This window comes from Pantherophis guttatus, chromosome 1 (genome assembly GCF_059756535.1).
Source record: "Pantherophis guttatus breed Tessera chromosome 1, ASM5975653v1, whole genome shotgun sequence".
In the NCBI taxonomy this organism is placed as follows: domain Eukaryota; kingdom Metazoa; phylum Chordata; class Lepidosauria; order Squamata; family Colubridae; genus Pantherophis; species Pantherophis guttatus.
In genome coordinates this window covers 77,499,029-77,787,386 of record NC_142063.1, presented here as the reverse complement: position 1 = coordinate 77,787,386, position 288,358 = coordinate 77,499,029, and the positions used below count along the sequence as shown (strand labels likewise).

General features: G+C 38.9%; 4 protein-coding genes and 2 long non-coding RNA genes across 10 annotated transcripts; 3 read left to right on the top strand and 3 right to left on the bottom strand.

Moving 5' to 3' along the window:
- Positions 1 to 41,302: 41,302 nt before the first annotated feature.
- Positions 41,303 to 48,564, bottom strand: LOC148116457 (uncharacterized). 2 transcript variants are annotated; one of them, XR_015733600.1, is made up of 3 exons: positions 48,462 to 48,564; positions 43,649 to 43,717; positions 41,303 to 41,602 (listed from the first exon to the last, which is right to left on the bottom strand). It is a non-coding gene; the product is annotated as an uncharacterized LOC148116457 (long non-coding RNA). The 2 variants fall into 2 exon arrangements; XR_015733599.1 differs by lacking the exon at positions 48,462 to 48,564 and adding an exon at positions 46,111 to 46,200.
- A 121,276-nt stretch (positions 48,565 to 169,840) lies between these two features.
- Positions 169,841 to 174,213, top strand: SLC35C1 (solute carrier family 35 member C1). The gene is made up of 2 exons (XM_034417430.3): positions 169,841 to 170,867; positions 172,680 to 174,213. Exons 1-2 carry the CDS (start codon positions 170,276 to 170,278, stop codon positions 173,237 to 173,239), a joined length of 1,152 nt encoding a protein of 383 aa, XP_034273321.2. The 5' UTR covers positions 169,841 to 170,275; the 3' UTR covers positions 173,240 to 174,213.
- A 2,942-nt stretch (positions 174,214 to 177,155) lies between these two features.
- LOC132710709 (uncharacterized) lies at positions 177,156 to 182,244 on the bottom strand. The gene is made up of 2 exons (XR_009621432.2): positions 180,757 to 182,244; positions 177,156 to 180,320 (listed from the first exon to the last, which is right to left on the bottom strand). It is a non-coding gene; the product is annotated as an uncharacterized LOC132710709 (long non-coding RNA).
- A 53-nt stretch (positions 182,245 to 182,297) lies between these two features.
- Positions 182,298 to 217,392, top strand: CRY2 (cryptochrome circadian regulator 2). The gene is made up of 12 exons (XM_034417431.3): positions 182,298 to 182,618; positions 187,793 to 187,901; positions 195,058 to 195,200; positions 201,465 to 201,649; positions 203,462 to 203,550; positions 204,931 to 205,071; positions 206,173 to 206,484; positions 208,297 to 208,448; positions 208,720 to 208,922; positions 209,600 to 209,689; positions 210,025 to 210,158; positions 216,597 to 217,392. The coding sequence occupies exons 1-12, from the start codon at positions 182,425 to 182,427 to the stop codon at positions 216,612 to 216,614; spliced, it is 1,770 nt and encodes a 589-aa protein (XP_034273322.2). The 5' UTR covers positions 182,298 to 182,424; the 3' UTR covers positions 216,615 to 217,392.
- Positions 217,393 to 224,932: 7,540 nt separating this feature from the next.
- Positions 224,933 to 283,748, top strand: MAPK8IP1 (mitogen-activated protein kinase 8 interacting protein 1). Of its 4 annotated transcripts, none has more exons than XM_087876747.1 (12): positions 224,933 to 225,312; positions 242,508 to 242,613; positions 258,364 to 258,594; positions 265,794 to 265,875; positions 266,826 to 267,698; positions 268,925 to 269,000; positions 272,409 to 272,581; positions 273,314 to 273,423; positions 274,581 to 274,700; positions 276,605 to 276,675; positions 281,375 to 281,473; positions 282,487 to 283,748. In XM_087876747.1, exons 1-12 carry the CDS (start codon positions 225,227 to 225,229, stop codon positions 282,557 to 282,559), a joined length of 2,100 nt encoding a protein of 699 aa, XP_087732873.1. In that variant the 5' UTR covers positions 224,933 to 225,226; the 3' UTR covers positions 282,560 to 283,748. The 4 variants fall into 4 exon arrangements, with proteins under 4 accessions (XP_087732873.1, XP_087732882.1, XP_087732879.1 ...); XM_034417432.3 differs by lacking the exon at positions 224,933 to 225,312 and adding an exon at positions 236,417 to 236,730; XM_087876753.1 differs by lacking the exon at positions 242,508 to 242,613 and having other exon boundaries at positions 225,209 to 225,312.
- Positions 283,749 to 284,813: 1,065 nt separating this feature from the next.
- On the bottom strand, positions 284,814 to 288,037 carry FREY1 (Frey regulator of sperm-oocyte fusion 1). The gene is made up of 3 exons (XM_034417433.3): positions 287,889 to 288,037; positions 286,282 to 286,355; positions 284,814 to 285,153 (listed from the first exon to the last, which is right to left on the bottom strand). Exons 1-3 carry the CDS (start codon positions 287,948 to 287,950, stop codon positions 285,017 to 285,019), a joined length of 273 nt encoding a protein of 90 aa, XP_034273324.1. The 5' UTR covers positions 287,951 to 288,037; the 3' UTR covers positions 284,814 to 285,016.
- Positions 288,038 to 288,358: the final 321 nt, after the last annotated feature.

Here is a 288,358-nt window from a genome sequence, read left to right as displayed (position 1 = left end):
TAAGATTGACCAAACGTGCACAAAAGAATGTAAAAACATTAAAATATTAAAAAGTTCTCAGCAACTGCATTTGGGGGGGGGAGGGAAAGGAAAGAGAGAAAGCGAGGGCATCTGGCTGATCATTGTGGAGCCAAAGTTTTCTTCAGTGCACATTTCCACTTGCAGGAGTGAGATTTTGGTTGGAGTCTGTCCACTCACAAAATTGTTTTAATCAATCTATATAGTATACTAATTCTATTCTATCTAAAGTAGGATTAGTTCATCTGGTTTAGTTGGGAGGGCTGATATCAATCTTGCAAGTCTGAAGGGACAAACCTCCCACCTCCACTTTTAATTTTTAGAATGGGTCCTTCCCAGTGGTAGTAAAAATTTTTTACTACAGGTTCTGTGGGCATGGCTTGGTGGGTGTGGTGTGGCTTGGTGGGCGTGGCTTGGTGGGCATGGCAGGGAAAGCATACTGCAACATCCCCATTCCCTCCCCACTCCTGGGGGAAGGATATTGCAAAATCTCCATTCCCACCCCACTCTGGGGCCAACCACAGGTGGTATTTACCGGTTCTCCGAACTACTCAAAATTTCCGCTACAGATTCTCCAGAACCTGTCAGAACCTGCTGAATAGCACCTCTGGTTCTTCCTAAGTTTCTGTCTATGACCGTTAAGCAACTGTGGGCATCTGTCTCTCTTGTCTGATTGTTTCCTAGGCAGCATCTCTTCCCCTCTTTCTCCAAGTCACTCATACATTCCATTATTCTGCTCGTGATGATTTAAGCAATACTGTTGATGTTCTACCTTTGTGCCTGGAGATTATGAGGGCCTGGATGGGAGCAACAAATTTCAGCTGAACCCTGGCAAGACTTAGCAGTTCTGGGTCAGATACTGAGAGGCAACAGGAACAACATTGGCCAGCCAGGAAGGGCAAGATTGGCATTAACTATTTAAGCCTGCCCAAAGAGAAGGATATTGCTGGAACAACATGCCCTATTGCCTTGTTTCATATTCTTGCCTTGAACTCGTGATTTGGACCTCTGGTTTATGCCTTGAATTTGGGCCTTGCCCTGTGGATTAATTCAAGCCTTTGGTATTCTTGTTGAATATTCAACAATAATACAATATAATTAATTTTATTATATAATATATAATATTATAAATAATATAATTTATTTATTTATTATATAATTAATTTATTCACCTGACTAGGTGGCTCAGTGGCTAAGACATTGACCTTGTCGATCAGAAAGGTCGGCATTTCAGCGGTTTGAATCCCTAGTACAGGTCTCCTGCGTGGGCAGGGGGTTAGACTAGATGACCTCCAAGGTCCCTTCCAACTCAGTTACTGTTAAACCTTTGTTCTGGCTTCTGCCTAGCTTCAGGGATTGAGACTGCTCCTCTTGCCAGCTCCTTAGAGCCTTTGGTGAGACTCAGAAGGGATGGGATTGTTATTCAAGAGCTGCCGGGCACTGTATATGGGCTCGGCAGCTCAATAAAGACCTACCGCTATGTGTGCATGTATGAGTAGGGCAGCAATCTATCTATATATCACAAGGGCACACCAAGCCACGCCCACAGAACCGGTAGTAAAAAAAATTGAATCCCACCACTGATCTCTGGCCTAGATGATACACTTTTAGGCATGTTGTATATTCAACTGTTAAATGAATTCATGACACACTGTGTATTGGTATGTAGAAATGACCTTGGGAGACAGAGGTAAAAGCTGCAACCAGAGACTGGTCCAGTAAGATGCAGCTTAGCCTGCAATAGGAATGTGGACATGGCAAACATCACAGAGGGACTCTTTCTAGTATCTTGGGCTATAAAAAGAACAGAGAATAAATCTACTTTCACACTTGCAGATGGGAGGGAGAAATGCGAAGTCTAGGGAGAAAATATGAACGATGCCAATATAGTATTGTGGAGATATGGCTTAGCAGTAGTGCATATGAAAAAGATGTGGGGATCACAAGCTGAACATGAATTAACAGTGTGAGAGCAAATGTTATTCTGGGGTGCATTAACCAGAGCGTGCTGTTCAGATCATGAGAATCCTACTCTATTCTACTTTGGTTGGGACCAGCTGTGCTCAAATGTAGGCACTGTAAAATCTTACCACAAACTAAATAAAGGATGTTGACATACTGGAACAAGTTCAGAGGATGACTGCCAAGAAGGTAAGAGCACTAGAAACCAACTCTTGTGAGGAATGGTTAAATGATTGGATACATTTAGCCTACAGAAGACAGGACGGAGTGAAAATATGACAACAATCTTCAGATGTCATAAAGAGAATAAGTGGACTTGTTCTCTATCGCCCCAGAGAGCAAAGCCAAAAGCAGAGGGTTGAAAGTACAGGAAAGTTGTTTAGAAGGAATTTCCTGACAGTAATTACTGCCGATTACTGGAATAACTTACAACATCAAGTGGTATATTCACTAAAGGTCTTCAAATGTAAACTGGATAGCCAGCTGTCTGAAATGGCTTATCCTGCGCTGAACAGGCAGTTGGTCTAGAAGGCTCTTTGCTTCTGCGGTACTGTGATTGTATGAAATATGCTTTTGTTTTATCTGCTGGAAAATTACTGAATAATTTCCAGTTTAGTTTGCATCCAGCACATCATACGTCAATTCCTATATGCAGATCACAGCACGCACAGCATTCTACTCAGCTAGCCAGAAATATAGCTTGGTGGTTATTTATTTAAACTTCAACAAACATCAGAAGCAGTTAACTGGTAAAATGGAACAAAAGGCAGGCAGAAGCAAGGAGAGAGAAGACAAGAAAAAAGCAAGAAGTAAGAAGAGCAGAAGACTTATCATCTTCAAACAGTATTTTCTGTATCTTACAAAAGCGCCATAGAACTTCCCAGATCCAGTGGAAACAATATTGTAGGCAATTAATATGGGAACAGCTATTGGTTTCTTCAGTCTTAACCCTTTTATGCAAATAAAAATTATAGAATAAAGATGGAAACTAGGATATCAGGGGATCAGAGGTAGGTTTCAGCAGATTCTGACCAGTTCTGGAGAACCGGTAGCGGAAATTTTGAGTGGTTCGGAGAACCGGTAGTAAAAATTTTGACTGGCCCCACCCCCATCTATTTTCTGTCTCCCAAGTCCCAGCTGATCGGGAGGAAATGGGGATTTTGCAGTATCCTTCCCCTGTATTGGGGAAGGAATGGAGATTTTACAGTATCCTTCCCCTGGCATACCCACCAAGCCATGCCCACCAAGCCATGCCATGCCCACCAAGCCACGCCCACAGAAGTAGTAAAAAAATTTGAAACCCACCACTGCAGGTGATCCCTCCCCTATTCTGCACCATGAAGGAAACAAGTTGATGAATGGATATAACTGAATATAACTGTTGTGCATATGTTAGTATATCAGTTAGATCTGGCTGGGATTCATTGCTGGTCCTATATGACTTGTTTTATACATTTTTTCACATAGTTTATATAACAATCATAATGTATTGTCATTTCAAGATAAATGTTATTTCTCATGGTTTCTTTAGCTCAGGTTTTGCTTAGGTAACATAGACTGACTTTCATTACCTTTAATAAGCAATCTCCAAAAGAAGTCAGAGAATGAAAATAGCAATAGCAATAGCACTTAGACTGATATACCACTTCATAGTGCTTTACAGCCCTCTCTAAGCGGTTTGCAGTGTCAGCATATTGCCCCAAAACAATCTGGGTCCTCATTTTACCAACCTCAGAAGGATGGAAGGCTGACTTAACCTTGAGCTGGTCAGGATCAAACTCCTGGCAGTGGGCAGAGTCAGCCTGCAATACTGCATTCTAACCACTGCACCACTATGGTTCCTAATATTGACCACAGTGTTCTCACTCATCATGGGTATGCCCCAAGGTAGAGTCTCAGAATTATATTATTAGATTCATGCTTGTTGATAATCAATAGCTTATTTAACAACAGGTTTTTTTTTAAACAACCCACCCTTGACTGGGTTTGTACAGCATCCTAAGCCATAGGTCATGGTTTACAATCCACAATATCTGTTTTCAGACAGTTCAGTAAGCCAAAACCAAGTTAACAGCCAGCTCAGTAAGCTAAAAACCAAGCTAATTGCATTACAGCTTAGTTCAATGTCTAAACCTGGCACTAATTGCCTTCAAATCTACTCTCCCTTTGACATAGTTTTTTAAAGTAAACTTTCCATGTAATTCAATGCACTGAAAACATCTGCTGAGTTGACTGTAAAACTTCACTTCTACACAGTTTCTTTCCTGACATTTCTCAGTGCTCAATGCTTTCAGCACTCCTCCTGTACTGCTGAATTACAGAAACTCTCCACCCTTTTAGTTAGTGTACAGCCCTAAATTTTGTTGCCCTCCAGGCCCACTCCCTATCCTGCCTCTATCCTATCTGTTCGAATGGGTTGCATATAATTTGCTCCTGATCAGAGGATGCGTACTCATCGTATACAATGTGCCACTCAGGATAGGATTTTCTCCAATGGATTGGCTGCCATTGCCATTCAATGGACACCAGGCACAAGGAGAACCACCTGCCACTAAGTACAGTCCAGTACAACTGGAGCGAGTCAGCCCCTTCTTACCCCACTTGGCATCTCCAAGTTAAAATGCTGAGATAGACAAAAGCAGCACAGGGATGGAAACATCTGCAGAACTTAATGCTTGGGTCAAAATGATGGAAACTGTGTAGTGCTGCCATGATACAAACTCCACCCCTTTTTTACATGTATGACATCATGATATGCATATAAAAGGAGAAGAGCACCATGTTAGCATGATGTTGCTTTTGTCATCTGCCCCCACCTTACGCTCCCTGAAGACACGTCACTATGGCAAGATATCAGGGCAGAAATGGCCCCAGAGAGAATGGAAATGGATTCGGCAACTATGAAAGTTCCTTACAGTGGGAAAATTGAAATGATTACATTATTTTCTGGACAATCCAGTCTTTTTTTTTTTTTTATGGGGAAGGAGGAACACCAAAACTGTCAAGATACTGGGAAACTGACCAATAAGCAGCATAAGTTCAGTTAGTTCAATTGTATTTTGCCTATTTCCATGAGTAAAATTACAGGTTCAGGTTTTAAGGAACAACCAGAAATTTTAGATTCCTGTTTTGAGTATGCGCTCTCCTGTAGGGTGGTTGATTAATTTTCATTTGCTTGCCAATTTATCTCCTTTCCAATTTTTGAATCCATAACTTTGAAATTTAACTGTCACCTGAAATCTGCAAAACTGCCAATTTTGCAAAGCAGTTAACAAACTTTTTAAAGAAAACGCATTAGCCCATACAAAAATTCATTTTTCTATGAAAATAGTGTACAAAAATTTAGGCATTAGAGAAATGAAAAAAAATTGTACACTGGACAAAGAAAGTGGCATTTGTTTGGAGAAGTGGACATCCAACTACATTAACAATTTTATATCATTTTTAGCAAACTACTTCTTTGACAAACCGGACTTGACCTATTTGGAAAAATGAGGAACTGAGAAGAATCCAACTTGACAGATTCGAAGAACTGAGAAAAATCAAAATGGACAGATTTACCATCTGTACTCTCAGATGGCTCTGGTTTCAACCACAATACAGATGCTCTTGGCATCAGATCTCCAAGCAGCACCCCTGGTTGGGAGCAGAAGTGGAAACCCCTCCATGCATAGGCTGCAGGTGGCTCTAGACTCTTTTTCACCAGTTTCCAGAAACTCCCAGCTTTTATTGCCCCAAACCAATCATGTATTTTTCCACTGGTTATTTTGTCTTGTAAAATAAGAGCAATAAATGACTTGAGCCTCTAATGGGCTTAATGCATGCATTTTACCTTTTAGAAGACAAACCAACCTCTAACCCTCTAAAGTGCTGAGGGAGACAGGGCCAGAAATTTTAACCCAGGATCTTCAGATGACATCTCCACCATGTCCCCTCAAGTTATAGGCCTACTCTCATATTTAAGAATGCTTTTAGTCATTGTTCCATAGGAAATTGCCAGGTTTTGCTCACACGCTTTAAAGTGGGGGCTGAGGTGATCAGACAATGCCATTGTGGAATTGGTGTTTTCTTGATGACTCCTCTGTCTTTTTTTCAGACCTCAGGAAATCTGCTTTCTAAACTAATGAATGGTCCTCTCCGACCACTATGCAATATGGAGAAGAATAAATGCAACTGTCTACTCCCCACTTGGTTTGCTGGCCACTTTGTCATGCCTAACCCATCATTATCTTTCAGTAAATATTGGGTGCCGCCGAAGGAAAGAACAGCTGGAAATCCTGTTAACAATTGCTTGTGGTAACCCTTGTTCTTATCCTTTCTCAGAAAAAGAAAGAAAAAGCCTTTAGGGGCTCCAGAAAACCTCTTTTTATAACCCTCCCTCTTAAAAAGTCTCCTTTTGTGGTGTTCTGTGGTGTGTTTATGAATACTCAGAGGCTTACTTTTAAGCAAATGCACATACAAATTAAAATGAACACATTCATAATGCTTTTATTACATTACATTAATAATAATCTATGTGGTATGCAAATGCATATTTCAGCCTGCCTTCCAGCTTATTGTTCAACAGTAAAATGACAGCAACGTTAAAGGCTCTGGTGACAGAAGATGGAAGGTTTCTAATGCTCACCAATCCAAAACATTGTACAACTATTTTCTATTATTTTAAGAAAAAAAATAACAGAAGATCCAGTGAAAAGATATAGGAGGTTTAAAAATAAAGGTCATCTGGATTTTTGTACAAAATGTATGTATGTATGTATGTATGTATGTATGTATGTATGTATGTATGTATGTATTTCCATGTACACAACTGGGAGGGGGACTGGGGGGGCATGATGTTCCAAAGAGCAGGTGCCAGGCAGCCAACTGCTGTGAGTAAACATATAAATTGAAATCAGAAACATTTTAGGAGAATCCTTGAGAGTGTTAGCCCTGAGATGGTTAGAGTGGAATTATAAAACTAGGATTGCTCTCCACAGAACATTTGTAATTCTACTATGAGCCATCAGTTATAAAAATCCATTTACCAGAACATCAATTTAAGACTGTGCTGCAGGCCTTAGTTATATTATTGTTCAACAGAATTAGAGCAAAGCCAACAGCATTGATCCATATTGCAGAAAACCATTTGATATGGTCTTTCAGCCAAAGCTGAGCTGCAGGGTCAAGATAAGTAGTCTAGAAGAACAGTAAAGGCGATTAATTGTAATAATCCTCTACTGTTCCAGATCTTCCAATAAAGCTTAAATCCTATGAATACTATTAATATACAGATGCAGATGTATCCTTTGGTCACTAGCACGAACTGATAAGCTCACCTGTCGACCCTTCAAGGTAGACCACCAGACTAAGAAACAAGCCATGAATGCTAAAATGATTTTTAATAGTATAAGATTACAGTAACAGAATCTTTCAAGTTTGAATGCATTTTTCCCTTCCGTTACCATCATGAAATTAGGGAGGGTCTTGTCTGAAATGCTTACTTAGATTACAGATGTGTCCCAGACTCAGATTTCTTTTATCTGACAATTGGTAGCAACTCTTTCTCCTGTTCCCCAAGGTTATGCCTCCTTTCAATTTCACCATCAGAGCAATTTTTTAGAATTAATCCTTTGGAATCAAAAGGCCATATTACTTCGTGAAAAAGCTTGAAGAAATGCTTCACTCAACATATAGCTGATGCAAGGCATTCCTTGAAAAATATACACAGGGAGAAGGAGGTAAAATATAGACTTCAGTAATTAACATCCTTATATGCAAATCAGAAATATCCTAAGCATAAATCATCATTATAACTAGACCTGTTTTTTGTATGAATATTAAAACATGGGGCAGGACCTCTTACACTCTGCAACACATAGGAACAAAATCAGTATCAAAACAGATAACATAGGCTGAGTCTCAATCAAATTGCAATGGTGAATGATTAATTAGCAGTAGCACTTAGACTTATATACCACTTCATAGTGCTTTACAGCACTCTCTAAGCAGCATATTTCTGGGCCCTCATTTTACTAATCTCGGAAGGATGGGAGGCTGAGTCAAATCTTGGCAGTGAGCTGAATAGGCTGCAATACTGCATTCTAAAAGCTGCGTCACCACAGCTCCTTCCGGTGAGCTCTGGAAGCACACAGAAAGTAGCTTGATCAAGAAGTTCCTATAATCAGGACCTAAAGATCAAAAATATGACATGAGATTCCTGCGGTTCAGTGGTGGGATTCAAAATTTTTTACTACTGGTTCTGTGGGTGTGGCTTTGTGGACATGGCAGGGGAAGGATCAGGGGTGAAATCCAGCAGGTTCTGACAGGTTCTGGAGAACCGGTAGCAGAAATTTTGAGCAGTTCGGAGAACCGGTAGCGGAAATTTTGAGTAGTTCAGAGAATCAGCAAATACCACCTCTGGCTAGCCCCAGAGTGGGGTGGGAATGGGGATTTTGCAGTATCCTTCCCTTGGAGTGGGGTGGAAATGGAGATTTTGCAGTATCCTTCCCTTGGCATGCCAAGCTACACCACGCCCACCAAGCCACACCACGCCCACCAAGCCACGCCCACAGAACCAGTAGTAAAAAAAATTAGATTTCACCACTGGGAAGGATACTGTAAAATCTCCATTCCCTCCAGATCAGCTGGGACTCAAGAGGAAGAGAATAGATGTGGGCAGGGCCAGTCAGAGGTGGTATTTACCAGTTCTCTGAACTACTCAAAATTTCCGCTACCGATTCTCCAGAACTGGTCAGAACCTGCTGAATACCACCTCTGCTGGGGTTTGGTCATGTCAAACTAAGGACTAAGGATATGTCCAACTCAGCCTGTGTGGTTTAGGAAAGTGGGATTGCTATATCCAGGTTAGAGGATAGTAAGAGAGGCTTTGGGAAAGAGATGTTACCCTTCTCATCTTCCTTATACCCACCCAGCCAGCCAGCCAGCCAGCTTTTCTACCTTTCTCTGAGGATTTGGAGTTGGCTTCAAATGGCCGTGCAGGGAAGACAGCTTATTCAGATTTGAGATTGATGGCACATAATTGTTGTACATTGTTGACATTATGTTACCGGGGGGGGGGGGCTCAATGTGGTGAAAATAAATATTTGAGAACCCCTTTTTGAGGTGTTTAGAAGATAAACTTTTTTTTAAAAAAAAAGGAAAGAGAAAATCTGGCATCAAGAATGAGCTCTGCTGTCCCAAATCCAGAAATAAGAACTAGCTGAAACCCATTATGTAATGTCCTGCCGTCATGCGCATAACGAAGAGGCATAGTTGATTGGAGAGCAGAGATCGCAGATTGGCTGAGCCACTAACAGCTCCGATATAAAAGAGCTGTCAGCGCTAGACACGCTCACTCACGTTAGTTAGCACTCGAGCAAGACAGTTGTTGATTGTCCTTGTTAGTTAAATAAAGAGCTGTTAACTGTTTCCTACCTTGCGTCCATTTGTGCCCATGTTGTTCTGAGAATAGAACACATTACAAACCAAGATGAGATTTGTGTTTCAAGATAATCCTTTGGAGAGGTCTTTGGATAGTCCTGTTGTGGGCTTGATATTCAGGGCTACTGTAAAGCTTTTCTGTTTGTGCAAACATTTGGTTTTGAGAAGGGGACTTGTATGTTGCACTGCACCTTAGTTATCTGTAGAGATCAAGGTGGTTGAAACTCACAACCCAAACTCCCCTTAGATTAAGGTGACCAGATTTTAACATTGGTAAAGAGGAACACCATTGTGGGCGTGGCTTATTTTGTGGGCGTGGCTTGGAGGTCATGTGACTGGGTGGGCGTGGCTAGGTGGTCATGTGACCGGGTGGCCATGGCTATGTGTATAGGGACTACTCAGAGGGCTGAAAAATGTCATTTCTGACAGGTCCTCGCACTTTTGACTGGTCCTCACACTTATGACCATCCTCACATTTATGCCCGTGCAGCATTCTTAACAACCATGTCACTCATTTCACATGATGACAAGATAGGGCAAAAATGTAAAATGTGAGGACAGTCGTAAGTTTGAGAACTGGTCAAAAGTGCGAGGACCAGTCAGAAATAACTTTTTCAGCCCTCTGAGTAGTCCATATGCATAAAAGGATACAGCAATAGAGAGGGATGAAGGAAGGGAAGGGAAATTAGAGTAGGAGTGAGGGTAAGAGAGGGAGGAAGAGAGGAGAAGGAGAAAGGAAGAGGAAGTAGGGAGGAGAAGAAGAGGGTGGGGGGAAGAGAAAGTAAGAAGGAAAGAAAAAAGAGAGGTGGTAGGTTTGAGGAGACAGATTGCTGTACAATAAAAAAGATGAAAGGGAAGAAAGCCAACCCCAAACAAATATAAAGATATTAAGATAAAGAACAAATTGTTAAACTTTAAAGAATAAAAGAGAACAAATATGAATAAACAGCAATAATTAGAAACACACATACAAACACACAATGTATTTTCTTTGAACAGAATATTTGGCTGGTTCACAAATTTAAACAGTGTTTAGTCATTTCAATTAAATTTACAATTTCTATATTTCCTTTTTGCCATATTTATTCCTCATCTATTTTTTTAAAAAAACAATATTACCCTTCATCCTCATCTCTAATCTTAATCAAATTCAATTTTTCCCTTCTATTCTATTTTATACCCCTTCCCATTGTCATCTATTTTTATATCCATCCTCACATTGTTTAATTATGTAATTATGTAATACAGTTGTTTAATACAAATTCAACATTTTAATATAAATCAATTAGTTATATAACTATCTTTTTTGTATATTAATCAATATGAACATGAATATTCCAATTATTTCCATGCAATCCAATTTCTTACAAATCAATTAATTATACTTACCAATAATAATAAACCAAATAATTTCCCCCATATATTCCTCCAAACCACAACTTAACCATTTCTGCTTTCAACACAGTATACAATTAATAGTATCTCAATTATTACAATTCCCTAATTAAAAAGAGCTTTTTTTTCTTTTGTGTTTTAAAATCTTGAACTCTCCTCTTTTGCCCTAAATTTCCCATTGTTTGCACCAACCTTTTTTGGTGAGGAAAAAGAAAAGAAATCTGCTGCCTAATTTTCCAACCTTGCAAGCAAACAGCAAAGCCAACAGCCAGTTTCACTTTCGTTTTGAGCTTGGTTTGCACAAAGAGAAAAAAAAAACTGCTTCCTCTTCCTTTCTCCTTCTCCTCTCTTCCTCCCTCTCTTACCCTCACTCCTACTCTAATTTCCCTTCCCTTCCTTCATCCCTCTCTATTGCTGTATCCTTTTATGCATATGGACTACTCAGAGGGCTGAAAAAGTTATTTCTGACTGGTCCTCACACTTTTGACCAGTCCTCGAACTTACGACTGTCCTCACATTTTACATTTTTGCCCTATCTTGTCATCATGGTGAAGAGAAGCAGTTGTGAAATGAGTGACATGGTTGTTAAGAATGCTGCACGGGCATAAATATGAGGATGGTCATAAGTGTGAGGACCAGTCAAAAGTGTGAGGACCTGTCAGAAATGACTTTTCAGCCCTCTGAGTAGTCCCTATACACATAGCCATGGCCACCCGGTCACATGACCAGCTAGCCACGCCCACCCAGTCACATGGCCTCCAAGCCACACCCACACAATAAGTCACGCCCACAATGGTGTCCTTCTTACCAATGTTAAAATCTGTTCACCTTACCCTATACACATAGCCATGGCCACCCGGTCACATGACCAGCTAGCCACGCCCACCCAGTCACATGACCAACTAGCCACGCCCACAAAATAAGCCACGCCCACAATGTCCCTCTTTACCAATGTTAAAATCTGGTCACCTTAACTTTGAGCTAGTCACTATCTCAGGTCCCTTGCTGAAATAATGCAGTTGTGTATGAATCTCAAACTGTGACATGTGCTGGGAAGATGTTCCTTTTTTAAGTTGCAGTGGTGACGTTACAATACTCCTGAATGGAGCAAATTGGATAAATGTGCCATTTCCCTTGCTAGATGTCAGAGAAACACTATCCAAGCCAGGGGGAGGAATGAAATGGGGAATTATTCTGGAATCCCTATGTGGGTGCAAGAGGGAAATGTATGATACTCCCTCCCGAATGCCATTGAATCTCATCTAGTCTGATATCAGTCTGAGAAGATTCCTGTGTTATAGGCTTATAAAGTAACTAATTGAGCTCTTTGTGTGTAGATCTGATTATTCATGCCTGACATTAGCAGATTAAAAATGGAGTTTGTCCTTTTTCTCAGATATGTTGTTCTAATAAAATGGACTGGGTGAGATATCGATGCATATAACCCCTTCCCCACCATAAACTCTTTTAGAGGAAAGGCAAAATATTAATGTAATATCCAAATAAAGAAATCCGACCCCACAATCCCATAATGAACTAAAAGGAAATATGACGTGTTAAAAGATTGTTTATATAAAGGACTCAATTTTATATAAACAACCCATAAACGAATAACTCTGGTTATCGAGCTGATGGAAAACACAATAAATAAATCTGAGTCTCGGTTTTCCATTTTGCAAAAAAAAAAAATTGATCCTGAGTTTGCAGAGCACTCTCTTTCTCTGACATAAATAGAATATTATACATCAGAGATTTCTCTGTTGCTTTCCAAGGAATGCAGAGAGAGTTTTGCCGGCTGTTGTCTTCAGGGCACCTGCTGTTTGTGTCATTTCTAACTAACTGCGTGTGAGGATTGAGTAGGCGGTTCTTGTTCTTGCAATCACCCATGTTTCCCAACAGGAAAGAGACAAGTGCAAGTCTGTCTTCAAAGCCGCAAGGAAGATAAACAAACAGCCCTCTGCTTCTCCCCTCTTGCTGAAAAGGGGCTGCCCACATGAGGCTTGGTGCCTTCAAAATCATACTAGCATTTCTAGGCCCCGCAGCCCCAGGGCAGCTCCCTCTGACAACTCCCTCGAGAACATTCTTTAATTGGCAAGTTTGCAGGTCTCTTCTTTCCCGCCTCGCCAGTCCCAACTCTGGTTTTCACACCTCGGCACAGAGATACGGAAATACACGAGGAGAGGGAGTTGTTGTGCATTCATAGATCCATCTCCCTGGCTGTGCAACAGCTTGATGGCCACTTGAGGAATACAGTCTGGCATGTGTTTCCACAGATGGGAGCTCGGGTCATTCCTCACACAGCAGGTTCTGGTTCACACTTTGCAGGGCATTGTGTAGCAGCAATGCTTAATTTATACAGTGAAGTTATGATAGTGGTTAGTTACCTTCTGTTCTGCATGTGTAGGGCAGAGCGAGGGAGGAATGTGAGATTCTCATTGAAAGTAATATGAACAGGCAGAGTGTCCTTCCTATGAAGAAGTCCAGGACTTAACAGCTCTTGCATATGGTGAGAGGCAGGAGAAAATAAGTCAACTCAGCACGCATCCAGGTGCATTTTTAGTCAGCCAACAGAATGCCATACCTCTTAGCCATTTTCATAGGGTCGAAGCTTTTCCAGTACAATCCCACATAAATTATTTTGGGGGGGGAGCTTTTCCAAATTACATCATTATTGGCATTTGGATTACACTGGGCAGCTCAGCAACAATTATCTAGCCCACAGGGATGGGATATTTTCAATGAGAGGGATCCCTCACCACATCCTGCATCTCCCAGCTCCTGTGCTGAGCTTCAGTCATTCTTTTCTGCCTGAAATCAGCATGTCCAGCTAATGCGGCATGGACAATTAATCTCCTTCCCTCACTCTCCATTTAGTTTTATCATCTTGGTCATGGGGTCTCCAAAGTCTTGGGATTTGGGAATGCCTTGTTCTCAACTGATCTCCTTTCACAGGCATTCCTCTCCTATTCAGAAGACCTTTTCTGAGGTCTTTGTTGCTGTGCCTCACACAATGATGCAGGGCTAAGGGTTTTTTTTATTTGCTTGCTTGCAAACTACCTGATAAAAATATGTAAACAGATAAATGCCGGAGGGCAGGATGCAAGCCAGTTGTTTTCTTTTATTTTAATGGAAAAGGGATGAAAGATTTCTGTTATATCAAAAATTGAGGCACCAAAGGATAGAATCTCTGGGGGAGCTCAAAAAATGCCTACAGTTCCTGAGCAGCTTGGAGGCAATTATTGGTTGACATTATCTATAAGTTCTAAGCTTGAAAAAAATAAGGCCATGGCTGTAATTATAACTTATCAATATATAGCATACATTTGAAAATGATATAGTTAACTTGGAAGTAGTCAGAATTCATTTACGCTTTGAAAATGGTGTGTCTTCATAAATTGGTTCTAGGAACCACTGGAGGAAAAACATATTTTGAAAAAAAAATCTTGTACAGCAGGCTTTTTCAGCTATTAAAAGAAAGGCATGGTGGAGTCTCTCAGGAATTTTGTACAAGTTTCTAGTATATGTCAACCCTCCTGGATTTTTTTTTGAAGAAAAGACAAATATTTCTTTCAGGCTACAATTTGCCCTTCTCAGAACCCTACTGGATTCTAATACTACTGTTTTTTTACAAGCACATTTTTTATTTTATTTATTTATCGAATTCATATAACTGCCCATCTCATGGATATAATTCTTGGCGGTGTACAGTAAAAAAAAATTCAGATAAAACAAATATAAAACAGTAGTATAATGCAACAATTTAGACAGATATAGATATAAATATGGCTGCAGGAGAATAAACCAGCACCCTACACATAGTGTAGCTATCTACCATGTTTCCCCAAAAATAAGACCCTGTCTTATATTTTTTTGAACCCTGAAATAAGTGCTTGGCCTTATTGCCATTCACTCAAAAGCCCTATTGGGCTTATTATCAGGGGATGTCTTATTTTGGGGAAAACATGGTAGCTAGTTCCCTATTTCTATGGGATCTCAAACCTACTGGAGGAACCCTGTTTTGAGGGAATTCTTAATTGGCAATAGGATTAGAGCTAATATCACCTCAGGGGAAATGATGTTCCAAAGAGCATTCAATATCCCCATCTCCCAGGTCCCATCAAATGGAATTTTTAGCAGACAAGACCCATAACAGGCTTCTCCGAATGGACTTTTGTGACCAGAAAGAGGCAATCCCTAAATAACCTGTCCCCGTGCCATTTGGCTTTTAAGGGTCAAAAACAGCACCTTGAATTGTACTCAAAAGCAAACCAGCGCTAATTCAGCTCATGGAGCAAGGGTGTGACATGTTCCATTATAAGGAAACACATAACTACCTGCACCACTGCATTTGGTACCAGTTGAAACTTCTGGAGGATCTTCAAGGGCAGCCCCATGTAGAGTCCATTTGGGATGTAACCAGGATATGAGTAGCATTTCCTCATGATGAAAATCCAATCTAATTCCATAGGAAATCAAGGTAGTATTTTTACCTACATATTGCCCAATCTGATATCCATTTAGAAGGATTAGGACTGCAATGCCACAAATGTTCTTCATAGAAGTTGCAGCCTCAGCATACAGAGAGACAGCCAGCAGGTGGAAGATGGATGGGCTTTCTCCAATATCATTAGGAATATCACGGCAGTCAAGATTCATGACTTAGATTTCCCCATAGAAATTCATACATTCACTGAGTAATTGAAGAAAAAAGGTACAAAGAAGAAAAGATGAGGTTTCCCAAGCAAGGCTGTGAAGAAGTAAGACAAGTTGAGATGAAGAAGGTAAATGCTTGAGAAAGAGTGACAGAACACGGGCGGAGAGAGGTTAAAGCACAAAACTATGGAGCAACAACTGAATGTTAATTCCCTGGTTCTATAGCAGTTTTTTTCCTAACCATCCCCAAAAGTCTCATCAAGGTAAAAAGGTCCTGCCATGTCAACCTTGCTTCTGACTGAAAGACAGAATACAGCAGAAACTCTCTAGGTCCCATTGTCCAAAACACCATAATTTCAGTTGCTTCTCCTAAAAAATCAGCTCCTAGGTTTTTTTTTCATTACCAAGAAGTATCATAATGTCAGCAGTGATTGTTTCAAATCATTGTCTTTACTTTTATCCATAATGCTTATGGGATGGCATAAAATCATCTTATCACTTTACACTGCACTTTGTTTTGGTGTGAGCAAACGCAACACATTTGACATGTATTCAATGATGCATGATATAAGCAGTAGATGAATCTTTCTGGCCAGGTCTGAAAGCAAACTAGATACAAAGACATGGATGCACATGATCTTTCCAAAAGTAGAAGAATATTTATCCACTTCTGCTAAGGGTCATGGAAATCACATTATATTTTTCTGAATTTTTTAAAAGTAGCTGAAAGAACAGAAGTTATACTCAAGTAATCCTAAAACAATGTTGCCAGGTAATTACGCAAGATATAAACAGGGTTACTTTGCCCTTAAAGCTGCAGTTTACATTTAGTAAAATACAGAATTATGTCTCCCAAAAAGAAGAAGATATCATTAGAGTTGGAAGGGACTTCAGAGAACATCTAATCCACCTCTCAGCAGCTGTTTTTATGGTGTCTAGCAACCAAGTGAAGGTAAGGAAATTCATGCTGGACTTTCAATGTACATATTCAAAACTTAGTACATTTGATATATTGTGGCATGAATGTTTATTGGAGGCACTTTTATCCTTTACTGATAAGTTTATTTTATGAGATGATTTGGTTGGAAAAATTATTTTCTTTGCTTTGTATCCATTACACCTCTTTTACTTTTAAATCAAGGGAGTTTGCTCAGATTCTGCTGTGAAGAAGAAGTGGCAAGAAAACATTAACTTTCCTTGTTCTATGATCCCTACACCTCCCCGTATTTGTAGTGGGAGAACCTTCTCTTGGCACGTATCATTTTCGGGGAAGGGGAGGGATTGTTAATTTATTCAGAAGAAACAGACAAGATCCAGCATTTTCCTGCTTTTGAATAACCTCCTGTCTGTGGTTCCTATTTTAAAAATAGAAAAATAAAATATGATCACATATTAAAGTTGCAGTTCTAAACACAAAAAAACTAAAAAGCTCTATTGACCTTTACTGCTAAATAGACACGCATAGAATTAAACTGTCAATATAAAATGCAGCTTGAGTCATTTTCAGTCAGTCGTCAACCTCATTCATTCCCTGTTATTTTTCCCATCTCTCCTCTTGCTGTCTTTTCACTATTAAATTTGAATTACAAGCTTCTTGAAGCAGTGCTCTTGGTCTCTCCCTTTTCCCCTCTACCTATTATGTTGCATTGCATAACCGGCAAGTACAGTAACTTCCATACTAGGAACCGCTTAATATAACTGAACCTTAGTTACACCACTCCACACTGCTGCTTTCATCTGCGTAGGATCTGCACAGAGATGAAAGCAAACTGCTTGCTGTTTCAGCATGCTGGGTTTTGATTATTAGTGGCTGGAGCACAGCAAATACAGACAGTGCCTTTCTTTGCATAGAGGGGTTCCATCGTCTAGATGCTGCAGTTCTATTTTGCAAGCATCAAACATTTGATGCCTGCCACAAACTTCTTCATTAGCAGCACAGAGGATGGGGATAAGGGAGAAAGATACTGAGCATTCTCTTTGCATATCAAAAAGCAGCATCATTAACGTCCCAGCATTTGCCGGAGCTCTCTGGATGTGAAAAGGTCACAGGCAGAAATACCTAGATTGTTATGCTGGATCCCTGTGCATGGCAAAAAATGACTGAAAATTAGGAAGGGGGGGAACCCTTGCAATAAAAACAGGTTGACAATAGAAGCGGTTAGTGAAAGAGATGGAGGACTGGATGTATCCAGGAGAAGGCTAGGTAGCCATCTGCCTGACATGGATTCCTACAATGAGCAGAGCTTGGGTTCAGAGGCCTCCTGGCTTCTTCTGACTATGGACTGGCTGCAGGAAAAATGCATGGGAAAAATAAAGAGTCTAAAAAAGGGTGGTATAATATAAATCACGGAGGGAAAAAATAGTTGTTGAAAGCTAAGTGGTTCTCTGGTCATTATGGGCATGGCAGCATTGAGAGTTGTTCAGAAACTAGAATTATTTAAAAACAAAAAAGCCAACAAACTGCTAATTGAACCAATTGTAGAGTGGATTTTGCATAATTTCTAAGCAGCATCATTGACATCTCAGCTACCATGTTTCCCCAAAAATAAGACCCTGTCTTATATTTTTTTGAACCCTGAAATAAGCACTTGATCTTATTGCCATGAACTCAAAAGCACGATTGGGCTTATTATTAGGGGATGTCTTATTTGGGGGAAACCAGGGTACTTTATGAGGACTATTCAAAATATTGGTGCTTTCCCTTAAAGTCTTATATAGCTTGGAATCCAAGTACTGGAATAATTACAAATCCCTATATGAGCCTGCTCATGTGGACTAGAATCAACATCATAACTTCTCACCATTTTTTTCTATTGTCTCTAGTCTCATTTGCTCGGCTTGCTTTGTAATCTGATTGGCTAAGGTGACACTCATGATCTTATTCACAAAACAAAAACTCATCATGACTTTCCACAGCAGTGAGAATAACATTAGAAGATAGCAAAGATGAGATGAAAATGAAGAGTGAAAAATTACTGATATAAAAAAGATATTGAAAGCACACGATTGATTGATTGATTGATTGATTGATTGATTGATTGATTGATTGATTTTGATATGTGGTTTAACAATTGTCCAAATTCGCAAACATGTTTTTGGGAAATGCAAAGAGAAGCAAGCTGCCATTAGTCATCTTTTAAAAATGAGTTCGTGTTTTAAAATCTTTTTGTGGTTTATGAAAGGTCTTTAATCCTGGTTTTTCGCACAATCTACATGGTGGCTAAGCCACAGATGCCATCTATCCCATCAGGTTGAACTTTTGGTCGCCACAATGTAAAAAAGATGTGGAGACTCTAGAAAGAGTGCAGAGAAGAGCAATAAAGATGATTAGGGGACTGGAGGCTAAAACATATGAAGAATGGTTACAGGAACTGGGTATGTCTAGTTTAATGAAGAGAAGGACTAGGGGAGACATGATAGCAGTGTTCCAATATCTCAGGGGCTGCCACAAAGAAGAGGGAGTCAAGCTATTCTCCAAAGCACCTGAGGGTAGGACAAAAAGCAATGGGTGGAAATTAATCAAGGAGAGAAGCAACCTAGAACTAAGGAGAAATTTCCTGACAGTTAGAACAATTAATCAGTGGAACAACTTGCCTCCAGAAGTTGTGAATGCTCCAACACTGGAAGTTTTTAAGAAGAGATTGGACAACATTTGTCTGAAGTGGTGTAGGGTTTCCTGCCTAAGCAGAGGGTTGGACTAGAAGACCTCCAAAGTCCCTTCCAACTATTATTCTATTCTATTCCTATAACCCACCAAGCAGTAAATGGCATATTGCTATTACTTGCTCGGCTGTGTGAGATCTGATTATGACAGAAAAGGTAGCATGGATCATCATCTATGTATTTCTCCAGTGTGAATTGTACTTCTCCAAACTGGCTATTTAGGAAGGCTAGGGAAAGTGCAGTTTTTGTAAGCAGGAACAGTTAATCTTCCTCATTGATTAGCCCTCAGCATGAGTATTTGGGTAGGAGAAATTGTAAGCAGTGTCCCAGAAAATTGTGAGTGTGAATGTATGTCTGCACACACGCATCTGTGCAAAGTAGCTGCTGGGCCTCCTTGATGTGAAAGACAGGAAATGAAAAGATTCTTGTTAGTGTTTTATTCTTCCTTGACATTTAAACCTGACTTGGAAGCAGGAGTTATCAGATGGGGACAGGGCTAACAATGGGAATGCATCCATTATGCAAAGTCTACTAGTTGGGAGGAAATTTGGTTTCACAAGGGATTCATAGTTGAACCGTGACTTTGCAGATTTTTCTTGAGCTAATGGCACCATCAGTTCTTTCAAAACATTTGCAAGATCTGGCAAATGCTACTGTCCAGCCAGCTATAGTACAGGAAATTAAATGTTAGATTCCATTTCCATGTAAGGGAGCACTGAAAATAGAGGCAAGTCCTTCACAAATAAAGCTGTTTTTGCCTGGTTTTAATTAAATATCCTGGGTTGTTATTTTTTTAAAAGAAAAGCTAGATCTGCTCAGAGACAGTGACCTTAGCTATTCATTCAACAAAGTGGGCTTAGTTGCATTCCTCTGGCTATAGCCTAGACATTCAAAACCTGCCAACAGGTGTATTTGTTGGAATCTGAATGTAATTCTCAGTTCCAAGCCAGTCCTCTATGGTTTACAGTTTATGGTCTATAGCAGCTGGTTTTGTGTTGCTAAATAAGGGGAATGTGTCTGGTTCAAATCCTTGTCTTTGTCGTCTTTCTACAATACTACAGAGCTGAAACAGTTTCTTCCTTTCTCTTTTTTCTCTTGGTGACTGGGAGGAGATTTATTCAATAACCTTTTTTTTTTCTGACCACCAAAAGAAGAGAAAACTTTCCACCTCCCTCAAAGGAATAAGCAATGTGTATTACAAGCCCTAAAAAGTCACCTCTGTTCACTAGAATACATTTAGATATCCCAGATGGTATCTTAGTATAAGTCCAGCATGGAAATTTATGAGTCCATTTCAAAAGGTGGAGGCTAATCATGGACCCAGAATTCCCATGTGGAATTCCCATGTGGATCAGAGTCATATTTTTTGTAGACACCATATGTAGCATATTAACATAACATTTTTTATTTTTAAAAAGTATTTTTTCTAAAAAAAATGATTTCGCAAACATCCAAAACACTAATGAGATGAACAACATAGCACGCATGTATAATTTGAAAAACTGAATCATAACAAAGATGAAAAAATAAAATACATTTTAAACACTTACTTCCTTTCAGAATCACAAGTGCTTTGTATTTACTTTAAACAACCAGCTTTTCTGGCTCTACCAAAGGTGAAGTGAAGAAAACTGTGCTAATGATGTGGCTCCTATAGAACCCTGGGGGAAAAAAGTTATGCCTACTTTAATAAATGAGAGGAAGGATCTGAGAGAAGTACATTGTCTGGTCTGAAGCATTTCTTCCAAATCATTTCCAAAATGTGCACACCCTTGATGGTATTGGATGGCAAAAATAAGTAAGTAAGTAAGTACTGGTAAGTAAGTAAGTAAGTAAGTAAGTAAGTAAGTAAGTAAGTAAGTAAGTAAAGATATGTAATAGATAGATAGATAGATAGATAGATAGATAGATAGATAGATAGATAGATAGATAGATAGATAGATAGATAGATGATAGATAGATTTGATAGATAGATTGATGAATAGATACATATACATATACATATACATATACATATACATATACATATACATATACATATACATATACATGAGTGAGAGAGAGAGAGAGAGAGAGAGACAGGCAGGCAGGCAGGCAGGCAGAGACAGACAGGCAGACAGAGACAGACAGAGACAGAGATAGATGGGAGGCTGAGAAGAGACAACAAGGAAAAATGTTATCTAGCTAGCTATCTTGTCTGCCACCACATCTGCTTGGATTCACTGGCGTGTACAGGAGTCATCTACAACAGTGAAAACATCCACTATATAAACTAAAACATCCTCCCCCCACCCCACTTCTTTTCAGTCATGTCCCGTTCTCAGAGATTGAGAACAAGTCTTTGCAGTTTTCTGGGCAAGATTTTTCAAAAATGTTTGCCATTGCCTCTTCCTAGAGATGAGAGAAGATTACTAGCCCAAGGTTTTTGTCTAAGGCAGGACTAGAATTCACAGTACCATGGTTTCTAGCCCTAACCATTACATCTAACCACATTGACCCTCTAATACTTCCATACTGAATTGTAAATAAACATAAGTGAATATTCTTCCACCAGGATATAGAAGCAAATCTATAATTTAAATGTCTTTCTAAATGGGTTGATTGTAAGGACTTGATGGAAACATCACTGGGAAAAAAACCCAATTAAGCTGTAAAAATCCACAAATATCAGGATGTTGTAGATTTCCTGGACAAAGTACTAAACCTCTTATGGGACAGGACAATGAATTCAGATGCTGCATCTGTCCTCCTGTCTGACCAAAATGCTAAACACTGGAGCTGAAGGGCAGAAGGTGTGGGACCAACTCCATGAGATGCAGAAATCCTTCAGAGATTAACCACAACAGCATAACATCAGTAGGGTTGGACATTTATGTGAAAAGGAGGAGGAAAAAACATTTCTTTTTTCCTGAATGACAAACTTGGCATTTCAGTCTGTTAAATTTCACTTTGTTATTTTTCCACTCTGCTAACCAAAAGTGTTCTACATTTGATTTATGTCTTCTAGAGCAGGAGTTCTCAAACTGTGGGCTATAACCCCTCCTTGGAGCAAATCTGAGTGGTCTCAACAGTTGTGCAGGCTTTGTGCAGAGCAGAATCCCCTCTTCCCCTTTGTCTGAACAAAGTAGTCAAGTAGACAGGAAAATCCAGATAAAGTGCCAGGTCTACTTGTATAATTTTGTGAGCATATGGAACTGAATCACCTGAGGCTAATGCATTCAAAACTGGATTGTAGTCAAAACCTGTTCCCATTTCGCTTAAACAAACTGGTAACCAAAGGTGCTTTTTCAAAAGGTAACTGGGCTTATTTTTTTTGTTTTTCCTTGAAGATGTTTAGCTTCTCATCCAGGAAGCTTCTTTGGTTCTGACTGAATGGTGGAGAATGGATTTATATTCCTTGTAGTCATCTGGTTTTCAGCAGTTCCAAGAATGCTCCAAAGTCATTTGCAGTATTCAGGTGACCCTGAGAGCACATATAAATCTCCAAGTGGCCTCAATAACTCTCAGAAAGAGTGCTAACAACCAGATAACTGCAAGGAATATAAATCCTTCCATTCTGAAGAAGAGCTGAAGAAGTTTCTTGGATGAGAAGTGAAATGTCTTCAAAGAAAAACCAGAAAGTCCAGTTGCCTCTTTAAAAAGCGCCTTTGGGACTTCCATTCTCCACCATTCAGGCAGAACTGAAGAAGCTTCTTGGATGAGAAGTGAAATGTCTGTAAGGAAAAACCAAAAAAAAGTCCAATTGCCTTTTGAAAAAGCACAGTTGGGACAACCATGACCTGGATGACTAAAAATCTCTGTAGACATTTAAACTGGTAACCATTTTCACCAAACAAACCTCAGAGAAGGTTGATAGTTGGCATGTGCAAAACCAAAGCACCATTAAATTTCCTTCTGCTTTGTCTGGACTTCTCAGGCAAAAAAATTGCTCTCAAGGAATTTCGAGAGATGGATAAACCCATGAAACTCACTATTTATCAAAATCATCCCCTAATCAAACAGCATGTGATTGGCTATTTAATGTAGCATCTCAGTGTTAGCATCTCAACTACTACTGTAGTTTCTTTCTTTGGAAGGGAATTTCAGAAGTTCAGAATTTATATCCTTTATTTTATATATTTAGCCTTAAAAATGATGAAGGTTTTGTTTGGTCATGTTCTACCAATATTGCTGATTGCAAGAAAGTACAATTAAATTTGCATATCTTGGATTTCTTATTGGAGAAAAATGACTTAATGTGTTTTTTTGCCCCCTCTGAAAAAACAACCCTGTCCATTAAAAGTATAAAGTCAATTATACTACAAAATAGCTGAAAACATATTGTGCAGACTCAGCCAATAAAGCAAAATATCTTCATTCAAAGATGAAACGAAGTGAAGAAGCAAAATGTGAGTCTACTTAAATATATTCCTGTCCCTGTAAAAGCACAACAATTCAACTTGGATATAGTCACCCAGTGCAAAATGCCAGACACCAAAGAGAAATTATAATTCTTCCAATAGTGATTGATTTGGTTACAATTGTGTTGGGAGATTCTAGTGCCAAACTCCTTGCAAGACCTAATGAAACCATTTCCAGCCAAACCGCAACTCTAACAGAGGATCTAAATGATCAGCTAATTGATCAGCTAAGAAACAAAGCCATGTGCCATTCAAAGAAATGAGGTGACAGAAAGTGCAAAAGATGCTCATTTAATACCATATGTTAGATTTGTTGATGAGAGCACAATACTTGAGGATTTACTCTTCTGTAAAGAAATTACAAGGATGAGTAAAGCCAAGGAACTTTTGGCTATTATTCATGACTATACAAATGCAAATCTGTAGGGATATACACTGACTGAGCATATTCTGTGTCAGGCTGTTACTGATAACTTCAAGTTTTAATGGGTCAGATTCTCTGTGTGCTGATTGGATAGAAAATATGATTCATCAGCAAACATTTACTTCCAAAGATTTTAGCCAACCAACAGAGAAATCGGTATATTTATTTCTTGCCCACCTTGAATGCCAAGTCTAGAAACAATTATAAACTTTATAAAAAGGTCTATAACAGCAATGAAATCTGCAAGGTTTATGCAAGAGATGGTTTATGAACTCTTGTCAAAGGAAAACATTTTGACATGTGTTGTCAAACTGAGAAATGAACTTTCCCCATATTTAATTGAGAATATTAATTTAGCACACTTAAATGACATTTTCAGAAGATTTAAATTCCTAATACTTCATTGCAAGCTGGCAATAATATTCTTCAACTCAGTAACAAATTAAAGGCATTTATTAGCAAAGCCGAGCTTTCATTGAGTTAAATGGAAAATGTACATTCAGGCATGTTTCCTACTTTAATACAATTTACTGACAGCACTTACACACAAATTTATATTGTAAGAAACTTTTTTTCTCTGAAAACCATTTCTCAGATATGATAATAAAAAAAATTCAACTGGATAAAGAACCAATCTGATGCTAAACTGATATCTGGCACACAGTACTACTGAGATGAAACAATTCATTAATGTCTCTTCTGATGGTTCTTTGAGAATGAAATTTCCAATAATGTTCCTAAATTTTGGATCAGTGTGAAAAGGAACACAATGGATTAAGTGAGTGGGCTAAGACCATTCTGGTTCCATTTACCCTATTTGTTCAAGGCAAGGATTTCTACAGTTACTGCTATAAAACAAGCAAACAAAGCTTTTATGAAAATGAAAAGCTTTTATTTTTAAAAGTTGCAAAATTCTATCTTTCCTAATTTAATTATTAAAGAGAAGTGCATGTTTATTTCTTGTCTAACTTGAATTCCAACAAGATCAATCATGCTGAAGGGTCACACAAAGCCATTTATCATTTCAGGGAGTTGCAGCCTGTCACTGCGTTTTTTTTGTATTTGCCAGCTGTGCTTGAACTCTAAGACTTACCGTAGCTGATCAGAACTCTTATCTCTAAGCTAACTGCGCATGTCCACATTCTTTCATTTTCTTCTAACTTTCTTTGTTCGCCTGCCAAGAGGTCCGGCAGGAACGCTGCCAAGATGTAACTAATTAGCTAGTAAGACTGTTTTTACTTTCTTTATAATAAAATATGTTTATTAGAATATATCTCGGGTTTATTTTCTTAAGGTATACTTGCAAGGAAAGGCCACGATCCATTCTCTAATCAAGGTGCAATTACCCAAAAGTGGAATGGGATTAATTGCCACCCTGACACAGCCCTCAAAATTTGAAAAGCCATGTTCTAGAGTATTAGCCATCCTAACCAGCTTTGTATCATCTGAAAACTCCCTCTGGTTCATCCCAGCCTCCAATAAAAGCATTAAAAGAAAACCAGCCATTGGACAAAACACAGATAGTAGTTTTTCTTCTAGTACAATGAAGACAAGGGTGAGCCAAGTTTTTTTACTTTGGGTGATGAGTTCTTGTAGCTATTATTTGAGTAATTGTGGGGGGAAAGTAATGAAACCTTTGGATTAGAAAAATTCAAGTCTTCTTCCCCACATTATGGAAGCTTTATATCAGATATAATAAACTGTATATATAATAGGTTTCTGTGGCAACCTTTCTTTCTCTGAAAAGCTATCTTTCCTCAGAAATGATCTATGGAAGCAGCATGACCAATCACCAATGGGGACATCAATTATCTACCAACTGGTTTTTTTTTTTTTCTATTTCTTGTCTCCTGTCCTCTTTTCTAACAACAGTTTGGGCACAAGAGAGAATACTTAACCAGCCTGAACTAAAAGCCTGGATATAGGCTTTAAGATTAGACCAAGGAATGTCCAAAATGACTGAGAAGATTACAAGCTGCCCACCTTTGGTCTAAAAATGAAGGGGGGGAAATCATGTAAGGAGAATATGCTTCTTACTATGCTCCTTTCCCTTCTCTCTTTCTGCCCCTCTATTTATTTATTTATTTTATTAAACTTCTATGCCACCCTCTCTCCCAAAGGACTCAGGGCGGCTCACAATGATAAAAAACACATAAAATTCAGTATTCAAATCTAAAAACCAATACAATCCCCTTTAAAATCCGGCCAGGCCAAATAGCCATGTTTTGAGGTCACAGCGGAAAGAGCGAAGGTCAGGGCCATTATATTATCTGTATAGGCCAACATATTATCTGTTCTAATGCAGTATTGTGATTGTTAGTGATATTATTATTATTATATTAAATGTAGAGACCATCTGGCTTCAAACGATTCTGGACAGCTTATATTTTTAAAAGTTAAAAAAAAAGTAAAAGGTCATGTGCACCCAGAAGAAGCAAGCATTACACACCAAGGAAACAACAAGCACTCAATTAAAGGCATCTTGATTTCCCCTGGATATTTTTTACTCCAGCCCAAAAGAGTCAGTCAGTATGAAAAATTGCAATAATGGGAGTTTTAATCCCACATATGCTTTGCTCTGTCATAAAAAATTGGCCCATTCTTCTCATTTTTGTTTTCTACAACAGTAGTACTATTCAGTAACAGACCATAATATCTGCAGGGAGATGGGTATAATCCAGTGGTGGGTTTCAAAAATTTTTACTACCGGTTCTGTGGGTGTGGCTTGGTGGACATGGCTTGGTGGGCGTGGCAGAGGAAGGTTACTGTAAAATCTTCATTCCCTCCCCAATCCAAGGGAGGGTTACTGCAAAATCCCCATTTCCTCCTGATCAGCTGGGATTTGGGAGGCAGAGAATAGATGGGGACAGGACCAGTCAGAATTTTTACTACAGGTTCTCCGAATTACTCAAAATTTCTGCTACCGGTTCTCCAGAACTGGTCAGAATCTGCTGAAACCCACCTCTGGTATAATCTCAGGCAACAGGAATGGCACTGTTGCCAATCAGGATAGATAATAGTGGGTCATTAGAATGATGGTCTGATATGCATGTTGGAGTCTTTTATAACAGGGGTCTCAGCTCCTTGTGAGTGGAGGATTCACTCTCCAGTTGATGTGTCCAACTGTGTTTTATTGCTCTCTCTGTGCTGTGTGGGACAAGGAGCTGAGAGAGGTTTAATGCTTTTCATCAGTTACAGAACAACACCAAGCTACAAACTTTCAAAGTTGGCGCTGCGAGCATCCGCCTCGCAGCGCTTTATATCCTAGTGCCCCACCCCTCTCTTGATGAACGTGTGGCTCAGCTATGTTGGGGTGAGTTGCAGCGACATTTCCGGTTTTCTCATTCCGGGTTTCTCCGCGTCCTAAACTCAATCCCTCCACCGACGTCCTTCCACCATTTTCCGTGCCGCTTATTTCCCATGCCCCCTCTACGTTGTAGTTTTGTTGGGGATGTGTTACTCTTTCCGATCTGCCTTCCCGTCCCGGTTGTATGTCGGGCATGCCGGGTTTGACAAGGGGGTTAACAGAGTAACAGGTCACCTATAGGTTCAGCCATTTAACTTATTTTTTTCTGTTGGCAATACCTTTTAATTTATGTTCTTGGTTAATGCTTGGCAATGTAGAATACAGGCCCCCAAAATGGTTTATAATCAATGGTAAATTCAATATGAAAATAATTGCTTATCTAGGAACAGTTGCCCAATGATTTATTCTGGTGCTTATTTTGCTAATGATAGACTGGTAAGAAAACTATGAAGGGGATAAGAACCCATCCTTTCTTTGCTAGCTCTCTTCAGAGGATACCTAACAAAACAAGATGTCAACGAAAGTTTTAATGTAAAATGCAGTGCAGAGACAATTAAGAGAGAGAATGGCAATGATCATGCACCTGAAAGAGGCAGATGTGGAATAGTTTGGGCCAACATAAATATTAAAGTGGGTCATGAACAAGTTTTGATTCAAGTCACAAGTGGTAAATTTATGGCCCTCCAACCATTTGCACTTGTGATAAAATCTTGAGTTCTACAGTGAGTTACATCATTCTGGGGAACAGAATTTTATTAGCACTAGCATAATAAGGAAGATACCTTTTCAGGCAAATGTGTATGGATATTATATCCCATTCAGTGGTTGGTTTCAAAAATTTTTATTACTGGTTCTGTGGGTGTGGCATGGTGGGTGTGGCATGGCTTGGTGGGCATGGCTTGGTGGGCTTGGAGAGAATAGATGGGGTGGGGCCAGACAGAATTTTTACTACCAGTTCTCCGAACTACTCAACATTTCTGCTACCGGTTCTCCAGAACTGGTCAGAACCTGCTGAAACCCACCTCTGATCCCATTGATATGTCAGTCATCTTCTTTGTGTAAGGTAACCCACCTGTTACCCCAGGATCAGAACATATGCATTGCCTAATTGAAAATACTATCTTCATTTTGAAGGCTTCATCTTTTTAAGGGGTCTGTTTCTTAAAGCAGATGCACTTTAAAGATAAGGAACCGTCATAAAGTGCAATGGACTTGAAGTTGCCTGTTCCGCCCCAGCTCTGGATTTCCGAGGATATTGATAGACACCAACGGTCCTTATCAAATCTATTAAGTAGCAAGAATAAAAAAGACCGGCAAAGGTTGGCAACCAGCCCAGAAAACAAGATATGATAAACCAAAATACTTTTATAATAATATGAGTTGTTTCCAGCAAGAACGCACTAGCTGCGTGCGACTTAAATAGGCTAAGGGAGTGGCCAATTATCCTCAAGCCCTACTCTCGAGTAGACCTCCTCCACCTGAGTAGCCACGCCTGCCTTTTGGCAGCCCTGTGTGCTCGAGCATTGACCAGAGGCTCCTCCACGTCGCTCTCTCCACTTGAAGGAGCCTCTGGAGGTTCTGAAGGCCCTGGCTGTCTCTGCCTCTGGCACCACATCCTCTTCAGCCTCCTCACTGTCCGACGCAAGCGCCAGCTGTGCAGGCTGCTGGCGCAACCCCACACCAGCCTCCTCGTCGTTGGGATCAGCCACTATCTGCGCAGGTCACTGGCGGGCCACAACATTGCCCAACAGCCAAGATGATGTGGGCAACAGCCAAATGCCCAGATTCATGGTATCCCCTCCTATGATGAACTGCAATGCAATATAGTTTCTGTTTTAGAATAATTTTATTTGATTAATTTTTCTTTTCTTTTCTCTTTTACTGCCTGGTCTGGGTGATGCCTTGGGAATTACCTTGCCAGGGAGAAAAGCAGAATGGGGTCAGCCATACAGTAAGAAGGACAAAGATGACAAATACTTTGAGATAAACAGCCTGCCTGCATCTGGCCAGAAGTAGTAAGGTATTCAGCTCAATAGGCATATCAATATTTTCATTCCAAACTACAGTCTGCAAAATTTGTCAGCATCCCCAGCGAGATTGACTTTGGATTCTGTGCTATCCAGACAATGTGTAATTCCAGTGTTTTACCATGCCACATTTCGCAATTTGATCATGGTCTCCTTTTCCTGCTGCTACCTCTCTCCTTTAGCCTTGGCAAGCACAGATGGTTTGGGCACATATTTTTGGAAGGTGTTCTATATTTCGTGTTTTGCAAGCTGCAAAACTATGATCCATATTTCATAGCAGTCATGCTGCTCTCACCTTGCGCATAATGTTTTGTTCTTTGGCTAAATTTATATATTTTTTTAAAAAGACAGTGGAAAAAAATAGTTCTTGAGGGGAATGTAACAACTAAGCAGTGATCCAATATTTTTGATATAATAATCTGGGCTTTATCTTGGTTTAAAGAGATAAACCTCAGGGTCAGATCAAGCCAGAATCTCTGTGTTTGTGTGAGAGAAGAATCTGCTTGCTTTAACAGGAAATTATTTTGTGCCTGACATTTTATACATGATAACAGCCAGGGAAAAATGCCAGATGCTTTTAAATCTTTCTTGCCCCTGGGCTCAGTGCAGAAGGTGGGACAGAAGATCAGAGCTTATTCTTTTCAGCCTTGCAGGTCTGACAGAGGTCATTGTATTGCATGATGGTTCATTCTTACAGCCAGGGTGAGTGGCCAAATAAGATTTCCATAGGGTGGTATCTACTCACAGACTCTATGCCTCAAAGAAGGTACAACAGGATCAATAAATGAGTATTTGTCACATGGCTCATGGAACATATCCAGCGGTGGCTTTTAGAAATGCTTAGCACTGGTTCGCCACATGCACAGGCCTTCCACGCATGCACCCGGCCTCAAAAACATGGCTAAATAGAACGTCTTTACGCCAGGGCGGATGTGCGGGTCCACCCACAGTTGCCGCTACCAATTCACTCGAATCAGTCCAAACCGGCTTAATACTACCTCTGAACATTGTGACAGACACTCCTTTGGGCTGAAAGATGGAGCTGGCTTGGTGATTTTGCCCAACTGGAGGGCCATTTCTTCTGTGAGTCCTAACCATGTTGCCACTTCCGGTCCTTGTAGAGCTGTTGCCTGACAAAGTATTTTCAACAACCTTCCATAGAGCGAAGCATTGCTTAAAATTGATCTTGTTTTCTTCTGAATTCACTTACTTCCCAAAAACCAATTCTTGGTCATGCATCTTTCCCATTACTGAGCTGTAACCATATTTGGAGGAACTGGGGCCTTGAGAAAAGGTGGAAAACTTACCATGACTGATTGGTCTGCAGGTTGTTAATGCAGAAAATGAGATATATCTGCATTCTGGAATTAAGACGTAAGGCAAGCTTTGCTGAAAAGCCTGACCCTATTGGTATAATGGCTAGTCAGAAGCTTCTAGGAAGCCGTCAAGGAGGGGATGAGTGTAGTGGCAGCTTCAGGTTCATCTTCAATAACTGCTAATGATAGGCATAACATCATTTCTAATTTTGGAGCTGATGTATAATGTATATATGGTTATATATTCTTATTTCAGAATTTATTTCAAATCTGTTCTCTCATTTTATCTTGCTTTTGCTATTCTGATTTTCTCTAACTCAAGGCATTTTAAAAATGTAATCCATCTGAAATTCATTCTTTGGTTAATAGATAGGTAAGTAGATAAATATTTTTGATTGATTGATTGATTGAGCAATTCAGCTGTACTAGGCCATGGATAAATCTCAGCTAATATCCATAGCTAATGCCGACCACTAAGGAACTAAAGTGCAATTTCACTGCAGTATGAAGAATAAAAGTAGCAGTGTGAGGTTATTTGAAAAATGATAAACAGTTTTGTTAGGTAAGATTAAGAATGGGATTATTTTCAGTATATATCTTTATTATAAACTTAAATATTTCACTTGAATATTTTCTGAGATAGGCATAGATAGGTGATCATCTAGGACAGTGATGGCTAACCTTTTTGCCATTGCGTGCCAGGAGGGGGGGTGGCGTGCATGCGTGTGCCCACACCCATAATTCTCTGCCTATTTCAGAGGTGATAGTGGGGAAGGCCTGTTTTTCTCTCTCACCTGGCTCCAGAGCTTTTCTAAGAGCCTGGGGAGGGCAAAAACGGCCTTCCCCACCCCTCTGGAGGCCCTCGAGAGGCCAGAAATGGCCCGTTTGCCAACTTCCGGTGGGGCCTGGCTCTGGAGCCAGGTGAGAGAGAAAAACAGGCCTTCCCCACTACCACCACCACCCCCCGAGGCCCACCGGAGGTAGGAAACAACCTGTTTCCCTACTTCTGGTGGGCCCAGAAGGCCTGAAAATCAGCTGAGCTCGCGTGCCCACTGATATGGCTATGCATGCCAGCTGTGGCATGCGTGCCATAGGTTCACCATCATGGATCTAGGGTCATTTGGTTGCTATCAAAAAATTAAGATGCCACCTGTTTTAACTCTCAAATTTCAGTCAACTGATTCTTCTTATAGAGTTGCTTGTTTGGCCTTATTTTCTTCTCTCACCTCTGCCTTGTGCTAACATGGGAATAACAATCTTGACGCAACTCCAAAGAAAATACAAGGCTTAATTCATTAAAACATAAAGTTCTTTCAGTATCTGAATCAGAGTTTTTGGAAAAGATGAATGTATCACCGAATATGTTTTCTTTCTGGATATCTATAAAGTAATACTTCAAGCAGCACAGGGGAGTTATGTGTGTGCCATTGTGGGTTCTTTTAACATCAACATTGACTTACTGACTACTAATAGACTAGACTTGGTGGAGGACATCTGGCTCAGCATGATGAAAATACTTTTTGGCTGACACCTCTTTGCAGCTAAGAACAACAGCAACTCGGATGAGTAACTGAGAAATGAAATTCACATACTCTAAAAGGGCATACCTAGCCCAGAAACTTAGATGCTCCCAGTGTATCTTGTTGCATTTATTAGCAGCTCCAATCTGGCCCATAAATGTTCTAGAAACCTGGGGAAAAATTGATGACTCTCATCCAAGTTTGCAAGCTCCCCTTATCCCCCATCACTCATAAAATAAATGGAATCTATAAACAGTATTTGACTATGATCTTCATGTAGCTATAACCAAACAACCTGACTATTCTTCGAGCTTAGTTCATATAATGTAATTGACATTTGAAAATGCAGATTGAATTTATAGTATACATTTGAAGCTTGTATAGCTGGTCACTCTGAATTTAAGATTATTGCTATCGCATAATGATGGTGAGCATTTGAACCAATATTTATTTTTATTTATTTATGTATCAAATTTATATAATATGCATGAAAAAAGTGACTTTGGGTGCATCTTCAAGGCACTCGCCACCCTCAGAGCTACATACAGGGGTGAAATCCAAAACTTTTCCCTACCGGTTCTATGGGTGTGACTTGGTGGGCGGGGCAGGGAAAGGATATTGCAAAATCTCCATTCCCACCCCACTCCAGGGGAAGGATACTGCAAAATCTCCATTCCCTCTCCTCCTGGGAGAAGGATATTGCAAAATTTCTATTCCCACCCCACTCTGGGGCTAGCCAGAGGTGGTATTTGTCGGTTCTCTGAACTACTCAAAATTTCCACTACTGGTTCTCCAGAACCTGTCAGAACCTGCTAGATTTCACCCCTGGCTGCATATCACGCTTGGATCCCATGCTAGTTTGCGGAGTCTGGTTTTAACACTCTTCTGGAAGACTAACAGGATGGAGTCCAACTTCATTTCTGGAGGTGAGATGTTCTACACAGTGGGGATAACAGCAGACAAGGCTAAACGTCTACCTCCTAGACATACTTTTCCTGTCAGACTGGGTGGGACTGATCAATATAATGGGGGCAAAACAGATCTTCAGGTAACCTAGGCCCATGCCATGAAGGGCTTTAAAGGTCATAACCAATACCTTGAACTGGATCTGGAAGCAAACTGGCACCCAATGCAGGTCATGCAACAGAGGAGTTACATGACAGCATTCAAAACTGCCCACACTGCTTCCGGATACTTTTCAAGGGTTGTTCTGCCCCAGCTACGGACCCCAAAGAACACAGCACACACCAAGTCTGTTCCAAACTTAAATTTAGTAAAATAACTCAGTCTCTTCCAAACAAAGGCTGTTAATAAACTTTCTTAACAGCCTACAAGAAACCAAAGATAAAGTAATCACAATCTTAATAAGGTTGGCAGAAAGTCCAGAAGCAATTTGCAGAGAATCCAGATGTGAAGGAGAATGAACTAAAGTTGTTCCCTACAAATTGCTTCAGTCGGCATTCCTCCTTAAATAGGCTAAGGGAGTAGCCAATTAGTCCCAAGCCTTACTCTCAAGGAGACCTCCTCCTGAGGAGCCACTCCTGCCTTTTGGCAGCTCTGCGTGCCCGTGCATCGAGAAGAAGCTCCTCCTCTTCGTCCTCTTCACTTAAAGGAGCTTCTGGAGGTTCTGAAGGCCCTGGCTGAATCCCTGTCTCTGGCACGACATCTTCTCCAGCCTCCTCATTGTCTGACTCGGGTGCCAGCTGCACAGGCTGCTGGCACAACACCACACCAGCCTCCTCGCTGTCAGAATCAGCTACAATCCGCACATGTCGCTGACGGGCCACAACAAGGGTAGCTCCATGGAGAGTGTGTTGTAGTAGCCAATATAGGAGATAACCAGGCTATGGGTGACTGAGAAAAGAGATTCCATAAACTTTAAGTGTAATTGGCTCCTTGCTAACATCTGAAAGAAAGAGGAGGATAAATCAAGTTAACATCATCTGAATTGAGTCAAGGTTTAATATGGTTCATACAGAAGGTTCAGAAAATAGAGACTACACTGATAAAATCATCTCAGCTATGGATTCTTATTAGTTTAAGGAAACAGAATAGTCTTCGTTCCATTGTCCAGGTATGTAGAGACTATAACTCCCAATATTTTTAGCCAAAAAGAATTATTTTTCTCCAACTCTAACTAGCAGGCCCTGGGCTGCTTTAGCAAAATAGCAGAAGGAAAAGTATTCCAGTCATAAAGGAAAATGTTTCTGATTATTATTCTCCAAATTGCCATTTGGGTTCAAAGCACCGTCTAGAAAACTGAAATCCATAATGCTAAGTTGAAACACACCATTCATGACTTACCCAGGAACCCTGCTCAGCCATGGGCAAGAATAACAACTCTAAATCTAGCCTTTTCCTCTTGCCCCAGTCACCGGAGACCAACTGCATGACAAGAAGAAATAACGATCAATTTTTAATATTGCATATTTAAACAGATCTAGGCTTCAATCCATCGCATCTCGTAGCTTTCCCTAAAATTAATCTTCAATAACGTATTGAGAACGTCAGAAAATTAATATTGCAGCATTTGGCCTCAGGGTGTGAGTAGGAGGGAAGAGGGAACTTTTTTTTTCCTTCTCAAGTATGGAGATGTACAAAACCCATGGAAAAACGCTGAGCAGAGTCCCTCTCTGAAAATCTGTGATAGTCTCCTTTTTAAAAATTTGATCTTTATAAAGTGATCAAGCACTGATACTGGAGCCTAAATGTCTGACACGGGTGGGTTCTACTCACCTTTACTACCAGTTCGCAACTGGGCCGTGTGCACGTGCTCGCTTCACTCTCGTGTGTGCGCGCTCTTCTGCGCATGCGCAGAAGCATTCTGATGATGTCAGGTTTGGTGGGCGGAGCCTCCCTCCGGTTTTACTACTGGCTCTATAGAACCGGTCTGAATTGTGGGTAACCCACCAGTGGTCTGACAGTGCTGCACTGCTGATCCTCTCTTCACTTTGGTGATACTGTATACATCAGCAGGCAAGTTTAAGCAGTGTTTCAATGCCAACTGGGAATTGAATTCTGGGAGTCGACAGGCACACATCTAACTGTTGTCAAGGTTGAGAAACTGGGTTAAAGAACTACCTAGCAGTGGCAGCCCCCAGTCTACCCTGACACTAATGAGGGTAGCATTTGCTCTTTGTTGCTGTCTTCTCAACTTCTGGCTTCATTATCAACTGTATTCCATTATTTTTAACAATTTTGCCTGCCTTTATACCATGGTTGCCTACTTATCAATGCCAAGTTGCATTCCAAAATCTTTGCTGAATTCTTTTGCGCTTTTTAGCTGGGAATCCAATTCAGCCTTTGTTTTTCCAAATAATCTTAAAATATCAATATAAAGTAAATGCAATTTTTGTACTTCTTTTTTAGCCAATTCGTATCTATTTTGTCTTGTTGAAAATTGTTCTCAGTGGAACTATTGCTACTATAAAGAGCTAAGGTGATAATGAGCCACTTTGAACAATTCCATGTTTAATTTCAACTTCTCCTAACTCTACCCAACCCATTTCACTTCAGAGTAAAACTTCATAGAAGTATTCACAAATTGCCAAATGTTCCTGCTGATTTCAAAAATTTTGAGATCATTCTCAGTGCAGTTATAAGGAACAGAATCAGATGCCTTTTTATAGTATATCCAAGCCTTAAGCAAATCTTTGGGGGCAGGGTTTAGTTCTTCAAAACCAACTTGTCAGTTAATAACTGGTCCTTCATTCCCTCTGAATTTTTGCAGCACTCATTTCACTCTACAGGAAGTAAATTGTTCCTTTCCAGATAGCTATAAATTTAATTTGCAATTATGCCTGTAAGTAGCTTGTATGCTGTTAGCAAACAAGTTATGGGTCTGTAGTTTCCAGACTCATTTCCCTTATCCTTATCCTTCAGCATTAGGAAGATCCTTTCAGTTGTTAATCATTCTTCAATTTCTGGTGCTTCCAAAAATCTATTCATCTGGTCTGCTGATCCTGTATGTAGCCAGTGGTTTTATCTAGAATCCATGGAGTTCATCTGGTCCAGGAACACTCCAGTTTTTGTTACTTTCTTTGGTTGCTTTCACACCTTTTTCTCTTAATGACTTCCATAATGAGCACTTTCACTGCATTTTCAACTTCCCTTCCTGGCCTTTACAAGTTGGTTTAGCTATGTAACTGTGTCTTCGTTCAGTTTTTACAGCAGCTAAAAGTCTTTGTCAAATGGCATTTAATCTTTGCCTGCTTCCAGAAGTTCTTGCATTTATTGGGAGACGCAGCTGCCTCAGTATGCATGCTGTTTTTGTAACTGCTGCCATTCTCCTAGCCAAGCTCCAATGTCTGTTCTTAAGCAATGTTGCTATTGAGTCCCAAAGTGAGCTTCAGGCAGGACCAAGCCAAGATGGCCTGTTCATTGTGGCCTGTAGTCTTGGCAGTTCACTATCAGTGCTCTTGCTTGCGTGAAGCTGTGCATTACCCTTGTCCTGATATGCAACACTTCCTATCTCCTTACTGGTGCTCCTTTGCCTCCTCTACTCTCATTTACCTACTCAGTGTTGGCTTTCCTTTTCTTAAGCTAAGGGCACGAGTAGGATAAGTGTGCTAACCTAGCTCCCTATGGATGTCACACTTGAACAAGCCAGCTGGAGATGTTGTTATGCCAGTCAAATAGCTGGGTGTGGTCAAATGACTAGCTGGGAAACTGGTGTGGATGCCTGAGGATGGGTCTGTGACAATCAGTCCATTTCTCTCAGCCACCTGGGAGGAGTTGAGTGTTTTTCCTCTCAAGTTTCCAAAACTATAACTGTTTCTGTTCTGCTCAGGGAAGAGGATGAGTGAAGCCTAGCCTGGGAAAGAGAGGCAGGGGCAGGGGGAATATTTCAGCCGAATTGCAGACACCTCACTCAGTATTTTCAGAAATTGTTTTTCTCAAGTGCAGAAGCAGTTTTTAACTTCACTGCTCTCTCCCTCTCAACTAACCAGGGCAGAAATGGGACATACATCCCCAAGCATTTTAAGTTTTCCACTTTTTCTGCTGACAAAGGATTTTGCATACTTTTTACCATTTTTATTGTTTTGATTTGGGCTGAGGAGTGACTCTAGAGTTCTACAACCTTTACCCTGTTCAGCCAATACTCCTGGGACTATGTAACTGAGTTTCTGACTCAGAACTGAGTTTCTCAGTTTTCAGAATTGACCAGAACCGTTTCTACTACTATTTGTACAATGCATCACGGTTACTTCGATTCACCTTGGCAGGATGCCATTTCATCCATCCCAATTTGGCTTTGATAACACTGGTTGTCATGGAGATTGTTGTTGTTACAGACCCATCACGATGTTGCAATTCAGGAAGTCTGCCAAGATCTAGATTCGTGACTGTTCCTTAGTTATCTCTGGGTGCTACTGGCCCCAAGGGCAGAAGTGGACTTCTTCAATTCCCTGCAGCATTACTTGGGACTCACACAGCACTCATACCAATCAATCACATCTTCCCAATTCCCTGCGTGCCTCCTCACCTGTTATCAGCTATTACTACTGAAGCAAATTAACAGTTTTTTACCCCCCTTTAGAAATATTGACATATAATAGATGCAGAGGGGTTGCACTGAGTTGGTGAATCAGAAGAGTTCTCTCCCCTTTCACCTCGTGCCTTCCCTTAGATCCTTCCACATGTTAGTCAGGCACTCTGACAGGTGGCTAAACTTACTGTTCAAAGCCTCCATATAAACTTGTCCCATCCACCCCCAATTGACTTGAAGAACAATTAATTGTGATAGTTTCCCTGTTGGCAGATACTATTTAATTAGCAGGTGGAGAATGAAGAGTGGGGAATCTACCAATCCTTTCCCTTAGTTTGGACCTCAATAAAAAAGGATAGCACCATTCAGTGGCTTCACTGCTGTGGAGGAACACAATCGGCAGTGTGGACAGCATAATTCTTGGTATTATATTTTTCTGCTGGCTCACAGACTAGTGGATAGAACTTTAAGTGGGCTATGAAGAAAAGTCCGTATTGTCACAATGTAATATTCCTTTGGCTGGGAATCTCTTGGTACTCTTTCATTGTATTCTGAATAAAAGGGTCCCTATAGGAACTGGAAAAAGGGATGTGGTGGCTCAGTGGCTAAGACGCTGAGCTTCTCGATCGAAAGGTCGGCAGTTCAGCGGTTCGAATCCCTAGTGCCGTGTAACGGGGTGAACTCCCGTTACTTGTCCCAACTTCTTCCAACCTAGCAATTCGAAAGCATGTAAAAATGCAAGTAGAAAAATAGCGACCACTTTTGGTGGGAAGGTAACAGTGTTCCGTGTACCTTTGGCATTTAGTCATGCTGGCCACATGACCATGGAGACATCTTCAGACAGCGCTGGCTCTTTGGCTTTGTAAGAGAGATGAGCACTGCCCCCTAGAGTTGGGAACGACTAGCACATATGTGCGAGGGGAACCTTTACCTTTACTTATAGGAGCTGGAAGGATTCCTGAAGAATCCGTAAGTTATCAGTGGCATCTTTACTTTCCCTAATAGCTCTGATTTGGAATAAATATTTTGCACATATAAATGGATGTGCATACAGACTATATGCACATACTCATTCTTTCCTTATTGCCCTAGTCCTTAAGAAGTCAACATACACTCCAGTAAACAACTCAAATTTTCTGAACACCAGAAAGAGTAAAGTGTTCCTTTCTCTTTCAGGTGCTGAATTTGTACCACGAGGTTCACTGTCTCCTTGCTGCCTCTTGTCCCTTCTACTTCAGCTGCCTCCACTTGCCCCTATTCTCTGTCTCTCACTTCTTGACACATTCAGCGCATGGGAGCATTGAAATGCCATTAGACTTTAATAAGTTTGTATCAAGCTCTGAGTATGTTAACTGCTCCCGTTTATTTTTGACACAGCTTGTTTTCAAGGCACATAAGAGATGACAGCCTGTGTGGTTTAAAAAAAAAAATAGCACACTCAGTTCTCAGAAGCCTGGTGGTGGGATTCAAGAACAAGGATCAGAAACAAAGGGAAGCTCTCTCAGATATCAGGAAGGAAGTCCTGGGTTTCTGCCATGCTCTTCCTCAAGGGGACAGATAAAGCTATGGCAGCTGCCTTGTGTCATCAGACTCAGCCTAACATTTGACCAAAGGTCTTGGAGGTGAAAGCATGACAGTTGGAGAAGAAATCACTCATCGGCCCAAGAACAGTAAGTATCCAGAAAAAAGCAATAGCCGATGAAAAAGAATTGGTGATGAGTTGTGCACACCTCACACAGAAGCCTCTGTTTAAGATAGGAAATAGAGGAGAGTAAGTTTGCATTTAATCCTCAGGCCTCAACATAGTTCAGAAAAATTAATTTCTTCAAGCCATTCAGCCCTGGAAATTAACCCAGGGGAGTGGAAGGGAGGGAGGTATTTTTGATAATTTCTGTCAGCTTCCCATAAGAAAATTCAAGGGGGAAGCCAACAGGATGTCAGAAGTTGCTCCCTATCCCAGAGTTATTTTGGTCGGGGGGGGGGTTGCCCACCCATGGTCATTCTGTTCCTCTGTTTAGGTAATGAAATAACTCTGAAACAATGACCCAATAGGGCAAGGCTGTTTTACACACTTTTGCATGTTCACCAAGTATGGTAAAATAACCCTTTCTGCTTACATTTTCTACTTAGATTTGAAGTACCTTTATATATTCCAGATAATTATTTTATAACAATGATCTTTAAGTTTATTACATAGTGTAAATTTTAGTCCTTCCAACTACATATTTTTCCATTGTTCCAGCTGTATGTCATAAACACATTTTAGCACACTTTATTATACATTCTTTTATTTGTTTTTTTTTCCTATTTCAAACCTCAATAAACATTTATACATTAACAATCACATCTCCATCATTTGTACACAATTATATTTAAAAGTCAGTCTTAATGCTGTAAACTCTGTCTATGTTGAACACTTTTGATAACTGTACAAAAGAAAATGGTTGACAATTACAATATGTCCCTCTGCCATCAATTTATCTTTTGATTTTATTTTGTATTGCCCTTATGAGAGTCTAGTAATTAGAGTTATTAGAGATACCACTATTTCTAATATCTCATGATAAGTTAACTGTTTGTATTCGCCCATTAATTCCTGCCTATAAAATGCTGCTTATGTTGAAAGCCACAAAGGTGTTTGGGGGCACAACCTGAATTTGTACCTATTCCATATTCTCAATGTGGCACATTTAACATTATGATCAACTTTACTGTACCTACAAAGAGCTGCATCTTCTCACTACCCCTTTCAGCTCTTGTTGGGTTTCGGTGCCTTAATTTCTCTTGCATTCTAATTGGATCATGGCTATTCTACTTGCATTTTTTTTTATTTGATTTATATGCCGCCCTTCTCTGGAGACTCAGGGCGGCTTACAATGCGTTAAGCAATAGCCTTCATACTTTTGTATATTTATACAAAGTCAGCTTATTGCCCCCACAAACTGGGTCCTCATTTTACCTACCTTAGAAAGGATGGAAGGCTGAGTCAACCTTGAGCCTGGTGAGATTCGAACTTACAGAAATTGCAGACAGCTGGTGTTAATCACAATGCTTTTAGTCTGCTGAGCCACCAGGCCCAGTTTTTGTGCTTGTCTTCTTCATATTCCACTTCTCATTTTTATTCTCACTTGGCCTTTTCTGCTGCTTCTCCCCCACAACAAACACTTCCATTTTAATACCCAGATCTGAAGTTTCTAGAACTGGGATGAGCAGCTTCCTGACAGCTATAGAGCAGGCTATCTACAGGTCAGAAGATACAGAAGCTGTGTATCATACATAAATTCTCCAAAAGCAGAAAGATCCTGGAGGCAAACAACACAACTGGATTAATTTAAAATCAGCCAAGTGGCAATTCTGAGAGCTACCCATAAATTTCAGCTGAAGGCTCATATAATTAAAAATCATTGCATCATAACGTTGCTGTCATATTTTTTTCAGAATATTCTTATTCTGGGAAATTATTATTTTCAGACATGGGAATAATATGTCTGTTAATCTTCATATATAGTTATGGATAGAAAAAAATACCAACTCTCATTTCTCTGCCTTCTAGCTTCTAAGTCTTGCATGTTTGCTATTAATCAGATTTCCAAATGTGTCTGCACAACCATGAAATAAAAATCTCATTGAAACAATGAAGATTTAGGTTCCCTCCAATGCTATTTTCCCATATTATTCTATGACACACATGCATGCACATCAGTCTGTCTATTGACAATTATTTTTATTTATTGGAGATTTGTGCAACAGGGAAAGAAATGCATTCCATTCTTCAAGGAACTTGGGAGCAGCTTCCAGTAAGCAAAATATGTCTACATATAAGCATTGGAAGAAAGGGAAAGAAGGGAAGGAGAGAAGAAAGGAGGCAGATTTGAGGGCACTGGTTTCTGAAGGTGGCGGAGACTGCCAACTCTTGGCCTTAAAGAATGCAATATCTGACTCTTGGTGTTTTTCAAGAAATTGTTACAGGCCTCACCGATCCATTTTCACTGCTCCACACTCAGAACCTGCGAAAGGTTAATTTTTGAAAGAGGAAGTCAAGCCACTTGCTCAGAACTGGGAAATGACAGTTCATTCAACAAATCTTTCAAGGTGCAAGATGTGAACAAACAAGAAGTAAAGCTTATATTTGGTACTCTCTCAGATATGTGTGTAGCTAATGGGCACGAAAGAAAGTGACAGCAGTTGGAGCCAAAAGAGTATTTGATCAGGTTGAAAAAACATGAGCTTTCAATCATTTTCCAGACAGACAACTATATGCATTAATGAATGATCCACCCTTCCTTTGCGAACATAGCAAATACTGTGTTATATTCAATATTGTTTGCCATTGAGAATAACCATGGCTTCTTATATACTTATGTGGCTGCAATGTAGATCTGGGACTCCAAAGTTCATAGCCTGTCTTGATTGATAAAATTGAAGACATTGCTAAAATATATTATGTTTTTTTTTAAAAAAAATATTTTCCTCAGGATATAAAAGATGTCTCTGAAAAAGGGTGGTTATATGTGTTTATAGTACAAATATTTGAGGGGACAGGTATCCTGACAATCTCACAGGCCTCTTCATTAAATGGACTTCATGGGGAAGATCAAGGAGTAGTCACAACAAAAACTGAATTATTAGGAGACAAATAAACTGAAGATAATCCTTTACCTTATGCCTGTCAGTGAGGGCTAGGTCAATGTGCTTATTAAATCCACCTGCCGTCAGAGACTAATCCTGACCATGAGCCATTTGGTTCTTCTCTACAAAAAGATATGAGAACTTGCAGAGAAAGAGAAATGCACTAGCTGAAAATTGTCATAAAAGCCCATAAAAATCAGCAATTATCCTTTATGACAGCCTTTCTAATCGAGACAGTTTCCAGATATGCTGGCCCTAACAAATAGGGAGATATGAGATTAGGAAAGTCTGCCTTATTGTAAAGGGTCATAGATCTCTGTCTTCTAATATATTTCCACTCTGATAAAATCCTGTAAGTTGTTTCATGTTCTAATGGTGCTGTTAAGGCTGAACCAATCTAAGGTGCTGCAGCCCAGTGGCCTCACAAAATAAATACTTCTATGCCCCTTCATTAATACATAAATAAGCAGAGTGTCTATTGTTCTGCCTTGCTTCTTCTCTTTCTCCTTGCTTCCTTTCCTTTGAGAAAGAAAACAGTAGTGGATTATTTACCAATGAAGTAGAGTAGTTGTTGAGGCATGATTTAAAAAGGGAGTCCAGGTTGAAAAGGAGGTAAGGAAGTCAGACATTTTCCCAAAGTCAGAAAAAAAAATGCAGGGAAAATCCAGAAATAAGAGGTCAAGGATTTTTTGCCCATTTCCTCCCTCGCTTTGACCATCTTGGTCTCTATATCTCCTCAGAGCATATAGACTAGACTAGACTAGACTAGACTAGACTAGACTAGACTAGACTAGACTAGAATAGAATAGAATAGAATAGAATAGAATAGAATAGAATAGAATAGAATAGAATAGAATTCTTTATTGGCCAAGTGTGACTGGACACACAAGGAATTTGTCTTGGTGCATATGCTCTCGGTGTACATAAAAGAAAAGATACATTCGTCAAGAATCATCAGGTACAACACTTAATGATAGTCATGGGGAACAAATAAGCAATCAAATCATATTAGGAAACAGTCAATATAAATCTTAAGGATACCAGCAACAAGGTTACAGTCATACAGTCATAAGTGGGAAGAGATGGGTGACCAGACAGTTATAGAGGTGCAGCTGACAGACTCAATAATTCCTCTGTAGAACTGTATCAGCAGCTCCTTGGGCAGTTTGAGCTTCCTGAGTTGGTGCTAATAATAATAAAATTCATGCATATTATTCGTGTTCTTTATTAGGATTTATTATCTCCATTTCTGGAGGGGGGGAATCAACCTTGAACCCTCCAGCATACACCAAGCAACCATCAACCATTATTTCTTGAACTCTTGAAAATAGACAGCCTTTCCAAATGCCCAATATACCTTGGTTCCAGGCAGAGAATATAAGGAATAGATACTAACATTAAAATCAGGAAGCAGCTTCTCCTACCTGCTCGGCTATATATGCACCAAACTCCATCACATTCTCTTAGGCTGGGGTGGGGGGGAGAGAACACTCCTGCAAATGAAATAATTTTACATCACACTGATACTTTGGTTAAATTTATTGTGAGGTAGGGTGGTGTGGGAATGGAGACGGTGGGAAGAAATTTCCAAAGAAGCAGGGAGAAAAGAAAGAGTCCAAATGGGGAAGAATATTAATCCATTGGGAATTTAGACACATTTCTTTCAGCACCATTAGAATGAAGAGTTTCCCAGTGTGACTTATCAATCCTTCTGTGTTAATAGACTTCTTGTCAGTTCACCACCTCTATGAACTTCCTCATGCACATTGTCTTCCCACTGTGCCAGCAAGTGCAATAAACCTCAATGTATTAGCATCTCAGGCCGTACACTTTATATCACACTTAATCAAATCATCTGCCTGATTTCTCATTCTGTCTTTCATTCCAGTTAGCTGTCAAAAATGTGTAAAAGCGTTTCGTGCAGCAGCTTCTGTGACCGAGCTTAGCACTATCAAGATCTCAGATTTGGCTGGAAGCTAATTTAAGGTTCTTGTTCTCCTGGTAACTCCAGACCAGGATCTCTTATGAGCACAACTGATCTTTGTGTTGTTGTTGCTATTATTTTTTTTTTTTTACATGTCCTTCTGAGTCATAACAATAAATGTAAATAAATATGTGCATATTTTTGAGAAAATACATTTACTATGTTTCTGGCACCACCTTGGCCTCTATATTTCCCCAAAACATATGTATGCATATTATTAGTGTTCCTTGTTAGGATTTATCATTTCTGGAGGGAAAAAAATTAAATATAGATAATCTAGACAGCAAATATTCAACAAAATGCAATGAAATCAGTAGGCATTGCTTCTCTTAAACTCCCATCCATATTTTCTTTCGTCTCCTTTTTCTTCTCTTCCATTTTCCTTATACCCAGTGCTCTTATATCCAGTTTATAACCCTTTTAATCGATTTATTTTCATTCATATTATCACTATTCACCAAAAAAATTCCTGAGAAAAATAAAATTATTATGATAAAATAGCATAAACTATAAAATTATATTTTATAATCAGTAGACTTGGAAAGGGAGAATATAAGAGGAGTTTTTTTGCTAGTCTTCCTTGGATAGGCATTCATCAACAAGATGACCTCGTTGTGTAAATCATGTGTCTGTTTATCATTCCTCAAACAATGGAGGTACACAAAGGAAGACAGCTTGAAATATTTTCTTAGGGTGCCTACCGGAATTGTAGGCATTGAAGTCTCATAATCAGTAGTCACCAACCTAGTTGCTGTGCTGGATGGGGAAGGTAGAAAGTGAAATTCAACAAAGTTGGATACCATCAGGTCAAGGACAACTCTTTCCAAGTAAAATTTGTTCATTCTGAAGCATGAATTATGAGAAGAGTCAAAGGACTTTATTATACTTCATACTTCTTACCCAAAACATTCCATATGATTCCTTTCTAATACTATATGCTAGAAACATAAGAAAAAGTAGCACTATCAAAAGCAGACCCACATGGTGCAGTGTTTTTCAAAGTTTATTTAAGTTAAGAGCCATAGTGGTACAGTGGTTAAAATGCAGTACTGCAGACTACTTCTGCTGACTGCTGGCTGCCAGCAGTTTGTCAGTTCGAATCTCACCAGGCTCAAGGTTGACTCAGCCTTCCATCCTTCTGAGGTGGGTAAAATGAGGACCCACCTCATTTTACAATATGCTGATACTGTAAAACTGCTTAGAGAGTGCTGTAAAGCGGTATATGTCTTATTTCTATAGCTATTGCTATTTAAGGAGGGAAAGTCTGATTGGCAGAAAAGAGCCATAAAATTGAACTATTTCATCTGGATTTTACAAGCTTCTATTAAGAGATATTGCTAGTTAACATTTTAAAACAATTGTATGATATACATTAAAATAAATCAACTCATTGTTGATTTTACAATTGTCCAATTTGTGCACTTGTCCAAAGAAGCTCTTATGCTAATGAAATTATTAGTATTTGCTGTTTCTTCCAATAATGGTGAAATTTTTCATTTGCCATGGTTTGGTGGGTTAACAAAACCACTTATTTCTAGGGCCAGTTACTGAAAATATAGAATATTAAAGGTGCTAGGTTGGTGTTTTTCAAACTTGGCAACTTTCATATGTATGTGGACTTCAGCTGGCAGAACTCTTAGTATCCTGGCTGAGGAACTCTGGAAGTTGAAGTCCACACATTAAAATTGCCAAGTTTGAAAAACAATGTACTAGGCATTTCCTAGAACCAAGTTATAATGTTCTCCACTCATCTTGATTTAGCAAAAAGGGTATAAATAGAATAAAATTTCCCATATTCATTTTTTATTTCTATTTTGCCTCTGTTGCCTCTGTTCCCAGTCAATTCATCCCCTGATTTCTCTCTAAGATTACAGGCAACAAGGTTGAGCAGATTTTGCCTACCTGAAGGTTACCTGTGGATAGGGTCAGAAGAAGAGAGAAATTGCTGCTTTAACATCGGTACGGGTAAGGATGAGTTAACACAGTCTCACTCCTGAGTTGGGAGCAAGATGAAAACAATGTGATGGGAACAAGGGAAAATAAGTGTTGTCAGGACATGTTTCTGTCATGGCTGGATGCAAATGAGGACGCATCATAGAGAGTCCTGTTGTTAAAAATGAGTAGATGATCCATGCAACCCAACATACCTGAGTGGCAATAATAAAAGCTTTGAAATAGCTGCGTAAACTGGGTTGATGAGAAAAATAACTGAATGGGGGTAACTCACTGAATTCACTCCACAGAGATAAATTTCAATTAATGTGGCAAAATTAAGCCCAAAAAGCCTAATAAATACAATCTAATCTGTTTAATCCTGTCTGAGATGGTCTCAACAGAGATTTAAAGTAGCAACAAAATATCAGTGAAGTTGTGTTCCTGGATCAGCCAAATTGCATTCGTATTTATTTCTACCAAATGAGGAAGAAACGGGTTGATTTATGAATTCCAATCACTTTCAAGTCTGAATTTAAGGTCTAATATAAGCCCAGATGCATGAAAACTCAGTATCCATAAGACTATAAACTGTTTTCTATAGCTCTCCTCACAAAGACAAAAATCTAAACCATTTCCCTCTGATTCATGCTAAACATACACGAACCACAGCCTGTAACTTAAATTATCTTTTCAGTTTCGTCATCTCCTGTGATTGACACTACCAATATTATATTAACATCTAATGTTGCTTCTTTTTTTCCACAATAAACCTTGCATCAGTTGCTATAAACTATGTAACCTGACCAACTGCCCTTTGTTTAGTGATCACTTCCTTTTTTCGACTTAATCAGTTTTCTTAATTGGTTTTTGAACATTTCAGTGTGTTTTTTGCCCCCAATCGAAAGCCTTCTCTTGCTCCAAGCTATCCTTATTTGCAGAAAAGTCTGAATTTGCCTTTGAATCTCTGCATAATTGATAGTTGTAATCCATCCAAATGAGATGTCAACTCACCAGACTGCCCAAAATTAATTCAACGTGTGGCATGTGGCATCCCCAAATCACAAAGACTCTTATCATCACCTGGAAATAACACCTTAAAAAGAAAAGATACGTTCTAAGACTCACCAAGAAAGATTGTAATTATTGGGCAAAATTCTAAATGAAGCCAAGAACTGATTCCCTTGGCCTGGAGAAGTCCTTGGCTTATCCAGCTATTCAGTTTTGAATTCCTTACTCTGAGTTCTGTTTTATATACTGCAAAATGAGCAGATATTTTTCCTTTCAGTGAGATTAAGGTTGATCACAAATCTTGAATAAACTTTCCCATTCTCTAAATTATGCAGAATATAATTAACCCTGTTAAGGTTAAAAACATTACCTTCCTCTCCCTGTCTCCCTCTCTATTATAGATACAAGCATAGTGGTCAGTATGCTTTCAATCATTACTATCGGAAAGATGGCATACAGCATACAGACGACACAAGTTATCATTAAGCTACAATAAGTAACATTTCAAAAAACAAATGTCCAGGTTTCTCAAGACTATGATTCAAGATATTATTAGCAAGGTGTTTTTAAAACTAACTCATAATATCAAAATGTACATTGAAAGCATGAAATGTGACACTTATATTGATACATTGCTTTTTATTTTTAGCAGCTGGAATGGAAGAGAATATAGTTTTTTGTTTTGGTTAATGTATACTTTCTAGATATGTGGATTTCAACTCCCCATACTTGTCACCAGCACATCTCAAGGGACTTCAGGTTTAGGAAGGCCGATTCATGGGAATAAATACCTGCCTTTATTATATTATCTATCTCATCTTGGAAATGAGGTATTTGCCTGATGAACCATTTTTGTGAAGTTGTTATCTGACTAATATTACCATCACCTAATTTTCTTGCCTTCGATATTTTTAGTGTGGTATAACATATAAGTATAATAAAATAAGACATAAAAGAGATCAGGGATGGACATGCATATAACATATTTCCTCAGAAGAAAATTTTTGCCTGGCTGTAATATAGCATGAAAAATTAGAATGAAAGTATCTTATTCAACCCACTTATTGGACTGCACATCTACATATTAATTACTTTAGCCCACCAGTCTTTCTCTTGCTTCAGTAATGCTTGTGAAATCACACTAATAAAATTGCAAGAAATAATTATGTAGAATAAACAAGATGTGAATGTACAGAATGAGGACAGGCAAAGATGAAATGCAGAGGGTGAGATAAACATAACTGTCTCACTCTGTGCAGTATAAAGCTTTATTCTGTTTTAAAGATTTATGAACATCCTATTTTGCTCACCAGTTACTGACCGATGCAAAAGGTAGGTTTTTCTGACCATCTGAAGGGTTGTCTGTGGGATACTTTTTTACCTTTTCCATGTCTAAAGTTACAAGTCTTCTATCCACTGGAGGACCTGAGATGAATAAAACACAAATTGATGAATCCATCCCAAAGCTTACACATTCTTGGTATCAAGAGTTTCCAAAATCAGATTCTCTGCCCTTGCCTGGTCTATGATATTTCAGCCGTAGGATGCATCTCAGGATTTTTTTACAGTCCCCATAACTGATGCTCATGGATATTACAAATTTTCATAATGCATTCAAAGAAACTGCTGAGAACGCATCAAAGATTCATACTTAATACTCCGGAGTATTATATGCTGTATCACAGCATATGCAGAAATAGTCTGTGCTGCTGTGTGCAGCGGGGAAATACAACCAATTACAAGTCCTTGTATTTGTTACCTACATTATATCTATGAGTACAAGCACATATATCATATTGCTTTGTTAGATGTGCACATAAAATATCCTACAATGAATACAATGTATAGTATAGAAAAATAGAATTTCCTGCAAAGGAACCTGTCTAGCACTCCTTATACCTCTTTTTCTCTCCCACCTCCCCCCCACCCCATATCTTTATCTCTGTAGGTGAGTATATAATTCACCTGCCTTCTTTGTCCACTTCATTGTCTGATGAAGCAAGTTCTTGTTAATAAAAGTTCACAGTATGATAAATGAGTTATTAAGCCTGCCAGGAGTGTCATTCCCTCTTTTCCCATTTATCTCACTCTTTTGAGCCATATTCCAGATGGAGCTATAGTACCACCTGCTGGTGTGGGAGACCAGACTATGTTACTGGGAAATCTTGGAACCTTCTGCTGCCCCAGGATTATGGGATTAGGTCGGATAGAAGAAGACTAATGCATCTAATCCATCTTCTCTCTAGAAAATCCGCTACAATATGGCAACTGCTTTCTGTCTGCCTTGTTTCCCACCCCCTCTTTGCTTCTTATTGTGGGAGAGGTTCTTTGCAAAATAAGTCTGATAAATGCACTTACCCTCACGGGTATTTTTATAGAATCATAAAACCAGAAATAACAAATGTACTTCAGTGCTATTATTTATTTATTTAAAGCATTTTTTTAAAAAAAGAAAAAAGAAAGAACCTTGCATCTCAGTCAAAAAGCTCCTGAAGCGTAATCTACAAATAACAAAAATATGACAGTTCTTGCTTCCAGGTGTTCATCCTCAAAGACACAATGCACAAGGGAAGGGAAAAGCTTTTTTCTTACCGTAACCGGCTGGGATACATTTTCCCATTTTCTGCCTTCTTCCCTCCAAAATGGACTATATTAAGTAGGTTAAAAAAAGATCCTTCTTCGCCAATAGTGAAATTAAAGAGGGGGTGGAACAACATGTTTAAATGCCACTGATACTTAGCTGTATTTTAACTGTCCCTGGTGTTCAGCAGAGAACACCATGGAATAACTCAAGTTATTCATATGTACCACATACACAATCGCTAGTTTGCTACTTCTTGTTCTTACCTTGCAGTTGCTTTATATTTTCAGGCATGCTCTTGCACAGTTCATTGCAAGATGGGAACATGGAGAAAACCACACTTAATCCTTAGGGTCTACAAGACTGCAATCTATGCCTGAAACAATAAGAGGGTGAATAATTGTACAGGACAACCTGGGTTAGGCATAAGACATATTCAAGGACTAAGCTGAAGAGGTCTAATCCACCAAGATTCAGTTAAAGCACTTGATCTGTAATGCACAGAGTGGGTTGTGAACAAGCAAAGTGCATATCCATATTGATTATTTTTTTTCCTTGGTTTCAACATTAAAATACTTCAAGTATGATCTTACTTACAGCAGGAGCTCAGGAGGAATGTACTCCTTTGTGTGTTAATGTTTTGTCTTCTGAGGCCACTAGGGTTGCCAACTGGTTTGCTGAACGTTAGCTTAGCTTTGTTTTTCAGAATAAGGTTTAAGCATCAGAAAGTAAATAAAACTTCCCAGGACTGCAACTTGCCTACGGCACCACTTTTATAATAAGAAAAAGGGGAACTACTAGAGCATTTTAATGGACAGAAGGGGACACTTGGTCAAATTCTTCTTGCTTCAAAGACATTGACTCGCAGTATTGATCTCTCAGGGAGAGAACACTTCAGCAAGTATTCCTAGCAAAATGCTATCTCAACACAGCTGACAATATCATAATGGAAAGTTATGGCACCGCTGGGAAACATGGTCTTCCAAAAGCTCCTGTGTTATTCCTCCCATCAAGATCGACCATGGTCATCCTAAATGTCGCTGATGGGAGTTGCAATCTAACCATCTCCAAATGTCTATAAATCTGCACTAGTTAGAATAGAATAGAATTCTTTATTGGCCAAGTCTGATTGGACACAAGGAATTTGTCTTGATGCATACGCTCTCAGAGTACATAAAAGAAAAGATACATTTGTCAAGAATCATAAGGTACAACACTTAATGATAGTCATAGGGAACAAATAAGGAATCAAATCATATTAGGAAAACAGTCAATATAAATCGTAAGGATACAAGCAACAAGGTTACAGTTGATTAGTAAGAGACATGGACTCTACAACATGTCTGTAAAAAAACTAGGTTCCCATAAATTCCCAGTGATGTTCCCTTCTACAATTATGCCACACTTAAATGTACATTCCTTTTTTTTTTTTCTTCCCAAAGCATGAAATGGACACGTCTTCCAAGTGAAATTAACTCTTAGTAGCTATCACTAAGTAACATTTCAAACCATTTTGAAGGAATCTGGTAATTATTGCTGTTTAACCAGCAATAATTGTTGGTTAAAAATAAATGTTTAACGTTATGGAATAGAATGGTCCTTGGAGTACTTTTAGATCAGCTCCTTGATCAAGCAGGAGATTGTGGTACTATAGCACTGAATGTCTATCGAGGAAAGTGGTGAAGACTTAATGTGTATATGTGGGGGAAATCAACTCTTAGGATTTTTATCTGGAAAGCAGCACCTGTTTTAGATGCAAGCAATTTTTTATATAATTCTGTAGCATCAATTTTGAGGACACATATAGATAACATGAGATTTTCACTTGTAAAAGAATCAGGAAGCAGGCAATAATCATGGGATCATTCATAATAATTTTGAAGCAGAAATGTGACACACTCATCTTCATAAGCAAATCAATATTTAAGCACATCTTTAAATAAGAGAAGAGATTTCAAGTTCTTTTAACTAGAAGCAGGTTTTCCCGGAAGCAGGAATTGTAGCTTTGTGAACTGGAGCTGGATATAAACTGGAAAGCTGCCTCCATGATTGGCTCCTTGGTTGCTTTAGATTGAATAATCATACCAATTTTGAGACATTATTTTAGTAGAGAAATTGATATTTTAGGGCATAGATATGCATATCTGGTAAAGGTCTCATTGAAAAACTATAATCTTCTCATTCATATAATTTGTTTATACTATTTTTCAATCATTGAAAATTAGTTATTATTTTAAAAGTTACTAATTTTGAACAATATGAAAATAGGATAGAATGAGTTGATCAACATATTTTATTATAATAAATAGAATTGATAATTAATAAACAGGCATTATCCCATGTGTAATTTTAAAAAACAAACCTAGTCATTTTTTAAAAATTTCATAAACAATTAGCATAAGCAGAGGAGTACAAATAGGCATCAATAGGCAAGAGCCTGTAGTACAGTGGACTAAAGCACTGTTATTAACAGATTAACATCTGCTGCTTGCAATTACTGCAAGTTCAAATCTCACCAGGCTCAAGGTTGACTCAGCCTTCCATCCTTTCAAAGGTAGGTGAAATGAGGCCCCAGATTGTGGGGGCAATAAGCTGACTTTGTATAAATATACAAAAGTATGAAGGCTATTGCTTAACGCATTGTAAGCCGCCCTGAGTCTCCGGAGAAGGGCAGCATATAAATTAAAGCAAAAAAAAAAAAATGGACATCAGATCAAAATCTTCTGAGTATTTTCAGAATACTTTTCAACCCATGACGACCTTTTTAACTTGTTCAACAAGAATTTATAAATTAAGATAAATTAAAATTTTCTATTCAACTCACAAACCATAAAATAAAATGTGTCCCACCATTCTTTTTCTAGCTCAACAGCAATCACTACAACAAGCCACTGAAAGTATAAATTGCCAAAACTTGTGGGGGTGGGGGGGGTTCAAGTCTCTGCTACTTTATAATACTTCCAGCCACTTGATCAAGGCAAGGAAAGTATCTGAAGATGTATCTGCACTGCACCTTAAACTATTTCTATCTGTGCTAAAGTTAGGCTGATTTTAACCAGATTAACAATCCTGTCCAAGATTGTTAACCTCTCAAGATATTCAGACTAGAGAGGAGGCTACTAAATACTCCCAGTGGACAATTCTGTCCCTGTGCCTTTCCACCTTTCTGTTCTAAAAAAGCAATGGTCAGTTCCTTTGGTTTGGGATCTCACTGGATACATATATCCTGTTATATGCAGATGGATAGTAGAGATAGATAGGATAGATATAGATAGATAGATAGATAGATAGATAGATAGATAGATAGATAGATAGATAGATAGATAGATGAGAGATAATATTCAGGGTTTTTTTTCCTTTTTCCTTTTTCTTTCTTTTTTTTTGTATTTAGATGTATATATACTATGTTTGTATTTGTTTTGTGAGGTTTTCGCGGGTGTTTGTATGTAGGTCTTTGGTTATTTGGGTTTTCTCCCGCGTAAAATTGGAGGTGTCTTGTCAACGTTTCGACGAAGTCTCATTCGTCATCTTCAGGCTGGTGTGTTCGGCTTCGTGCTTCTAGGAGCAATGTGTGTGATCGCAGCTGTTTCTTCCTTTTAACTGCCAGTTGGAGTGTGAACTGATTGGGTGGGAGCTTGGCTGTGTTCTGATTGGGTGGAGGTGTGTTCTGATTGGTTGGGGGTTTGGCTATGCTCTGATTGGATGGGGGTTGGCTGTGCTCTGATTGGCTGGGTGTGTGTTCTGTTTAGGTGGGGGCTTGGTTGTGCTCGGGTTAGTCTGAATAGCAGGGGGATTTGAGCTGGTGAGCTGTGTTGCTGTTGTTTGGCTTCGTGTTCGTGGCCATGCCACCTCTTCATGGTGGGTGTCAGTCTGTTTCATGTATGCATTGGAGGGGTTTAAAGTGGCTAATGATGCAGCTGTGGTCTGGCTTCTGGTCTGTGGTCGTGCCTTATCACCAGTGTGGGTTTGAGTCTGCTTTCTGCGTGGATGTATGGTGGTTACATCCTATGTGTCTCTCGTGAGTGTGGGTCTGGTGTCATTCTTTGTGTTAGGGACTTGTTTGTCAATAAGGGCGGGTTTCCAAATGGCTGGTAGGCGGGAGGTATCATCTCGTTTATTCATGCTGTGTGGACGTTTTTCTATCTCAATGGCTTCTCTGATTATTCTGTTGTTAAAGTGTTCAGTTTTGGCGATAGTTCTGGTCTTTTTAAAGTCAATATCATGTCCTGTGGCTTTGAGGTGTTGGACCAGGGAAGAAGTTGGTTCCTTTTTTCTGACTGAGTTCTTGTGTTCTTCAATGCGTGCACTTATTCTTCTGTTGGTTTGTCCAATGTATGTGGTGGGGCAGGCGGTGCATGGGATTTCATATACTCCTTGATTTTCTAACTCAATTTTGTTTTTGGGGTTTCTTAGGATGGTGGATATTTTTCAGTTTGTGCAGAATGCTGTCTTGATGTTGTATTTGTGGAGGATCTTACTGATTCTGTCTGTGGTGCCTTTTATGTATGAGAGGAGGGCTTTGCCGTTTTCTTGTTTTCTGTCTTGGATTTTAGTGGGGGTTTCTTTTTGGATTAGGTTGGTAATCTTATTTCTTTGGAATCCATTGGATGTGAGTACATTAGTGAGAGTGTGTAGTTCGGTTTTTAGGTGTTGTTTGTCAGCTAAGCGTTTTGTTCTGGAGATGAGTGTTTTGGCTACGGAGTTGATCTGTGCTGGGTGGTGGTGTGAGAGTGCGTGCAGATAGCAGTTTGTGTGTGTTTTCTTCTGGTAGATGGTGTGTCCTAGGGAGCCATTGGATTTTTTGTAGACTAAGACATCCAGGAAGGGAAGTTGGTTGTTCGCTTCTGTTTCCATGGTGAACTGTATTTTGGGGTATAGGCTGTTGAGGTATGTGAGGAAGTTGTCCAGTTTTTCTTTCCCATGTGGCCAGATTATGAATATGTTTGTATTATTTGTATTTTAAAAAATTAAAAATAAATTAAAAAGATAGATACCATAGATAGATAGGTGATAGGTAGGTAGGTAGGTAGGTAGGTAGATAGATAGATAGATAGATAGATAGATAGATAGATAGATAGATAGATAGATAGATAGATAGATAGATAAGATACTTTACATACATTAGATAAAGATAGATGATGCAATTTTAAATTGAATACATATATATCAAGTCAAAGCATCAACATGTACATACATGTAAGCATAGCAGCCAGATTACAAATTCCTCTCTGTTGGTCTCTAATGTTTTTTAGAGGTGCTTTTTCAACCTTCTACTTACAGGCCAAGTATTAAATATATATTTATACACACACACATACACAAACATATATACACAAATATATATATTAATGCTTGGCATATATACATATACATACATACATCTCACACACCGACACAGACACACACAGACACACACACACAGACACACACACACATATATGTATGTATGTATGTGTGTATATAAATATACATAAACAGAAAAGTTCCATGCGAGTGATGGCTGCTGGATTGATGGCAAACTCCCGATCTCCCTCACCTTGTTCTCTGCTCTCCATCCGTCCATCTTTGTGCATATCATATTGATGTATTATTGATGTGTTCTATTATTTTACTTCTGTTCTGTTTACCCTCTTTTCATTTATTTCTTTTTATTATTGTAAGCCACCTAGTGTAGCCCCATGGTGAGGTAAGTGGCAAATTAATTTAACAAACGAACAAACAAACAAACAAACAAATAAGTAAGTAATTCAAGGGAAAAACAATACTTTAAAAACACAGCATAAAAACATCCCTGAAAGTTCAACTTGCAGTGGCAGGGGATGAGTAAACAGTGAAATCATCCATTTTTCTCTCAGAGTGGTTGCTGGCCCATTCTAGTGACAGGGCAACTGGGCAGCGCAGATAAGCCCTGAAAGAAAAGACCATAATTATATCCAGAATGTTGAGTAAAATGCTTTGTGTCTTAGAGGAACCATTTAGGCATAGAAGTGTCCAGAGAGGAAACTCCTCCAGGTGAATTAAAAGCTGGAGATTTTCTAGCAAGCTTCTGAAGTGGGAGCATTGCTAATGGATTTGAACCGGATGCTAATTAACTGAGGCTTCCAGCTATCTGCCTGAAGCCAGAGACTCGCCAATCTTTTCTTGTTTCCTTTGCTGCTATCAACACAGCATTGCAATCTTGGCATAATTTTCCCCATATTTTTGAATCTATGTATTTTCCGAATCCAGATAGTCTCAAACATAAAAGGATGTTAAGATAATTGATGCAAAGCTAGGTAATTGTTTCCCTCACCTAATTTTCTCTACCTCTCTAAAATGAACTTCTGAACTAAAATAAATAGTGGTGGTCAAAGTCAAAAATAACATGAAACATCTCTCTTAGTTTGCACTGCAGTACTGGTTTCCCACTTCATTGCATGCTTATAAACAAGTCATTGGTTGGTAGTAGCACATTGTCATGTGTAATCTGGCCCTGTCATTCCTTTATTTATTTAAACGGGGTACATCAAATCAAAGGTGGAAGGAACTAATCTTTGTCCAATACTTTGTATAGGAATCCAAATTAAATCCTATCAACAGATAGCAATCTAACTTTTGCATGAAGAACATCCAACAAAAGGGAGCTCCCCACATCCCTCCATAATTGATTCCACTATTGAACTGAAAGTTCTTTTCCATAATGGTCAATGATCAATCAATCAATAACAAGAAAAAAATAAAAAAAACAGTTGGTCCATTAAAGAGAGAAGATGGCTAGGAAGTAGTAGTAGAGAGAAAGCAGAGCTGCTTAACTCATTCTTTGCATCGGTCTTTACACAAAAAGAAACTATAGCCCAACCTACCAAAACATAATTGTAAAAGACAGGCTAGAAATAAATATTAAAATAAGCAAGAAAATGATAAGAGAACACCTGTCTGATCTTGATGAATATAAACACCAGTACCTGATGGATTACATCCCAGAGTTCTGAAGGAGCTGGCAGACGTTGTCTCAGAACCATTGTACCAGGGATGAAATCCAGCAAGTTCTGACAGGTTCTGGAGAACCGGTAGAGAAAATTTTGAGTAGTTCGGAGAACCAGCAAATACCACCTCTGGCTGGTCCCAGAGTGGGGTGGGAATTGGGATTTTGCAGTATCCTTCCCCTGTCATGCCCACCAAGCCACACCCACCAAGCCACACCACCTTCAAAAAAAGGGGGGGGAACAGACCCAGGAAACTACAGACCAATCAGCCTAACATCAATACCTGGGAAGACACTAAAAAGATAATCAAAAAACAGATCTGGGAACAAATAAAGTTATAACTAGAAGTCAGCACAGATTTGTTAAAAACAGATCATGCCAAACCAGTCTTATTTCATTCTTTGACAAAGTGACTAAATTAGTAGACCAGTGAAATGCTGTGGACATAGTATACTTAGACTTCAGTAAGGCATTTGACAAAATAGACCACAACCTACTTCTTGGTAAGCTAGAAAAAAGTGGGATAAGTAGCATCACCACTAGATGGATTTGTAACTGGCTGTCAAACCACACTCAACAAATAGTCCTTAATGGTACTACATCTACATGGAGGGAAGTAAGCAGTAGGATACCACAAGGTTTAGTCTTGGGCCCATTACTCTTTAATATCTTCATAAATGACTTAAATGAGAGAATAGAAGGGGAACTTATCAAATTTGCAGATGATACTAAGGTGGCAGGAATAGCCAATATCCTAGATTAGGCGTGTCAAACTCACGACCTATGGGCCAGATGCGTCACATGCTGGCCACATCCACCTGGTTTAGCAAAGGAGGGAAAAGTTGCAATACATCATGTGATGACAATGTGTCATCGCCAGTTTGACACCCTACCCTAGATGATTAGCTCAAGATTCAGATGGACCTTGACAGACTTGAAAACTGGGCCCTGTCTAACAAAATGAAATTCAACATAGAGAAAAGTAAAGTCTTAAACTTAGGCAAGAAAAACCTATAGTACATGTACAGAGTAGATGAAATTTGGCTTAATAGCAGTAAGTGTGACAGGGATCTTGGAGTCTTAGTGGACAATCAATTAAATATGAGATAGCAGTGTGCGGCTAGAGTCAATGCAAAAGTCAATGCAATCCTAAATTGCATTAACAGAGAGACTCAATCGAGATCACGTGAGGTACTAATACCACTCTATAATGCTTTAGTAAGGCCACACCTAGAATACTGCATCCAATTTTGGTTACCACACTATAAAAAAAATATGTTGAGACTCTAGAAAGAGTGCAGAGAAGAGCAACAAAGATGATTAGGGGCCTGGAGGCTAAAACATTATGAAGAACCATTGCAAGAACTTGGCATGGCTAGTCTACTGAAAAGAAGGGGTGACATGACAGCAGTGTTCCAATATTTGAGAGGCTGACACAGAGAGGAGCGAGACAATCCATTTTCCAAAAAACTCAAAGGCCAGACAAGGAACAATGGATGGAAACTGATCAAGGAGAGATTCAACCTGGAAATAAGAAGAAATTTTCTGACAGTGAGAACAGTCAACCGATGGAACAGCTTGCCTTCAGAAGTTGTGAGTGCTTCATCACTGGAAGCTTTCAAAAACAGACTTGTCAGAAATTGTATAGGGTCTCCTGCTTGAGCAAGGGATTGGACTAGATCCCTTCCAACTCTGTTATTCTGCATTCTATATTCAATGATCATTTGTCTGCCTGCAAACCATTATTCCATTGTAGTAAAATGTGATCCTGATAGTGAATAGAAGTAGGAAGAGAGAAAATCTTATATGAAATGGAAACTTCTAGAAAGCACAGAAAGAGAAATGAATGAAAAGATGAAGCATTGCAGTAGGAACGTTCAAGAAACAAAAAATGAAAATGCTGAGAAACTTTTTGAAGCAGAAGAGAGAGCACTCGTGGCAGCTGAAGGCCAACCATCATTTGAGAAGGGATTATTTTAAAAAAGATTGTGAAAAGGAACAAAGAAAAGGAAAAGAATTAAAAGCTATAAGTAAAATTCCCACAAGACAGAGAGAAAAAGGAAGGAGTAGGTGACTTTTAAAGGCCATAGTATTGTCTACAGAATAAACTCCAAGACAAAAAAACTTGAACTTTAGAACCAAATTCGCTCAGATGTTATACCAGTATTTCACTTTGCAAGAAAAATGAAATATTTAGCATTTGTTTGTTGGTTGGACATCTGTCTACTGTATCCATTTCTTTTGTAAAGTACTGTAAACACAACTGGATTAAATGTTGGGTTTAAATTGTTTATAGTGAACACAGCATTGCCCGAGTAGAACAATGTATGATATGCATGTTGTGATATTATGATATAAATTCTGCCCCTTTTGTACAGGTCTTATGATATCATACACAAATACATAAACTGCAGAGCTTGAGTCACAATGGCACAATACACATCAACAAAAACTCTGGATTCAAGGGACATCTTTTATAATAAACAGTTCTCCCCTTCCCACATAACAAAAATAAGGCAACTGTAAACCTCTATTAATGTAACTATGAACTACGAAGAGTTACCCAAATTGTAAATACTACTGGGATCATGCATATTGTTTGCTTACTTTATTGCCTATGAAAATGGCACAGGAGGTTTTGATTTGTTGGCAAAGACATAAAAGAGTAAACCCACCTACGGCATTTATTATACGGAGAAACAGTTCTGGGGTCAATACAGTCAAGGTATTTTAGATGCAATCGATTCTAAAATGGGAAAAATTATTTGATCTTGATAAAGAAAATGTACCACTTCTGTAACATTAGAATACATTTGAAATTTATACCTACAGATAGTAAAGCTGAACTTGATTGTTTTCCTTAGAAAACTGTCGGGTGTGAACAAGGTTGTGTTTCTCGGGCTATTTTCAGAAAAGAGAAAGATTTTTTACAAAGAAATATTCTGCCTTCTTGGATTCAGAAGGGAAAATCTTGCAACGCTTGATTGAATTGCATTGTAACCCTTGTAAGACTTGCAACCTTTAAAGAGATCTGTATAATTATCATTTCCTTTATTAATGATGCTAACAAATATCTATAAGAGTTGCTCCTTAGAGGAATGATCAAAGAATCAAGAAACTCTTTGTCATTTCTTATCGTGATTGTATGCAAGAACTGTACTATAAGAATGTGTGCTAATTGCAGGAACCTGAATAGCAGAACTATAAAAGCAGAGAGGTATTGTAGTTAAGTTGGACTGGGGCTATCCAGTTTCAAGTTCACTTTTAGCAACTTTAGAAACTCCCTGGGTGACTTGGGGCCAGTTACTCTGTACCCAACCTATTACCCAGGATTAATGTTGAGGGGAAAATGGGAAAAGGGAATATTGTGCATTTTCCTTTCAGATCCTGAAAGAATGCTGAAATCCAGAAAATAAACTATTCCTAATCAATACATTTTACATCCATATATATGCATTGGTCAGCTTGATTGGAAGTTAGTAATTCTTGATATTAAATCTGGGAAGCAGATACTTCGATATCCCTTATGGCAGAAGCAAACCAAAAAACCAACCCGCATTCGTTTGGCCTCTGACTTCCTCAAAATCCAGCTATGTTCCAACAATTGAGGGAGAAGCTTGCCTGGGTTTATCTTGATGATTCAGCTGCATTCAGAAAGCTATTATAAGAACAAACTGGATTTATGATAGTCCTAGAGAGACTGCCTTTTAAATTACGCAAACTGCTTAATAAAGACTACATAAATAAGCTAAATAATTGCTGCTTAACTGAATGTCTCTGACTATTTTATAAAGAACAAACATCATGTTCTGCATTTTGCGACAAGAGAGATCTTATCTTGATATTCTTCTATGAGATATTCCTTTGGGTTTCTGGAAAACCTTATCATATTTTCCATCAGTTGTCTTTTCTCAAGGCTAAAAACATCCAGTTCCCCCAGCTTCTTCCTAATAAGGCTCGGTTTCCAGTTCCTTGTTCATCTTCTGTGTCTTTCTCTGCACCTGTTTCTGGTTCTAGCTTATTATTTAAAATTGTGGCACTCAGAATTGGACCGAGTAGTTTAGATCAAAAATTACCATGTAGAAAAGAGCAGAACAATTATTCCTGTAAGATTTCTGTTGATGCAGTCTGCCATTGAACTTTATCACACTGTTTTCACCTGTGTACACATCTAAATGCAAAATTTCCTTTTCCTATAGTTACGGGCATCTGCAGGACAGGGACAAAATCTGCAAGCTATATTGCTGCCTTCCATGCTTGTCCCTTTAGTGATAACAACACAAAAGGAGTGAAGTTTAGATTGCAGAAATGCACCTATCACCTTGCAAATTTTGAACTCCCTGCAGTTCTTACTGCATGTAGTATTGCTAAATCACATATTTCTCATCATAACACCTATGCATTTAATGTTTTTTCCTAACTGGCTAATCTTGCACATATCATTGCTCAATTTTATTCTGTTATGTTCAGCCCATTTCTGTAACCCATCAAGATCATTTAGAATGATTATATTATTAGCTATCCAATCTAATTTTGTATCACCTGCAGGTCTGATACGCATTCAGATAGCTTAGTGTTCAAGCACTGTATTCCAAACATGTGAATAACTCTACCAGGTCTATTAAGCCATATTTGTTTTCCTATATTGAACATGTAAGTTAATCTTGTTTATTTCCCATACTCATAGCATTAAAATATGCTCCAATAATCAGTGTTCTGTGGGTTGTGGTTGATGATTTTTCTTTTAAATGGCCATGTGTTGAAAGCACACGGTGGAGCCTCCTTACAGCTGTTTTGATTCTGGTCAGAGCCTGCTATTCTGTGATTTCAAGTTCCATAACAGAAGAAAAGCAATATAAGAATTCAAGAAATTCAAGAATTTAATACAAATATTAAAATACTCAAAGGAAGCAAACCAAAATGTTGGGGTTTTTTTAATTGCAAATTGATTTTGATAGGGCATGCTATCAGTCCTTGATTTCACTTCCTCACTTGGATCTTCAGGACCATACTTGGAATTCCTTGTTTACTGAACATAAAGCAAAGGCCGCATTTTCCTAAATCATACAATGGCAATGCAGGTGTAATGATGCCGGCTGCCCCATTGTGACTGGCTTGCCATATATCAGCTAGATCTCCATTCAAGAACAAGGCTAAACCACCTTTCCCTGGAGCTTTTCTGATTGATTTGCTCTCTCCTTTCAACCCCTCACCAAGTCCAAGGAGACCAGGAGATAACAAATGGACCAGCCAAAAACAATTTCAGCTTTTTCAAAGGGAAAAAAAAAACTGGCTCAGAACAGCAGCAGGAAATTGTGCAATTAGCACAACAGGGCAATGTCAACAAGCTCTTAACGCCTGTTGTTATGGCAACCTCAAGAGTGTCAGAACTTAGAAATAAAAAAAAAGAGGAAATATGTGCATGAAAGGAAACAATGTGCACTAAATGGATAGTTTGGGTACTCCCTGAAAAATTATATTGCTGCCAAACTATTCTGCTTAGGGTCATGTGGCAATCTTAGCAGAGGTTGCATAAAAGAGGAGGGCCCTGACTGCTTCCTAAACAAGCACGTAGCTGTGGTCACCTAAGAGAGCTATTTGTTGTTGTTGTTAGTTGTGAAGTCATGTCCAACCCATCATGACCCCATGGACGTTCCTCAAGGCTTTCCTGTCCTCTATCATCCTCTGGAGTCCATTTAAGCTCATACCTACCGCTTCAGTGACTCCTTCCAGCCACCTCGTTCTCTGTCGTCCCCTTCTTCTTTTGCCCTCAATCTTTCCCAGCATTAGGCTCTTCTCCAGTGAGTCCTTCCTTCTCATTAGGTGGCCAAAGTATTTGAGTTTCGTCTTCAGGATCTGGCCTTCTAAAGAGCAGTCAGGGTTGCTCTCCTCTAGGACTGACCGGTTTGAGTGCCTTGCAGTCCAAGGGACTCGCAGGAGTCTTCTCCAGCACCATAGTTCAAAGGCCTCAATTCTTTGGTGCTCAGCCTTTCTTGTGGTCCAACTTTCAAAAGAGCTATAACCAAAATATAATCAAGAAATATAACCTAAAGCAGAAGGGTGGACACAGATCTCCTCACAGATTGAGTGGAGAGGCCCATTTGGTGGGTCCACTCTTTCTTGACTCTTTAGAAAGAGCAACAATCCTGTAAATTGATAGTAACTTGGTAAGCAGATTCAACCACTTACATGCCTTGGAGCCAAGAGGTCCCTGGGAAATTAGTGAAGCAGGCCAAGATGTCAGACCACCATATATCCAACAAAACATTCCAGAAACAAAACTGAGGAACAGCCAATGAAAATATTTACAGGTACAAAACCCCAAAGTTATAACACTTCACATCTTTAAAATCTTGAGCTCCTGATGTTTACAAAGTAGCTGTCAGTGTGCCAGATAACATAAAGAAGATAACGCACACAGGAAAACGTGACCATTTGTGGAAATATAAAATTAATTCAAATACATTTAAAGGACATAGGGAGAATAAACACCTTTGCCTATGGGACACTGAAAAAACTAATTGGCTGATCTCAAGGAATGGCCTTGATGCCACATTGTGAGGAAGGACACTTTTGGGGAGCACAATGCCTTCTTTCCTTTGTGGAAAGCTATTTTGACACCCTGATAATCTATTCCTCACCTTCAAGCTATACATTTTCTTTTTGCTCAGTACTGCGTGATTATAAAGTATTTGCAATTTTGCAGAAATTGCACCTCTATTAGACAGAGAAAGAGAGGGAGAGATGCAAAGCATATATATTCTCACCTTTCATCTCCCAGTTTCCTTTCAAAGTTAAAACGAGTACCAGGGTTTAGATTCATTGTATTACGCAGATCCCTAATTTATTCTTCATAGCTTAGTGGAAAAAATTGTTTCTTACATTTGAAAATATATTCCTACATGAAACTGTTCTAAGAGCATCACAATTCACCTGTTCTATTTAAGACAACAGGGGATAGTCTTGTATTTGAAGAGTTGACAGAGAACAGTTCCCTATTTAAAATGTATCCTAATTAAATAACTCTCTAATCTCTTTGTTTTTAAAATGGGGGAGGGGATGGGGAACAGCAATAAGAAAGGCAGCAAAAATCTTCAGTTTCATAATATATAGAACAGGCACATGGATTACTTGGTTATAAAGTCTTCCCCTTGTGAAATGTCCTGAAGTTCTATTTAAAATGCATGCATAATTTATAAACATATATCTATATATGTATGTATCTGCATATATAAATAGATGCAAAACTATTCTCAACACATTTCTCCTATTTGCCAGTAAAGAAACCTATCAGGCCTTAGGCAAATTATACATGAAGCTTCTAAGTAACTGAGATTTCTGTTTTCTAGCGTTCTCCATAAGGGCATATTCACACACAAAGTTTACATTAAAATACAGAGCTTTATCGTGTTTCAGGATCCAGATAAAGAATATGTAGAACCCTTAGCTTCAACTTGAAGTCCTGATCCCTTTATCTTTGCTATTTGTCTGTAAGAAATATTTTGTCATGTTCATCTAAGAGCTAAATTAGTTGGTCCACCCAAAGTCTAACTTGATGACATACTTTGAAATCACATTTGGTAGTTCAAATTTAAGAGCACAGAAATGTATAGAAATATTCAATATTCAACATTAGTCCCTATAATTAGCTGATCATAAGAAGTCTCTAGATATCTCAGACCTAGACAAATATTACCTTAGCCTTTTCCCCTATCTGATATACATATTAGAATAATACTGCATAATTGTTCCATTAGTAGTAGCTGTACACGATTCTACTGTCTTTTAATTCAACTTTTCACACATTGACAGTGCTATAGCTCTTAGAATTCCCAGATAATATGTTCATAATAGTTGGGAATTTTTGACATTATGGATCTGAAATATCTAAATGACAAAAGGATGAAGATGGCTGATTAATCCTTTTTTGCTTCTTTCTGTATACCAGCTAGATGTAAATGTCACAGTTCTGACAGGTTACAGTAATTAATTGTCAGTTTAGTCCCTTTATTAACCTAGCTTTGGAAATAATAGTGAAGGTAAAACAATGGGGAAACCACTTTTCAAAGGAGGGAGGGCAATTTGTCTTTACACTGCTATTTGTTGGCAAGTTCAGGGGAGAAAAAAGGAAATTCACACAGGAATGGATTATATCCACAGGGGATATAACTATTGCTGCAATTAGTGAAATGCTGACAACCAACAGTTTGGTGTATGAATTTGATTCAACCCATCCCAAAGGGTTTGTCCATACAACCATCAGCAGTCAATCCCTACTCAGTAGTACATGCAATCGTGTGAAAAATATTTCCCTCCTTTCAGATTTTCTGACTGCCTTCAGATCTTGGCCATTCATTGTGATGATAGCCTCATGTTAGTCCTAGTGCTAAGTACAGGGAATCTGAGTGAACATGTAGCATCGAAGTCATGTGACTGATTCATCCAACACTCAATGGACAGTGTGAAAAATTAATTACACCCTTTCATTCACTAACTGTTTGCATCACAGATTGTTTACAAACGATCAGTGGCAAAAATATGCAAACATTCAAAACAAAATCCAAAATGGGTCAAATACTTGGTTTTTTTTTTTTTACAAAATTTAAGTTAGAGGGATGTGGTGGCTCAGTGGCTAAGACACTGAGCTTGTCGATCGAAAGGTCGGCAGTTCGATGGTTCGAATCCCTAGTGCCGCCTAACGGAGTGCGCTCCTGTTACTTGTCCCAGCTTCTGCCAACCTAGCAGTTCGAAAGCACGTAAAAAATGCAAGTAGAAAAAGAGGGACCACCTTTGGTGGGAAGGTAACAGTGTTCTGTGTGCCTTTGGCATTTAGTCATGCTGGCCATATGACCATAGAGACATCTTTGGACAGCGCTGGCTCTTTGGCTTTGAAACGGAGATGAGCACCGCCCCATAGAGTCAGGAACAACTAGCATATATGTGTGAGGGGAACCTTTACCTTTACCTTTATAGTAATCACAGGTTATTGAGAATGACAATCTTTTCATTTGCATTGAAGGTTCAAAAATGGCTTATTATCAACATTCAGACAAAGCCGCCTATATTTTTCAAGGGGCGGTGGGGTTCCAGTTGCTTAGGGGCAAAGCCAATAGTTCCAGAAACAGCATGAGAAGCAGGCATGTCTTCCCTCTACGCTCTCTGAAATTGGTATGCACATGTCAGCAAATTAGAAGGAACTTTGATCAACTGAGTTCCCAATGCAGCAAGCCAACTGGAAGCATCATGAGACCAGAATCTCCTCCCAGCCCAGCTGCCTGTCTCATTACTGGATAACATTCTGAGCATGTACGAAAGTTGTAGATGAAGCTTAATTCCCCTCCTTTCCCACTGTGATCTCATTCCTCTTATCCATAACCATTCATGGAAAGCTTATTAAAAAGGGGCTGTTCCTGAAAATAGAGAGGTATTATAGATTTCAAGAAAACTGACTTCAATAAGAAACTAAGAAAAATAGGTTATAAAAGATACCACGGATGGAAATCCCAATGAGAAAAACTGTTCAGAAGGCCTGGGAAATTCTGAAAAAAAAATGAGACAATGAAATGCTCAAACACAAAGAAAACCCCAAAAGAAAGAAAAATGATGACTTCTCGTGAAACTAACATGATTGCATAAAGAGCTCTCTGTTAAGCTACGAAACAAGAAAGACAAGTTTTAAAAATGGAAAAAGGAAGATATAACAAAAGCAGAATATCAGGGAATAGTTTAGATTAGTAAATCTGTAAAATGGGGTCATCAAGGCTAAGGCTCAGAATAAGCTGAAGATTATAATGAATGCAAACAATAAAAGAAAACACTGAATATATGAGAACAAAAAGAAAGTCAAGGGAGCAGTTATTCTGCTGGTTGGGGAAAGAAATAGCAAGATAGTGACAAACTGGGAGAAAGCTGAACAATTTAATTCCCATTTTGTATCTCTTCTTTTATAAAAGGAAAACATGGACTACATTGTAGGAAATTGTCCCACGGAGGATAGAAGAGAAATGCAGGTCAAGATAGGTATGGGTTTAGAAAAGAGACAACCCCAAACAAACTAAAAATACAAACCAAGAAACAAAAGAAGAAGAGAGAAAGAAAATGCAGGAGCAAATAGATTATATCTCACAGTGCTAAAGGAAGTGGTGACATGATCTCAAAGTCTTTGAGAAGTTCTGCAATGTAGTGGAAATGCCAGAGATTAGAGAAGAGTTAATATTATTCAGTCTTTTAAAAGTGAATTGAACCCAGGAAACGACAAACCATTCAGTTTGGCATCAGTGCCTGGGAAAATCTTGCTCGTGCTTAAAAAGGAACAAGGGTTACTAGAACCCTGCCTTAAATAAAGGTTATGCTGGACAAATGTTATTGCTTTGTTTCTGACAAAGTGACTAGATTACTAGACCAGGGCAATGTTGTGTAAATATAGTGTTCTTAGATTTTGATAAGGCAACTGATAAAGTTGACTATGGACTCCTTCTTGGATCAGATGAAAAATGTGGGAGAGAAGCTCTACTACCAGTATCAAATGGATTTGCAGTTTGTTGAACAACTGTATCCAATACATGGTGCTTAATGAATCTAGGTCTATAGGGAACAAATTATTCAGGATGCCTCAAGATTCTGTCATGGTCCCAGAACTCTTCATTTTTTTTCATAAATGACTTTAGATGAAAAGGTAGAAGAGATAGTCCTCAAATTTTCAGTCTGAGCTAGGGGTAGAGGGATTGCTACAAGAAATGTAAGATTTTGCACTTAGGTAAGAAAAGCTAAACTAAAAATATTCAGGTTCAAAATAGCCCGGCCTGTCAATAGTTCTTGTGAAAAGGATCTGGATGTCCTGGTAAACCACACATTAAGCATAAGTTTGTTGTGTGCTGCAATTGTTAAAACAGTAAATGAAACACAATGTCAGGATCACAGGAAATAATAGTTCTAGTCTATGCTGCACTGGTCTAACTATGTGTACCATGTCTAATTCAAGTCACTCCAATACAAGATGGACACTGATGTGAGAGGCTTACAGGCGAAATCCTAGGAAGAACCATTCAGGGGTTTCATTGTGGTTAGCCTAAAGAGAGAAAAAACTATGGGAAGATATAGTAGCAGTCTTCCAATACTTAAAAGGCTATCAAGAAAAGATGGTGTGGATTTATTTGCTTTAGCTCCTAAAGATAGGGCAAGAAGAAGCAATAGATTGGACCAGGGGTGAAATCTACTTACTTTCGCTATCAGTTTGGAAGTGCGCACACTGTGCTCATGTGCCATCTTCACATCCGATTTTGGACCCTCTGTGCATGCTCAAAACTTTCTGCACATGCGCAGAGGGTCAAAAACAGGTTACTTCCTGATTAAAACCTGAACTGGAGTGAGCCGGTAGCATTTCACCCCTGGGTTGAACCTTTACAGAAGGAGATACAACCCTAAAATAAGGAGGAATTTCCTAACCATGAGAGTTATGAGACTCTGCTACCTGGAATCATGGGTGCTTCATCACCAGTGGTGGGTTGCCCCCAGTTTGCACCGGTTCTATAGAACCGGTAGTAAAACCGGCGGGAGGTCCCGCCCACTGACCCTGATGTCATGAAAATGCTTCTGCGCTTGCGCAGAAGAGCGCACGCAGCCCTGTTGCGAACTGGTAATGAAGGTAAGTAGAACCCACCCCTGTTCATCACTGGAAGTTTTCAAGCAAAGTTTGGGCTGTGGGGTTTTTTTGGGGGGGGGGTTGATGATTCCTGTCAGCACATTGGCCCCAACAATCTGGGTCCCTGTTTTACCGATCCTATAGTTCTAATTCCTTCCTTCTACATACTGCTTATTTTTGAAAGAACATTTCAATTATTTGAAATACCGAAAAAGTAAAGTTTATGTATTATATAAAGACATTCACAATTGATGGCCAAAGCAGACAATAGTCTAACATTCTTGCTGAAAAAGACAATTACATCTTCATGACATTACTCTGGAAAAGAGTAACCAGAGGGGTCAACAGATGGATTTTTTTTCGAGAACATATTGTTTGTGTGAAGAAGGAATTGTAATAACAGACACCATATATAAAGATTGATTTATACTAAATATTTAATTTGGTTCTTCCTCCCCGGTTTGCTACCCTACAGATGCAGTGTGGACTATAAATCTAAGAGGTTTGCTTGGTTTGACTTTTTTTTTATCAGTATGTTCTCTATTTGTGTGTTTTGGGAATTATATTGCCAACATATTTAGATGGTACCAGGTATGGGGGGAGAGGTACTAATTTAGGGCAAAGCAGTTGAATAACTGCTTGCCACTTTCCTGGAATGATTGGTTTGGGAAAAAAATGTAAATATCTATGGATGTGCCCCCTTCTCTGATCAGGAATGTGACAAGAGATTCCTTACATGTAGAATAAACCCAGCTGCAAACGTGATATGCAGAGCAGTTAAGTCAAGTCTTACTGGGTAGGTAAATAAGCTAACTGCAGAATGCCTTTCTCAACATAGAAGAGATTGTTAGGAATAGTTGAAGCCTATACAAAGCTGCTTTGATTTACTTCAATAAGGACCTTCAGCCTGGGAATGCCTCACCCAGGTGAAGCGGTGATATAGTTTGCTTGGCTGAAGTGCTTTTCATCACTCACAGGATCCTTTGAAATTTGCAAAAAGTCTTCTGGCAATTGCAAGTGTCAAAGGAGGCTACATAAAATACTGAAACTATGTTCCCACTCCAGTTTTAGAAAGGAAGGGAGTAGCTTTGTTTCATGAAATAGCTTCCAGGGTGTGCTGTGCTCAAACTTTAACTGAAAAGGACTATTAGTTTCACTCTTGGGCAACCTTCTCCAATCTGATGTGTTCTAGAAGTCAAGGGACTACAATTCCCAGCATATTTGGGGAATGGAATATTGGGAGAGGTTGCTATTGCTGGAAATCTTGTTTTAAGCGAATTATTCTCCTGCTGCAAGAGAACTTCTAAGGACCTGTCCTGAGCATCCAAGAAAGGCAAAATGATGACAACGACGACAATGACAACAACGACAACAACAACAACAACAACAACAACAACAACAACAACAGCAGCAGCAATGGCAACAGCAACAGCAACAGTAACAACAATAATAATAACAATAGATCTTTCTAGACAGACGCTGAGCTTGTCAATCAGAAAGGTCGGCAGTTCGGTGGTTTGAATCCCTAGCACCACGTAATGGAGTGAGCTCCAGTTACTTTCTCCAGCTTCTGCCAACCTAGCAGTTCAAAAGCATGTAAAAATGCAAGTAGAAAAATAGGGACCACTTTGGTGGGAAGGTAACAGCGTTCCTTCAGCGTTTAGTCATGCCGGCCATATGACCATGGAATTGTCATCAGACGGTGTTGGCTCTTTGGCTTAGAAACAGAGATGAGCACCGCCGCCTAGAGTTGGGAACGACTAGCATGTATGTGCGAGGGGAACCTTTACCTTTACCTTATCCCTTCATAGTGCTTTACAACCCTCTCTAATTATTGTAAATCAGCATATTGCCCCCAACAAACTAGGTCCTCATTTTACCCACCTAGGAAGGATGGAAGGCTAAGTCAACCTTGAGCTGGTGTTGTGGAAGGAGGAATGAAAGATGATTGGTTGAGAACAATGCATACACAAAAGGGATATTGGGAACTCTAATGAACTGCAAAGAATAATTTTTCATCATTTGGGGAAATTATATATTAGTTAAACACAGAAGGCTTCTGAACTGTGAAAAGTGCCAGATTTTTTAAAAGATGCAACTATCTATTAGAGGGGAGATTTTAGGGCTTTTCTTTGGTATATCATTTTACATATTTATTGTCTAGTGCCAAATTTTGAATGATTTCCCTTAGTGTAAATTTTCCATCATGGGTCCCTCAAGATATATTACTGTACACCTTTTTCTATTTAGACTGTCAAAACATAATAAATTTCAAATTGATTTCCTCTTACTATTAGCATTACTATTATTTGAAGATCGGGGTACATTATCTCTAGAAAGTAACATTTTGATATTTTCTTTTTATACTCTTGAAGTTTTAAGGCAATCCCGACTTTTCATTCCTTGGATGGAAGCCAACATTTGTACTTTGGATGTGGATTTTCGGTCTCCTATTTAAAGCTAAAAGCACTTATTATTTCCTGCATTGCAAAGATAATTTTATGTTCCAACCACAGTGCTAGGAAAGACAGCAATACAGCTTCCTCACACTTCTTGAGTTCTGGAAGGGAAACCTGAATTGACAGTGGTGTTCATGATTCTCCCACTCACGGCAGATACACTTTGGACTGCAAGATATCCCTGGAGAATAACTCAGCTTTCAAAACACCAGAAGAGATTAAACCTTCTGAAATTGTTAAACATAGGCTTTCTTTCACCTTTTGGTTGCAAAAGTGAAACCTCTTTAATTCTGCCACTAGAGCTGCAGGATATAAGCTTTCTTTAGCTTTTTTGGGGGGGGGGAGGAAAAGAAAGGAAGAAAATTAATACTGTGTTTTCCCAAAAATAAGACAGGGTCTTATTTTCTTTTGACCCCCCCGAAATAAGCGCTTGGCCTTATTTTCAGGTCTTATTATTTTTGAGGTGCAGGAGGCGGTGAGCTTGGTCATCTCATGGCTGCTGCTGACACAGCCGCTCGTCAGCTGTTCACCTCTGAGGCCATGCACACGTTTCCAGCCATGCTTCCCAGGACTCTGCACCATGCCATCGGCCAGGCCACCGGATGTCCCATTGCTGCTGTCGCATTCCTGTTCTTTGGTAATGGCTTTTGCAATGGTCATTTGCGTGACAGAAGGGGTGAAGTGGCTAGGGTTATGGGAGCGACCATTAGGTAAGGGCATGTGGAGTGCATGGGGCATGTTCCCCCCTCCCTTCCCCCCCCTCTGGGCTCGCCTCCTCACGTCGTGTTGTTTGCGCGGCAAGCAACCAGAGGAAATGTTGGGGACCGGCTGCACATGCGTTTAAATATTTTCAAGGAGGGCTTATTTTGTGGGGAGGGCCTATTTCAGCACATGCGCTCAAAAGCCTGGTTGGGCTTATTATCCAGGGAGGTCTTATTTTCGGGGAAACAGGGTAGGAAAGACAAAAAAGACTAGCCAAATTCCAACTCTTTAAAAAAAAAAAGACCTTTCAAAAACTAGTAATGCAAATAAAAACACAAAGGGTGAGGTAGGCAGGGTGGGGATATGCTGGTGGTGTGAGGAACAGAACAACCCCCTGGGTGCCTTGTGAGAGGCCCTCACTTGGCCTGCTGAATGGAAAGAAGAGCAACAGTAAGAAGGAGCATGCTAATGTCTATAACTGGATGGAGAAAACAGGCTACATGTAGTCCTCGATTTACAACCACAACTGAGCCCAGAATTACTGTTGCTAAGTGAGACATTTGTTAAGTGAGTTTTGCCCCATTTTACAACATTTCTTGCTGTTAAGTGAATCACTGCAATACGATTGTTAATTGCCCCATTGATTTTCCTTGTCAGAAGGTTGGTCCCATGACTCTGGGGTACTGCTCCCATTGTAAATATGAACCAGTTTCCAAGCATCCAGATTTTGACTACATGACCATAGGGATGCTGCACAGTCGTAAGTGTGAAAAACGGTCATAACTCATATTTTTCAATGTTGTTATAATTTCAAATGGTCACTAAACAAATGGTTGTAAGTTGAGACCTACCTGTACTTAGGTTTGGTCTGATCATTGATCAAAGCAAGGAAATTGGGGGCCTCTCAGCCAAACTAAATGTTACAAGAGGGAAAAAGTGTTGATGCTTCCATTCATTCTGAATTTATTAATGTTTTGGAATGCTATTTGGAATGATAAATTGGAAAAATCAGGTTTCATTTAACCAGAGCCAAGTACATATGGTTATATGCATTGCAAGGAGTCTCTGCATTCTATGATCCACATTCTATAAGCCCAGCCAATGCACTTTGGCTCTTCTGCTCATTTAAAACCTTTGTCGGTTCACTTCTGATGTCCCACCTTTGCTATTGCTGGCCAAATGGATTCTAGCGATAGAAGAAAGAACACAGAATATGGCCAAATAATGACATAGGCAAAACTTGCTTACTCCTAAGTAGCTCTAGTTTAAATGGTTAATTTAAAGTGAATTACTCAGCAGGGAATTCTAATTTACTAGAAGTTTATGTTCCAGAAAAGTGGTGATGGTAGAAATTACATATCTTGTATTTATGCACTCCTTTTTCCGGTAAGAATAATTGCCTGCTGAGTAATTCATTTTCAGGCAGATGTTTATACACTCATGTATGTATATGTGTAATCTTAGATACATATGCAATATGTTTTTTTTTTTAATATAGTAGCATTTTGAAGAAAATTATTGCAAATCACTTTCCTTTCATACAGTCCTACCAGACATTTGGGCGTTCTCATTTTCTTGCTGTCTTTAGAGATTCTGATTAATAGAGACAATGAGCTGTGGTTCTTTTATCTTTCTGGAACAAAGAATTGATGAAACAACCTGCCATGTCTCCCCTTATTCATTTCACTGCCCAGAAACATCAGTAGCTCCCATAACAGCAAAATGTGCTATCATTGTCTTGTTGATAGTTTAAGCACTAGTCCTAGTTCATAGCCTTCATTTTTATTTACTATTAGTTAATATTGTCCAAATACATCTTAGCATGTAGGGTAGTTCATCATGAGAACTTGAGGTTTTTTTAAAAAAGCAAAGACCAAAATATTGTCCACCAATTATTGAGGAAAGTACTTGGTTGGGGTAACTTCCAGTTAGGGAGGAGATCCTCCATCTCGGTCCTTTCACAATAAAATTGTCTATCCCTAAGTATCTACTTACAGTAGTCACTTCCTTCCACCAGACCCCTGGATTACTCTTGTAAGCACTAATTGCCAATGTTATGAGACATCCAATGTAAAGTAATGTTCTGTTAATTCAATGGAAATCTATGTGCTGCAATGATATTCAGTTATGCCTCCCCTGCCATCAAAAAGGCCTTGAACCTTTAATTGGGGAGAAAAAAAAATACACAAGAGATACAGCACTTTAGTTAGCCAAACTGCCCTTGGTAATATCTACGTATATGTGAAGAGAACTGGACTTTGATGGATAAAAGGACCACCATCAGTGAGCTGTTGGACAGTATTACTTGGTCTGTTGTGTGGATGTTTGGGTGGTTTAGGAGTGGAGAATTGTGGTGGGTGGGAATGTGTTTGGGGATTGTTATGTGTGTTGGACCTGGTCTTTGGGTATTAAGTCAATTTCGTTGTATGGGTATACTGTGTATACACGTACAATGACAATAAAGTTATTTATTTATTTATTTGAAAGAAAAGTGAGTGAAGGGCAAACAAGAGAAAAGTATGAAAATGAAAAAAAATGGGGAGCAGTTCAGGGCTAGTAACAGCCTTAAGAAAATGCTTCACAGGGCGAGTAGGGCAAGTAGAAATAAGCCATAACCACAACAACATGAGAACATAGCAATTACAGCGGGACAGCACATCCAATTCCTTTTGAATAAAACTGGTATAGTAGACAAATAGCCTGTTCTAGTTTTCTTTGCAGAAACTGCTGGAAAGCTAGATTCAGGATAACCAACCTCACACTCTCATAAGTACATATAGGGAACTGTTGCACTGCTCTCCTGATATTGAATAAAGTGCACATTCTGACACACACACTCTTGCAGACTTTATTTATTCATTCGTTCATTGCTTCATTTCTTCATTTATTATGTTGATTTATATAGCACTTGCAACTAGCACTTGCAACTCCAAGAAAAGAACACAGAATCTTGGCCCCATTGTCTTGTACATGAAGCATTTCTGAATACAGGAATTCATTTACTGACTACATCCAAGCACATAGGAACCAAAATGCTAGCATTTTCTTTAAAAAATAGCTTTCATACATTGTGACGGTGAATCAAATCCAACTCTATTAGACTATTTTCTTGCATTTGCAAAGAAGAACAATTGCTCAGCTACAGAAAGGGGAGAAGAATCTTTGGATGGCAGGTTTATAGTATAAAATAGTCTTGTACAATACTTTATCAACTGTAAAGGAAGAGAAAGCAAGTAACATGTTTGCTGGTTTTTGCAGGGAAGATGGTTCTATAGAAATATCAATAGTTGAGGCTTTATGTAAAAAGGAAGGAAGGAAGGAAGGAAGGAAGGAAGGAAGGAAGGAAGGAAGGAAGGAAGGAAGGAAGGAAGGAAGGAAGGAAGGAAGTTGAGGTAGCCATGGGAGAGAATGCATGTGAAGGAAAAGACCTCCAGGAAGATACATTAGTGTTTGCAAAATACTGGTCCTTTGCTCATGGCACCATGTATTAGAGAAAGTGGATGCAGTGAAATAAAGAGGGGAGGAACAGCTTCTCTTTTTAGTCATTTGGAAATTAATAATATTTAAGAAGAGAGACTAAGGAATAAAATGCAGCATAAATATATTGTCCTATAATTTTGTCTATAATGCCACACTACAACCCTCTGGGGAAATCAAGTCAACAGAGAGCAAAGTCAACCTAATTAGTCTCTAGGATAATCTCACCCAGAGTGGTTTGGAGCCTGTTTTCTTGAACTCTCTGGAAGACAAAGGATCTAGTGGGTATCCACCTGGAAGCCATTCCTTCAATTGGTAAATCAGAAAGTTCTAGATCACCGGTGTCAAACTCGCAGCGTCACGTTGCCATCACGTGACATATCATTATGTTTTTTTCCCTTCGGGGAGCTGGGGTGGGCATGGCCTGCCCTGCATGTGATGTATCCAGGCTGCGGACCGCCAGTTTGACACTCTTGCGAATGTGCAAGGAGATGCATTGCTTCTGGCTGCAAGAAGCAGGTTTTCTAAAAGAGCTGTTTATGAAGTGTGAGGCATTCCTGTCACTTTGCTGTCATCCCTGTGAGAGGATGGAGGGCCCTACCCATTTTAAATTTAGTTTTCTTGATGTTTGATGGCATTTACTGAGAATGTGTTTAAACTCTTTATAAATCTGTGAGGAACTTTGGCATTTTATCACTGCTTTTTTGCAAATGAATCTCTGCCTTCAGACATCTTTTCTGGCATATTTGGCAAATCCATGCAGTGATACAGCAAAAATCCTTTTTGTGCAGGAGGTTTTCTTTCCAAGATTGCAATCTCAAACTCTTATTTGGGCAAAATTCACCCTCTTTCCCTCTCTCCCTCTCTCCCTGTCCCTCTCATCATATTAATAGTTTCTGGTTTCCTCTGGATTAATTGTAAAAAAAAATTTTTTTTCAAAGAACAAAGAAGCCGGGTGCCAGCTTGAACATAGATAGTCAGCAATGATTTAAGTTCAGGCTCTGGCAGAGACTTGACAAAGACCCACTGAAATGGACAATAGTTACATCCTTCAACAATAGAAAAATCAGAATTGCTTCCAGTAGTTTTGGAGCAGATCTTGATCCTCTGGCAATTGAATGGGATTTAGGGATGTGTGTGAAGGAAGAAGCTTAACCAAAAATTCTTTGGAGATAGAAGTAACCTTCTAATGATAATGTTAGCAGCTTTAAGAAGTTCATTTTGATTAGACTGTCCAATTTCTCTGCACAATAGATATGCCAGCCTTTAAAGTATTTTCTTTAGGGCATATTTGCCAGCACTAAGGCAATTATACTCAGACCTGCAGATTAATCAGTGTTTCCTTCGCTCTGGGAAAATGTTTGCAGACCTCTCCACAATTGACTCCTTAAACAGAATGTGGAAAGACGCCGCTTATTTCCAGAGTTAGAAGATTGTGACACCTGCCCAAATAAGAATGGAGTTAAAATGGGAAATCAAAATAGAGTCCTAGATTAAAATATTTCCAGCATAGGAACTTTGCACTAATACAGTCTCCATATCATATCATCCATATCATCAGGGAGCTAGCACCTATAAAATCCTAGGATGATTACAGGATTTGGGTGATTGTGGTTATTTATCTAAAACACTTCTTGATGACAACCAAAATGATAAGTTATATCAGTATTTATTTATTTATTTATTTGTTACTCATAAATGTATACGCCACAAATCTCACTATCTAAGTACTACATCAAGTAATCAAATTAAGCAATCAAATTACTTAATTAGAGTAGTCCAGACTCTTCCTGTCTTGATATCCTCCAGATATGTCAAATTTCTGGGATTTCCCATTTACCTGAAGGCCACCAGGTGAGGCAGAGTGACCTGATAGATCTGTATCTCACTACCGTATAAAATGCAACTCTGAAATATTCAACTGCTAGTGAAAGCTGTGCCTGCTTTCAGACAGAAGTCACTAGGGTTACCAATTAGAAAACATTGTGGACATATTCCTTCTGGATATTCCTTGAGATGGAAAAACAAGCAGTAGAATAATATGAAAGGCTTATAAATGAAAGGCAAGGATACGTGAACCTATCTCTCCCACCCCCATAACTTTCTGTAAAGAGAGAACAATTGCATAATGACACAATAATCTGAAAGCACGCAGGCCCTTTAATGAGGAGCATGATTGCCATGAAAGGAGCTGCAAGCTAAGATAACCCAGTAAGGGAAAAGCATATCTCTAGCATACTGCTTTTTCCAGCTGCTTGAAACATCAGAGTTGTTACATAAGAAGGCATTTAAACATGTTGATTAATGCCCTGACTCTACACACATAATTAGAATTAATATGGGATATCAAATCAGGAAATTGGGCATTATTAGAAGGTATTAGCCATTTATTTTCATTTTATGCCTGGTGCATCCCACTTCCAAATATCAACAAGAATTTAGCAACATACAAAGATCTTGTTTGGCAGATAAAAGATAAAAGAACAAGTGAGAAATGACACACTTGAGCCTAAGAGACACAATGAGGAGAAGCTCCCACTGTTGTAGGCATCTCTGAGGGCACAAGTGGGGAGGGCAAAGGACAAGCATCACAGCATCGTGACGCAAGCTTTATTCTTTATGTTGTCATGGGTGATTTTGGAATGGATATACAAAAAGAGAGATTGTATCATGACTCACAATGCATATTTTGGTATTTCAATATTTTCATCGTTACATATGCACCACGTATGATTCTAACCTTGAGATCATAAGGAGATTTATTTTTCCAGTTTATATGACTACATCAACAAACTATTCTGGGTGGCAAACAGAATTAAAGTAAAATAAAAACAATTACTAACATTATAAAAGTTAAAATGCATCCGGTCTCCAACCTTTGTTTTGTTGCGAAGGTTGTTGAGAGTGTGGTTGCGCAACAGCTCCCCCAGTACCTGGATGAAACGACGTATCTGGATCCGTTCCAGTCGGGCTTCAGGACTGGGTACAGCACGGAAATGGCATTGGTCGCGTTGGTTGATGATCTCTGGAGGGCTCGGGTCAGGGATTGCTCCTCTGTCCTGGTCCTATTAGACCTCTCAGCGGCTTTTGATACCATCGACCATGGTATCATGCTGCACCGGTTGGAAGAGTTAGGGGTGGGGGCACTGTATTACGGTGGTTCTCCTCTTTTCTCTCTGACCGGTTGCAGTCTGTGTTGGGAGGGGGGCAGAGGTTGACCCCGAGGCCCCTCATATGTGGGGTGCCACAAGGGTCGGTCCTCTCGCCCCTTTTGTTCAACATTTATATAAAGCCGCTGGGCGAGATCATCCATGGTTTCGGTGTGAAGTACCATCAGTATGCTGATGACACCCAGTTGTACATCTCCACCCCGGACCACCCCAACGATTCCCTTGAAGTGATGTCCCTGTGTCTGGAGGCCGTGCGTATCTGGATGGGGAGGAACAGGCTCAGGCTCAACCCATCCAAGACCGAGTGGCTGTGGTTTCCGACATCCCGATATAGTTAGTTGACGCCATCGCTGACTATTGGTGGCGAATCACTGGCCCCCACGGAGAGGGCTCGCAACTTGGGTGTCCTGCTGGATTCACGGCTGTCTTTAGAAGAACACTTGACGGCCATGACCGGGAGGATTTTTCATCAGGTTCGCCTGATTCACCAGTTGCGTCCCTTTCTGGATCGGGACTCCCTACACACAGTCACTCATGCCCTCGTCACTTCCCGCCTGGACTACTGTAATGCTCTCTACATGGGGCTCCCCTTGAGGAGCACCCGGAGGCTCCAACTGGCGCAGAGTCCGGCCGTGCGGGTTGTTATGGGAGCAACATGGCGCTCCCGTGTGACACCTCTCCTGCGCGAGCTGCACTGGCTCCGGTGGTCTTCCGGGTGCGCTTCAAGGTTTTGGTTACCACCTTTAGAGAGCTCCATGGCTTAGGACCTGGTTATTTACAGGACCGCCTACTACCACAAGCAGCCTCCCACTGGCCGGTACGCTAGAGAGGGGCTCCTCTGGGTGCCGTCAGCTAAACAATGTCGACTGGCGGCCCCCAGGGGGTGGGCCTTCTCTGTGGGGGCACCCACTATCTGGAACGAGCTCCACCCAGAGATACGTAGGATCCCAGATCTGCGCACTTTCCGCCGTGCTCTTAAGACTCTCCTATTCCAGCAAGCCGGCCTGGCCTAATTTTCTCCCCTGTTTTTAAATTCTTTTAAATCGAAATTTTAATCTGTTTTAAATTATTGGGATTTTTAATTGTCTTGGGCTAAATTATTTAATCTGGTTTTAATCATGTTCTTAACTTTTGTATCTATGTATTTTATTTTGTGCCTGTTCACCGCCCTGAGTCCTTCGGGAGTAGGGGGGTATATAAATTTAATAAAACAAAACAAACAAACAAACATAAAATGCAAAGAACTGAGAAACATTAAGCCTGAATTACTAACCCAAACAAGAAGCATATCCCTATGAACACTTAAGACCTCAGCCTGAGCACACAACCAGATCTTTAGGACCTTACAAGGGTCAAGCCCATTGTGATCTTGCACCAGATAATAATCAACACTTGGAATAAGGCCCCAAAATATATCAATAACCAATGCAGCAATGTCAGAATGGGTGCTATTCTAGACTACTAGGAAATGATATTCATTCATTCATTTTGTATGCTGCCCCTCTCAGCAACTGACTCTGAGCAGCGAACAATTTAAAGTAAATTAAAAACCGAATTCCCATCAAAAATACAAAAGTTAAAATACACAGCAACTGAGAAGATATCACAATCAATGGTTGTTAGCACAACCAGGCAATGGGATAGAATAGAACAGAATAGAATAACAGAGTTGGAAGGGACCTTGGAGGTCTTCTAGTCCAACCCCCTGCCCAGGCAGGAAACCCTACACCACTTCAGACAAATGGTTATCCAATATTTTCTTAAAAATTTCCAGTATTGGGGCATTCACAACTTCTGCAGGCAAGTTGTTCCACTTATTAATTGTTCTGTCAGGAAATTTCTCCTTAGTTCTAAATTGCTTGTCTCCTTGATTAGTTTTCCACCCATTGTTTCTTGTTCTACCCTCAGGTGCTTTGAAGAATAGTTTGACTCCCTCTTCTTTGTGACAGCCTCTGAGATAAGGGAACACTGCTATCATGTCTCCCCTAGTCCTTCTCTTCATTAAACTAGACATACCCAGTTTCTGCAGCCATTCTTCATATGTTTTAGCCTCCAGTCCCCTTTATCATCTTTGTTGCTCTTCTCTGCACTCTTTCTAGAGTCTCAACATCTTTTTTACATCGTGGCAACCAAAACTGAATGCAATATTCCAAGTGTGGCCTTACCAAGGCATTATAAAGTGGTATTAACACTTCAGGTGATCTTGATTCTATCCCTCTGTTTATACAGCCCAGAACTGTGTTGGCTTTTTTGGATCTTTCATAGACTCAGGACCCCAAGCCTGGACATAGAATCAGATCTTTAGGGTCTTCCAAAAGTCCAGCAGCATCAGGGTCATCCTAATTTCTTGAGTGAGAATGTTCCATAGAGTGGGCGCATTCCCTGATGTCATGACCCAAGACATGCCCATCCTGTCACATTGGATCAGACAGGTAGAAAAAACTGGTAAAAGGCCAGTTGGCATCCTGATCCCAAGTCACAAAGGCCTTTAAATGTGACAAACAGCATCTTGAGTTGCACCCAGAGGTACATTGGCAGTCAATGCAATTCCCACATTAATAGTACAGGTAGTCCTCGGCTTACGACCACATTTGAGCCCCAAATTTCTGTTGTTAAGTGAGACATTTGTTCAGTGAGTTTTGCCCCATTTTATGACTTTTCTTGTCACAGTTGTTAAGTGAATCACTGCAGTTGATAAATTAGTAATCCGGTGGTTAAGTGAAGCTGGCTTCCCCATTGACTTTGCTTGCCAGAAGGATGCAAAAGGTGATTACATGAATCTGGAACACAGCAAAGGTCATAAATGTGAGCCAATTGCCAAGCTTCTGAATTTTGGTCACATGATCATGGGGATTCTGCAAAGGTCGTAACTATGAAAAACGGTCATAAGTCACATTTTTCAGTGCCGTTATAACTTTGAATGGTCACTAAATGAACTGTTGTAAATCAAAGGCTACCTGTATTATATGCACTGAATTACTGGAAAATGTAACAGAAAAATTCTCTTTATATCTACTCAGAGGTGTTCCACTGAGTTCAATAGGATTTAATAATAATAATAATAATAATAATAATAATAATAATAATAATAATAATAATAATAATAATTTTATTTCTATACCGCCCTTCTCCCGAAGGACTCAGGGCAATTTAAAACCATAAGACACAACAATAATTAAAATCTCAAATACTGTAAACACAAGATTGTAATCTAAGTCAGTAATAAAGGAAAATTAGTGGATATGGATGCTGAACTATTCCAATAACTTTCAAGGCTATTTCCCCATTAGTGTCTTACAGCGTCTTCTAGGATTGTCCAGACAGCATTGAAGCACTATATTATTTACCTACAATAAAAATAGGTAAAACCTATCTTTATTATTCCTTTATTGGCACAATATTTCTTGGATGATGCTATAAGGTATTATAAGTTGTTTATGGGATAACATATTTGATAATATTTTGATAAAGAGCATGAACTGTACACGAAATGCAGTGTGGTCCAGCAGTCAACAAAGCATAAACTACCAGTGGATCAGATTATGCATTTCCCTTCAGTTCATCCCCTCCAGTGTGGGTCCAGAAGTTAGGAGAATCCTCTGACATTTCAAAATGCAGGAGATGAAAGCAAAGTGGAGAAACAATAGTTCTGATGGCTGGATAGAAGTTCCATATGCAATATGCGATAATACTCTGAAAATCTTCAGCCAGCCTCAGGTGACCCTACTGGGTGATTTGAAGCCGGTTTTAATAGCAGATTTACTGAAATATGGAGACAACAATAATACCCAACTATTTGAATCTTTGGAAAAAGTTCTGTGGAGTGACTTGTAAAATACGCTTCGATGCAATTTTCATACCTGAAAATCCTCCCACTTTGAAATTTAGGGGATGGTCATTTTGATTTAACTTATAAGGAAGAACACTCAAGGGTCACAGAAAAAATTGAAGCAATCCTGTGCGTGTGAAGAACAATAAATAAATACTTAAAATTGCCTAGGGAAATGCTTTTTATACTATCGCCATCCAAAAGGCAACACTCTGAAACTCCTACTAAGGCTTTCTTGGAGGCAGTAACATTCTTTTCCTGATGGTTAGATTGATGTCTACACTCAATTGAAGATTGAAATAAAACTTCTGACAGTTACTTACTTTATGATTAAGCTATATAATCCATCAAAGAGCAGCAGTTGAAGGATGAATTTGACATTGGTAATTGTTTTTTTAAAATAATAACAGGATTGATGTGTTGATGGGTAACATGTTATGAGAGCTCTAGGGCCGTGATGGTGAACCTATGGCATGCATGCCACAGGTGGCATGCAGAGCCATATCTGTGGGCACACAAGTGTTGCCCTAGCTCAGTTCCAGTGCGCATACGTGCGCTGGTCATCTCCTTTTCGGACCTTCTGGGTCCACCGGAAGTCAGGAAATGGGCTGTTTCTAGCCTCTGCGGGGGTGGGGAAGGCTGTTTTCACCCTCTCCAGGCTCCTAGAAAGCCTCTGGAGCCTGGGGAGGATGAAAAAAAAGGCCTACCAGGCCCACTGTGCCACCATGTGCAAAAAGCGGGGGTCGCCGGGGGTGTTGCGCGTGCATGTCGGGGGCTGGGCGCGGCATTGAATTATGGGTGTGGGCACAGGTGTGTGCAACCCCCCCGCACTCCCCTCGCTTTTGGCATGCGACGGCAAAAGGGTTAGCCATCACTGCTCTAGGGTAATTTTTTTAATGAAAAGACATTTACAAGAAAACTTTTAAATGTTATCTCTCTGACTATCTAAATGATGCTATTTGGCGAATTGTCTGTGACTTTATTTGGAAAGAAGCATCTAATTTCCACAGATAGCATTATTTTAAAGTACAAATATGAGGTCTATGAAAATATATTATGAAAGAATTGGGGACAAAGAGGACTGGTGGCTGATTGATTCCCTTCTTACATCTTGCAAGGTTGGCATCAACCACGACAGTCCAGCCCTCCTGATTAAATAAAGCAGGTGTATAAATGATTCTTTCAGATGAACAAATGTGGTGTGAACCCTCCCAGATGGAAGTGGCTCCTCAATCACAGCTACACAAAAAAGTCACCATTCTGTGCAGCTGATTGATCATGTCCATGAATTAAACTTAATGGTTCAACTCCAGCTCAATAAATCATAGATGCAATTAAAAGTTTCATTTACACTGACTAATTGCTTCTCAGTCTAGAATGTGTGAGGTTTTAATCTGCCCAGGGTTGGCATGAAGTGTACGTGTTAGATCCCTGGATGAGTTACAAAAAACAAAACCTCAGGGAACAGGATGAAGTGATGGAGAACAAAGTCTGCTCCAATTAAGTGTACCATGGCATCCAGCATATTTTTTTTTGTACAGTATTGGGAAGGTAACTGTGTAGGTGAAGGCTGACAGCTAAAAAAAAATGCATTGGAAAACTTAAAAATAGAAATAATTGGAGTACAGGTAGAGGAAATATGAAGACTTTAATGAAAACAGAGATTAAGTTTTGTTTCTTAATTGTGGATATAATTACTGTATAATCAAAATGTATCTTATGGTATAACGTTTAATATATTATTTTGATAATTACTTATTTTGCATCCACAGTAAAGTGATTAATATTGGGTTGCAATATTATTTCAAATAAAGCCGAATTTTGTCGTAAGTGGAAAAAACAGTAAAATCTGCTGCAAATCTTGCAACAGATTTCACTGTTGCTTCTGTTCAGAAGTTCTGGTCAGCCCTACCTGTAGGAGAGGACCAGGCTGAGCCTGAGGGGGAGATCAAATGCGTCATCAGTTTGGAGTTGCTCTGCTCCCAGAAGAGACCTAAATCCAGACCTCCTCCACCCCACCACCCCACTTGAATTCCACTGATTCTTATCTAGCACCAATTTAGCTTGAGCATTAATAGATGAGATTCATGTGTATAGGTAGCATGTAATAAACATGAAGTGCTTTGAACTGAAGTCCTGTTCCTGGTTACTTGCCCCTGACACTGCCTCCTTCAAGATATTTCATTCCATTTGCTTTCCTTCACTCCTGTTCAGTTTGCATTTTCTGGTGGAAGTGTGACTTGATTGACACTGGCTTTTCAACATCTCATGACCTACTGACCACAAGAAGCAGTCAATAGAAAGTTAAGAATGTAGTCCATGTCTCTTCTTTGTTTCTCTCTTGGCCTGCTCTTTTCAGTGAAATTGCTAAATCACAGTCATCCTTTTGCCCTTGTGAAGTTCTTGCATATTAACTCTTTTCCTCGTAGGATGTAGTTACCAACAGAAGATGATATTTGTAGGTCAGGATTGACCCGTGAAGTCCTTGGTGCTCTCTGAGTTTGGTTGTTGTTTTGCAGATGTTTCATTACTCAACTAGATAATATCATCAGTTCTGGAAGGGAGTGGGGTTTGCTCAGTGGTGGGATTCAAGTAATTTAACAACCGGTTCTCTGCCCTAATGATTTCTTCCAACAACCAGTTTGCCAAACTGCTCAGAAAGTGCTCAGAAAGGGAGCTCTGGTGGCTCAGCAGACTAATTAACATCCACTTACATCTGCTGCCTGCAATTACTGCAAGTTCAAATCTCCCCAGGCTCAAGGTTGACTCAGCCTTCCATCCTTTCTAAGGTAGGAAAAATGAGGACCCAGATTATGGGGGCAATAAGCTGACTTTGTATAAATATACAAAAGTATGAAGGCTATTGCTTAACGCATTGTAAGCTGGCCTGAGTCTCCAGAGAAGGGCAGCATATAAATCAAATTTAAAAAAAAAAAAAGTTAACAACCGGTTCTCCCGAAGTGGTGCGAACTGGCTGAATCCCACCACTGGGTTTGCTCCTAGCTACTTCTATAAAAACAGAGAACAAACTCCACTCCCTTCTAGAACTGATGATATCACCTAGTTGGATAATGAAATGTCTGAAGAAAACAACCAAGCTCAGAGAATATCAAAAACCTCTCAGGATGTACTTAACTCTAGGCTAAGCATAATATAGGTTCTGTAAATAAATCTCCTTTTTATGATAGTTATAAAACATTCACTAATCATTACTCAGGTTTTCACTCTTAGGAATTCTGACTCTCAGGTATACTCAAATACATGCACAAATACTTCCCTCTAATTCTACTAAAAGAATGTTAACATTTCATGTGGCCACTTGGAAGATTATAAATTGAAGGTGAGGGTTTGTTCTCTGAGCTTGTGGGTTGGTTTCCAAACATTTTGTTACCAGACTAGGTAACATCTTCATTGATGTTACCGAAGAGGCGATCGCGCACAAAGCACGCGCACAAAGAGAACTGGTAGTAAAGCTGGTTAGAACCCACCCCTGCACCACTGCCCTCAATCACCACTGATTACCACCACCATCAGCAATCCCTGCCACCTGAATACTGATCAGCAGTATTCCGGGAGTCTGATCCAACCGCTGCTCAGCTGCTCAGCAGTGAAGGCTCCAGCGTTCCATGGCGGCGGCAAACTGCGGCAGCAGTGACAGGTGGCAGCCGCCACACTCCCCTGCCACAATATTCGCTCTATAAGACACACAGACATTTCCATCAACTTTTTTTGGGGGGAAATGCGTCTTATAGTGCAAAAAATATCGTACTCTTCATATTTATTGAATATCATTGATAGACAGTGACTCACTCTTTAATTTGAGTAGACCAGTATTTACAGTACCAGTAAAGAAGAATATTTGTACCTAAGGATCAAAATGAGGAGTCATTTGTGCTCTCTGAGCTCGGTTGTTTTCTTGGAGACATTTCATTACCAAAGCTAGATAACATCATCAACGCTACTATCCACAATGTTGTCATTAATAATACACAGATACCTTTAGCTAACTTGTATAATCACAATATTCAAGAAAAAGTGTACCACCTGAACTGGTCAAATGCTCCTCCAAAAATTTGTGTGTATGTGTGTGTGTGTGTGTGTGCATATAAAAATTAGGGTGTTGGTATCTTGACTTGGCTCAAGATGGTACTTGTATCTTTGACCTCATCCACTGAGCTTTTTTTTTTAAAGTAGTGAATCTGTTGTGACCCCGACTCCCGAGCCTGTCCTAACAGAGGAAGAGGACTCAGAAGGTGATGGGGAGGAACTGATAAGGCCTCCCTCTCCAGGACCCTCCTCTCTGGCAATGTCTCAGGTTCCATCTGAAGACCAAGAGGAACAGCCTGGGATATGCCAGGAGGAAAGCATATCGGAACAACAACAGATAGGGAGCGAGGATGATGAATCCTGGCTTGATCCCAGGCAGCGTTGGAGGGAGAAATGTGCACAGCAACAAAAGAGGCATGGGAGGGCTAGAGATTTAGCTGAGTCACTGAGCCACACCCCACAAGGAATAAAAGTGGGTGTGATTGCTCTTCAGGCTTTGTGACGATCAAAGTTAAAAACCTGAGAGTCACGTCGCGTTACCTGAAATCTGGATTGGACCTTGGCCAATTCTTGCTTCGTGGATTACTTTTTGCTACTGAAACGGACTGAGGAGAAACTCTCTCTCTCTTGCTGACTGTGAGTGAAAATTGACTTGGCAGGCATTTCGCAGTTTACTGCCAGAACTCTTATCTGCAAGGGTTTCTAGTCTGATTGCTTAATAAAATCTTGGCAGGCGTGCCTGGTCGTGTGTTTGCCTGTGTGGGGAAGGGGGACAGAACAGAATCTGACTAGGATATCATTCCTTTATATTTTATTTTTCTACTTGTGGAACAAGTTTTTTTTTAGGGAAATAGTCTAATAATAATAGTCTAATAGGGGAATAGTCTAATAACAATAATTGTAGTCCAGAAGTTCTATCAAAAGTGATGGGAGCCAAGAAAAACCTTTCCTGTTTTATTCTGTTGTTTATATCAACTATCCTTTACAAACCTGTAAAGGTTTGTAAAGGTAAATTTGTTCACTCTTGAACAAATTCAGCTGTTAGGTAGACATACTGATCTCTGTACAGTATATTATCACTGTACTTTTCTCTCCTCTCCCTGCCCAGGCAATAGAAAGTACTGTAATTATAAAAAGATCCTTTAAAGAGAAGCTTCCTTTTAGTACTGTTTCAAGCACACTATAGAGAGAGCAGAAGAAATTCTAGACAGCCATTAGATATCTCTTATCTTTTAGAACCATTATGGCCAGGGCCTGATTTAGATGAAAAGAAGCCCTAGGCTATTCCACTTATGAGGCCCTTTCACCTATAGTGAAAGTGTAATTTTAATTTTGCTAAAAATTTGAATGTAGGCCCCTCTTGATCTTGAGGCCCTAGGCTGAAGCCTAGTTAGCCTATAGGAAAATCCGGCCCTTATGGCTTATCAGCAGTAGACATGATAGTAGCAGAAGGAATATACCATAAGGGAAATCAACCAGATTAGGACCTAACAAGACTTTCCTTCCCTGAGAACCCAAAAACTGTGTGAGGAAACTCACTCAACTAGCCTTAAAGCCAAGCTCCTTCTGCTTAAATTTTATTAGACAATTCACCTGATGGTCCAGCTGGTTTTGGCTGAGAAATTTACTGAGTCTCAATTTATCTAAACTGTCCATGCAAATGAATACAAAGAGCATTCGGTGGTGCAGTGATTAAAGTGCAGTACTGCAGGCTACTTCTGCTGCCTGCCGGCTGCCTGCAATTTGGCAGATCAAATCTTACCCAGGCTCAAGGTTGACTCAGCCTTCCATCCTTCTAAGGTGGGTAAAATGCAGACACAAATTGTTGGGAGCTGTAAAGCACTGTAAAGTAGTATATAAGTCTAGGTGCTATTGCTATTCATCAATTTGTATTCAATCAGAGATTGAACAGATCTCATTAATGAGTGCCTGGACTACTCTTTTCTTGGCAACATTCTTTCCCAAGTGGTTTGCCATCATCTCACTCTTTGTAGGGCTGAGGGAATGGCACTGGCCCAAGGTCACTGAGCTACCTTTGTGCCTAAAATGGGAATTGAACTCATAGTACCCCAATTTTTAACCAGTGCCTTAACCACTGCACCAAACTGACTCTCAATTCTTTACAGTTAAAGAATTTAAGCTTCTCTACTTGCTTAAATATATAGCTAAAAATAGTAACAATTTCCAGTCCGTTCCTATAATGCTAATCCATGTCTTATCATTAAACACTATACATTCTTTGTTAATGTTTATTTTAAAACAGTACATTTTAGAAATTAGAACAATAGTACCATTTGTCTCATTTACATTGATCTGTTCTTCTCTCCCTTTTTTCTATTTATTTTGGTTGTTAACATATATAAAAAATAGCACAAATGCTAAATTAATCAACATTTCACTTGCAAGCAAATATTCATCCTTAAAGTACTCACACTTATTATCAGAAAGTTAACTATATACCGGTAATTAATTATAATGGTTTCTCTATAAGAGGGGGGGAGGGGGAGAGAGAGAGAGAGAGAGACTTTCAGTCTCTCCTTTTAACATTAGACTTTAATACCATTTAATACCCTTCCAAATTAAGAAGTCAAAGGAGTGTATACCTGGAACTCTTTTTCTTCAGCAACCAGTAGATTTGTCTCCTAAAGACACAATTTCAATGGTATAAAAAAAAATCAAATAACTATCTTAAAGGTGGGAACTCAAATATAATCAATTAATTATTCTTATTCATATTTTTAAATATTTAATGGAAATTTTACTTCTTTGAACAAAGATCTAATAATAGCTTACAAGATTTATGTATAGTGTAAATACCTTTTCCTCCCAAACCTTTGTTGTTTTATTATTTTAATAGGAGAAAAAGCTCACATCTAAAGCAGACACAAGCTTCAAAGCAATTCTGAAAATGTAAAGCACTTAGATATAATATTTAGCTCCAATTATGTGCTGTCATTCTTTCTTTGTCTATAAGAAAGGCTAACACATTTAAGTGGAAGTCTTTCTAAAGGGCAAGGAAAGATTGGCAAAAGATAATTCAAATAATCTTATAAATAAACTTTAAAAAATCTATGCTGATAAAATAAATTGAGGATAATACAGCTAGTCAAATTAAGTGAAAAACATAAATATGAACATGTTTTCTATAATTAGCTGTTTACTTACTATTAGTTCATTAGTTTGTATTATTATTTTAATTGGTTTGCTGTTCTAAGAAAGATTTCCAGGCTTTCAAGGTAGACAATTTTCTACTGTAGCCTGCCTCCAACTTGGTGTACTCAGGATATATTGGACTTCAATTCCTATTATTCTTTCTTGCTTGGATCATGATGAGAATAAGAGATCATAGGGGTGATAATCCAGTACATATAAAAAGTACCATACCATGGGTGAAATACTCCCGGTTCGGACTGGATCGCCCGATTCGGTACTGATGGAGACGGGTGGTTCGAGAACCGGTAGCAAAAATCCCTGACACCCCCCCCCACCCTCCGCATGCCCATCTGAGCTGCACAATCATCAGAGGCTTTTTTTTTACTTTTAAAAGCATTTTTTCTACAAAAAATGCCTTTTTTTTTGTAGCTTAAAAGCCAAAAAATGCTTTTAAAAGTTTTTTTAAAAAAGCCTCTGATGTTCGCGCGGCTCAGCTGGGATTGTCAAAGGCTTTTCAACCCCTTTTTTTCTTTTAAATGCCTCTGACGATCCAAGCTGAGTTGCCTGATCGTCAGAGGCTTTTTTTAAAAAAAAAGTTTTTTTCTTTTAAATGCCTCTGATGATCCCAGCTGAGTTGCCTGATCCACAGAGGCTTTGCCTCTGCCGATCAGGCAACTCAGCTGGGATCGTCAGAGCCTTTTGAAAGCATTTTTTTACAACCTCTTCGCCAAAGAGATTGTAGAAAAAATGATTTTAAAAGTAAAAAAAAAAAATTGGCCACGCCCACCCAGTCACATTACCCCACCACCACCAAGCCACGCCCACAGAACCGGTAGTAACAAATTTTAGATTTCACCACTTACCATACTGAATATGTCTAGATGATCAAATTACCTTTCTGTGCCTTTTCCTATTTTGTTTCATTTCTCAATCCTTCTTTACTTTGTCCTTCTTTTAACCTTGAAAATGTTTCTTTAAAAAATACAGATTATCTAATCTTTTATTATCAGTTTGAAAGTTATCACAGAAGGGATGGGCAAATGGAAGGAAAAGGCTACTAAATTCCACCACCCACAATCATGTTGTTACGGTGGTTCTTTTAAGATAGCGTACAGTTTAGGTAATTGTATTTAATTAGCTTAGCCAATGTTTGTGGTTTTTGGTTTGATTAGAACAGGATTTTACTTGGTGAGATAATAAATTGTTAACAGGAGGTGAAAGCAGCAGAGTGATAAAGAAACTGCGTAAATTAACTAAGACAAGAGTGATAGATGGGTGTGGATTAGAAGTAGAATGGAGTCAATATGAGAGGGAAGAAAGAAATGCCCCAAAGAATATAATTCAGATAAAAGAGAAGAAGTAGACTGACAAACTGGAACCATTCTCAGATCCACTGAAAGACAGAATTTTAGAAAACTGCACCATCAGGAGTTGAACTCTATATATGGTGCCCTCTGTGTAAATGGCCACAGATGGACAACAGAGAAGATGTAATGGTTGTCATTATCAGCCAGAAGGCAATGAAGAAAACTGATATGGTAGGCTGGAGCCTGGTTCCAAACTTCAGGTCGTATTGCTCTATTAAAATCATTCAGAGAAATACAAGCAAAGTCAGAATTTTTTTAGATCAAACCATTAAGGAGAACTCACAGAGACCAGCAACACAGAGGGAGAGTTATGCAGCAGTTTTGCAATCTTGTTTATGGAACCAGGATGAAAATAGCCTAAAACAGTAGCAGAATTGGGGTAAAGAAATCGGATGTGAGACTATGGGGAATGCACACCTTGGGTGAAAGCCAGCAAATGCTGAAGAAGAACATCATCATACCAGCAGTAGTAGGGTGTGTGTATATGGAAAGCCTACTAAAAAAAAAATACAGGGAGGGTTTCTGGGAAGGTTTGAAGAAAGCCACTGATTCAATAGAGGGTAAAAGGAATTGAGATAGAGTCAAGATTAATGGGTAGAATCTTTTATGTGTGTGTTATATGTGGGTTTAGTAAAATAAACTATGTGGATTCCAAACAAAAACCCCAAAAGTATGCTACATGGGGTGGCTATTGCTGATGAAATAGGTGAATGGAAGAGGCATGCTAGGACAAGAAAAGGCTGTGACCCTTATTGAACTTCCAGAAAGATTCATGGGAGTTCAAATTGAAGCCATGATAGAAACAAGTATATATGGGCAAGAGGTGTTGGGTAGGCTGTTGTAGGAGATGTGGGACCTATATATTGTCCACTGGAACTTGAAGACAAAGAGAGCACCGGATAAGATTGACGGATACTTTTCAAAGGGACAATGTTATGCTGTGTTTTTTGAAAAAGGTGGTGACGCACCCTCTCTTGAGCCCATTTCTTGATCCAGCCATATCTGACAACTTCCACCATTCTTCAACCTTTCCTTTCCTGAGAAAATTATGGAGAAGGTGGTATGAAATCAGTAGCAGTGAGAATTCACATTTTTGACAGTTTCTCAACCTCAGCAACTTGAAACTGTGTGAACTTCAACTCCCAGCCAGCATAATGACATGGACTCCTTGGGAGATGATACAGTATTTCTTCCTAAAAGTTCATCCAGTTTCTTATCTGCCTCAAAATTGTTTCTCCAATGAGCCTTCTATATTGTTTCATCAGACTGCTGCCAATAGCTTGATATTGTGACACTTTGCCTGCCTGTGTGATCACATCACTTTCCTTCTACTGCTATTTATTTCTTTCAGTTATTTACAGTAATTCCAATTCCTGTCTCAGTTTTTCTTCTTTCTTCCAGTTCATTTTCTGACCCATTGTTAGTTTTCTACACCTGCCGCTTTTTATTCAATGTTCAGCTACTTGGTCGACCCTCAGCTCTGCCACTTTATTGACATAAGTTTACAAAGAGAATAGCATCCACACAGTTTTTTGACAATCATTCACTGGGCTGGAAATGATCAGTTTTCGAGCCTTCAGACTTATAGAGCATGATGAGTCAAATCCCATCAGCCTGTACATTGTGCCCTCAATCCAAATGTTTTCCCATTGATTGACACTACAATAAAACACTGGCTGTATTCGCAAAGAAATCATAAGCCATAATTTACAAACCACAATGACTGTCTCAACATTATAAAATGTATGTTATGCCTTAAAATGTCTAGTGAATCAAGCTATTGGGTAAAGCTATAATGTAGCTTGTTAGTTTTATCTTAGCAAAACTAGAACAAAGAGCCATTATGTCTTGCAGTACCTATACCTCTGACAAAACATAAAGGGAAAAGTATACATAGAGTCAAAAAGGCATTAACTCTATAAAACCAAATGAAACTGAAACCATGACAGTTATCTTAGCCAAAATTCTCTTGTTTAAATCGTTTCTCATATTAAATCAAAGCTGATGGATGCTCTTATTCTAAATGAGTTCCTTTAGATCATATTCATTTCAAAACCATCCATAGAAAAGACTACACAACCATCAGACAATCCTTTATTTTCAAACAGTTGATTTAACAAGTTCCACAACACCTGGGCAAAACCTCATTCTGTCTAGAGCACCAGTTGGGGAAAAAAAGCCAAAAGCTACAATGATAAAGTGCACATTATTAACCATTAATATGATTCATTTCAGTGAGGATAATATTTTACATCTCTAGTTTCCAAAGGCAATGCCTTCCTTTTTAAGAACAAAATTCATAGCCTAAGCAAGGTTTAAATATAAAAGTTGGAGATATTTTTCCCCCAGGCCGCAGGGGGCAGCATATTACACTTTCAAATATTCCCAACAATTTGTGTGAGTGCTAGATAGGATCTGATTCTCAGTGACTCCTTCTGTAGTATTTCTAGCATAGAGAATTCCTTTCAACCTTATAATACTCTGAGTCTCACTAGCTGAAAAAGTTGCTAGCTTTGCTATTCCTAAAGGTTGCTTTAAATGACTCATAATATACAAGTCTTTCTGACTAATCTATTTTTCAGGATTTTTTTAAAAAAATATTTATTTGATGTTCTTAATTTTTTTTTTACATTTTGTACTTTCATTTTGTTAGACTGCTTAAAAGCTCATGTTGTTATTGCTGTTGTTGCAGATAAATCAGGAAAGTTTTTTTTTTCCATATGAAAGGATTCCAAATTGAATTCTAATATTTAAAGCCATGTTAGAATGGTTCATTTTTAGATTTCATCTTATACATTGGTTCAAAAAAGCAATCATGAGGCATAGTGGATAATTAGGTTGCTCTTTGAGATGCAAAGTTATATCTGACCTCATTCCAAAAAAATACATTGTATTTTATTCTGGTTAACCATCTCAGCCTTTTATCAACCCGTTTCAAAAACCCAAATAAATCCTATAATCTTAGCCTGCCCATCTCTCCCTTAGAGAACTTCTTTATTGAACTTTCATTGCAGCAGATACTTTGGAACCACTGAGGATGCAAAATAATATTTGCAGTTTACGTCCATGCAATAATCTGCCATCAATAAGCTTTTTTCCCTTATTTTTCTTTTTTATCCAATCCAGTTTCAGATATTGCCTTTGTCAGGAAGATCCTTCCTCTTGTGTGAAAATGAAAACGATCATTTTTAACACCGGAAAAGCATTCTGAAGATGAAAAAAGAGTTTTCCCCATTAAAGCCTGGTTTAAATTTGATTGGTAGCATCAGAGCATCAAATGGAAATTGATTCAAGGTATGGAGTCTTTCCAAGTATGACTTTTCTCTTAGTAAAGACTCTAACTTTACCACCCCCTGCCATTCATCTTCAAGACACTCTAATTCTGGAGAATAAGTTATGGTTGGCTGAGTTGACACCTCACACTTTGTGTTCTTGCTGTACTTCCTTTTTATCTCTTGCCAGGGAATGAGTGGTATTCACTTAAAGTGGGTGGGTCTGAATTTTGATGACAATTTTTTTCCCCCTATTTTAAGTGTTTTCAAGGCAAAATGTGACATCTGGCAAGACAGGTGGCGAGAAATGATGGGTGCTGCAATGCTTTAAGGCACCCATCCCCCATGCCTCTTTTCTACTCCATTTATTCTGGGGGTTTCCAAGGGTGGGATTTTAGGGCAGCTCATAGCTTGTCCATCTTTGTCAAAAATTGTAGTTCACAATTTGTAGTTCACAAACTACAAAAAATTGCATTTTGCTAAGGCTGAATTCATACGAGTTCATATGAGTTCAAAAAACAACAAAAAATCATATTACTGTTCAGCATAATGTATAAACCCAACCCATATACCTCTTATATCAATGGATATTGAAATAAGCACAGGAGCATGAATGTATAGGGCAGGGGTCTGCAACCTTAAACACTCAAAGAGCCATTTGGACCTGTTTCCCATCGAAAACACTGGGAGCCACAAAACCTTGGTGGGCATGGCCAACTCGACATCACTCACTTCCACCAGTCACATGACCCCCTAGCCATGCCTACCCAACGGTCATTAGGGCAGAGAACCAGTTGTTAAAAAACACCGGGAACACAAAACCCTTTTGACATCTCTCTCTCTCTCCCCACCTCCCCCTCCTCCTCTCCCCTTCCTCTTTCTTCCCCTCTCTCTCTGTATCTCTCTATGTCTCTCTCTCTCTCTCCCCCTCTCTCTGTATCTCCCTGTCTCTGCCCTGGCCACTTCTCCATCCCCTGCCCTTACCTTCTCAGACCAGATGAGAGTGACTGGGAGGGGACTGCGAGGGGTGGGCCCAGCCAGTTGTGGGATCACCCAACAGGGAGCCACAGCAGAGGGCCCAAAGAGCCGCATGCGGCTCCAGAGCCACAGGTTGCTGACACCCAGTATAGGGTAATAATTATGGCAATGAATTGATACTTATAGAGATACTCTTGGAGGAGACTTTGCTAGAACCCATGAACAAAGATTGAGATGATGAAGGTCCACATGTAGGGTTTTCTCATCTCTTCTAACTATGTTCCCAAACACATCCATTGCATTATCTACCTATCATAATACATCACTAAGGAGATAAGAAGGATACTGCAGATCACTTGGAGGAGGTAATGTAAAGCTAAATCTCCCAAGCCTGTTTTAAAATTGACCTTAGTTCAAGAGAAAAAAAGCAAGATGTCATGATGGGTCATGCATTGTACCAAATGAAAGCAGGTCTTCTTGCAAGTTTACGTACGGATAATATTTTTGAGAATATTTATGAATCTATTTGAATACTAATGAAGAGCCACTAGCTAGAAAGAAATAGTTATTTCACTGCTTCTTTCACCATGGAAACCTCAAAAACTAAGTGGGGGGAAAGAGACACTTTGTAGATAGCAAGTATTATCTCCTTTCTGCATGCAACCCACTTTGGAGACTCTCCGGAATTCACCATGTTAGATGGCCAAATGCAACAGAGAACAAGCCTCCAATAGGTATAATAGCAATAGCACTTAGACACACACACACACACACACACACACACACACACACACACATATCCCTCTTTAAGCATTTTACACCACTTCACAGTGCTTTATAGCACTCTCTAAGCAGTTTTACAGTGTCAGCCTTTGCCCCCAACAATCTGGGTCCCCATTTTACCCACCTCAGAAGTATGGAAGGCTGAGTCAGCCTTGAGCCGGTGAGAATGCTGCTTAGGGAACTATCAGATATGAGCGGTTACAGCCCACAGATGCATTAAAGATAGAAAAAGAGGCTCAGAAGGGAGTCTCCCCAGCTTCTCAGACTGTAAAGAAAATGGTGGGAGATTTGCACATTCAGACTTGCAAAATTCTTTTAATGTAGCCTTATAATAAAGTAGAAGCACTGTATTTTTCAGACTATAAGATGTACCTGACTATAAGACGCACCTAAATTTAGAAGAGGAAAACAACAAAACAAGTTTTTGGCCTCCACGCGTCCCTTTTTTGGGCCTTTTGGGGGGGGGCTTTTCCAGTCTTTCTTTTTTTGGGGCCTTTTTTGGGGGGGTTGGCCCATTTTTGAGGCTTTTTTGGCCTGTTTTCAAGGCTTTTTTGGCCCATTTTTGAGGCTTTTTGGTCCATTTTTGAGGCTTTTTTTTTTTGCCTTCTTTTGAGACTTTTTTTGGGCTTTTTTTGAAAATATGGGCCAAAAAAGCCTCAAAAATGGGCTGAAAAAAGCCTCAAAAAAAGGCCTGAAAAAAGGCCTAAAAAGGCCTAAAATGGGGCGTGTGGAGGCCATAAAAACAGCTGGCGAGTGAGCAAGGATTCAACAATATTCGGTCTATAACAGTGGTCACAACCGGTGGTCCGCAGACCACTTGTGGTCCATGAGAAAATTTTGGTGGTCTGCGGTGCACCCAGGTGGAGGAGCTGTTCCAGGATGAGCAATGGCCAGTCCTGTGACTAGAACTCTGGAATATGGGACTGCCCAGGCAGCTCATGGTAGGGCTGTAAATCTTCACTGTAGAGGGAGGTTCATGCAACTTGCAACATTGCAGCACAGCCCTTGCCGGCTGGAATGAGGTAATGGTGCAAGAGGGGTGGCAGTGCAGGTGGGCCGAAGCAATGGGTGGCGGCAACCCCAGGCTGTTTCTTCCCCCTGCTGTAACTTCCTGTCAGCTGAACCCACCAGTGGCTGTCCCCGCCCCTTGCCCTCCCTTCCCAGTCACTCCTCCTGGCAAGGGAAGGGCGGGGGATGGAGATTCACTCCATATTTCAGAGCGGAAGTAAAGCTTCATCTCTTGCTGGCATTTCTTCCAGCCCATGTTGGTGCTCCGCACACCTCAGTCTCTCGGGAAAATGCTTGACTTCCTGTCAGCCCCAAGACACTGGCTGGCCCATGAGATGAGAGAGAGAAAGAGAATGAGTGAGAGAAAGAATCAGAGAGAGAATGAAACAGAGAGAATGAGAGAGAGAGAAAGAAAGAGACAGAGAGAATGAGAGAGAGAATGAAAGAGAGAGAGAGAGAATGAAAAAGAGTGGGAGAGAGAGAAAGGGGGAGAGAGATGAGAGAGAGAAAGACAGGGAGAAAGAAAGAGAATGAGAGAGAGAATGAAAGAGAATGAGAGAGAGAATGAGAGAAAGTGGAAGAGAGAGAATGAGAGAGAGAGAATGAGGGAGAATCAGAATGAAACAGAGAGAGAGAGAGAGACAGAGAATGAAAGAGAGAGAAAGAGAAAGAGAGAATGAAAGAGAGAGAAAGAGAGAGAGAGACAGAAAGAGAATCAGAGAGAATGAGGGAGAATGAGAGAGACAGAGAAAAGAGAGAGAATCAGAGAGAGAGAATCAGAATGAGAGAGAGTGAGTGGGGGGGAGAGAATGATAGAGAATGAGTGGGAGAGAGAGAGAGAAAGAGAGGGGGAGAGAGAAAGAGAGAATGAGAGGGAGAGAGAGAGAAAGAGAGGGGGAGAGAGAAAGAGAAAGAGAGAGGAGGGAGAGTGCCTGAAGGACCCCATCCCGTCACTGGGAGTCCAGGCACTTCAGCAAGTGGCACGCTGGATTCGTATTAGTGGTCCGCGGGATTTAAAATTATGAACTTGGTGGTCCCTGAGGTCCATAAGGTTGGGGACCCCAGGTCTATAAGACACACAGACATTTTCACCCTCTTTTGGGAGACAAAAAAGTGTGTATTATAGTCCAAAAAATACGGGTAGCTCATTTGGTCTTTTTTCTGTCTGGTATATAGAGATGGGCAGGCTGTGCCCAAGGGAGAGATCAAATGCATAATCAGTTTCAAGTCCCTTCATGTCCATAAGAGATCTAAATCCAGCCCAAGAGTTAATTCCATTGACTCTTATCTACCACCAACTTGCTTTGACCATTAGTAGCCAACTCTTACGACTAGATAGAATAGATGGAATTGAGTACTTTTAGCCTTGAAGAGAGAAGACTGAGGGAAATGTAAAAGCACTTGTCAAATATATGAGAGGTTATCATATTCTGTGTTCCAGAGTACAGAAGATGGAATTATGGATTTAAACTACAGAAATCCAGATTCCAACTAAATGTGATGGTGAAAACATTTTGAGAATAAAATTCATTGTACAAAAAGCGAGTGCACTCCCATTCTCTGGGGAGGCTAGACAAACATATGTGGGAAAGCTTAATTTAAATCCGAGCAGGAGTTGAACTAAGTGGCCCAAATGCCCTTTTCATCACTATCATACTACTCTGCATAGATTTTGGGTGAAATCTCTGTAATCAAACCCCAAATGATTGGTGAACCAATTTAGGTCCTGAACCAAAGGTGTATTACTATCAGACAACACATGATTAAAATGGGATCATGAGAAAATGCTTTCCACGTTAAGCTATTCACTGGATTTAATATGGCCTTCCAATGTGGTCATTGAGTATCACCTTCCCAAGTTATTTGAATAAGGCACCCATACCTTCTCCTTGTACAGATACAATTTCAGCCAGTCATTCTGAAATGCCATTCTATATGTCTACTAGCACAATAGAGGGAAGAAAAAGGGAGATTAGAAACAGAAGTATAAAGACCCAAGAGAGGGTTAAGTCCTAAAAGACAGAAACAGGAGATCTCCATCACCATTACATTTATTGATTCAGGTTGCCGATATTTACCCACAAGGCACAATAAATAGTGAAATAGACTGAAAACACGCATCCTGCTGAGGCTCATCACATAAATCCCATTGCAGATATTAATTAGAACTGAGATTTATTTGTTTAATTACAAGTAATTGTGGGACCGATTGGAATAAAATTGCATTGGGGAGCTTGGGGCTCATCTGGATGCACAACAACATTTGGCTGGGCAGGGTGTGTAGCTTGAATGATTGTGGGCCCACTCTGCAGTAAAGCAACAGCCAAGGTGACTGGCAAAGAAAATGGAAGATAGCTTCCTCCCCTTTTAAATTTCTACAGAGGCAAGGTCAATGGATGACAATGAAGACTGTTTTGTGTGATCTCAGAAACAAAACAGCAATTGGCAGTGGAGCTAGCAGTGAAACCAGGAACAATTAGCAAGGGTCAATAGGGTTATGTATGCAGACAACTTTTTCTAGTCCCAGATGTTAAGAGGGAGTAGTAAATACATATCTACCCAGAAGCCCCCTTTGTTTGATCAATTAATTGAATACAATCAAATGGTATCTTGTTCACTAGGTACACACAATGAAGGCAGCAGAGTTTCACCTCTGTTGAAAACATAAGCATGTCTTGGAGAAAAGGAGATGGCAGAAAAAAGCCCAGTTTTACAGCCTATAATGCTGCAAACATTTGGTTTCTCCCTCACATTATTGTTAGCTACTAATTATTTCAGCATTTTCTCACCATTTTTAAAATTCCTTTTTACAGTTATTGTGTGATCGCTAAGAGTCGACAATGACTTGATGGCATGTAATCCACATAATCATTGTATTGCTGCTCTGTTTTTAAATTGTTTTTGGTCTTGAGTTATAAATAAATGTTGGCTGGTTGATTATAATTTTTAGATGTCTACGAGAGCGCAGCAGTAAAATTTAAACTTTAATTTATGTAGTTATTCACAGTTCCGCCACATCATACTTGCACATTGGAAATAGCTTTTTATTCTTTCCAATTCAATGGACTATTGAAAGAAATTACTTTAAAGGTCGTTAGGACTTCATTTGTACATCTGTCCATCAACAGATAATTCTCCAAAAACAGAAGAGAATGGGACCAAATGTGGTATCTAGGGGAAAGCTGACAAAAGAAAGATGATATTTGAAATTGGTGGGATCTGGGCAGGAACCATGGAGACAAAAATTCAGATTGAAAAACCCTCAGTGTCCTACTTTTAAGCCTTTTCCACTTTTCTCCCTCTTGGTAACATGACCATGAGTGGAACTGTATTAAAAGGTTGGAAATCATTCCAGAAACTATGCTTTTCACACTTGCTATACAGTCGTTTTTTAAAAAATTAGTAATGTATTACTCTTCATCCAGGATAGCCTGGAAACTAATAGCTTTTAAGTAGCACTTCTATAGAAATTAAACTTTTACTAAACAATGAGGTAGATTGATTTGCTTCTTCTTTCCTCCACCTCTTCACAGCAACTCAATGTTTTAGAAAGAAAACATTGCCTTAAGAATCAAAAGAAAAAATTAAAACGGGGAAAGTACTTAGAGGGGGAGGAGATTTGAAGGCAGCAAATCTGTTCTTCAGAGCTCCAAAGTTCGGAGAAACATTAATCAGTTGTACATTATGCTGAAGTGCTAAAAGTATTGAATTATAATTAAGGAAATATAGGCGAAAGCCACACTTTCTGCTTGACCCTTTGCCAGCTTAAGCCCCTCTCCACTTCCTGAGTACAAACGCAGGTGACATTATCTTCTTCCACCATCCACTCTGAGCTAATTGCAAATGAACTCCACACCTGTGTTCTCCAGCTTTAGTAAATGATGTTTTTTAACCAAAGCCAACATAGGCCTTCAAAGTTGATGGCCCCTAGCATTTCAGCCTATCCAAGTAGCAGTCCTAGTTCTAACTGACTGCAGAGCCTGGCACGTTCCCTCCCCAGCAGAGATAGGTCACTTTCTGTGCAGCTGGGCTGCCCGGCTGTTCTCTACTAGCCGGTAGCTGCACTGAAAAAATAATCTTAAAGTTGATCCAACAATGGCTATTCAACTAAATAGATTGCCCTCAACTCTAGAAGCTCTGTTCACCCCTTTCATCTTGTTGCAGGCACCTTTTCATTTCACCAGGATGGGTGAAACAATGTTCCTCTTTCCCACTGTTGCTCATAGTACTGGCAAAAGCTTTCTTCACCTTTGTGTCTGTCTGTCTGTATGTATGTGTATGCTACATCTTTAATGTACAAGCTTCTAACTTTGTTCCTATGAAGCAGAACTATCAGTTCTTGCTTGCTACAATGTTCTTATGGATTTAAGAATGAAAGAACTTGTTCCCGTTATTCCTAGGATTGTAGCAAAAAGGGTTACATAACAGGGGGGGAAGGGTCTGCATTTGGGAGGTATGAAGTCATCCATGTGTGTAAACATCTGGAAGAAGAAAGGGAAGGCACAGAGATTAGTGAGAAAGGAACATTTCCTAAAAGGAAAAGGCAAGCATTGTTTAAACCAATCTGCATAGGAGCCAGCAGCAAGGATGCCCTTCCTTGAATGAATAGGAAGAGAATGACCAATCATATCTGGTAGTCCCCATAGTCTAGACTGAACACCAATTCAACCCATTTGTCATTCCATTGCAAAATAGACAGAAATAACTAGAACAGAATGGGAGGCAAGCAATTGGAGCTACAATATGGAATTCCCCATAGATCTAAATCTTCATGAAGCTCTTTGGGTCTCTTTGGACAGCTCATATTCAGTTCTATCAACTATGCAAGATTACAGTACAAATAAATAATATGCACTATGTGCACATAGAGAAGATACAGAATACAAATAAATAAATAAGCTATCATGAAGTACACAACTCACCTGTGGTAGTGAAGAGATACTGTATATGTATAATGTGAACAAGAAAGGTCAACTGATAAAAACACAGAGATTATATTAAGATTTATTAGTTTAGTGTATGGCATACAATATCTGAGAAATCTACAAATGCTAGACACAATGCAGCAATAAATTAGCTAATTTATTGCTAATTTATTCTGTTTGGCACTTATGCGCTTATCCTTGGTACACAGCAGTGGTGGGTTCCTCCCGGTTCAGTCCAGTTCGGCCGAGCCGGTAGCAGTGACGATATGATGTCACCGAACCGGTTCTCCCCCCCCCTCCCACCCCCCCACCCCCGACGTTATTTTTACCTTTTATTTGGTCCCACCCCCAATCTATTGCTGCCTCCTGAGTCCCAGCTGATGACTAGAGGGAAAAAAACTTTAAACTCTTGCCGCGGGGCTTCAAAGGACCATCCTACAGCTGATCAGTGTTAAAAGCAAACAAATGAGTCGGGTTGTAAGTGCGAGGACTGGTCGTAAGTACGAGGACCTTCCAGAAATGACTGACCAGCTAGCCACGCCCACCTAGTCACATGACCTCCAAACCACATCCACAAAATAAGCCACGCCCACAGAACCAGTAGTAAAAAAATTTAGAACCCACCCCTGGTACACAGTGAGGAGCAAACTAGCTTTACACCAGCTAACTAATAGCATTCAGGTTGCTGGCTCTTCTACACTCCTCTGCTAGTCTCACCTCACCTCGTATCACTTTGCCTCACACTCAACCAGGTCCAGCACTGGCTTTCACTTTCCTGACACACACACGAGGCTAGGTTTTTCCCTCCAAAGTGGTACCCATTTATCTATTTATTATTGTTGGCTGTTCACCGCCCTGAGTCCTTCGGGAGTAGGGCGGTATACAAATCAAATAAAAGTAAAGTAAAGTACTTGCAATATTGCCTACTTTTGAACTGCAGGATGGGCAGGAGTTAAAGAACGAGCGACAGGAACTCCCTCCATCTCGCAAAGCCAGGCTCAAACCACCAGAGTCCAGAGTACTGGCCAGCAGTATCCGTGTCATTAAGTCACTGCACCACCACATTCCCCTTATCATTTTAAGAAAATTTTCTGTTTAGACCACTCTTTCTGTACTGTCCCGCTCAATCGAAAAATGTTGTGCACATGTTATATTTTATGATTATATTGATTAGAATATACCCGTGATGGGGAACCTATGGCATGCATGCCAGAGGTGGCACGTAGAGCCCTCTCTGCTGGCATGCGTGCTATCACTCCAGGTCAGATCTCCATGGCGTTTCTTTTGTGAGCTTCTGTTTCCCTGCAAACGACGAAACAGAAGCTCACAAAAGAAAAAGATCTTACCTCTTGTCGCGTTGCCGGTGTTGGGATGCCCTGCCTCCTGCCAGCCAGCTGGTCTCTGGGTCTCTGCTGTGCATGTGTGCATGTCTGTGCAAGCATGTTCATGTGTTTGCGCGCACCTTTCAGTTTAGGCATGCGCGCACATGCAGTTTGGGCACTCGGTGTCTAAAAGGTTCGCCATCACTGGAATATACTATTACTATTGATTTCACTCTGCATGGCTGCCAAGTATGTTCATATACATTGCAGCTTCAAGATTCTGCATAAATTGCCTTCCTACTGTATATCTGTTACTCACACTCACAAATAGAAGCAGACACGCTATCATTTTAAACAGCGCAGGGATCATAATTACACATTATGTAAATGTTTAATTATATTATCCATTCAAAAGAGTTGGTATTCAGGAGATGTGTTTGAGTGCCCAGATTCTCCTGTGAAATTTACGAGGGAATTAGATGCTTACACCTTGTTGGTGTTGTTCAATTGTTCAGTCATTCTGACTCATGACCCAATGGACATAATTTTGCCAGGAATGTCTGTCAAACTGTCCTTTGATACATATTTTTCATGCTTGCGTTATCAGAATAATAATATCTTGCCATTTGGTTTTCTATCAGCCTTTTTATTATTATTATTCAATTTTTCTATGATTCTTTCCTTCACATTATGCATCCAAAATATGTAACCTTTAGCGTCATGATTCATGATTCATTATTATGCTTCAAGGAAGCAATTTGGTTTTACTTCATTTAGTACTGAATAATTTATTCTTCTTGCAATCTAAAGTATTCTTAACAATTTCTCCAGGATCACAATTCAAAGGGGTATTTTTTCCCTTGTTGACCTCTTCTGATGATCAAACTTCTACAGCCAAATGTTATAAGCAGGAAAATCATGACCTTGATGAATACATACCTGTATTGTCTGTGTGATGTATCACAATATTAATATTGTCTATATCTACATCAATTGTCAATATCTACCATAGTTTTTATCTCAGGTAGCAAATGACTCTTTGTCGTGGTTATAGTCACCATCCTGGTGGATTTTGAGCCTAAAAGATACATTCTGTTACTATTTCAACTTTTCCATTTATTTACACTGGCCTGTTTTTGCCTGTGACATAATTTTGTTGGAGGGTTGCTTTTATTTTAATTCTGAAGATCACACTGGTGTTTGTACTCTGTTCTTTTGGTCTTCAGCAAGAAGTTGGTTAAGTCCTGCTCACTCCCAACCAACAAAATAATATTATCAGCCCGCTGGAGGGTAATAATGTTTCTCTCAGCAGTTTTACTTCCATTTTTCTTCCTTCTAGTTGAGCATTTCTCATGATACAGTCTGTATATTAATCAAATAAATATCATGATTATATACAATCTTGATATGCTCCTTTCCTAATCCTGAACTATTGAATTGATCCATATCCTGTTCCAACGTCTGGCTTTTGGTCTTCATACAAATTCTTCAACAGGCAGAGGAGGTACCCAGTACACCCATTCTACAATTGAAAGACTTCATATAACAATAAATCCCAAATAGATATATTTTTCTATCAAATGTTAACAATGTGATCTTCAGAATCTTTTGTTTCTTTTGAATCCTATGTTTACCTCCTGGCAAGTTTTTTTCCCCCATTTACTGGTGAAGGGTGAATTGGAAAATCTTGTGCACTATTTTACTAGCAAGAGAGATATATATAATTGTGAAAGATTCTATCATTTTGGTATTTGGAATTGAACTTGGGTTTTTTTTTCCAGTCCCTGTTGTGTTTTCCATGCCTACTTACAAACAAGAATAACTTTTACTGCATCTACTTTGGGCATGTTAACATCAACTTCTGCAGCTTTAAGGCTAGCAATATTTGTTTCTGTGTGTGATTGATTGATTGATTGATTGATCGATTGATTGATTGATTTCAGCATTGCCTAACTCTAGGCCAACCTTTTTTCCATGATTCACTTGGCATCACTTTCCAAAATGTCTCGTTTCAATTCAGTGATCAGAACTTTGTACATATTATTGATTTGGGGATCATTTTTTATCGTATTTGTATCATCTCTCCTTTGTGTCTATTTTTGCTACATCTTTGCCTTTTTTCTCTTTTTAGTGAGCCCATCTTTATTTAAATTTTCCCTTAAGTTTTATTATCTTTTAATACATATCTTTCCTTGTCATTCAATTCTTGGCCTCATTTTTGTATAATTTGCTTACATGTACTGTGTTTCCTTGCTCTTCTTAGTATTTACTTATGCACATTTTTCTTTATCTTTGCTTTCTTCCTCAGGCTGGTGTTCTTTTGTTTTTGTGTTGTTGTTTTTGACATGGCAACAGCCAGGTGTTTTTCCTTCTTTTTTTTTTTTTTTTCATTTCAGGATGCTTGTGTTTGCTTGATCTTTAATGATGACATTATTTCTGTCTGGAGTTCTTTATCATTTATCTAATCTAGCCCATCAAATATATCCTTTAACTCCACTGCATAAATTTGTGGAACCCTGGTGGTGCAGTGGTTAGAATGCAGTATTGCAGGCTATCTCTGCCCATTGCCACGAGTTTGATCCTGAGGGGCTCAATGTTGACTCAGACTTCCATCCTTCCGAGGTCAGTAAAATGAGGACTCAGATTGTTGTGGGCCATATGCTGATTCTGTAAACTGCTTAGAGAGGACTATAAAGCATTGTGAAGTGGCATATAAATCTAAGTGCTATTGTTATAATCTTGTAAAATAGTGCTGTATCTTGTTGATCCAAAGATTCTATTTGTTTTCTTGATTTAAGTTGCAATTTTGTAAGAAAGTTGGTTCTATCAGAGATGGATTATCTTTTTGCTGCTAAATTGCACTTTTCCATCTTTGCTTGCAGAATATACAGTCCATTTGATTTTGGTATTGTCCATCTGGCAATATAGTTGTTGGAAGAAAATACTTGCTGTAAACATTGAATGTTCTTGGCAGAACCCCATTTCCTGCTTCATTTTGTTTATCAAGACCAAATTTTCCCTTTATTCCAGATGGTATTTTACTTCCAACTTTAGCATTTCAGTCTCCTATAATTAGTATGACAGCTTTTTCTAGTCTTGCATTGACAAGGTGTTCTAAGACACTGAAGTTTCCTTTGCATCTGTGCTTATAGCATAGTTCAATCACTCTGATACTGGTTGCCTTGCATTCAAATTAAAATCATTCTATCATTATTATTTTTTGTTATATCCATATACTGGTTTTCATTTTTGTTTATTAATTATGTTGGCTGCTCTAATTCTTCTAAAAATCTCCACAATAGATCTAATTTCCTCTGATGTGAGTCCTTCTCAGGTCACTGATTCCCAAAATACTAGTGTTCAGTCTTGGCATTTCTACTTTGACAATATCAGGTTTCCTTTGGTTCATGCATGGTTCTGGCATTCCACATATTAATGGTATACATAATTTGCAACATCAAACTTTCTTTTACTTCTGGCCTCTTCAATGGCTGGACATCCTTCTGACTTTAATCCAACCACATCATAAGCATAAATGCTTCTTTTTTTAAATTTAAATTTATTGTTTTATCATTAAAAAAATAAAATACAAAACAGTAAAACAAACAAAATGAAACAAAACAAAAGCATACCTTCAATCCTAACAACAACAAAGAACAAAATAGTGCATAAAATGGAGGAAAAAGTAGTCAATTAAATTTAACATTTAACATGTAGTATCCATCCAGGCTGGAGATGATATAGACAGTAGATAGATAGATAGATAGATAGATAGATAGATAGATAGATAGACAGACAGACAGACAGACAGACAGACAGACAGACAGACAGACAGTGAGGAGCCTTACCGTCCACTGGATGGAAGAATGAAAGGGGGGGCAGCTGGGCAGCAGACAGGACCTGGCCTGTGGGATGAAAGATGGGCAGACAGGAGCATGGGGTGGTATGAGGCGAGCCATTGGCGGGGGATGGCTCCAGGTTGTCCTCTCCGCAAAGACAAAGGCTGCTTGCACATAGCTATTTCTGATGCCTGGGGAGGCAGGGCATTGGTGCTTGCATGCAGCTGGGGAGGGTGATGGGGAGGTGTCAAATGGTGCTGGGACATGGTGGGAGGGCAGCCAAACTGCCTGTTTGGCTTTAGGCCAGTGTCCAGGCACAGAGGCAATGGCATGCCCACCCCCCATGCACCCCAGCACCATTTGACTCCCCCCCCCTTCTCAGTCACGTGCAAGCACACTGCCCTGCCACCCACCTCCCTAGGCATCAGAAACAGCACAGGGCAAGGCAGGGCAGGAGCATGAGGCAGGATGAGACACCTGTGAACCAGAATGGCTGTGCCCAGTGGAACACCATGGCCCAAGCAGAGAAGATGCCAGATCTGGACCTAGCCAGAGAAGAATTTGGGCATCCAGTAAGTGATGACAGTCCCCCGGGCTGCGTGGTACACTGGGCAGTGGAAGGCAAGCACCCAGTCCAGCCCTTAAGCTCCTGGGCCACCAGGACCCTGCAGCCCAGCCCTGTTTCCCCGAAGGGACACCCAACTGCACTTAATTCCTCCTCAAGGCTTTGCTTCTGCTGCTGCTGCTGCTGCCATGGGATAAAGTGAGGCAAGACCAGGCAAAGCAAGGGCAGGCATGGTGAGGAGAGGCCAGGAGAGGAAAGGAGAGGCCAGCCATGACAAGGCAAGGCTGGGAGGGTGGGGTGGTCCAGGCAAGGTGGGGCATGGTGGGTGGGGCAAGGCTGGGCAGGGCAGGGCAGGGCAGGGCAAGGCTGGGCAAGACATATTTAGATCTGGCTGGGCAGGATGTGTGTTCACCCAGGGGGAGCCCCCGGTTGGGCTGGGCCGGTCTGAGGCAGTGGGGGTCGGCTCCTTGCCATTTCCACGGAAGCCCCATGGGCCAGATCTAAACATGTCATGGGCCGGATCTGTCTCGTGATCCTTGAGTTTGACATGTTTGGCCTAGTCCCGTGTTGTGATTTACCTGTAATTGGAGAGCCATTTGAGAAGTACAGTTACTAGTATCACTGGGTTTAAGTCCCTTTACCATTAAATGTATGAAGGCAACAGCCTCACAATCTTCAAGGTGTAGAATCACAACTGAACTCTTGCAGTTTTTCTACATACAATGCTCACCATCTTGCAGATTTTGACCCTTCCTATAGATGCCCATGCATGAAGGACATACTGCCTGCATAATTTGAAACATACTAAAATACACAAACATGAGAACAAGAGCATCAATTAGCCTTTGAATGTCATAATTCCTGCAAAGCTGAAATTGCCAAATTCTCATCTCCCATCCAGTTATTATCTCACCATCCTGACACCCATCTCAGCAGTTTCCTTCAAAAACAGCTTCCATGTGAAGCCAAATATCTGTTCCAGTGTACAATTAGAGCTCTGTATTCAGAAATAAGAAATCTTGGACTGATTGCCCATGAGCCACATATTCTGCAGATTTTGAATGATTTTCTAGACAGAATACTGGAGTGGATTACCATTTCTTCACCTGATTTACCCTGATCCCAGGTTGTGATTTACCTGTAATTGATGACCCACAACAATGCTTAAGTAGCACATTGTCTTGTAAAATAGAGAGAATTGTAATCATATAATTGTGTATGGCATTGGCTTTTGAGCAAATATGTTCAATCTGTTCATGCCATTCCAACAGCTAGCATCTATTCACTTGCTTGTCCCCAGTGCCTTTTTTGTAACCTTTCCCTCCAAGAAAGAGGATGCAACTCACAGCATCTTTACAAGTAGCCTTCCTCCTACCTATGCCCACAGAAAAAACTGAGCAGGGAAGGGAGTTGCTGCATTGATAAAAAGCACTTTGTTATAGCCTGGAGACTTTCCTTGAGAAGGGTTAAATGGGCAAGTTATTCCTGCAAGATGAGAGCTGGGAAGATCTACTTTGGGGACACTATTAGGTCAAACTAAAAGAAAGAGTGAGCTATAACAACTTTGGCTGGAAGACCTATCAAAGGAGAAATGCTATGGCTGTTCCACTTTTGCCCTCGGTTGCAAGACTTGAAATTTTGACCAGAGGCAAAGGCGATGATGAGGATAAATGTGGCTTCTTGGCAAACTGAAGATGCTCTTTGTGAGACAGTTGATCTGCAGCCTGCAATTCTGCTAACGTGCTGAATTATAGTACACAGAATCCTTCTGCATTGGCCAGACTGGCTGGAACTGCTAAAGGGTTGTAATTCAGGAACCTTTGGCCAGGCACATATTATAAATTAAAATGTAATCATTAAAAGTAAGTAATTCTTACATGAGTGAAAAGGTTTCAGTATTTCAGCCCTCAGACTAATGAACTGGTCCTCATGCTGCACTTGTGATCATTAGAGCTTGAAACCCCTGATGTGAATAATCACAGAAGGGAAGATGTCAAAACAATTGATGAAGGTACAGAGCAGCCCAGCCTTCACGGCATGATCTTTCCGGTTATGTTAATCTTTAATTTTCATCATGGCATGGTATGCTAGCTACATTGTAAAACTAACTGGTTTGGGAAAGGCAGGACTAAGGACATCTCCAAATGCAAGAGTTTCCAAGTGCCATTAGGCATAACAATTGAATGCAACTAGCACCAGCAAACTACAGAGGTCTCAAAGTAGGATTAGTGCCTTAAGCACTGCAGGTACAATCCAAAAGAAAGGCTGTTGCAGTGGGAAAACGCCTTGCATTTCTTTGTAGTCCTGAAATGCCTTTTCTCCAGATTCCAATTTAGTGGGGGGGGGTGTTCATTCTAATTATGTTTTTGAGACCAAGAGGAAAACTGCCAGAGAAGCATTTCTGGAAAAAAAAGATCAATGGGGAACTAATCAAAGAAATGGGGAAGTAATTGGGGAAATAATTTATTGGCCACCCTGTCACTCTAATCCGTTTCTAAACAGGCTATTATTCTGGTATTGTGATAGTAGTCTTGGATGTTTCTATCCAAAAGAACCCGCAGGACTTTAAGATGGACTTCATCAGCCTGAAGCTCTTTTAACATGTTAACAAAAAACTCCCATCACCATAGCTAGCATTCTATCTCACCACTACTGAGTTAAAGCACGAACTATCCATCCTTGAGTGAACACAAAATTTCATTACCGACATGAAATCTGTTGCTCTTGCTGCCAATCCCTAGCATGCCTCTACTTGGCCCAAATGACGTTCTTCTGATTTTCTTTGTGCATGATAAACAAAGTAAGTGATTGATTTACTCCATCTCTTCTGCCTTCCATCCTCTATATGTCAGCAGCCACCAAGAAAAATAATCACCAACCACATCATGCTGCAGCGGGAATAGAGTGGATTTAGGACTCTGTCCATATGACTATCAGCTGTAGGTTTGTGTGTGTGTGTGTGTGTGTGTGTGTCTCCAAACTTTGTTCTGCTCTAGCCCAAGCTGATTAAAGTTTTTAAAAACTATTCAGAGTCACGATAGAGTCAAGATAGCCTTAACCACAGGCAGCACTTTCTCACTTACTTCTTTCTTTCCTTTACCCAGATAACTGCTGAATTCTGGACTTCTCCATACTCTGTGGATGTAGGTTAGTCCCGGGGTGAAATCCAATTTTTTTCCCTACTGGTTCTGTGGGCGTGCCTTGGTGGGCATGGCAGGGGAAGGATACTGCAAAATCTCCATTCCCTCCCCTCCCGTGGGAAGGATATTGCAAAAATCTCCTTTCCCACCCCATTCTGGGACCAGCCAGAGGTGGTATTTGCCGGTTCTCTGAACTACTCAAAATTTCCACTACCGGTTCTCCAGAACCTGTTAGAACCTGCTGGATTTCACCTCTGGTTAGTCCCATTATTTAACTGTTATGTTTGAGTGCTACATCAATTCATTGTTGTACAGTTTCAAGTCTCAACAAGTGATTTTTCTTTACATTTCATGAACATCCAAAAGCAGACAAGATTGGTCAAGGACCAGATGGAATGTATACGGCTCAAAAAAATAAAGGGAACACAAAAATAAGACATCCTAGATCTGAATGAATGAAATATTCATAGTAAATACTTTGTTCATTACATAGTTGAATGTGCTGACAACAAAATCACACAACAATTATCAATGGAAATCAAATTTATCAATCCATGGAGGTCTGGATTTGGAGTTACACACAAAATTAAAGTGGAAAAAAACACTACAGGCTGATCCAACTTTGATGTAATGTCCTTAAAACAAGTCAAAATGAGGCTCAGTAGTGTGTGTGGCCTCCACGTGCCTGTATGACCTCCCTACAATGCCTGGGCATGCTCCTGATGAGGTGGCAGATGGTCTCCTGTGGGATCTCCTCCCACACCTGGACTAAAGCATTCCCCAACTCCTGGACAGTCTGTGGTGCAACGTGGCATTGGTTAATGGAGCGAGACATGCTGTCCCAGATGTGCTCAATTGGATTCAAGTCTGGGGAATGGGCAGGCCAGTCCATAGCATCAATGCCTTCGTCTTGCAGGAACTGCTGACACACTCCAGCCACATGAGGTCTAGCATTGTCGTGCATTAGGAGGAACCCAGGGCCAACCGCACCAGCATATGGTCTCACAAGGGGTCTGAAGATCTCATCTCGGTACCTAATGGCAGTCAGGCTACCTCTGGCGAGCACATGGAAGGCTGGGCGGCCCCCCAAAGAAATGCCACCCCACACCATTACTGACCCACTGCCAAACCGGTCATGCTGGAGGATGTTGCAGGCAGCAGAACATTCTCCACGGCATCTCCAGACCCTGTCACGTCTGTCACATGTACTCAGTGTGAACATGCTTCCATCTGTGAAGAGGACAGGGCACCAGTGGTGAAGTTGCCAATCTTGGTGTTCTCTGGTAAATGCCAAACATCCTGCATGGTGGGCTGTCCACCTGTGGACATTGGGCCCTCATACCACCCTCATGGAGCCTATTTCTGACAGTTTGAGCAGCCACATGCACATTTGTGGCCTGCTGGAGGTCATTTTGCAGGGCTCTGGCAGTGCTCCTCCTGTCCCTCCTTGCACAAAGGCCGAGGTAGCAGTCCTGATGCTGGGTTGTTGCTCTCCTAGGGCCTCCTCCTTGTCTCCTGATGTACTGGCCTGTCTCCTGGTAGCGCCTCCATGCTCTGGACACTACACTGACAGACACAGCAAACCTTCTTGCCACAGCTCGCATTGATGTGCCATCCTGGATGAGCTGCACTACCTGTGCCACATGTGTGGGTTGTAGACTCCGTCTCATGCTACCACTAGAGTGACAGCACCGCCAGCATTCAAAAGTGACCAAATCATCAGCCAGAAAGCATAGGAACTGAGAAGTGGTCTGTGGTCACCACCTGCAGAACAACTCCTTTATTGGGGATGTCTTGCTAACTACCTATGCTTTCCACCTGTTGTCTATTCCATTTGCACAACAGCATGTGAAATTGATTGTCAATCAGTGTTGCTACCTAGGTGGACAGTTTGATTTCACAGAAGTGTGATTGACTTGGAGTTACATTGTGTTGTTTAAGTGTTCCCTTTATTTTTTTGAGCAGTGTATATATGCCTGCATCAACTTCAAGCAGCCAGTAAGTACTCTGTGATCCCTTCTGCTCCTTATCACATTGCTTCCAGCAGAATGGCTACCAAAGAGTAACAGAATTTACACACTTTTCAGCTTTCATTGGATGCTATCGGTTTAAGGGGGAAAACATACTTTAAAATTGCTTTAGTACAGCTAAAGACTGTTTAACTCTGCTTCACTCATGAACTGAGGACAAGGTGAAGGTAAGATCATAGGGACATGACAGAAAAAAGATAGTGCCAGAGAACCCTGGTTAGATACAAGTGGGGAATGGCATAGCAGCTGCATTCTACTACATTTGGAAGGTCTCAGAATGAATACAAATCTTATGTGATATTACACCAGACAGAATAAGAATCCACCCCATAGATGAAAAACAAAATGACAAAACCAAGGATAAAGAGCAGTTAGCTGAAAGGTCCCGCTTAAACCAGGAATGGACCCTCCCAATGTTTATGAACGAAAACTCTTATTTTCTACAAACATTTGATGAAAGTTGCAATTTAGCAACATCTGAGGGTCTCACATTGTTAAACCCTGCTTTAGATTATCCCCTTGATTTTTCAGTATCCTAATTACTCTCATTCAAAGAGCCCAGCCTACTCACCAATCATTTTGTACACTAATACTTTACATCAGAACTATTCTTTCTTTTTACCTTTAATCGAATTTTGGGTGGCCACAAAGTATATGGTAATTATACAGTGATATCATCCTCAGATCAAAGAAGTAGAAATGTGGCCGTTTTCATTATTTGGATGGACCTGGGGGTTTTTTGCCAACAGTTAAAAATGAAATGAATGCTTGCAACCTATTAAAGGTTTCACTAGCTGCTTATTTGACAAGCAGAAGAAAACTATGCTACCATATTCAGAGCCTTACTCAAAAATGTAGCTCAGGCCTGGATAAAGACGTAGCCCAAATTTTGCCCATAGTTGCAACCTTTTCCCAGATTATGTTGAAGCTTTCCGAAAGAAATTGGGAGATGGAGAAGAGCAGTGAGTCCCATGTCAAACTGAGCCTCTACCTGTTTAATTTCAAATTGTCGATGTGAAATTCAAAAGAAACTATCAGTGTATAGCTAGTGTGATTCCTGAGACATGGAGTTCTAGTTGAAAGAGGAGGGGGTCAAGCTATTTTCCAAAGCACCTGAAGGCCAGACAATAATGGATGGAAACTGAACAAGGAGAGATTCATTCAACCTGGAAATAAGAAGAAATTTTCTGACAATGAGAACAATCAACTAATGGAACAATTTGCCTTCAGAGTTGTGTGAGCTTCATCACTGGAAGCTTTCAAGAAAAGACTGGACTGCCATCTGTCAAAAATGGTGTAGGGTCTGCTTGGGCAGGGGGGTTGGACTAGATGACCTACAAGGTCCCTTCCAACTCTGTTAATTTGAATCTGAAAGGTTAGAGTCAGGCCAAGAAAGGTGAAAGGAGTCTGAGGAAGAAGTAGGGTCTAACAAGCATTGACTTCAGCAGGCAGGAAGGCAAAGCCTAGGCTTTCCTTCAGAAGAATGGTGGGGATCTGCTTATTGTCCATGTATAAAATATAAAAAAGAAGTGGCAGCTGCTCCTATAGTTTTTTTTATAGCCTTTCTGTCATCTCTGCCAACAACAGTCAACAATGCCTGTAGTCCTGTAACTGAGGCATCTCCAGGGTTCATCTCTCTTGCTTGAAAGGCATAATCAGGACAAATACAACAATGTCTTGTGAAACAATAATATCTTGTGAAAAGAGACTTCTGATTCCTATCAAGAAGAAAAAGAGCATCAACTTGGTGCCAGCACATGTCTGTTGAACATGTTCAGTCTGCTCCGCAATCTGGCCAGGCAGCAGGCTGAGGGATATTTCCATCACCATAAAAAGAGCTTGGCTTGTCATAGCATTGCTCTCTTAGGTGATAGGTTTCTTAGAGAAAAGGCAAGACAGTTCTCCTCCTTGGTGGTCAGACACCCATACACTATGGTTCTAGGTCGGCATACATATGGGGACTATCGAGATAACAAGCCAAATGAGATCCTGAAATAAAAGGCAAACACATGAACCTGAACCCAAAATTTTACCTTGTAGAAAATAGCCCTTTGGTTTTCAATTTAGTTTGGAACATTTATCATTTTCTCCTGCTGCTGCTGCTTCACATCTGTATAGAAGTAGAAAATATCAGAATTAACTACAGTATTGTATCCACATATATTACCCAAATAAGAGTAAATTAATGAGAAATAAACATTTCATTGATGGGATTAGGAAGATGTAATGGGGAATCTCTGGGTATTTGCAATCAAGCAAACATGTATTTTCATGGAGGGGTCCCCCCCTCCCATTTTTTCCATCCCAATTCTCCAACAAATACAGAAAAGGGCAGGGCATCTAGATACTGTTGAGAATTTAACAACAGTGAAGGATTGGAGAATTAAATCAGAGCATGCCTGTTCTACAGGTGGTAAATCTTTTACCTTTTATGAAATTTGCATCTGCAAATCAGCTGGTTGGGAAAAGTTGATGTCATCAAAATATAACAGCAGGCTGTAGAAAACTGAGATATATCTCAACCATTGTTCTCCAACATGGGATGTTCCAGGTAAGCTGAATTAAAATTTCCATTATATCTATCCTTGAATCATCTAGTCAAAGCAACTGGTTGATTCAGTGAGAGAAACATCTTATGAATTCCCAAGTCTCCTTGCTTGGGCCTTAGAATTCAAAAGGCAACTGTTATTTGTGAAGAAAAGTTTATAGTACCTCATCCTGATTGGCTGAAAAAAAAATCAGTTCAAAAAATTAGCCGCATACAGTGGTGGATTCAAATTTTTTAACAACCCGTTCAGTGAGCATACGCTTTATGTTGAAAATGGAACATTTAGAAGCTCAGCTGCTTACCTTCCACATCAGCAACAGTAAGTAGAACAGCAAGGGGAGGGAATCAGCTGTGTTGCGCGATTGAGCTGAGCTTGAAAGCAGGAAATAAAGGACAGGATAAGGTGGGGGCAGAGGGTGGGGCCAGCTGATCATTGGAGGGTGCTACCAGTTTGCCCGAACCGGTCCAAACCGGCTGAATACCACCTCTGATGGCATAGTGTATTAGGATTGCCATTCAGATTCTATGGTAAGTCTTTTCCTCCAGGAATTGACAGACATAGCATTCCAAATACCATACCATAAGACCACATCACAAGAACTGTAAGCACTATACTTCAGGAAAGAATGAAAGTGTGAACATGGAAAGTTCAATGAAGCGTCTAAGAGTTTAAAAAAGCTAACTTTCCAAGCTCTCCTATGCTTCTATGTAATTATGTTAATCAACATATGAACCAAAAGTCCAGTTAATGAATGTATGAACCCAACAATTTTTCCACACAACCACTCCAGTGGCATTATTTTATCGTTCTATTATTTTACTTCTGTTCTGTTTACACTCTTCCCAATTCTTCCTTTTTATTTTTGTAAGCTGCCTAGAGTAACCTCATGGCGAGATAGGGAACAAATACATTTAATAAACAAATAAATAGGGCCTTTATAATAAAGAAAAAATCAGTTTACTGCATCATGTAAACCTTTTCCCCTTTTCTCAGATTATTTCTGCTTTGTATTCCTCTCTCAACTTCATATTCAATTGTATTTATTTGTTCATATCCTATCATTATTATTCTTATACAAATCACAAAGCAGTGAACACATTTAATGTTATTTTCTCTTCCTATTAACTCAAAATGTGGAATATTGCTGTCTAAATGGGGAACCAAGCTAATGTGGCTTATTCAACAAATCACTTTAAGATAAACCATACTGTAACACAATGTGTAAACAATTTTCTTTCTATACATAGATCTGTGCTGCCTTGTTTAAAGTATAGGTATGCCTAAAACACTTACTGACATGGTTGTAGGTTATTCAAAGTTATATATCTGCCTTGCAAGGGAAATATTTTCCTTTCTGGTGTGATTTTCGTGCTGCAGAGAAGACCAATTTATCATCTCTAGTTTAATTACACTAATATTTGGGTAGTGCTTTATCTTTTTAGCACTTACACTGTAACCACCACTTTCATACATAGCATATATTGCTGAAATATTAAAATGAGGGCAGAATGAACACAAAAAGACCCACTTCTATACACATCCTTAGCCCCATTTCTGAATGGAATCGGTTTCAACCATAACTCAAGTTTCTGGTTTCAGGCATATAATTTACCATACCTAACTCCCCACTTGAATGCAAAAATTATTTTATATCATAAATACTTATTGGAGAGAAGGTAGACAATTGCTAGCTTTTTTTTCCTTTAGAAGATTATATTTCCTCTCTAAAAAATAGTTTATTATAGGGCATTTCTAACCTTCCATAGTTGTATAAGATGTTGAAAGAGTATAAACAGATTAATCTCATTCATTTCACATTGGCTTCAGAGCAGGTTACAGGGTGGAAATGGCAAAACAAAGATTATATATCCAGCTGAGCAAAGCAATCAGTAAAACAATGCAGATTCTTATGGTTCTTCTTTTCATTTCAGGACTTTTCAGTACCATGGACAGGGGTATCCTTTTGACTTCTCGAGTCTAGGAGGTTTGAGAATAGATAACACAAATTTGTAGTGGCTTCATTCTCATCTGTCAAATACATTTTAGATTCTAGATTTCTTAGAAATAGACATGCTTTGGAATGTGGTTATTTCAAGATGTTCCTAAGAGTTCCTTTATATCTCCAATATTTAACATTTAATGAAACTTCTGGGGGAGAAGAGTAAGAAATGTGAAGCTGGCTGCTATCGTTATATGAATGTTCCACTCTCCACCAAAAGCAACCAAGCACATAGCTTGGTTGGTTCTTGATCCAGATTTCTTGCAGGTTTCCCAGATTAGTACCCAGGAGCAATTCATTAACAACTTTTCCTTTTGGAACAACAAACACTTAATCACTTCTTAGAAGAGAACTTTAAAATGATGGTATATGAACTGGCAATCTTTTATTGTGGCTGCTCAAGACTGTGGGGTCTTGTCCTAGTACTTTCATTTATCATAGAATTTAGTGGCCAGGTTAATCTCCAGAGAAACTCAAACACTATGTTATACCTGTTCTGGTTGCCAGTTTGTTTCTGAATGAAACTAGTTGCTATTGTCTTAAAAGACCCAATCAGCTTACATCAAAGGCACTTAACCATTGCCCCTTTCTATATGATCTCTCCCTACCTTTTGTAGCCGTCAAAAGAGCCTTAGTAGTACATGGGTTTAAGGCACCCTGTTATTAAGCTGGTTATTAAGACCAGCTGCCTGCAATTACTGCAGGGTTCGAATCTCGCCAAGGCTCAAGGTTGACTCAGCCTTCCATCCTTTCTAAGGTAGGTGAAATGAGGACCCAGTTTGTGGGGGCAATAAGCTGACTTTGTATAAATATACAAAAGGATGAAGGCTATTGCTGAGCACATTGTAAGCCGCCCTGAGTCTCCGGAGAAGGGCGGCATATAAATCAAATTAAAAAAAAAAAGAGTTTACTGAAACTTATAACCCTTCCCCCCAGTCCTCCCTCAAACCGAAGAACTGACATATTTCCCAGCTTTTAAGAAGACAATAAAACCATGTTTGAAACCAGCCTTTAATATTCATAGTGTTCACTTTAAATACAGTATTTTTAGTTGTAAATTTGGGTTTGTATTTTTACTGTAAACCACCAAGAGTTTTTGGTGGTTGCCATTATAATGTATATTAAATTATATTGAAAAAAAATCACACTAGAGTAGAAAAAACATCACAAAACTTCATCTCAGTCTGTGTGGCCTGTGTCTCAATATAAATACTGTAAACTTAGCATATCTGAGCTGCAAAACACTGGATGACCACAATAGTAGATAAATAGCAGCAGAATGTTTTCTGTATCTCCTTGCAGCCATCTAATCTTCATATGTATTTTTCAAAACTACCCTGTTTCCCCTAAAATAAGACATCCCCTGATAATAAGCCAATCAGGCTTTTGAGCCCATTCACTAAAATAAGACACCCCCCCAAAAAAATAAGCCCTCCCTGAAAATAAGCCCTCCCGAAAAATATTTAAATGCATGCGCAGCCAGTCCCCGCCATTTCCTCTGGTTAGGGTTAGGGAGACAGAGTTGGAAATCAGGTAAGAAGGCAAGAGGAGCCCGTCTTGCTCCACGTGCCCCAAAATAATAAGACCTCCCCAAAAATAAGGCCAAGTGCTATTTCAGGGTTCAAAAAAATATAAGACAGGGTCTTATTTTCGGGGAAACACAGTAGATTTAGTAGTCCATATCCAAGTTTAGAAATACATGCTGGAGAATATCTGCCCCTCTCTGATATGAAGTTGGAGTATATTGCCACCTTTTTGGGAGCTAGATTATCCTACTAGGTTGCTCCAGGTATGTACATTCTGGAAAAGAGCTTGCTCTGGGTTCTGTGCCATGGACAGATGCCTTATTGCCTTACACTATTGGATGTTAGATTCTTCAGCTTGCCTTTGCTAAAGCCAGCCAGCTGATCTCCAAAGCAAGCAGTACAGTGTTAATCTGAGTGACTGCAACCTCCATTAGTCTTAGCTGCCCAACAGTAACTCAGGGAAAAAATGAATCCACAAGGATTCAGATTTAATCTTCCATTGTGATGCTGCTTCCAGAGACTCCTGAGACTCTGTGAAGAGGCAAAGATCTATGGGAATATGATAGCAGATATATTCTGTTTGCTATCGTTGCAAATGTCAAAGCCAATAAAGAGCAAGCAATCTATTGTTAAATTCCCCTGTTCCCAACCATTTAGTACTGAGATTTTATTTTGCTTTTTGATAGACTCATTTCCTCTGAGAAACTACTTTGATTCCTGCTTCAAACTTTGTCCAGCCCTAGTCTGCGGGTTTCTTCTAAAGGCTAATGGTTCTTCTAATTGTTATTATTTGATTCTCCAAACTCATTACTGACTGTGATATATAACTCCACACTTTATTATAATATAGGACAACCATATCTGGGCAGCAAAAACGAAGCTTTTTTTAGCAACAAAAATCAAATTCTTTGTGCCCATAATTCATAATGATAGTTTGCTGCCCTACATTATTTATTATTTATTTATTAGACTTATTTGTTGCCCATCTTGCCTAGAGGTGACTCTTTGTAGTATAATTGCTCACTGGAGGGAGAGGGCTGGGAGAGCTATTATATCATCATACTATATCAACCTTTCTGGAACCTATGCAAGCATGTCCCCACACACACAAACACACACACAAATATTTTGCTTGTGCACTGTGTGCTATAAAGGGTTCTAATTTAAACTTTGTACAGTATATGCAGTATAAACATATCAAATTGCAACTCATGCATGCTTAAAAGGTTAATACTCTTATTAGTCTATTTCTTATTTCCAAAGCGCACTTAACAAGTGTATTTGAGTACCATCTTATTTCTCTTCCAGTAACTCTTTAATCAAAGATACTGACTTTCCTAGATTAATTTAATTTAATTTAATTTAATTTAATTTAATTTAATTTAATGCCGCCCCTCTCCAAAGACTCAGGGCGGCTCACAATACATTTTAAAAAATAATTATAAAAAAACATTGAAAAATTAAAAACATTAAAAACATTAAAAACTCATTCACGCCATTCATGGCCGGATCTCGCCAGATCACAAGAGTGAGATCAACGGCCCCAGGCTTGCCGGAAAAGCCAGGTCTTCACCGCTTTTCGGAAGACCAATAGGGTGGGGATGGTCCGGACCTCAGGAGGTAACTGGTTCCAGAGAGCTGGGGCAGCCACAGAGAAGGCCCTCCCCCGTGGGCCCGCCAGCCGGCATTGTTTAGCTGACAGGACCTGGACGAGACCAACTCTGTGGGATCTTACCGGTCACTGAGAGTTATGCGGCAGAAGGCAGTCTCGAAGATAACCTGGCCCTGAGCCATTTATTTATTTATGTTATTTCAGATGTTATCCAGACCTGAAATGTCTGTCATTTCTAGTTAGCACTAACAGGAGTTTGAAATGGACAAATAACCATAGTTTCAAATATTCATTTGTACTAGTCAGAATGACAGTATTTTGAATTTAGATAACAGAGTGAACTATAGGAATGTCATGGAACACAATAAAGAGACACATAGGATAGCAATATATGCAGGATCCAATCTGAGTCGGTCACTGGGACCAGAGGTTTGTTCTTCTAAGCTTTCAGACTTGTGCTGGAGCACCCTCAGAGAACTTCTCAATATCCAGGATATCTGTACTGGGCTGTTTTATGTGTAGTATTTATGTAGTGCCTGGTTGTATGTGGCTTTTAGTTGTTAATTGGGTGTTGATGGCTGGTTATTAAGTTGTTGATTGTTGTTTTCTTGTGTTAGTAAGTACCTGATAAACTGGTGGTAAATCAGCATCCTGTTGGCTGACAAGGGGCCATTTCTGAGGCTTCAATAATTTCTCTGGCTATTTTTGTCACTGCTCGGCCACCAATTTTAGTAGCTGTGAAATCAAATGCATGCCCTTATTCATTGCAATGTGAAGCTACAATGAGTTCAGGTCTCCTCTTTTAACCATTCACTTGAGTTCTTGTAATCTGGTGGTTAGCTTCCTCACTCTCTGTCCTATAAAGTCACAGAGGTATTTAGGAGCTGAGGGCATAGCACAAGAAAACAACAATCAATGACTTAATAGCGGGCCATCAACACCCCAATCAAGAACTAAAAGTCACACACAACCAGGCACCACATAAATACTTTGCATTGAACAGCCCAGTGCACACATTCTGGAGATTGAGAAGTTCCCTTAGGATGGGCTCTAGCACAAGTCCAAAAGCTTCAGAAAAACAAACCTCTGGCCCCAGTGATTGACTCAGATTGGCTCAGGCAACATTATTCTGTGACACATATATTTGCCTTCATTCTTGAGCAATATGTGCATTCATGTTAATTCATTGCAGTGGCTAAGGGTAACTACACTGTGGTTTGGAAGTGATGATTATTGTTTAATGTATAAAACTAGAATATATAGCAACTCTAAAAGGAGATGGAGGAACAACATCAATGCACAGAGTTCTTTGGAACTGAGGAAGGTTATAAATACTAGAAAATATAGAAAATATAGACACCAGAACACAACTGAAAAAAAAATATTTGCTATGATGCTCATAAAAGTACAAGAGCTCCATCTGGTGAGAAAACCATCTGCTAAGTCCATTAAAGATGATAATATATTTTGCTCCACTACTTTGGTTTTTGCACTGCTATTGATCCCAGGTTTACAGGCTCACTGAGCAAAGCCTGCAGGGGAAAGCCACTACAGCTACTGAGGATAACTCCATCCAGCATTTATGACTGCAATTTCATGTTGACCAAAAATCAAATTAGGAAAAAATGAAGAGGTTCCTTGTTTGAAACGGGAAGAAGATTTAGATGTTTCTAGGCATATGAAGATGTTTGTATTTATTAAGACTAAAGAGTCTCCATGCTTGTGTCAGAATTTGGGATTTCACAGCCAGATGGCCCTGATTTGAAAAGCAGAGTAACAAATCCAGTTAGATATATCTTAGGCAAGAGGTGGAGTAGAAGTACAGGCCAGATACAGCTGTGCCCAACTTTTTATTGCTGAAAAATGTTTCTCCATTCCTATTGATCGGATTCAGAATCATGCTAAGCCATCATTTTTGAATGATGAATAAATTGTAATTGGGTGTAGATAGGTTGGTTCAAAGGATTATAACAACAACAGATGACAAAGTGCTAAGCTAGGCCAAAACTGCAGTTGACTTAGTGTCGTGTGCATACCAGATCATGTCATAGCACAGATTTTCTTCTTTTTCCTCAACTTGTAGAAAGAAATTGCAGGATCCAATCTGGATCAGTCACCAGACCAGAGGTTTAGTTTTCCGAGCTTTCAGACTCTTGCTGGAGCCCATCCTTAGGGAACTTCTCTCTACCAGAATGTGTGTTTTGGGCTATTCTATGACTTGTATTTATGTAATGCCTAGTTGGGTGTGGCTTCTGATTGATTGACTGATTGATTGGGGGTGTTGATGGCCGGCTATTAAGTCATTGGCTGTTGTTTCCTTGTGCTGCCAAGTCCTTAGCGCCTAAGTACCTGATAAACCTGTGGTAAATCAGCATTTCTGCTGACTGACGAGAGGCCCATTTCCCAGACTTCAATCATTTTCCTGGCTATCTTTGTACCTACTCAGCCAACAATAGCAATAGCACTTAGACTTATATACCACTTTACAGTGCTTTTACAGCCCTCTGTAAGCTGTTTACAAAGTCAGCACCCAACAATCTGGGTCAATGTTAGAAGATAGATTGGGGCCATCAACACCCCAATCAACCAATAAGAAACCACACCTAATCAGGCACCACATAAATACAACACATAGAATAGCCCAAAGGACACTTCTAGTCCCAGTGACTGACTCATATTGGATCCTGCAACATTATCCTGGGACAGGTATATTTGCTTTCATTCATGAAAGAAATTGCAGATAGCTTTCTTCCTTGTATTAGTGCTAAGGAGGTATGCAACCTTTATCATAGTTTTGAGACAGCGGACCCTTATTTGAAGCCATATCAGAGGACAATCTTCTGTTTGGGAGTATTCTACCTGTGTGGTTTAAAGATAAACTCCTATAAAAGGGAGGGTAGGAGCTTTGAAAAACCCATTAGTTATCCGTACCTGCATAATGACTGACTAAACATACAGTTCACAGGAAGGGAAATGATAAAATGTGTTTAATAATCTTATCACACAAATGCTGCAACTTTGAGGATGATCTTTTACAACCTTTACAAAACATGATGAACTCTATTCCACAGGGAGGAAAGATGCTAGGGAGTTGGAAAGAAGCCGATATATTGCTAATGTCTAAAGAGGAACAAGATTTGACTTTAACAAGAAACTATAAGACAACATCATTATTGAATAAGGACTACAAGTTGTTCACAACCATTTTAGCTGATGTATACTATATCCAGGCTACTCGAGGAACCATCTCTACCCAATGTGATTGGCCTGCCCCACTTGCAGTGGCAGAAGAGACATGCTGTGGACCCCGTTGGCTGAAGAAGTTTGGCCAGCAAAGTCCAGGAGAAGAGCTTTTTCTGCCATGTCTCCTGCTATTTGGAATATGGTGCCCCATGAAGTGCGCTCCACTCACCACCTTCTTGGCCTTGCAAAAGGACCTGAAAACCTGACTGGCTTGGGGCCCCAATGGGGGTGTCCCATTCTGGAGGTGATTGTAGATTAGGAAAAGATCCCACCTCCACCCCATTTAAGTATTGGTCCTTTTTATCCAGTTTGTTGTTAATTTTAATGTTTTAACTTTTAATGCTCAATGTTTTTAACGGTCTGATTATTTTATATTGTTATTTTATGATGTTGAAAGCTGCCCAGAGTTACCTGAGAGTGAGATGAGTGACAGATACATTTAATAAATAATAATAATAATACTGAAATAATTTTGCAAGAGTTTATTCATGAGGATCAATATGGGTGTTTACCTAAAAGACAGTTAAAGGACAATGTTAGAAATGTGTTAGACATGTTTAAAATATTTGAAGCAACATAATAATAAACAAATCATATTGATTTTCTTAGATGAAGAGAAGGCTTTTCACAACTGGAACTGGATTTTCTTGTTCAAGGTTTTGGAAGATGTGAATTTTGGAGAGAACTTTATAAAATGAGTGAGATCAATTTATACTTCACTGAAAGCACAGGTAATGGAGGGCTAACAAAATCACATGGGATACAAAAAGGAACGAGACAAAATTGTTTCCTCTCTTGTTTATTTTGGTTTTTGAAATATTGAACAGAGATGTAAGACAAGGTAAAAGGATTGTGAGAGTAAAAAGTTTTTTAAAACTAATAAGTTAAGGGATTTTGCAGATGATTTGGTATTGGTTCTGGAAAATCCTTTAAAGGGTTAAATTGAAATATTAATGGGAAAATTAAAAGAATTTGGTGCATTGGCTGGTTTCAAAATTAATAAACAAAAAATGTAGATGTCAACAAACAATATGAAAATAGAAGATCAAACAGAATTGATGAATCATACAGATTTTAAGATTGAGAAGACAGTAAAATAGCCAGGTATCATGATGACAAATATGAACTGATAGATGAACATGAGATAACTATGTTAAGACGTGGAAAGAAGTTTTTAAAATGATAAAATAGGAGAAACTACAATTGTCACTGCTCAGGAGAATTTCTGTGATAAAAATGAATGCCTTGCCTAGAATGATGTTTTTATTTCAGATTACTTGTGTTTTGACAACTGATGCACCATTTAAACAGTGACAAAATGATAAATTGTCTGACGGGCTGGGGGGGAATCTGAGTTAAATATAAGTTGTTACAAGATGCAAAGGAAAGAGAAAGATTGGGTTTATCTAAGTTAACATTTTATTTTGCAGTTTGCTGTTTGGTTTGGGTTAAAGTATGGGCATGGCTGAGAAGTAGAAGGCTTTTGGAGTTAGAAGGACCATGACCTGAGATTTGAGTGTCAGGGATATTTGTGGTACAATGATATCAAGGTCACTATGGGCTTTAAAAAGTATTATATTAGAGTGCCATGAATATGAAATAGATACAAACCCAGGTTGTATCTCTCAGAATGAGATGATACAAAAACAAAAACATCTCTCAGCACAAGAAGCATTTTACAGATGAGAAAAGAAGAGGCAAACAGAAATGGATACAAGGACTTGTAGATGCTAGAATTTTGTCAAGAAGAATGTAAGCTAAAATCAAGAGAATAACTGGTAGCAAAGGGATAGAGCTGTCAATGGTTCTCTTATTTACAATCATTAGAAAGATTTAAAGTAGACAAAAGAATTTATGGTTTTGAACATTGTAAGACTGCTTGGAATAGAATTGTGCAAAACGATGGACATATAATTGCTAAAATGTATAAACTTCTATTGAAGTAAAAGAATGCATTATAAAGTACGCTAAATTTCTTTCTTTCTTTCTTTTTCTTCTTTAAATCAGTTTCTGTAGCCCATCTCAACCAAGTGAATCTGGGTGGCTTACAAGTTCTAATACTATAAAACTCTTAGGACAATTAAAAACAATAAAAACATCAAAAATAAATACATATAGCTAATCAACTAACAATAAAGCCAAGAAACAGGACCCTTAATGTATTCTGAGCCCCAGGCCTGGATATCCAGCCAAGTTTTTAAAGGTTTTCAAAATGCCAAAAGAGTTAGGGCCATTCTCCAAGAGGAGGGTATTTCACAATGCAGGGGCTATAGCAGAGAAGGCCCATCTTCTGCTTCTCGCCAATTGACACTCTTTGGCTGATGGGACCTGCAGCATGCCCAGTCTGCTGGATCAAATTGGATAGATATAGAATCTTAGAAAAAAGTAATTTCCTCCAGTCCCAAACCACATACGGCTTTAAAGGTGACAACAGCTCCTTGAATTGCCTCTGGAAATACACTGGCAATGAATGTAGCAGATTGCTTAAGTTAAGCAATCTTAAGTAAATCAAACTCAGCTTTAAATTGTATAGAAGTTTAACAGTAACTGCCTTAAAACTAATGTAACCATGAAACAGAGAGAGAATATATATACACACACACACAAATTATACATATAAGATTTAAATTTGATTATTCTAAAATACAAGGCTTTTGTGAATAAGAGGATCAAAGTTATGTCTCATATTTTCATATATATTTTGCTGCACTAAGTGGAAGCATCAAGTCTGCTCCCTAAACAAAACACAAATCTCAATAATTGACAGAATTTTACTTGAGGCATGAGCTAGTTTTCAAACTGAGCCTATAGAAGAGCTGAATTCTGATTCCATTTTGCAACCTAAGCTAAAATAAATGCTTACTGATAATCATGAAAGTGTAGGACATAAAATCCATCTTTCCCAACAGCTGATTGTGATTAACATAATAAAAATCTTATTGCATGTCCATACAGAGAAAGTTATTTAATAGCCATTTGCTTGAAGTGTGAAGAAATAAAAACAAGAAGAGCTCTTAGAATACAAATTACCTTTGGAATTAAATTCACCATAATCACATCTCTCTTACTCCAAACCAAAAAAAGTACCAAACAATCCATCTATAGCTTTTTTCATTTATGTCAAAATTAAAAGCAAGTTCAAACTTAGCAGTAGAGAAAGCTTTCTGGAAATTTTTATGTCACTAGAAACAAATGAGTTAGAGCCGTGCTTAAATCCAGTTCTTACACATGAGAACATACTAAGATTGGAAGGCATAAAGTCTGACCTGCTTATAGTTATAAAATATAAAATATATAAAGAAAAATGCCAAAGTCATTTATTAGCAAAATAAAATTAAGAATCAAAGTTTCTTGCTGGTATATGAAACGTATCATTCACATGTACAGTATTAGAATAGAGTTTATCCTTGGTGGGATTATGCCTATTTATTTTATTTATTTACAGTATATCTCATCTTTATTCTTCTTTACAAATAACTAAAGGCGGCAAACATATCCCACACACATCTTCCTCCTCCTATTTTCCTGACAGAACAACCCTGTGAGGTGGGTTGAGTCACTGGCCCAAAGTCACCCAGCTGGCTTTCAGGGGTTAAGGCAGGACTTGAACTCATGGTCTCCCACTTTCTTACCTAGTACCTTAACCACTAGACCAAACTGGCTCACATTATTGTTTTCAGAGTTATTAAAAGCACATGTACATTATATGGTTTTAAAACAAAATAAGATGTTTAAACTGACATGTATATATGCATGCATGCAATCCAATTACTGTATATACAGTTTGGTAATAAAACCAAAACATGTCAATCTAAGCTATAAAATGTCAGGAAAACATTTGTCTCACTAAAACTAAACAATACTAGTGTGTTTAAAAACACACGTGGTCATGTGCCTCCAATAAATTAGGAGGGAAAACCAAATATACTTTTGTACCCATCAACCTGGGGAAATTGTTCTAGACCTTCTTCGTTTCCATAAGTAATTGCTGTTTGTGATTTCCAGCAAGCAAAGTAATAATATGAGCCTTGGTAGTACAGTGGTCTAAGGCACCCTGTTATTAAGCTGGTTATTAAGACCAGCTGCCTGCAATTACTGCAGGTTCGAATCTCGCCAAGGCTCAAGGTTGACTCAGCCTTCCATCCTTTCTAAGGTAGGTAAATTGAGGACCCAGTTGGGGGGGAAATAAGCTGACTTTGTATAAATATACAAAAGAATGAAGGCTATTGCTTAGCACATTGTAAACCGCCCTGAGTCTCCGGAGAAGGGCGGCATATAAATCAAATTTATATATATATGATGTAGCAATCTGGCCCTGTGACAGCTGTCTCCCATTCTGCTGTAAAAAAAAAAAAGCATCACCTGTTGAAATTAGATGATTTCTATTTTTAAAACCAATGTGGTGGTAAAAATCTACACACATTCATTACCAAACCTATAAGATGTCCCTCCTACACGTGAACTGTTTAAAGTGCCCTTGTAAGTAAATATTTACTGTGAGTTGCATTGTCCCTGAGTAGTGACAGGAAGAATCAGTTAGGAAGCAGTGGCCAAGTAAAAAAATTGTTTCTATTCACTGGCCATATCTCAAAGAGAAGGGCACCAGATGGGTTTTATCAAAAATATTCTGACATCAAGATGAAATTTCCACCATCTGCCTTTTCCATTGTTTTGTCTTTGCAATGTAGCAGGTCAAAAGGTACAGTATTATTTTGATTCATAGTGATTCATTTTGAGTTGACATAGCTAAAGATGCTAGCATCACAATACTTCGTGTAATGCATGTTTTTGTTTTGATTTATTGAATTTTATAAAACCTGTAACGTATAAAATTTCATTTTCCAGTATGTTTGTTTGGTGCAAAATAGTAAACATGTTGTTTGCATACAATTTAAAATAACTTTAAAAAGCAAGACAGGAAGAAAATTGACTCCTTTGAGTTGTGGTGCTGGAAAAGGCTCCAAGGCACACTCTTTGGATAGCAAAGGTGTCTAACAAGCAAGTACTGGAGCTCATAACATCAGACATGTCACTTGAAGGCAAAATCATGAAACTGCGTCTCACTTGCTTTGGCCATATCAGGTGGGAGAATTTGCTGGAGAAAGAAATTATGTTTGGAAAAGTTAGCGGTAAAAGGAAACCAGATCATCCAAGGGCACAGTGGCTGGACACCATCAAAGCTAACATCAGCCAGAGCAGGGGTGAAATGCTCCCAGTTCAGACCGGATCACCCGATCCGGTAGCAATGGAGGCGGGTGGTTCAGAGAACTGGTAGCAAAAATCCCTGACCCCCGAATGCCCAGCTGAGCCGCACAATCATCATTGGCTTTTTTTTTTACTTTTAACCCTTTAACCCTTTTTTTCTTTTAAATGCCCCTGACGATCCAAGCTGAGTTTTTTAAAAAGCCTCTGCTGATCGTCAGAGGCATTTAAAAGAAAATGGTTTTAAAAGTAAAAAAAAAAATTGGCCACGCCCACCCAGTCACATTAACCCCCCCCACCAAGCCACGCCCACAGAACCGGTAGTAACAAATTTTAGATTTTACCACTGAGCCAGCGCACAGAAAATTCAAAAAAGTCGTGCAAGATTGGAAGATGTGGAAAGTTCTGGTCCACAGAATCACCAAGTGTTGAACACAACTGAATGGATAACATCAGTATCATTATATAATTTATTGAGTTCATATTTGGCAATGACCTATATTATTTTTAAAATTCATATTAGGAATTAACAATCTTGAACTTTCTCCTCACGAGATTTAACTTTAATTGTTGCTTTTTATGAGAAGTGTAAACCTCCAAAAAAAAAACCTTTATAGATATATTCTAAACCAAAAAGGTGATAAAACATAGTCCCAGCTCATATTTAAAAATTCTACTGCTTAATAAAATCATTATCATTCTCAATAAATGATAGATTCAAGTACCTTTGGAATTATTTGCAAGCTTTTGTCAGATGAAGCTGCTTAGAAGAACACAGTCTTATCTATTATCATGCTTTAATTTTAGACATCAAGGAATAAGAATAATCTAAACTGAAATTATTTCTCTGTGCAGAAGAAAGGGAACTGTATTCATGCTGGGAAAGATTAATAAAAAGCCAATATCAACTATGTTAAATCTGTGCATATAATTCTGCAAAACATTATGAATCTGAGAATATAAATACAATATAAATCAGAGTGGAGGACTGTGACAATCTACAAAATATTAAAATTTGATTTAGACCCTGTGCAATCATTAGATAATCTACTGCCTTGTAAATAAATTGAAAATAATTGTTGGAATTCTAGGAATTACATGAATTAAACCTGTAATTAGACCACATAGATTTCATAGTGATAAATGTGACCTTTCTATTCTGACAAGGAATATTTAATATTTATCTTCATTTTTTTTTAAGTGTCAACTTGAAAAAAATTCTACTAATTGCAATATTTTTTCCATGTTTAAAATTACTACTGTATATTTTCTACACTAATTCCTGTCAGAGTTTTTGTCTTTTGGAAGATAAAAGAATAAAGCTAAAAGAAAAAGACAATCCATTTTTTCCCCATTTTTTTAATATATGGATCATGTTTTTCAAAATTGAAGTCTGTCACCACCTTCAAAAAAGAAGCTTTTAAAAATCCCAAAAGACAAAATCAAGATAAAAATAAAAATTGCACTCTCAGTTCTGCAATAATTGAATTTATTACAGAGCAATTCCTATACACTTTAATAAACTGAATATTAGTAGTAATAGTAATAATATTCCATGAGCCAAGTGGAGGAGGAAAAAAAAGAGAGAAAGCCTATTTTTGCTGACTGGCCTGTTAAAATATATGCATCCCCAATGAATTTCAGTAAGAAAAGAAAGAACAAATGAAAAGAAGCAAAAGAAAAAAATATATAAACATATTCGTAAAATATCCTGTGTTTTAACACTTTCCTTCTAGTCAATTTTATAAAACAAATGAATGATAGATGAACAAGAAGGTGAAGATAAACAGTTTAAGTAACTTGAAGCTGGAAACAAGCACACAACATGGACATTTTCAATACTCTGAAGAGATTTGGGCTGAAAATTAAGATAGCATGAGTTTCTCCAGTTTAGAGAGGACCACAAAATGAGTTGAGAAGTGTTCCCCAAACGAAGTACTAAAAATACATTCATCAACCAAAACATGTTTATATACAGTGCTGGACCTTGTTAATATATTCTGGGAAGACCCTGCTACATTACTTATTCTCTCCCTGTTCAACAATAACAATAGACTGGCATTCCAGGAGTGAAATCCAGCAGATTCTGACAGGTTCTGGAGAACCAGTAGCGGAATTTTTGAGCAGTTTGTAGAACCAGTAGCGAAAATTTTGAGTAGTTTGGAGAATCGACAAATACCACCTCTGGCTGACCCCAGAGTGGGGTGGGAATGGAGATTTTGCAATATCCTTCTCCCAGGAGTGGGGAGGGAATGGGGATTTTGCAGTATCCTTCCCCTGGAGTGGGGTGGGAATGGAGATTATGCAATTTCCTTCTCCTGCCACGCTCACCAAGCCAAGCCCACCAAGCCATGCCCACAGAACCAGTAGTAAAAAAAATTGGATTTCACCACTGTGGCATTCCTTAAGATTTTATCTCTCGTGGCAAATCATAGAAACTTTAAAATACATAGCCAAGAGATATCAGCTGTATTGAAAGGAGATGCTGGAACACAACTGACACACTCATTTTCTAGCTATCAATCTTTCAACAGGGATTTAAAAAAAAGTGCTTCTATAATAGGAACAGCTGACCATATTCATCTTCTTCTGGAATTCCTACCATACATAAACTGAGATTCTAAGAATGTGACTTTGTCATGAAGGATCTTAGGAGCCTTTTAAAAATTACTAGAGTATTAGCAGACTTCTCATCAGCTGATGCACCCAATCTGATAGTATTTTGAATATCTTTTAAATATACTCCACTTTTTATAAAAGCATGCCTTTCTTCATCTCACCAGCTGTCATGGAGATGGTGTAGCTTAGCTTTTTGAGTGCTATCCAAGCAATCAAAAGACCCTCTTCAGTGATAAAACTGAGGATAATCATCTGTTCCTGGTTCTAATGGTAGCAATTAAATAATTATCAAACTAATAAATCTGCAGGGAGTGCTGGAATATGCTGTTGCCTATCTGATTACAGTACCATCTTGGCCACAAGTTACTCTAATTTGATGGGAATCTTTTGTTGAGAACTGAACATTCATCAGATAGATCTGCCATTCACTCTCTACTTATTTATTTATTGAATTTATATGCCACCCATCTACTTATGTACTCTTCTTATTATTACTATCTTGCTAATCAGACTGCCAGAGAATTTTTTAATCTTTTTAAAAGTTACTGTTTTTGACTGGCTTCATATGCTGCAGTGACTCTTGCTTGGATTGGCACAACATGCTGAGCCACTATCAAAGAAGTCACAGAGTCTTGGTGGCGCAGCAGACTAAAGTGCTGTTAAGTAACACCTGCTGCCTGCAATTACTGCAAGTTCAAATCTAACCAGGCTCAAGGTTGACTCAGCCTTCCATCCTTTTGAGGTAGGTAAAATGAGGACCAGGTTTGTGGGGGCAATAAGCTGACTTTGTATAAAAAAAAAAAAGAACACCGCTGGGGGGGGGGGCGAAAGCCCTACTAAGCAGGTATATACAAAAGTATGAAGGCTATTACTTAACGCATTGTAAGCCGCCCTGAGTCTCCGGAGAAGGGCGGCATATAAATCGAACCAATAAATAAATAAATAAAATAATACTGTGTGAATACTTGATTTCTTTCAAATTATCTGGATTAAAACTCCTATCAACCCCCCCAAAAAAGCTAATTATCTAAGGTTTGTAATGCTGTAGTCCAAAATACCTGGAGGGCATGGCATTGCTTATCCATTTCCAGGAACGGAATGTTTTGGCATTGACTGAACTGTTTAAAACAGCATTCAGATAGACCCTGGGGGTTGTATATGGAAAATTCTATATAATATAAACTGATCTCCAGTTCTCCCTCAATCACAAGTTATCTCTCTATAAAAATATATACATCAATATTTTAGGAAAGTGAATGACATTTAGAGATTATAGAGGGACCAGATATTTTTTATAGAAAGTTATCAAACTAAACTATAATATAACTTAAAAAATTAATTTCCTGTGTCTGTGCAATAGCACTCAGAAAGATAGCATGCTAATTCCCCGATGGTATCATAACATATTGGAAAATGTGTATATTAGACAAGTAGATAAGGGTAGCAATTTCCTATCATTCAGTCAGAAGAAATGAAACCAAGGAATGTGGGGGTTGAGGTGTTGTTGTTATTCTGGTTTTTTAAAAGAAATGTTATAGGTCTAGCTATTTGTTGAGATTTCAATATCGGGATCATTAAAACATCATAGGCCTCCTGGTTTGGGGAAGGAGGGGTTCTAATCCAAAAGAGAACTCAAGTCAAGGTTTGGAAAAAAGAGAAGGCCCTGGTTGTTATGGTTACAGAAACTCTTAACATCTAGGAAAGAAAATAGTGTCCCTTTAAAGAAGCAAGTTGCCATGACAACTAACATCTTCAAAGGCCAGTTTATATAAAATATTCCCATAGGATTCTCCAATATAAGAAAACTGAAGGCATGAAAGAGAGTTGAGCCACCCTGAGACTTGGGAAAAGAAAGCCATTAATCAGGATAATGCTTTGTGGAATATACCTAGGGAAGAAAAAACAAAACAAAAATCCATGAAAAGTAGAATAGTTTTGTAAATTTGTAGTTTAAGAAATGATTGAAGATGTATAGACTGCATGGTATTCAGTTGCTGCTATTTGTATTCCCTTTTCAAATTTCTAACAGTTACTTTAATGCTTTTTAAACCTGACCACTACCTTCTGGAACAGGTAACAGTTATCTGAAGTACAGATGTGCATGTTTAGTTGATCACTTATGTTCAAAACTCTTCTACCTCTGAAAATTTTCTGCTACCAAATACACAGCATGTAGCTACAAGTGAATACAGAGTCAAGTCACAACAGCATCACTTTAATCCTGCCCAGCACTGAACAATTAGCATCTGGACAGATAGAAGAGAGACCTGCTTGATTGTATGTTATGATCCAGACATTTTGAAAAGAAAGAATGGTATGTCTGCCATTGATGCTCAGCTACCTGGTATTTTCCCATTGGAATTTGTAAACAATAGATCCTCATTGGATATTGGTGTTTCCTGATTAAAAACTAAAAACGAAAGAAGACTAACCAATATGGGGAACTGTATTTAAACTGAAAAAAATTGAAATAAATAATAAAATAATATCAACTTTGCAAGATGTAGTTTTGAGTGGCCTCAGACATTGCAAAACATATGACTTTGCTTGTTGCAAAAACAAAAGGAATGGATTTCTAGGTGATTACTTCCAATTGATTTCTTGTTTACTAAAATCGGTTTTCAATTCTTCATTGACATCAGAGTGTACAGTATTTTTAGCAGGACTACCTTATCTGAGTTGTCAAAATCCAGGAAACCTTTGGCTGGAAGCCAAAGAGATACAGGAAAGTCAATTTGCTGCATGTAATTGTTGCCCGAAATAGGGGGTTTGGAAGCCTAGATACGGTAGCTCTATTTTAATTGATGAGAATAAGCTGGTTTGGTGAACACAGCAGCTGTTCATAAATTGGTATATTGACATTAAAATTGCCATTTACCTTTATTTTTTATTTCACACGAACAAAATGAAACAACAAATGAAAAGAAGCAGGGAAAAAAATTAAATATATTATGATTCATATTGGGGGGAAATCACTGAACCCAATAGATGTCAAAGTTGTTGGAACGTTATATTTTTTTAAAATCACATTATTAAACTTTAACCCGATGAAATAACATTGATGGTCTGTCTATTTCATGGTAATCAGAAAGTGAACATTTTCTGTGAATTCAAAATTATAATTCTGAGTTCTTATTATCTTTTCGGCATTGAAGAATAATATGTTTGTAACACTCCTTGCTTTATAAATGCATAGTTCTTGATACAATGATGAATTCCAAATTGGGGATATATAATTCCAACCATGTTCACATTTTTAAACCAATCTAATGGGACAAAAGTAGAGTAAGTATCCATCACCCTCTTTACACTTCCAGCATATTAAGCTTCACACTTAACCCCCTTTAAACATTATGTAATAAATATGAAATAAAACATTTAGTCAATCCCATTATAGGAAAGGAATTTTATATTATTTAATAATTTTTACCACTGGTTTTTTTTTTATTGAAAAAGTTTTAAAACAAACACAATTTCCCCACAACCCCCCCTCCCAACCCCCCTCCCCCTCCCCGACTTCCCAGAGCAGAACACAAGGTATTTCTATTGACCTTTAACAATAAACTAAATTGCATAACCAATCATTAAACTAACACCCCCTAAGAAAAAATTCTTAACCCCCCATATGTAAAATCCTATTTCTTAAACATAATACTTCTAATATCACTTATATAACGCTTATACAAATAAAAGAAATCATTCATAAGCTATTTGATATTTTTTGGTTTGATACTTATTTTGTATATAATCAATCCATCTTCCCCAGTCCTGTTGGTTTTTTTTTTTTAATATGGAGAATTCCAACTCTTCATTCCATAGTCCTCACAAATACCTAGCATTTTGACAATACCTTTTACTTGTTCATTTAAAAAGTATTCTAGTATTCTACCTCAAATTGTAAATTGCTCATCAAATAAGTCTCAAAATTACAATTTTATCCAACAATTTCCAAATATGTCTCGCAGTCTTTAATACAAGAGGTACAATAAAATTGCTGAATATGGAGCAAAAATCCATTATCATAAAACTTTCTAATTTTGCCTATATAGTACAGTACAGTAACTGCAGTATTTGCATTCCTTACAGTCAAAACATATCCTCAATTAGAAATCTTAAAATCAGGAAAGTTAAATTCCATTATAATGTGCTAGATCTAATTTAATAGAAACAATCTAGGTGGGACTGTCATTCTTATATAAAATGTGTTATTATTAATCTGCTTAAATTGCCTTAACACAGGGATATCTCTAAGTAAATATATGTCTTGAAGTAATATTCATTTTTACAACATTTATGTTTTCCCTATAATCCCAGTGGGGTTCTGAATCATAATTTATATTTTTTTAAATCTGAAATAAGCATTGATCTATTTACACCCTCAAATGATAAAAGGAAATTAAAATATCAAAAATATCTGAATTAGTTCAAAAAGCAAATTAAAATCCACTCTGTAAATTTGTATGAAAACATTATGATTTATAGGAAGAATCTGAAAGTTAGTTGATTAGCCTAATCATTCAGCAAATTGTTATGTAATATCAATATTTTTAGTACAGAGCATACATAATAATCAATAAATCAAAACAAATAATTGGTGCATACTATTTTGTGAGCAACATACTTCCCTTTGTCTGATAAAGCTGGTCAATAGGAGAGGAAATAAAGGATATCCTTGATTACTTCCTTGGGACATCTTGATAGTTGAATAAAGAATAAAGAATTCCACTTTAATAGCAACATTAGAATATTATATTATATTCTAATCTTAATCCAATTCAGAATGAAAAGGAAATCTACATTCGGTCAATATTTGCTTCAATAAATTTCTACTGCCCTGTGTCAAATACTGCTTCTATATCCAATAATTTCTACATCCAGCAACATACACACCTAAAGACAATATACACACCTAAAGGCATAAACCTTGGGTCTTCCATTAAGGTACATTTCTTATACTTTGCTTGTAAATTGCAATTTCATCTTGTTGTGGCTTATTTAACATATCATGATTTTGCAAAATGTGCAAACCTGGTTAGAAAGAATCTAAATTATTTCTAAGCCAGGAAATTTATGGGGGAGTGGAAGTAATTGGAATGAATCAGTTTAAAGTTGAATCATCAATGTAAGAGCCATATTTTTTTAAAAAAAAAAGAATAGTTACAGTATATTGTATGTTTTGCCACTTAATATACATCTACACGATTAGATTTGTGGGCTCAAGTTCTGCAATTATGGAATAAGGTGGAGGGAGGAGGTCAATGAACAAGAACTGTTGTAGAACTACCAAATCCGGGCTACAAAAATCCAGACAACCATTTGATGGCATCAAAGAATCAGAGATTTCTGAATCTCTCTGTTGATATCTAAATTTCAGTGCTTTGCTTGCATACAGATAAATAATGCCTGGATTAACCCATATTATGATTTATTTGGTGCACTCCACATATTACGGTATTTATTTCTGCCCATCTCATTTTGAAGTGATTCTGAGCAGCAATTTACTAAACTAACTAGCCTGGTTAACTAGAATGCAGTCTCTTCTCCTAGATCAGCAGTATAGCTAATCATGTTGTGCTAACCTAAATAGAGCATTTTTGCTAATGCTGACTACAATTTCTCCATGTCACTTAGCTAAAGGCCCATGCTTTTTAAGTGTGTGATGGCGCAAGTGATAAATGCACACTCTAGGAAACACATCATGAGAGAAATTTTTGGAGAACTAGACTGAGAATTATGATAGCTGTAAACTAACAACCTGGAAAGTGTCAGTTTGGGAAAGGCTACTATATTTCAGTTGTATCTGATGTAAATACACCAAGCACCCACCCATTGAGATATCTTTGATTCCTCCTTTAGAAAGCTGCATGATAAATAAACCAAAACCATCTTACTGTTACATATTGGTCCACTATTTTTCTAAATTTCCATGCAAAGTTTTGACAGGTTTCCCCTATGCAAACAAAATGAAGTCCTGTGGTGAACTAGGAAGCCCAAGTTCAATTTGAAGAGAAGTCCTTAAAACAATAGCAATAGCAATAGCACTTAGATTTATACACCACTTCATAGTGCTTTTACAGCCCTCTCTAAATGGTTTACAACAATCTGGGTCCTCATTTTACTGACCTCGGAAGGATGGAAGGCTGAGTCAACCTAGAGCCGGTGAGATTTGAACTGCCGAACTGCAGCTAGCAGTCAGCTGAAGTAGCCTGCAGTACTGCACTCTAACCACTGCACCATCTCGGCTCTAATAATTGAATAGTAATTTGTTTAAAATCATAATTTTGGTTTCCACCCAAACTTTCCAATAAAATATTTTACCACCTATTTTTAGAGTAGAATTTTTCCAGAGTTGAATATTTTCATGTGTCTCATTGTCAAAACCCAATGTTTGCACTAAAATGGCCCAAAGATTTCTTACCGCTCCACTCCTGGAAATAAAACACTGTTATATGTTTTTCCAAGAACTTCCCATGACAATAAGAGAAATAGATAATAATTTTCCAGCATAGCTCATAAAGAATACTATACCATTATATATTCATTCCATATACTGCTAGCTGATAAAATATAAGCCCAATGATACTTTTGCAAGTCAGATAAATTAAAGCCATTTTCCTCACATGGTAATCTCAATTTAACTAAAGAAAACCTTGGTGGGCAAATAAAGATCCTAGATAACCTATCAATCTGAAGGAAATATTTATTTGGTAGTAACATAGGCATATAATTATAAGGCATACAGTAAACCAAACAATGAACAATATTCATTACACATAAAAAAAACAAGCAGATAATTGATTGTACTATTGTGGCTGCTATCTTGTCTATGTTTACCATAGGCTGGGGCCACTCTTAATTCAGGGCTATGCTTGCAACATTGCCCATTTGCTATACCACATAGGGAGAGTCTTCAAGCTCAGATGGGAGACATGTTACCATCATATCCTCCTGCATTTCCATACAACATAACAATGCAGGGCACCCACACTTGTCAGCCCCACTGGCAGAGACAGGCAGGAATAAGATTTCTGCTTCCTAGCATCAGACACTTCTTCAGAAAGTTCCTTCTGCATCCCTTCTTGGCATCCTTTCCAGAGGTAGGTTTCATCAGGTTCTGACCAGTTCTGGACAACCGGTAGTAAAAATTCTGACTGGCCCCGCCCCCATCTATTATCTGCCTCCTGAGTCCCAGCTGATTGGGAGGAAATGGGGATTTTGCAGTATCCTTCCCCTGCCACGCCCACCAAGCCACGCCCACCAAGCCATGCCACACCCACAGAACTGGTAGTAAAAAAATTTGAAACCCACCATTGATCCTTTCCAGTCTTCATTCCCTTTCCCCCTTGCCTAACTGCAGTAGCAATCACTTTGTGGCACCCTCAGTGAGTGCCTCTCAGAGTCCAGGAAATCTGGAATTACCATTTCAGGAGAAAAGGTTTTCTGAAACTTTTTCAGCAGTTCGCCGTGCCCAGTTAAATAAAGCCAACTAAAATTCAATAAAAGCAGAATCTGTTGAATAGCATCTAGGCTGGAGATAACTCAGGAGGTTAAGTTTGAATGTCCTGTAGTCTCAGGACTCCCTGTGTTCCTTGAAAGCCTCAGGTGCAGCTTTCTAAGAACTTCCAAATGGACACACATTCTGGAGAGAGAGAAGAAATTCCCCAAGGATGGGCTCCAACACAAGCCTGAAAGCTTGGAAAAATAAATCTTTGGTCCCGGTGACTGATTCATATTGGATCCTGCAACTTTCAAATGTTGCCACTGTTCCTATCGCCGATATGAGCAGAGTAATGAATGACTGTCATATGCATTACATTGTATGCATTTGACTCAATTTAATTTAAATAAACATTTCAATAAATAAAGCAAATGTATTGCCTGGGGCCCATTCACTTTTAGGAGTGAAAACCCAACACAAGAAGAGTGGCCTTCAGCCCAAAAGAGATGGCACACTTTTTTAGAAAGAAAAAAGATGGGTTACAAATCATTGCTTTCCACTAATATGGAACCAACAACCCAGACCTTTTCTTTTTACTCTGCAACATAGGCTAGCTGAGACAAAACTTTTATTCAATAGCTATTACATTTTTCCCCTGGGGTGAATAATAATAATTTCTTTGCTCATTCTTGCCTCTTCAGAAAAACTACATGCCTGGTTATAGACTATTGATATCCTCTCAGGGGGTTGAATTTTAATATCAAATAAAAAAGGGGGAAACATTCTCTTTATTAAAACTCTTAATTTAACAACAAAACCATAGAAGGCTGCCTAATGAGGCTGGTTCAGTCAATGAAATACACGCTAAAACCATAATGTCATCAAAACATAAAGACATGACATGTTTTCCTTTTCTTTGATGCAGACAAGTGACTGCTGCTTCCTCACTTCATATGAGAGAGCAGTTTTCATGCAAATGTTTAATGAAAATCAAAAAAAACTCTAAGGAATACTCTCATCCGCAGTTCTTTAAAATTAGTGCAAAGAGCTTGCACTGAGACAAACCTCAAATCAAACTTTCATGTGTTCTTGCAAGGCCAGGAGAATTTAATAACAGTACTTCATTTCCTTAAATGGCTCCATGTTATAAAACAAGGCGATCCATACTCATTTAAGTTGATTGTGTAATTAGATTCACAACAGCCCATTAGTGCAGAATTAGCACTCAGTCCTTGTACACAAAACAAGAAGCTGGTGAAGAAAAGAAAAATGTGTCTAGAAACTCTGATTAGAACATCGTTCAGGCACAACTTCTTCTGACCCTGATATCATTTTGCCAACTACAACAAAGATATACAGGATCACCTGTATAAATAATAGATTCCATATCTATTATGTATATCTATTATTGCATGGACAGTTTGCATGCATGTCTTTCTGAGAAAGTGCCTTTCTGTAGGAATTTACACTATATGTATGACCTTTAGGGCTTGAGCTACATTCCTCATGGCATATTAGAGATGGAATTTATTAACACATATTTATTTCCCCTTCATTTTTTGCATGCACTGTGAATAAAATTTGGTGAATAGAGTCAAGTGATAAAGGAGGCCTATAGCCCCAGACCAACTTGAAAATGCTTCATCCTGTCCTAAGAACTGAAGCAGATTTCTTTTACTATTTTCCCAGCAACGTAGCAGAGAAAGAGGAGATGTTAATGATGGGGCAAAGCCCAGCCACTCAGTGAGAGAGCTCACAACTCTTTGGCCAATTGTTCAGCTGTTTCCTATCATGTAGAGCTGAGCAATCAGCAATCTCTATACAAGCTGAGCAGGTGCAGTCCTATGGACTAGGAGAGTGAGCCAAAGAATTTAACACACACACCCAAAAAAAAAAAAAAACAACCAGTAAGCAGGGCCTTGAAAAAGTAGTATGTCAAAGGGAAGAGAGAAGGAGGCCTGGGAAAGCAGGGCTGGGATCTGGAAGAATGAAGCATGAAGAATGGTATCAAGGAATAGAATAGAATAGAATAGAATAGAATAGAATAGAATAGAATAGAATAGAATAGAATAGAATAGAATAGAATAGAATAGAATAGAATTCTTCATTGGCCAAGTGTGATTGGACACACAAGGAATTTGTTTTGGTGCATACGCTCTCAGTGTACATAAAAGAAAAAATACATTCGTCAAGAATCATCAGGTACAACACTTAACGATAGTCATAGGGAACAAATAAGCAATCAAATCATATTAGGAAACAGTCAATATAAATCATAAGGATACCAGCAACAAGGTTACAGTCATACAGTCATAAGTGGGAAGAGATTGAGAAGATTAATAGTAGTGGAGACTTAGTAACTAGTTTGACAGTGTTGAGGGAATTATTTGTTTAGCAGAGTGATGGTGTTCGTGGGGAAAAACTGTTCTTGTGTCTAGTTGTTCTGGTGTCCAGTGCTCTATAATGTCATTTTGAGAATAGGAGTTGAAACAGTTTATGTCCAGGATGCGAGGGGTCTGTAAATATTTTCACAGCCCTCTTTTTGACTTGTGCAGTATACAGATCCTCAATGGAAGACAGGTTGGTAGTAATTGTTTTTTCTGCAGTTCTAATTATCCTCTGAAGTCTGTGTCTGTCTTGTTGGGTTGCAGAACCAAACCAGACAGTTATAGAGGTGTAGATGACAGACTCAATAATTCCTCTGTAGAACTGGATCAGCAGCTCCTTGGGCAGTTTGAGCTTTCTGAGTTGATGCAGAAAGAACGTTCTCTGTTGTGCTTTTCTGATGACATTTTTTATGTTAGATGTCCCTTTTAGATCTTGAGATATGATAGAACCTAGAAATTTGAAGGTCTCTACTGTTGATACTGTGTTATATCAAAGCTTGATAGGCTTGACAGGCTCAGTTTGCATGTCATAATAAGGTATGTTTTAGTGATGACTTCATTATTTAGCAATCATGATCAGGTTCACAAATGCTAAATCTTAAAGCATAGCTATATGGCACATATTGGGATCCCCTAACACATTGACCCATAACCAAGCAAACCACATTGGAGTGCTAAAATGCTAACCTCCAATGCAGGTTAGCATTTTGTTCCTCCCAGGAAGAACGACTTGGACTGCAACTGATTCCCTTGCCTGGGCTATAGATACTGCCCATTTAAGGAAAACATTTAGAAATAGCTAGAAAAGCTGTGTCCACCCTTATTGCCTCTATAGTCTTATGTTAGTCCTTAATTTCTCTATTTCCTAGACTGCCTGGGCTCCTTAATTCCCCTGAAATACCGTGGTTAATATTCTGGGCGCAAGAGTGCACAGCATCATTCCAGTGACAGCCAGAGATTAAAAAGTACAAATATAATTAGGGTGATAATATCCCTGCGCAGTCAACTGGAATGGCAGTAGGAGGGAGGTGAGTTTACTCATTGGTATGCTTTTCCAAGCTTCTCCCTTGGCTCTGCCTCCACAGTTTCTCCTTCCTTTGGATAGCATTGCTGTTCCTGTAACATCTCTAGTACTTCAGAGAAAACAGCTCCTCCCCATTTTCAAAGGGTCTCAGAAGGCAGTGTTGCCTCAGAAGGAGGAGCAGCAGCCCATCTGCTGCTCCTTTTATAGCTCCATAGGTACTGGCTGACATAAATGCTCTAGCAAGTCAAATTACTACTTCTAATATGAAGTATTAAAATGAGTACACTGAAAAATTGGTATGCAAATGCAAGACGTAGAGTACTGTATACCTTAAAGCCAGAATTCTTTAACTCAATGAAGGTAAATATAGAACAGATTTGGCTAGTAATAAATAAATAGCCAGTTACTCGTTTTCTTTCTTGAACTACCTTTTTGTCCCTTTTCCTTAGGCCTTTTTTGCCATTCTTACCCAGAAAAAAAAGGCAAATGAAAGATCAGGCTCATTGCCACTCCTTTATGGACAGACTCAATTCCTGCTCCTCCTTATTTAAAATCTATTTGAAACAGCCTATCAGTTTACAGAATATAGAATAACAGAACTGGAAGGGGCCTTGGAGGTCTTCTAATCCAACCCCTTGCCCAAGCAGGAGAACCTACACCATTTTGGGCAAATGGCTGTCCAGTCTGTCCTATCTCTTCTTAAAAACCTCCAGTGATGGAGCACACAACTTCTGAAGGCACGCAGTTTCACTGGTTTATTGTTCTCACTATCAAGAAATTTCTCCTTGGTACTAGATTGGATCTGAATTCACCTAGAATGGATAGATGTAGTCTTACCAATTTTTTGGCCATTTTGTCTTGAATTTATAGTCTTTCTATAACAGCACTGCTTTTGGTAGGTTGGGCTATGTTTTTCCTTTTGTGTGAAGGCAATGAATTAAGTAGTTCTGCTTTCTCCCTGCTGCCTGTCACTTCCTTGCCATCTTTTCCCATTAGTGGACCGATGACTTTGACTTTTTTATTGTTTCGTACATGTTTGAAAGAATTTTTTTTTATTATTATTGGTGACAATTGTTGCAAGTCTTAGTTCATTCTGACTTTAGCTTTCCTAAATTTCATCTTTGCAGATTCAGGCTACATGCTGGTATTCTGCCTTATTGATATGTCCTTCTTTCTATTTTTTATACTTGTCCTTTTTGTCCTTCAGTTTATCAGAGAGTATTTTATGCAACTGGGCTGGTTTCTTCTTGAATCTCTTATTTTTCTTTTTTCGATGGTATTGTGTTAGATTTATAATCTCATTTTTTTAAAGTTTCCCAAGTTGTTTTCCCCTTTAAGCTCTTTCTAAGTTTGTCAAAATCAGCTCTCTTCAAGTCTAAGACAGTGATGGCTGACTTTTTCGGCACCGAGTGCCAAAAGCGTGCGCATGCACACACACACCCATAATGCAATGCGTGCGTGACACACACACCCACAGGCACCCCCATGCATGCATGCATGACCCCATGTGCACCCCCATGCATGTGCACATGACTCCCCACATGCACCCCTGCACATGCATGCGTGACCCCGTGTGCACCCTGTGCATGTGTGTGCAACCCTGCGCATGCACACACACCCCCTGCATGTGCCTCCCTGTGCATGCGCACATGTCTCCCATATGCACCCCTCCCCCTGTGCATGCGCTGCAGAGACCCGGAAAGCAGCTGGCTGGCTGGAGGCGCGTGCACATGAGTGGCAGAGCTGAGCTGGGGCAACAGCTCACGTGCCCGCAGAGAGGGGTCTGCATGCCACCTGTGGCATGTGTGCCATAGGTTCGCCATCACAGGTCTAAGACATTAGTTTGAGATTTGAGGGGATAGTTATTTTTTTAATTTATTAAGTTTAATCAGTATGCAGAAGATACCCAATTATATACCTGAGCAAGAGATATAGTGGAGTCCCAGTCCAGTATTTAGAGACTGATTAAATCAGTCAAAACAGGCTGAGGATGTATTCCAGCAAGACAGAATAGCTATTCATCCATAAACCATATGGTTTGATTCTAACTCCAATCTTGGCATTAAACCAAGTTGCCCTCCCTCTAAAGGAGTAGATGTGCTATTTAGAGATACTTCTGCTGGAACAATAACTGAAAGCCATGGAGAGGAGACCATTTGCCAGTTTGGGCTGTGTTACATTTGCAACTTTTTTGGGAGCCGGATGCCTTGGCAACTGTCAGCAATGTCCTTATCACCTTGTGTTTGGATTACTGTAATGCACTCAATTTGGAGCTGTCTTTGAATATTTCTCAGGAAGTTCAGATGATGCTAAATGCAGCTGCCTCCTTCCTGGCAAGTAAGAGCCACTTCAGCATGGTTGCAGGTGTTTCTTTGTTGGTCAATATGTTTCTGTGTACAGTTCAGGGAGCTGATGGTTGTAGCTCAAATCATTTGTGACTTGAGCCCATGTGACCTGTCAAGACTTTTTGTGGAACCTGCTATCTTGCAAGTGCAAGCTAGGTTGAAGACTCCCCCATCATGAGCCATGGTGGTGCAGTGGTTAGAATGCAGTACTGCAGGGTACTTCTGCTGACTACCGGCTGCCGGCAGTTCAAGTCTCACCGGCTCAAGGTTGACTCAGCCTTCAATCCTTCCGAAGTCGGTAAAATGAGGACCCAGATTGTTGGGGGCAATATGCTGACTCTGTAAGCCACTTAGAGAGGGCTGTAAAGCGCTGTGAAGCGGTATATAAGTCTAAGGGCTATTGCTATTGCTATCATGGGAGGCTGCAGGTCTGAATATAGATCTTTTCAGTGGCTGTCCCAGCCTTATGTAAAGCCTTTTCCCAAAGTCAAGATAATTGTTTTTATGTTAAACTTTCAGAAAATAGTTCAGGCAGTATCATTCTCCTAGATCTGGGATGGCGAACCTATGGCACGCGTGCCCAAAGTGGCACATAAAACTATGTTGCCTGGCGCGTGTGCACCTTTGCCTGTTTTCTTCTGGATTTTTGGCATGCATGCACGCACGATAATCAGCTGACCTTTACGCGCGCGGCAGTGCCGAAAACCGATGTGCACATGCATGCTGGCCAGCTGATTATTGGGTGTGTATGCTCACCAGAACCCAGAAGTTCAGCTTTTCTGGAGCACGATCCCTTCGCACCTGTGGCAATGCCGAAAACCAGCCTGTGCCTGCACACTGGCCAGCTGATTGTCAGGCGCACATGCGCACTAGAGCCAGGAAGTTCAGCTTTTCTGGAGTGTGGCCCTGATGAGTGTGCACGCGACATTTCCACGTGACCTTTTCGGCACTCAGTGCCAAAAAGGTTTGCCATCACTGTCCTAGATCCTTGGCACCCAGGAAGGAATGTGTTGGAGCTGCTGCCAAATTTTTTATATCTGATTTCCATTTTCTGTGATTTTAATGCTAACTTAATTGATTTGGTTTTGCCAATCAGGCTTATGTTTGGGTTTTTTGCATTTGTAAATGCCTCGATATATTCAGTTGCGTTACTGTGGGCTGAGGAAAGGAGAGGATGAAGAGACCTGCTCACCACCTTTTTTTCTTATCTCTCCTATATTTTTCATTGCCACTGTTTCTGCTTGGGAGTTGCAATCTTGTACTATTTGCTCAGGAAACACAAAGCCATCAATCCCTGTTAAAGTAGCTCTAAAACCTGCCACACAGTGCGGAACACAAGCTGAATGCTAAAACGGGACACATTCAAGTAAATTCCCTACGAATCAAACTTTTCCAATCTGTGGCAGTAAGAACTTCAGCAATCTAAAGGAGTCTGTTGTATCGCATTTTACAGTTTGTTACATGTAATGCAGATATGATTTCTTGTACAAATTTCTAGATAATTCTGCAGGGCTTTTTTTCCGTAATGTTCCAGCTCTCACTGTTGTACACAAAAGACAAACAGTTTCAATTAATACATGTATGTTATCTTAAAGAATTAAAACCTGAAGGATCTTTATTCTGGGTATATCATTTGAACAGGCTAAAGTTTAAACACTTGTGAATCCTTGCACTAAAAAGAATTCCTAATATTTTAACTTTTTATAGCCCTGGTTCCAAAGGCTCTAAGGACTTACCAGCTTTTCCTGGTTGCTTTGCAGCCAGAACAGGTTAGAAATTTGAAGGGCAGGAACAGATTATGTTGCTTAGTGTTCACCTCCATTCCATCTCAAATGAAATTTCCAGATGCATTTTCCTTCTATGGTTTTAAAACATTTTCCCCCCTTACATTATCTCCAATGTTCCTGATTATTTTGGCTGGTGTGCCAAAATATGTTGTAACTAGCTAACCCTAGCAGTTCATTGTAACTAGCTGCCCCTTGCAATTCACATGGGTAAAACAATCCCTTAAGTGACTCTATGGTTGCCATGATCTCTAGTGCTTCTAAGAGAATTTTATCAGCAATGGTATCAGAGCACTTGTAAACAAAATGTTGCCTTTAAAATCTGATAAAAGGGTGTGGGTGTTAATTATTATTTTTTCTTTCCTTGAGTTGCCTACTTTTCCCTGAGACCTGATCCCCTCTCCATAAATCCAGTAATGCCCTTTTCTTTTCTTTTCTTTTCTTTTTTTCTTTTCTTCATTCATTTGAACCCCTTTAACTCAAGTGACTGGAGAAATAATGAAATGATGGACCAGTGGACTTATTTTTCAAAAAAAAAAAAAAAAGATGGAAAGATTGGTGAGGGGGAATTATCATATTTGAAAGTAGTAACACTAATAAGACAAGTATAAGAGTTGCTGTGCTACTATAAACTTGTTTATAAATTTAGCCCCGGAAGAAAGCTGGAAATAAAAATGGTGGTTTTATTTTAAACCTGGTTGTTATGTCTGCATTAATAGACATTTTGATGCTTTAATGCTCTATAAAAAAAATCAGTTTAACTCTATGTGTGTATATGCATTTACACAAACACACAAACAAACACATATGTACAATAAGACCTGCCCACAGGAAGGAAAACAATTGATAATTGCTTTCATTGAATAGAAAGGTGGGAAGGCATAGCAGCAAGGGAATTACCAATGGGAGGATGTAGTAGCCTACTGTCAGGTTGAATACGGTTCAAGTTATTGCTAAAATGTCTCAATATAGGCAGGATTTTCTTTAAATGATTTGGATTCAAGCTGGCATGAAGACAGGACAGGAGTATCTTAAAGTTTACATAGGCTCCAAGAAAACTTCTTTGAGTCCACTTCCTCTTAGGCTGGCAATCAAGCTTTTTTTTTTTACATATATATATATATATATAATTGTCCTCATTCTTAAGCATGCAGGTTTCTGGATAAATTAATTAAGTAGCCTAGCCATTAGCAATTTCTGTGATTTTAAATCTATATGAGTATAGAATCACTGCTGATTGCAACCATGATAGGATATTTCACACTGTATATTTATTCATACAGCATTATGAATATCAAGGGATTGTTTACATGCAAAAGAAATGTCTTATTTGTATTGGATCAAAAGTGAATTGGAGTCTGGATGAAACATTATTTATTCACCTCAGTATGAATACATGTAAATGTCAAATTTTAAACTTTGCATATATTTAAAGCTGAAGTTTTACCAAGCTTATTTGGAATCAAATCCCACTAAAATTAATAGGCTTGAGTAAGTCTGTTAACAGCATGCTCTATTTAATTAATAAAGTTTTTTTTTAAAAAAAGGATGTGAATTAATCCTCCCTGTGAGGCAGGGAAACTACTCCAAGCCAAATTCCAACATACTAGCTATGTTTTGATCCTCTAGCCTTAAAGATGTTAAGAGGTAACTCAATTTGTTTGGTTTACAACTACTATTTTAGATTATGTTGCAAAGTAATTGCCTTTACTTAATTAGTTTATGTAGTAAACATATAAGATGCCTTTCAATGCAAATATATGCTCGAGGCAGCCTATATGAACATTTTAAAACCAATGTCTGAAACATAAATTTAAAACAACATGAAACAAACTTAATTCAAACTAATGGAAACAATTAAAGAAATATAACATTTAAAAAAAATTAAAATAAATTAAAATTCATAAATTGATTTCCATTTGTAAGCTGTCAGGTTTTCAATAAAAATATTTTTACAACTATAAAAATGGAATCTGTGCTAAGTAACAATCCCCTATATACAAAGAATGTGTATGTTTGTATTAGGGGAAGATTATTATATGTGTACATTTAAGATGAGATGTTTAAAACCTCCCGTCACCCCTCAGGTTTCCATCTCTGGAAAATATCCAGAAGACTTTCAATGTGTTAATTAGCAAGGTGTATTTGAAGTCAAAAATTTTGTTGCCTGAAGTGAAATATATATATATATATATATATATATATATATTACTCCGAACATTGTATTACAATTGCATCAACTCAGCCTATTGAAATCTATTTTAAATTAATGCAGAATATATTTCCCACTCCATCTAGTACCCCCACCACTTGGGAGGTGAGTTGCTGACTCCCTCTGAAAGGGTTCGTAATCTGGGCGTCCTCCTTGATCCTTGGCTGTCCCTGGTGGATCATCTGATGGCTGTGACAAGGGGGGCTTTTGCACAGGTTCACCTAGTGTGCCAGTTGCGCCCTTTCCTAGACAGGGATGCCCTTCATACAGTCACTCACAATCTCATCATTTATTTTTTTGAACCCCGAAATAAGCGCTTGGCCTTATTTTCAGGGAGGTCTTATTATTTTGGGGCACGTGGTGGAAACCAGAGGAAATGGCAGGGACCAGCTGTGCATAAGTTTAAATATTTTTGGGGGGGGCTTATTTTCAGGGGGGCTTATTTTAGCGCATGCGCTCAAAAGCCCAATTGGGCTTATTATCAGGGGATGTCTTATTTTTGTGAAAACAGGGTAGAATCAATCTTAATGTAACCATCAACTCTTATTGAAACAGACGCCAAATCTTTCCAAATTATTTGTTCCTCCTTAAAGGGAACCATACTCCATTCTGATCTGCATATTTCGCATCTGCAAATCCAAATATTTCTTCAAACAAATTTGCTAGAAGGGAGGGACTGCCACAGACTGCTTCTGTGCATAACTAGTGCACCAGAGGTGGGTTTCAGCAGGTTCTGACCAGTTCTGGAGGACCGGTAGCGGAAATTTTGACTAGTTCAGAGAACCGGTGGTAAAAATTCTGACTGGCCCTGCCCCCATCTATTCTCTGCCTCCCAAGTCACAGCTGATCGGGAGGAAATGGGGATTTTGCAGTAACCTTCCCCTGGATTAGGGAGGGAATGGAGATTTTACAGTATCCTTCCTGGAGTGGGGTGGGAATGGAGATTTTACAGTATCCTTCCCCTGCCACGCCCACCAAGCCATGCCTACCAAGCCATGCGACACCCACCAAGCCACACCCACAGAACCGGTAGTAAAAAAATTTGAAACCCACCACTGTAGTGCACATTTTTAAATAAGCTACCAAAGCAAACCCACAAAGACATATGATTTCAATACTTTCAAACTAGTCACTAGTCACACAAGATGTGTGTCCCAAAGGTGCTTTTTCAAGAAGCTTCTTGGATGAGAAGCAAAACATCTTCAAAAGAAAAAACAAGTAAGTCCAGTTGCCTCTTGAAAAAGCACTTTTGGGACAACCATGGCCTGAATGATTGAGAATCTCCATAGACATTTAAGATGTGTGGATTTCAAGTCCCAGAATTCCTTAGTCAGCATGTTGAATGAGGAATTCTGGGAATTGAAGATCACACATGTTAAAGTTGCTGAGGTTGACAAATAGTGCTGTAGGTAATCTGCATGGACTATGCCAAAGTCTGAGGTTATTTCACTTCAACCCTTCTATATACATAATAGGAATAGACATGGGAAATAGGACACTAAGCGACCCCTCCTCTATTTAGCATCATTGAAGAAACAATTTGATCAATGGGGATGATTTGTCCAACCCAACTGACAATGGAAGAACTGCTTCAGCAAAATACCTCTCCTCTCTGCATTAGATGTTCAGCAGAGGAAGATCTGTGGAGGCTTGAAAAGGTAGTTTATAGAAAACAATGGTATATAGAACTGATATGTGTTTTATCTACACTCCTTTTCTGCTATCTTCCCAAAAAGCTCCTCCCACAGTCCTGACACCTTTTTCCATATGTCATTGTGGTAAAATATATATACAGTACTTTCATTCATTCATTCATGTACTTGTTTTCTGTATACTCACTTACAAAGATTTGTGTGGGCCAATAGATGGCTTACAAGAAAGGAAACATTAGAAAATTAAATCTGAAAATCTTCTAAGAAAAAAATATTGGAGAAGAGTTCAGAAGTTTTAAATTTGTATGTGGCGTGTTTTTTTTTCCCCTAATTCTGATGTTGGGAAAACTATTTTCTTAAGGCCACACAGTACATTGTCTTAAGTCATGATTTTTTAAAAGTATGGTTTGTTAAATAAACCATTGTGGTGTAGATTCACACATCACACCACACTATGATGCACATGATTTACAAGCCCTAATCACTTCATTCATCCACTTCATTCATCCATTGAACTGAGCAAAACCGAAGAAACTATGCATGGTTTAGCACAGTGGTGAAATCCAAATTATTTTACTACCGGTAGGCATGGCTTGGTGGGTATGCTGTGGCTTGGTGGGCATGGCAGCAAAATCTCCATTCCCACCCCACTCTGGGGCCAGCCAGAGGTAGTATTTGCCGATTCTCCGAACTACTCAAAATTGCCACTACTGGTTCTCCAGTGAGTTCTGTGGTGAGAAAATGCACCCACACACAAACTTCAGAAAAGCTTTTACTTTTATGCTGGTTTCAGTGCACCCAAGGAAGAGAATAAGTTATCTCCACAGCTTCTCCAAATGACCAAGTCTTAAAAAGCTCATCTTGAAAGCTGTATGAGAGAAGAGATATATCGTATATCAGGTGTCACAAATCCAATCTACAAATTATCAGGCTCAACCTGAGCAGTGCAGAAGAGATCTATCAATTTTTGTCTGATAAGCTGACTTCGATGAACAAATGAGCTAATTCCCCGATGTGAGAGTCTACCTCTAGATGTTTTGAAATTGGAAGTGTTCTTAGCTCATAACAAATTATGAAAATTAAACAAGAGAGTCCTGAAAAGAATATTATTTCTCAACTTTTTCTCCCCTTAATTCTCATAGCTCTTCTTCCATTGTCAAGCTAGGCAAGAGAGAATTCATTCTCAACTCTCTATGACAATTCAGTAATCAGACACAGTAATTTTGTTTGCGTTCTTAGTGAGTTTTAGATTTGTCCATTACATGCTTCAGGATCAAATTCCCATAAAGCTCTTTATGACTTAGGTCCATAAGTGACCAGCAGAAATCACAATGACAAAATAATTTGTAAGACAAATCATGATGTCACAACACAAAACCCAGCTTTTCACATTGTATTTTTTATTGCTATTTGTATTTAGAATGTGTTTACTTAACTTTGGGTACTACACAGACCAATGGTCTTAAAACTGTTACCAATTGTCATAGTCTTCAAAAACAGCCCATTATTTGTTGTTTTACACAAGCATCTCAGTAGTAATAGTTCCAAACTGGATCCTCAACTCACAAACAAATTGCTCCACACACCCCACACACCCAGGGCATACCCTTGCAGGTATTGCCATGTCTACTGGCATAGACATTCTGGTCATCAATTGTAATCGAGTTTTGTTGTTGCTCATCTTTATTCTTGAATTCAAAAAACAAAGTTACCTGCCACTTTTATTTGTTATTACATGTCTTTATGCACATTGTCATTATATTTGTCTTCTTCATATATTTTTTTAAAATTTGATTTATATGCCGCCCTTCTCCGGAGACTCAGGGCGGCTTACAATGTGTTAAGCAATAGCCTTCATACTTTTATATATTTATACAAAGTCAGCTTATTGCCCCCACAATCTGGGTCCTCATTTTACCTACCTTAGAAAGGATGGAAGGCTGAGTCAACCTTGAGCCTGGGGAGATTTGAACTTGCAGTAATTGCAGGCAGCTGAATGTTAATAACAGTGCTTTAGTCTGCTGCGCCACCAGTTGCTCTTTTGAACATTAAACCTTTTATTCATTTTCCATGTTTTATAATTGTGGAATCATAGGATTGAAAGGAATCTTGGAGATCTTTAGCCCAACTCCCTGCCCAGTGTAGGAGTCAACTCTTTTAAATCTACATTACTGCGTTACTTTTGGTTAACAAAAATTCATATTGTCAGTGCCTCCAAATTCATTCTAAGGCTCTGCTCTTTCAGATCATTTTGATCTTTTCAAAAATACACACACAATATAAAATAAACAGAGATGGAAGTGACATGTGTCAGTATCTCAGCTCCTGCTCTATTCTGATTCAATTGCTCCAATTGGATTCAATTGCTCCAAAATAATTTCTAACAATAACTTCTTGTTCATTTAAAAAAAAACACTCAGAAAAGTAATTAGCATTTGTTAGCCTTAATATGTTCCACATCTGGCATTATATAAACTGATTTGCTTTGATGTAGTCAATGAACTTAAAATAAATATCCTCTTCATATTCTCTTATTCTCTCTATTATCTATCATGTTTGCAATCCGATCTTGTGTCCTTCTTCTTTTTCTGAAATCTTGGCTTTTTATCTGATATTTCTTTTCTTCCATGTATGACTATTCATCTATGAAAGGTCTTAAGTAAAATTTGGCAATGGAATTCATGCAATGGTTCCATAATTTGTCCACTCTCTTGCATTTCCTTTCTCGGCATAGATCTATACATCCATTTTTTTCTGATCACAGACTTGGTCTGTCATAGAGCTGTTAGCATTTTCGTGGCCCCTTTTCTTGCAGCTTTAAACAGTTCGATGCACATTTCATCTGCATCTGGTGCTTTCCCATTTGACAGCTAGTCTATTGTCTGCCAGACTTCATTTTCTAGTGGAGTTGGTTTGTGAGAATATTCTCTCTCTATAACTGTTTCTGTCGTTCTATAATCTCTTTTGTAAATGGTTTCAGCATAGTCTTTCCCTCTTCCCTTAATCTCATTTGTCTCTAACGAGAATTTTTCCATGGTTACTCTTGAATTCCTAATTAAACAATTTCTTAAAAATATCTCTTACAATTTTTCTGTATTTTCCTTTTCCCTGACATTCTTGCCTGCAATATCTCTCCTTGTCCTTTTTTTTTGCTTGATGAATGGAAGTGTACATTCAGTCATTGCCTTTCTTATTGTCCCAGCTTTCATCTCTGTCTTGTCTTAGTTATCATGATAGTTTCTTTTGAAAGATCCACTTGGATCTTTTTCTCTTTGAAATGTTGGGAATTTTTTTTTTCTGCTCCAGTTCTCACAATGCTTTTTATCTCTTCCCTACAGCTCCTCAGGTTCTCTTTAGCATAAATTAAGTATGCAAAATCTGTTCTTTGCAATGATCTTTATTCTAACCATATGTTCTTCAGGTTGTCTCTTGCTGGCACATCTATTCCCCTTAATTTTCTAATTTTCCAATAATTTATGGTCTGTCCTACAATCTCACCCTGGGAGTGTCCTGGCTGACTGAGTTTTAGGGATGTGCAATACTTTGAATCTAAACCCTAAAAGGTAGCACATTAAAGCAAACTTGTCTTTTCGTAAGATAGTGTTGCAGTTCTGGATGGCAGTTGGGTGATTTCCCAGGGGGGAAGGATACAGCTGCTTTAAGAAGTGGGAAACAGGTGCTACATGAACAGACTTCATATTCTCTTTTCCTCATCAAATCTAAAGAGTTGTACATTCCGCTGGTTTTCCAGGAGAGACAGATTTTCCTTTCCAGCAACAGTTTTGGTAACACGAACATTCTTTGTCATATCTCCCACAATAGGCGCCCCAGAACTGGACCTACCCCTGCTTACAAAATCCTGTTCAGGTTTCATTTCTTATCCATGCTAGTCTGACAATTACATTATGAAGGGAGGATCCAGAAACTGACTCTGATATTAAGCAATAAATGGAATAAGTTGGATCTGCAATTAAATGTGACTGTGTACAGAGGTTTGGCTTGTTCCCTTTTCATCTGACCTTTTTTTCAGTTTTATTGAACTAATAAGTGAACAATGCTAAATTGAATACTTTCTAATCCAAGGTCGGAGGGTGCCATTTTAAAATATAATTTAGTACTTGAAATTATCAGATAGGGTTCATGAGTTTCATTCAAGGCAGCAAAATTAATCAATTAAAAGATAGTGATAAGGGTTATTTCAAGTTTCTCCACATGCTTAGTTACAGACTTCAGAGGACAAAACACAATAGAGAAAGAATTACATTGATGCAGCCAGAATAAAAAAGAGGGAAGGGGGGGGAAGTTAATTGGGCATTCCCACTCCTAGCCAGACTTCAGAGTCTTCAGAAAGATCTGTTGGAAGCTCAGACAGTTTACTGTATTGTGGACATCACAAATCTCCATTCTAAATGCAGATCAAGGGCTTGCAGAACTGCAAGTAACGCTGACCGCGTAACAAACTCCATACTAGCTTGCCAGCTCCCTATTCCCTCTCTATTACCCTACCTCCAAAAAGCCTCAATGCTGCCAAGCCAATGGAGAATCGTTTCATCCAAGGAACCTGAAATGAAATCATCAAGGGGCTCAGATAGTACAGCCAGGAAGCTTATTATAGACCTCATAAATAAAAGCCAGTATAAGCTGGAGGCACTGCAAAGCTTGATAGGCCCATAAAGCACCCCAAGCTGCCACTGAAACAGGAGGGGAAGGGTAAGAAATTTAATTTCACAGGATTTAAAGCAGGTGAGAGAGATATAAATGTGTGTTCCTAATAGTAATTAATGCCACTATTCAGGAGCACTTAGACCCCCAGGTTTCAAGAGCTTCCAAGAGCCTGGATGATCAATCACAAGGCCACCACATGCTCCTAGCACTCTGGGAAAGCTTTGTGTTAACACTTTAGGATGGCATCCTTTGGCATTTCCTTTGTGATAGCTCTCAGTGTGAGCCAGGCCTCATGCGCATCTGAATGGGAGATAGCAGAAGATAGGATGGATAGACATTCCTCCTGTTTCTGCTCTGTTAATGGGAAACCATCACTTCTGATTACCGATGATTAATGTGATTTTACATTTCCACAAACAATTACATCCTTGTCGATCTCTCGTGCCCAAGGGAGATGAAGAAGAAAAGATGTACAAACATGCACACACAAAAATATAATGCAAGCACAAATGGCAATTTTTAAAATAGATATGAATGCATTTATACTTCTAATTATCTGATAAGCCTAATTCAAGTGTTTAAAGGCTGGCTACTTTACTCATGACCTCTCAGCACTAAGACTCAGTGAGTTCATTGAGGCTCATTCCAGTGCCTGCTTCAACATGGGATTATAATTATCCTGCCTCCATCCTTAAATTGTACAAAAGGCCTTCTATTTCTAATCTTCCAGTATTTCTCTCCCTTTTTTCTATCCTGTTGGAGGAAAAATCCGGTCCGGTTCCAAGCTAGGAGAAAGATGCTGGAAATAAAATGGAGGCAGGCTGCAGGAAAGGAAATTTCTTGTTTATTTGGTAGCCAGAAACTAGTGACAGCAGCAATAGTTTCTGGGATGGGTGACAAAATGGGATTGAGAATAGGTAGGCTTTTATACATTCTTTGGGGCTTTGTGATTGAGATGCCTGTTCCTGTGCAAGAATATATACTTCGATATTTTAATGGCTGTTGCCAGATTTCTATGGGGTCATCCAGGGGTCATGACTGGCTCTACAGGCAAATGTGGAAATGCAAATCCTAGGTGTTTGTCTGAGCTAATCTTGTCATTTTTGGCTTGCCTGTTGTGTTGCTTAGTTGGAGTCTCTTTGCTTATGAATAGATTGGCCCAGTCTTTCTGAATGGATACAAAATCTCCATTCCTAAAGACCCGCCCCTTCAAGCTTCTGCTTGAGGCAGGAAGACTGGGGTTGCATTTTGCCTTTGTTAAGATTTTTCTCCATTTCTCCTCTGAGGGAAATATTCTATCCTGCCTCTTTTTAATAGATAAATAATATTTTAATCAGGGGGGAGTGGAGCATCCTACAATCCAGAAACAGGATCTAGAAACAGGCTCTTTCCAGGAACAAAAGGCAGCCTTAATTCATTAGCTGTCTATTGCATCTCAGAATATCTCACAACCCCAATTTTACCTCTGACCCCCATGACACTGGTGTTGTCCTCATGTAATGGTGCAGACAGCCTTATCCTAGTATTTTCTATAGCTCAAAACAGGCTCCATCTACAAAACACACTGACAGCAAAGACAGACCATTCATCATCATGCCACCAGCTCTTTCTGTCAACATAGCAGAACTCTCCCCCAATGTCCCCAAGAACATTTTACAGTCCAAGAAACTAAAATGGCTATTTCTGTATAAAGAGAAATTGACCTAATTGTAACTCTCTCTCAAACCGTATGATTACTTGACTTCTCATTACAAGTTAAACCTCAGTTAACAAAGCACAAGGTTCATATAACATGGTATGTTTCAAAAGTAAAATATGGGGTGCCTTAATACCATGGCTTGGGTCACACAGCATGCTAAAATAATGGCTGGAATCCCACAATATATGAACCATAAAGTACACAGCCTGTCTTAGATTCAAGGTTGTGTTCTGCAAATTCAGTCTTTGAATCCATGGTTTTTGTCCCTGCTAGATGTTGCTATTGGCAGTGCTAGTTGTGAGACTGGTGATACCAAATGCTGAATGCATGCAAGCTTGGGTTGATATTACTTTAAAACAAATAAAGTCAAGTCGAAACTTTTGATGACTTCCTGGACATATTCCATAACATTTTCTTGGCAATGACATGGAACTGATTAGCTATTCCCTTTATTTTTGAATTTTTTAAAAAAATTTCCAACCCTTATATTTCCTGATGATCTTCAATTCAAGAATGAACCAAACAGAATCTTGGTTCTTTTTGAGATAATCCAATGTCAGCAAGATGGGAAGATGTTCAACTGTAATCTCTCCAAAACTGGACTTGCACCTGAATGACAGACTTAACCTCTGAATATGTTCCTGTACTCTTCTAAGCTACAGACACATAGGCTGTAATGATGTAACTAAATACCAAATTCTGACTTGAAAATGATCAGACATGGCTTCCAAAGCTCATGTGAATTATCTTCAAGAGCCAACTCAAGGAGAACTCTTCTTATAAATAAGAAAATCCAGGAACATGTTGCAACACACTGGAGAGAAAGTGTTTCCTGTCCCAAATTAAGAAGTCTTTTAGAAATGCTTTTCATACACTGTAATGTCAATGTCTGAGCAATGTAATCAATTAAATCTACATGACATGTATACCTGTGAGTCTGTTGAATCTCTCACTGGATTGGGCTATTGTCTTTTCTCCTGGAAATAAATGATGGAACTATCGAGCAGAGGGACTCTTCCATCTCCAATTCTTCCAGGTGTTAGCAATATTCAACCCATCACAGCAGTCCCTAATCTGTTTTGCTGGTGAGTACATTGGGAATTTTGAGAAGATGTTGTGGGCATGCCTCCAGAATGGCTGTTGGAGGGGCTTCTCCCATTCTCAAAATGATAACCATGGGGAACACAACCAGTTACAACTGCTGATTTACCAAAATGCTATTTGTTACCCACTCTAGCTCTTCTTCCAGCTCTTTCCCTCCATATTGTTCCTACTTATCTCTGTTTTTCTAGGTAAATGAGCATTTTCCCTGAAATAAAACTCTGCACTGTTGCAAGCAGACAATATGGTGCCCCTCCAGGGCCTAGAGAAATTCTTGGAAAGAAAGATAGTACTGGAGGCTTTCCATCACACCAGCTTTTCATTTTCATTTCACAATATGCCAGCATTTTAGTATGCCAGCCTCTCTTCCGAATATGCCAGGTTTTCATTTTAAAAAAATTAAAAATAATGTTTTAAATAAAAAAATGCAGATGAAACAGAATGCTTTGGCAGGTGCCAAGACAAGTGTCTATAGCCATATTGGTGGACTGATTACCACACTAGAAAGCTCAGATCAAATTCACTGTTGAGTTAGCCTTTGGCTTTTGTTTTTCTTTATTCTTGCTTAGTCCAGCATTTCCAAGCCCAGAATTAATGCTGGACGTATGTGATGCATCTATGTCCTAAATCAAACATTTATAAGTTATGACTATCGCTGCCATTGTATCTCCTTAGTATTTCCTGCTTCCGTTTTGCCTTTATTTCTCTCCATTCTCTGTCAATCTGGTTCAGGATCCCTTTATCCTAATATTATCCTCTCTGTCTTTCTTATTGTATAAATCTGGGCCTGCATTTATTTATTTACTTATCTATAAATTTATGGGTTCAGTGATTAAGACACTGGGCTGGTCAGCTAGAAAGCTTGTAGCCCAAGTATGAGACCCAAGCACCACCCAATGCGGTGAGCTCCCATCCTCACCCCAGCTCCTGCAGTTCAAAAGCATGCAAATGCGAGTAGATAAATAGGTATCACTTCAGTGGGAAGGTAACAGTGCTCCATGGCATCATGCTGGCCACATGATTGCAGAAATGTCTTCTGACGGCGCTGGCTCAATGGCCTTGGAACGGAGATGAGCAATGCCCCCTATAGTTGGCAACGATTAGAGAAGTAAAATCCACAGGGACTAGCAGAGTGAAATCCACAGTTTATGAAATTTATGAACGATCTCAATCTGGCCAGGTCTAGGTGATTTACAGGCATACAGAACAATGATGCAAACATGAAAAATCAAAAGTGATATAATGTAAATGGCAGCACAATACAGATAGTCCTCAACCACTTATTCAGCAACCATTTAAAATTACAATAGCACTGAACAAGAGGGACTTACAACTGGTCCATAAAATTGTGGCTGTTTGCAGCATCTCCACAGTCACATAATTGCAATTCAGGCACTTGGCAACCAGCTCAAAATTACAACAGTTGCAGCATCCCAGGGTCATGTAATAATCCCCTTTGCAACTTTCCCTGCCAGTTTCCATCCAACAATGTCAAATGGGGAAGTTGCAGGAGGTCACGTTTCTCCCACTCCTGCCACTTTTTTGCCTGTTCGCACTTCATAACATCTGCCCATGGCAGCCATCTGCTTACCCACACCCTATAGGGGCTATGATACCTGCCTTGCTGCATAATCTGTGCCCATGCCACCTTTATAGTTTGTGCCCATGGCACCACCCCAGGGGTGAAATGTAAAATTTGTTACTACCGGTTCTGTGGGCGTGGCTTGGTGGGGGGGGTAAAGTGACTGGGTGGGCATGGCCAACTTTTTTTTTACCACCTCTTCGGCCAAGAGGTTGCAGAAAAAAATGCTTTGAAAAGCCTCTGACGACCCCAACTGAGCCGCACGATCATCAGAGGCGCTTTTTTTTACTTTTAAAAGCATTTTTTCGTTGGAAGAGGTTGTAGAAAAAAATGCTTTTAAAAGTATTTTTAAAAAGCCTCTGATGATTGTGCAGCTCAGCTGGGCATGGTGGGGGGCGGGGTGCAGGGATTTTTGCTACCGGTTCTCCCAACCATCTGCTGCCATCGCTACCGGATCGGGCGATCCGGTGCGAACCAGGAGCATTTCACCCCTGCACCATCCCCACGCATTCCACAGCACCCACTCACCTGTGACTCTCACCCATCAGTCTGCTTGCCTGGGAATCCTGCTTCTTCCTACCTTGAAGTCATGTGAGTCCTTGCTTGATGACCCATATGATCCTGGGGTTACAACAGCAACCAGGACTGCCAGGATTACCATCAACTAAGCGATAAGGTCATGCGATCCTGTGCTTTATGACCACATCACTTAGAGATGGAAATTTTGGCCCCAATTGCCATGAGAACCCCACAACTACCTGTAACACAACAATAATTTTGATGTCAGTGGTTCATCAGTCCCCGAAGACATTTCAGAAAAAAAAACAAGTCCTTAAACTTTTATTGTCTTAACAATAGCTGATTGATGCAAGAAGACACTATCAAATTACTACTAGGGAAATAGCTTGACTTGACATTACAGCTAGATCTTTCTGTGGGTGAATGAGTCAATGAAGTGGCTTGTGGTAATAGGATGCAGAGCACAATTAGGAAAGAAAATGCTATGGCTTAAGAACAATACTGCAAATAAAATAAATTCTTCCAGGCTTTAGAAGATTACTTGCTTATTCCAAAACAACCAACCCTCCAAGACAAGAAATCCATTCTTGAAGATTATTTTCTTTCTTTATTTGTATTTATTTATTAAATTTATTTGCCACCCAACTCATCACAAGCTGACTCTGGGCAGTTTACAAAGTTAAAAATTTAAAGACTATCCAGGAATAGACATCTTTATGACTGAGATGAGATACAAGTAGTCCTCGTGTTGCAATGGCAATTGGGATTAAATGATTGCTGCTCAGTGATGCAGTCATAAAGTGCAACATTACAGGACCCCATTGCTTAGTGATAGCAAATCCAGCAGTCCTGGTTACTATTGTTACGCAAAGACCACATGTGAGTGGTTAAGTGAGGACTTCATATGTCTTTTGACTTCCTGCTGGCTTTCCCATTGACTTTTCCCCATAAGAAATCAGCAGGAAACATCGGAAACTGCAGTCATGTAACTGCGGTATGCTGGGACATTATAATTGTGAGCTGAGCACCAAGCATCCAAATCACAACAACCTGATAACAAGGATGCTATGAACTCCAAGGACCTGTCATAAGCCCACCCTCATTAATCACCATTGCAAGTATGAATGGGTTCTGAACCATGCATAACCCAAGGACCACATGTAATTCCTTTCAAATAAAACTGCTGAGCAGGCATGACTTCCAGTTCAAATCAGTGGTGGGTTGCCCCCAGTTCGGACCATTTCTATAGAACCGGTAGTAAAACCGGTGGGAGGCTCCACCCACTGATCCTGACCATTGCAAACCAATAGTAAAGGTAAGTAGAACCCACCCCTGGTTCAAATCCCCATATAACTGATGATTTCAGCAAGCCGTCTACTCAGTCTAAGTTCTTGATCAGTAACAGTCATCTCTGTGATTAGAGGTTATTACAAATTATGAGTTTATTACGTGCAGAGGGACTGAAACATAGAGGAGTGTTGTTATTAATAGGAAAACACTGATAACCATTGCTTCTTAAATCAGCACTGAGGAATCTGTTATGCCATACTGATAATTCATAGTCATTGCATTTCACATAAAGTGTTCTCCTATGCACAGAGATATTGAAGCATAGGTACCATTCAAATATCCCACATTGATAACTGAAGATTACTGTCCTTCGTTGTGTTAGTCAATCCGGATGGGTATCTGGTGCTAGCAGTTGACTCATCTATGCTCTACATTCAAGCACTGCTGTTGTTTAGCCAGATCATGTCTTGGCCATGTGCTGTCCAGCTCTTTCATGATCTTGACCTGCTGTTGGATATCTGCTACTGTGATGGGAACTGGTTCCTATTCTGGGAGATTGCTAGGGTCTGGTCTCAGGTCCATTAGCCCTGCTGTTATGTGTCTTTTCTTTCTCCCATATCTTCATGCAGTATTCTTCAAGTTCTGCTGTTACTATGTTGTTGCACTACAATTGGAAGTACACCTAAATGGTTCTTTGGAGAGCAGAGCATTTATCTTCCTAACCTCTATCTCTCTAGTGTACAGTATCTCCTTAGCCTGGTAGCCAGTGTTGTGAACCTTTATTTAACAGCCATTCAAAAGATCTCCTGGGCCAGGATCAATTCCACCAGTAAGATCTATCAGAATAGCACATAGCAGAACTTCTAATGCCTACAGTATTTATTAGAAGAATCTCACTGATTACTGAGTTCCCGAAATGACATGTAGATGATAATAGACATATATTTAAGATGTTTCGCTAGAAAATTTGAGATTTACCTCTAGATGAACTCTGGGCAACTGCTGCAGAGAAAGTATTGAAGTCTGTTGCCAATACAGGCTGCCCACCTCTTTCTGAATTTAGGAACTGATGATGTCATCGTACTCCTACTCCCAACCCATTGCAAAGGCATTCCTTGCTTGTGTTTTCCAGCTTCAATTCAAAAATACTGGGTTTCTTTTTTAATCTGAGCTGCCTTAAACCTTTCATAATGAATGACCTCCAGCTTTTCATTCTGTTCTAATAGAAGCCTCAGTTCTGATTGGCTGAAATGTCTGGCATGACCCTTCTCCCCCAACTGCTGGTTGCCCCTCTGATGATATGTGGGAATGACCTTGGGAGATAGAATGATAGAACAGGACAACTCACCATAGTCGACTTGCCATAGATAACTCACCATCACCAATTCACTGTGGGATAACTCACTGCAGGACAATTCAACAATTCAATTTAATTATTTAAAATAATAAAACATTTATTTCATTTTTTGACATTCACATTTTATTTTGTCCCTCTTTTGCATTCTTTCCTTAATTATTCTATTCCAATATTTCTTCAATATTAGTCTGGCTCTTGTCTTGCGGCAAGTTGTCCCTCTTCTGACCTAGGCTTCCTGAGTCAGTAAAACACGAGTAGTCCCAGAAACCTTTTTTATTGCAACAGCTGTGAATTCTGTTCATTCACAGATGAGTCCCAAATAGTTGTAAAGAGTCCTTCGGGATAAGGCTGATAATCACCCACCTTTATCTCCCTTGACATGCTGCCAAAGACCTAATTGGCAAAGCCACACGGAGTCAAGAATCAAACAAAGCTTCAGACTTTAAACTGAACAGAATTAACAACATTGCTTCCTACAAAGGCCCACGTGCCTTTGCTGCTCTTTTAAGTCTTATGGGCGGGGCCAATCATCTCCAAGCCCTACTCTCGAGTCGTCCCTTTTGTTTTAACTGTTCTTGCCTTCTGGCAGCTCTGCACATGTGCATACTGGGAACAGGCTCCCCTTGTTCTCTGCCTCACTGAGGTCCGACTCTGGAGGCTCCGGAGGCAGCATGTACCTCCCAGATGGCCCTTTCTCTCCTCCAGTGCAGAGCCCTCGTCCGAGCCTTCCCCAGACTCCAGGACTGGCCCCTGTTCCTCCCCAACCTCCTCACACTCTGACTCTGCTGTCAGCCCCACAGGCCGCCAGTGAACTACAACAGTCCCATGGTGAGTTGGCCGTGACAAGTCATCCCACGGCAAGTTGGCTGCAGTGAGTTGGCCATGGAAAATTGTCCTGGTGAGTTGGCCATGGCGAGTTGTCCTAGACCCCTAACTTTATGGTAATGTTGCATAAATAGACTCTTGAAAGTCTGAAAGTACATCTGTCCCCACCACCTTTCCAGTCCAAGAAACTGGATCTTCCCCAGAAGACCATTCTGAGATGCTTGCAATACCCCTACTCCTTTGACAGGCTCAGCTACTACTTGTCTGATTGTTGTGACTATTCCTCCTGTTCAAGTTGGAATAAACATGCTCCCTTTGCTTTTTATCCCATGGCAACAATATTGCAAAGCATCCTTCCCAGTATGGTTCACAAGTGGAAATTACAGTTTAAGCACAGGTTAAATCAATTGTAAGCAGATCTTAGTGTTATATAACCAACCTGGTGTTCTTCAGATTATCACTTAAATTACAACTCCATGACCTGGGCATTCAGACAGATCAGTGGGTAGCAGAAAACAGTAAACACTCCTTTAAAAAAAAAAAAAAAAAGGAATCACCTTCAATCAAGAGCCTTGGTAGTACAGGGGTTTAAGGCACCCTGTTATTAAGCTGGTTATTAAGACCAGCTGCCTGCAATTACTGCAGGGTTCGAATCTCGCCAAGGCTCAAGGTTGACTCAGCCTTCCATCCTTTCTAAGGTAGGTAAATTGAGGACCCAGTTGTGGGGGCAATAAGCTGACTTTGTATAAATATACAAAAGGATGAAGGCTATTGCTGAGCACATTGTAAGCCGCCCTGAGTCTTCGGAGAAGGGCGGCATATAAATCAAATTAAAAAAAAAAGTTGAGCTCAACTCCTGATGACTTATGTGGACATAACTATATAGATTTCCTGGCGTGATATGGAAATGCTTTACCACTCTTTCTCCGGGATTGTTTTTCTTTCATGTCCCAATGTATTTTATATTCCTAGAGATACCAGCCAAGTTCCTTTTCCAAGTACTAACTAGCACCAACCTTGTTTAACTTTCTAGAACAGGTATGATCAGCTAGATGTTACTACCTAAATTAGGCAAAATAGTTTAAGTACAGAACATAATGTAAACCTATATAGGCAAGTATTTACTATGAGTAAGACCAAATTATCTTCAGGTAATTCTTATACACTGAGTTATAAACTCAGGTTTAGGCTACACAGATTAATACAATTATGACCAGAATTTATCTAATATAGGAGGGAAATGAAGGGTCCTGCTTATATAGCTGTTTCTTTGCTTCTTCCTCTGGCATTATTTTCCTATGCCATGCACTTTGCTGTCCTCTAGTGTCACTGTCTCAACATAGCACCATGATTTGATCTACAAATAAATCTACCGGACTGAAAATTTGTTCATCAGATGTCTATAGCGCTTTTAGTGTGAGAAGTACTTTGCATGGCATTCCTGTTCAATCAAATACTATTTTGCAAGTATCTGAAACTATGTGTACAGAACTTGATGTGGTTCCTGCCCCTGGGGACTTGTATATTAGATGGACAAAGTGAATGTGGAAAGATTGGTGAAAGGAGTCCTGAGGATAAATGAGGAAAGAGTGGTGTTCTGGCAATGGGAACACTGCAAAGATTTTGCTGAAGAATTGATATAAGAAATGGAAGTGGCATGAGGAATGGAGAAGAGGAGGCTACTATTAGAATACACCCAGCAAAGTGAGCTAACAGATAGCATCCATTTCTACCTAATCAGGGTATGGATTACACAAATGAATCCCATGTTTTCCGAGTCTCAATAGTTCTCCATGGATTGTCTCATTAAACATTAGTGCTGGATAAGCTTTTTTGTTGCTTGTATCCTTACGATTTATATTGATATTGATTGTTTCCTGATTGCTTATTTGTACCTTATGACTATCATTAAGTGTTGTACCTTATTATTCTTGATGAATATATCTTTTCTTTTATGTACACTGAGAGCATATGCACTAAGACAAATTCCTTGTGTGTCCAATCACACTTGGCCAATAAAGAATTCTATTCTATTCTATTCTATTCTATTCTATTCTATTCTATTCTATTCTATTCTATTCTATTCTATTCTATTCTATTCTATTCTATTCTAATTGAAATTCATAGATTATGGGGCTACTAATGGCAGTGATCTTAGTTGTTATCCCTAGCTTGGTTGTATTTCACATAGTCAAGATCATAGTCCGAGGGGAGCAGGTATATTTTGATATATAAGATCCAAGTTCAATTCTTTGGATGAGGGATTTCCAAATAATACTAGTAAATACAACTTTCTCATTTATTTTTATTAGCTCTATTGACCCTGTTTGCTCATATCATATAAAATATGATAGTATCATCATCAAGCATCCCTTCACATGTTTAATAAATGTATATAAATATTCAGCTAAGCAAACTGAGGATCATGTTGCTTAAAAGGTTTATTAATTTTCATAATAAATAAAAATAAAAAGTTGATTATTTCACATATAAAACAAGTATAGACTATAAAGAAAATTGAGTTCTTTCCTGTGCACAATTCAATTCTCAGCATCTTTATCAAAATTAAATCCAGAAATGACTGTAGATGAAGATCCTTACCAAATCCTGGGTATCGTGAACAATATATATAGTTCTACATACATAGTAACATCATATATCATACTAATGTGTGGTTTGTTTCATTTATGCTTCACTGCTTTATTTTTCTAAACAGTGATTTATGGCTTAGTGTTATGGGTGAGTCATGTTGTTAAAATTTAATTAACCACAGCTAAAGCAAATCATAATTTAAAGTGTGTGAACCCAGCTCCTCCCCTCCCCCACAGACAATACTATACTACTGCTGTATCAATCACAAACATTTGCACAAATTAGTAAGATGAGATAAAGGCAAAGACACTCGTGAACCAACTTTGCACCTTAGATTCCCTGCCTCCCCATTCCAATCTTACATTTGAGGGCAAAAGTGTCTACTCAGGGGATTAAAAACATCAAGAGCCATGATGATTCAATCAAACCCCCATTCTTGTTTACATGTGTCAACTTCAACCATATGCTTGCAGCAACCATCTTGACTATTTTGCCCACCCCTCTACAAATGGCCCTACTTATGGGACACCAATTTGGTTCTGAGGACTAGCCTAAACTTCCCCAAAAAAAAGGAAGCTAAAAATTAAATGGTGGAAAGAATATAAATAGTTGCCAAGTGAAATGATGTACAGTATCTTGTACTGAGAAGCAAAAAGGGGGCAGAACTAGACACAGCTGGGTGTTTTAAAATATCTGCTTAACATCTTCTTTCCTCTTTTCTGTCTAACTTGCCTTTTCAAAGCAAGATCACCTGAAAATCTTGGGCTATAGATTAGAATGAAAAGTTGAAAACAAATCCAGGGAAAAGTCATTTGGTCATTGACTTCTGAACTGTTGCCAAGAAAATTACCTGAACATATCCCTCCAATCATGAAGAGTCAAGGTGAACTCAAGGGGACTTATCCTTATTAAAAGAATACATTTTCTATAATGTCAAACATCTGTCTTCAACTACAGAATACTAGCCATATGGTCAACTACATTCAGCATTGTTCTGTGATTCCTTCTCTTATACTACATAATAACTAAAGAACTGCACACTAGAGAATTATATTTATCAAACTGTGGGACATCCCAGGTAGTATATATAAACAGAATAGCAATTATGTACAATGAATTATATCCAGAGGCCACACTGTTCATGTCTGGATATTGATGTATATTTAAAAATAAAAATCCAATAAAACTTTTTTAAAAAAGTGTTTCCCACTCTCAATCCTTGGAGACAGTCCAAAAATGACTGGTGGTATCAAATAGTGTTAAGAGATCAAATAAGTCCAGAAGGATTATATTTCTCATATTCCCAACTTGCCATAGGTCATCCCCAAGCATGACCAGTGTAGTCTTGGTACCACACCCTGGTGTGAATCCAGACTGGAATATTCTAATTATCCAAAAACTTTTGGATCAAGCAATGGTTTCTTGCAGGGAAGACATTCCATTGCTTCTTTCGAGGCAGGTATAATGATCCTCTGTCATTCAACCTGGCTTCATGTTATCTCCTAAGAATCTTTCACAAATCAGGAAAGGCACTGCTGAGCTGATGTTACAGAAAACATTGTCATACTAGATAATGTAGCAAGATGTGGTCTTGGTTACCTTATTTGCCCATGTGGCATCCAGTTCCAAGCATATCTCAGCAATTTTATCTTCAAGATATCTGTGATCACAGAAACCTCTGGAGGAAACAGGGGTTGTATGTGCCACAGGGCCTGTGGCAGCTGTGGCATATTCAGACCTGAATATGGGACTGAAACTGCATTGGTCATTCTCATGGATAACTTCTGCATTTTATTATCCATGAGGTTGCTCCTGAAGACCACACTGAAACTTCAGCATTGAAATCATCACTAACCTAGCAATGTCATCAAGCAGCCCAGGTAGGGATGCCAGCATGCAACAGAGGACTGGTACAACAACTGGAACAATCCCAACTTGTCACCAGACCCAATTCCACAAATAAGACATCATACCTGGTATACTACAAAGCAGTCTCTTTGGACACTATTGTGGATGGATATGCTTTACAGCCTACAACAATTTTCCAGGGCACCTTATAATGTTATTTAAAAACAGTCGGACACTACATTTAAAAAAAAAAAAAAAGCAATCTGTGGAATTAAAAAAACAAACACCAAGCTGTTTAAAAACATGCTCAGATTTTTTAAAAACGAAGAAAAACAAAAAGGATTTTGCCTGGCACCAAAGTATAGTTAGTCCTTTCAGTTCCACACATGTCAATTAGACTATACCCTCTTTTTTCAAAACGTTAACAACTTTTTTGGTAATCCTTGCTGACGCCCTCGGTCTAGGACAGTGATAGCTAACCTTTTTGCCGCGGGAGGGAATGCGGGAGGGGGTTAACCCTAACCCTAACCCTGCTTTTGGCACACAATGGCACAGTGTAGGCCCGTTTTTCATCCTCCCCAAGCTCCAAAGGCTTTCTAGGAGCCTGGGGAGGGCAAAAACAGCCTCCCCCCCCCCCCCCCGGAGGCCCTCTGGAGGCCGGAAATGGCCCATTTCCCGACTTCTGGTGGGACCAAAAGGCCCGTTTTTCGCCATACCCAGGAGCTGGAGCTTAGCTAGGGCAACGCTCGCGTGCCCACAGATATGGCTCTGTGTGCCACCTGTGGCATGCGTGCCATAGGTTCGCCATCATGGGTCTAGGACATTTGGCATAAGGCATGACCATTAGTTTAATATATGTTAAAGTTTTGGAGGGAGAGCAATTAGAATAGATATGCATGTTGTCTACCAGCAGGTGGCATCCAGATACCTTCCTGGTATTTTCTGGAATGAATTCTTCAAATTCTATTACAACAGCTTCCTATTTGTTAAGAAAACAGATTTTAAAAATGGATAAAATCGCTCCACAGAGATATTTCTATTTCTGATGCAGATTTTGAACATTCAAGTATTGCTTGTCAAATCACTAACTATAGGGATTCACAATTGCTATTTATTGATTTAATGAACTACTCAACCAGTAGTAAAAAATTTTGAAACCCACCACTGCCACAGTCACTCTCTTGGGGTGAATTAAGACAAGCTGGAGCAAAAGATCTGCTCGTAAGCAGAGGACTGGGTTTGTCAATCTTTATGCTCCTGGGCAAAAGAGAAACCAAAAATGGGGGTTCAAAAGGATGCAGAAAAATGATAAGTGGGATGGGAGCAGCTGTTTTTGTCCCTGTCACATCTTACCCAGAAACCTTAACAAGATAACCAAGAGAGTGACTGTGGCAGTGGTGGGTTTCAATTTTTTTTACTACCAGTTCTGTGGGCTTGACTTAGTGGGCGTGGCAGGGGAAGGATACTGTAAAATCTCCATTCCCTCCCCAATCCAGGGGAAGGTTACTGCAAAATCCCCATTTCCTCCTGATCAGCTGGGACTCGAGAGGCAGAGAACAGATGGGGTCGGGGCCAGACAGAATTTTTACTACTGGTTCTCCGAACTACTCAAAATTTCCGCTACCGGTTCTCCAGAACTGGTCAGAACCTGTTGAAACCCACCTCTGGACTGTGGCCATAAGCAATATAAGCAGTGTGCAAATGGATGAGAAATTTGCAATTTCTTTGGTCAGGCTATTGTTGAACAGCCAAGTCCTGCCTTCGTGAATCTGGTGCCTTCCGGGTGCACTGAACTTGTCCTATCAACTTGCTCCTGACCACCCAAAAAAAAAAGGGAGGGCACTTCGCCTAGCCTGGAGCAAGACTGCGCTAAGGGAAGGCTGCTCCTGGATTCTCCCATTGCTCAAGCGGGGCCCAAAGAGCACCGCAAAGAGAGAGAGAGAGCAAAGGGAACGAAAACCAAGGGATCGATCACTTGCTGCGGCACCCCAACGTGGCAAGAGCCTTGGTGGTGCAGCAGACTAAAGTGCTATTAAGTAGCACCAGCTGCCTGCAATTACTGCAAGTTCAAATCTCACCAGGCTCAAGATTGACTCAGCCTTCCATCCTTTCAAAGGTAGGTAAAATGAGGACCCGGATTGTGGGGGCAATAAGCTGACTTTGTATAAAATAGAACACCACTGGGGGGGCGGGGGGGGGGGCAAAAAGCCCTACTAAGCAGGTATATACAAAAGTATGAAGGCTATTGCTTAACGCATTGTAAGCCGCCCTGAGTCTCAGGAAAAGGGCGGCATATAAATCGAACCAATAAATAAATAAATAAGTGGCTGCGATCCTCCCCGCAACGCTGCCCGGGAGAAATGCGCACAGGCACACAAGCAAGCGGTTGATTCCCGCACGGGCGCTTCAAGCGATCTCCCGGGCTTTGACCGCCAACCGAGCGCGCAACCGAGGTTGTCTCTGGGGAGGAGAACCCAGAAGCGAGGAACCGCTTCAGCTAAAGCACGGGCTTTTTAAACGCGCGCAGCTGCTTCCGGCAATCGGCGACGGCGGCCCCTTTAAGCGTGGAAAGGCTCGCCTCGTCTGCGCACGCGGCGCAGCAACTGGGACGCGCCGCGGGGAGGAAGGCAAAGGGAAGAGGAAGCGGTCGGCCAGGTTTCCCCGGGCGGCTTCGGGGGAGGCCTAAATCCGAAGGTGCACCCGACGTGAACATCCTCGGGAACGACCTGAAATGCCTTAGCTCTTCGCAGCCCTCTGCTCCCTCTCGGCGGGGAGCAGGGCTCCGGCAGAGGCTTGGCAACATGAACCGGGTCCAGCTGAAGCGCTCTGCGATCCTGAAGATGGCCCTCGGCGGTGCGTCGGAGCCGCTTCTCCAGCAACAGCAAGAGGAGGAGGAGGAGGAGGAAGATAGCGAAGGCAGCAGCAGCAGCAACAGCAGCGGCAAGGAGCCTCCGTTCCTCTTGCGGGCCGCCCGGATCGCCTTAGTGGTCTGTCTCTACTGGTTCATCTCTATCACAATGGTCTTCCTCAACAAGTATTTGCTGGGCAGCCCTTCGCTGCGCCTGGATGCGCCGCTCTTCGTCACTTTCTACCAGTGCCTTGTCACCGTCCTCATTTGCAAGCTGCTCAGCCTGCTGGCTTCCTGCTGCCCGCCGGGCTACGTGGACTTTCCCTCCATCCGGATGGACCTCAAGGTCTCCCGCAGCGTCCTGCCCCTTTCCCTTGTCTTCATTGGCATGATCACCTTCAACAACCTGTGCCTCAAATTCGTCGGCGTGGCCTTCTACAACGTGGGCCGCTCCCTCACCACCGTCTTCAATGTGCTCCTCTCTTACTTGCTCCTGAAGCAAACCACATCCTTGTACGCCCTTCTTTCATGTGGGATTATCATTGGTGAGTGGAGACTTCCCAATGGCCCCAGCGGAGCAATCCAGTGGCTGCCACTTTCCCCCAGCATGTGGCTTCATCTCCCATTATCCTCAACCAGCCTCACCACTGCTTGGGAATGATGGAAGTTGACACTGTGCACCATCTATTGTGTGCCAAGGTTTATTTATTGGGGAATAAGTCCGTTAGAATTCAGTGAGATTTACCCAGGAAAACAAGTGTCAAATGCAACATGGGGCAGAGGAACCTTAATGGTTTGCTTGCAGGATTTCAGTTTAACTGTAGCAAATAATAGAGAGACTGCTTGTATTCTAAAGCTGTTTACTCCTTATTTTTATTGGTTATCATGGTACACAACTCATGGCAGTCAGTAGAGATTGGGCTTTCTGCATTATCATTCTTGATTTAATAACTCTTTTCCTTACAACCCTTGTCTAAAATTTGCCAAAAATCTACTCTAAAGAACATCTTAGTATCCTTTAGAATAGATAATAAGAGCCACATCCAGAATGGCTCTAAAAAGAACAGTGCAATCCTATAGAATCTTAGAAGTTATAAGGAAGTAAATACAGTAATGCATCTTGAAAAAGTGGTGTTTCCTGGTGATGCAATATGCAAACAGTTCAGATCTCCATTACTGATTGTGAGTGTAGGAGAATGGGGATGTTTGTTAATTAAACATATGGAAAAGGCAAGGCTACACCTTTGATATATGGTCATAATAAAAGGGGGAGTTTGTATTCCCAACTTACAGGACAAAACCTGTGGGTCAATTAGTCTGGTAAAACTTTCTTGCTCAATAATGCTTGGAATTAAACTAATGTAACATTTCTTGTTCATTAATATCAGGTGGAAGAGAACTTGATAGAATTGATTCTATTCTAACTTTTGTTACTAGTTTGCTTAAGCTTGCTAACATTAATTTTTTTTTTTTAATTTGATTTATATGCCGCCCTTCTCCGAAGACTCAGGGCGGCTTACAATGTGCTCAGCAATAGCCTTCATCCTTTTGTATATTTATACAAAGTCAGCTTATTGCCCCCACAATCTGGGTCCTCATTTCACCTACCTTAGAAAGGATGGAAGGCTGAGTCAACCTTGAGCCTTGGCGAGATTCGAACCCTGCAGTAATTGCAGGCAGCTGGTCTTAATAAGCTTAATAACAGGGTGCCTTAAACTCCTGTACCACCAAGGCTCTTTTACAATCTAATGGCTTATGCTGGAGAATATAAAGCTTCACTTTTGTAAAGACACATACAGCCATTATGTCTATGGAGATTCTCAGTCATCCAGGTCATAGTTGTCCCAAAGGTGCTTTTTCAAGAGGAAACTGGACTTTCTTGTTTTTCTTTGAAGACATTTTGCTCTGAGCTGAAGAAGTTTCTTGGATGAGAAGCAAAACGTCTTCAAAGAAAAACGAAGTCCAGTTTCCTCTTGAAAAAGCAACTTTGGGATATGTTTATAGTAACGAGTTTTAAAACTTAACAGACACTCTTTGACAGAAGATTATGGAGTGAGGGGTCTTAATGAATAGCGATTCAATCTCAGCAAGCGATTTCAACTCAGACATTGATTAATATTCAGATGGGAGATATTGGGAAATTCCAGGGATGGCTAAGCTAGAATTTTTTTAATTCACCAAGAGTATTAAGAGTAGCTGGTTGGAGAATTCTGGGAGTTGAATCCACACTTCTTCAAGTAGCTGAGGTTGAAAAAAAAAATAGTCTATTATATCTGAAGTTTAAACATTTAGTATGAGGCTTGTCTCCTGCTTTTTGTAGTCCAATCAGTATATTTTCCATCTCTTTTACCTTGCAGGTGGCTTCTGGCTTGGGATAGATCAAGAGGGAGAAGAAGGCACTCTGTCCTGGGCAGGCATCATTTTTGGAATACTTGCCAGCCTTTGTGTCTCACTGAATGCTATTTACACTAAAAAAGTTCTTCCTGCTGTGGATGGCAGCATCTGGCGTCTGACTTTCTATAACAATATCAATGCTTGTGTTTTGTTTTTGCCCCTTTTGTTGTTCACAAATGAGTTCTTCACACTATACCACTTTGATAAATTGGGAAGCATCCATTTCTGGGGCATGATGACTCTAAGTGGGATATTTGGCTTTGCTATCGGCTATGTGACTGGACTTCAGATCAAATATACCAGCCCCCTTACACATAATGTTTCTGGGACTGCCAAAGCCTGTGCCCAGACAGTGTTAGCTGTTGGCTATTATGAACAAATCAAGAGCTTTTTATGGTGGGCTAGTAACATGATGGTTCTAGCAGGCTCTTTTGCATATACCTGGGTAAAAGGGTTGGAGATGAAGAAGGTACAGGTGGAACCTCTTCCTAAAGCAAATGAAAAAAATGACAATCTGGTCTGAATTCACCAGTCTTGCATTTCACTCAAGGAATAAAATGAAGTTTAACTAGCAAAAGGCAGCTTAATGTTTCTAGGCAAGCGTAGCCTGTGATTACCCATATAGAAAATAGAAGATAGGCCGAGATTTCCAATCATATTTGATTGCATATTTGCTACAATAATCACTGGAAAAGGACAAATTTTATACAAGTGATTTTCTTTTGCAAACACCTTCTCTTTAGTAAAGGTGAGGGTGTGGGTTCTGTTAAAAATGACTTTAAACAAGTAGGAATAGATGGGTCCTTGCTCTACTGGCTTGAAGTTATATGTGTCTTCTTTAGGTATGTTTCTCTTTGTCTCCTCACATATCACACTGAGCAGTCCAGTGTGCTTCCTGGAGAGGCAGGAGAAGAGTTCTCTTAGATTGCTGGCTCTCCTGCCCTTGTGGGGCAAACAAGTTGCAAGAAATACAGACTTGCAACTTGCCTGGTGGAAAGCCAGGATGCCAGCATTCTCAAGCATTTTTCTGCCAGTGCTTTTTCAGCACATTTATCATTCCTCTGGACAGACTAATTGGAAAGGAATTGAACTAAAGAAAATAGGAAAGGGCATTGAAAGGTCCCCTGGTTTGGTTTCTTTTAGATCTAAATGTCTTTAGAGAGTCACAACTATTTTTCCCAGCATTGTTGAAGAAACAGATGTCAATGGTTATTAATGGACTCTTACAAAGTTAAAAGTATTGGCATGTTCTTGCTCTTAAAGCTCATTTCGTGAGTGAGTGCATTAGTTTTTGATATGCACTCTCATTATTGAAAGGGCCTTCTTGGCTTCAGGAGCCAAATTTCAATGGAATGTATAATTCCATTTGCCTTTGACCTTTGCTAGTGTCCTTACCTTATTCTCGCTTTCCTAATTTTGTGTTGGGAGGTGTAGATCCCCATTGTAGATCTGCAAACTGATAAACGTGTTTAATAAAATGTTGATTTGTTATTTTCAGAATGGCTCTTTGCTTTGTTTGCAACAGTAGAAATGATAGGGAAGTGGAGCAGAGGGCACTGATGATCTATTGCCTCCTGACTCACAGGCAAAATACTTTAAAACCAACCCTGAAGGAGAATTAGTTAAAGAGGTTGTTGTCCTTATAGACTGCTTATACTTTTTCTGGATGCATTAGGTTAGCCACTGTGCTACGAAGACTCTGGGCTTAATGGCCATTCAGTTTGATTCAACAAAACTGCCTTTATTCCCTTAACCAATAATGGCTTGGATAAACATAAAGGCAAACATAAATATGTATAATCCTCAACTTAATAATGGCCACAAGTTGTGCAGATCATAAAGCGGGTCACCACTCTAATTTTATGATCTTTTTTGAATCAGTCATTAAGCAGGCCCAATCAATTGGATTTTTTTCTGCTGGAAGCCAAAAGTAAATGTATATTTCTGGCAAAAAAAAAAAAGTTGTAAATTGTGATCATTTGACTACAGGATGCTGCAAATGGCCATAAATGCAGGCCGGTTGCCAAGTGCCCAAAATGTGATCACATGTCCACTGGAGATGGCAGCCGTCGTAAGCTTGAAACCAGGTTGTAAGTAGCTCTAGGGAGGTGGTGTAACTTTGAACAGTCACTAAGCAACTGGTTGAAAGTTGAGAACTACCCATACCTCAAAGCAGAAGATTCATCCTAAAGAAGGGCTTAGTTTTCAAACCCTGCAGGGTAGTTACACTAGGTTTTTATTTCAACTAGTCAGCAACTTGGAGCACCAAACCAGTTTCATCTCAGTATATGAGAACTGGAACCGGAATACCATTCTCCATCATCAGCCCAAATCAGCTGCCTTCCTCTTCAACTGTTTTCCAATGGCTGTTACGTACTGCAGATCATTTCCACTTAACACCTTTGAACTGATTACATCATCTGCCCACCATTTCTTGAGGTGTTTTCTAGGTCTTTTAAGGTCAGTTGGTATCAGACCAAGGATTATTGCTGCCCAATATGGAACTGTTCATTGTGCAATATACAGTAGTGGAAAAACATAAGCATTTCCTAACCCAAATTAATTGAAGAGGCTAGGTTTCCACACTTGTTTGTTCTATATAAAGAGTTTACTGTATACGCTCAGTCCCAAATTATTGATTTAACTAAACAGTAACTGCTTTTGAATGTTTTATTTTCTTTTGAGATGAAAATTTATACAAATAAAACCAGCAAGATGAAAAGTAAAGGAGCAGGATAGTAATTCTTTCAAAGCTGAATAAATGGGTCAGAAAAAGATACATGCATATAAAATCTGACTTTCCTATTAAGAGTCTCGCATTGGTCCTAAGCAAGCCAGATGCGTACAGATACAGAGTGCAATTACACTTTGTCTTGCCACAGTAAATGCAGGCAGGAGGCTTGTGGGTTTGAATGCCATGAAGACATAATTGAAGCTGAAAGGATTTATTGAGCAAAGCAAAAGAATATGTTTAACCGCAAAGTCTAACATAGGCAATATTTACAGGCATGGCAATATAACAAGGCATGGCAACGATCAATAGAAGAGTGTAAATACTGGGTAAAATCTCATATCCCTGTGGCTACTATGAATCTTTCCTTATCACAACCAATTACAGATGTTTCCATATTATTCCAGCTGTCATACAGTACCTTTCTCAACCAGGCCTACACTGAGGCTCTCTCTAAGCAGATTTCTAAACGCTTATATAATAATAATAATAATAATAATAATAATAATAATAATAATAATAATAATATAACTTTATTGTCATTGTATGTGTATACACAGTATACACATACTCCCACCCACCACAATTCCCCACCCCTAAACCACCCAAACATCCACACAACAGACTAAGTAATACTGTCCAACAGCTCACTGATGGTGGCCCTTTAGTTCATTGTTGAGTGCAATTATAGCTCTGGGATAAAAACTATTCCGAAAATTTGTGGTCCGAGTTTTAATTGTTCTGTATCTTCTGCCAGAAGGCAACAGTCCCAAAAGATTGTAAGCAGGATGGGAAGAGTCTCTGACAATGTTATGCAACTTCCTCAAACAGCGAGATTCAAAGATGTTGTCCAGGGCTGGTAGCTGGAGTCCGATAATATTCTGGGCAGTTTTAATGATTCTCTGTAGAGCTTTTTTGTCTGCTACAGAGCTGCTCCCATACCATGCAAGAATGCCGTACGTCAGGACACTCTCAATGGTGCTGCGATAGTAGGACAGAAGTAGATGCTGAGATTTATCTTCCTGAGCATTCTCAGGAAGGACAGCCTCTTCTGTGCCTTCTTCACAAGCATGTTAGCACTCATAGTCCATGAGAGGTCCTCCAAGATATAAGTGCCCAGAAATTTAAAACTACCCATCCTCTCCACCTCCTCACCATTTATGTACAGTAGTAGATGTACATCTCTCTTCCTCCTGAAGTCAATTATAAGTTCTTTAATTTTTGTGGTGTTAAGTGTGAGATTATTTTCATTACACAATGTCAGCCCTTGTACTTCCTTCCTGTAAGCAGACTCATTGTTCTTATTAATGAGCCCCACCACTTTTGTGTCATCCGCAAATTTAATAATTGTGTTGGTGTTATACAGTGGGGTGCAGTCATGCGTATACAAGGAATAAAGGAAAGGGCTTAGCACACAACCCTGGGGGGCTCCTGTGCTTAGTATCAGAGTACAGGAATGGTGAGATCCCATCCTTACTGACTGTGGCCTACCTATAATACACTGCTGCAAATTGCTCATCCTCCTAATTTGTTGTTTATGTTTTTGGCCTAATGGTTACTGAAAGTGGCAGTGCTAATTCCCACACAGCCAGGTAGCTCGACCTGTAGTGGCAGATCAGCAGATGTGCTAGGCTGCATGAGAAAAGTGACAATTAGGCAAGGATAGGGGAGGCCGGAGGTCTGCATATTGTACTTTAAAAAAAAAACAAAAAAACAACCTGATAATATCTCGCTGTATTATCCACAAAAATGCAGGAGAGTATTTTAAACAAAAAAAAAGGGAATGAAATTCACCACCTAAACTACTACTTCATGACAAATGGTGCCTTCCTAATAGCAATATCTAATTAGAGAGCAAGTAATCAGATTTCTGTTTTCTGTTGTTCAACTCTTATGTACTGAATTGGGGCAACAAGAAACATATTTTCTTGTAATGAATAATTGCTCTGAGTGTTTACAATGCATGAAATAGACTCTCCAAAATGTTTAAAATCTATTTAATTTTGGGATTTGTCCACTATAATTTTATTTATATTTTAGAAAGAAAACCTATTTAACATAAGAAGTCTTCCTCTGGGAAAAAAAAGTGTTATCAACCTGACACAGCCCGAGGCCTTCAAATGAATGTAGACTGCAACTCCCAGAATTCAATTGGCTGTGCATACTGGGAGTTGTAGTTCAAAAGATCTCAGATTTCTTTCATAATCAAGTAGCAGTTGGAACTATCTCCACCTGTTCAGTCTTTTTCATTATCAGCTTCCTGAATTTGTTTCAAACAATATAGTGACTGGGTTTTCATCTTACATTAAACCCTGTTATAGGTTAGTTTGATTTTGATTAAGCATGCTGTGTGAACCAAATCACTGTATTGTATCAACCACATTTTATACTCTAATATAAACTATTATACAAATCAAATCAGCTATGATTTCTAGTAGACAAAGATGTGTGAATCCAATACATCGCTTGGATGAATTCCTTTAACTTGAAAACTAAACTTATAGAAATTGGGGGTTCACTATCTCCAGAGGCTTTTAACAGGCTGAACTCTATATTCCTATGAATAGTCTAATTGGTTTTCTGTACATTGAAGATAAAGGATTTAGATCAGTGTTTCTCAACCATGGAAGTTCTGTGTTGGCTGGGGAGTTCTAGAAGTTGAAGTCCACACATCTTAAAATTGCTGAGGTTAAGAAACACTGATCCAGATTGTCCTTGTGGCACTTTCCAACTATAATTCTATGACTTTAAAGTCATAGAAAGCAAATAATAATGTGTTTATACCATCTTGGACTATCAGAAGCAACAATGCTGTTATTGACAAGACTTGAAGCTGTTGTGAAAACAAGGGTTAGAAGAAGAGGATATATTATGGTACTGTTATTGACTTTGCCAAATGAAAAAGGTTATCTCAGAAACCAATTGAGAGAACAAACACTATTTTATTGTAACTTGCAAATAAAACTTAAAGTCAACAACTCGCTCATATTTCAATATGAATTAAGTCCGGGCCTAATCCAGGAAGCCAGCAGTCAAAGCAAGGGTGTATTAAGGTTAACTGCACTATTCAATAAAATCATTAACTATCAGGACTGCACTTTTGAATAAAACCATTAGCTAACAGGAAATTGCAAGGTTGGTGAGTGAAGCCCCTTACCTGAACCCCTGCACCTGTTCTACTCATTCTTTCAAGCCAGTATCCATTCCTGAATATTATTATTGATTTTTGGCTGTCATCTCATTTAACTCACCCCTCCTAACTTGAGCCAGATAGAAGTCTCTGACTGAGCAAGCAGATGAAAAGTCAGCCCTGCCACACACATTCCTCAAGCTGTGTGTACATGTATTGCTCTGTTTACATCAGAACATTTGATTTCTGAACAACTAGGCTATGAAGCGTAGATCACAATTAGTATGGGAAGACAAAGATGTATCTACCTGCTGTTCTCACTCCAGAAAGTCTGCTACTTTCAAAAACATTACAGGAGATTGTCTTGTCTTTGTGCTTTCTTGCCCTGCAGAAAAGCAGCTTAAAGGGCATGTCTCCCATGCACAGTCTGACTGGAACTAAAGCTAGCTTAAGAAATCCCTTTCCAGATTTCAATTCCTTCCCCTGCTTTATCCACAGAATGGCCTAGTACCTTGATGGCGAACCTATGGCACGTGTGCCACAGGTGGCACATGGAGCCATATCGGTGGGAACACCAGCATTGCCTTAGTTCAGCTCCAGCACAATGTGCATGCCAGCCAGCTGATTTTTGGGCCCACCGGAAGTCGGCAACTGGGCTGTTTCCAGCCTCAGGAGGGCCTCCGGGGGGTGGGAAGGCCATTTTTGTCCTCCCCATGCTCCTAGAAAGCCTCTGGAGCCTGGGGAGGGCAAAAAATGGGCCTACCGGGCCCACTGTGCCATCGCTTGCCAAAAGCAGGGGGAGCACGGGGGATCACGCGTGCATGTATGGGGGGGTGCATTGAATTATGGGTGTGGGCACACGCATGCGCGACCCGCCCGCACTCCCCCTGCTTTTTGGCACATGACAGCAAAAAGGTTCGCCATCACTGGCCTAGTAATTCCATTCTGGTCCATGTTATTACAAGCCCTAATTGGTGGGATTCCCAACCTTCTTTACTTCTCCTGGACTGAGAAGGAAAGGAGGGACACCATTGTGTTGACATTTTTCCTGTCACTTGAGCTAGAAGGGGAAAAGAACATTTGCCAATTTCATCTGGTTAAATTATACAGTACTATAAGGCAGGTCCATTTCCCACTGTTTCATCAATGTATATATAAATAAAGATTAGTTTTAAAAGGTCCACCTTTCACCACTGACTTGCCAATGAGCTGGAGGCAAGTACAAGATGACATTATGGCTACAGGAAATTCTCAGTAGCTGATCCTACAGATTAGCCCCTTGTTACTAGTGCTAAAGATTTACATGACACATATGGAAAGAAACTGCATTTTCATAACAATATTTTAGGACCATCTATTGATGTCAGGAATGACCTTTTTTTCTTGGATGAGTTCTCGTACTTTTAAACATATATTTGACCAGTATGCATTAAAACTGGGAAATGTTTACTTGGCACACAGATATACAGATCAGTTTGAATCGCAAGAATGATGCCAGAATTGATTAGAAATAGGTCTCTAGTTTGCAGGGATGTGTCCTCTTCCTGCTATTTTGAATATTGTATTTTCCTCTGTTATTGTGTTAAGAAGAAAAGCCGTCAATATGGCCATCAAAAATGAAAGACTCAAGTAACCTGCAGGTTTGCTTGTAAATCATATAGGCAGTGTAGATTACTCTGGTTCCAATATCCTTGCAAGATGTTCCTTAGCCTCTGCATAAAATAGGCTTCATTATTCCGACACCTGAGGAGAAAACAGAAGAGGAGAAATGTGAAGAAAACAGAAGAAGAGACAATACATTAGCCAGACAACTATTTGAAAATCATGAGACAACTACACTCTCTCCTAAACTGGAAGGATGTTTATCATATATAATGGAATATGCCATACAGTATTGCCCATGTACATAGACCCATGGATGTAGTTAACAGGGCTTCTGGCTCATATCAAAGGGTCTCTAGATCTTCCAACCATAAGTTTCTTAAGCCTTTGACTGTCCTAAAGAGAACTTGCTTGATATGCTATCAACATTCACTTTATTCCACTCTCTTGATTTAATTTTTGCAGAGTCAATTAGATTTTGACTTTGACTCCTTTGACTCTTCTCGGTAATTAACCTAACCGGGAGTATGCTAAAGTATGATATAGAAGTTGCTAGACTATGAGTTTGGAAACTCACATTCTAGACCCTTTTCCACAGTTTCCACAAACTCATTGTTTTATTTTAGGCCAGTCACTCTCAGCCCTCACAGCATTTTGTTGGGGGAGAGGAGAAAAATATGCTCTATTTATCACCTTCAGCTCCTGGAGGAAAGACAAAATATAAATCAAATAAATACCTCTCAGAATGAATTGGCTGAATCATAAAGAACTTCTTTCTCTCTACGTATGTGTATGCATCATGTGCATCATATACATCAATTAAGATTCCAGAATTTCTCTTGCTCAACAGGGACTAATTATAATCAATATTGGAACTATAGGAGGAAGTGAAAGACAAATAGTGTACCAGACACAATAGGAAACCGGGAACCCTTTTCAACAATACAGACTACCATTTCATATATGCATAACATTACCATGAGGTCTAGTTCTTCCAACTTAGTTGCAATCTTATTTATTAGGAAGTAAACAACTCATATTTTAATAGAGATATGAGTTACATTTAGTTTCCTAATCAGGTGCCTTCCAAATATTTTGAACCACAAGGAAGGTCTATAGTAATCCATTTCCTCAGGCCTCTTTGGGACAGGTTGAGGGTACTGATCACAGTAAGGATTTTATGATGGCCATAAGTAGCATTTTTAAGATTAAAGAAATGTATGACAGGCAGGCCTACCAATGTAATATCTGAAAACATGATTTTAATGTCATAAACAATATACTTTTGAGGATAAAATGCTGAAGAGTGATAGAAGATCGCAACCTTTCATTTTCATGTGCCAGTATCATAAACACAAATTCTTTCTACATACAAGCAGTGGAAATGGAATGTAGGCACTGGATTGGACTTCTTGTAAAGCATATTTATGACTTACTGCATACAAACTCATCCAGCTGTGGTTTATTCAACAAACCCTTGTTTAACAGTGTATAAACACAGGGAACTCTTAAATTATTTTTAGGTATGAAACTTATGGGGAAAGACTGAAAGTAACTTAAATCAAACAAAGCCAAGTAATTATTGGACACATTTTTCCAATAATTTCAAGCATTTTTCCAATAATTTCAAGCGTCTTTAAGAATAAAACATAAGACAACGCTGAGACTCCAGAGGGCGCCTGACGCTCCAGTCATTCCAGGATCCATGAATGAAAGAAAAGCCTCTCGGTTGCAAAGCTGCCAAATCTGGGCTGCAGAAATCCGGATGTGCGGTAGACTGCAGGTTTACCGTGCGCAAAGGTACACAAAGGTTGAATATTCCTCTGCCCTCCGGTAGCCATACAGATTTTTTTTTCATCCTTATTCTGATCCGATAGCTCTGCAGAAACAAAAAGGAATGTTTTTTTTAAGTGAAAGCCTTCAATTCTACTTCCAATCCCCGCCCGTGGTACCATTTTAACCCAGCCCTCCTCCTCCTGATGCACAGCGCACAAACGTGCTACACCGCCCCCGCAGTCCGGGGCTCTTAAGGCCAACACAGTATGTTATAGTACTATACCAGTGTATTTGGTTCAGGCAGCCAATGAGCTACTGGAGGGAGGGGGGGCGGTGCTGCGCATGCTCACTGGAGGAAAAGCAGCCGCTCGGGAAGTGGCTTGTCGTACCGGCAAAGGAGGTGGGAGGGTTTAGACGCCGGGCAGTGTGGAGAGTCTAGCTTGCCTTTGCGGTGGTGGCTGAGCCGACGATGGCTGCTTTGTCCGGTCCGGTCCCTGGACCGCGCCGCGGCGGCTGCTCCGTCCACTGGTTCCGACGGGGGTTGCGTCTTCACGACAACCCTGCTTTGCAGGCGGCTCTCCGAGAAGCGACCTCCGTGCGCTGCATTTACATCTTGGACCCCTGGTTCGCTGCGTCCTCCGCGGTGGGCATCAACCGCTGGAGGTGAGTGGAGTCAGGCGGCCGGTACTTCTCCTTGCGCATCCGCCGAGTTGGGTGGGGTGGGGTGGAGGGAATCGAGACCTAGCGGGTCAGGTTGCTCTGCCACCTGCGCGTTACATGACACGAGTGTCACGTTCATGCAGCGCAGCCCCTGCCGAATGGAAAGTTCGTGCGTAACTCAGCCTTCCAGCCTTCCGAGGTCGGTAAAATGAGGACCCAGATTGTTTGAGGGCAATGTTGCTGATGCTGTAAACCGCTTAGAAAGGGCTGTAAAGCGGTATACATAAGTCTAAAGTGTTATTGCTGTGACCGATCTGTTAAAATAAGCGCAGTGATTTGAGAGGGGGTCGTGGGTGCATTCTGTGTGCCGCGATTCAATAGGAAAAGGTTAAATGAAATAGGGACAACAGATCTGTCTGCATTGGGTGGAGGGAGGGAAAGAAGTGGGGCGAGGAGTGAATAATGGACCTTGCTGCCTTATAATTACCCTCCTGCCTCGCCTACTGGTCTCTTTTGACCTTCGCCAACTTCTTGCTCACGTGTTGAGAATCGTGTAGGATGAGCTGAAGAGCCTTGTGGATGATTCGCTTGTGGAGAGCAGCGCGGCGGAGTAAATAACAAGCCCACGCAATATGACACTTCCCCGATCTGCTGCTGTCCAGAGAGGTCAGAGAAGAGGGGTGATATTTGCCCCAGGGGAGAAATGCCTGGCGTCTGGTTCCTGTTGGAAATCAGACATCAGAGGACCAGTAGAATTGGGAACCCTTAACCCGAGTCAAATAAGCTTGAGAGATGGAGGGATCTAATTTTGCTTAGTGTGTTTGAATATGAGAGCTGAGTAGTTCTTTGGTAAGGATGCTTCAGATCTACTTATCCATCCTATCTAGCCTGCCTTTTATTTTGATAAATAACTGAAGGCAATAAAATAAGCTCACAACAACAACAAACCTGTCAGTTGAGTTGGGCTGAGTGACTGGCCCAGCTGGCTTTTATGTCTAAGGCAGAACTAGAACTCACCATTTCCTGGTTTCTAGCCTGCTGCCCTAACCACTAGACCAAACTGGCTCTGTTTTTGGTTTTTGCGTTGAACAGATGGCTTAACTCTGTAGACTAATGGTTCTTGGGCTATAGAACCCTGTGATACTTTAATACTGAATTTCATATAAAGAACACATGTCTTTTGTCACAGGACATGTTCTTTAGTTTGCCTCAGATATATTTCCCCTTATTCCAGGGGTGCACAAGTTTCTCTTATGCTCAGTATTTCATTGCCATCCTTGTTCCACACTCAGCGTCTCAGTCACTACAAAAGCTATAAGTGTATATTTAATTAAAATTAAACACAGTTAATAGGATTATTCCCTAGTCACATATTTAGTATTTTCCTTCCTGCCTGGCTAAAATTAACTTTGATTTTAAAAAACAATATCCAGAATTTTTTAAGGCTGCATATGTCCCTGGATCTTCAGGTTATGCACCTATATTGGTTTCTTAATTTATTGACTTCTAGATGTCAACAGATTTCAAAGTGACACATAAGGAAAGAACAACAATCTGCACGCATGAGAATTATGTTATGAAAGAGCCACACCTGCATTTTCTCAATTATTTACTGATGTGTCTGAATATTTCATCACTGAAGAGGCATCTCAGACCAGAAAAATTGTTTTGAAGAAGCTCTCCTTAAGCCGCTATAACTAAGGCTGAGAAATTCCTCCTATGCTTTTCAAGATTCTGTATCTCAAACTAATCTTAAAACTACTTTCTGAAATCTGTGCCATTCTTGCTTTTTTGGTTTTGCTAGCTATGTGGGGTAGTTTCTGGTACTTACAGAAGAAACAACCATATACATATTCAGCTTCTAAATAATGCTATAGCTTCAAGAACTGGTTCCAAAACTGTGGCAAGAAGGGCCAATACTTCAGGAATTGAACTAATACTTCAATTCATATTGCAAATTATTCTGTAGCATAGATATTACCATGGAAGAAGATGAAGTGATTTAAAAGGATCCATACAAGACATAGGAAGGATAAACCATTGATGACCTAAAATAACTGCTGAACAGGATGTGCAGAAGTTAGTTCTATAAGTAGCTTGGAATATTAAAGCTTGTAGTAAGCTTTAATATTCTCCCCCACCCCCCACCCCCATCTGTTCTGTTACTAGCTTTGGGCATGCTTAACTTACCTGCTACTCCTGTTTCTTTGTCCTTAGTAGACTGCATTAAATTATTTTGAGCCACATTTAAGCAGTTCCAGTAAAGAGCCAATTAGGCAGGATATAAATATAGCACATTGCTTTTACTTTTTGAGTGTGAACCAGTTAAACGCCATACATAGCTCCTGGGTTAACTTGAATGGTTCTATATCATTTTAGGCTTATAAACAGTTTACTTGGAAACAAATTCTATACACTGATACATACCCTATTCTAAGCTGGAATAGTTTTGGAAATAATTTCTAGACAGGAATATGCCTTTTCTATATCACAGAATACCACCACATTTTAAAGTCATCTCTCAGTTTTGTACCTATGAAAGTGAGAGATGGAGCAGCAGTAGAAGTCCGTCATCCCATTGCTAACAGTTGTTGTGTGATTTTGCCTTCTTTCTTAAGGATGATTCCTGTTCTACTAGTTCTTTTATTTTCAGTATACTCTTAATTGGGTCTCTACATATGAATTTCTGGGTATAAATGATGGGTTAGCTCTTTCTTACCAGTTTAGTCATTTAGTAGGTAGAACAGGATTATTTTGCATAGAAGAAAATTCTATGTATCCTCAGAGAAGTTGATTTAAAGTTTAAATAGAGAAGGATTTTCTCAGCAAGAAAAATATCATGAGAAACAAATGCCTGACTAACTTCGGGAATAAACAATGAATGTTCATATTTGGGTTATAGAAAGAAGTATAATGACTTGTGCAGGATATAATTAATTGAATTTTTTGTTCAATATTTCATAATTTACTTATCCTTGTCATCCTTGTTGATTTTGAAAAAAAATTAAAACTTAGGAGAAAGCCAATGCTATAAAAAATTGAGTTCTCCAACTCTATTTCCATTAAAGGAAATAGCTATGAGTGACTACAGGGGGTCATATACTTAAGACCGTCCATTCAGCAACCATTCACAATTATGACAACAAAGGCACATACGAACCCTTCCTGAACTTTCGACCATTGCAGTCAGATGACAAAAATTGGGGCACTGCCAGCACATCCACCTTATGACTATGGCAGCACTACAAGTTTACCACCACCGCAGGCCAGGAGGCCTTGACTGGCTAGGCTTACTGTTATGTGGGCTTTCCTCCTGCCCCATCACATCAGCAGAAGGTTTGGGCTTTCCCTTCTCCATACCACTTCCAGAAGGCTTTGGTCTTTCCCTCAGCCTAACCATGCAAATCCACTTACCTTCATTTTCTATGCACCTGCTATCAAGCATACTGAGCTGATGCAAGACACAGCTACCGTAGAAAGCTAGTCAATTAAATGTGTCAGAGCTTGGAGGTCTTCTAGTTTAGGTCCCTGCTCAAGCAGGAGACCCAATACCATTTCAGACACGTGGTTATCCAGTCTCTTCTTAAAAATCTCCAGTGATGAACCCACAGCTTCTGAAGGCAAGCTGTTAATTGTTCTCACAGTTAGTAAGTTTCTCCTTAAATTCCAGGTTGCTTCTCTTGATTAGTTTCCATCCATTGTTTCTTGTCCTGCCCTCTGGTGTTTTGGAAAATAAGTTGACCCCCTCTTCCTTGTGACAGCTCCTTAAATACTGGAATACTGCTATCATGTCCCCTAGTCCTTCTTTTCTCTAGACTAGCCACGCCCAATTCCTGCAACCATTTTTCATATGTTTTAGTATCTAAGCCAATGATGGCTAACCTTTTTGCCATTGCGTGCCAGGAGCATGGGGGGAGGAGGGTGGGTCACACGCACGCGTGCCCACACCCATAATTTTATGCACCCTGTGCATGCATGCACGACCCTCCCCACCGCTCCTGGCACGCAATGGCCCGGTGGGCCCGGTAGGCCTGTTTTTCTCTCCCCAGGCTCCAGAGCCTTTCTAGGAGCCTGGGGAGGGCGAAAATGTTTCCGGCCTCCGGAGGGCCTCTGGGGGGGGGAGGCCAGTTTTGCCCTCCCCAGACTTTTTGATGGGAATATAGATTAAGAAAATCTAATGTGGTGATGGATAGATTTTCTGTAGTTAGGAACTACTATGTTATTTAATTAAAAAAGGGAAAAAACATCCTGTGAGAACCATAGTGGGTGTTGATGATACCATTAGATGGAATAAAATAAAACTTTTTGTCATCTTTTTTGATGTCATATTTGGGAACTTAAAGAACCAACCAATTACCCCAGGTTTTACAGAAGTTTAAAGAATCTATTTTGACCTAAATTTAAACTGACTTAAACCATTTTAATTTTGGTCTTAGATTCATTCAGGTTTTTAAGTTTTTTATATTTTGGAGAGTGGTCTGTGCATATAATTCAAAGACCTAGCGTAGGCTTTCACTGAAAAAAAAATGCACACATATCCTTGTTCTGCTATATGCTGAGATAGTTATCCATTTTAGTATCCTGCCTTCATGGCAGGAGGCAGAGGAGGAGCCCATCAAATAAATGAAAGAGGCCAGACAACTGAATCAATCGATAATCTCTCAACTCTAGGATCATATTCATGTTAACCATATTTTCTGGGTACTAGATGTGTGCATGTATTATTCATTGAAGTACTTTTTATGACATTTTTCAGATTGAGAAACTTCTTACCATGTAAAATACTTGGTTTTCCCTTTCCTTCTACAACTTTTCCCTCTTGAAAAGGTATGGAAAAAGAAGAGGTGTTTGCAAGGGATTCTTAATTGTACCTTGCTAGACAATTTGTAGAAGTGTACAGAGATGACCTTGAAGATGACATTCAACATCTGTTATGTAAACATCAGTTTAGCTTTAAAAGGGAGAAGTGAGTGAACGAATGAGAAAGAAACTCAAGATTGTCCTGCCTTGATTTTCTTTAGAATAATAGGAGGGTAACAGAACCAGTGAGGCTTTCAAGATTTTTTATTATACTTTTCAACTATGAAGCAGTAGTTCTTATAGCATTTATTTTATAACCTTTTTTTAGCTCATAGGGATGATACAGTTGCTGATTACATTTTGTTTCTTCTCTTTAGGTTTTTGCTCCAGTCTCTGGAAGATTTGGACAACAGTTTAAGAAAACTTAATTCCCGTTTATTTGTAGTACGAGGGCAGCCAACTGATGTTTTTCCAAGACTCTTTAAAGTAAGATTATAACTACATCTGAAAATCCTGTTTGGGTAGAATATTATTTGCTTGTAAAATTTGAAAAATAAATCTAACTTATACTGCTAATACTGATATTTTATTATTTTTGGATTTGAATTAAAATCATGGTATCTATACCTATGTATTTATATATAATAATATGGCTCTTCTATATATGCCGGCTGTTCTCTTTCATGCTTCCATGAACAGAGTGTTTTATGGTTTTTGTGTAGTGGCATTCTAATAAATACCAGTAATAGCCTGGTGGCGCAGCAGACTAATAGCCTGTTATTAACATTCAGCTCCCTGCAATTACTGCAAGTTCGAATATCCCCAGGCTCAAGGTTGACTCAGCCTTCCATCCTTTCTAAGGTAGGTAAATTGAGGACCCAGTTTGTGGGGGCAATAAGCTGACTTTGTATAAATATACAAAAGTATGAAGGCTATTGCTTAACGCATTGTAAGCCGCCCTGAGTCTCCGGAGAAGGGCGGCATATAAATCAAATTTTTAAAAAAATAAAAAAAAATAGGATGGGCTTTCAAGGGAGTATATTAGAATGGGGTTTTTTTTTTCCAAAAAGGAATTATTTTTAAATTTATTTTTAAAATAGTAAATACTAAACATTTAATATTTTATGAAACAGAGTTAAAAGGTTTTTTCTTATTAAATTAACAGCTCTTTTGATAATCTTTCAAATATTCATTCTGCCTAACATAAGTACTTCGTTTTTATTTTAGCACATACTGTAGATACAGTTTGCCTAAATATTTGACCTTTCAGTTATGGGTATGTTATTTTTGTGATGGGGCTAGGCAAAATCATAAGAACAGAAGAAAGAGTAGGATGGAAAAGGAATGAAAAATTGCCTAAGTGCATATATACACAGTTGTATAAACTACCAGATGTTTTTGTCTTAAAAGCCTAGGAGCAAATGTTTTTAATAACATTGCAATAGTAACAGGTTGGAAATGAGCCCTGAATTCACTCCCTTCTTCTTTCCTAGTATGCTTCTGATATAGAATTTGAAAATTTTCCAACAGTAATGGATTTATAAACTGTAAATCTGGGTAATGTTAGCTATGATTGCTTAACTCTCTCAAGCCTTCAGGGATGCTGCATACAGTACTTTTCAGTGATGAATGCTGACTTATGTTTTATTCTCCTTCCATTAGAAAAAAGCTTCTTCGCTTATTAAGTTACAAAGGATCTAATTCATTCTTATTATATGGCAAAGTAAAATATATTAGGGTTTATAGGGATGTTCTGGATAATTGCTCCCATCAAACTAGCTAACATTACATGCTATCAAAAATGATGGGGATTTAAGATCTCTAGAGAAACCATGTTGCCTCTTTCAGTGGTAAACTAATTCAGATCCATTCTGTGGCATGTTATAGCTGAAAATAGGTATGGGTATCATATGTACTGTAAATCCTTGATTTAATGGACTACGAGAGGAAGCGGTGTCTGTTAAAGACAGAACATTCATTAAATCTGAGTGGGTTTTTACACACGTAGAAAATGGGAATCACATTTTACACAAGTATATTGTGAACTTTTTGCATTTTATACATTACTTGTATGCATAGATGGCAAAAGGGAGATTTTACACATAGAGCTGTATGTGAGATTTATACATGCATAAAATGGTAGGTGAAATTTTTGCAGATATGATATGGTGCATGGCAAAGCCATATATCATGGGAGAAATCTATGTGGTTGATCAGAACCATACAGTGTATGGACAAATTCTATCCGTTGGATCCAAAGTCTGCTGAATTTATATCTTTTAAATTGAGGATTTAGTGTTTTGCAAAAGTAGAAAAATTGACTCATAACTTTTTCTGAAAAATACTTTTTCCTACTAGTCTTTCTCTATATCAGGGGTGTCAAACTCACATCGTCACGGTGGCGTCACATGACGTATTGGGACTTTTTCCCCCTTCGCTAAACTGGGCATGGCCAGCACATAATGCATCCGGCCTGTAGGCCGGGAGTTTGACAGCCCTGCTCCATATAATAAAAGGAGTTCATTGGAACAGGATTTCATTTTAAGAGCTGTTGCTTCTCCGTTTTTCTAATTTTAATACTGGTGTTCACTCTTATAGTTGCAAATTTGCCACACTATTTCTTATTCTTAATATACTTGGGGAGGTGGGGGGGGGATAGAATAGGATTAAGCCATTCAGATTAACTTCAATATTTACCCTGACATCAATATTTTTGGTTCCAGTTTTGCTTTTTTATCTTTTGTCTTACAGAGTTTTCTTATAGCCCAGTAGGAAATTTAACTTAACATTGTGACATACATACTCCAATAATTGTTGGTTAGGCTTTTTTTCAAATTTGTTGCTGAAATATTCCCTGTTTTGTTAAATGAATAGTTCAGTATTATTAAACTTTAATTCTGGCTGAGATTATAAAAGATTATTTTGGTCCCCAGTAATAGAAAAAGGGGCTTTAATGATGCCATTTGTTTGATTAAGAAACATGTAAATGAGCGGGTTAAAGATTTAGATCATCCTTTTTCCTTACTCATTGACTAAAATTTTAACTTTCAGTAAATACATTGTTCTTGTACTGAATTGTATCTGCGGACTAGATACAATGTAATATATCCAGGACACTTAAAATATTATCTTGCATGCATGCTTATCTATTTATATTATATGAAGAAATTGAAAGAAGTGTAATTACATTTGGTCTCCCAGCCTTTTCCCTTGTATCCTTCCTTGCTTCCTGCGAGGATGTAAAGGTGTTAATTAGAAGGTTAATTATAATTCTAATCATATTTAATTTGTATCTCAAATTATTGTATTTTATTCTGATTTCATTTTAGATCGTATTTTATTCTAATTTCATTTTAAATTGTGCGTTATTCCAATTTCATTTAAATTGTTTTACCAAACTTTTGTAATATTTTTTTTCTGGAACTCTGCACTTTGATATGGCCCAAGGGCTAATCAATAAATAAAAGATTAATTAGAAGGCAACACACATGCCAACTATTCCTCATCTGTGATTGCAGCTGTTTAATTGAATATGTGTACTTACTTCACAGAGCTTCTTTAGGGCAAATTGTAGATATGTATGTGTGCATCACCATAAAATGTATTTCCATTGTTTGGTCTCCACAGGAATCAAAGCAATGTTCCTGTTGTTTCTTTAGAGTATTTGTGGACATTAAAGGCATGCAGAGCTGAGAAAGTGAAGATATTAGTATATATTTGAAAAGTGTGTGGGGGGGGTCCCTTTGGATAAAAAATAAAGACTTACATGCACTTTACTGTTCGGGCTAATGTTTTTGAGCACTGACATGTTCCAAAAAGTTAGAAGGGGCTGTAAACGTTCTTGAAATCTTTTATCTTGCTTTTGAATGTTCTAGAACAGTATTTCTCAGCCTTGTAAATCAATACTGTATAGTTAATGGTTTAGAGTAGTTTCTCTAACTCCCCCCACAAGCTGGCTAGGAAATTCTGGGAGTTGAAGTCCACACATCTTAAAGTTGCCAAGGCTGAGAAGTATAATAAACTTCAGTCTATCACATTTGGTTCAAGCTGCAATTTCCAAGTTGGCTTTTGGTGCAGGTTCACATAAATGCATTGCAAAAAGCATTCTTCATTTCCAAAGCATCCCAGACCGGAATGCAAAGACAGGAATAATTTTAACAAGTGAGTAGTTACTAACATAATCCAGGCAGTTGTTATCTCAGTTTTCAGTTACAAAAGTGGATCTAAGACTATCCTTTTTTATGTGTACTGTTTAGATGTGCCCATCTAAAAATAATCAGATTATTTCTCATTTAGGTACCCTCTAGTTACTCTTGTTTTGTAAGCATTTCATCTCATTATCTGGCTTAATAGTGGCCAAGGCAGAGGTCCAATATTAGCACAGTCTCATCTGACTCTTACAGGAAGAAATAGAACTGAATGTAATAATCTACTTATCGTGCCTCAATTGAACTTCTTTGTGATTTTACCTGGTGGCTTCATAAATAGCATGGGGGATGGAATGCAATCTTATATCACTCCATGGCTCAGCGCTATAGGATCAACTCATTATGTAGGACAACATCCACTTAATACCATGCTTCCAACTTCAGCCCAGAGAAATCCAAAAAGATATCTTGGTTGAAATAAAAAGGTAGACAATTCAGAAAAATCAATAAGGTTGGGTTTTCTTTGTCTATCTCCCAAAATGGTCCTCCATTTTAGCAGAGATTATTTTAACCCAACCATTCTTCTAAGAACATAGGAAACTGGCCAACCATCAGTGGAAGAAATTGAACAGGTGATCTTTATTTCAGAAATGCTGATGAGATACGTGTCTTATGTGTCTGATGAGCCTTCTGTGTCTTGTTGCTTGCTATATTTCAGAGACAGGCAATCACTGATACTTCAGATATTGTTAGATGCATTTGCCAGCCAACATGGCCAGCATTCAAGGATAATAAGAAATGGAATAGAGCTCCTCTATTATGTAAACCACATGTTGCTTATCTTTACTTGTTGGTGCAAAGAACTGCATGGTTAACATTGCTTATTTATTTATTTGTTTATTTATATTATTTATTTATTGGATTTCTATGACTAACTAATCTCACTCTTTTTACTGATACAGAAACTCTGGGCAGCTTACAATATAATAAAAGTTTAAAAATGCAAAGAACAAAGTAGAATAAAAAGTTTAAAATTAAAATTAAAAACCGAGATGATGGACAACCTTCTGTATCCTGTCAGTTGCCCCCAATGCAATGGACTTCTATTGGGGGCACAGGCCAAGCAGCTGTTATTAGTTAATAATAGCTATATTACTCAATGCTTAATACATGTTGATAAGATGAACTTATAGAGAGGAACCTAATAAACTACTACCATGGATTTTTGTTGCTAAGCTTGAAACGGGAATCTTACAGTAATTGTTTGGAACTGGAAGACAATGACTTCTTTTTTTCTCCTCAGTGTTTACAGAAAGCTAAAAGATCCCACATTTATGAGTAGTTGACAGTCTCAGAGATGCTTTCATGCTCTATAGCATGAAATAGTATAGTATAATAGATACACTGTAATAGTATCTATTACAGTATTGGAAGCATCCTTTGGGAGCATTTAATGGCTTAAGGAGGCTTTTTTTTAAAACTTCCCCCATTATTTATCTTTTTATTTGTGAGTAGGCAAGTTCATCATTATATGATTCAGCTTTCCTCAACCATTGATTTAATAATCTCACATACACTAACTGAATTTATTTCCTTTTAGTCAGAGGTGTAGAGTGGAGCCCCTACTCTCTGTTAACCCTCTTAGGTTTGGGCTGGTGTGTGGAGCTAAATACTTCATCAATAACCCTGGATTCATTTAGAAATAAAATCTTCTGGCTTGCCTTTAAGAGATAACATGGACTGTGTTAGTGATACTGGAAAGACACCTGTCCTCATCATCAATCTGCACCAGGTAGATCAGGGATAGACAAGCTGGTATCTTTCCAATGTTCCAGATATTACCTATCAGCTAAAGCCAACATGGCTAGAGGTATTGTGGAACCTGTAGTACAAAAAAGAACCAGGTTGCTTAACCCTGAGGCAGGAGTGAAATCCAGCAGGTTCTGACAGGTTCTGGAGAACTGGTAGTGGAAATTTTGAGTAGTTCAGAGAACCGGCAAAAACTGTCCCCAGAGTGGGGCGGGAATGGAGATTTTGCAGTATCCTTCCCCTGCCAAGCCCACCAAGCCATGCCCACAGAACCAGTAGTAAAAAAATTTGGATTTCACCACTGCCCTGAGGCATGTATGTGTTTGAGTTGAGTTGGGCTGAGATGGGCTGGGGCAAGTTATTTTTTACATGGCTAGAGGTATTGTGGAACTTGTAGTACTCCTATGCTTCCAAGTTTCCATATATCTTACACACTTGCTGAAGATCTTTTGGTCATTTTAATTTATTGGCTTCTACATATTTATGGAAGGGTCCTCCACTATATAGAAACTACTATTGCTACTTTCGTTTAAATAGGCACTTTTGCTTTAAAATGAAGTTTGTTCTTAGAGAGAATGCTAACATCAATATTCACCATTTCTTTAAACTGACTGCACACATTGGGACCTCAGATCTTTATAAAATTCCCTAAAGTCTTTGGTGCATCTCTCAGACTTCTGTTAAAGTTGCTGTTAAACTTTAATGTTCAATGTGATGTGAGAAATTGATGCATGAGGAAAACCTGAGAAAGGTGCTCAGAAATGTTTAAAGGGGTTATACAGTATGTCACCCAAGGGATTGTCTAGAATGTATAAAAGTACTTCAAACTTATATTGGAAATGTGAACAAGAAGAAGGAAGAAGATGATGTTTGGTGGGCATATGAAAAAGCTAGAAAATTTTGCATTCAAATAAACGTACTGATTCAGAGGATTTTAAAGATTGATATAGAATTGAGATCAGAGGTCTTTCTTTTGTGATGGACAAACAGTTGGGAAAAAAGTCATAGTACTTTGTTTTTGCAAATGATAACTGCAGTGAGATTATTGTATGCACAAAGATGGAAAGATTCAGCAATACTCACAATGGAGAAATGAATGTTGAAGATGAAGAAATCTGCTAAGATGGCTAAATCAACTTCTTTGATTTGAGAAAAGTCAATGTCCATAAACCCCTTATGGACTTTTTGCGTGAAATAGAAAAAAATGAACTTACGATTTATGGTTTTGGTGATTAAACATCTAAATCTTTATAGATGATCATAGAAAGAAAAGAGTTAAGTTGTAAGAGTAAGAAGTAAATATATAATTGTACTTATAACTGCTGCAAAGATTATTGGAAGCTACTTCTTTTTTTCTTTTTTCATTCTTTTCTACTTTACTTCCCCCCCCCTTCTTGCACTTTTAGATTTCTCTTTGATAGTTTTCTTTTTCTTAGTTTATATACGTTTGCATTAGTTTTTATTTTCTTTTTAAAAAATCTTTAATAAAAAATATAAAAAAGAAGCAAAGAGTGTCATGGGAGAATTTTGGAGAAAAAAAACCATGCTATTTCCAAATCTTTAGAAAAGGATTTTCTCCCCTTGTTCTACGGTTGGATTTTTGTCATTATTTTGTTTTGAATATTACTACCATATTTTAATGATCTGCATTGGTATTTATCTGATATTTTCTGCTTTTTTTACAGGAATGGGGGGTGACCCATCTCACTTTTGAATATGACTCAGAGCCTTTTGGAAAAGAGAGAGATGCAGCTATAGTGAAATTGGCTAAGGAAGCAGGAGTAGAAGTGACAACAGAGAATTCACACACCCTTTATGACCTAGATAGGTAAGATCTTCATATGAACGTCTAAGGGGAAGACAAAACAAAATTGAGGATTGGTACAGGAGATGACTTGGGAGACTATTTTTTTGTAAAATGGGTCAGGGTTTCATTTTCTCTGTTATGGTCCTATAGATACAGAAGTTACCAGTTTGCATATATAGCAAACTCCTGTATTCTGAGAAAGATGGGAAAGGAATAAGGAGAAATTAATTTTATATTTATAAAATGCAAACTAAGTATGTTATGTCTGCAAATACTAGAACTAGAAGTTATACCTGCTGCAAATCTACTAAAGTCCAGGCATCTACTGTTGCTATTGGAAAAATATGCCTTTTCTATTAAAGAATAGTGGATGCTGATGGCCTCCTGCCATGTTCAATCTGATCCGTTTTAAAGTATTCTTCACTTAAACTGCAATTAATGTTCCATATCCTGTACTTCATAGCTGCCAACTCCCTAGTAAACCAAAGGTTTAATAGTGTCAGTTTGGGCCATCTCTGGGTCAGTATCCAAGGTATTAATAGTGTCATCAATAGACAACGTGGGAAAATCTCTCCATGAGTTCAGGAAAACATCCATATCCATCAGGTGCCAGGAATTGACCTTTTTAATCCATTTTTCAGACCTGTAGTTTATACAGAGAATGATCTGTTCATAGAAGCGGAGTCATATGAAACTCCTCCATTTCCAAAGCACTAGCTCCACTTGAATAGAATACTAAATTCAACATAAGCTGTATTGAATGCGAGAGACCACATATTAGTCTTGTCAAGTCCAGTTAGGGAGGATGTGCAATCCTGAGTCATTCCTGACTGGACAGCCTTACTTTCAGTATTGAAAACCCCAAGAAAAAGGAGCTCAAATTAATCCAGATATCATGCTGCAAATCATTCAAACTAACTCATGAAGAAAGATAGCAGGGTCTATGGTGGTAGATAGCATGGTTTATGGTGTACGAATCATATATCTATATTGTCTTGGCCATCCAGATGTAGCAGTTGAAATTGCAGGCTATTGGATAGAGCGACTGGTCCACAAGGTGGAATTCCTGTAGACTATGGCTTGTCTACCTTCCTCTCTTTAATTCCAGCCTGCTCTATGTGAACAGTCTACTGGAACACAAACACATCTATAGTTCAATAGGAAGATATATGAAGTAATGTTGTTGCCTGTGCCAGTTTTCAAACTTGAAATGCGTGTGGAAAAAGACAAGCAGAAGTAATCCAGAGATTAGATACATCATAGAATAGTGGAGAATTGGATTGGAGCCAAGAGCCAAGCCCAGCCATCTGCGTCATCCAGTAGCTGGTTGATATCAGAAGACAAAACTTTATGGAGCAGAGTTAGCAGCAACATGTTCATTTATTCTCTCCTCCCAATATTTTCATTTCTTTGGGATAGAAAACTGGCACAAACAAACGATGCAGGGCGGCTCCAACTAGTGCTCATTTGGCTTGAATCTACCACCACTACCAGCACCCTGCCTTGGGAATGATGTGCACCGAATAAATCTGTAAGAATGCCTCAGGTCTTGCATAATGAGAGGCCAGAGTTGAAACAGAACTGATCCTGTCAGCTTTCTTGCAGAATCATTGGCAGGGTCAAGTTTGTGCTGGCTGACTAGAGAGGTAAATTTTCCAGAAATTTAGAAGCAGCATAAAGTCAGAAATTGGGAGAATTTGCTGAATGAACATAGCAATCCCTCCTTCTGTTCCCCCCCCCCCCCAACAATACCACACTGGTGAGAACACACTTAGAATACTACATCCAGTTCTGATCATCACAATACAAAAAAGATGTTGAGAGCCTGGAAAGTGTGCAGAGAAGAGCAACAATGATATAAAGAGTTTGGAGGCTAAATGGTTGAGGGAGCTAGATACATCTAGCCCAGTGATGGCGACGGTTTCACGGAAACATCACGCTCGCGTGCTTGTTGGGGCTGCACTCTGGAAAAGCCGAACTTCCAGGTTCTGGCGTGCATGTACACCGGACAATCAGCTGGCCGGCGCGCATGCACACACTGGTTTTCAGCACTGTTGCGCGCATGGACAGCTGATTGTCATGCACGCATGCACACCAGAAACCGGGAAGACAAACAGGCAAGCCATGCATGCCAGGTGACATGGCTTTGCGTGCCACTTTGGGTACGCATGCCATAGGTTCGCCATCATGGATCTAGCCTATTGAAAAGAAGGATTGGGGAGGGGGACATCATAACTGTCTTCCAGTATTTGAGGAGCTGTCACAGAGGAGATTGACTTATTCTACAAAGCACCAGAGGGCAGTACAAGAACTAATGGGTGGAAGTTTGTCAAAAAAAGATCCAATCTAGAAGCAAGGAGATATTTTCTGACAGAACAATTAATCAATGGAATATTTTGCTTCCTGGAGTTGTGGGTGTGCCATTACTGGAGGTTTTCAAAAATAGACTGGGGAACCATTTGGGATGGTATAAAACTGCCTTGAGCAGGAAGTTGGACTAGAAGATCTCCAAGGTCTCTTCCAGGACTATGATTCTATGTTCTAAAACCCCTTCAAAAGTAGACTAGGCTAAGGAAGAATGACTGGCACAGAATCAGCTAGCAAGCTTCCATGGCAGAGGGTGGATCAGAATCCCACTCCTTGTCTAACATCTTAACACTACACCATAAACATTATTGTAGCATCATATAAATGTTACAATCAGCATAGCAAGCTGCTGAATTGTTGAGGAATTAGAACACATCATGATTTCTGTCTGTTCAGGAAAAGCAGACAGGCAAAGGATTAACACTGAAAACAGAAGAAACCAACCCTACTTTGCATGAAAGTCTCCACTTATTCAAACAGTAAGGCAGAGTATGAATTTTCAGGGGGAAATGGTTGAGAAAAAGTGGGTAGATGGATGGGGAGAAAGATGCATATTTTAGCACATTGAGACAGACTTCATTGTTTACATATTAGTTTATTTCTTTTTTTTTTATTGAAAAAGTTTTTCAAATACAAATTTTTCCCCCTTTTTCCCCCCTCCTCCCTAACCCCCCCTCCCCCTCCCCTCCCCCTGTGACTTCTTCATATTAGTTTATTTCTTGATTTCATAGGTTGAAAACATTCTTTCACCATTGTTCTAGGTATCATTCAAAATGAAAGTTTTAGGAAGCCCTTTTTATTTTTCAGGAGAAAATAAAAATACACATTTTTCTTTCTATTTCTTAATGATTTTTAATTTCTTTTTAAGGGAAGGATTAATCTAGAGAGCAAGACCCTCAATTGATGCAGATTAGGCCTGCATAGCTCTTGAAATGATCTATTTTGTGCAATTAAAGAGAATTTTTTTTTTAAGTTTTGCAGACCACAATACTAAAATTGTGCAGGGCTGTAAGCCATCTCATAGTTTATCACACTTCTGGCTTATAAAGTATTGCTGTCTAAATATTGGATTCCCTCCAAGATGGGCTGTCTGGAAAATTTCTATCTTGGTGGACATTGAGAATAGCAATCCCTTACCAGTATTAAATGTTAATCAGTTAAGAAGCTGCTTAGAATGCAGCTTTGAAACCTGTAATCAAATAAGCCTTGTACTGTTTCATTGTAGGGTTTCTGTGGATGAAGCAACATATTGCAAATAATTGGGGGGGAAACAGTTGTGAGCTTTTCTTTCTTCAGCTGTAGAAGTTTTTGTATCCCTTTGAAAATGGGAAATGCTTATATTGTTTGAACTACCTGTCTGTTTTTAGCTTTTTCCTCCTAGAGCATATTTGCTCTTGTAAAAAGAGAAACTTTTTCCTAGAGTTCTAATTTTTAGAATTGCTTGGGTATCCCAGCAAAGTTTGTTTTTCATAGTCCATCATAGTAAAATTGAACAACTACAGCTGAAAGAGGCTTCCCTAAAGACTCCTATTGAGCAGGGCTTTGACTTTACGTTTTCACGATCAATATGCTGGCAATTGCAGAAACTAGAACATGCTCTTTAACCTGGTTTCTCGTTTGTATTCAATAGCCACACCATTGCTCTATAATGCACTTAATGCTCGTTTTTGTAGATTGCTTTTAGCTTTGTTATTTAAAGAGGGATTGACATTTGGGTTGAAAGACACGGTCCCTTTGTGGATGCTCTGCATTGTTAGAAAGTTGGGTCACAAAGCCACGCATGTGAGCGTAGCTCATTGAAAAGGCTAAGCAACGTGGAGCTCCTCCCCATCACACGTGCCGCCCTGGAGGAAAGTCAGGCACATGTCTGGATTGAAAGCGCCGTTTGCATAAATGGGTGACAAGGAGGATTGGCTGCAGGGGCTGGGCAGAAAGCTGTTTGGCTGCTTCAGATTTTATATAAGACGGCAGCTTCATTCTTGTTTAACACTTTCTTTTCTGACCTGTTTTTTTTTTTCTTTTAAGCTTTCTTGTTTTGTTTTGTTGTGCTGTATTTTATTCTGGAGTTTGTTACAGATCTGTTGCTTCAGTGCAAAACATTTATCCTTAGAACTGGATCAGGAATTGAGGATTTGAAGATGATTGCATTTGAAAACCTAGCAGTGACGTCAAAAATTCATCCTTTGGTTAAATGGGTGACAGGATTTCCTATTAGGAGCAAAAATTGTAAACTACGTAGAGAATTCTTTGATGCAGTTCCCCACGCTTTTGACACTTCCCTATTTATACAGGAATTTTTTTCCCCCAGTTCTGCTATTCCAGTTTGAACTATGTAAAGATAGTTTTGTGTTTCATACAAGCAGGGGCAACCAAATCACTAGACTCCTGAAACTTAGAATGCTAGTCAAAGAATATATAAGTTATTGCAGATTTAGTTTCAGTACATTGCTCATTGTATCTTTTTTATTCTTGGTTTTGAGCTATTGTACTGGTTTTCAAGAAGTGGTAGAATTTTTAGTACGTGGAAATGTAGATCTAATTGTTTAATTGGGGGGCAGCAATACCTTGTCAATCCAGTTTCCATGAAATATGAAATGATGACATGCTGAATTAGGGCATTCAAAAAATAAAATCAAATAATGACATCATTTAGTGTGATGAAATAAATTTAAGGTAAATTTAAAGTCCAGATTTCTTCAGCAGCAAACTAAATGGAAGTCTCTTATTTAAATATTAAACGTATCTAATATAGTAAAATGCATTTGAATTTCAGACAATAGACTCTATACTGCTCCTCGTATGAGTATTTTCAATGGAACAGTCTTATACTCAGTACAGTACATTACAGGATTTATAATAAATGTGGTAATATATATGCATAGCACCCAAAGAGTGTAAACTATAGATTATAAAGTCCTGGAAATAAAACACATATCCCCAAGCAAACCCCTCAAACCACAGATGATGACAAAAACAGTTTTGCTTTTCTCTCTTTCTGTAGTTCATATACATACTGGCATTAGAAATATTTATAAAGGTGCTACCTCTTGGGAATAAGGGTATGGAGGGGGTGGACTGTAACCCTTTACATCTAGATTGGGAGGAAGAGAAACACATGGAACCCATTCTGGTTTTTTTAGCTCAACCCAAATAAAATTTAAAAATCAGATGCAGATCCAATTTTTAAAGTGTTATTTTAAGGTTCACAAAGTTATTTGAATTATTCATGATCACATATAAATAGTACTTCCTTAAAAAAATACCCTAAAAATATCTTTCTGCTATTTTTAACGAATTTAGCTGCTGCCTTCATAGACGCTGGTTTAGCTTCTTTTCAATGTGTTATACAATACTTGAAACTTTTTTTTTCCAAAAAAGAAACAATATAAATGTACAGTCAAAAGTCCTTGAATACACTGCATAATGTTGAGGGAGAGGAGATATACACTCCAAGACGTTTCTTGCTTTGTGTTTAATAAAAGCTGACATTGTAAACTTTTCACCATTCCTGTTTTAATTCCCTGAGTCAAACACCAAATACATAGATAAAGTCATGCCAGTCTCAACTTTCATAGAGTTGAGAATGAGAATGGTTCTGTAGGAATTCTGGATTCACCTTGATTTGCTTCTACAATCCGAGCTACTTCTGGCAAAGTAGCTTTGATTTCTTTGCCCTGGGTAGACCTTTGTGATCTTCCAATTTTACTTCTGTGAATACTTTATTTTGTATTATAAATCAATGTTGATATTCTACCTCTTATTCTGTTAGTTCTGATTCTGGATGTTGTTTTTTCCAGAACTGCTGCATTTTTGGTTATCCTTTTCTCATTAGACTGGATCTGTAATAGCAAATAAGCAAATAATAGAAAACAAATTTCTAAACAAAACTGTTCTTTCATTTTTTTCTTTATCCTGCAGGATTATTGAGCTGAATGGACACAAACCACCCCTCACTTACAAACGTTTTCAGGCCATCATTAGTCGCATGGACCTGCCGAAAAAGCCAGTCAGCACCATAACAAGCCAACAAATGGAGATGTGCAAGACAGAGATCCAAGAGAACCACGATGAAACCTATGGAGTACCATCTCTAGAGGAACTAGGTAATTTTGGTGGGTTTGGAACACTTCCTAGATGGGCTGAAGTGCCTTCCATATTTAATCTGATCTTGTTTTGGTTTCAAAGCAATCTTTGCATTATCTATACATTCTGAAGTTTAGAAAATGAACTGATCAGCTGTCCATTGATTAATTGATTATATGCCATGAGATATAATCAGTGTTAACTCTTGCATGGATAGCCCTTTTCCAGGATGATCTGTCTCTAACCCATCCCTTCAGGTCTTCAAGTGGTGCCCATATTATTCTGTTCATTCATTCATTCTGTTTATATAGCCATTCATCTCACTTTTCTGCAATTATAGACAGCTACATGAATATCCTCCATTAGGTCATCACAATTATTCGTGTTGAGCAAAGAGTAAAAAAACTCCATTATACTCTACTCTATATTATATTATATTTTTAATATTATATTTTATTATACATTTTAATAATTCAGTGACTAGACATTGTTTTTATATAATTGAGCAAAACAGTGTTTATTAGTTATTTTTTTATCCCAGCATTCAAAAGAAGGCTTGAGAAATTTGCAACAGAAAATAAAAATATAATAAAATGATAGTGACAAACGGAATAATATCTTAAACCCAGAATTGTGTGAAAGTGCAGCATAATTTTTAGGTAGCAGTGAAAAATGAATAAATTGATAGGTCAGGGGAAATAAAATATAAGCACTATTTGCAATTAAGTTTAGTATGCAATGTTTAAAACAATTTTGTGTTGCTCTGATTTCCATTTTATGATTATATAACATTTCAAAAAACTTTTAATATTACTATGTTCCCCAGTTGATAAAACTTTATTTAGGAAGCCAGAAGTTTCTAGCGTGTTTGACTGGCTTTAAGTATCATTCATTTTTATTTGAAATTCACAAGATAGTTAATTGTCTGCTAATCTTTTGACCATAGTCCAAAAAATGATATGGTTCAGCAACCATTGCTATTATTAATAAAATCTTCTCTTAAGTTTTATTATCTTTCCATTATATTTGGATCTATAGAAATGTTGAGAATAGAATGCCATACAGTATATTATATCGCAATCAGCAGATGGTTAAAATGTATTCTCTGATTATAAAGTAGCTTCTGATGTATGTTATCCTAGTTATAAACGCATTTATATTTTATCCTATTTCTTTAAAGTTACATCATAATTTCCTTCTTTTCATTTCTAATTCTAATTCCAATTCTAATCCTTTTCTAGTCTTCCAAGCCATAAATCACAAGTACATTTTTCTCTTTTTCCTGTCACTGATAAATATAGCTGTTGATCTTTCTGGAAACAAACAAATTAATTTTCCCTCTCTGCTAGGTATTTTCTAATTGGCTGTTCATTAATCCAGCAAAAAAAGATTTGGTTTCAGTTGAAAGTTGATCTTTAAAATTATTTTTATTATTGTATGTATTTGCACCCAGATAATTTCTGGCTATTTTTGCAGTCCTTAATTACCATTATTAAATCAGGACTTTCTATGGGACTGTTGCCATTTTGATTCGTAACCCCCTATCTTTTTTTCAATAAGAGCTTTTTTAAAAACCCTATAATAAAAGGATTTTCAAAAAGAGCAAGATATTTCTCTGTTTTAATAGCATAAGCTGCAGCTTCTGCATTCATGTATCAGATGAGGGGTTTATTTTCTAAAGATGTACTCTGATAGTTCCAGTTATTCATTTTAAGTTAAACAGTTCTGCATGTGGTTTAGCAAACATGGCGGCAAACAGTTCTGAGACAACTTGAGATATTAATCATGCTGCCTGAATTTTAAGTTAATAGATGCATTCCTTTTTCACTCAGGCTTTCCCACTGAGGGACTTGCTCCAGCTGTTTGGCAGGGAGGGGAGACTGAAGCCTTAACTCGTCTGGATAAGCATTTGGAAAGAAAGGTAACCATCTCTATTTTTGTTTCAAAATTACCTTTCAGGGAAGGATTATGTTTTCTAAGTCATTGGTTGCCAACCTTTTCTTCACCATGGACTCCTTTTAAGTACCTTTTGTAGTCACAGACCATGGCCATTGACGCCCAAGACTTGACTTAAAATTTAAATCATAACATTTCTTCAAACCTTCACGGATCCCTTGTGATGGTATTGTGTACCCCAGACTGAGAACCACTGTTCCAAGTCATTTGACTTTAGAACAAGCTGCATTGCCTTATATTTTTGAGATGTAAATGTGTCATGTACTAATGAATATGCATAGAATCCTTTTGCTTTAATGGCTGAGATATATCGTAAGAGAAATATCGTAATCCAAAATAATATTTGTGCTTTCCTCCCCTCAAATCCTTTTTCCATAATGTTTCTATTATAGATATTTAACTGGAGTCTCATTATTATTATTATTATTATTATTATTATTATTATTATTATTATTATTATCTCTTTTATTCATTAAACATGAAACTCAGTCAACTGATCATTTAAAAATGTGTCACAAATACCGTTGACTGATGCTAATGGTAGATACGGGTTGCTGCCAGCGTCCTATCATATTTTCCCAAAAATAAGACCCTGTCTTATATTTTTTTGAACCCTAAAATAAGCACTTGGCCTTATTGCCATGTGCTCAAAAGCCCGATTGGGTATCAACCAAGTATTATTAATATTATCATTATTATCATTATCATTATCATTATTATTATTATTATTATTATTATTATTATTATTATTATTATTTGCAAATGCAAGCAAATGTAATTTGCAGGCAATGATTCTAATTCAGTATAAATCTTGCCACCTCCCTGAAAATTTGATTAAACTGTATATTACATCTGAGCAAGATTCAAGCTATGCCTCAGTATGTGGTAAAAGTAAAACCCAAGACTCTGGAGTATCCATTTGATGCCTTTATAAAGCTAATCTTTCATATACTTTTTTTCCTGGCAATTTAGCTCAACCTTTATTCTGTATTTAATTTGATCTTAGTTGGTTGTGTTGCAAGAAATCGTGTTCTATTAGATAACCATAGGGATTAATTTAGTTCTGTGATGAAACATGGGGCCTATATTTAAAAAAATTGAGTCAGATATTGTATGCCAAATATTGCTACAGGCTCTGACATTATTTTTGAATTGCTAAAATGTCTTTCCTAGTCCCATGCATAAATATTTGAAGATATTTATAAGCTTGGTCATAAAAGCAAGCAACATTTTTAATCAAGAAATACCGAATCCTCTTTATCAATTATATAAATTTCTTATATTTTCTTTTCTTTTTTGTTTCTTTATTTTCACTTCTATTTTATTCTGTCCTGATGTCTTCAAGGCATGGGTTGCAAACTATGAACGGCCAAGGATGAATGCCAATTCGTTATTGGCCAGCCCCACAGGGTTGAGTCCCTTTCTTCGGTTTGGCTGCTTGTCTTGCCGCTTATTCTATTATCGGCTTTGGGAACTTTACAAAAAGGTGAGGAAATGCGAATTGGAAAGAAGATTTGTGGACACATGGAAATGAAATGATTTGTAGAATATATTAATTCCCAATTTATTTCTACTTGTAACAATGCACACCTTCCAGGTATTATGTTCCTTAGATTTATTTCTACTTTACTATAATGTTGAGCCTTACCTGGGAGTATTCATATCTTTTAGGCTGCTTTTAAGTTACAATATATGATTGAGTTATAAGTAAAATAAAGAAATTACAAGTATGTGTACCAGAGGTGGGTTCTACTTATCTTTACTACCAGTTCACAACGGGAGCTTCTACGAATGCACAGATCGTCAATTATGACATCCGGGTGGGTGGGCGGTGCCTCCCGCCGCTTTTACTACTGGTTCTAAAGAACCGGACAGAACCGGGAGCAACCCACCAATGATGTGTACAATGATGGAATGACAGCCAGTTTGGTCTAGTGGTTAAGTCAGTAGTCTAGAAAATGGGAGACTGTGAGTTCTAGTTCCGCTGTAGCCATGAAACCTGGCTGGGTGATCTTGGGGCCAGTCATTCACTCAGCTCAACTCACAGGGTTGTTGTCACAGGGAAAATGAATGAATGAATGAATGAATGAATGAATGAATGAATGAATGAATGAATGAAAATGAATGAATGAATACAACAAAACCACATTTAAAATTATATTCTTTTAAAATTATGTGTGTATTTTGTCCCTTTAGAAAATAAGGAAATATGTACACAACAGCAACATAAAATCTAAAACAATGGATTTTAAATGCAATTAATTATTCAATTCATACTTTCTAGACATGCATTCATAGGATTACCTTTTGCATCAGATATTTTAAAGTGCTTTGCTTTTATTATTCTGAATGTCCTGCTTTCCAGTAGACAAAAAAAACGATTTAAGCAAATATTCTTATCAGATTATCAAATATGTGGTAAAGAGTTCAGTGGCTTGCTGCCTCAAAATACTTGGCTCTCCAATTAAAAGGTTCCTAAAACTTTATTCCCTGGGTAGGTTTAATTTGGAACCAAAATTACCTCAGAATTGATTTGGTGACTGACAGAAATGCATCCAATATGACATGATCTTTTTTCCCTCTTTAGGTGAAGCGGAACAACACTCCACCTCTGTCGCTCTATGGCCAATTACTCTGGAGGGAATTTTTTTACACAGCTGCCACAAATAATCCTAAATTTGATCGCATGGAAGGCAATCCTATTTGCATCCAGATCCCATGGGACAGGAATCCTGAAGCTTTGGCAAAGTGGGCAGAAGGCAAGACAGGTTTCCCTTGGATTGATGCAATTATGACTCAACTGAGACAGGAAGGTTGGATTCACCATCTGGCCCGGCATGCGGTAGCCTGCTTTCTAACCAGAGGTGATCTTTGGATCAGCTGGGAATCTGGAGTGAAGGTGAGTCATGTCAGAAAGTGATAAAAAATACTGAAGGATGATGATGATGATGATTTAAGAAAGGATGGTTATATAGCCCATATGGAATTGAAACAGTTGTTCCCTTATAAAGGAAAAGTATTCTCTTAAAGAATCCTGATGATAAAAAGTCTCTTTTAAGGAATGAAAGCATGAATGAAAGATTTGAAAATAGTATCTTAGCAGAAATGATAGGAACATTTTCTGGGCAAATTCCCAGAAATCAAATTCAACTGGAATATAGTTTAGTGGCATTAGGCTTTTTTATATATAGTTTCTGTGTTTCTATAGATACTTAGTTCATGGTGTTAATATAGAAATAGCACTTAAGACTTATATAGGACTTCATTGTGCTTTACAGCCCTTTTTAACCAGTTTACAGAGTTAGCATATTAGCCCCAACAATCTGGGTCCTCATTTTACTGATCTCAGAAGGATGGAAGGCTGAGTCAACCTTGAGCCAGTGAGGATCAAACTCTTGGCTGTGGGCAGAGTTTGCCACAATACTGCATTCTAACTACTGTGCCACCATGGCTCTATTTACACACATATATAATATCCATTTTCCATTGCTGTGCAAACTCTGCCTAACTGGAGCCTAATACAGTAGCTTATTTTCAGGAATCAGGCTCTATCAGTTCCATGACTGAATTACTGCATCATGGTCTACCATTGAAAATAGTCCACGAGTTGCAGAAATCAGCTGATCAATTAACTACTGGGATAGTTAATTGTGAATGTATACTACTGATGTATATGCTGCACTGTCCGGTTGTGTTGACATTAAGTCAATTAAGATGTAAGTAGTAGAGCAGTGCAGGGCTTCAGATTCAGTAACAAAAATATCCTTTGAAATGTGTGGGACACTAATGTATCTATCCGCAACTCCCTAAATATTTAAACACTTTAAAGCACATCATACTGCAATCCGAGCGATACAATCTTAGGGAAGGGACAACTATTTTAAGGAGTTGCAAACAGATATTACGGTACATGAGTGCTTCTGAAGCATTTTGTGCCTTCAAATTCAAAGGATAGCTTAGTCTTACTAAGAAGTTCAGAATATAGGTATTTAAAGGCCTGCTTCCCCACCCTGCACTAAGATCAGCAGTAGAAGTGGGCCTAGCTTGCAGAATGGTGGATAGAACTGGGGCCTCAGTGATGGTGGCACCTCAATTATGGATTTTTCTCCTAGAACAAGTTTAGTTGCTTCAGCTCATTCTATTCTGTCATTTAAAGACTTCTTTGTTCACCACTCCTCTGTCCTATTCAAAATATCATTTCAATATATGTGTGCAAGGTAACAACTGCCCCAAGATCAGGCTGTTTTTTTTTAGACTGTCTTGAATCTAAATTTGTTATAAATATGCTTGTTATTTGCTATAAATAATAATGTTTTATTATTTTATGGAGGTTGGTTTAACACAGATTGTTTTTATCAAGAAATTTTATGGAAAATGTGTGTTAATACTTCAACAAGGCACACATTGCTCTTGGCTTCATTGGGAGGAGAGTAATATAAAAATAAAATGTACAACATAAAATGCACAGCAGTTAATTGGATTCATTCTCCAGGATCAGGGTCACTAAACATCAGAACTTTGTACAGCTGACAAGGCTTCCAAAACAGTTGACATAAGATCAGCAACAAACATGATACATCCACGGTCTAAAATTCTGTTTCTTTCCCTCACATCAAAATTGTACCCGCCACTGAAGAGAGTATTTGATTCAGACCACTCAAGCTTCCCGTGAAAGTCTTCCCTCACATTTTCTCTCTTTCTCTTTCCACAGGTATTTGATGAGCTGCTTCTGGATGCAGATTTCAGTGTGAATGCAGGTAGCTGGATGTGGCTTTCCTGCAGTGCTTTCTTCCAGCAGTTTTTTCACTGCTACTGTCCTGTTGGGTTTGGGCGTCGTACAGATCCCAGTGGTGACTACATTAGGTGAGCATATGGGCTGAAGTCACCACAGCTTTTGTCACACTAACGCCAAAATGAAAATTTACTCTTCCTTTTCCCTGTTATCCCCTTTTTTCCCCTTTGGTAGCACAGTTTTTGATTGTCAGTTCCCAAACAGGGGCTGTCTTGCATAAGTAGAGTAAAACATCTATTAAATAAGAATACAAGCTCATCTTTTTACATAATTGGGCTAGCTGACATCATACATAAACTAGTTACAATAATTAATGATAGTCCTTATTGATTTATTCTATAGGCGGTATCTACCCCAATTGAAAGGTTTTCCATCACGCTATATCTACGAGCCCTGGAATGCGCCTGTTTCGGTTCAAAAAGCAGCAAAATGTATAATTGGGATAGACTATCCCAAACCCATGGTGAACCACGCAGAGACCAGTCGACTAAACATTGAACGCATGAAGCAGATTTATCAGCAGCTCTCACGCTACAGAGGCCTTTGTATGTATATTTAATAATTTGTAATAATTTATTACATTTGTATGTTGCTCAAGACTCATCAGCTCTGGGACACACACACACACACACAAAACTAGGTAATATCACTAGTGCTAAAAGGGAGTGGATTTTTTTTAATTTGATATCAACACCCCGATGAGCAGAGATTAACACCAAGATTAACACTGGACCAGCAAAAGAGCCTGGTGGCTCAGCAGACTGATAGCATTGTGATTAACACCAGCTGTCTGCAATTACTGTAAGTTCGAATCTCACCAGGCTCAAGGTTGACTCAGCCTTCCATCCTTTCTAAGGTAAGTAAATTGAGGACCCAGTTTGTGGGGGCAATAAGCTGACTTTGTATAAATTACAAAAGTATGAAGGCTATTGCTTAACGCATTGTAAGCCGCCCTGAGTCCCTGGAGAAGGGCGGCATATAAATCAATTTTTTTTAAAAAAATCAAGAAATAACAATGCCCACTCCCTGTTAGCACTGATGATGTATACCTAGTTTGGTAATGAAACATCTGCAAGAAAGCAACTAAGCTCAGAGAGTACCAAGGACCCCAGAGTTCAACCTTGAGCTATAAATTTTGTCTTTCATTAATGTGTGAATGTACTTTAAGACACAGTGAAAATGTAGGCCTGCTCTTTAATAGAGATGTCCTTTTTTTTTTCAGGTTTATTGGCCTCTGTCCCATCCTGTATAGAAGACTTCAGTAATATAACCACAGACCTTCCTTCAGCCCATGGAAGCTGCAGCAATACAAGTGAGCAAGTGCTTTCCACAAATTATGCAACTTTTCAGTGGCATTAGACCACACTTTCACTTTTAATATAGCTTCAATAAACCTCTTGGAATGATTTGTATATTCTAATAGTGGCTTAAAAGTGAAAGAGAAATAACATGGTACCACCTTCAGTGAGAAACTCTGAAGCAAAATGGTAAACAGAAATCTACAATTAAAGCACTTTCTCCCATATAGTTTGGGATATGTACCTTCTATCTAGCACAGTAAAAACTTGAAAGCCTAAATGACAACTTTTGAGATTCTAGAAGATGAGGAGAGGTCTAATGGCACCTCTTCTACTTGTCTTTTTACAGTATTAAGGCAGTCCCAGTGTACATCTCCAAAACGAAAATGTTATGCTGGGGAAGAAAACAGTGAAGAGCTCCACAAAAGAGCAAGGATGATGGTACATCAGGGATCAAAGAACCCACAACAAGAACTTTTGCAAGTGAGTAGCTATAGAAGCCTGAGCAGGGGGTTGGACTAGAAGACCTCCAAGGTACCTTCCAACTCTGTTATTCTGTTGTTCTGTGAATGTTAGATATTTGGGGTGTGCAATGACCCAGTCAAATAATTTGGATTTCTATTCCTTTACTGCTTTGGGACAACAGTGTAAAGATGATAAAGGGGACAGCCCAGAGGATTGAGGAGGAAGGTAAAATTTTGAGCCTCCTTAGTTTTTGGAATGTTGTTTTGAGAGAAAATAAGTGCATTACTTCATAAACAGAATTTAATGGCTCTGGTTTCTATGTTTGGGCTCAATTAAATTATCCATTCAAATTCTGCATTTTTCTGCAGAAATTCAGGCACATGGAAACTACAAAATGAGGCTTGAAGAGGAAAGTTTCACCTAGTCCACAGATTGCTACCTTTGCATTAGATTTACCCTCAGGGTTACAATGTAGGGTCTTTGAAAATTTGCAGGATTGTCGTCTTTCCACTATTAAATATTGAGTCTAAATTTATTTCTTTTCTTAGTACATTTATGCCTTGTGCAATCAGAATTGCTTGTCAGGAAGAAATACTTCTATTTCATTTTTCTAAAAACTCAATCAGAAGTGACAATTTTGTGAACAGTCTGAAGCACAAAATAATCAGAAAGAGCAAAGGCCTTATATATTGATCTTTTTTGTTTATTTGCAACATTCAGTCAACATTTTTCCTCCTGTTGAGAGCTGGCACAGGAATAGTTGTGACTGTTCTATTTTAGACATTACAAAGAATATAGAAAATATAAAGGGAAAATCTGAGGAACTATTGGTTTTTCTTAGATTACCTAACATCTGAATGTAAATTAATACCGATATCAACATAATACTAGAAGTTAAGAGAGTTGGTGTTCCATATAAAATATTGAAAAATATGACTTCTACTAGCATTTGAAAGTTTTTGTTTTGTGTTTCTTTAATTGCAGTTATTATTAAAAAATAGACACATTGTTATAGGTTAGTTGATTCAGCTAATATCCTTTTTCTTTTAGTCTACTAGCCTACTTGGGATGAGCATTTTTTGTAATGATCTGAAATTTTATTATTTAATTTTCATTATATACTACCGTATTTTCCGGCGTATAAGACGACTTTTTAACACATGAAAATCTTCTCAAAAGTCGGGGGTCGTCTTATACGCCGGGTGTTGTTCTCCTGTAACCAGGCAGACCAGCCCGAAAGGCTCTGACGAGCCTTAAATGGCTCTGGCGAGCCCAGCTCTGACGATCCCAGCTGAGTTCCCTGCAATTCAGCTGGGATCGCCAGAAACCATGTAAAAGGAAAAAAGTTTTTTCCCTTTTACTCTGACGATCCAAGCTCTGACGATCCCAGCTGAGTTCCCTGCAACTCAGCTGGGATAGCCAGAGCCATGTAAAAGATAAAAAGTTTTCCCCCTCCAGCTTGCTTACCTCAGCTGCTAGTCCCAACGCTTGCCTTGCTTCGCTTCCCTGAATCTATTCCATCAGCAATCAGCAATCAAGCAAGCAGGGAGTTGTGGACTTCAACTCCCAGAATTCCTCAGCCAGCAAAGTAAAGCTGGCTGAGGAATTCTGGGAGTTGAAGTCTACAAGTCTTAAAGTTGCCAAGGTTAGAGACCCCTGTTCTATTGGGTAAGTTTTTTTCCCCTTTGGGAGCTTTAAAAAAAATAGTCAATTGGGGTTTTTTTAGTTGTTCTTTTTTAGACCTAGCCATTTAAAGTTTAGGAAGTTTTAAATTTAGCTTTCATATAAAAATAAAAATAAAATAAAATAAAATAATATTTGTGCAGCTTTCTGAGATTTAGTGTGTTTCTGTAGTGTTTCACTCTAACTACACAAACACACAAAATCTCACAAAGCTGTATGTGGAATTTTGTGTGTGTAAAGTGTGAAAGTTGGTTTTTTGGACTTTTTGTGGCTGTGTGAGGTTCCTGCTTGTTGCAGGGGCCATTTTGGGTCTAGCACAGCTGCTTTTACATTGTGGGTGAGCCAGTTGTGTTGTGTTGTGTGTGTTTAGAGTGTGAAAGTTTTTTGGGGGGGCTTTTTGTGGCTGTGTGAGGTTCCTGCTTGTTGCAGGAGCCATTTTGGGTCTAGCACAGCTGCTTTTACATTGTAGGTGAGCCAGTTGATGTTTTTTAATTTTTATTTGGTGTGCGTTGGAAGAGGGGTAGTCTTATACGGCGAGTATAGCCCAAACCCTATATTTTAACAGGAAAAGTTGGGGGTCGTCTTATACGCCCAGTCGTCTTATACGCCGGAAAATACGGTATCTCATTTTGAAAATGTCAATTATAGCCACTTTGATCATTAAAACAATAACTTTATTTATATTTCATATTTCTAAACCACCTATCTTCCTCAGGGCTCTATTGCCTTTTTAATAATAGCATGGATACTGAGACAAACCTTAAACTTTCTTAAGGTTATCCTTTCAGGACCCCTTCCCATTTTTAAAGATTATGGAGGACTATAAAAGAGCTTTTGTTTATATGGGTTATGTTTTTGAATATTTACAATATTAAAAATTGGATTCAGTGCTGCTGCCACTGCTTCTCATAATTGTTTGATGGGATTTTAATATTGTATTGTAACATAGGCTGGCAAATAATTTTGATTTCATGGACTCTTGAGAGGATCTTGGGAGACCCTTAGGGGGTCCTTGAACACCACTTTAAGAAACATTGGCTCAGGAATTCTGGGAGTTGAAGTTCACAAGTCAGAAAGGGGCCATAGAGCCGAGGTGGCGCAGTGGTTAGGGTGCAGTACTGCAGCTACTTCAGCTGACTGGTAGTTCAGCAGATCAGCGGATCAAATCTCACCGGCTCAAGGTTGACTCAGCCTTCCATCCTTCCGAGGTGGGTAAAATGAGGACCCAGATTGTTAGGGGGCAATATGCTATTTAGTATGCTGTCTTTGGTGTGAGCTGCCCAGAGTCCTTGGAGAGAGGGTGGCATAGAAATATGACTAATAAATAATAATAAACAAATAGTGCCCCACCTCTGGTTTAGGTGATTCCTTTTGTTTTAAAAATATTTGTTAGAAATCTTGACAAGTTGGGACTTAAAAGGAGTCTGCAGAAGGCACCTCTGTTTCAAATTTGGTTCTTTGATGCCAATATATTTCTGTTGAGAGTTAGTTTCTGATTTTCCTTTCTTGAAGCAGAAATATGATTATATACTAGCAGCGTAGTCTTTACCTTTTGATTGCCAAATAAAGCATTCATTCATTCAGAGAATGTAAATATTGCCTTCCTCTAAGGATCTCAAAAGGGTTTACATGGAGCTTACTTTGTTTTATCCTTACAGTGATATTACATGTATAAATTGGGCAGAGAATCAGTGATTTGACAAAGATATTCTACAAATATTTTTGAAGGATGCATAGGACATCCTTTCTTTGTGTTCTCTTATTTTTAAACATTCTTGTTGTTTTTCCTTCTTTTGTAATCTTTCTACGCAGTCACATTTTCTTTTCCTTCTTGTTTTCCTTTTTAAAATGGGAGAGGGGAATGGATACTATCTTAGATTATTGTGCTATAATTTAGAATAAATATTACATTTTTCTCCTAGGGAATGCTTTCATTGCTCCTTCTCCCTGAGATTTTGGAATGTTTTCAGTGATTCTATACTTTTAGCAGCCTTGACATGCTCATCCTTACAAAATTGCTGTGGTTTTATTGCCCTCTACTGCAAGGATTGAATATTGTCATTGTTATTTATTCATTTCTTGCTTTTCTGGGTTTTGCCACATCATGTTTCTCATTATACATTCTTTATAATTGTCTTCAGAAACTCTCTTTGCCATTAGGCTCCTTATTTAGCTCCAGCTTTCTTTCTTATCTCCTACTTTTCAGATTTCCAATAAATAACTTCTTGGTTGCATTAGACTGTTAATCACTGCTTTGTGACATCCATATTACTAAAAGTCTGTAGAGAGTCTCAGTCATCCAGGTCATGGTTGTCCCAAAGGTGCTTTTTCTGGAGGCAACTGGACTTACTTGTTTTTCTTATGAAAACGTTTTGCTTCTCATCCAAGAAGCTTCTTCAGCTCTGAAAGGATAGTGGGGAATGGAAGGATTTATATTCCTTGCAGAAAGCTGGTAATTTGCATCCTTTTAGAGGGTCATTGAAGCACTTGGAGGTTTATCTGTGTCCTCAGGGTCATCTGAGTAGTGCTCCTGGTTCCTGTAGTCTGCATTTTTTCCTCTGGAAATCTTTCCTTTTTTTTTTCTTTTGAAGACTAGAAGAATATAAATCGTTCCATTTCCCACTATCCTGTCAGAGCTGAAGAAGCTTCTTGGATGAGAAGCAAAACGTCTTCAAAAGAAAAAACAACCATGACATAGGATAGGATAGGATAGGATAGGATAGGATAGGATAGGATAGGATAGGATAGGATAGGATAGGATAGGATAGGATAGGATTTTTTATTGGCCAAGTGTGATTGGACACACAAGGAATGTCTTGGTGCATATGCTCTCAATGTACATAAAAGAAAAGATATGTTCATTAAGAATCAGAAGGTACAACATTTAATGACAGTCATAGGGTACAAATAAGCAATCAGGAAACAATATCAATATAAATCATAAGGATGCAAGCAACAAAATTACTGTCATAAGTAGAAGGAGATAGGTGGTGGGAACGATGAGAAGATTAATAGTAGTGCAGACTTAGTAATAGTTCCCTCTTAGTAAACAGAGGGAATTATTTGTTTAGCAGAGTGATGGCATTCAGGAAAAAACTGTTCTTGTGTCTAGTTGTTCTGGTGTGCAGTGCTCTATAGTGTTGTTTTGAGGGTAGGAGTTGAAACAATTTATGTCCAGGAATGTGAGGGGTCTGTAAATATTTTCACAGCCCTCTTTTTGACTCTTGCAGTATACAGGTCCTCAATGGAAGACAAGTTGGTAGTAATTGTTTTTTCTGCAGTTCTAATTATCCTCTGAAGTCTGTGTCTGTCTTGTTGGGTTGCAGAACCAAACTAGACAGTTATAGAGGTATAGATGACAGACTCAATAATTTCTCTCTAGAACTGAATCAGCAGCTCCTTGGGCAGTTTGAGCTTTCTGAGTTGGCGCAGAAGGAACGTTCTTTGTTGAGCTTTTTTGATGATGTTTTGATGACTGAGAATCTCTACAGACTTTAAGCTATACAACACCCTTTGAATGGTGTGGGAGTAGGAGTGGATTTCCAGAGGAAAAAATTGCAAACTACAGGAACCAGGAGCACTACTCAGGTGATCCTGAGGACACAGATAAACCTCCAAGTGCTTCAACGACCCTCTAAAGGATGCAAATTATCAGCTGTCTGCAAGGAATATAAATCCTTCCATTCCCCACTATTCTGTCAGAGTTGAAGAAGCTTCTTGGATGAGAAGCGAAATGTCTTCAAAAGAAAAAAACGAGAAAGTATAGTTGCCTCCTGAAAAAGTACCTTTGGGACATCCATATTACTACTTCCTCTTTGTACATCTTAAAATCTCTGCCAAATATTTTAACTTTCATCTCGTCTTCTTTTCTGTTTTGACTTATATAGAATGTACATTTGTGGATAGGGCTGTTTATTTTTACATATTTGAAACTTTTCAAAATAGAGAGGATGCTCGTTATTCATGGTAGAGGTAGCCCTCGCTTAATAAGGGTAATTGAGACCGGCAATTCCATTGCTAAATGGATGTGGTTGTAAAACATAATGTCATGGGAAGTATCTGTTGCTATTGATAGGAGAATTTCACACAGTCACAGCATCCTCTGATCATGTGATTGGCATTTACGACCTCCTGCCAGCTTCTCCATATTGACCTTGCTTGTTGGAATTAGGGTCATAAATAGTAATCATGTGACCATGGGACATTGTAACCATTGTAATAGTGAGCCAGTTGCCAACCGCTCAAATCACAATCATGTGACCTCTTGCAATGGATGCAACTATGAAGAATGGTCATAAGTCCTCCCATTCAGGTCTGTGGTAATTTCAAACGATTGCTGAATGAGGACTATACCTGGAGTTGTGTTTTATAAAGTCATTGCAAACACTGAATTAGTGAATATTGAAACCTCACTTGGGAACTTGTGCATTGGATGACTCATTTGTTTGACCACTCTGCATAGTCACAAATGAAAGCGCTGCAGGTACCCTATTGATTTTATAGTAACAAATATATTTAGTGAGTAGCAAATTTGCAAATATATAATCCTCAAATAAAGAGAATTGACTGCAGGTACAGTCAATTCTACATAGTTTTCAGCTGGTGAGTCCTTTCCATAAATGAACAAACTCATTTGGATCACAGTTTTTATCTATTATTTATCAGATAGTGATAAATATATGTAGATAAAGATGTTTTCATTGTATTCTCTGCTTACATTCTCAGCTTGTGAGCAAACTGCTAAATAACCTTGGATTTCTCATTTCTTTTCAGACTGAATTTGGAAACTGACAAGACAAAAATAATGTCACAGAATGGCTAATGGAGTAATAGGGAAGTATTTTTGTATGAAGAATCACAACACTGAACAGCAATTTCATTTGTTGAGCATGTTGAATGCACAATACACAAGGACTCTAAATCTCTTATGAAAGAGGCAGTGAAAAAGTTTGGTCAATAAACAAAATCTCAGTGAACAAATACGTGCCTTTCTTGAGATTAGGGAATTAGTTTAAGGAAAATCTGGAGCTAAGACTTGCTCATTTGCAAGTTTATTCAAGGTACTGCAGATGGTATATCCTTTTTTGCTTCATTTAGCACATCCTTACTTCTTCTGTTGTCATTATTAGGAAGAACTTGGATGAACCGTGCAAAATATTTCATGGTGCTCCTAGTAATTCCATTTAAACACTCCATGCAACCACTAAACATGTGTACAGATGATATTATAGATGGAATCACATCTGCAAAAATATCATTAAACCAGTATTTATTGCTTCTATAAAAGCACAGTACTGGAACAACAGTGACCAATTTGAAGGTACTAAAAATACTAAATTGAATGTTTACTAGTGTGTTTATCTTCCAATCATGTTATTCTGAAACAAAAAAGATATATTGAACACCTAAAGCCATATATTTGCTTTGAGTTCTATGGTTTTATGCGTCAGGACATAGTAAAAATCACCTGGTCCTTAGCAGTTCTTAAAAGTAAGTAAATACTACCTCAGATGAACAACAACACATGACATATTACCACCATGTCATCATTTATTTTACAAAAAAGAAAGCCCAAATGAAGAAGCCATGTGTGAAAAACTTAAGTGCACCTTATGATTCAATAGCTTGTAGAACCACCTTTAACAGCAATATCAGTCTCACATCGTTGTTAGAAGAATTTTGGCCCGCTCTTCTTTACAACATTGCTTCAGTTCATTGAGGTTTGTGGGGATTTCTTTATGCACAGCTCTCATGAGGTCCCGCCACAGCATTTCAATCAAGCTGAGGTCTGAACTTTGATTAGGCCACTGCAATACCTTGATCCTTTTCTTTTACAGCCAATATGTTGTAGATTTGCTGGTGAGCTTGGGATCATTGTCCTGTTGCATGATCCAATGTCAGCCAAGCTTTAGCTATTGGACAGATGACCTCACATTTGATTCTGGAGTACTTTGGTATGTGGAGGACTTGATAGTCGACTCAATGACTGCAAAGTGCCTGAAACTTGTGGCTGCAAAAGAAGCCCAAATCATCACGCCTCCACTACTCTACTTAACAGTTGATACTAGATGTTTGTGCTGATATGCTTTACCAACTTTTAAGAACTGCTAAGAACCGGATTATTTTTACTATATCCTGATGGGTAAAACAATATAATTCAAAGAGGGTGTACAAGTAGTCCTTGATTTACGACCACAATCTCATTTAACAGTAGAAATTTGGGGTCAATTGTGGTTGTAAGTCGACTCAAATAAGCTAGTTTTGCCCCATTTTACAAATTACTTGTAACAGTTGTTAATGAATCTGGTTTCCCCATTGACTTTGTTTGTCAGAAGGTTACAAAAGGTGATTGCCTGACCCTGGGATACTGTGTCTGTCATAAATATGAGTCAGTTGCCAACCGTCCGAATTTTGATCATGTGACCATGAGGATGCTGCAGCGGTTATAAGTCTGGAAAATAAGTCATTTTGTTTTTCACTGCCATTGTAACTTTGAACGGTCACTAAGTGGACTGTTGTAAATCGAGGACTACCTGTACTTTCTTTTTCACCACTGTAATTTTGCTATGAAAAGAACAATAGATTTCAAAAACATAAAAAATAATATTAGTCACAGTATTCTAATTATATATACAATCTTGGCTTTAAATATATTCTAAACCATGTTTCTACCTCTTGTGGTTGAAAAAACAACTATTTGAAAGCAAAAGCAGGTCATTTGCTGAGTAAGATTTCTTGAGATCAAAATGTATGGCTTCACTGGCTTGTGTAGTTTCTTGTCTTCCTCCATAACTTTTCGGAATTGAATAAATTGTGAACTCCTCTATCCTAAGTGAACTTCTTCAAAGTTCTGTTTGGCTTTGGAAGAGTTTTTTGACCTCTGGAATTCTGCCATAAAATTCCTCTTTCTCTTTAAGAAGTTTGTGGCATGGATTGACCCAATTTGATGGTGATTTGCATGGAATTACTGTGATGTTGGGAAACTGAAAGGTCTTTATTTTGATTTTGTCACCATTTCTCATTGCGAATAAATTGCTTATGAAGGCCTATATGCCATACGCAATGTTTCTCAACCTTGGCTGCTTTAAGATGCGTGGACTTCAACTCCCAGAATTCCCCAGCCAGCCCCAACTTCCCTTTGTTGGACAGAAACATCATAATTCCTTCAAAAATTCTGCATATTTATTTTTAGTGTAGCCTTAGCAGGATTGCTGCCTCCTACAGCATCTCAGTATCTTTATCCTTGAAAATATGAAATTGGTTCACGGATCTGGAGCCATGTCAGTAGTATCCTCCATTTCAATCTCGTTAACAGAGAGCTTCTAAGGGACTTAGCCATCAAAATTGGGAGTTTTGGGTCACTAGACATTGCAGTGGAAGAGTTAAAGGATACATTTGATATCAACTGAAACCTTACATACATAAGAAGAGTTCCTCTTTCTAATATCCAATGCATAATTAAAGAAGGAAGGGAATTCCAAAAAGGCATTAATTTTTATTGTATTGATTATACTACTGCTTTTGACTGTGTAGAATACAGCACAAGATGCATACCCCTTTAAAACTGGTATATTGAGGCATCCCATCTCCCTATTGAAGAATCTGTATGATAACCAAGAAGCAGCAACTAAAATATAGAGCAACAAAATGTTTCAAAATTGAGAAAGTGTACCAAGGTTGTAAACCTTGTCACCTTAATTGGATTAATTTGATAATTCCTCTTTGATTATTGAAGATGAAAGGAGAATGGAAAAGCCAATCGGCTACTGAATATTAAACAAAAACAAAAATTTTAAGAATATGTCAGGTAATGCTGACCCAATGCCAATACTGTAGAGAAGAAATTGAGAGAGTAACCAAGTTTTTTCCCTAGGCTCAAAAATTCAGAGAGATAGTGACTGTTGCCATGAAATAAGTAGCTGCTACTTGGGAGAATGTCTAACAGGTTGACATAATTTTTGACATGCAGAGATATCAGTTTTCATACATTTGTGAAAGGTGGACTATTAGAAAGACTGAATGAAGAAAAATGTACTGTGCTGGAGAAAATAGTTGATTTGGTTTGCCAGAAATAAAATCATGCTAGATGAAGTAAAATCTGCTCATTGAAAATACTAATAATGACACTAAAACATAATATTGTGAATACAGAATGTAAAGGCAAGAATAATTGGAGAAGACCTTTATGCTTGGAAAAATCAAAGGCAATAATCAATAATCAAAGGCATAGTTAGTCACCATGACCCAAAAATATATAATGATGCAAACAAGAGTACAAAAACTCAAAGTTACTGTAGACAATCCTGGCAAAATTGAGTCCATCAGGTCAGAGACACAAGTGATTGAACAACATCAACAATTTTACAAACCATTTTAATACTATGTATCCAGTATAATCCTTGGATAAAATTGCATAGGTCAAAATATCTCATCTGACCTCATGTTGCTATTATTAATTGCTAAACTATCATTTCTGACTTTCATAGAAGATAATTAATCTGCATTATTTGATGCCCTGTCTCCTGAAAATATATTCCTGTTTCTTACAACTACTACAATATAAATTTAAATTTTCAGTTTCGGCTCAAAATGTTTTGTCGCTTTTTACAGATGTTGTACAGTAACTATATTATACATGTTTTATTCTCTACAATGAATTCAATGGATGAATCAATGTTGTTTTGTATTTATTGTCAATAAACTGTACCAAACTGAGGGACCCCTAGTAACTTCTTACAAAACTCTTAATCCTTCCAAAATTGGGCCAGTTGTCCTGCTGTGGGAATTTAAGGCATAAGAGGCTTAAGAAGGATCCTTTTTGTCCATTAAATTCACCCAATGTTGTTGCTTACTCAAGTGACATCACAATCAGTACCTGTGCCCCACTGGTCTCCATGAAGGCCAAAAAATCTTCCTAATCTCTAAATTACTCAAAGGTTATCACAAACATGATGGCTTACATCATTGTTTCTCAATCTTGACAACTTAATATATGTAGGCTTCAACTCCCAGAATCCCCCTGCCATCATGTTGACTGGAAAATTCTGGGAGTTGAAGCCCACACATCTTACAGTTGCCAAGATTGAGAAACACAAACTTAAAGAATACAGGAGGAACAGTGATGGGTTGCTCCCGGTTTGGTCCGGTTCTTGCGAACCGGTAGTAATGGGGAGGCTCTGCCCACCCACCCGGATGCCATCATGAACGATCTGCACATGTGCAGAAGCGTGCTCCCGTTGTGAATCGGAGTTAAGTAGAACCCACCCCTGAGGAGGAAGTATCTCAAATGGAATTTGTATTTGAGCTGAAATTTGAACTGTGGGAAATGAAAGAAATGGATAACTGAGAACACAATATAGCTACGCAAAAATGCTTTTCACTGCTAGAAGTAGCTTGAATAACCGGTTTTAAAAATACTCTGAAATTAAAGATTGTTTTGTCTTGACTAATCACTTTGTTTCTGCCCAAGCCTTCGTCATATCCATCATCCAACTTTGTTTTCCATCTTTTGAACAGTGCTAAATTCTTCAGATTATACCATGCAATTAAGTTGCTTCGCAGCTGCTATGGTGAGCTAAAATTTTGAAGAATGCCCAAACTCTTATACTTTCAGAGCAAATTTTAAAAATAGCTGAAAGCTTGGATTTTTTTTTTACATTCTTACTGCATTTATCTTTTTACCACAGAATTTATTAATGGAATCCCAGAATTATTATTTTTAAGCCAAGAGTAACAACCTTTCTTGACTGTCTTGAAATAATCAGGAATGGAGCAAATATTTGCAAAGAAATTGCCATGAGCAACCAAGGCTTTGGAGTAATTTTCAATGATTTTTGAAATTGCTTGCTGCGTTCATAGAAGTCAAAGAATAATGACTTGAAACTTCATAAGCTTTAAATTGTTGGTACCGGTACTTCCAGTAAGTAAATCAGCTAGTCAGAAGTCAAAACATATGTTCCAGGAGAAGGTAATACGTTTAATAAAAGTTGAAATATTAATATATGAAATGATAGATGGCCCAACATGGCACACAGGAGCATAAATTAAGCCAGAGACACATCCTTTGGTGCCTGATAAATTCACTCATCTGACTTCGAACATTTAAAAATCTTTTAAAGTAAGAAAAATGGAGAGCTGGCTACAAAGATTCAGTGTACAGTGGTACAGGTAGTCCTTGACTTACAACAGTTCATTTAGTGACCATTCGAAGTTACAATGGCAATGAAGAGTGATTTATGACCATTTTTCACACAATTGTTGCAGCATCCCCATGGTCACATGATCAAAATCCAGACACTTGGCAACTGACTCTTATTCATGACGTTTGCCGTGTTCTGGGGACATGTGGTCACCTTTTGCAACTTTCTTACAAACAATGTCAATGGGGAAGCCAGGTTCACTTTAAAACTATGTTACTAACAACAATTGCAATGATTCACTTAACAACTGGGGCAAGGAAGGTCGTAAAATGGGGCAAAATTCACTTAACGAATGTTTCATTTAGCAACAAAAAATCTGGGCTCTATTGTGATCATAAGTGGAGAACTACCTGTAGTTTTATTTCCAATAATGCTTCTGAGCCATGTAACCTTTCTTAAACAATGAAAATGATGAGTGGGTGTAGTTTAGTATATTGTTGGAATTGTGCCCACTTGCCTAGACAAAGAACAAAGGTGAAAAGAAAAATCCAGTGCTAGGAGATGGTAAATTACTGCTTCTTAGTTATTAGGTTCGCTATGGCTTCCATTTCGTGAATGAGTAAAGATTGTCCAGCAAGGGCAATTCACATGTTCTTAAAATGTCAAATGAGTCCAGAAGCCTCAAATGATGAGAGCACTGTTACATTGATATTAAAACCATAGGATTTGTGCAAAAAGAAATTAAAAACTGCATTAGCACTTCAGATACTTTCTATGATTTTCACAATAGGTTTAGCCTGAAATAAAAGAAATACATTTAGTGTAGCTTTTAGATACTAAGATCATTTGCAGGACACTTTGGGAGAAATGGTTATATTAACCACTTGGGAAACTCGTAATAATATTAGCATCTGTCACACAATACTATATACTTAACTGTTGATAAGAAAGACAAAAAGTCTGCACAGAAAACATTATAATACCTGGAGACAGCAAAAGAGAAGAGGAAAAACTGGAAAAAATCACAAAATACAAAGATCTGCACATAGAAGTAGAATGACTCTAGCAAAAGAAAGTGAAGATAATATTAACAGTAATAGGTGCCTTGGATGGAATTCCAAAACATTTGGAATTGAACTTGAACATCATCGGCATTGACAAAATCTCCTTCAGTCAATTGCAAAGACGCAGCCTTACTTGGAATATTTTACATTCTGTGATGATACCTTTAAGACTATCAAACAACAGCATCTGCCTATCCCAGGTCCCTGGGAAGGACTCAATAAGTGGATAAAAATGCCAAATCCAGTCTAAACATCTGACTCCCTGAAAGAACCCAATTAAAGACATTAGTCAAAAATTATACTTGTTCATTTATTGAGGCATAGGCAGTAAAGGTAAGATTAGAACCGGCAACAGGGATGGCACTTTCTATGCTGCTATAGTTTTCTGCCAATTTAAAGATGGGTATAGACAATATCAGGGACACAGTGGCTCAGTGACTAATCAATTGAAAGGTCGGCAGTTCAGCAGTTTGAATCCCTGTTGCCGCGTAACGGGATGAGCTCCCATTACTTGTCCCAGCTTCTGCCAACCTAGCAGTTCGAAAGCACGTAAAAAAATGCAAGTAGAAAAATAGGGACCACCTTTGGTGGGAAGGTAACAGCATTTCGTGCACCTTTGGCGTTTAGTCATTCCAGCCACATGACCACGGAGAAATCTCCAGACAGTGCTGGCTCTTCAGCTTTGAAACGGAGATGAGCACCGCCCCCTAGAGTTGGGAATGACTAGCACATATGTGCGAGCGAAACCTTTACATTTACCTTTATAGACAATATCAATCCAGCAATGGAAAAAAATCATTGGTACATCAATGATCCTTCTGGTCAATTAGAACCATATAGAATGCAACACTGAGATGGTAGAGTCAACTTTCTGATTTATCCAGATCATAAAGATATGGGTGATCTGGGGCTGAACTCCAATTCTTTGCTTAATCTCAGCCTCGTGGTGTAATTAGAAGGTTGTGGTGTGGTCAATGTAGGATAGTAGAGTGTTGTGTGTTGCCTTGATAAGAGGGCTAGATCATGGTATAGTGGATTAAGGTGCTAGACTACACTGGAAAGAGCCAGGTTCAAACTTTGGACCCGTCCTTCTTTCAGAAGACTGAGGCAAAACCTGGAGGAGGAAGCATTTGTACACCGCCTTGAGCTTCTAAAGGACCAGTGAGATCTATATCTAAAAAATAAATAGATGTTAGAGATGATATTCCCTATTTCCTTCTTGCTGCATGTTTGCACATCGGCCTTTTCTCCCCTGTACTAATTCGGTAAATTTCATGGAAGCAGAGCTGTGTCTTTTTAGGGGGAGGCAAGCATGAGTGATTTCCTTCTTACTGTTGATTCAAGGTTGGTCTGTGCTGTTGGATGGTGATGATGACTTGATCATAGGCATTTATTATACTGTTGCTATTAGCATTGGAAGCTTTTGATTTGTTTATTAAATTTATATACCACCATCTCACTCTGAAAAGCGACTCTTGGGCAGCATACAATTAAAACAATTTATTTTAAGGCCTCTTCCCTGCCACCACTACCACCACCGTCACCACTGCTAGGGGTCTCCTCTCACCTTGCTTGGGTCCTCACCCCACTTGCCTCGCGCAATTCTCCCCCACCTGTTTCTCTGACACGGATTCCTCCTCTCCTCACCCACCCACTCACCCTCGCCAGCCATTCAGGCCCCACCGCAGCTTCCCACCTTTCTGCCTCTCCTTCACAGGTGCTTCTTCTCTACTCTCTTCACACACACCCGCCCCCAACCTTGCAGGCTACCCGCTTGGCCGAGGTTTGGGGGCGGGGGGGGGGGGAAGCAATAGCTTCACCTGCTCTTGGCAAGAGGAAGGAGAGAGGGGGGGGAGGACGGGGCTGCTGTGTTCCAGCCTGGCAGTGGGGGCGACCTTCCGTCTTGTTGCAGTTGCTCGTGGTCACCACTGCCTGCCCCTCTCCGTCCCCCCCCCCCCACGCTCTCCCGCCCTCCCGCTCCGAACCGTTGTTGACCCTCTTCCCTCCCACCCCATTTCTCGCCACCGCGCCAGCACCGCCACCATCCGCGCCCGCTCCGGTAACTAATCGCCGTCTGGCTGCGAACACTCCCTTCGCCCTGCCCGCCTACCGGCCTGCCAGCCAGCATCAGCATCCTCCCCTCCGCCTCTCTTCCTCCCCCACCTACCCCCCCCCACCCCCGTTTGCATGGAGAGGGAGAATGGCGGAGAGAGAGAAAGGAGCCACGTCCCCGACCGGATCCTCCCCGTTCTTGGGGCTGCACCTCGCCTCGCCCCCCAGTTTCAGGTACTGGAGTCGTCGTCGTCCCCCCCATCTCAGCCATCCCCGGGGGAGCCTTTGGGAAAGGAGATGCTGTAGCGGCAGGAAAGGTGGGAAGTGGGGTGGGGGAGGAAGGAAGCAACAGCCTCTACTCTGCCATCTCTTTTCTAACCCGTTTTTTCCATGATTTACCTTCCCCCCCCCCCGGGCATCCCGTCCCCCTTCATTCTGTGGGGCTGCTGAGAGAGGGGGGGGGAGGGAGGGAAGGAGAGAGAGAGAGAGAGAGGTTCCCGCCCCATCCCTGTTATCTATTGCCTTGATGTTTATTATAGGGGATGAGATGAATGAGGCTTCTCCTCACCCATGCTCCAATCCATAAGATGAAAAGGGAAGGCGTTTGGAGATTTCCCGCTCCCTGCTAGTTCATTCATACCTCGGCAGGGGTAGGGAGGGTAGAAGATTTGGGGGTCCGGAGAGCCGAATCGGAAGGCCAGTGGGGATGTGCAGCTGACCTCCCCTTTCTTTCTCGCCACTCCAGCTTGAGCCTTGCCAGGCATTAACAAGCAAGTGGGTGCCAGCACCATGTCTCCCCTCTTCCTTCCGAACAGGTGGGGGTCCCCGATTGGCCAGCACACAGGACTCCTTGAAGGAAGTGAAAGCAGCCCAGCTGCCTTTGGAAGAGGAGCCATGAGTAATTGGGGTGGCCGAAAGAGATAGTGATCATGGTTATCCTGCTGATTTGTTTTGTGGGAAGAAGAGGAAGAGGAAGGCTCCTTCTTCACCTTCCTCTGAAAATAACTGACATTTAAATGGCTCTGCATACACTTGCTTCAATGAACTCGTGAGCACAACCTCTCCTCCCCACACTGTTGCCATCCCACACGTATTCCTGAAAATATGCATATAACTGTTTCTTGCACTGCTCTGGCCTTCCCTTTCCACACATTTCTCTCCTGCCGTTTGCTACAAATCTTTCTCACTCTCATAAGCACTCATCATTTCTTACCCCAGAAAAATATTACCGTTCTTCAGAAAATTCTTCGGTTTAAATACTTAAATTAAGTCGTCTTCAGGTTTGGAGGCAAATGGAATGCTAGTTAAAAGGAACTACAATATTTGAGATAATGCCAGATATGAACATAATGCTTGAAAGGAATTAGCAATTGCTTCAGCAGGTAATACAGCCAGATCTTAAACCATTTATCTAAAATTGAATAGAAGAAGTACCTGCCTCGAAGACATTTTTTTCCTGAAATTACATGTTGCATTTGGTCAGCACCTCAATGTTTGCCTCTGTAACTGTTTGTAATTGTAACTGGGTTTTTTTTTAAATGGATGTCTGCTTTAAACTATTTTATGGATCTGGATGTTGTCTTTATGAGAACGGCTTGTAGATGTTAGATGCATTTCCAGATTGGTGTGCACTGGAGAGAGAAATGGTTTCCGGGCTGAAAAGATTGTGAAAGATAAATCATACTGCTTGATTTTACAGTATCTTTAACTTAAACTGATTACAATAACCAGGTGGATCAGGCCAAAGAAAAGGATTCTATGATTCCAATGATTCCAATAGATTCAGCTATCTAGTCACTGGTTCTGAGGATAATAATAATAATAGTAGTAGTAATAATAATAATAATAATAATAATAATAACAACAACAACAACAACAACAACAACAATAACAACAACAACAACAGTAGCAGCAAAGGAATATTTGTGCTAGAAAATCTCAGAAAATTAACTTGTTCTCAAGATCTCAAGATCTTTTATCTTTTCAGATGACCAAAGGATGCTTAGAAGTTTTACTAAGCTTCTCCGTATTCTATCTTCATCTAAGAACTTTGCTGTTAAGAACTAGCCATGCATGTTGTATCAGTATGTTTCTTATTTGTGGTTTTAAATAACAGAAGAAGTACTGAGATCAAAAAAGGCAGCCCATATCAATATTTAGATTTACTAAGTAGGATTTATCAAATGGCAAATTGTTTTGAGAATAAGCAGAGCAATCTTTACTATCACGTTTCTCTGCTCAACATATGAACCATCTTCCTAGATGGATTTAATTTAATCTAATTTCCTACTTCCAAGATTGACCAACCAGAGGAGCACATGAAAACAATAAACATCTTCTATCCAATGTCCTGTTACAATCTTTCTATACAGTTATATTGCACTTTTCACTTGATTTTCCTGACAGGAATTCAAAGGAGTGTGAATGTATGTCTGTATATGTACGTCTGTATGTATACAATATATACTATATATTTCTTCTCAGAATAATCATATGAAATAGGTTAGCCTAAACAAACTCTATCTTCTTGGTGATTGAGTGATTTGAATTCAGATCTCCTTAGTTTTAATTTGACAGTCCAATAACAATGCCAGAGTTTTTTAAGGAAAGTTGTTGGAGATATATTTAATTTATATCCTGTTTTTTTTTAAAAAAAGTACACAAGGCTGGACTCAATTAGTACTTGGTTAGGAGAATACTAGAGAATCAAATGGATTTAAACTGAGAAGTTGAAATAAAACCTTTGAAGAAATCAGTCACAAAGTACTTCTATATCTTTATCAAGAAACCTATGGATAAACTTGACTTGAGGGAGTACATCTGTACATGTTCCTGTGGTTCCTTCGGAAACTGTAAAGAATACATCTTACCATCCATTTTTTTCGTATAATAATTTTGTAAGGGCAAGAGTGTGTGATTGGCTCAACATCACCTAGGGACTCTGTGACTAAATAGGAATATGAACCTGGTTTTTCAACCTTTGTTTTTTTCTGTCTCATTGGCTCCACTTACAATTAGTAGTAAACCTATCCTTCATAAAACAGTCTACTTCTCTATTAAAGAGATTTCTACATCTGGTAACCCTGAGTTATGAAAAATTTTATGTGTGACTTGAGAAGTACTTTTCTTTCAGTGGTCCTGAAAATATTGCTGGCATATTTAACTGTATGTATGTATGTATGTATGTATGTATGTATGTATGTATGTATGTATGTATATATGTGTGTGTGTGTGTGTGTGTGTGTGTTCTAATATTAACACTCAGTAGTCATTTTACTCTTTTTTATTGTCCTTATGTAGTAAACTGAAATTATGTTCAATTTCAGAAGTTATTTTTGCAGCTCATCAATAATATAGTACAAAACAAAGTAGAACTAAAGTCTTTCTTCCCTTTATCCCATGCTACGTTTTTCAAAACTAAAAATGGAAGTTTTAAACTTTTCTTGGATTTTTTTCCATATCTGCAGTATTTGGCCTTTCAAAATCTGTATATTATTTAAATCAAGGAATTATATCCTGCTAGTCTATTTTCCCATCATTTTCAAGTAGCCATTTCGTTTTAGATGCCACCCCATCAGCTGTATTATCTTGTGTTATATTTCTCTCGTGATTGTTCTGATCCTCTATCCCAATCAAACATTGAACATTTTGGGATCACCAAACATTCTCTGATCCTCATTGAACTATTTGGATGACCCTTTTCAGCCCATTATGGCAAAAATATTATATATTTCTAAAATTATTGGGCTCTTTCCAGGCATGGTAATATCAATTATCCTATTTATGAATGAAACCATTTTGACTGTGAAGTTTTAGCATTCACACTGGAACATTATTAATATTGTGCATAAATTGACACTGTCCATATATCTCCAGGTTCTATTTAGCAACACATTTCTTATTTGTCTAATTCCATTTTCAAGCCATCTAAATAATCAGCTATCCTATGTTTTCAGATTTTGCTTTATTTTTTATATGCTGTCGACTTGAACAACTCTAGGTGTCTTACAACATGTATCTTGAGGCAGCACGTTCTATAAATATCTGCTGTGTGAAAAGTACATTTTGTTTGCACTGAATTTCCCTTCAATAACTTTCATTAGATGATTTGTTTTCTTACAATATAAGGGGGGGGAGGGAATTTCATATTATGCATTGTTTTATAAACCACATTCTTGTTCAATCATCTTGCTTTAAGTCTACAGGGAAAGTAGAAATTACATTTTCTTAATAATAAATGTCATGGTCTGAATGTGAGGCTATATAGTTTTCCTTAACAAGAAGCACTCACATTTGAAGTTTAACTTGACATTGTTTTAAACTTGTCCTTAATGTGACCATAAAGTTTGCATTAGTAGGACATACTCTAGTGCTTCCAAATCCTCTCCCAAATTAACTGCTTATTGGGATGACATTAAAAGGAAGGAGAATAAAATGTGTTTTTTCATTCTCTATATATGGCTAATGGCCCTGTAATTTGTAACCTTTTTCTTTATACAATGACTAATTAAATTCTTTAAAACTAATTAAATACTTTGCAAAAGTAGGGGTCTAAGCATCAGTATTCCCAAAGGTTGGCTTTAATTTTCCCATGCCCATATATTTAACCTTTGAAAGACAGAGCTGATCTATTATTATGAACTACTGCTAATATGCTACATTAGGCTGTACCAAGCTGGTATGTGCCCAAATATCCTAGCATCACATCACCCAGAATTCTTAGCTTTCCCGGCTGAGAATTCTGGAAGCTGTAGTCCCAATCTTTTGGAGGCACCAGACTGAGGGAAACTCTGTAATTCATGAATCTTGCCATTTATCTTGGTTGCCCTTCAATTTTTCAAGTCAAATTTAGCATAATATTTGTATTTGATGTATTATTGTCAGCTCAATAATCTTCTCTTTGTGCAATGGGTTTCCACATGCTAACGGGATATAAATCCATGTGTATATGTGATGTGCTTAGCTTGCATTCCTATTATTCTCTTTTGAAGGCCAATATGATTCCTCTAGAAAACAGTTATGCCTAACTTTTTTGGATTGGAGGGCAATCCAAAATTCCAAATTTTTGGAATTTAAGAGCAATGACGGGTATTCCTGCAAAATGGTTGCTATGATGGGGATATCCCCACTACAATCCAGGATATTCATTATGATCCCAGTTAACCTTTGATATTTGTTTTCTGGCTAAAAGATAGTGCAGGGCCTACAATTTTATTTCCCAGAAATGTGCCAAGTGGCATTCAGAAACATAATGGGAAATGTATGTCACGTTTAAGGCTTGCTCTGGGGGCTGCTAATTTTCTATCTGTTTTAAATGAAAAGAAGAATTTAGAAAAAAGATGACCCAGGAAGAGTAAGAGAGACTTTATTACACAGAAGATATAGATTCCAAATTCAGAGCTTAATAAATCCCCATAATTAACCTTGTAGCTCAGCAATTCAATATGTGTTTGTTTTAAACTATACTTGGAAATTATAGAAGGCATGGGAATTCTTTAAAACCTCTGCAAAGGTTTTTTTTTAATAAGTAGTATCACATGTGGATGATAGCTTTCTGTATTCTCACTTGTAGTTCTAAAGCTGCTAGTTACATTTGTTACAAAGTTCTTTGCAGTTGAAATTAAAGAAGAGGAAAGAATCTTGTAAGGTCTGCAGTTAAAGTTGCCATTAAAAATACAAATAAGAAAGCAGAAAGTTACTCTCAAAACTCGTTAATTCAGAGAAGGAGCAATAGCACTTAGACTTATATACTGCTTTACAGTGCTTTTACAGCCCTCTCTAAGTGGTTTACAGAGTCAGCATGTTGCCCCCAACAATCTGGGTCCTCATTTTACCCACCTCGGAAGGATGGAAGGCTGAGTTAACCTTGAGCCTGGTGAGATTCCATCTGCCAAATTGCAGGCAGCTGGTTGTCAGCAGAAGTAGCCTGCAGTACTGCACTCTAACCACTGTGCCACTGCGGCTCTGAGCAATGCTCAGCCATTCCCATGATAGTCTTTGCCTGGCCCCAAATCACTCTCCTGGATACACTATTTGTCTCCTGGGATTCCTTGCACGTTAATGAAAAGAACAGTATCTAGAAATGCAAGAAACAATATCATGGTCAGATTTCCAAAACCAGACAAGATAGATATAACAAAGCAGATATAATAATTTTGGGGGGAATCATTAGGTGTCATTAGTTTAACATAGGCTCTGTACAATTGTGAATCCAGCCCACATATAATACTGAGTCTATAACCAGTGATGTCCATTTTATAGCAATGATGAAACACATTTGGCTGATGCCACAGGAGATTTGAATTCTGAAAATAAAAACACAAAGGTAAAAATGCAAGATCAGGTGTATAATGTGATCTTAAATCTTTGCCCAAATCCTCAGGTTACAGTGTTCTTGCCTCATAATGTTTTAATTGGTATTGACTGTTGCCTGTCTTTTTTTCAATGAAAATGTGTAAAACTTAACATTTGGTATTTTCCTCTACTCTATTATGGTCCCCACTCTGAGTTGTTGTAAACCCCCCCCCCCACTAAACTGCAGGGGTTCAGAGAGTAAAATAAAATAGTAATAATAAAAATAAAAATACCAAATAACAGCAGAACTTTTACTTTCCTGCCATTAAAACACTTTTCCCTTAAAGGACCCTTGGATGATTTTGGAAGGGATAATGCAAAAGAAAATTTTGGGTACTCAGTCACACTATATTTCCTTTTCCTGCAAATGCATCTGTGACATACTGTATTGCCAATATAGCAATTATAAAATCTTGAGCCTTTTCTTTACATTACTTTGTTATAGTGATGCTGACGTGTATTAGCTCAAGCCAATCTACCACTACTGGTATGTTCTTTTTCATGCTTCTGCATGAATTTCTGAAAATGAGCTATTTCCCCCCCCCCCTCTCTCTCTCATCTCAATATACCCTATTTTTTTTTATAATACAGATCTAAAGGAAGGAATATATACAGACAGTATATATATAAATATACTGCCTGTATATATGTGTGTATACACACACATACACACATTTCAACATTGGTGCAATTCCAAAGTCATGCAGAAAAAGGGATTAAAACTCTGATTTAAGGAGGTTTTAATATAGCAATATTAAGGCCAGAAAGCAATTATTTTTCCTAAGTTTTTGAGTTTGCCTTTCTTATCAGGAAGGCAAGGTGACAGCTGGAAATGACAGACTGAACAGAGTAACTCAGTGCTGGGAAAATTTTCTCAGGAAGCAGGTTAGGCTAATGAAGTCAGCTTAAATCTTAAATATTTTTCCCCACAAAATTATTATTGTAGTCAGTTCAGAAGCTTCAATCAGACAGAGTTCAAGTTTTATTTCAGGCATTTGAGCTAAATAAACATCTTAATTTAATGAGGAATTTGTGAACTATTTTTTAAAACATTATAAAGGAGAGAGGAATGACTGGAGGAGAAAATATAACATTTGTCTTTTGTCACCCTTGTTCTCAGCGCAATATTTCAGACTAGAAACATCTGCTGCATGCAGATCTATTGGGACTATGCTTGTAAAGTAATGAGTTGATTACTCCAACCGGCAGGAGTCCCATCATTTACTGGAAGAGCCCTTATTGTCTATCTGTTGCACGTATGGAGGTCCCTGCTATAAAAAGGGGCTTGTATTCCCTGGAGATTTCTAATAGCTTTTTCCAAACCATTGTGAATCCTTGTGGGAACTAAAGGACCAAGGAAGATCCAAAGTGAGTTGTTTTTTAGCCAGTAAACATCATAGGCTGGGGTTTGGGTTAGAAACTCCTATGGCCAAACGGTTTGAGAATTAGCATCAGTTTTAGGCAATGACACTTTTTTGAAGTGATCTCAAATGAACCGCAATCATGTACCCCAAACTCCATCAAGGACTATAAGAAGTACCTGCAACTGATAGATATGGAAATGAAGAAACCTTTCCTACTGTAAAAAAAAACAACAACAAACCTGTATGTACATCAGCAATCTTGCTGATTGTGCAACTGGCAATCTCTGCAAATGCTTTGTCACAATCAATAGCAAGAAGAAAATACTGAGTGTGCATGATCTAGTCTCTGTTGAAACAGCAGCAGCAGGGCAGGCTGCATGTAAGCAACAGCCTGTGGGGTGTGAGATAATGCTGCAGCTGGGATAACAATATTTCTTTGGCCAGAGGATTATCTTTGCTGGTCAATGTTGAGCAGGAGTGTTCTCTAGTCATAGGTTATTGGTAGTCCTTCAGGATAAAAAAGCCTCCTGCTCTGATATTTGTTAGCCTTGGCTTCAGTGTTCCCCTAGTTGAGCTGTATGCATTCTTTTGTAATTACAGTACAGTATCAAGTAGTCAGTGGAATACATGTTGAACAAGGGAGAGAAATGTTTACTTACTGTCTTATAGTAAACTTAGTAAAATCAACATCTATATAACAGCAACACCAGAGAGGTTATGTGTTGTGTTGCTTGGGCCTGACATCTGAGCTTGGAAAGTCTATTTGTCCAATGTAATTCAATGTCGGAAGTAATGGCAAAGCAACCTAGTTGTGATGGATATGCGAAATGATAAAACATACCTAGGGACAATGATAATTTTGGGGTATGTGTGCACGCTCTTCTAGCTAATTTAGCTTCATGAAAGGAAAATAACAGTACACCCTGCTCATGAGTTTGACAGCAGAAAGTAGATCAGGGTTTCTTAGTAGGTTTCTGAATGATCTAGAATACATTATGAGAATAGAACAACAATAAGTAAACTCAATTTGTAAAAGAAAGTATTAAGGATGATTGATATTTTTATATTTATTTCTTAGTGTTAATATTGCTTATATGTAATATTAAGTATTTGAGCACCTAAAACTGAATTGCTCTTTGAGGATTTTTGATAGCTGATTATTAGAGTTTTGTGTTAGACTTTAAGATTTACAGAACATCAGATATAGATTTGTACTGCTTGTGTAAGTTATTTTAGTGCATAGAAGGGGGCTTGCTGGAAATAATTGGTTCTACTCCAAACCCTATTTGCATCTGCCGCTGTCTCTGTGGCTACTCTTATATACTTGACTCTGTTGATGGAGCTTTATGTTCTATGGAAAATAAAACAGATCCCACAAGCCTGAAGTCAGCCCATTCCTGTTTTACTGGATCAGTCTAATTGCCTATTTGATCCACTATACTATCTCCAATGCTGGGCAAGGGAAGCCGCTGGGAAACTTACAATCTGGGCATAGAGGAGACAGCTATCCCATCCTGTTATATTCAAGAGTTTGGCATCCTCTTTTGAAGAGCCTGAGCTTTGGCTGCTGTCAGATTGAACTAGAGAGTCTATGGGCTTAATCCAAACTGGCAGCTCTGATGGGAAAAGCAAGACTGAAAATGAAAAACAGACAGGAATAGAAAATATAATATATCAAATACATGGAAGTTATTTAGAAAAGCATACCAGGCTTCATTAACAGAGATAAGGCAGGAATACAGGGACACAATGTCAAAAGGCAAATGTAATAAAATATTATTTACTTTTGTTTGGGCAGAACTCAGGTAAGTAAAATACTGTAGTCAAAGTATTTTTTTTAGATTAATTAAGATTAAATCTGTTGCAAAATTCTTGGGGTTGTGTTTTGGGACATACTTTGATTTTACAAGCTGGTAATCATTTGTCTCTAAGCCAGTCTTCCCCAATATGGTACCTCCAAATATTTTGGGACAATAACTTTCAGCTTTCTGAAAATTATGGTAATTGTAAAATAACTCATGGTATCTGGAGACACAACATTGAGCAAGGCTGACTTAAATCATTTTACCCCAGCTATTCCACTGCTAGTAGTACTATCATGTTCAATCTGGACTGCTAGCTATGATTATTCATTACCTTTAGAGACTGTATTGTAAGGGTATTTCAAAGAGAATATATTCAATAATTTGACCCTCTTAAGTGTTCCATTGCCAGACATTCTACTGAAATGAATGAAGCATATGGTCTTTTATAGTTTTTCAACTATAGAAAACCAAATGTCTTCTGGAACAGTTCTTTAATAGCATAGTTCCAGCAGGCTTCTGTGATTTAAATTAAAGGCAGCAAGAATCTGTTAATGAACACACAGTTGTTAGTGCTGACCATCCTAACGTATCTGAGCAAACATTTAAAAAGCTTTAAATTCACCTGGGTTTTGGAATTATCCCCGACATGTGTCTCAAAGTAATCTGCTTGGTTTTAATGCAGTTGAGAGCTGCTTTGGACATGAAGAGTTGAGAAGCAAGCTGTGTGTTCAAATGCTTTGCAGCAGCTCTAATCCTGTATCTCTGTCATCCAGAATTGACATCCTGCCACTCACCTTTTTCTTACCCCTCCCAAGAGAAAGAAGCAAACTTTCAACATGGAAGTTGCTTATTTATCCACTCCCTTCCCCCCCCCCCAACAGGGTAATTCTTTTAGAAAAATAAGACCAACACATTTCTTTCTGCAGCACTTCCCTTAAATCAATTTCACTGCTCTTGAGAGTTGCAATGATAGATAGAATAATAAAGACTAGGACTTACTTCTTGAACATGTTTTCATGTGAAACAACTGCCACATGAAGGCCACTTAGAACAGCATCTTAATGGCAGCTGCTCCATGAGCAGGCCATCCAGGAAGAGTAGTTATTAGATGAATTGATCACCATATGGAAATAGTTTTATATAGCTTCCACAGCAGCCATTTCCTGTGAGTAGGGACTGTAATGGGCAGCAAATTCAATATTGTTGGATATTCAGCCAAGCAGGTATGGGAAGATCAGAATTTGGAAATATATTGTGGGAAAAATAAATAAATCTTGGCCACCTGAGATAAGCATTTAATATAAACCTGTTTACTCCAACTGCTGTACTGTCTGTGGTTGATAGAAATAATAGTCAACAAAACTAATTTCCCATCTGGGTTGAGAAAGTGAATGCATGCCGGCCGTTAGGACAATTTTCCTTTAGAAGTAGGATTTATTGTCCTCCTGAATTACAAGATGACCTGTGAATTATTCAAGAATATTTGCAAGATAATGTAGCCAAAATAAACTTTTGGCTTGGAATAACAATCCTGAAGCAGTGATCTCTGAACCCCAGGGATAAAACAAGCCCTGTATCTTTCTGCTGGCTCTCTACATGTCTAATTATACTTTTTCTGAATTAGACTTCAAATGACAACATCACCCAAAGGGGACCTGGTCATTTGCAGCCCGATTGGGGCAGAGTCACTCCAAGGTCAAAGGCAGAATGATTGGGCAGAGCATCCTGCTGCTAATCGGGTAACTTGATTCCCTTTTTTTCCCCTTGACTGCAGCTGATGGGAGGGAGTCTGGCTTCCTGAGGGAAGCAGAGGGCAGGGCTTGGCACCATCTCAACCCAGAGGACTTTTTTTTTGTATCCAGACAGCTGATTCCATTTATTTTTAATGAGCTCCCTTAGACTGTGCTGTGAGAAGCAGAGTGCAGCACAAACAGCAGTTCCTCCTAAGCCGGCGACAGGAGAGACAGCACAGAGGCAACGCTGCTCAACTCCCCTGTCTGAAGGAGATTTCCCTTTAATAGGCCCTATGACCTTCCCCTACAACGGGGACCCTCTTAAATGAAGCTTGAACGTAAAATGCAGTCAAGCACAGAGGAGGAGAGCCGGATTGAGGATCAGTGGGAGAAATGGTAGGTGATCATCTGGCTGTTGGAGGGCCTGTGGGATGGGGGAATCAAGAGATTTCATATAGCTGGGTGTATAGCATTTAAAAGTAATTTGGCTTCCTTTCTATCCCAGTGCAGAGGTCTTCATTGGAATTCTATAGGCAAGTTTATTTGTCGTTGGCCCTTAGCCCATGTGCAAATTTGATTGCAAACTTTATATGTAATGTTAGAAATTAAAATGCTGCTGTCTGGATTGAGCAAGGAGACCGGATCATTTAAGATGCTATTAGTCCCCTCTCGGTCATGAATGGCTATGCTCCAGAAAGGATTCCTTATTTGCCAAATGAAAATAATTATCTGTCAATATAGTTCTTCCTTGGTGCTCAAAGATGAATGGCAAGATATGCATGAAGGAGCATTGTGCGAGAGACAAGGCATAAATAGATAAACCACCTTGTCAATTGCAGGGATGCAGTATCTCAGCAACCTCAAATGATCCCTTAAGTATTTTTTTTAATGATGCTGAGTGCAGCTCCTAAGCACCCCAGAGGTAAACATATGGGATATTTTGAAATAATGGTCTTTACTTTTTTCTGTTACAAGGGAGAATGTGGGGTAACCCTACATGTGAAAGATTTACCATAATTAATATTACTGATGGGGTTTGAAAGACTTTTCTGCTGGGCTTTTAAAAACTTGGAATCAATGTTTGAGGATTATTGCATATATTCTCCATTGTTCCCCAGCTTTTCTTATCTTTGTTGTTACCTGTTTAGGTATACTCCCCTTGAGATGAATAAGTTACTTGTGATACCCTCCTCTTCTTGGTTATCTGTTTTATTACAGCTTCACTAATATTTACATACATATTACTCATGGTGTAAGGAATTTGTTGGTGAAGAGTATCCCTCTCCCATCAAGTAAAAAAGTGCTGAGGAAAGGTTTTAGCTTGAGCCTACTGTGAAAGCTTCTCAGTGCGTTAGTCCTGTTTCATCTAATATGTTTCTGTATATAAAAACCTGCCCATGTTTCCCAGTGTTTCTATGGTTCTACGTATTGATTTAGCAAGAGTGTTAAAGGACTTCAAAAAGCATTTGGGTGTAATCTGAGGAAGAAACTGATGAGATACGGTTATAGTCTATGAATGGATGACCAGCGTACCCTTTTTAAATCTCCACCGAGGAGCAGAAACAAATGGACATGGCACTTCTAGTTCTCAATTTTGTATTTTGTCATTAGAATGGAGGCATTTTTACCTCAGGAAGGAGAAGGTACAAGAAAAGTAATTGTAAAAAGATCTTTTTTTAAAAAAAAAAATGTTGGTACTTCCCTAGTACCTGGATGTAACAGAGGTCAAATATAAACTTAAGGGGGACTCTCTTTCTTGCAATGTATTTCTGCTTTCTTCCCTGCTTGTGTTTGTCTTCCCTGACACCTGACCTTAGCAAGGAAAGCAATTGTTCTGCAATGTTATACTTCCCATTCTCTTTTTAACTCAATAGCCCTTTTTGTAACTGCTTATGAAAAGTGCTAGTTGTTTCTGTACTCAGTAAGAACTTGTTTGGGACAGGAACTCAGTTTGTTATCTCTGATATCCATATGAGCCAAGTAGATCTCACCAGAAGTGATAGACCAGATACTATTTTTCAAGATGCTATTTGAAATAAGTGATATTTCTTAATCAAAAAGCATAGAGGACATTTGAACACAACTGCATCTTGTTCTGTTAGCTAATCTAAAAGCCACAGTAAAGAAAGAAGAATTGGAGGGAAACTTTTATTGATTCATAGAATTATTCTAAGTGTCCTGACTCTATAATGCGGTCGGAGAAAGAAGCTCTACCACTCTCGTGGTTTTTCTTTCCAGGTTCACTGTTAGAACCTCACCAACCTATTGCTTTTCTCCTAAATCCCTATGCAGGCATATTCAATCTTGTTTGATTTAGATTATTTGCAATACAACTCCCATCATCCCCTATTAAAATAGCAAATGATTTTAATTCATTTATTATTTTGACAACCATTTAATAGGAGCAGGAATTATTAAACTGTACACATTTCAGGCCTGCATCTTGGTCTGGTTAGGGATAACTAGAATATTTCCCTATACTGTTTGAACCAGAATATGAGAATGTGTGAGGTTGGGAAAAATAAACCTGCTTGATTTCAGATATCAAATCAGGCTATAGTTTCCCCAATGATGGAAAGCAAGGCAATGGCTTTTGCATCTATTTTGTTTTTGCTGTAGGTTTAAGTTTCATGGACTACTTAGGAGTGAAATTATGCAATGAGAAAATTTGGCATTTCAAACTTTTATTGATTTTGCACTGACTCAAACTAATACAAGCCATGACAATATCAAAATGACAATGTTATCACGCCTCATTTTACAGATGATGCAATTATGTAATTTCATGTCACATTATGATGTCTGATTTATTTATTTATTTATTTTTCTATCTTTACTATTTTTATAAATAATTCAATGTGGTGAATTACAGGACTCCTTTCTCCTCCTATTTTCCTCACAAGAACAACCCTGTAAGATGAGTTGGGCTGAGAGAGAGTGTGACTGGCCCAAAGTCAGCCAGCCGGCTTTCATACTAAAGGCAGGATTAGAACACAGAGTCTCCTGGCTTCTAATCTGGTACTTTAACCACTGGACCAAATTGGTTCTTTGATGTGAGTACATGTAGTCCTCGACTTACAACCATTCATTTAGTGACCATTCAAAGTTATAATGGCACTGAAAAAAGTGATTTAGGTTTTTCACACTTACAACCATTGTAACATCCCCATGTTCACATAATAGCAATAGTACTTAGACTTATATACCGCTTTACAGCCCTCTCTAAGCGGGTTACAGAGTCAATATATTGCCCCCAACAATCTGGGTCCTCAAATTTGTATCCCTGGCAACTGGTTCATATTTATGACGGTGTCCCAGGGTTATGTGATCACCTTTTGCAACCTTCTGACAAGCAAAGTCAAGAGAAAACCCGATTCACTTAACAACCATGTTATTAAACAACTGCAGTGGTTCATTTAACAACTACAGCAAGAAAGATTGTAGAATGGGGCAAAACTCACTTAAAAACTGTCTCACTTAGCAACAGAAATTTTGGGCTCAATTGTGGCTGTAAGTCAAAAACCACCTGTATATGAATTGTGTCAGTTATGAAATGATGACCTGACTTGCATGTCACTTGCCACCTTTTGCCTTCCTCTGTGGGCAATACACATGGTACAATACAAGGTGCTTGGCATCAATCTGATGCTTTCAAATAGGTAGGACTACAGGTTCCATCAGCTAGCAATTGCAATAGAGCATGCCATGAGGTGTCTAGAGTGTGAGTGGCCATAGCTGCAACCTGCTCTGGATTTTATCTTGATCTTGGCTAGTATTTGTAATGAAAAGTTTTACTTGTTTTGTACAATATTTATAAAATAATTATTTTAAATGCAGAAGTAGAGGAAAGTATGCTAAACCAGTGTTTCTCAACCTTGGTAGCTTGAAGATGGGTGGACTTCAACTCCCAGAATCCCCCAGCCAGTGCTGCTGGCTGGGGGATTCTGGGAGTTGAAGTCCATTCATCTTCAAGCTACCAAGGTTGAGAAACACTGTGCTAAACCATACCACGTAGACTAGGAATTGTGGCCTTTTGTAGTCACATATTCAGATTGTACCAATTTGCACTGAACTATAGTTCCTCATTATAAGACTGAGCCTTTTAAGTCACTTTAACCCCATCCCCAACTTTGGTTTCGATGTGAAGCTTGAATTTTAGATTAAATAAACTCAGTTGCTATATCCAATCCCAAGCAATCTGTCAGATTCAGCCTCATTTCTGAATTTGGCTCCTTTCAATAATTATAGATAAATTTAACCACTGCTTGTCCAGTTTGAGTGTCACATTGGGGTTGATGATAATTTGAAATGGAAACTTGTGATCTCTCTCACACCTTAGATGAGGGGAACATGTATACCAAAACTCACAACAGTTCACTCTTTTAACACTAAATCCCACTTTACTAATCTATATGAATTCTCTTTTCCCAGTTTTAAGGGAAATAGTAGATTCATTCCTGAAAAATAAATGGGTAAATTTATTTAAATTGTACCATTCTAGAACCAGGAACAGCTGCTGCTTGACTGTTGAAAAGATCTTTGATTTACTTGACTCTTTTGGCAATAAACGCCAAACTCATCTTAAATGTTTTAATCAAAGTTCATGTTTGCTGAAAGATATGCTGCTGCTCATGTTACACTATATCTCTCTTTTCACGGGGGTGCAGTGCATCAGAGGTAGAAAAGCTATAGCATTTCAGGTATTTCTGAGCTCTGGCAATTTAATGCTAATATGGCTCAAAAACACAGATTAACTAACTATAAGCCTTGTAGCTCAGTAGCATCTGGAGGAGTGCAGCTTGCTCAGAGACAGGGGCAGCTTAAGACCAAGAATAGCTACACAATTTTAAACGGTATTTTCTTTTTAGGCACTAGATCGATATAGAACAGTGAGTCCTATGTGGACCTTCACTTGTAAAACACAAAATGTCACAAGAAGCCTGACTTCTAAAGTTATTTCCTATCAAGCATTTGGTTGTATTCCTTGATTGCTATGGTGGCTATTCATTTGGACAATTGAAGCTTCTCTATATTAAGGGTTTTCAAACTTTTTTGGGTTGTAGAAAGCAGTTAGAAATGTAGAAAGATAGAGATAGAAATAGATGAGAGAGGAACTTTTATGTATATAACTTCTTGCCAATTCCATAGGAGGTTGTTCAAAAAACCCTGCCCTACACTACTGAGTACAGTGTTCTTATACATTGCAGTACTATCAATTTCCTCTGATAGTTACTGCTGAGGGAGGTGTTACATTATAGATCTAAAGTAGAAAAAATGAATGCAGATACTTTTCTATAGATAGTGTGAAACTGATTAATGTCGGCTTAAATGGACTGAAGCCTATTGTTATAGGGAAGATAGAAGAATCTCTGCTTTCTACAAATGATTGTTGATCAGGAAGGATTGCTTACTTTCAAAAGCTCTAAAATCAAATATTGTATGTAGGAATGAAGAAACTGTGTTTTGATCCTATCGACCCTGACTAAGAGGAAATTGGACTAAATAATGAAGCTATACAGCAACAACCAAAACATACATCTATGGTGCTAGGGATCCCAAAATTCAATGGCCTTTTTAGCATATCCTGCTTCTTTTGTAATTACAAAATGTGTGTCTTGTGCACATATTATAAATTGAGCAGATAAATACTATATAGCAGCTTATTTTTGAGAAATAAGTACCCTTGCTGCTTCTTAGAGGCCTCAAGTATATGTCCTGTTTTGATGTAAGAGAGGCATCACAGATATTTCACGGCCTAGAAGAGTCTCCATGGCCTTTTGATCTCATGAAGTTGTCCCTGAGTGTTTTAGTAGTTGAGACAGTTTATTTCTGGCTCAGTTGTGGTATCCATTTGATACCACTGCAAGGCAACATTGCTTTTTTAAGACAAGGCTCTGTGAGTGAGCTGTCTCCTTTGTTGCAGATATTCTTGCCACAATCCTCCTCCTGGTTCCAAGCCCAACTGCATTAGCAGGTTTTTTTTCAAGCATAAAAGTGGCTTGATGGCTGTTTGAACACATACATGCAGTCCAAAACCTCTTGATATTTTTTTTGTAGACCAGGTAGATGAATTCAATATGAAGGATTATTTTTTTCTCTTCACACTGAACTTCATAAGTTCTTATATGCTTGTTTTCTCTGATGGGTAATTGTATGATCTTTGTGTTGTCTAGGCTCACCCATGACATCAGTCTAGAAGAGTTTGAAGATGAAGATCTTTCTGAAATTACTGATGAGTGTGGAATCAGCCTACACTGTAAGGACAATTTGGCCTTACGGGTAAGAACATCAACATTACCCTATTTATTCTTGGTCATATAACTGGGGATGTAACCCACAATCCTGCCCTTTCTCAAATCTGAAACCTGGATAAGAAAGGAAGTAGGTTATTTCAATCCCAGGAGAAAATTATATCAATATCTTCCTTAAGTAACTCATTTTTCATTTCATTTTTTTAAAAAAGCTCTGAGTATCGGTAGATCAGCCCCCCCACCCCACCCCCACAACCTGGTGTCCTTGGTCAGGTTGTTTGGGAACGTAGCAGTTGAAATCCAACACATCTGGTAGATCCCAGGCTGGGAATACTTAGGTTGAAACTGAAGTCTGAATATGCCTGCCTGTATCTCTGTGCTACTCCTTATACTGCAGTTGATGCCTGTGTCACCCTGAGGCACCATTACTGCAATGCACTCTGCCTTGGCTGCATCTGGAAAAATTCGGGCATGAAGCAAATGCAGGTACTATGCTTGCTTTTATGAAGTCAAATTTTAGGCATGAGGGCTCTAGTCTGGGACTCATTCCCAGATGCAAGTGGAGGAGATAGCCTTGATCTGTGCGATACAATTTTTCATCCTCAGAGAAAGTGCCCTGTGTCAGGTCCAAAGCCACTCTGCCTCGTACATATATAACAAGCAGTAAGTCATAATGCAGTTGGTTTGTTTTCATCCAAGATTTAAATTAAGAACTTCTTATACGAAGGAAGAAGATAGATGTTTGCTTAATGAACTAAGATCAGTAGTATCCTTATAAATATGTAATACCTTAATTTTTTTCAAGTTGAAAACATCTTTAACTTAGGTTAGTGGTGGGTTTCAAATTTTTTTACTCCTGGTTCTGTGGGTGTGGCTTGGTAGACATGGCTTGGTGGGCATGGCAGGGGAAGGTTACTGTAAAATCTCCATTCCCTCCTGATCAGCTGGGACTTGGGAAGCAGAGAATAGATGGGGGCGGGGCCAGTCAGAATTTTTACTACCGGTTCTCTGAACTACTCAAAATTTCCACTACCGGTTCTCCAGAACTGGTCAGAACCTGCTGAAACCAACCTCTGAATTTAGGGCATACATTATGTTAAGTTATGATTTAACTAGGGATAAACTACTACAGCTGGTTGGATTCACCCATTGCTGAAAGTCAGAACCAATCCATATTATATCTTTAATGTCCTCAGTATGGCTTATTAGCTGTGGGTTCTCAAAGGAGTATCAACACAATTGAGAGCTGCCAGGTTGAGGATGATCACATAGGATTCCTTTCTTTCAGACAAGTACTTAGGATGTGTGTCTCACATGTTTTTCATATCTATGCTTCATATTGCTAGAGAACATAGAAGTGATGACTATTGCCAATACTAGACCTGCAAGGATTCAAGACAGATTAGCAGCCAACACGTTTTATTTAAAAGAGTTCTCCCTAACATCACCTATCTGAGGTTATTATTTTTAGCTGGTAATACTGGGTGGGAGGGAAGCTAAAGCCTGGCAAATATACTAATCACTGCTTTTGTATTGTCCTTAAATACTGTAAAGCCATGAAGAATTTATTTGCAAGCCTCATTGTTTAGGCAGATTAGATCTTAGCTGTCAGACTAGAACAAATTATACTGGTTATTTCTTCTGATTCAAGAACTAGAGAGATGCACATATTAGTATACCACGAGAAAGAGTGGCATTGAAAAAAAAAGTTGTCTCATGTAAACCAGAGTGCAGTCCAAGTAAGGCATTTGTACATTAGCATCCCATCAAGCCCTTACAAAGAAGGAACTCTATATTATAGGAAACCTCAAAGTAGTTTTTATTTTGGGATCTCACCCATTTTAATTGGCCTTGCTGGTATCGGAACATTCAGATTTCAAAATATGAATGTGACTCACAGTAAAGAAATTTTTAGAAGGGAAAATGTGAGAATTTTCTGGTACCTTCCCATTGACAAAAGAAGCTCAGCCTAAATATTTTATTTAAAAAGAACTGAAGAACTAAATAAAAGTTTTAAAAGTTGTTCTGTTGTCAAGAAAACGTGTGGTTTTATTAATGATACAGTCACGTGAGGAAAATGGTGAACTTCCAATTAACACATTTGAATTTTACCATTAGCAACATAATAGCTATTTACTTAATTTCTGTAGCTGCCTGTCTCAGTCCAATTGACTCTGGGCAGTGAACAATAATGAAAAATGAGACCAAGCATTAAAAAAATGCACAAAGAAGAATAAAGGCATATTATCTAGAAGATAATAATCTAAGAAAAGTCATTCAAAAAGTGATTTCGGTGATAATACCTTTTGACAAGAGAACCTGAATACCGAACAGAAAAATATATTAATCACCAAAGTTGCAAAAATCTATTAAAATTGTGCTTAAAAGATGATGAGAAAGAATTATGTGCACACATTAAAAATCCTTATGATATAAAAGAAAAATATTAACATGGAATTATTGCCTTTTTTTGTAAAGAAAGGAAAAAATTGCCCTGAAGGACATCACATAATATGTGAGGGTTGGGAATTAAAAAAAAAAAGCTACGAAGAACCTATAGTCATTAAAATACAGAACTTGTACCGTACAATAAAGACTGATTTCAAATAACTTCGTAAAAGATTGAGGTCCTTTATTCAAAACTGAAAGATCAATTAGGCATCTTATTTGCAGAAAATTATGAGAAACCCATTGGATGTTTTATATCTTACAGTTTATGTGAGAGGAGTTCAGATCTTTGAGATTTGAGATGCTGCTGCTATAGCACACATTATCTTTTACTTAGGTCAGGGGTGGGCAACTGTGGCCCTTTTACAACCTGACTTAGGTGGAAGAAATAGCTGGCTACTCTTAGAGCAAGTCCAGGATTGTTTACACTGACCTTTTAAGCTGCAGAGTAATAATATGAAATACAATGCCCTGCTGTAGAATAAAAGAAAACCTGTTGGTTTCTAGGATGGTGTAACTGGCGTGGACAATGCAGCAGATCCACAACTATTATACAGTTTCTCTTATTGTCTCAGAGCTTTTTAAAAGAAAGTCCAATTCTTTAGATTCTTCTGGCACCTGTGAAGAGAGAGTTAGATTCTTGCCTTTTCTTATTGCAGACTGTGGAGTTCTGGCTGTTTGTCCCTTGTCACGAATTAATCAAGTCTTTAGCTGAACATCATCATGACATAGATTGCTGCTTCCTCACTGCTAATGGCAGCCTTAAGCAATTACATTGAGATATGATTTGTGCATGTGTTTCTGTCCCTCTGAACAGGCGTTAGGTGTGGCCTGCACGAGGACAAATGTTGCTTACCTGTTGTGGGGCCAGGGAGGCAAAGAACCACTTCAAGCGATCTCTTACCAGCTGTTTTACTAGTGAAGTAGAATTTTAGTATGGTAAGATCCACTTCACTCGAACTTAATTTAAACTGAATCTGTTTGAAGTAGAAGGTGCACAGTGACACCGTAAAGCATGTTACATTTTGTCAGGTAAATGCCATTAATTTTTTTAAAAATTTAAATGCCATTTAATTTTTAAAATACAAGGTGCTTAGGAGGACTCCAATCAAATAGATCAAACATTTTCAACTTGAGAAGCCAATGAGGTTCTGTGAGAGACAAAAAAAAAGGGGGGGGGGGAAATCACTTGAACACATTTTTTTTTAACATTGGAGCATTGCCTCTTGATCAAAGGGTTCTGGGAAATGTTTATTTTAACAGAGATTCCCCAGACTAAAAAATCTGAAAACCTCTCAACTAGACTGCTATTCATTGATATCTGGAGTTAACAAATGTATTTTTCTTTTTGATAAAAGTCTTCAGAAGAGCAAACGAAAAATATCCTGTGTTAAATGTAGATCTGTAGATCTTGTTACAAATTGAACAATATATGGACCGTAAAATTAGAATTCGTATTTGTTTATTGTGAAGAGCACCCAGGTATAATGTGTGTTCATATATATGTCAGAGCTAAAGAAAAAGACTGGAGACATAGGATAGGAATTGTAGCATAAGATAAAAGAGCACTATTGGAAAAGAAATGTTTTGCAAAGATGTTAGCCCAAATAGCAAGACAGTTTTGAATAACTGTGATTTCCATAGCAAATCTGATTCCACGTCCCAATGGTTGATGGGCAGAATTATTTTTGCTGTTGGGGATCAAGTCTCTTTCTTCTAATACTAGAAGTTATCGAGATAATCGTCAAAGGCCTCCCTCTGTTCCCAGGGAACTGGAAGCTTATAGTACCTGCTCTGAATCTGGATCCCTGCATGCTCCCCGAAGAATAATTAAAGGAAAGGAGTATAGAGTCAGTGATTTTTCTACGAAATATTTTCTGGCTAGTTACAATAAAATATATTAGGGGGGACGGTAAAAAAAATATAGGGAAAGAATTACTAGGTACAGCTAAGAAACATGAAGTGTTGCCCTTAAAAAGAAATGAGTCATAATTTTTAATCCATTTATGTATAAAATAAAAAATAGTATTTCCCACTGTGATAGGCTAACATGAGACTTGATTATATTCTCAGGTGAGTGAGCAGGTGCCTACTAACAATATGTACTACAAATAAATTTCATTGCCTTAATGCTGGTCTAAAATAATCATATAAATAGATACTGTAAGTCAGCAAGAATCTAAGGTTTGCAGTGATAGACAAATTAATTACATCTTTCAATGTGGACTCCCTACTTGTTCTTGCTAGAAAGCTTGCCAAACTTCAATTTATAGAAATAGATTGGATTAATTTAGCCCTGAATTAGTAATAGTGAATTCCTGGCCAATTAAGTTGGCAGAAAAGAAATCAGTATGGGACTATTGCACCTAATACGAACATCTACAATGGGTTTATCTCCAGTGTGTCTATAGAAGCCAATGATTTTGTAATCTGCACTCATAGCTCCAACGAGGATCTTTCTGCTAGCTTTCACCCCTGAGGCAGTAGTGGATTTCACTTACCTTCACACCAGTTCAGAACTGTGAGTGTGTGTGTGCTCTCACTTCACTCGCATGCGGCGCTTCTGCGCATGCACAGAACCTTCTGCACATGCGCAGAGCATCCGTGATGATGTCCAAGTGGGTGGGCGGAGCCTCCCACCACCGCTACCAGTTTGCTCGAACCGGTAGAAACCCACCACTGCCCTGTAGAATACATTTCACCCAGAGATACTGTATACCTGGCTCCTACCCTATTCTTATTTCAGCAGACCATGAAGCCTATTCTGGCTCATACCGACCAGTTGTTGAATAATCATCTAACTACTGCATTGTTTTAGTATGGGCTAGAGGAGGTTCAGCTTCTGTGTTGTGAACCCACTCAGAGTTTGTGTTTATTGGAACAGTATAAAATATTGTAAAATAAATAAATAAAATGTGCCAATGCTTGATCAAAAGGGTCCAATTGGAAATCTTCCAAATGCCCTTGTTCTCAGACAAAGCTAAGCGTTCAGGAAATATGCTTGACATAGGCAATTATTCCTACTCCTACCTATTACATATTATGTGAAGGAATGTCAAAAGAATGTGAGCTGATAACATAATGCAAACTCAGTGGCTGCTTTATGTATGATTCCAGGAAACTAGAAATTTATAGAGATATACTGGTGTAAATGGAATAAGGGAAATAAGGGCTATTTGGCTAAGAAAGTGATGGTTTAAAATTGTCAGTATATAAACCATGATATACAGTATAAGAGATGGTCATGGATCAGGCTGATTTCAGATTAATGAGCGTCCATGCAGGATGAAGTTGCAATACAGAATAGACAAAACAAAAAAACACAGGATATTTTTACTGATAGAAAAAAGTTAGCCATGTTAGTCATCCAAATTAGTTGTAAACCAAGTCAAGCCAAACAATCTGCAGAAGAGCTGTGCAGAGCTTCAGATTTGATTTCCAAAATATGGTTTGGAGTATGCAGGAATACAACATCTTAAAGCAAATCACCTTTTCCTGGTATCACATGGCAGTTGTGGAAGGAGATAATCCCAGGAAAAAGACCCAGCAACTTTAAAGCATTGCAGTGAGGTGTCATAGCCTCATTCCTGTTTACTCTGAAGACCCTTTGGAAATAAACTCCAAAGTACTCTGCATCCTGGTCTGTAAGTTTATGAATTTTCCAAAACTCTTCACAAAATAAAGTGAAAAGAAAGGGGGGGGAAGGTAGGGCAGAAGAGTTAAAAGAGAGGGAATGGTTTCATAGTTTTAAAAAACTTGAGACTCCACTGATGCTTGATCATTCCAACAATCTAACAATTCACTGCAGCTGGAGGCTGATCATGTTCTCAACAACCTTCCCTAAAAACAGAAGGTTGAAAGCTGGACAAGCTGTTTTCCAGATCCAGCAATGATCTCTTGAGGGGGCAAACCACCACTTCTTTCAGAATCAATGGAACCATCCCTTAATGCCTAAAGAGGCATTAATCTTCACATGGATCAGCTCACAAGCCTGCTTCCTGTAGGCTTTGGGCAACTGGGATGGGCAAGGGTCTAAAATAAAGGTGATTGTACCCACAACTCTGAGGATCTCTCTCCCTTGGGACTGACTGTTCAAACTCATCCCAGATACCACTATAAGATTCTCTTTGTCACCGCCTTTGCTCAGATGGATTATTTATTTTAAAAAAGCTTCCAGCCTCATCTAGCCAAGTACATGCCAAATGTGTTGGACACAGGTATCTGAAGACTCTGTGTGTGTGTGTGTGTGTGAAAAAACTCAGTATGTTGACTGCAACTATCTGATCTTTGCCTTGTTTGTTATTTACATGTGTTGTGCATATGTGCATGTAAAAAAGGGATGGGATTTAAGTTACACAATCATAGCCACCATCCCGACTCTTTTGAGTGCCTCCCCCCCTCTTGCATTTTAGATATTGGATAAATCCAATAATTTTGAATTTCTTTCATAACCTATGGAAGAGGAAATTATGAAAGTTGAAGTCCAAAACCTGAAAATGTGGGCAAGGAAGGATGATGGTAAGATTTTTCAGGATCTGAATATCCATCCAGTGAATTCTTCTACTGAAGTAAGATAGACAGCTGGTGAAGGTGATGCACTGAAATAATATTAATAGTATTTATCTCATTATACTAAACTCTTTAAATCTTTAATGGTGTAGAAATCTGTTATTAGGGAAACATATATAAAATAAAGGCAAATCAGTTTTCACATTATTATAGTTTGTTTCTCCTCCTAGTCACTATTTTTAAATTTTATATGTATTTGTATATAGGAATAGTTTGCTATGCTTTGCATATTACTCAAGAACATGCATATTATTTTAGAAATGCAGCATGTTGAAAAAACTGCTTGTTGATCCAAATTTCAAATCCCCAAAGACAAGTGCTGACTAACCATGCATATGAAAATGCTAAAGTTGTAACCTGTGTCATCAGGATGAATGAATATGGTTTGGAAACAGAACAAAAAAATAATGATGGAGCTATGAGTTAAATAGAGTAGAGTAGAGAAGAGACTACATTTTCTTCTGCTACAATTCCATTATATAACTAATCACTCAAACTAATTACTGATATAAATACCCTGTTTCCCCGAAAATAAGACCAAACCGGAAAATAACTCCTAGCATGATTTTTCAGGATGCTCGTAATATAAGCCCTACTCCCAAAATAAGCCCCAGTTAAGATTGTCAGCTAGATGGATGCATTTAGTACCGTATTTCCCCAAAAAATAAGACCTAACCAGAAAATAAGCCCTAATGCGTCTTTTGGAGCAAAAATTAATATAAGACCCAGTCTTATTTTCAGGGAAACACGATATTTCTATGGGGTTAAGAAATGTTTAAAATAATGGAGCAACTGCTGCTATGAAGGAAGTGAAGTAGGCATTATAAAAATATGCATCAAATTGAAGTACATAAATCAATTTTAATTCTGAAACACATGAATGACCCATTTGTCTTACAAAACATATTGCTTGATTAAAAGAATAGAGACTATCCTGTTTCTCACAGTACTAAAGATGAGCATGCAGGACAAAAGGTGGCAAAAGGCATTTAGAAACAAACACATTCCTGAACAAACGCAACAAAACCCACGGCCCCTGGATTTCTCTCACTTTGTAGCTTCCAATTCTACATGGGCTATTTCACCCATTTCTGTCTACCATGCTTGTTAGTGAATTACACACATTCTCAATAATAAGCTGAAGAAAGAAGAAATGGAGCATCTAGTCAGCTGCTGCAAGAAGATTAGACAGATTAACTATAAACAACAGCATGATGAAGTAAGAACAATGGTGGATGGAAAATCTGCAAAAAAACCATTTGTCCACAAGACTGATGAGGCCACAAAATAGACACAGAAATAGAAAATGAAGAAGCTAAAGTGGTCAGGGATTTTAGAATTCAAACAGACGAGCACCTGCCACATAACACCCTAAACTCAGTGGTGGGATTCAAGTAATTTAACAACTGGTTCTCTGCCCTAATGATTTCTTCCAACAACCAGTTTGCCAAACTGCTCAGAAAGTTAACAACCGATTCTCCCGAAGTGGTGTGAACTGGCTGAATCCCACCACTGCCTAGACTTAACAATTGTCAATAAGAAAGATCAAAAAGTCTGGATAGTGGACATAGCAGTAACTGCAGACAGAAGAATAGAAGAGAAAGAACTGAAGAAAATCATAAAATACAAAGGCCTACAAATAGAAGTAAAATTATTGTGGCAAAAGAAAGCAAAGAAAATACCCATAATAATAGTCATGTTGGGTGCAATCCCCAAACAACTGGAGCACCACACAGACCCATCAATCAATTACAAAAGGCAGCTTTACTTGGAACAGCTTACTGTTTGCTACAATACCTTTAATGCCGCCAAACAACAATATGTGCCTATCTCCAGTCCTTGTGAAGTACTCAATAGGTGGATAAAAATGCCAAATCCAGTTTAAACATCTGACTAACTATGTGATGAACAAAAATAATGCACTAGGAAACAACAACATCTCCCCATCCCAGTCCTTAGGAAGGACTGAATAAATGGATTAAAAATGCTAAATCCAGTCTAAACATTTGGTTGACTGTGCAATGAACCATAATAATAATAATAACCAGTCTAAACCTTTGGCTGACTGTGTGCAAACTATAATAATAATAATATTCACAATGATAGGTGAATCTTGGGCCTTCAAAAATCCAGTGTTTTGTTTAGAAACTAAATGCACTTTTAAAAGCTGGGTGTTGCAAGAATCTGGGACAATAAAAAAAGAGATTTGGAATATCAGGTTTAGTACAGGTGGCTTAAATTTTCTTGCTCTTTTCTGTGCAAGTCCTTTTTTAGAACTATGATAATATTGGGCAGTAAATGTCCCTTTACTGATAACTAAAGAGCATATTAGAGGCATGAAGGAATTCCCTTCCATATCAGCTTATTCTTTCAACTTGCCTATTTGCATCATCTAGAAATATTTGCTTTTTGAGAACCTTTTATGGTTTTCTCCAATTTGGAAAGTGCTAAGGAGGAAACCAATACGGAATATCACTGCTTTACAAAAAAATAAAGTGTACCTTTTGGATTTGCTGAGGGTTATTGAGAGTCAGACAGCATACAAACTTAATAAACTCATTGTTAAATATTATCTTTCCACCCCTGTGCTTTTAGGATTTTAGATGGGTTTTGTCCCTTACTAACTAAAATCTTTCTAATTCACTATTGAAAAACATTCAGAAAAAAATGTATTTTTTGAAAGTACCATTTAGCATGTAGTATTCATACTTCTAGAATATTTAGAAGTTATAATTTCATTTTGCTAAGCATTGGATTCTGTATTAATAGAGTCTGGACAATTTGTCATGTTCAACCTGTTTCAGCTTTACCACTGTACTTTTAGGTTATTTATGTAGGAATAGGCAATGACCTGTAGGTGGCAGAAGAGATCAGTTTCTGATTTGTATATGTTAGTACTGTATTTGCTACTTCCTTGCAAGCAGTAATAAAAAGATAGGTGCACATGTGACATGTGACTAAATTCCTACTGGGGATAGGAGGACATTTGATGGATGGATGGATGATGTTTTACACATCAGTGTATTTTACTGTACGTGCATCTGCTAGGATTTTTAATTTGTGAAATGGTTAATAATTATATGCCCTTAAAATTCTAAACTACTGAGTGGGGGTGGTGTTACTGTAACACACTAATACATACATTCCTACAATTGTTGTAGCTTACCAGTAAGTTTATATCCAGTTACATAAACATAAGAAGATATACTTGCCAATAACATACAGTATATCTTGGCTTCATACACAGATTTCACATTTTTATGCTCTTTTCCATGCTTTGAGTCAGTGTTCTTCAAACCACAGGATACCTACTAACATTGTGCATCTAAAAATATTACCAAATTAAAATAAAACGAATGTCTTTTTGTTTTATTATAAATGTTTTATTTATTTTAACTGAACCAGTTTTTAGGTCAGATTCTAAATGAAAGAGTTAGACTTCCATTTAGAGATGAATATGAGGTGCTGTTCATGAGTTATGGCAGTCATAAGCCTGTATGTTTAGTATGCACTGCAATAATTTCATTCGTTGTGGCTTTCCTGCCATTTTTTTCCAGATAGATTTCTGACCACATCTGTTAACCTCATGGTTTATAATTGGACAAATGAAGCAGCTGTCCCAAACAACAAATTCAGAGTGCCATTAAAAGATATATTTTTTTTGTCCTTAACTATGGATTTTCCCCAGCTGTTTATTAGGAAAGTTTAAGAATTAAAGTTCAAGCCGGTAAGCATAAGGTAGGTAGGGGACTTGACATATTTTTTCATGTTACCCTGCAATCTCTTTCTATAGTCGATTTCTCTTACTTTTGCTCGCTTCTAGTACGAGAGGGAAATGGGGAAGGGGGGTGATTGGCCTTTGCAGTTTACAATAACTGTACATGGGAAGCAGTGGATCAGAGGTGGGTTTCAGCAGGTTCTGACCAGTTCTGGAGAACCGGTAGCAGAAATTTTGAATAGTTCAGAGAACTGGTAAATATCACCTCTGACTGGCCCCACCCCCATCTATTCTCTGCCTCCTGAGTTTCAGCTGATAGGGAGGAAATGGAGATTTTGCAGTAACCTTCCCCTGGAGTGGGAAGGGAATGGGGATTTTACAGTATCCTTCCCCTGGAATGGAGTGGGAATGGAGATTTTACAGTATCCTTCCCCTGCCATGCCCACCAAGCCATGCCACACCCACCAAGCCACGCCCACAGAACCGGTAGTAAAAAAATTTGAATCCCACCACAGCAGTGAATATGAAGAACATTTATGATTTCTTGCTTCTTATATTATTTTTTGTACTTCTATCCCCCTTACTTTTCTGTATAGAATTCTCATAATCTAATAGTAATTAATATAGTTATAGAGAAGTCAGCCTGTCCTAACATCTCTCTGTGTCACATGTGTATGAGCTTACTGTACCTAATGTTTTCTGAGAAAAATCTGAGAATAGAATTGGACATAATGTCTTTGAATTGTGCCATCATGGGGGGAGAAGTAGATGACTTGATAGAACATTATGTGATTACTTAAATGCAAGATTGCTCCTAGATCTGGGAAATTAAATCATCCTTTAGACAGTATGTGGATTCAGTCCTTTCTTATGGTGCAGTATGACATTTCTTTATTACTGAATGTTTCCTCCTATTGGTCTAGATTTTAATCAGGTGATAAACAGATCACATTCTCAAGCCACATTTTTATATTTTGGACGACTTTGAGTCAGTCTTGACGCCTAGCAACTGCCTATAGAAGTCACTGCAGTTTTCTTGGCAAGATTTCATAATGGTTTTTGCCACTGCTTCCTTCTTAGAGTTGAGAGAAAGTGACTGGCCTACAGTCACCCAGCTGGCTTTGTGTCTAAGGCAGGACTAGAACTCATGGTCTTCTAGATTCTAGCTCAATGTCTGAACCCTTGCACCAAACTGACTCAAGTCACAACATGAATGAATTCCATCCTCTGCAATAGGCGTCTGCCAGGAAAACACTCAAACCATCCATAGGTGCTACCGTTGTGATTTGTTTGGTGTGGTATATGAACCATGAACTTTTGGAGCAGGGTAGAGTTTCTAATTTGTAAGTCACATTAAGTTACAGAAGAAGCTTATGTATGCCAACCAGGGGTGGGTTCTAAATTTTTTTACCACCCGTTCTGTGGGCGTGGCTTGATGGTCATGTGACAATTATTTAGGATTTAGCAGAGGTACTGGTCTACCAGGCTTTTAACTGCTTGCAGAGCTGTACTGATCTACCCATTTATTTTTGCAGGCACTGGTCTACCCATTTATTTTTGCAGGCACTGATCTACTCATGTATTTTTGCAGGCACTGGTCTACCCATTTATTTTTGCAGGCACCGGTCTACCCATGTATTTTTGCAGGCATCCATCTACTCATTTGTTTCCTTTACTGATCAGCTGTAGGGCGGCCCTTTGAAGCCCTGCAGCAAGAGTTTAAACAGTTTTTTTCCCTCTAGCCATCAGCTGGGTCTCAGGAGGCAGCAATAGATTGGGGGTGGGGCCAAATAAAAGGTAAGAATAATGCGGGGGCGGGGGGCAGAACCGGTTTGGTGACATCATATCATCACCGCTACCAGCTCGGCGGAACCGGGAGGAACCCACCACTGATGCCAGCACAATGCTTGTTCATAAGAAATTGGAACAGGCTATTTACATTTGGAAAAAAAGCATACCATTCCTATCATAGTCATGTACAAAACAATAAAATCCTTACAATTTTTAAAACATTCATAACAAAACATGTAAGCAACTAAAAAAACCCTTTTCCCTGGTTCCAGGAATATTGTCGTCTCCATGTCAGGTTTCGAGCTGTGAAAACATTACCAAAATAATAGATGGAGGCCTCCCCACCTAGTGATGTAAAGTATATTTTAATCTTTCCCCACTTCTGACTTAAAATACTTATCCTTTAATCAGCAGAAAACCATAACATATCCCTGCTGCTGATCCCTGTGGTGCCTCTATTGGTCTGTTCTGATTTTGTGTGCGCAGCACTTGATGAACAAAGCAAATGGATTGGATGCTCTCTTTCCTTATCTACATGATGCTAAAGTGTGGCAAAAACACCTGTCAATTATGGTACCACAGTATGAATGGGGCCATTCTGAAATAAATACGAGTTTTCAGATTTCCTCCTTTCTTTGATCATGGAGCAATTGGTGAGGGGGAAGAAAGGTTGCACTCATTATTTTCATCACAGACTGTTTCAGTCTTAAAATAGACCACGGAGGGCCAGTTAAAACACTACAGAATTGCTGACCGAGGTTTAGAGACTGACTCTAATGCTCTTGCACAGTTCTGATGGACCATCAGCATATAACTAATGGTATCTATTCTTTTCTTTATAACAACAAAGTTTTTTTCTGCAGCTGATCAGGGAAGTGGTGGAATTCAATTTTTTTTACTAACAGTTCTGTGGGTATGGCGTGGCTTGGTGGGCATGGTAGGGGAAGGATACTGTAAAATCTCCATTCCCTCCCCACTCCAGGGGAAGGCTACTGCAAAATCCCCATTTCCTCCTGATCAGCTGGGACTCAGCAGGCAGAGAATAGATGGGGGCGGCGCCAGTCAGAGGTGGCATTTACCGTTTTTTGTTTTTTTAAAAAAAATTTGATTTATATGCCGCTCTTCTCCGGAGACTCAGGGCAACTTACAATGTGCTCAGCAATAGCCTTCATCCTTTTGTATATTTATACAAAGTCAGCTTATTGCCCCCACAACTGGGTCCTCAATTTACCTACCTTAGAAAGGAAGGAAGGCTGAGTCAACCTTGAGCCTTGGCGAGATTCGAACCTGCAGTAATTGCAGGCAGCTGGTCTTAATAACCAGCTTAATAACAGGGTGCCTTAGACCATTGTACTACCAAGGCTCTCCGAACTACTCAAAATTTTCGCTACCAGTTCTCCAGAACTGGTCAGAACCTGCTGAATACCATCTCTGGATCAGGGGCTAGAAGGGAAGTAAAAGCTGCTGTGTTCCCACTTGCTACCAACCAATAAATTTTGACTTCGATGGAAAGGACAGCCAAACGTATTCAATTTTGCATACTTTATAACTGCTGGATGTGGTCAAGTTAAGGCAGAAATTCCTTTTCAGCTGTGATATTGCTAATAATAATAATAATAATGGTAGTTCACTTCCAACTGTCTTACTAATGGGCAAGGGACAAAATGAACACAATGCCATGGGGACTCAAACAACAAAGACTTGTTGCCAGAACATGTCTGCAGCATATTTATGTGGGAAAAGAGATGACTCCTTAATGCTATGCTGTGAGGTAACAGTAATATGAGCAGGCTTTATGGTCTCATCCTGAAATAATGTCTTACTGCAGCCCTCATGTGCCCCACTGTTTATTAAGGATCTGCCCTCACAACATGGTCTTCATTTACTGGACCACCCAATTATATCAACATTGAAGGGACGTGAAGGTAGCTGTGAAGAACCCAGTAACAGCAACAATAGTTGGATCGTGCTATGGAATGATACCCATTGAGGGTTTCTAGTGTCTTCTAAAGCTGATCACTATGGAAGGGTCAGTATAACGGAGATGAGAACACATTTTATGTTGCCTCCACGATGATTATTTAAAACTTATGGCCATTTCCTACTTACTGATTGACGGTGTTTTCAATTACACTTTGGCCACAGCTAAGGAGATAAAATGCCCTTTTTCATTCCTATTATATTGACATAAAGGAAGTTGGATGACTCCTTTCCCACTGTTGAGTTTAGTGCTAGTCACCTTTCCTTGCCTCAGCTGAAAACTATACCATCACATGAAATGTGATATCCCTGTTGCTAGTCTGTGTCTGTCTTCTACTGCTTTTGTTTCAGGACACTGCAATCACCTCCAGGATAGTAATAAAGCTCTACAGAGTTTATACACCTCTAGGGTATTATACAGGATAAAGGAGAAAAAGGCTACTTCGTTTAATGCAGTTAAAAAGAACTTAAACCAGTCTCACTCATAAGGTGGGGCCAAGCTCAAGGCAAATCAGAGCCATGCCAAAAAAAAAAAAAAAAAACCCCGAACAACCCAGAGATGTTGCTAGGGCACATGTGTGACATAGTTGGGAATGATTAAAAAAAAAAAAAAAACAGCCATTGCTCCAAAAGAAATAGAAAATAGAATGAGCTGGAAGGGACCTTGGAGGTCTTCTAGTCCACCCCCCTGCCCCAGCAGAACCTATACCTATACCATTTCAGATATGTGACCATTTCAGATATGTAGGTACATACACACACACACACGGGTCTAGCATAACACAGCAAAAAAGAAGCCGCCTTTATATTTAGGATTTTTGTAGGGACTGATGTGCTGAAGAAGCATTTCCCCTTAAGCGTCTGCCTCGGTCCGCATTCTAGATGCAGGTTCAGCATCTTGGCTTCGTTTCCCTTGAATTGATGCCAATTGCAAACGAGGGGGGCAGGCTGGGAAAGCGAAGAGATATCCACCACGCCAAGTAGCCTTCCCAGAAGAAGCTTGGACATGGTGGGGAACGGCAGCTTTCGCCTCGTCGTTCTACGCGGAGCCGGAGCGACGCTGTGGACTTTTTTCTTTCCTCCCCCTGCCGGCTGCTGCCTTCGCTTTTCAGCAGCTCTCCCTGAGTACAGGCGGCGGCTGCTGAAACGCGGCGTTAGTCGCTGACCTCTCTCTCTCTCTCTTTCTCTCTCTCACTCTCTCCCTTTCTGCCTCCTTGCACGACCCAGTCTCATGATTCACTGTCTCTCCCTCCCTCTCTTGTATCCTGGCAGAGCCACTTGAATCTGCAGGCCAGTAGCGTTCTGGGAGTGGGCGGAGGGGAGGCGAGTCGGCTCCAGGCGGAGATGCTTCAGCTGGACCTGATTGATGCTACTGGGGACACCCCCGCCGAAGAAGGGACGGCGCCCGATCCTATCAAGGAGCCCCAGCCAGTAACCATGGATACCTACAGACCGAAACGGCCCACGACCCTCAATCTCTTCCCGCAGGTGCCTCGGACGCAGGTGAGTCCCTCAGCCTCCTTTCGCCCCCCCCCCACCACCACCTCCGGATTCAGGGAAGGCCTCCCTCCCAGCGTCCCTTGACAACACCCCCTTCCCGCTGCCTTGCCTCTTAACGTTTACCAAGAAAAGGCGATTTTTGTAAAACAAAAAAAACAAAAAAAAAACCCTTCGAGAAGTTGGATTCCTCCTCTCCGAATATACAAGGCTGTTCCAGTTTCAGCTTCCTACTTGTTGCCTAATTTGAGGAGCAGAGGGTTGCATTTTTGGGGAAGGAGGGGAGACATTCTGGGATGATGGATGTCTCATTTCTCTTCCCTTCCCACCACAATGAAGAATTAAGCAGTAGGAGAGCTTAGAGTGAAAGAAGTGGAGCCTTCGAAGAAGCTTTTATGGTGTTGCAGGCGGAGGGAAGGAGGGCAGGATTGTTAGTTGCCATAAAAATGTATTCTGATTATGCTTGAAGGTCACCTGCCTCCTTGTGTTCTCTGCCATTCACAGTATGTGCCTTTGATTCAAAATGTGTTCTACAGCTGAAAATTGGCAAGCTCTGGATGTGGATCAATTCTTAGTGATCAAAGGAGGCAGAGACCTTGCATTAGGTTGGGAGAGAAATAAAAGCATACGTAGATTGAGCAATGCTACAAATTCCCTATCTAGGATTTGGTTGTAATGGATTGCTTTTTTTTTTTTACCTGCGGTAAAATGTACAATAATGCAAGGTACAATTAATTCCTTTTTATAGAATATGCTTGTTTGAGATGACAGCAGCTCAGCTAATGAACTGAGGATCTATTCAGAGAGTATGTGTAACACAGTGTGAGCTGGAGAGAAATTAGCACAAGTTTAGGCATGTTTATTAAAATTCACTGTTCCCCTGACTTCAATTAGACTTAGTTTCTTATATAAAATATTGCAGTCTATGGAAGGATCTCATTTCTCTGGGCTTTAGGCTATAAAATATTCCATGATTGTTTAACATACCTTATGGCCTTTTCATTCTGAAGTCGTAGAAATAAGACAAAACTGTTTCACCATCCAGAAAGTCACCTTATGAGGTTAGTAACATTATATATTGTCTGCCTTGTGCATTTGTTTCATGGTTCTCTTTCTTTCCTAAGAGATGGACATAAAATACTGCACAGTTGAATTTTTTTGCAGAGGTTATAAAGGCTAATGTAGATATCTTGGAAGCCTGACCTAAGGGATTGTGAAGTATCCTTGACATATTAGAGTTATAAACAAAACCACTAGGGCCAAAAGGATAATTTATCATGGAAGGTAGATCTATTGTATCTTCTGAATTGTGCTAAAAGCCTGAGAGGGTGCTTCTGGGAGGAAAGAAAGTGTGAATAAATAGGATTTGCTCAAATCTTAGGTCACCCAAACTTGGCAACAAAACTCAAAATGATCCTAGATGCTTAATCCTCAAAGGAGATAGAGGAAACTGTAAATCTTTGCTGCCTTGTAGAGGTCAAAAGGATTTTTGAAGCCCCAGTGAGGTAACTCTATCAAAACAAAATGATGGATGTCTGGAGAAAAAAACATTACACAGACAGCTATAAGAGGCTGATATAATAAAAAGGACCCTATGGCAACTTAAGTTAGGTTTTCTACAACCTAATGCCTTCCAGGCAAGACAGAACTCTTATCATCAATAGCCAGCATTGGTGATTGGAGCTGTAAGCCAAAACATCTAGAGGTCACTAGGTTGAGAAAGCTGCCTTAAAAAATAATAGATATTAATAGCTTCCATTGAGGAGAGCCTACTTCAAAAGACTCAAGGCAGTTGCATTAGTTGTAGATGGGAAAGTGGAGGCGGTGAACTAGTTGAAAGTATTAAAAGTACTGCTTCCCAGGAGACTTGTTTAAAGGAACTGGGGATGCTCTTCAAAGTGATACAAAATGTATGAATTGTGTTTTTTTGCTAAACTGTGTGGTATCAGAGAATGCTTTCCCTTCTGTACTGTTATATTCCCCCTTCATCTGGAGCTGTGAGTGTTTCAGGGCCTCATGCTGTAATTATTCACAAGCTGCCCATCTTTTATATCCTTCTCTCTTCTTTCATCTATACATCAGTGAGGAAGGTTCCAGTGTGGACTATTTTTTTAATTATATGCTGTTCTGGGATACAACTTCATTTGCTAAATAAGATTTTTCCCTGTGACAATTGCTGTGGAAAATGCAAAGGAAAGCAGGTGCCACTCTGTGAAGCAGATGGTGAAGACTGGACTGGGTGGGTGGCATTGGGAACTGCTGTTCAGTATGCAGTTGACAATGGAGGGTTTTAAAGTGTAGGCAGAAAAATTGTAGTCATATAGAAAAGCAAAAAGATTGCACATCAATATCTGAAATAGCTCAGGTGCTATGAGTTCCAGAAAAGAGTGAAGTGAAGTGAACTGTTATGGCAACTTTTTCAGCTACAGGATACAATTGGACTTTGGAGAGGATGTTATAGGGCAGGGGTCTGCAACCTTAAGCACTCAAAGAGCTATTTGGACCCATTTCCCACAGAAAAGAAAACACCGGGAGCCACAAAACTTGGGTGGACGTGGCCAACTCGATGTCACTCACTTCCACCAGTCACATGACCCCTCTTAGCCACGCCTACCCAGCCGGTCATTAGGGTAGAGAACCAGTTGTTAAAAAACACCAGGAACCACAAAACCCTTTCTCTCTCTCCCCTTCCTCCCCCCACTCTCCCTCTCTCTCTCTCTCTCTCTGCCCTGGCCACTTCTCCATCCCCTGCCATCGCCCTTACCTTCTCAGGCCAGGCGAGGAGTGACTGGTAGGGGAGGGCGAGGGGCGGGACCAGCCAGTGGTGGGATCACCAGACAGGGAGCCACAGCAGAGGGCCCAAAGAGCTGCATGTGGCTCCGGAGCCACAGGTTGCTGACCCCTGTTATAGGGACTCTGAAGTAGTGGTATCAAGGGAAAGGCTGTGGTAATGATTGTAACCAGGCACAAACCCCCTATTTCTCAGAAGGCAAGATGATGAACACGGTCTCAGCTCCATCTCACCAGTGGACCTGCTATTCCTGCAGTTCCCCACCTTTTCTTTGGGTTAGTAAAGAAGCATTTTCCAAATAGAGCACAAGGCATCATTTGTATTTGTTAGGAGTGTTGCTGAGCTTTATAGGAGGCCCAAAGAATTTTTGGAAAGAAGATTGCAAAGTAGAAATGAAGATGTAACGGGCAACAAAGATCTGGGCCCTGGCTGAAGGGACTGGGTAGTTTCTTAGACAAACCAAGAGATGATGATGATGATGATGATGATAATAATAATAATAATAATTATTATTATTATTATTATTATTATTATTATTATTATTATTATTATTATTATTTTATTTCTATACCACCCTTCTCCCGAAGGACTCAGGGCGGTGTACAGCCTATTTAAAAACACAAGACAAACATCAATTTAAAATTATTAAATAAATTTGGCTCCATTTAAAACCCCAGAAAGTCTAGTTGCCTGTTGAAAAGGCACCTTTGGGATAAAAACAATAATAGTGACATTGTGTCTCTAGTCCAGAACTGAAAAGTCCAGTTGCCTCTTGAAAAAGTACCTTTGGGACAACTGTGTCCTGGATGACTGAGAATCTCCATAGACATTTATTGTTTTTAATTACATTTTTTTAAAAAGCAACCGGCATTGGGAACTTCTCTCTAGATTATTGCAAACTGAAAATTGTTTCACTAGTATAGATAGCCCATGTGTTCCTTGCAAATTTTACTAAAGAGGCCAAACTTTGTGCAGTTCGGAATAAGCTTTAATGTCAGCACATCAATAAAACTTCCTATTGTCCATGGCTGGAGTTTCTAGCTTAAAAGAAAAAGAGGGGGGGAAAACCCATCACAGTTATTGAGGAAAATCACAAGCATATTGCAGGGTGGGGAAGTTAATCTTTTTTCTCACATTATTTTTTTCTATCCTATGGCCAAGTTGTGCTTGGAGGAGATCTATTTTCAAATTTCTACTTATCACAAAGCTCACTCAGTGACTTAGACCAGCTTTTCACACTGTTTTAGGCAACCAACCTCAGAAATCAGAGTAATATAGTTGCTACCTTTTGCCCATTGATAGAAAATATCTGTTAATGTACCTTCTGCTATAACTAATACTATCAATAGTAATTAAACATCTGTTGAATAACTTTCAGAATCTCAGCTCTTAAAATATTTTGAGACAACCGGGTTTTGAAGCCAATTCTGGCATTCTGAGGAATATAACTGTTTGAGCCAAATACTTTGAAACTGAATTTAGCTAAAATTTTAAGTGTACTTTTACAGGTTTTGGAAGGAGGAACATAATCATACCAAGGAAGAAACATAAGAGTTGTTGGGCATCTGGGGATCTGGGAATTTTTTTACCTGAGGTGATTGGAATAATAGTAAAAAGGTGCATTGCTGTGCTTATCAAAAAGCACAGAGAAGAAAAAAAACAATTTAAAAATTGCTGAGTTTCAAACCAACAGCCTTCTGTTACCAAGGCAAGAGTTATTATACCTGTGGTATTTGTTTTTCAGTGTTTTAACCTTGTATATAAACAAATTCAGTTTAATATTTGTGTATACACACACACACACACACACACACACACTTGCACACCCACACACACACACACAGAGACACAAACAAACAAAGGAAGACTTCCCTACAGGAAGAAAAGTGACCAGTCATTTACTTTCCTGGAAAAGAAAGGTGAGAGGCACAGATGCCCAACAGTAGCTTACCATTAAGACTAAATACCTTGCAAGCTGTCACAGTAGTGACTCCATCTGGACACGATTTTCTTAAACCGGCTTAGAGTCAAGATGGCATGAGACTGGACAGGAGCAGCTTAAATTCCAAAAGCAGATATGCCCTTCAATGATCTTCCAGAATTAAATGTTGACTGTGCATAGTCTCAAACACTTTCAGTGCAAGAGGGGTCTTTTGATACTCTTATCACTTCATTGCAATGAAGTAGGACTAAATTGCATCAAATGAGGTAACCAATTTATAGATATATTTATAAAATAACTACTGTGTCCCAATGTCATAAAAATATAGGACAGGAAAGTGAGTGCCATGCTTGAAGCTTCTGATGCATTTGTATCTCTTCAATTTACACTTGACCTGGCTGTAGAAAAAAAATTGTGGGGGAGGAGGAGAAAAAAGAGGGGGAAGCCATTTTAGCAAAGTCAAAGTCTAGCAAAGTCAGCAGTATTACTGAATGCATTGGTTAAGTTTTGCTTCTGAGACCAATTCAAAGTGCTGGTTATGAATTCTAAAGCTTTTATGGCTTGGCTTCTAGGTTCATACAAAATATATTTATTTATATATCAAATTTACAGACCACCCATTTCATTATAGAATGACTCTGGGCAGTGTACAACCTCCCACATAGTTTTTGCCCATTTGATTTTTGAAGGAAAGCATATTGAGGGCTCCTACTCTACCTGAGGTGTTAAAGGTGTGGACTGATGATGTAACAATTTCTCAGTGATAGAGATAGACAGTCTGGCAGTACCAGGATTGAGGCAGGAATGGACAGGATAAAACAGCTTCTATAAGTAATTCACTGAGATATGCAGTTTGTTTCCCACCGGCCCAAGGTTGACTCAGCCTTCCATCCTTCCGAGGTTGGTAAAATAAGGACCCAGATTGTTGGGGGCAATATGCTGACTCTGTAAACCGCTTAGAGAGGGCTGTAAAACACCATGAAGTGGTATATAAGTCTAAGTGCTATTGCTATATGCATAATACAAGACAGTTAGGAAAGTGAAGTGTATCAAAAGTGGATGAGATTGAAGGGAGGAGTACAATGAGCTTCAGTATCTTTACATTAATTAATTAATTAATTAATTTAATTAATTAATTAATTTTACATATTATGCCACCTATCTCCCCTACAAGGGAACACTGGGCAGCTATGCACCGAAGTATGAGAGCAGAACTAAATATTCTAGAATGCAAATGCCATTTAAAAGAGCCTTGGTAGTACAGGGGTTTAAGGCACCCTGTTATTAAGCTTATTAAGACCAGCTGCCTGAAATTACTGCAGGGTTCGAATCTCGCCAAGGCTCAAGGTTGACTCAGCCTTCCATCCTTTCTAAGGTAGGTGAAATGAGGACCCAGTTTGTGGGGGCAATAAGCTGACTTTATAAATATACAAAAGGATGAAGGCTATTGCTGAGCACATTGTAAGCCGCACTGAGTCTTCGGAGAAGGGCGGCATATAAATCAAAATTTAAAAAAAATTTTTTTTTAAAAAAAGGCATACATATTTCACAACTCTATGCACATTTACTGCTTTGTTAAATGTTTTGTTTTGTTACCAAAATTTCCCATTCATGTGATTCTTCACTCTCATAAGAAGGTATCTGTGCATTTCCCGCTCTTTGTAGCGAAGATTGGTAAATGAGATAGAAGTAGTGAGTGGGATGTTGTGGCATGCCAGAATGCTGAATGAAGGCCTTTTGATCTGATAATAAAATCTGTACAACAGTGGAGGTTGTGGATTCTCCATCCCTGGAAATTTCTCATGGATGGTTTAATTGGTCTGCTTGAGAGCATTACAGAGTTGGACTAGAGATTGGACTAAACTCCTTGTGGCCCTTCCAGCTCTACAGTTGATTCAATGAGGAAATATGGAAACTAAGTGGTACCTCATTGTTGGAGTGATATGAGGGTGAGAGTGATGCTCAATTGTAAGAGTCTGGTGCTTTCCCAGTTCTTTTCTTCCCCTTTTTAAAAAGCCCTCCAAAATACTATCTGCACTCTGTCTTTTGACTGAGAGCATTTAGAGTCCTCCATCTGGCCGCAGCCTGAATTAAATGAGAGACAACAGGGTAGGAGTTAAACATATGTGTAATTCAGTTCCCCTTTATAGTAACCAACTGATTGAAGAGGCCCCAGAAAGGGAAGGCTTAAGCTTCGTCGATTTCTTGTAGCCTACTGCATCACCTCAGCTTTTCCCTTCTCCTGTTTCTATGCCTGCTACAAGGAGGCTGCAGATGCAGAGCAACAGATGGAGGGAGTGATGGGATCCCTCTGAATAGCCCTCTTTCCCACATGCACACTGACAATAGCTCACTGGGTGTGTGTGTGTGAGAGAGAGAGAGAGGCCAGTGTAGGAGGAGAAGCGATGGGCCTCTTTGTGCCATGAGCCACTTTCCCTTGCAGATACAAGCCTTCTTTGTTCTTTTCTTCAGGACACTCTGAATAACAACTCTCTGGGGAAAAAGCACAGTTGGCAGGAACGAGTGTCTCGGTCATCATCCCCCCTGAAAACGGGTGAGTTCATCTCTCAGCACAGGCAGATTTGCTTCCCCCCTCCCCATCCTCTTCTGCCTGCTGGAACAGTCCCCAATGCTTGGACCTCCTCCTTATAATCTTCTAATGTTCTTTTCACTTTGGCTGGCATCTTGCAAGGAATGCTGTAGTTTTATTAATTGACTACTTGGACTCAAGCCATTTGAGAGCTGGCTTTTTGTGCCTCGATTCCTTTAGGCCAGCATTTTTCTTTTTCCTTTTTTTTTTTTTTAACATGAGTCAAACTCACAGAACAGCACTTTGGGGGATGTGATGTGTTGACATGAGCATGACATGTATTGGACTTAGATTCAGATGCCTTGTCAAACTTGAAGTTGTCATTAAGCACATCAGTCTCTCGATCTAAGGTATTTCATAGTTTTGTTGTAAGGGGAAATTGCAAAGTCATATCCATTTGACTTCATTAAGTGGAAGGATAAAAGTGATAGAAACTTCATGGATGTCATCTTCCAAGTCAGAGAGAGAGAGAGAGATCTATAGTTATGCACACACATGCAGTGTGTAAGTTAACATAAGCACCTTTCAGTTCTCAGAAACAATGTGTTTATTGGCTCCCAGTTGTAAGGTATTGTTCCAGGCACTGGCCTTTCTAAGACAAAACCATTTTGGATTGGGAATAGAAACACTTAGGGTACTCAAATGTATTTGTTACTGACTATGATTATTCAGGTGGGTCAAAGTCAAACCTGACTTGACTTTGATAGGTGGGTATTTTAATATTCAGTTGGCAATGTAAGTAGGATTTATCTCTTAATCCTCTGGATGTACTCTGTGAAATATGTAGATACAGCTCCAGTGGTTTTACCATGCTTTGAATGAACTATGAGAAGTGTATCAAAACATTGTTATCTGTATCTTGTTGGTTATTTTACGTGTTCCTTCCTTCTCCTTGCTTTTTAACCTGCCTACAGGTGAGCAGACACCGCCCCATGACCATATTTGCCTGAGCGATGAGGTCACTCACCAAAATAGCACAGCCTCCACCAAAGATCGGGGTACATCAACAGAGAGCCCATGCCGACGTACAGCTTCAACACAGATTGCATCAGCCTGCATGGCCTCCTCTCGAGCATCTGACAAGCAGCAGGCTATCAACCGCCTCCCATCCCAGAACCCCACTGTGGTGGTAGTAACAAGAGGACCAGAAGCTTATCGGGATCGTATTCGCTACCAGACTGATGTGAGATTGGAAGCTACTGAGGAGATTTACCTAACACCAGTACAAAAGAATTTGGACCCTCTGGAGTCTGAGAAGCCATTCATGTCACAGTCCAGTGACAACCGGATGTCCATTAGCTCTGACATAGACACTTCCGGCTACCCACAAATGACAGGAAAACCCAATTCCTCAATCAGTGAGGAGGATGAGGTGCTGGATTACTTATCTTCACCTGACAAAATGAACACACCACGGACTGTGTACAGCAGCAGTAATGGTGGCTATCGGCCTCGCCATAGTTTCCAGAGGGCATCGGTGAGCTCTGATACCAGCGCCCTCTCCTACGACTCAGTCAAATACACACTTGTGGTGGATGAGGATGTGCAGCTCGAACTTGTTAGTCTGAAACAGTGTTACTCAGGTTACAGTGACGAGAGTGATTCAGCCACCGTCTACGACAACTGTGTCTCCTCACCATATGAATCAGCCATTGGGGAGGAGTATGAAGAAGATGCCCTGAAACGTGATTCTGTTTGTCTCTCTGAGGATTCCACCCCTGAGGCAGACATCCACTTCTCCAAGAAGTTCCTCAATGTCTTCATGAGTGGCCGGTCACGTTCCTCCAGTGAGTGCTGGGCATTTCCCACAGGCCCTAGAAAGAAGGGAGAGGGTAGGAGGGATTGAGAGCCTCATGTGAGACAGGAATCTTTCACTTGCCAAGGGTTTGAATCCTGTTATAATGAGAGTTATGACAAGGTTGCTAGGTGTACAAAAGAAAATTCCGCAAGAAACAGCATCCTTAATTTCCAGTCTGGTTTCACAAAATCAAATGGCAATTTGAGTGTAGAGTGCAATAAAATAGCAAGGGTGTTTCAAGTTCTTTGACCATCAAGTATTGATTGCCCAGCGCAGACTAGAATGCTAACCATCCTTCTTAGGACTGGAATGGATTTTAATTTTTGCTGGCAATTTCTTTCTTGCGTTACAATGCCCTTAAAGCGTCTGGACAACTTTTGTGCAATTTAAAATGGTTGTTCTCAACATTTTGAGTCTTGTTGCTGAAAAGCCATAGATAGAATTAAGTGGATAGGTTGAGGTTTAAGCACCGATCTTGTGGTGAGAGCTTACAAGAATTTTATTCCTTTTCTGTAATGATAGTTTTTCTAGGTCTTCAATATCCAAAGAATGACTAAATCTGATAACAAATTAGAAAGATGAGAAGAATTGAAAATGATTACTGTATATACGCTATTAGGTTTTTTTAAGTGTGTCCACTTCTTCTGACCAAACAGATTTACAGAAATTTGGAATATTACAAATGAAATAAAGTAGGTTATCTGCAGGGATCAGAAAAGTCAAGATATTGGTCACAATCCTATGATCAAAGCCCTGTCCCTTTTTATGTATGTATAGGCATGATACAAGTACAGAGGGACACAGTTTCAATCACATAGTCATCACTGCCATTTTTTTTGACACATCCACCCATCCTCGTGAATTTCAAGGAAAGAAATGTTCCTATTCCAAATACATCAGCATTTTTTTAAAAAAAAGAAAAAAGATTGATGTGCGATCTCGTTCATTAGAAGCTATCTGTTCAGTTAATTTATTCTCTTCATGTAGATGTTCTCCAGTGATCAAAATATATGTGAAGGCATTTTAGTCTGCTTTTTTCCTTTCTCTCTTTAGTGGATTCCTATTGGAAGTTATTATTCTCTACTTTTAATATTTTGTGCGTTTAAAATAATAAGAGGGGATTTCTGATTAGCAAGACGGGTTCTGAATAATAGTTAACATTATGGTTTGAGGAGGAGAATGATTAGGTGGCTGTAGCATTTTCCCTCTTTTCAGGTGCTGAGTCCTTTGGGCTTTTCTCTTGCATGATCAATGGGGAAGAACAGGAGCAGACTCACCGAGCCGTTTTCAGGTAAGTTTGGGGCAGATGATAGACTCTCCCTGCACATCTAACCAGTGATGTCTTTCTTATCAAGTGATCCGCAGGTATTTTATTCACAAACTGGATAAGACGGTAGGGTTTTTTTTTCTATCCTTAACACACACACACACACACACACACACACACCAGTTGCTTTAAAATGCAGAAAAAGAAATGTAAAAATACACAATGACAAATGACCGAAAGAAACACACATACAAAGATATGATCATATAATAGATGCATAGAAAATATTTCAGCTTTTGAACAGCAGGTTAAACATGGATCACACAGAATAATGTTAGTTGAACTTTCCCATACATTAATAAAGAACATTGCATAAATGATGGCTAATTTTTCAGAATGCAAGGTTTCTAGACATTTTCTAGCATTTTGGACTTGGCTTGGTCTAGGTCTAGGATGGTGACAAATTAGCCATCAATAGACCCATAAACATATACAATATCTACATACTGCACAAAAGAGATAATCAGCAAACCAAAAAGGGGAGAGAAAGATCAAAATACCTTCCCATCAGCAATCAACACTTAGATGAGCATAGATAAATTCCAAGATTAACATCAGACTAAGAAGTAAACAATACCCCAGTCAAGGAGCTGCCAAACAAGCTAATAGTAAACAGCCAAAGAACCGCCAAAATCACTTCCACCAACACTGACAGGGCAAGCCACTTGAATATAAACTAAGATCAAATCCTACTCCTTACTAGCACTGATGATGTTACCTAGTTTGGGTAATGAAACTTCATCAAGAAAAGCTCAGAGAGCACCAAGGACCCCTCAAAGTCATTTGTTTTTCCCACCACTAAAGGCTATAAAAGATATTTGGATGATAATATTCAGAAGGAAGCTTAAATTTGATCCTTGTTCCCCTGAGAAACTGGCAGTGGATAATCCTAGCATGGAAATTGCAGATAATTTTTGTTTATTTCATGGGCAAAAAATGGCATTAATATTTTAAATCATCTTATAGTTAATCAATCCTTCAAACTAATTACAGTACTTTGTTGCAAGAAAAGCCTGAACTGTCTAAAATAATTAATTAATTTGTTAATTAAAACATATTTTGAATAAACATTTTTGACTGGATGCTTTAGCAGCATCAAAATGCCACAAATCATTGTCATAATTGGATAAAGCTTTGGTTAATTCTAAGTCTACAATTTTATAAACAATTGAACTGTAAGATAGTTGTTGGTAATCTGCAAGCAATTTGGAGTAATGAGTTGGAATACTCTGAATTAATAAATCAACATGTTAAAGTTTTAAAGAATGTTAAGTATGAATTTTGTAATCTGAGGATGGGATTAATGAACAAAATATTATTTTATGTGTGTGTTTACTGGAAATCCAGGAGGATGTTAGCAAGGTTTAGCTGTCAACTTCACTATGTTGGAAATGTAATATGTTGGTGTATGTGAGGCTGTTTTATATTTTCCTATTTTGATTCAGTAATAATAATTTTATAAATGTGGTATTGGAAAGAGAAATAAGGTTTCAAAATGTCAGTGGGATACTGAAATATACCAAAAATGTGGATGTATCATGCATGTGATGTTGCCAAAAAACTCTGTTTGATGTTGCTATAAGAATTTGCTACAGCAATCCATTCTGATCATTATAATTATGTTGAACTTCAGTTCCCATGATATGCACCCAACATGATTCATGGTCTTATTGACCGAGTAAGTCAGTAAAATCTTTTCTGTGATCTGGAATGGAATCCTCAAATCTTACATTGGGTTACCTTGTAAAGCACAATCAATTTTGGGTCTTGATCCTTAATTAAAAATCTTGAACTAAACATTTTTAAATTTCATTCCATTTAAGCACCATACAATAAATTCAATATGAGGATAGATTAATAACAAAATGTCACTGTTAATACTAACAATTTGGTCTGTTGGTTAAGGCACCAGACTAGAAAGCAGATCATGAATCTCAGCCCAACGCACCTCAGAGGATTGTTATTGTGGGGGAAATAGGAGGAGGAAGTTGTGTTTATATGTATTCCTTGCTGGCTGAGTATCTTTAATTATATATAGTTACAGGCCACCCCAGCAGTAGTTCTAAGTAGGTGTAAACAAACAAACAAAAAGATTGTTCAAATCTGTCTCTTACTGTGTTTTGGTTATTAGTATGTGTAAGATTCCTTATTTGGAACCATTAATGTAGGATGGAAATTCATTCTTTGTTCTGTGCAGCTTGCATTTCCTATTTTGCTTTGCTATCTTTTCATCCATCCATCCATCCATCCATCCATCCATCCCTATATCTATCTATCTATCTATCTATCTATCTATCTATCTATCTATCTATCTATCTATCTATCTATCTAGTCTTTATTATTTTTACAAATAATTCTAGGTGGCAAACATATCCAGCACTCCTTCCTCTCCTGTTTTCCTTACAACAACCCTGGGAGGTGAGTTGGGCTGAGAGAGAGTCACTGGCCCAAAGTCACTTAGCTGGCTATCATGGCTTAAGGCAGGACTTGAACTCACGCTGTCCTGCATTTCAGCCTGATGTCTTAAGCACTAGACCCAACTTCTTTATGATAAAGTATTATACTGCATAAAAACAAAGTGAAGTCATATAATCTAAGTCTTGGAGGCCAATCTAAGAGATAATGTCACACATGCAAGTTATGCTAGTAACAATATGACATCAGAGAAATAATTTATGCAGATAAGCAGCTGTTCTAAAAAAAAGAGAAAAACCAATTGCTAAGCATTCTGCTCATGAAAATCTCCTTGAAATCCTCAATGCAGAATTATTTTTTTTATTGAAAAGTTTTATAAAAGATACAAACATTTTCTCCCCCCTCCCACCCATCACTCCTCACCCCATCCCACCCCCCCTGCCCACCCAACCCTCCCTTCCCCCTCCCCCTTCCCCCCATCCCCCTCCCTCGACTTCCCAGAACAAGCACAGGGTATAGCATTCACAAACATAAAACTAAAATATGCTAACAATTTGTTGACTTCAAATTCTCCCTAAGTCTTTAACTCCTTATAACTCAAACCACTGTAAACCTAAACTAAAGATTAACAATATTTCATTCATAAGCTATATGAAACTTCTTAGTCTGATACTTGTTTTGAATATAGTCAATCCATCTTCTCCATTCCGATATATATCTTTTGTTTGAATGATCTTTAAGATATGATGAGATTTTCGCCATCTCTGCCAAATGCGCGACTTTTAGTGTCTGAAAATTTACAATCTACTATTTATGAGCCCTTTGCTATAGAATAAAAGCTCAGACAGATTTTTATGGTGTATATCAGATTCCCATAGACCCTATTAAATACTGTATAAGGCTAATATTTTATTTTTAGAGCTTTGGCTCACAAAATATCAATGGTTTTCGCCTTAGGTTTGTGCCTCGTCATGAAGATGAATTGGAACTGGAAGTGGATGACCCTTTATTGGTGGAAGTTCAGGCAGAAGATTATTGGTATGAAGCTTATAACATGAGGACTGGTGATCGGGGGATCTTCCCTGCTTACTATGCTATTGAGGTCACCAAGGAGCCAGATCATATGACAGGTATTGATTCTGTTTAGGATTGCTACTCTGCTTCTATCTGGACTGGTCTACCAATTACCTTTCTTTGATTTGAAGGCTGTTCATGCAGCCTATTCCCCTTGGATAATAGCAGTGCACTGTACAAGATGTTTTCCAAAGAAAATGTTGTTAATTAAACTAATATTCAGAATTAGAACAGAAGAAAAAGGGCATGGTTTTAATTTTCAGTTATACAAACGCATTCAAATATACATAAACTGTGTCCCATCTCCATTGCAATGAACTGGAGTAAAGGATGCTTTTAATTTAATTTCAATTTATTGTAGTGAATATACTGGACTTTTCTCCTTTCTTTCTGTAAATCATCCTTTAATGTTACTTCCTCTTGAACCTAATTCCTCTGATCCAAATTTGTTGCTGGTCACTAGCTTTATAAAGTAGTCCTGACCCATCACAGAAACATATCAAATCTTTTTAATGACTATGGACAGAAAATCATTCCTTTCCCATTCCCAAAATGTTCTTTTAAATGCTTTCTCACCAGGATAGCTTTGAGTCTGAGTTCCATTCAGGACTGAAGCGTAGAGGAAGCAACCATGTTGTTTCCAGTGATAAAAATGAGTCCAGTGAGTTTTTCCTGTGTTTACAGTACAGACCAGATAGATTGTAGTTGGCATTGTGATGACCAAGAACAAGTCAACAGGTGAGATTGTATCTTATTTCAGTATGATTCTTTTTACTGACTATTTTCAGATTCATGCAAAAACAGTGATTGGGTGGATCAATTCCGGGTGAAATTCCTCGGCTCAGTCCAAGTTCCTTATCACAAAGGCAACGATGTCTTGTGTGCAGCTATGCAGAAGGTACATTTTCTCAGCTCTCCCTTTCTCCCTCAACCTCCTGATCCTTTATTTGGGTAAAAGACAAATACATTTTTATTTAGGAAAAAAATTGCTCTTCAATACAACAATATCAGAATGATGAACAGCGCCCTCCACTCCAAAATATAATTACAGGAAGAAAAGAATAAAACAACCAGTGATACCAAATGGATTTGTTAATCCTACACACTTTATCTAAACAGAGATTTCAAATTCCATTTAAAATGGGCAAGGTTCTGAGCAGAACATATGTATTCAGATAATTGGTTCTACTTTGGTTTCTATACAAACTATACTATACTATACTTTGGTTTCTCCATCAAGAAAATCCTTTTGCAGGATTTCGTAGTACCAGAAGATAAAAGGAAGGTGCTTATAGTAACAGATTTTCCCATTAATTTCCAGATTTAGACTGTTAAGAATTTTAAAAACAAGCAAGGCCATCTTGAATATGGTCTAGAACCAAACTGGCAAGGAATGAAACTCATGAAGGGTTAGTATTCCATGATAACCATGATTATTACAAGAAAGCATTCTAGCTCTAAATTCAACTGCAGCTTCTCAAAAGATGTGAAGAAATGGCCTGGATTAATATTTAAGGTAAAACACCCCCATTTAAATTGGATGTTTTTCTACTCTACAAATAGAAAAACTGCCCATGGTAAGCAATGGTATTTTGTGTGTTTAATTTTGCATTTTTATACTTAAGACAATGTGATTAATGTGAGGTAAAATATTTTAAAAGCAAATAAACAGGACGCCCCCCCCCACCAATATCAAAGATCAGATGTAAAATAGGACATCTGATAATATTTATAAATTATGGACATGTTCCTATGATGATCTAAATATGGGGTGGTAAAGGAAAAGTCACTATTGCCAGACTGTTGATGCAGAAGATGTGCCAAGACTGCATCACCTGAACTCCAAAAATATTGTTGGATCCAAGAACATGTTTAGATTGGGCTCTGTTCTTTCAGAGGGAATGTGCTTAGTCCAAAACAAGAGAAGGGCAGGGCAGATGTGGAGAAAGTCTACTCTTGTCTACACTGGAGACAAATTGCTGTCTAAAGCCAGAGCAGGAACTTTAAGAAACATTAATGATTTGTGGCAGCTGATCTTTTTTCTGTTGGGTACAGATTGCCACTACACGTCGCCTCACTGTGCACTTTAACCCACCCTCCAGCTGTGTCCTGGAGATCAACATGAGAGGAGTTAAGATTGCTGTGAAGAATGATGACACCAAGGATCCCAGCAAAGTGAGTTTGACTGCATGTGAAGCTCTGCTTCCTGCACTGTCCGCACATCCCTGGAGTTTCCATTCTTCAGGGCCTCATTATCTCATTTCCTGGAGGAGTCGACTGGCTAGTGTGATGGAGAGGGAACAGTGTTCCTGGCCTTGAGTGCATACATGGATGGTATGCTCCCTGCCTGTAGATATAACAATGGAACCGAAGGCCTGCTTGCTAAGCTCCAATCATCTTTGCAGCTTTGCTAAATCTTTCTGCTACTATTTTAAGCAGGCTTCTGAAGATCTATGTAGTAAGGCTCTTTTGAGTAGCTTTTCTGGATAAGTAATTTAGAAGAAGTTTTCAGGAAGAAATAAGGCCATGCTGAAACAGAACTGCTTGCCAAGTCCATTCATGGTCAATGGAACCAGGGGAAAGGAAAGGAAAGGAAAGGAAAGGAAAGGAAAGGAAAGGAAAGGAAAGGAAAGGAAAGGAAAGGAAATCTGTTTTCAAAGTTTTGCCCAATTTTCAAATGTATTTCTTTTCTTATAAACCCAAATATTAATTTCCAGTTATTTTACATTGCTTTGCACACAAGTATACTAAATTTAGTTCAGTTTAATATTATGCAGACAAGTATCACTTTGATCGTTATCCAAATTAGATGTGTTTAAAACTGTGAAAAAAAACCTATTTATTTATTTATTTATTCATTCATTCATTCATTCATTCATTCATTCATTCATTAGGTAAATGGACTTGTATGCTGCCTACTTACTCAATTTTCATAAGGTATAATTGTATCCACTAGGGTAAATAAGCCAAGGTCTTTATTACCACAAGAAAAAACGTACCCTTTCATTTATCCGGCAAGCAAACTGATCCTATTGACTGCAGATAACGCAGCTTTTTTTCCAAGCTATCATTGCAGTGAGAATCCATGAAGGATGTTTGAAAGTTAGTTAGCTAGATAAATATCCCGCCATTTGTTTTGTACAATTTAGGACAGAGTACATATCAGAGGTGGATTTCAGCAGGATCTGACCAGTTCTGGAGAACCGGTAGCGGAAATTTTGAGTAGTTCAGAGAACCGGTAGTAAAAATGCTGACTGGCCCCGCCCCCATCTATTCTCTGCCTCCCAAGTCCCAGCTGATTGGGAGGAAATGGGGATTTTGCAGTATCATTCCCCTGCCACGCCCACCAAGCCATGTCACGCCCACCAAGCCACACCCACAGAACCGGTAGTAAAAAAAATTGAAACCTACCACTGATACATATCAGTACCAGCATTGATGATGTTACCTAGTTTGGGTAATGGAATGTCTGCAAGAAAACAAGCAAGCTCAGAGAGCACCAAGGACCCTCATATCAACCCTGAGCTACAAATATTCTCATTTATTAGTGCCACATATTGTTCCCTACTGCTATTTTTCTTATAGCAATTACCATGTGAAGTAGCTTGATCCAAAGTCATCCAACCAGCTTCCCTGCCTAGGGAGGACTAGAAATCACAGTCACTTGATTTCTGGTCTAGCTTTATAGATAAACTTGCTCACATTAATGGCCTACAAACTCTTTCAGATGAATTACCATAGAATGCATGGCTAGGCTCCTGTATAAACAGCACTTGGAATTATCCCATTATTCTCTTGCTATTGCTGCCTTCCTGTCACCTAAGCCTCGAATTTCCTTTTCAAATTCCCATGTCAGAAGCTTTTAGTGAGCTTTTAGTGAGAGTAGGAAAGTTTGGGATGCAGCTTTCTCTTTCATGGTTAGTAAACTTTCGTGCAAAGCAAACAATTGCAAATAGTTGTACAGCAACCATTCGTTTTTTCTAAGCAACATCCTTAAATTTAACTTGCTCTTTTGTTTAAGAAATGGCTATCACATATTTGATAACTTGGATTACTAATTATTTTTTTACCTTCTGCAGGGGAATAAATGTAGCCACTTTTTCCAGTTGAAGAATATTTCATTTTGTGGATACCACCCAAAGAACAACAAGTAAGTCAGTCCCAAAATGTAGTCTAGCTTCCTTGTCATGCTTGGCATTAGAGCTAAGGATTCTACTGATTTTTGCTTTAGAAACTCCACTTATTATTTATGTACCCACAACTCCAAATATGAGATAATCTTAGGGATTTGAGGCTTTTCTGAAGTGTTAATTGGTTGCATAAGAAATTATTACCCATAGCTTATAACTTAAGCTATGTGAAATCTAATTTTAAATACTGTAGGTGGAATAGATATTATGTTCCATACACTGAAATTACTGATCCTCCTTATTCGGAACAAGTTACCTATGTTTGTTCTGTGGTATTCATTATCCAGCTGTGAGTCCAGTCTTGTTCTCTGAGTTGTGTATTGATAATAGCTTCCGTTACTGAATGGGTAAATATGCACACATATAGAAAACAAGTGGAGTGAACATGGAGAAATTGCTATGTAGTTCTGAAATGCTATCTCTATTAGCTCTGATTTCTCTCAATCAGATCTGGACTCCAACTGAACCATTGCATGGGTCAACAGCTTTTCTTACAAAAAATATTTCTTTACCATTGGTTTATACTTTTTTGAAGGAAAGCATGGTGCCTGTTACCTATAATCAAGCAGTGATTAGACTATTCATGGAAAAGCAAAGCCAAAACTCTAGTCTATGTTAAATATGTCTCCTCTATTATGAGCAAAATTCAAAACAGAACGTGACTTCTTAAATTCAGGTACTTTTTGTTTGCTTGTTCCTTTAAAAGACCCATTAGCTGCTCATATTGTAACCAAAATGCTGAGTGACTCACAAAACAATAAAGGCAGCACAAATACACCTCCTAAATAATCACAAAAAAACCCTCATGGTGCTATAGGGCAACACTCTCCCAACATCAGCATACCATCTTGCCTGGCTTCAATCTCATTCTACCCCACTAACTGTAGGAAGAGTTAGCTCTTTGAGGCCTTCAAAATGCAAGGATGGATTGTTTTGGATGTATGTAATTATTTAAATCCATTCCAATGTGGTTTCATGTTTGATAGAAACAACCTTGAAGGCATACAGTAGATGGATGGGATGATCTACATGCAATGAATACATAGTCATCTGTAGGAATGGGGGGAGGGGTACCAAAATATACAAGATGTTGGGAGTTCTGTCCTACTAGAAACCCTACCCTTTTGCATATGCCTGTCCTATTGACACACAAAAGGGACAGGGATTGGATTGCAACCCCACACAATCAATTTATAGCTCTTATACAGAAGATTTTGATATTTCCCATCCAACATATGCTATTGAGTAGATTTTTTTCTAAATAGATGATTAATTTTCAAGATATTGATCATTGCATATCTTTAAATGGCTGAACTGTATTTAGAATCCAAAATATTAGAGTGATTTCAATTTTGCTTATTTTAGAAAGTTGAACTTGAGGGTTTGTGTCCCACACTTCAGCCTGTGTGTTACCAAAAGGAGCCATCTCCTTAATCACATTTAACATCAATAAGAAACTGCTGGAAGAAGACATTTCAATTGCAGGGTCATTAGCCTGCAAAGAGCATGGTGCTCTGCTAATCTTTTCATCTGCTAGTCCCAGAGAATCTTCAATCGGTTAATGGGCAGACTGGGATGAAATCATGAAACTGAAGAAACTGAGGCATAATCTAGAGGAGATGGAAGTTTGGATTTGTCGCCGACTATGGAATTAGAAGTGTTCTACCGATTTTGGTAGATTTTTCACTTTTCTTGGAAAAGCAGATCTAGGACTGCTCCACATGGCTGTGTTGAAATGCTTCTCTCGTTGAATCAGGAGAAACATTTGCTAGCATACATTGTGCTGTCCTAATGCACGAGCCTAATTCTGCCTCAGAAATGAGGCTGTCAAGTGGTGGTATTCTTACATTTTGAATATTGGATAAATTAAGAAAGCAATTGGTAGATTATTAAAACTTTTAGACTGTTCCCCCCACCCCCACCCCGCTGAGGCTTGTCTACTGTTGGAAAAAACAATAATCACATTTCAAGTTGCCCAACTGACAGAAATGCAGAGGTGCTCCACACCCATCACCATAGACTGTTTCTGACCATGCTGTCCCTAGTGTCCCATGCTGTTTAAATATAAGCATATCATAGTATACCATTTTTGTACCAGCTAAATTGCTTGCTGGCATTGTTGTTGCAATCGCTAGTATTTACTTCAAGTAATAAATGGTGAGAATACAGAGTATTTGGAAGAACTTGCTCATGTTGAAAGATGGTCATCACTTCTTTACCCTCCTACCAGTGGTGGGTTCCTCCCGGTTTGGTCTGGTTTGGCCGAGCCAGTAGCGGTGACGATATGACGTCACCAAACCGGTTCTCCCCCCCGGCCCTCCCACCCCCACCCCCCACGTTATTCTTACCTTTTATTTGTTCCCATCCCCAATCTATTTCTGCCTCCTGAGTCCCAGCTGATGACTAGAGGGAAAAAAACTGTTAAAACTCTTGCCGCTGAGCTTCAAAGGGCCGTCCTACAGCTGATCAGTGTTAAAAGCAAACAAATGAGTTGGGTCGTAAGTGTGAGGACTGGTCGTAAGTGCGAGGACCTTCCAGAAATGACTCTGACCAGCTAGCCACGCCCACCTAGTCACATGACCTCCAAGCCACACCCACAAAATAAGCCACGCCCACAGAACCAATAGTAAAAATATTTAGAACCCACCCCTGCCTCCTACCATCGGAAAGGAGATATAGAAGTATAGCCAGCCGCACAAACAGGCTGAAGAACAGTTTTTATCCGTGGGCTGTCAGACTCCTGAATGAGAAATAACATTATAACTACATAGTATGATGGACTGCAGGGCTGGCGCAATGTGTAACATGTTCACACTGGTGCAATAGGACTAGGTGTTTTGTTAATATGATTTATTGGGTTAGGGATTTTCTGTCTTCACTGTGTTGGGGGGGTGCACTGAGGGAGCTCAACCAATCTCATTGTACATATGTTGCGCACTGACAATGAAGATTTGAAATTGATTTGAAATTTCTCACCTGGCTTTAAGGTAGGTCAGGTTAACAAGCTTTGGAGATAGAGAGCTCCTAATATAAATAATTCCTGTCCCGGAGGGAATTTAGCCGGATCTACAGGCAATTCTCATTATTTGCAAATTTAGTATATGTGAATTCACTTATTTGCAAAAATGTATTTGGAACTGCAAAATCAACATTGCCAACTTTCACATTTATTCATGGACATGCAGAGCAGCAAAACATTTGAACTGCTTGACATCTACATTCCTAATTAAGGTTTCAGCAATTGCTACTTTAGAATTCATAGCAATTTTGCAAAATCTAACTATCACGGATAACGAGAATTGCCTATATTTGAAATATTATTTAAAATTCTTAATTGGAATTTTACAATATGCAGAAAGATTTTCAAAATATTTTGTTCTCTATGGCTTTTAAATGAAAAGGTTTCATAGTATTTGCTCCTATTAAATGACTAAAATTTATTTTAACTACCGCATTTTAAAACTATTGATAAATTGATAATACATTTTAGTTTTATATTAGAAATAACTTTGAGAAGACTTCATTCTTAAAGGTTCTTAAGCAATAGAATAAACAAAAACTAATGGATAAATAAGAATTTAGATTTGTTAGGGGAAAAAAAGAGTGAGGATTATTGAATTATGAGTAAAGCCTGAATTAGAATTCTCCGTCATCGCACGACAGTGAAGTACGTCCCTGTCATTCAGAGACAGTTGCATAGGTGTTGCATTTATACATCTACGAATGTTAACATTCTGACTAGGGAGTGCTCAAAGAGCAAAGCACAGAACAGGAAGTCAGATCAACTAACTTTAAGCACAGCGCAGTTGGGATTTGGGAGGTATATGTGTCGGCCCCATCTGCAGCCATCTGCAACCTACACTTATCTACCCTCAACCCTTCCGCCACATAGGTATACCACAGTGATTATGTGCAGTTGTGGGCAACTCTAAATCAAGCTCTAGGCTGCAGTCCTAAACATATTTATTGGGATATTTGGCCCACCAAACCTCGTAGGCTTCAGAAGAGATACGGGTAAAAATATTTTCCATCTTTTCATATTGATTTCAATACGAGGTCCAAGAGTCTTTTTTACTCTTTATTGTGGCACTGTTTCTCTCTTTTGCAGTTTCATCTTTTTTGGAACCTCTACAATTTAAAAGCAGTTTAGCTTTATTGCATTATTTCAAGAAATCTTGCTAGTTTCTTTACTTTCTTTGCTGTCCTAGGCTGGATTTTGTTTTAATTTGTTAAAATGTTAACTGCTTTGAGCTCTACTTTGGTAAGTGGATCTAAATTGGGCCCGACCTAATGCTTTAAGATAATCTATTGGATATACACATTAGGAATACAGTACATAGTTCTCATTTTCTAAATACAAACTGAATTAAGAAATATATAAAAGACATTGCAAACAATTGAGGTATTGGTATGGATTTATCTATGTATTTATTACTGAATCCATCTCCATCCATATCTTTATCTATCTATCTATCTATCTATCTATCTATCTATCTATCTATCTGTCTATCTATCTATCTATCTATCTATCTATCTATCTATCTATCATCTATCATCTATCTATCTATCTCATCTCATCTCTATTAATATAATCTATATCTTGTTTTTTCAACAAATGTTGCTCTTGAGGCAGCTAACAAATTTTATTTTCTCCATCAGATATTTTGGGTTCATTACCAAGCACCCAGCTGACCACAGATTTGCGTGCCATGTCTTTGTCTCAGAGGAATCCACCAAGCCACTTGCAGAGTCTGTAGGGTGAGTTGTTGGCTGCTATGTCCTGGATTCTCATTTTTCTAGGGATTTTATTTGATCTAAGGGAAAGGAGCATTAGCCTCAGATAATGGATGTAGTATGCAGCTCTGGTTGCAGCAGTGATCATAGCATACTTGCTGGGGTCAGGGATTAGCCATTTTTCAGTGCCCAGGAAAGGGTAAACATAGTTTATTGAGAATTCTAATTCTGTCTTCAGTTTGCTTAGAATCCCATTAGTATGGCATGAGGACTTGTTTCAGGGAGATGCAAAGTTTGACTGGAAACCATCTTCACTGAAGTTAGTGAGTTCACAGAAATGTAATCTGTTTCCTGGAAAATCTTAAAAGAGTATTGAGTCAAGATGTTCTTTAAAAAAGCAATCTAGTGTTTGAATTCTTCACCATTTAAGATGCTTTAATGGCTCATGGAGCTACTCCTGTTTTTCAATATGCAGCATTTTCTAAAAGATGCTCAGGCCCAGCACAGTGTGGAAAGAGAATAATTCATTAAGGCTGATGCATTTTTCTGAGGCCAATTTATACATATCTGTATCTAAATGTTCTATTTGCATGAATGTTAATATATGTGCATGAGGTCAGAGCTACTAGATCTTTGAAAAGCCCATTTCTGAAATGCTGTTTGTTAAAAAACAAGAGTTACTACAGATTTATGGTACTTGGTTCCCAGTTATTTGGCACAAGTTCTTGCATAACTTACTGTCCTTTCCTGTATAGTTGGCACATAATATGTGCAGTAAGCAAGTTATTCTGCCAGATCTTTACAATTCTGGGATGTGCTGTGTTTGTATCATTCTTTGGCCGGTTACAAAAGACTATTTTAGGGAAATCTGATTCTTTTTCCTAAAGTGCTTGAAATTACAGGACTAAATAATGAAAAACTTTAAAAAGAATGGGTGTGTGAAGCATCTTGGTTCTTGAATCGTGTTGTGCCTATACACTATGACACACATCTAAGCTTCTCTTCAACACACCTTTTTCTCTCTCATTCTTTTGCAGGAAGGCTTTCCATCAGTTCTACAAGGAATGCGTGGAATATACGTGCCCCACAGAGGATATCTATCTAGAGTAGGGGCAGGCCCAGCCCCCTCTTCCTGTATAGACAAGGGCCATTTCCCCATTGTGCATGGACAAAGCTGCTTCAAGTCTGAAGGAGGAAGAGGCATGGGAGCGGTTTCCCTCCATATGCAGAGCCCCTCCTCTTTCAGTACACCTCCTTTCCTTGGGCAGGGGGTTTGGGGAGTTGAGAATGGGTGGGATGGGTGGCAAAACATGGGGATTACTATTTTTAAAGAAATGCATTCTCTTTTTTCTTTATTCAAAGAAAAATGCCACCAGTGAAAGCAGTTGCTGCCCCCACACATCTGGATGAGCAAGGAAAGCACTGGCCCAAGAACAGGCAGGGTTGAATATCCCACATATATCCCACACATAGGAGGGGGCTGGTTTGGTGCCTGGGCAAAGAAACTCCTCCACACTTTTGTGGGTTCCTGCTATGTGGTGGAGACTGCTCTAGTTTGCCACATGTTCCACATTTAACATTTGCTGTTTAATAGGACAGAAGTGCTGGACTTCCACCAAGAAAATTGGATCGTTAGATAAAAGATACGGAAATAATAAACCAAAATCTTGGATGGGAACGGGTATGGAAGCTAAGCAAAAGATATCTGACAAGTCCCAGTAAACAGAAATCCACTTTGTATTTGACCTCCCATATCTATAAAAGTAATCCAGGACTATTGTATCGGACACACTTTGGCACTTGGACTTTGAAAGGGAGGATAGCTTGAGAAGTCTGGAATTATAGCCCCAATGTTATTTTGTGGGTGCCAGGATATGGGAGGCTGAAGGTGAAAATGAGAAAGAACCACTGTATTTCTATCTGATATAGAAAAGACTCTGTTGCAACTCTTGGTTGTGCTATCCCTTTTCCTTCATCTATCTGCAGATCCTAAACTCAAAGGGATGGGAGTAATCTGGATACTGTGGAGAGCCGTGCATCTGATTCATCCATATTAGGGGGCTGGGAGATGCTCCAGCCATTAAGCACAATGCTGAATCAGGAAACAGTAGTGAGGTCTTGTGGGAGAGGCAAAAGCTAGGGGACTAGCATGGGTAACAAGGAGCCAAGAACTGCAGAAAGGTGTGCCTTTGCCTTCCTCCCCTGCCTACGAGCCCGAGCTTTCCAGGCAGAGGGCTCTGTGCTTCTGCTGGATCTGCTCTGATGACAACAATGATTAAACATTGATGTTTCAAAGGAACCGTGTTGCTTTTGTGTTATGAGGTCTTTTAACAACTGTTTGAAGCCCTTAGGATCAAATTGCAGGAGCCAACGTAGATGTTCCAAAAGATAGTATTGTAATGTACCCGCCCACCCGAGTTTACATAAAATTAAGAAGTCTTACATGCCTGCGATTTTCAGAATTGTACATTGTAAACAGTGCAGAATCGTATTATATTAGAGTCCTGTTTGGCTTGTATGGAATGGCCATTCAGGGGCATAATGAAGCAACTTTCTTTTTGCGTTTCTTTTTTTCCTGCATTTATTTTTCAAGATTCATATCTTGCATCTCCACTAGGAGAAGTGGAGTAGTACATAGTACTACTCCACTTACATAGTAGCCCCGCGTGAGCCAAGCTGTCTCTGTATTTTTTATTGTTATGTACAGTATAATGTGGAGGGCCCTGTTTTTTGTGTGTTGGAGGTTGCCATTATGTTCTGCCATTTCATACTCCCTAGAAATCTGCTTTAATAGTTGCATCCTCACATTCTCTTAAAGAGCAGCTGGTTTGGTCTAGTGTTTAAGGCACCAGAAACCAGGAGACTGAAAGTTCTAGACCCGCTTAGGCATGAAAACCAGACCAATCACTCTCAACTCAACCCATCTCACAAGGTTGTGAGGAAAATAGGAGAAAATATTAGGTATCATTGCCCCCTTGAGTTATTTACAAAAATAATAAAAGATGGGATAAAAATAAAGGATTTTGAGATATTGGAACTTAGGAACCTGAATCAACTTTACAACAATGCCTGTTTCTAATGCCAGGCGTTATTTCAGCCAAATATGTAATTACCTACTAAATAGGCATGCTCTAAAATGCCTTTATAGGGGTTTGAATCTACGCTTTTACTAAATATTACATAAATGAATGGCACTACAAAGACAGGCTTTTGAGAGCTAGATTATTATTGTTGAAATTGTAAACTATAAAATCTGTTCATAATATTAGTTTATATAAATTGGAATTCTAATGTGAGGTGGAAACCAAATTCAGAATCACTGGAGAAGTTTTGATGGAGAGGTAAAAATAGTCATGGCAGTGAAAACTGTATTAGACATTTATTTTTCACTACACAGCCACAACGCTGGCATTGAAATCTTCTCTCCAGCCAATAACCAAAAGAAAATACAGAGCTGCATGGAGAGTTTCTAGATAGTGTTAAGTAACAGGATGGGGATTATTGCTATATGCATTTGGCTATTTTATCAGGCAAGGCTATGCAAAACAGCATCTTCTCTTGTCGCTTTCAAAGGAGGTCATCGTAATAATACTCTTCAAAATTGGGTTCATCCCTTTTGCTTTTATGTGTTCTGTGCAGTGTTTCTGACTCCTTACGTTGTTTCCGTATCTGGAACTTGGGATGGCGTGGTTTAAGGCCATAATCTGTGAAAACACAACCTTGTGAAATACTACAGGTAGTAGGAATGGGAAAGATTATTATGGTGGTTATATATCCCCAGAGGGCCTACAATCAGGCACTAGTCACACAAGTGTAGACCCCATTTCAATCCTCTTTTGGCTGCAAGGGAGAGACTAACTTCCATGGCTACTACTTTTTGTAATTGATTGGTTGGCCTGGAACCAACTGACTGGAGAGTGCAAAGCTTTGCAAGTAACAAGTCCATTAATGCACACATTGGAAAATGTAATTGGAAGGATCTTGATCTTGCATGTCTGTAGCCTTCCTGACAAGAAATTCTTTTCCCAGGCAAATCCTGTCTCCCTGCTTCCTTACTTCATGTTATGTTCATAGGGTATTGAACTCAAACTCTCAAACTGCTCTTAGACGTGTCTGTATCTTGGCTGCACGTATCTGGGTAACTACTAGATGGTACCCAAAATCCATCTTTGTTGCCACTTGAGATAGATAGGTTAAATAGTTGGCTGGTTGAATCCCAGGTTCAAAGACAAAAGGTGGGGGGAGACAAAAATTGTAGTGCAGTGCTTAATCAGTGTTCTACATGCCAATTGGAGGTCACATTTTCATATGTATTTAAGCCAGTGTTTTATCTCAGAAACTAAGAGGTATGGACTTCAATTCCCAGAATTCCAACAGCCAACATGGAAATGGAAGCCCACACGTCTTAAAGCCTGGCTAGGTGGCTCAGTGACTAAGAAGCTGAGCTTGTCAATCAGAAAGGTTGGCAGTTCAGCGGTTTGAATTCCTAGTATAGGTCTCCTGTGTGAGCAGGGGGTTGGACTAGATGACCTCCAAGGTCCCTTCCAACTCTTGTACTGTTATGTTACAAGTTGCTAACATTGGGAAATGCTGGTTAAAGCTGCATGGACAGTAGCATAACACAGACCTGTCCCTAATGTGGAGCATGGGCGTGTTGTGGGATCATCAATAGCATGATCTCCTGAGGTTCCAGGATAGGAGAGGGAGGGGCACAGCAAAACAAGTTGCGTGAATGTGGCCCCCTGCTTAATGTGGAAGAAATGTAGCAATGTGCCTTTACCCAGTCATGCCTTATGCCAAGAAATAGGAACTAGACTTAATTATGTGCATACCATCCACTAAGCCAAACTGTTTCTGCTGGAGCTCCAAGGGCGCGATGAAGTCTTCTGGAACAGAGCTTCTGAATCTGCCATAGGAGAGCACAAGATCAGGAAGGCCTATGATTACTGCTTAAAGCACTGATGTTTTGTTTTAAAAAAAACAAATCGATACAGGCCAATTTCCTCATTTCTTTTGACAAATCTCATGGGCAGATAACCAAGCGATTAAATCCTAAATTGCTCTTTTAACAGTAGCTATCATAAATCCTCCATAACCACGTGACATTTCTTGAATCCATAAACAAAAATGCTGTAAAATCCAATTAATGGATCATCAATAAACTTAATTTACATATTTCAACCTTAATTCTCTTTATATTGGTATTGGATATACTCTGAAGGAGCAAATCCTCCAAGGAATTCCTCCCGTCAGAGGTGTGCATGGTTGCAAGCTTCCATGCACATCACTTCTTAAATCAGGACTTGCAGATCTTGATGTCCTCTGCTGTGAGATCATACTGGCGCTCTTTCAATTTAAGTGTTTATTTGTTACAGGTTCCCATTGGAACACACTTTTATTGTGCCTGAATGTGACTGAAACAAGCCTGCATGTTTAATGGGTGGAATTAATTTGTTTTAATAATCCTTAATTTTTATGGATAATCCTCGCAAATGAAATTATTTCTATTTTTTAAAATATGAATTTAGTCTCTAAGAATATTTATGCAGGTCATTGTATCTTTTTCTTTTCTATTGCAATCTCTCTTTTAACAGTCCAAAAAGAAAAAATATATAGTCCATGGTCTAAATTGTTCTAGGAAAATATGTTTCCTTCAGATTTCATACTCGTGATTGTATCAGTCCAAATATTACTTGTTAGTAAAAAAAATAATTACGAAGCGCCATTTTCTACGCACTACAGAGTGATGAAGAGAGAGTTCTTGTGTGCAAGTTCACAATGTCACAGATATAATGAAACATAAAAATAAAGTGGGGAAGAAAAAACAAACACGAGTAATGAACAAATGATGAAATGTCTTACCCTAAAATATGCTGGTAGTAACTGTATAAAATTTATTTATTAAAGACAAAACTGCATGTTGGGTAACGAGCATTTTATATTATCTGTGGTTGTCACTATCTCTCACCTCTCTCGAGATACGCAATTACACAGTGACATCATATAATTGAAGTTTTCTGAAGTAAAGTCTTATCTCGGGGTGTCCAGTGGGGAAAAAAATACCAAAAATCTCCACAAAAAATCCTCCACTAAAACTTAACAGGCATCTCATGCCTTACTCACACCAGTCAAATATCAGGTACTTTTAAATCTTTTCTGATAAAACAGTGGTTAATTTCAATTAAATAATTAATCAATATTTGAATTTGTCCCTCAGTTTTTTCCTGAAACTGAGCTTAAACATAACATATGCTGAACTTGCAAAGTTCGTTTGTCAATGCTAAAGAGTAAAATATTCCTAAATCTCTGTATAGATGGGGAAGATAGCACTACATGATTTTTCAAGCCAGGTGGCCCGTCAATGCTCCTTTCCCATCGTAACTATGAATGTATCCAGTACATAGGATCAGTACTGAGGCGTGAAGCTATAAACTGTTACCTTTGAAGACCTGGCACAGGCAGTAATTTCTGCATCAGGAGTAACATGATCAAAAATCCCATCTGGCCTACAAAGCCAAGTCCAGCTTGATATATCTTTCCCTCCTTGGCAGAACCGAAGGCAGCATTCAAAGGCTACAGCATTATCACAAAGGTATAGAATGCAGGGCAATGCTGAGTTCCATGTACTGGGCAGTGAATAAAGGTCACTTTAAGAACAACAAGCAGGCATACGTTCCCCCCCCCCCAAAAAAACCCCAATACTGCTTCAGCTCTGTGATTGAAGTCAATTTTAGAGAAAGATACTTCGTTCCATCTGCCATAATGTCAGCCTCAGCTTTGCCTGCTTCAGCTGCCATAAGAAACGGGGGAGGGATTAGTTATGGGGGCGAAGGGAGGGAAGATGCAGGAGGTGTCTTCCAAAGAATCGAAAGTGAATCTTCAAAGGGAATGGCTGACCAACTGCCCTAC

What these genes read in the sequence shown, in the direction of transcription:
- CRY2 (XM_034417431.3), top strand. Translation starts at nt 182,425, where the DNA reads ATGGCTGCTTTGTCCGGTCCGGTCCCTGGACCGCGCCGCGGCGGCTGC. An exon ending in GTGGGCATCAACCGCTGGAG is followed by an intron (nt 182,619 to 187,792) that starts GTGAGTGGAGTC and finishes TCTTCTCTTTAG; the next exon opens with GTTTTTGCTCCAGTCTCTGG. An exon ending in CTCACGCTACAGAGGCCTTT is followed by an intron (nt 208,923 to 209,599) that starts GTATGTATATTT and finishes TTTTTTTTTCAG; the next exon opens with GTTTATTGGCCTCTGTCCCA.
- SLC35C1 (XM_034417430.3), top strand. Translation starts at nt 170,276, where the DNA reads ATGAACCGGGTCCAGCTGAAGCGCTCTGCGATCCTGAAGATGGCCCTC. An exon ending in TTCATGTGGGATTATCATTG is followed by an intron (nt 170,868 to 172,679) that starts GTGAGTGGAGAC and finishes TTTACCTTGCAG; the next exon opens with GTGGCTTCTGGCTTGGGATA.
- FREY1 (XM_034417433.3), bottom strand. Translation starts at nt 287,950, where the DNA reads ATGGGATTTTTGATCATGTTACTCCTGATGCAGAAATTACTGCCTGTG. An exon ending in CCTGTGCCAGGTCTTCAAAG is followed by an intron (nt 286,356 to 287,888) that starts GTAACAGTTTAT and finishes CTCCTATGGCAG; the next exon opens with ATTCAGAAGCTCTGTTCCAG. An exon ending in ACAGTTTGGCTTAGTGGATG is followed by an intron (nt 285,154 to 286,281) that starts GTATGCACATAA and finishes GTGTTTTCACAG; the next exon opens with ATTATGGCCTTAAACCACGC.
- MAPK8IP1 (XM_087876747.1), top strand. Translation starts at nt 225,227, where the DNA reads ATGGCGGAGAGAGAGAAAGGAGCCACGTCCCCGACCGGATCCTCCCCG. An exon ending in CGCAGGTGCCTCGGACGCAG is followed by an intron (nt 258,595 to 265,793) that starts GTGAGTCCCTCA and finishes TCTTTTCTTCAG; the next exon opens with GACACTCTGAATAACAACTC. An exon ending in ACTCACCGAGCCGTTTTCAG is followed by an intron (nt 269,001 to 272,408) that starts GTAAGTTTGGGG and finishes TTTTCGCCTTAG; the next exon opens with GTTTGTGCCTCGTCATGAAG.